At 47.1% G+C, this 232840-nt stretch overlaps 2 protein-coding genes across 4 annotated transcripts; one reads left to right on the plus strand and one right to left on the minus strand.

Annotated features, from left to right (window-relative positions):
• The first annotated feature begins 1615 nt into the window (after positions 1–1615).
• Positions 1616–4381, plus strand: NKX6-2 (NK6 homeobox 2). 2 transcript variants are annotated; one of them, XM_057408660.1, is made up of 3 exons: positions 1616–2373; positions 2578–2750; positions 3607–4381. In XM_057408660.1, the coding sequence occupies exons 1-3, from the start codon at positions 1959–1961 to the stop codon at positions 3853–3855; spliced, it is 837 nt and encodes a 278-aa protein (XP_057264643.1). In that variant the 5' UTR covers positions 1616–1958; the 3' UTR covers positions 3856–4381. The 2 variants fall into 2 exon arrangements, with proteins under 2 accessions (XP_057264643.1, XP_057264644.1); XM_057408661.1 differs by having other exon boundaries at positions 2583–2750.
• Positions 4382–7956: 3575 nt separating this feature from the next.
• Positions 7957–214149, minus strand: INPP5A (inositol polyphosphate-5-phosphatase A). Of its 2 annotated transcripts, none has more exons than XM_057408655.1 (16): positions 214032–214149; positions 164734–164775; positions 155000–155100; positions 152638–152725; positions 109143–109206; positions 103620–103723; positions 93787–93839; positions 89106–89225; positions 74072–74156; positions 44307–44402; positions 43908–43982; positions 32916–32989; positions 13844–13955; positions 9578–9646; positions 8293–8329; positions 7957–8147 (listed from the first exon to the last, which is right to left on the minus strand). In XM_057408655.1, the coding sequence occupies exons 1-16, from the start codon at positions 214104–214106 to the stop codon at positions 8098–8100; spliced, it is 1245 nt and encodes a 414-aa protein (XP_057264638.1). In that variant the 5' UTR covers positions 214107–214149; the 3' UTR covers positions 7957–8097. The 2 variants fall into 2 exon arrangements, with proteins under 2 accessions (XP_057264638.1, XP_057264639.1); XM_057408656.1 differs by having other exon boundaries at positions 8007–8147; positions 8242–8329; positions 214032–214148.
• Between the last annotated feature and the right edge of the window lie 18691 nt (positions 214150–232840).

The following is a 232840-nucleotide window of genomic DNA, read 5'->3' on the forward strand; positions in this document are numbered from 1 at the left end:
GAGGACCACTGCCCTCCCCGGCGGAATCCCGACGGTGTGCGCCCGGGGGAGGCACCGGCACTGGGAAACAGCCCCCGGCGGGGCGGCGCGATGTCTCCTGCCCCCCCCGAGACGGGCCAACCCCGCGCCCAGGGAGAGCCGGGCGGGTCCGCGGCCCTCGGGGGAGGGTCGCGCCCAGCCGCCGGGCTGCCGTCAGCCCCGACCCGTCGGCCGAGCCCGGGAGCAAAAAGCCAGCAGAAATCGACAAGGGAACAAGGGACTTCGTGAGGAGCGTGATAAACCCTTTACTACTCCTTGTTGCTGCTGTTTGCAACAGGGAGAGGAAAAAGCAATGAAGTCGTTTATTAAACCTTCTTTAGGGCAGCGTCATTTTTAATCTCACGTTTTCACGTTAAGCAGTTTACGAGGATGCACATAAACACACGGTGTTACAGCATGTCCAACTTCAGCAACCGAAAATACAGACCATTGATCGAGCCTGAGTAAACACTTCCCAAATTTACACCGACATTAGAGCTGTTGGTTCAGGCTAAACGAAACCCATTTACCTGCAGACGGGTCTGATGACAGACATCGCAACAACCAAGGGACATCGCGTTTTAGTGCTCTGATGTGGCAAAGCCGATTCATGTTCCCTCTGAACACTTGGGAAAGTTTTAGTTCCCCACTTGTTAATCTTTTCCTTGGCTAACAGCGCATCAAGAAGGCAGGAGCTGGCTGCTGTGAGACGACAAGGAATGGGCTGCAAACACCGATCCCGGGATTATTTTCTATTGAGACCTTAAACCCGAATTCTTCTCTTGGCAAGTGAGCACATACTCGATTAAGAATACCTACGGTAGTTTTGTTTGTGCGAACGAGCTTCGTTCTCCGATGAGGTGTCGGCCGTTCCCCCTCCGCATACCGAGGGCTGTACGTCCCCGCCAGGCCTCTCCGGTGCTGGTGGGGATGGGCAAAGCCCACTGCGAGCAGCCGCTGTTCCCAGCACGAAACACCGCTTTCATCACCGCGCTACAGACATCCCACTCTAACGCAAGGGGACGGCTGCCGCGCCCTGGGAACCGATAACCGACACCGAGGCGAGCGGGCCGGGAAGCAAGGCTGTCTCCCTCCGCGCTGCGCGGCAGAGCCGCCGTCCGTCCGTCTGTCCCACGCCCGGAGCGGCGCTCGGCGGACGCCTCCGCTGCCTTCCCGGCGCCGCCGCAGCGGGTAGGGCTCCCGGAGCCGAGCCCTTTCTGGCTCAGCGGCGGGTCCCGCCTCACAGCGAGGTCCGCGCCCCGCGGGAAGCGCCCGCCGCGGCGGGACGGGAGCGGAGCGGCGCTGATCCCGGCTGCGGGGTCCCGGTGGCTGCGGCGCGGCCACGTGCGGCCCCGCGCGCTCCCACGGCGCCCGGGGTCCGCCCGGCCCGGCCGTGACGTGTCGGGGTGGAGGCGCTCGGCGCCCGCCGATTGGGCCGCGGCGGCGGCGCGGGGAGGTGGCCGCCCAATGGGCGCGGAGCTCGCCGGTGCCCGCGCGGTTATCTGCGCCCCGGGGCGCGGCACGCAGGGTCCCCGCCGCCGGGACACGCGGCCGAGGCGAGGCGCGGAACCCATCCCAGCGGCACCGGTCTCGGCCCGTCCGTTCTCCCTCTCGATCCCCGGCCCGGGGCAGCAGTCGCAGCCGGCCGGGACGCTCCGCCGGCGGGGGGCTCCTTTCCCCGGGACTCCTACCTCTGCCGGGTGGCTGCGCGGCCCCGACTTGGCTTTCGCCACTCTCCAGCCTGGACGTTCGTGGTGCGCGTCGCCGAGCGGAGGGGGCGGGCGGAGCTGCGCCGCTGTTCCCCTGCTGCCGGCAAACTTTGGTACTTGCGGCTGCTTCCATACTGCCAGCAGAAGAGGGACTGTCCCGCCAGCGCGGGGCCTCGGGGCTGCAGCTGCCGGCGCCGTTGGAGACGGGCCCGCGCTCTCTGATGACCACCAATGTTAGCGGTGGGGCAGATGGATGCTAATCGCCAGAGCGCGTTCGTCCTCAGCAGTACGCCGCTGGCCGCGCTGCACAACATGGCCGAGATGAAGACCTCCCTCTTCCCCTACGCCCTGCAGAACCCCTCCGGCTTCAAGGCGCCGGCCCTGGGCGGGCTCAACACGCAGCTCCCCTTGGGGACGCCGCACGGAATAAGCGACATCCTGGGGAGGCCCGTGGGCTCCGCCAGCAACCTGCTGGGCGGGCTGCCCCGCATCAACGGGCTGGCGGCCTCGGCGGGGATGTACTTCAACCCCGCCGCAGTCTCCCGCTATCCGAAGCCGCTAGCGGAGCTGCCGGGGCGGCCGCCCATCTTCTGGCCGGGAGTGGTGCAGGGCTCTCCCTGGAGAGACCCCCGCCTCACCTGTCCCGGTAAGTGCGCCCGGTTCCAGCGGGGGGCGCGGCCCGGGGCGGGCGGGCGCGGTGGACGGGGCGGCCGCCGCGATCCGGGACTTCCCTGCACCGAATCCTGCTCGGAGCCAACCTCGCCCGAGGCAGCCTCGCCGCAGACCGGGCCCCGGGCTGGGACCGGTGCAGACCCGGGCTCTGACGGAGCCGTTTCTCCTCCGCTTTCAGCTCAGGCGGGGATGGTTTTGGACAAGGACGGCAAGAAGAAACACTCGCGCCCGACTTTCTCCGGGCAGCAGATTTTTGCTTTGGAGAAAACCTTCGAACAGACGAAGTACTTGGCCGGACCGGAGAGGGCCCGCCTCGCCTATTCCCTCGGGATGACCGAGAGCCAGGTGAAGGTAGGTCCCGCAGGCGCGCCGGGGCGGGCCCGGGATCCTTCTGCAGACGCCGGGGCAACGCGGCAGCTCCTGGCTTCGGCAGCGATTGTCACCGACCAGGAGAACCGCAGCCGCGCGGCTCGTTTGTTTTAAAGTCATCTGTAATTTAAATTACGTTTGGATATTGGATAAGGATTTTAGCCCAAGTTCTACATAACCTATTTGGTCCTTAGAGTGCTTTGTGTTGCAAGCGATATAGAAAATATTTATATATATCAGAAACCCCCAAACAAACGAACCAATAAAAACCAAAACCAGAGGCGGAAAAAAATCAAAACCCAAAACCAAACCCAACGAACACACAGAAAAAAATAAAATCAAACCCACAAACATAAAAAACAACAAAACGAACAAACGAAAAAAGAACCCCCAAACAAATAAACCCTAAATAGATACCCCACCAAACCCTCAAAAATAACCCAAACCCCTCCCCAAAAAGCCGGGCAGGTAACTGCTTCCCACGGGTGAGTTTTCAGGGCAGATGCTATCCAGCAGTCGGCACGGCTTCCCTTTGCATAACCAAGCAATTATTTGGCAACGACTTGAGGCGCCCCGACCCGTTGAGATGCGCTGGGCACCCAAAAAAACCTTATTTTTCTGGCCACCGTATCTCGTTTTCCACTGAAACCTCCGCTTTTACCATTGCACTGCCCCGGCTGGGGACGTCCGCGGGGTGGTCACCGGGGTAGGGGTGTTGGTGTCCCCAGCGCGTCACCTTTCGGTGGTGTCGCAGCGGCGGGACGCGGCAGCCCGGCACGGGGGAGGGTGTCGGGTCCCGGGGCGGCGGGACTGAGCCGTGCCCGGTGCCTGTGCCCAGGTCTGGTTCCAGAACAGACGGACCAAGTGGCGGAAGCGGCACGCGGCGGAAATGGCCTCGGCGAAGAAGAAGCACGACTCAGAGACGGAGAAGCTGAAGGAGAGCTCGGACAATGAGGACGATGAGGAGTACAACAAGCCCCTCGACCCCAACTCCGACGACGAAAAAATCACGCGGCTACTGAAGAAGCACAAACCCACGGCCCTGTCCCTGGTGAGCCCCTGCAGCACCAGCTCGGATACCTTGTGAGGGCCCCGGCGGCATGGCAGAGAGGGGTGTTGTACAGCCCAAGATGTATGTGAGATGTATATATTTTTTACAGAATAAGTTATGAAATTATTTTCTCTCTCATCGGTGTAAATTTCAAAGGAATTTTTCCAGCGTTTTGGGGTTTTGTTTCGTGTCCCGTTGAGGTTTGCTCCTCTTTCTTTTCACCATCTTGCAGATTTCCTTCTCCTAACAATCAGATTTTGTTACGTTTTCTATGGGTCGCCAAATCCAAGCTCAGTCACTTTGTATAAATTTCAGATTTTGTGCTGTATATTTCTAGTGTAAAAAAATGGCTGTTTTCTTTCAATCCCTCCCTCTACTACGTGTTTTGGCGGTTTGGTTTCTCCTGCCTCCGGATTTTATGCTTAATAATATCAAAAGAGAGAAAACGACCCAAAAAAGCACTAGAGGAAAATGGACACTTGATTTTACATTGGGATCAAATAATGTCTCCACGCGGGTTGGAAAGACTTTGTATAAATCAATAAATTATTTAACAAGCTTCTGCTTTAGCCTGCTTTTTCCCGCATTACCTCTGTTTGGGCTATGGGGCCGAGCGGCGGAGGCTCTGGGAGCGCGGGGCCGCGCGGTTTCTGGCCTTCGCTCCCTCGCCTGGGGGCTCTGACCTGCCCTTCGCTGCCCTCGCCCGGCGTTCCCCTGCTCCTCCGCCGTGGTGGGGCCGTGGTTGGGCGCTCCCGCGCACGGCCGGTCGCTCACATCGGTACCGCCGCCCCGCCCGGAGCTGGGTGCCCGGCCCCGCCGCTCCGCGAGGGGACGAGGATGCGCTGGGGTCGCTGGGCTGAGCCGGGCACTGCCTCACGGGAACTCGGACCTGGGACCCCCCGAACATCCCCGGAAAGAAGATACACGGGACTGAACGTGCAGTCCCGAACCTGCCGTGGCAGCGCCGGTTCCCAGCACCGAAACCGTTTCGGTGCCCGCCGGCAGGCGATGCGCTGCGCTCCGTGGAGGGGACGCGTCCCACCGCGCTGTCCGGCTACCGGCCGCTGCAAAAAGCCGGGAGGTGAACACACCGACCTGGCGGCGGGGTCCGTAAACAGCGACCTCGCGAGCCCCCGGCCCGCACCCGGCACTGGCGGCCCTGCACCTACCGGCGGGGTCACGACCTGCCCATAACGAGACCCAGGTAACGGAGCAGCCGTCGAGCTGCCACGCAGCTGCCCGGGCACGTCGGAAGCGCAGCGGGTGCCAGCCGCTAACCGCGCTGCCTTTTTGCCGTTTACTTTAATTTAATGAATGAGCCATTCTGTTCCTTCCGCCTCCCAGCTACTGCTTCGCAGCCTGAACAAAAGCAACGGCCACTCTGCGGGCCGGCCGCGTTCCACCGGCGGAGGACAGCGCCCCTGGGGGCGGCCGTGACACGCTCCGGCACCGCGGGCCGGTTACGAGTCCCGGTGCTGCCCGCAGCCGTCTTCCACAGCACTGGGCCGGATTTGCGCTCCCGGGCTCCCTGACCGTGGGCGGCTGCGGCCTCTGCCCGCCAGCCCGACGGGAACCGAGAGCTGCGGCCCCGCTGCCCACCGCCGCTGCTCCCCGGTGGCTGCACGGGGTCCGCGGCCCCGGCCTGCCTCGGGACAAATCTCGCTAAGAGGAAGGGCAGCAAAGGCTCTGATCGGCGCCTCCCCCCGCCGGGACCCCCGGCCCGCCTGTGCCGCTCCCCCCAGGCCGCTGGTCTCGCTCGTCCTATTTATTTCCCTCGGACCCGGGCAGCTCCTCGGTTCGGGGGACGGGACTGGGGGTTCTGCAAGTCATTACTCACTGAGAGCAGGGCCTGCCGGGACCTCGCTCGAGCTGCACCGCGGTTACAGACGGAGCAGATCAAGTTTATAAACTGCTCTTGGGCTCTGAGCACTCCGAGACAGGCCGCTGACCGCTGCCGCCGCAGCGATGAACCGGAGCCGGCCTTCCGGCTCCTAAGGAGAAACGACCAAATGAAGCCCACCCGCATCTGCAAGTCGGATCATTCACACCTGCGGCTGTCTGCCTGCCTGGGAGCGCAGTTAAAGCGGCCCGCGGAGCCCCAGCACCTGCGCTCGGGGATGACCGCTCGGTGCTTCGCGGAGCGGGGCCCTGGCGCTGCGCAGAGACCGACAGCGGTCTTGGGGCCGGATCCCCCAGCTGCGGGCGGGAGCGCTGCCGGTAACGGCCCCGCTCGGGCGTCGCTCAGCGCCGAAGCTGCGTTTTACGAGTTCCTGCGGGCTCAGTTTAAGACTCGTCGAGTTACTGTGACCGGTCACCCCTGCCCTGCGCCTGCAGCCCGGCGGGGTCCGTATTCACAGCCTCCCGCTCTACGGCTGCGGGGAGTGAACGAGGCTCCATCACGAGCTTGACCAGGCAGCGGGTTTTCTGCACCCGGGGGGAGTCAGGAAGGAGCTCACGGTGGCAAATTCATCTTGCTGCTGCGCGCTGGCATCTCCTGAACAGCTCACAGTCACGTAACTCCCCGTGCATTAGCACTCCAACGCAAACTCCAAAACGTCTTTTCCTCGGTTTGTCTTGTGTTTTGGTTAACTCTGCGAGCTGCATTCTGCAACACGGGTTCCCATCTGAGAAATACCCCGTTAACTGGCAGGAGATTAAAAGGTAACTCATTAATAAGATATGTGACAATTAAATAATTTCCCTGTAGTCACCAATGCTCAAATTAAAGGGACAGACACAACCGCATTCACCATGATTAGTTTTATTGCTTGAGAACCAGAGTACTCGTTTCTAAAGGCCTTCGAAGTTATCATGAGTTGAGTTTGCTTAAATAGAATTACTGTGTGGTTATAATGCAACATGGCACAACGACGATACAGAGCTGCAACACCCACTGGGCAACAGCACTTAACAGAAACCCAGCTCGTACTGCTGAGAACACACTCTGCAAGCGGACATCAAATCATTTTCAATGGTAGTGATTTATACCAAAATCAAGCATCAATCTAATGCCATCACGCAGTCCATGAACTCTGTAGTGTTCTAAATTAAATCAATAAAACATACATTTGTGTTTCATCAACAGACTCCCTAATTACCTTTTAATGTTTTATTTAGTGGTGGGAGAAAAATGTTCGTAACAAGGTTATATTATAGCTGCACCGAGCTACTAACCAGGAAAATTTACAGTTGTTCTTTTTTTTTCTTCTTTTAACACTGTATAAATACAGTCTGTGTCCAATATAGCTGCTACCTGAAGCAGACTATCATTCTCTTCTCCCGTGTTGTTATTGTTTCAATATAGAATACTTGGCACCATAAACAGTAACAAAAGACAGACAAAACCAGTTTACAAAATTCTGGAAAGTTACACCCAAACCTAGCTAAGAACTTCACATTCAATCCTTAATATTACATAGAAAGAAGGGATTATAGGAGTAACAAAGTGAAACTGCTAATATATGTGCTATATAGTATGCTATATATATCTGTATCCAGGATGGCACTGCTATATATTATTTATTATATAAATGTTGGCTGTTGATGTACACTTAACTAAACCTGCTAGGACTCGGACACTAACTGCTGATATGGCACTCTCAAGCATTCATATTGGAAAGTATATTTAGCATAAGTTTTGGTCAGGTTTATAAATTATTTATATATCTGTGTATATATACACATACATACATATATATACACACACATATATGTATGTATAGAAAGCAGCTGCTGTGTGATTCAAAAACCATGTAACATGGCAGTATAGTAAATAACATGAGAAAAAAAATTATAAAAATGAAAACCAAAATACTAAAACTAAAAACACAAACCATAAGCCTTGGTCAACAAAGAAAATACCATTTAAAACCATCGATAGCTCTATCTATACAATCCAATGTACAAAACCCCAAAGTGGTAAAGATATATAATGTTAGGCATGACACCTTTAGAAGTTCATAATATGCTTTTCCACATTGACAAACACTTACTAAAAGTTGAAAGTCGTGAAATCTAAAATACAGAACATCTCTGCTGTCTATTTAGAGTTTTGGCAACAGAATCGTGACATATATATAAAAAATAATTCCACGTTTCTACTTGATGTCACATGAACATACAAGACAGTGAGGTATGTGAGGCTTTTCTCAAACAGAGTCCAGATGCTGAAGCATAGTGTACGATCAGCAGTCTAAAAATGTGGCACTCGGGACTTGATTTATCAATACAGCTGTTAGGATTAAGTGTTTCGGTTCGTGGTGTGCTCCTTCCCTCCTGCTACAGGCTGGCTTCACGGAAAATCTTCTCGTTCCGTTGGCATCTTTTTCCTGTTGCAGAATTGGCAGGTTTTTAAAAAGAAAAATAAACACAGGGGAAATGTTGTAGAGAATATAAACGTAGAGGAAAAAAAATGATATTTACCACCACATCACTGCACGACACAACACTTGTGCACATTTGCAATAGGTTTACCTGCCCCAGCAGCTATTCGAAAGGACAGGAACACAGGCTGCAGCAAGTCAGGGAAAAATAGAAGTTACATGTTTGAAATGGAACCATTATGTTTTCACAGTCAGCAGTAAACAGAACAAAAATTCCTCTAAGACTGGGAACAAAACAGTGCAAGCATTTTTCTGATTAATCTAGCTACAAAATGCACAGGAGAACTCCATCATCTTCCTACAGGTCTCTGCTCCCCTTGAAGTCTAAGGGGAAATTTGCCCCTGATTTCCACAGGAAGAGGCTCTGGTTTTAGACACAGCTCCCCCTTATCACTGATTGCATCAGTGCTCTGCTGCAACTGCATGCTAAAAAGATCTGCGTTAGGTACACCAGTGACAAGGGAAAGAGATTTCTGGTTGTGAGCTGGCTGCCCTGCAGCTGCTGACACGCTGAGCTTCCCATCTCACCGTAGCAGTGAGTAAACTGCTGTAGTTTAAAACCCAACTTGGGTATATCTGGACAAATACCTTAAGCACATTCTTCCTTAGAACAACACCACTGTCTCACAAGAACTCTTGACCATGAAAATAAATACAGGCATGTATTTGTGAATTTGGATGCATGCATACACATGTGGTTACCCACTATCCATCACTGAATTAACACTCAAGAGGCTTAGTGCTGTCTGATGCATTACCACTATCATATAGTTTACAAGTTTCTACATGAGTTTTTATAGGTCTTGTATTGTTTTACTCTGGGCTTTCAGAGCTTTCCTCCTCCTCCTTGATCAGCTTTTTTCAAAGAGAGCAAACGCTCAGTTTGGCTGGATTCCTGACTGTGCTTCCCACCTGCTATCTGCAGCAGAGAAGGTTGTAAAATTCTGTCTTGGCGCTGACAATATGTTGTTTTACTAACGAGCAGCGAGGCACCAACTTCATGGAATCTATGCCTTGGAAGCTTTTTTAATAACCTAGTAAAAAGTGGGTTTTCAACTACAATCAAACTACTTCTGTTTTACAGCAAGAGTCGTAAGTGCACAGACAGCTGCTGCTCCTCTTCATTTTGTATTGTACCACGCTTCCAGCCTAGAGCCCATCATCCTGTTCTTTATTTTATTTCATACAAGTGCCTACTCTAATATACTGTCTGCTTTCAGTTGAATACAACTTTAAAACATTTTCAAGCCTTTAAATTGAAAATAGGAGAGAGATATAGTTGACTTAAACATAGAGTTAACAGAAACTACTGCACACATTCTTCGTCCTCATGAGAAAGACTTAGGAGATACAGTCTAAATGTTTGGCTTATTTACCTTGTGATCCCCCATGCAGACATTAGGCCCAATGTGGTCATATATTACTATCTTCTCATCATTTTCTGACTAGTTAAAAGAAAAAGAAACACAACAAACCCCTGGTCAGTGCAGGCATTCTCTGCATTACACACACAGAAAGAAACACAGAAAAGATTTATGCAAATAGTTCAAACCAGCTTCTGAGCAAAGCAACATAAACACATCTTCATTTGGCTTCTCCAGAGAAAGACCACGTAGAATGAGTTTTTATGTCCAGTGCTGTTTGCAGTCATTTGTGCAATTTGTCCATGCAAAATAACTGACAAAATCACTGCACCTACTCCTTGCCACTGGGACCTCAAGACATTTTAACAATTGGGTGGGTGAAATGAATGGCTTGGGTATGATGCATCCAGCCTTCTGCCAGGGACATGCAGTCAGTGCATTTGGCCAGTCCTTTTTTAAGAACAGCACACAATTTTTATTGAATGAGGAGCGATAGATGCTGTTCTTCAAATTAAATGCAATCCACATTGCCTTCTAAGAGCATCTGATTTCACCATATAGGTGATTTTAAATGTTTGGAGAAGGGAATGAATTTACAGTTTATGAGTATAATCTTTAACCTTTCTATGAGACATATTTCTTCTTCTGAAAAAACCTATCAACTTTAAGAAAACCAGGAAGTGAAAGATGACATTTCTCCAGACTCCATTATGAATCACTTTCATTTTGTTCCATGTTGAACTCTATCCTCATGCACTGACTTCTTTAGCATTTGTAACTTAACGAATAATAAAACGTACTCATCTTTCTGTCACTTGCAATAAATGTCATTTTGAGAATCTGTTTTGATTCTCAAGCACAATACTTCAGGAATAAATACAAAACCACTGCCATACAAGACGATTTCTTATGCTGAACAATTCCTATGAGCTAATTACACCTGCGATCTGCACACTCCCAAGTCTCTAATACAATCATAGATGTGCTTTAAAGCAGTTGGCAATACTAATTTATTTTGTACGAAACAGTCAAGACTTTCTCATCTGTAATCAGTCAAGTTTACTGGACATTAACTTTATATAAACAGTAGCATTTAGGACTATAAAGTTAAAACTGAATTATCTTTAATGCAGTAAGGAAGCTTAAGGTCAGATTTACTTTATAGCATGGTTGTCTGCCAAAAATATAAAAACATAACCTTCTGCATTGTATGCATGAGCACTTTCCAATATTTCAAGATCATAATGCCACCAGCATCGGAAGTGGGGATACATTCATCAAAAGTGACTTGATAATTTACAAAGGCAGCATAAAATTGTGGATTTTCAACTGCATAATCTTTAGACAGATAAACAAATTACAGCAGTGCACAAGCAGAAACAATATACACTTGGCTGAGCATTCATTACTTCATGCTATCAGGCATCAAGGCAGCTCCCTAGCAGTGGGCAACCTTTGGTGTTTTAGGGCTCAGGAAGCATAAAATAACATGATGGTGAGGTAACCGACCATGGCATGATAGATGATGTTGCATGAAAGCTGTTTACAGCCCATGTCTGTACAATCTGTAATGCCTACTGTGGAGCTGAGCACACTGTACAGTGTGGCAATTTGTGCACCCTGTCCTTTCTTTACATGGGATTAAAATACAGATTTACCAGAGTTGTTTTAAATAAAATATAGAATTGCAAAGTGAGAAAAATAAATTCTTTATTTGCCTATAAGAAAAATGAATACAGCAAAATAATTACCTGCCTCAGAATATTCAATACCTAGCTACAGCCAGAAATTCTTTACAATTTCATATATATTTGTGTTTGAAGGATATGTCATAGTGTAACGAGTTAATTAAAATCTGCTTTTACTTTCTTCGCAGTTCCTTTTAAAGCTCCAAAGCCTCTGCAATGGAGTAAATTCTCAAAGGCAAGGCAAATAGTGCTTGCTGTGCAGAACCACAGAAACCTGTAAGGTCATTTTTCCCTTTCCTCTATCAGTTCAGCATTCTTTTCTACTAAATATTTCCATTCAGCTTTATGGGCCAGACTTGCAGCCTGGTTTTGAGCTGGGTAAGCTGGCTCCTTTCTCTGTACAAACTCCCTGAGGGAAGCCACTGTGCTGTGCGGCCTCATCCCCAGCTGCAACCTTGTGTACGCGCTTCTGGAGATGTCCCACACTGCGGGCTCGGAATTTGCAAACACAGGGACAAAATTCTGTGCGTTTTAAATGTAACTTTGAAGGATCCAACCACTGGGCTTCTGGCCCATGGAGACCGAGAACTGGGCTGAGCGACCTCAGAGTTACACATTTCTGTAACGCTCTAACTTGGCTTTCCTTTGTTTAATTTTCTCCCATTATATCCAAGTTATACCCCCTAGATAACCTGAAAGAATTCCTTTCCCTCTGTACTGTTTACACTCTTCAAGCCTTTGTGTACACTTCTATCTGCTTATTCACAGCTTTTAAAGAAAAACCTTCCCTCATTGGCCACTCTTTCCATGGTTTTAAACCTTTGTTCTTCAGGAATTTCATGGGCACCAAGTACTAGGTTTTGATATTTTGGGTAAAGTCTCACTTTTTCATAGGATATTTCTGTCCAACAAGATCAGATAACACTGATTTTGACATTACTGTTCAAAGCCTATGTTCCTCTCAGCTCCATGGTATTTTAATTAAATCCTGTAGTACAGGCATTGTCTAAAGTTCTGGGTGAAGCTTCAAGCTCTCTTGCAGACACTTCTTACACATTACAATAAGTGAGGAAGAACATTGAATGGAAATTTGAGTAGCTATGGAAAAAATCTTCTCAGCCTTTCAGTGAGTTATATACTGCAAAGCAAACAGTCTAATCATGAGACAAATAACCCTGATGAGAGAGAGAAACAGGTTATAAACTTCAGGAGAGCAAGTTTCAAGGGTTCCGTTAATCTAAACAGAAGAAAAAAGAAGCCATGAAACTACAGAATACGGATTTCTTTGAGAAGATGATTTTCTGCAATTCACTCCCATTCAGCTGCATTACTTATAAAAGCAACATACAGACAGACACACGGCAATTTCGGGTTTGGCGAGTCTGTTCTGTATCTGACAGTCAGATAGTCTGGTCAGCAGGATAACCTCAACACTGCAAGTCACAGCACATTCACCCTTCTGTTGTGCTCGTGGCCAAGGCTGGGAACAGGAGGGAAAGCTTAGCTCAGGGCAGAAAGGCCTGGGTGGGATCTCCTGATATCATACATGATTTCCTGATGTGTTCTTGGTCCTTTACAACAGCTGGTACCTAGTATAAACAGGACGGCTCCCCAGCTACCACAGGCAAGCATACAGGAAAATCAGAGGCAGTGTGAGCTGGCTCATGTAACTGCTGACCTGGTTCAGTGTTTCCAAGGAAAGGAAGAGAGCAGAGGGCAGTAAGCAGGAGAGAGAGAAAATGAGGGAAAAGGAAAATTGGAAAGCTCCTGACCTCTGTCTAGATCAACCCTGGGTGGAACATCACCAGGTTTACCTTACTGCTGTACATTAAAACCCCAAGGGGAACTATAGGTTCTAAAAATGTTGTACAATGGTATTTTTAAAGCTCCAGTGGAATGTCTAAATTGAGGCACTTAATAAGTGTACCAAGGTTAGGAGCCTACCTGTTGGAGACTCTGCCTTCATTCAGGGGACAGTGATAGGAGATTTGGCCTATCTAGGAACTAACATACTCTTAGGAAATCCAGTTCTCACCATCAGCAACAGAAGGAACTTAAATCTACCACACTTGTAACTCGGGTCCCTCAAGCTGCTGCCACACAGGTTTTTCTTCCAGTAGCATTACTCCTCAGTCAGCAGCTACTCCTGCTTCTGTTTGCGTCTGAGCTGAAGCCTCAGCAAGGGCTGCTCGTGCTGCTGTGCAGTGGGCTGGGGACTGATGGGGTTTTATTTTCTGTTATTCTTGTTTAAAAAGAGGCAGGTTTCCCATCGGCCCGCACCCCAGGGCAGCACTGACACACACAGGAGAGACCGCAGCAGCCAGCGCTGGCAGCTCATGTACCACAAGAGGCGTTTGTGACACCTTGGGCTTTGGTAACTGCCAACAGTTCAACTGGGACAAACCTGCATTCTTGGGTGGGAGGCACTGGAGGCATAACAGTTCATTTCTGCCATGGTAAGCTGTCTTAGCGTGGTGTTTGCTACAGGCAACTGAAAATCCAGGAACAAGCAGAAGTGTATCAGCCCTACCCACCTCTGCTGAAGGTAAACATACGTGGAGCCGCAGTGTGGCTGCAGGTCTGTACTTACTTTCAAAATGAGCTCCTTGGCTGAGTGGGACATCAGGATTCTGTCACACCAGGCTGGACATCTTGTATTCATGTACTGCTTTCCCTGGCTGGAGTCCTCACTGTAGGGGTAACTGCAAACAAATCACAATCACAGCCATCAGCAACTCCTTGGAAGCAGCCAAAAACCTCTGGCTCAATCAACCACATTAATTAAAAGATGTCACTGGCAAAAAGCAGCTCTTTTAGACTCTTCTCAAATTTATCATCCTTCTTTTCTCCTTCCCCTTTCTTTCTCATGTGCTCTTTCTCTGTTTCTCATATCTACCACTCTTCTTCAGGTCAACACATTAAGACACATACAGTCTCTGAACTCTTCCCTCCTACTTTGCAGTCTTGCATGTGAAAGTGTTTAAAGACAGAAAACTACCTGTGTGAAAGTATGAAAATCATTTCAACAGCTCAAGCCCAGAGCAGGCTGCTGGCTGTCACCATGGAAAATAAATAAAGAGAAGATGAAACAGGAAACCTAGGGGAAAAACAAGTTCTTCTCACAGGATTTCTTTGCAGGGTTCTCTCAAGGATGGCTATCCAGGAATGTTTTAACAGAAAATAGTTCAGAGCACTGGGATCTCTCCAGCTGTACACAACTCCCACCTGTATGGATTCTCTGAGCCTGACAGAAGGGAAGGGATGACACAAAAGCAGGCTCTTCAGGGGATTTCTGCAGAGCCAAGGAATTGGGAATAAGGTTTAAGGACAATGATACTGACTGCATAAGGTCCTGTACCTTTACATGAAACTGTGTTAACAAGATGCAAATTATTCCGTAAAGGCATCTGGAATAGAAGCTGATTAAATGGTAGTTATGCTGTGGGGTCACTGTAAATGTGCTATGTGATCTCTAGTGTGTTATAACTTACCTTTAAAAGGCAACAGAACCTGTTTAATTTAACCTACAGAACAGTCAGAAGTAAGCTAACTCAACATGCCTGTGTGAACCACAGGCTGAAATCACCTAAAGGACCTGAAGTGGCAGCCTCCGGTTCAACCGCTGGGAGCCTAAAGCCAAAGCTTTCGTTCTTTAATCCAGATGCTTAGTATGACAGAACTTTGAATGTGATGATGGCTCAGCATGCTGCAAGGCCCTCTTTTTTTCCCAGACCATTTCCAAAACGGCATGGGGAAGCAGCCAAAGAGAAGTTTGGGGGAAATCCAGGGCGTTTGTGACTCAGTTTCTTGAATATTGGTCCTGAATGAACTGAAGTTTATCCTTGATGAATACATCATGAGGCTGATGCATATTATCTACACATGTATGTTGGGTGTATTTAAAATGACATTCGTATTTTGTTCTGCTCATCACTTTATTCATAAAGGAAATACTGAGGTTTTCCTGACGTGTGTTAAGAAAGCATTTCTGGCATTGTAACAAAAAGGTATGCATGCTTGAAGAGAAACTTATTTACCGCCCTACTTGGTGGGATGCTCTGAAACTGAGACATATAGCTTTCTACCAAATGGGTTTACAAGCTACACTGCCATTAAAAAGATTAGCCATGGCAAGCATCCAAAGAAAGCGCACTGAACGTACTGGAACAAACCAGTGATCTCAGTACCTTTTCCACCTCATCAAACCTAACAAGACTCATTTTCAAAACATATTATGAGAATTCAATTTGCTGCTTCACTGACGTACAGAAGCACAGCTTATTTCTGAGTGTCTCTGAAATACTTTGATGATGTAATACTGTTGGTAGTAGAAGCTCCTTGTCTGCAATTTAAGGGTTGACTTTTTCTGGTAACCTCTTTCTTTAGGTACTCAAGAACGACACACAGCTGAAGCAACTTCTTATGACATAAGGTAGAAGAATCAATCACATCGCATCTAATCCTTCCTTTTACAGCATTAACTGTATGGCTTTTAAAGTATGATGTTCCGCACCTGGAATGATCTGTTACTGCTCTGTGCTGGAGCATTTCATCTGAGAGCCCATATTCTATGAAATGGTATTTATCAATTTGCTTTATTGATCTTAACGTTTCACAGGGTGAAAACTTCTGCCAATTTTTCAAGGTCTTTAGTGCTGATCACCCAGTCAAGAAGTTACTGCAGTTTACAAATATCTTTGACAAGTCGGATTTCTAGTGGCTGTGACAGAGATGAAAATAAAATGTTGCAAAAGTTATCCAGACAAAATGATCTGTAGGTAATAATTTTATACCATAAAGTGGGGCAAGCTCTTCTTTTTATAAGGCAGCATCCTTCCTTCAAGCCAGAAGTGTGGAGCACTCTGTCTTGCTGCACCCTACGGAGTAAGGCTTCTGCCTCCCCACCACTGCCTCCCTGGCTCGTGCAAGTCTCATTCAGTGAAATGCTGACACAGATGTAATAAAAAATCCTAACTAGCTATGCCCCCCAAACTCTTTTCTCTCCTACTTCATGCTCTAGAAGGATCACAAGTACTTCGGAATAAGGAGGCTTCCTTTGCAGATGGGCTCAAAAAGCGGTTGTGACTCAGAATTGCTGGGAGGGATGCTTCTTTGTGACTTAACAGGTTGTGGGGACAGAAGAGTTTGGTTTATTATATGCCATTTATCTTCACTAGATTTTTGCAAATAAAAGCTGTACTAGAGGTTTCTGGAATAGGACTGTTACCCAAGAGATTGTCATGAAACATACTGCTGAATGCATGCTATTCCAGAATAATTTTTCACACAAGATGCACTCCAGTAGCTGTCTCTGTCATCCTGTTCTGTAGTTAAGTGAACAACAGTATGAAAATGGTGTGACTCTTTCCAGAACTGAATCATCTTCTTGTGAACTCTGAAGCTTTGACATGGTTGGAACACTTGTAAGGTTTTTTTCCTCTATGGATACTCTGGTGTCTCACATGATGTTACCTCACTGGGATGCCTTCCAGCCAGCTAATGGGATTTAAAACCAGTCAACAGAAGCAAAAGAGGAGACAGACAGCTGCAGAAGCTTTTGGGGAAGCCAGGGTGATGATTCTGGTGCTGCCATAAGAGAGATGATGTTGCAAAAATCAAAGACACAAGGAAAACAGGGGAAGCCTCAGAACTGCCACACATGACCTGGCTCAGTTTGTCTTGTGCACAAAGCCTGTCACCAGAATGCAGCCTCTGGCTCTGCTCCTGTGCTCCCCACAAACACAGGGACATCTCCCAAGGCTGGCAGCTTAGCCCCGCAACCATGAGGGCTGTGGAGCACCCAACAGGACAACTAACAGGGGAGCATGTATTTTGGGAAAAGCAGGACATAAGACATGACATTCATTTTGCTCCTGCAATAGAACAAGTGCCTCGACAGCGCAGACTCAGGAAACTGGAAAGGACTTCCACTGACTTCAATGGGCTAACCAAGATAGAAGAGTGCTAGGACACACTTCCATATGACTATGAACCTTCTGTTCTCTCTAGGATGGCTTCATAATTTACCCCCTCTTTTCTTCTTTTAAGCCCCACTGCTCACATGCTTCTTTGAACTAAAGCACAGCCTCTTAAAGAATAATGTAAATTCAAATTTGCGTGCATGCAAAAAGCAGAACTGCTCTTGTAATACACATCTTCCCAAAGATGTGAAGCATAAGACTGTCTACTATCAAGTGCATTAAACCAGCTTTGTTTTGCTGACATCTGCAGCCTCTTTTAATATGCTCTTTCCAGGCAAGTAGGGAACTCAGAGTTCTTAATTCAAAACTGGGTTAATAATTCTAGTTAACAGATCTTCTGATCTATGAACATTATAAACAATTACAGGCTTGATAAAAACAACTGCAGATCTGATACAGATCAATTTAAGGGCTCTACACCAAATAATCGCGAGTTAAAAATTCCAGTATCAATCTGCTGGAGGGTAAGCATCATGTCAACTCCCTGTGCACGCATTATTAGTCTTGACCATCAGAACCGTGACTGTGGCAGACAGAAAGGGAGAACCAGTGCTCCCAGGCTCAGGACTAGACAGGGAAGGATGTCTTTTTTTTCCCCCTTTCACCAGCATTCTGCCTCAATTACAATCTATCTTGTGCAATGTACAGAAAACAGTGATCCGGAGAAAGAATAGTGAGTGCTCATGTAAAAATGATGACAACAGATAGAGGCCCCTAGGTACCCCTGAAATAGAAATGATAAATAGATACAGTGCTAACACATACAGGTGCTGTAGGTAAGACTGTACACACTTCCTGCCTTTAGTATTCAGTACAGTTACTGACCCCTTTTTATTCTAAGTACACACACACACTATATTATATGTATTTAGAAATACAAATGGAGAAATGAAGAATTCCATGTGAAACAACTTCCCTGCCCTGTTTAAAACAGTGTCAAAGTTGAAATTTAGGACCTTAACCCCTAATGGTAGCTGAATAACTAAGAGTAAAACCATTCTGTTATTCTCAGTGTATGCCCGCAGAGTTATGCAAAATATACTTTGACTGTATACGCCTCTGGATGATGGAGAGGCAGCAGTTCTGGAGCTGGAGCAGCCATGCGAGAGGCTTGTATAATTTACCTCCAGTTGTTCAGGATTTATTTTTCCTCAAGGTGCTCCTCCAGCTGTTTGTCCACCTTATTTCACAAACTTTTGTTTCAGTTGCACTCATTTTACTTAACCAGGATTACTGTCAGGTGAGTTTTCTGAATAAAAAGTCCAAAAGGTACCAGTTAAAGCAACATCGTTAATATAAAGCCCGATGTTGTATAAATTTAGCCAAACACTTTGAGGAATTGTGAGCTAACTGAATGAGGAGCAGGCTGTTCAATGAACTACTGGCATTAGAGTTAAAAAGGATGAGAGCTACTTCGCAACTGTTTGGGGAAAATAAAATATAACAGCATCAGTAATATCCCTGCACTCCTGCTGTTGGCAGGGACTGTCAAAGATGATTGCACACCCTCACAGAAATACTTCCTGCAGGGTGGAAGGTCTCCTGACATCAGAAACCATCCCATCAGCAGGGTCTGGACTCGAAACACAAGCCAACAATGCCATGTGTATAAATGTCTCCTTAACTGGCATATCCAGCCAGGAAAAACGCTCCTAATGAACTCTTGCGTTGTGCAGGAAAGGATGAATGTGCTCCTGAGATGGGTGAAATGTACTTTCTAATAGAAAATACTGCATTCACCCTGGGTTACTGGTACCTTTCAAAGCCATCTCCTGCATGGCTCTGCCTGCTAGCTCGGCTTCATGCACATTGACCATGCCCCACTGCTGTCAGGCCCCTTGTATCGCCTGAGGGATCCTACTTCCTATGGGCAAAGCATCCCAGGAGTGCTGCAGGGAGGGTGACACCATCCTCCAGCCAGCAGGCAGGAAAAATTAAGCTGTGTAATCTTCTTTAGTATAATGCAGGTCCTTCTGAAAAACTGTGCATCCTCTGTCTAGATTGATGTGCAGATGCTTAGGCAAACCAGCATGTTTCAGGGAGCAGAAATAACTCCTACTCAAAGACCACTTGTTCTCATCTATTCAATGTCCCCATATTTTCATCACTGGACTGCTTCTAACACAAAATATTTGAGATTTGGGATTATAAAGCATTGATGAAAGCTGAGCTCTTCATGGGAAAAGCAGGGGCAGTTTGATTTGGTCTGGTTCAGATTTTGAACTCGGGTATGAGTCCTCACATTTACTAAACTTTCCCTTTTAATTCTGTCTATTTACATACAATATTCAGAGAGAACTTCAAAAGGGGAAACATCCCAACCACTTGTCATCAGAAAATTAGTTACTATTTTTGTATTTTCTAAGAAAATGTTGGACCTATTTACCTTCAGCTCTGTCACACTTTCAGATTGTCTAAGATGCTTTTACCAGAAGCAAGGACAGTCAACGTAGGCTGCCTGTTCAAGGATTGGGTGCTTTAAAAGTTGCAAGGCCAAAGATATAGATAAAAATATTTTGGTCTTTTTAATTGACAAGGTCCCAGCTCAGCATTAGTGTGAGCTGGTACATGAGTATGGTTTCAATAAAATGTCATTTGACCAACTGAGGTATGACATTGCATTTTTGTCAGCTTCCAGATTGCTCATTTCTCCCTCCAAACTGAATGATTGTTTTATATTTCCCTGAATCTGGAAGGGAGATTCAGGTTCCCTAGTTCTCTTCCTAACAAATGACCCCATGTAATTTATCTTCATATGCTCATCTTCGGCAGCAGATAGTTAAAGCTAAGCAATAAGACACGCTGCTGTTTGGATTAAATTAGCTGCTTCAAATGTACCAACATACTAACAAGCCCTCACAGTGCTCTGCCAGCCAACCGCCACGATGTGCGGCTCACTTAAGGCAAATGAGGAGGGTAAACACAGTCCTGCAAACACAATAGTTAAAGTACAATGTGCTGAACAGCTGCTCCTTGCAAAAGCTACACTAGCACCATGGTGACCACACCAACAACCAAAGGTGACAGCAGCAAAGGGCATGGAGAGAAAACAGGACTGGGGGCCATAACTCTGTGCACAACACAAGCCAAGGGTAACCATGTGGTGTGTTCTCTGGATCTTTTCTATGGATTTAGGTCCGGCGGATTGCTTTTTGGCTGAACATACTTCTTTGGAAAATATATGTCTATGATAAACTTCAGAGTTAACGTTTCTGTACCACCAGTGTAACTCCGGACCTTTTCCAGATAAAACCAAGAAAAACAGAGCCCTTTTCTTTCTCCTTTCCTTCAGTACCTTCCCCAGAGAGGAAATCTCCCCTTGCCCATCACAAACATCCCATAGCTGTGAACACGGGCAGAGCCTACCGCACCCTGCCAGTGGCCAGTGCCCCTCTGCGGGGTATTCAGCCTGTTGAGGGGCACTAACAGCAACCGGGTGCCACGCTGTGTTCAACACGAGCATCGTGGAGAGGCCAGCTAACAGAAACTGGTTATTCTGCAACAGCAGTGCCTCAGCGAGTGGACAGTGAGTGACGAGCTCTATTGGTTTAATAACAATAATGCTGTACTCCAATAAGTGTATGTAATACACTAATATTACAAGTGGATAAATGTAATTATGAATAATGTAGGCCTATTGGGAAGGCCCCAGTGTTGGCTTGTTTCAGCAGAACTGTCTGATGTTACTGCATGTAGCTGTGACTGAGCTGCATGTCCTTTCTGGAATGGGCTTGCCTTACAGTAAGTTACTTCTGGCTGTAATTTACAAATTCTCGTATGGGGGGAAAAAATCATCCCCGCAAAGCTGAGCAGTGGCTGGGACAGGGCTCAGGTCCCAGCTACTGCGCTTTTCAACAGTACTTTCAGACAAGAATGCAGTGAACAGCCCAGTTAGCAGCAAAGGCCATAAGGTTTTTGCTGTACTTTCTGCTTCAGCCTGTAAACCTCACCTTACGCATTGCATACAGTAATGCTCAGGCATTGAAACTTCTTTCCATCATTGATTTTCCTCTTTTTCCATTTGCCACAATACCTTAAAATGGAACTGCTTACTTGGGTAATTCTATCTAGCTCCTCACAGATTAAAGAAACACCCTATTTTAATTTGGAAATTAATTGAGAATGATGGTGAGAGTGGTCCTAGCTTAATGTGAGGAGAACGCCTGTAGTATGGGGAATAAGCAAGAGGAATTAGAGATGTGTACATGGCTCCAGGGATACAGCATTGCTGGAATCACAGAAACATGGTGGGATGGCTCCTAAGACTGGAGTGTTGGAATGGAAGGTTATGGGCTCTTTGGAAAAGACAGGCCTGGCAGGCGGGGAGGGGGAGTTGCCCTTTATGTTAGGGATAGGCTGGAGAGTATGGAACTCTGTCTGGGGACAGGTGAGCAGTTAACAGAGAGTTTGTGGGTCAGGGTTAAAGGGAGAACAGCTATGGGGGACATTACTGTGGGGATCTGTTACAGACCGCCTGATCAAGGAGAACCTGCAGATGAAGCACTCTATAGACAGATAGGAAAAGCCTCATGCTCGCAGGCCCTTGCTCTCATGGGTGACTTCAACCACCCTGATATCTCAGGGGGGCCCAACACAAACAATCCAGGAGGTTCCTCGATTGTGTGGAAGACAACTTCTTTCTGCAAGTAATAGAGGAGCCAACAAGGAGAGGGGCCGTGCTTGACCTTGTGCTCACCAACAGGGAAGGGCTGGTGGGGAACATGATGTTTTAAGGCAGCCTTGGCTGCAGCAATCATGAGATGGTGGAGTCTGAGGTCCTCAGGGCAGTGAGAAGGGCACGCAGCAAGCTCACTGCCCTGCACTTCAAGAGAGCAGACTTGGGCCTCTTCAGGACCCTGCTCAGTAAGGTTCCATGGCATAAAGCCCTAGGAGGCAGGGGGCCCAAGACTGTTGAGTGATATTCAAGGATCACTTGCTTCAAGCTCAGAAGTCTTGTGTGCTGACAAGAAGGAAATGGGGCAAGAAGGCCAGGAGGCCTCCATGGATGCATAAGGAAGCGCTGAGAAAACTTAGAAGAGGAAAAGAAGCTTATACAAGGTGGGAGCAAGGACAGGCAGCCCGGGAAGGATACAGGGATGTTGTCCAGGAAGCAAGGGCTCAGGTCAGGAAGGGTAAGGGCCAGTTAGAATTGAGACTGCGCAGGGATGATAAAGGTAACAGGAAGGGCATCTGTAGGTATGTAGCCACCAAAAGAAAATCTAGGGCTGCATCAAAAGGAGCATGACCAGCAGGGTGAAGGAGGTGATCCTGCCCCTCTACTCTGCTCTCGTGAGACCCCACCTGGAGCATTGTGTGCAGTTCTGGTGTCCTAAACAGAAGAAGGACATGGAACTGTTGGAACAAGTCCAGAGGAGGCCACGAGGATGATCAGGGACTGGAGCACCTCCTGTATGAAGAAAGACTGAGAATATTGGGGCTGTTCAGCCTGGAGAAGAGAAGGCTGTGTGGAGACCTCATAGCAGCCTTCCAGTATCTGAAGGGGGGCTATAGGGATGCTGGGGAGGGACTCTTCATTAGGGACTGTAGTGACAGGACAAGGGGCAATGGGTTAAAACTTAAACAGGGGAAGTTTAGATTGGATCTAAGGAGGAAATTCTTTCCTGTGAGGGTGGTGAGGCACTGGAATGGGTTGCCCAGGGAGGTTGTGAATGCTCCATCCCTGGCAGTGTTCAAGACCAGGTTGGACAGAGCCTTTGGTGACATGGTTCAGTGTGAGGGTGGATTGGAACTTGATGATCTTAAGGTCCTTTCCAACCCAAACCATTCTATGGTTCTATGATTTCTGTTTGGTGGGAATACTTAATTGGCAGAAAAATCATGTGTTATAAAAGTAAGCGATAGAGCAAGCATAAAAGCATCTAGGGCTTTAACAATTTTTAATCTACTTGAGCGACTAACTTGCCCATTTGTGGAACAACAGGACATAGGAGTGTTAATGAGGTAATGTTCCAAGAAAGAGTAAACCCATTTGCTCCAGGAGTACTGCACCAGTCCCAGCAGCAGAACTGTGTGCTCTGAAAACACGCAGTGCAGTTGGTGAGGACACTGGTAAGTAAATGCAGCCCAGTGAAATCTAAACCATCACCTTCCCATTTCATACCCAAGGGTGACAACTGGGACATGTACCATGGCCCCCACAGGGCAGGGTACAAAAATCAGAGCTACTCTTCTCCGGATGTTCTCTGCAGAAGGGAAGGAACAAGTGAGTGTGTCTGAGATGGCTTTGCCTTGTGCAGAGCAGACTGGCTCACTCTGTAATGCGAACTGGATCAGAAAAAATATATGTATCATTGTGCCACCTACTAGGATAAAAAAAGGTCATGGGACAGAATACAAGGGTGGAGAATAAATTGATTATAGACTAAACAGGATCCTGGTAGAATAAGGGACCACAGCCAGAGAGAATTCCAAAGGAAAAACACTGTTCCAAGAGTAAATGAGATTCAACCTGTCTCCTGGTGAGAGGTGTCAAAGGCAAGATACTGCCAATGCAGAGGGCCTGCTTGAGAAAAGTATCATACGGAGAATATCTAGGACACAAACATATGTCCAACCAGTAAATTACATGACAGCCTAATGCAACAACAAACAAGAATAGGTCACTTTAAGAGAATGATTAATACATGAGATTACTGTGCATGCAGACTTATCTGAAAGCAAACCTTGTAGGTGGGTGTGAACTCCTGCTAAAGTCAGCTCCTATCTTTGCTGTGCAACAGCTACAAGAATAATTATAATAATTAATGGAGAGCAGTGATAAAGGCAACAATCGCCCACCTGTATACTGACTGACCACAATGTCCTTACTTCTTTTTTCACACCTACTGCCTTTTGCTGTGATTGCTGACTTACTGCAAGCTCTTTTCCAGTCTCACACTGGGCTTGCTATTTGCTCACTCCAGGCTGTCCAGCCTGTGAATGACAGAGCTTACAGAGTTTAACATTCTGAATTGTATTTGGTCTCCAATGACTAAGGTTGCCATGGGTTACATTAGATTACAAAGGGTAATGAGATGAAAACATGAATATTCACTATATAAAGTAAAAGGCCTCAAAATATTGGAGTATAGGAATGGGTGAATAATGTCTGAAAAACACTCTGTGAGAAGGGGTCTTTATATTCTGTGTGAAGACAGCAGACTTGTAATGCAGCCTGTGATTTCTTACCAAGCTGTGATCCCTCTTCCAGCCTGCCCCTGCTTTTGGCACACTTCAGGAGGATCGAGGAAGGACTGGCTGTTGTGAAAGGCAGTGTGGTTTGGTACTTCTCCTCTTCTCAGCCTCACGGATGACAGAAAGGGAAAGGGTGGGCTTTGCAGAGGCCAACCTCTTGACTGGGAACAACGGATGCTGGCTGCTTCTACCGCTCTCCCTTGGCAGATTTCTGGTGATCTCAAATGCAAAGTGCAAGAATGTGCCAGGGGCAGAACGGTTCCAGAACTTACAGTTTGAGAGGTAGCAGGCTGAGAGGTTTTTCCTTGGAAGTTCATGCATCACTAGCAAGCCTCTTTAGGATGCACGGGTGACACAGTATGGTACGCCAATACAACTTAAGCATATAAAGAACTAAAAAGGAACTCAGAAGTGAAGAGGAATTTAGAAAAATGCCTAGATATCAAGTGCCCTGCTGAACAGACAGGACATAAGAGACAGCCCTCCTAATAAGACTGTCAGCACTATGTGCCATGAAGGCTTCGTTCTGAGCATTTCTGAGGGGTGACAGCCTGACCACCGCTTCCTCCGTGCCACAGCAGGATGGTCACACAGGACAGGATAAAGACCTCACGTAAGATCAAGCAGACATATGGTTTTAACCTAAATTACAGTTTTGCACTGGAGAAGAACAATAGTTTTGCTTTGTCTGGTTTTGAATTCCATAAGCAAGCCTGCAGAAATGCTATTTCTAGATGGGGCTGGTAGAAGAGTTCAGAAGTGGCTTTGGAATCCTTCCCACATACAGAGTTGAGTGGGAAGAGCCCTGAAGCTAACCTTGACTAACATGGAGTCCATTAAGACCCTGCAGAAACCCACTTGCATATACATTAACATGAATTCACTGGGTTGCCTTAACACCATTCCATTCATAGCTACAAATTCAATTTATAACTATAAATACACTGTAACTATGAATTCTCATTGAGCTATTATAATACATACATAATTCTGATCTAAATCTACCAAAATTAATGTATGATTCGAAATATTTATGTATTTGGGTATAATCCAACAAATGCCATTTGTACATTGCTTAATAATTTGAAAACTTAAAAGTGAACTGCTGTTTCAAAAGGGCAGAAGAAAAGTCAAATTGTGGATTAATGGCTAGATAAAACCAAAGAGCTTCAATTAAACTTAGACCCAGCTAAGGCCAAAATGGCAATTCTAAAAATCTTCATTCACCTGCCATGTTACCAACCATACTGAGCCTCTGGTCTCCACTCTTACAACTGCTTTTTGTATGCTACCCAGTGATTGTTTCCTGTGCAACGCAGAAGTGGCCCCGGGAGCAGAACTGATTTCTGCTGCTCCACCCACAGGTGGGTAGCGGGCCATGGGGTGGCAGCATCTTCTCCCTTCATACTTTGTGGTTTTGAACTTGTGCTTGCTGTATTCAAAATGAATGCCTCCAAGCAGATATGCTATTTGGGTAAGAAAATACTCATGCAACAGCCTGACAGGGTGCTTTTCGTCTGAAATTTTGCTGTGAACCAAAGGGAATAAGCATTTTACTTCCTGTTTTGAAACCTCTCATGTCACGTTTCAACCTGCAATAAATTTTAATGGTCATTATAAACTTATGAAGCCCTGAAAAATAACTTATCTAAATACAGAATTGGCTGTTCTGGCTTTTAGTGATTTAAGCCGGGATGAGAAGGCTATATTCATTTAGCTACACTGTGTTTTTATGCAGCTTTTCGCAATGGATAGCCAACACACCTTCCCACAGAGGCTTTAAACAAAGGTGGGAGCTCACTCAAAAAGATCAAAAAGTGTGACAGATTTGCATTAACTTGTTATGGAGGGCATCAGTTTAGTCTCAGTTCTCTTTTAAACACCAAACATTGAAAAGACAGTGGTATGTTCCTGTTTTCTCCATGGCAGTCTAGACCTGGCAAATAGAGCGATGTTGGGACGGAGGCCCCTGTATTTCAATTTCGCTGCAGGATTATCTGAACTATTGCTTAGGGACAAGCAAGAAGTCAGTAGTTTAAAAGAAATAATTTTAAAGTATTTTTGACTCAGCACAGGGCCTCCACTCCCTACACGATCAAAAAGTGACTTTTTATTTGATACTACAGCAACCAAAATTTACTTGTAGGAACTATTAGAAAGAAAATAAAAAAACTTAACATAAAGTTCACTTTCTAAAAGCTGGTATTAAAAAGCATGATACAGTAGTTGGAAATATATGATATAATCTTTTGCCAAGACCTGTGAATAATAATTCCTTAGTTTTCTCTAAGTGGTGATAAGAGTGCTCTCCCTGCTTACTATTGTAGTTTACAATCAACTGAAAAGAAAGGCAACAAACTATAGAAAAAGCAAACTGTGCATGAACTAGGAGGAGCATAATGAAATCACAGCTGTGAATACAGTGCAGAAGAACAAAACACCAGAGAAATATGGCAACATTTCATTATGGCATTTTGTAGTTAGAAAATTACTCAAGAAGTCAACACTTTTATTATTACTTCTATTGAAATGCTATCTCAGTGTAATGAAAAACTGGAAAGAAGGTCTTACAACTTCAGAACTTTACATCCCTAAATAAAAAGAAGAATCTCAGGGTGTTTTTTTGGTAACACAATTTGCATGTTCTTGTACTTTAAAGGCTGTATTTTACCACTTTACAAGAAAGCACATTAAAAACACCATTTGTTTTGATTTTCTTACTTACTAATCATAGAATCACAGAATGGTTTGGATTGGAAGGGACCTTAAACATCATCTGGTTTCAACCCAACGGGATGTTATGCAGAACTTATGGTGCTTCATGGGAAGGTATTTTCACTTTTAAAAAGGAGTGTAAGAATTTTGGGCAAGGAGTCGCTTATAAGGAAGGTTCATCCAAAGAGTGAAGTGTAGTGATTTCCTTTAAAAAAATTCTTACCAGTATGAAAATAAATTCCTACCTGTCATGGCTTCATTTGAAATTAAGGAGAAGGGATAGAGAAGTTCATTGTAAAAGATGCAAATATATTAATATAAAACAATTAAACACAGCAATGTACATAAATGCCCTCTCCATTCAGGTTTGGGTTTTTTTTTTTCATAATTTTAAGTGAAAACTGAGAAGATGCAAGAACCAGATTTGATTATTTCTTCAGTCTGGACTCTGAAGCACATGAGCACTTTGAGGGTACCAAAACTTCCACATACCTTCTAAACCAGCAAGGTGTTTACCCTCATTTTTTGTAAACACAGTCTCAGATTTAAAAATAAATCCTGAAACACTTGCACAGTCACAGCTGAGAAAACACTGTAAGAGAAAAAGAATTCTGGTCACCCTCCATATATGGACAAGTTCTCAGTCTTGAAGAAAAGATCTGTACCGTGCACAAACGTGTGATGGTGCTGATGAAATAAGCAGGACTGAGGACTAAGGTGTGAGAAATGAGGACTGGCCTCACTGTCCATAGTTCTTGATGACCACTTTGACCAGAGCTAGCTCAGCTCCAGGGTTTCCTCTCGAAGGAAGGCTTTGTCTCTCATGCATTCACTGTAACGCCTGGTGCGATGAGAACAGACTGGTTTCTTACTTCTTATTTTAACTGGGACTTTGCTCATGTTTATGCTACAAAACCAGTGGTTTTCCTTTGAACCAAGGGCCTCTTACGAAGAACTGGAGTTGGTTGTCCAAGAGTGAACAAGTTGGGTCCTTAGCCAGCACTGGCGGATCCCATGCTGCATATGGCATCACACAGGGAAGCAAGCTAAGCCATGGGCTAGTAACAGGGCAGTGTGTTTCTATCTATGCATATTCATACCTGAGGTGTCTGGATAATGGTGCAACACTGCCTTAGGAGTGGCATGGAAACAAACCAAAACTGCTCAGGGTCTAATTCTGGCCCCACTAAAGTTAACCACAAAAGCACCACTGACTCAAAGGAATGAAGCTTTCAACGCCAGGACAGCTATGGCAGTGTGTTGGTACAATCTTGTGATAAAGTCCAGAGAATAAACAATTTATGCTGATAAAAAATGAACTTACAAGAAACTCAGTCTGCTGCAACTTAAAGGACTGTGACCTTTTCTATTTATCTCAAGAGCACACTGAATATCAAGCATGCTTTCAGAGGAAAAAAATTACAATTAAGACAGGAATGCAAGCATGCTATTGATGTGTAGAGCTCTGTGTGCAAAACAGGCAATTCACTGTATGCACAAATGATGAAGTAAATGAAAGAAAGAGAAAATGGTCCTAACTGCTCATTCATTTTTGAGAGATGTGAAATGTAGTACTAGATGTATTCAGTACCATTTTAGCCGAGATACTCTGTCTTCCACTGTTGGCCAGCATCCCATGGTGTGAGACCATAACATCATGGATTAAGAACAGAAGTAGAGAGCAATTCACAGACTGAATCCGTGGACCATAATTAAAATATCATGTATAAAACAAATTCTGAAAAGCTACTTCAAGGCTACCATTACAATTGCTTACAACTGCCCTCAAAATGCTCACTAATTAAGCCCATAAGCCTGACACAAAAAGCACTGGAGCTTTCTCGGCCTCTCCCTCCCCTGTGAAAAAGGCTTTGTTTGCTGCATGTGCAGAACAAACGGATGCACCATGTGCTTTTCAGCTAAGAATACCAAGAAGCTTAAACAAGTAGTTTCTAAATATGCAGGACTGATCATAGCCTCCTCTGGTTAAAAATACACAATCTGGTGTGATTAGGTACACGACTAATATATATCATGCTCGTACTCACAAACAGTACATAAAGGCAACTAAGACATGGTAAGACATAGATTTTTTTTCTTTTTTCCCGAACGGCCATAAAAATGAGGGGTAAATGGGCAAAAACTATTAGGAAGTGAAACAAAGACATTTAAGTTGTACATTTAATTCCTTTCTTGCATGAGTGAACAGGTTCTAAGTTAAAAGGAAAATGTCCTACATTAAAACCAGTCTTTTGCCTGTTCAAAATACCCGGTTTTGCAGTTAATAGCACATTGTGGTCATGACTGTAATACAGAAAAATCCCCATGTTGTATCTTCCAGTGAAATCAATGTACTCAGCTTTGTGAACAAAACCAGGACACTGACCTGCCGTAACTATAACCACCATGAGCCCAGGCCTGCAGCACTTTGCTTAGGCAAGACTCTTACTGAGCCTGGTGCCTGTGCAAGGACTAGGGAACAGACAGCAGGGTTCCTGTGCCAAATGGTCCCAAACATGAGGATGGATGGGTGAAAAAAAGCACCCTGATGTACAGCCAGTTTGCTCTTTGTATGTGCACGAATTTAGCTCGTTGGTTTTACATCTTGTATTTGTAGCAATAGTCTCCCATTTTATCTATATTCTCTGGTTCAGTTCAAAGGAAGTCTGTGTTACATAAACTCAACGTTAGCATCCCCCCCATGCCACGAAGGAGGTGTCAGGTTTTGGTAGATAAAAAAATCACTACCATTTCTTCTTATTACTATTACTTAATTGTAAGAAGGGGTTTGGAACTGGATGAGCATTATGATTCCTTCCAACACAAACCACTCTGTGATTCCATGATTCTATTTAGACAGGAACCCTGCTCAAGAGTGTCTGCTTCTACCTCAGCAGTACAGATCTTTTCCTGCAAGCATCTGAGCAAGCTCAGGAGTTGTGGTCTGCAGACAACTGCTGAGTTCAGCATCCCTCAGTGCTGCAGAGCAGCAGCAACCAGCATGGCACCAGCATGCTGTGCAGCGGTTTGGGGCAGGAAGTGAAGAATACCACCAAAATCAGCTAAAGTATCAGTGCATTTGGAGAGGTGGAATCCAATTACTAGGACTTTGGCCAGAACATCTGTCTTGACTTTTATGTCCTTGCAAAAAAGTTATGGGATCTTTGATGGCAAGAAGTGGTCAGCATCTTGGGTTTTCATCTTATTTGGAAGACAACAGCAGCAAGAGTAATGTGACTGCTGGCTGCTTCCCTGGGCAGGATTATCAGCGGCTATCTCAGCTGCTCTGAGGTAGGGATATCTCAGGTCTGGAGACAGGGTGCTGCTCCTGCAGAGCAATCCGCACATGGCCACAGCAGGCATCACGCTGAGAGTGGGTGTGTGATGGCCCCTGGCTTTGGGGGAGTGAGGAGACTGAATGCAGGACGTGAGTCCATCGCATCCTGTAATGCTGGTCAATGACAGCTAGGGCTCAGTTGCCTTGACTTTAACTCTGCAAGCCAAAGCTGTACTTAATGTAATATTTAATCTCTAATATTGGAGGTGTGTACAAGACAAAACAAGGATATAAGCTAGATTTGGCTTCAGTTTTGCAAGCAAACAAAAACAAGTAATAAAATTGAGACAGAAGGGGATAAGTTGCCACCAGAAGTTGGTGACTGCCCTCTTTGATGACAGCACTATGGCCTCAGAAAGCTGCTCCTGTGGTTTCCTAGCCAAGTCTGCAGGCATGTAGGCAGGGGAGGGGAGATGATACCTAGCTCTTATTATAGGGTATTTCTTTAATTTCATTCATTACATCAATTAGAAAAAGTCAAAATCTGCGTTTCATCCATCAGGATTCCTGGAATGGAACATTTTCATCTGGTCTTGTGTTTTTACCAGGGGTTCATCTACTGTGCAGCATTTCATTTAATATTTGTGTTCTAGACAACAACAGACCTATATGGCATACAGTAGCTTAAATGTTAATGGTACTGAAATACATCACCTGGATGTTAATGCTCTGTGCCAAAGTATTCAGATACTGAGGCAGCAGAGTGCACCAATGCAGTTGACTAATATTTAATTTACCTCCTTTTCCTCCTGTTCATATGGTCCTCCCCATCTATCCCCCTAAAGCTCGCTGCTGGTTTTACTGCAACATCAGCAGCTACTGGGTGGCTCCTGTACAAAAGTTTCAGCTTTTGTTCCACCTCTATTTCATTTGTGGAGGTCCCTCATCGCTACTTGCTCCAACGGGATGTAAAGGAGAAGAAATCTCACTTATTATTTGCCTCCAGACTCACAGGGCACGGCTCTTGGTAGCTGTGAAGAAATCCTGGGTTGTACCCACTGTAGCTGCAATTTGCAACAAACTCAGCCACTAAAATGGTAACAGAAATCTCTACTGAGGTTTGGACGTATCAGTGAAAATCAGTTTTTCAAGCGTTTATACCTTGACCAGATGTTCACATCATTTCAGACAGATCAGAAGTAAAGGTTTGATACAAACACTACTTGCACCTGATCTTTGCCTGAGAGCCAAATGACGCCAAACTGTATTGCCAAAAATGACTGGAGCACCTGCAACCCATTCATGCAGCAACGTGGTTTTGCCAAACCTCATTCTGGCTGAAAGCACTAAAGTTGGTGAGACCAAGTAGAAGAGTATTTCTGGTAAAAACCTCATCTATTTCCCCTCACCTCCTTTTACCCTGACCAGGTACACAGCTCACAAAATACACTCAGAGCCATACAGACTGCTGGACCTCTGCTACTGAACTCAATCTATAGGAACAATTCCAAGCAGCGGTAACCTCTCCATGCATACTTCCACTGTCCCGAGGGATCAATATAATCAGTATCGCAGCTGGCTGCTGAGAAATAATGAGATTATGATAATGAAAAGGCAAGCTTCCCAAATTTTTTCTTAGTGCACGCCAAAACATCAAACATTTCTACCCATCCATAAAGAACAAAACAGCAATATTTAAGTAGAAAAGTATATAAAATGTATGGTTTTATCTATGATTTCTGCGACTTTGAACTTCTTTGCAATTGCAGTATTTCCTTCCCTTGAGAGCAAATGTGAGGTTTGACTTTTTCATTCTGGGAAAGAGGCCATACATGTTGAACACTACCAAATTTTCCATAGATTTCTTCCAACCAGGACCAGCATTCGCAAAAGCCTTGGGTTTGTATGTCAGCAATGCTTATCTACTCATGCTAAAACTCATGGAAGGGATACAGCTGATTAAAATCATGCATGTGTACTAAAAGGCCAAATTAACAGTTATATACCATGCTTACTGAAACTGAAAAGCAGCATCCAAGTTCCCATCCTCTTTCCTAATACTCCTCTTGGACCATCTTGAGGAACAGCACTGGGATCTCCCCCCTCCCCGATCTTTTCCCAGAGAGCACCACTGCTGTCAGTCACTTTTCAATAACTTAAGGTTATGACTGCCTTTATGGCTGCACTAAAACGCACTAACAGGTTATCTGGGTCCAGTGCTTCAAAGCAGCTGCACATCTCTCAGCACACAATCACGTCATGCCCAATATATAAGCAGCTCTAAAGGACAGGATCACCTGAATGAGGAGCTGCAGCGCACCGTCGGCACACGACTGCACCGCGATGGGGGGGTGTGGGAAGGCCAAATGTTTATGAAAGGAATGAAGAGCACTATCATTGCTACAGTGCGCATGGGAACACTCACACTTTACCTACAGCGCTAGCAACAATTGCGTTTCAGCTAGTTAAAGAAATGGATTATAAATGAATCTTACCTGGGAGGAAATGAGATGTCCAGTTCATACAATCTGTCTTTAAAGACTGACAGCTCTCTGTCAAACTCTAAAAGCTGTAAGAGATAGAAATAAATGTATTCATTCCTTAACGCTGAACTGAAGCAGTCTAAAAATACTACATTATATAAAAGCAAACAAACAGAGACTTTGGTTACACAGCTTGAGGTGTATCCCTCATATAACAGTTCCAAAACCATAGTGCAAAACAGTGGTATTTTGATACTTAAACAGTTTGTTGAGAAAAGTGACCAGAACGTTCCTTTCCTCCCCAGTGAAACACGGAACACCGGTTCTCCACAGCAGTGACCTATATGTGCACTTACTATTTCAAGAGGGGTGAACTTTTGAATTTTATTAGCAATCTTTTCAAAGATAAAGCAGAGCAGCATTACAGAAGCACAGCAAACTGATATGCTAATCAGCCCCCAGAAATGCCAGCACAAAGTATCATATTACTTCATATTATCTTTGGCTCAGATAAGAAGGTACAATAAACACAGGGATGTGCATATCACTCTTGCTAAGCAAAGACAAGCAGTGGTTCTGCACACCTATTTTGGGCGGTGCATGTCAGATAGCAGAAAGAGTGGTACATGACAGTGGGCAAAACGTGTTCCCAGGCAGCAGTCAAGACAGAGGACTAGAGGCAGGTATTTAACAGAGATATTCGTAAGTCTAGATTTAATGTCCTGTATAAACAACAGTCACTGCCTAATTTGTTTTCCCCTGGCCCTTTACAGAGAAAATAAATACCTGCAATTGTTTGTGCATAAACACAAACCTGGTCATAACAAGTGAATGATAATCGTTCGCATTACACCAGTAATTGTTCTGATGGACATAAACGACCCTACTTCAGAGGCACGCTGGTGTTAGGTCTGACATCCGAGTGAATTAGTGAGATACAAGACACAAAGCTCACGCTCTGCACTGTTTGCTGCTGGTCGCTGCTCTCAGTGACACTTTCCATTTTGACAGGCATCATGCAAGCAGCATCCCGCAGGACGGCGGTGTGTTTGCCCACTGTTCATTAATCATGTCCCATCTCACAGCTGTGCTGATACCATTGTATGAATGGCAGAGGTTCCCAAAGAAATTGGATCGTGTCCCTCTTTCCCCTCTGCTGCCTCATAAATCATTCCTGAAATGTGCAATTAGCAGCTACTTGTACCCATTAATTATCTGTGTGAAAAGCAGCTACCTGAGCACCTGCACTGCCCAGGAGCTCCTCTCCCAGGCCTCCAGTTTCTAGCTGCTGTGTTGCTACATGCATGCACTTTTACACCAGGATGCCAAGTAATGGGCAGCCTTTCCTGTTCTAGTGCATCTCACACCACATGCGGTGACGATGCACAGGGAGAGATTCAAAAATACAAATAACTGCAGCCAATTTGTGCATGTTTTGACAGCTGATCAAAAGCCCCAGTATTCCAGATTTTTGGATAATCATTTATAAACATCTGTGTGGAAACTTATGGTACGTATCTAATAATACGCCCAATCCTAAAACTGTTGGGGTAGAACAGACACTATCCTTATGTAGCAATCTCAACATACTTCAGGAAAAAATGCTTTACCTTGAGTGCTTCTAAGCTGTGATCCTATATTTAAGCATGTGGAGTAGATGTGTAGCCACAATGCATACTTACAAAGTGGCTAAGAAAACAAACCTTACCATCTCCTTCCTGCTCCACCTTAAAGTCTGTCCAGCATAAGTCTAGCACAGGAAAAGATCTGCCCTCCCCATTAAAACTTTTCTTTGAAGTGTTTGTCTCTTACTACAGTGCAAATACATTTTTCATGCTGTTGCCAAGTAAACAGATCAGAGCAGGAGAGCAGGAGCATCAGGAGAAAGAAGGCTATTGCTGGAGTGTGAAAACCAGAAGGACTGAATAACAGAACAATGCTCCACAGAACACAATGGTATAAATTACTCATGGGCATTCCAAGGGCTGGCAGTGGTAAATAGACACATTGTCCTCTCACACCAATTCACACTTTTAACATTTTATGTGTTCAAATTGCTCTTGCTCTAATGACACTTGCAAACTAAATGAAGGCCGGGGGCTAGGGCACAAAGCCTTCAGATGTGTGTTATTATCCAGAGAAGTTTCGGATGTGTTTATGAGCTGCAGTTGTGCCTGTGCCATGCAGATGAGCTGCTGACACTGCGGCAGAGAGGACAGATAACAGGAACAAGGCTGTATTGTGTGCCCTGCTCTCTATCAGTTCCCTGAGTTCCCCCAGGTGTAGGGACATCTTTTCCCTGAAATGAAAAAGCCAAAACCTCAGGATGACCCGGCTGGACATCAAAGCCCAACTAGGTGTCCAAAAGAAGTATTTAGGGAATGCCTGTTGAAGACAATTCACCTCACGTGTAAAACAAATATTTTCACTGGATTACTTTCCCAGACTTATTTCATGCTCTATTTTAAATAGTCAGTTTTAACAAATGATTTGTTTTTCCTAGCTATTAAGTGACTACGTCACAGTACCTGTAACCCCCTGTTCAAACATGCCCAAACAGTTATAAATATCACAAACAGTTATAAATATCACTTTCCCTCAGTAAGAGAAGGAACAAGACCTGACATCGTATGACTGTACTTGTTTTATGACAAGCACATGGGTGTCTGGAGCTCCTTGGCACTGCAGAAAATGCAAGAAAATGATTATAGGACAGATGATACTGAGGAGCAGTCAGAATCTTACTTTTAAAGCATATAATATTTTATTTAAACACCAACCCCCCCCCCCCCCCAATCCTCTAACCATGGCCATTTTCAGCACAAACTGCTCACTTATTTCCATAGTGTACACTAAACAGCATTGTGAACAATGTCAGTGCTGTAACAGCAAACATCAGTGTGTCTGTCACTCTAAATGCCTTAAAAATGACAAAGAAATTAAGTTCAGAGCCTAAAAATCAATATATTGTTCTATTTAATTCACTCATTATAAGATCATCCTTAAGAACCCAATCTTTAAGGCGTTACATGACGTGCTGGGGTAATTTGAGCAATTACACAGATTTGAAAATGCTGTGGCTGGAAGTTCATTCCAGAACTGTATGTCACAGGCAGTTCAGAAGACTGTTCTTTCCCCTCAACTTAATTGCACCAATGTATTTATACCCAAGCGATAGCAAGAATGATGCAGGACCAATGTTTTATCTGCTGTAAGCACTGAGCTGCTGCTGTTATGTCAAGATACGTGCTCTAAAATGCTCAGTGACCAGCCCAACATGAACGTTTGATTAATATCTTCCACATGAAAATACCACTCATATGTATGAGTAGTACATCTATAGCTGGCTGATACCCATGAGATGCAAGGGGATGCACCTTGGGAAATGCAGCCATGCAGGATGGACAAGCAGCATCCCCTGGCCTGTGGCTGAGAGAAAAAACTGAGGGGGCAGAACATGAATTGTAAAACCAGGCTCAATCTACTGATAGGATTTTGCAGTCTGAAGTTCTGTATTTCCATTCAGCAAACTTCATGAGCCAAATGCATCAGTCAGTTTGTGTACTCAAGCTCCTACTTGACCTGCAGGGGAACTGGCTTGGTATCAACGAAGTTCTCTGCAGAGAATTAAAGAATGACTGCATCTGCAGTAAGGGATATTCCCTACTTAATTTGAGTAGAATTGAAAGCATTTAGGGCTGTTGCCTGCATCAGGTGCAGTGCCCATCACCTCCTAAGAGAATTGCCAAACTGCTGCTTTTCCAGGCAACTGTGCTGTCAAAGCTGCTGAAGAGTTTCAACTTGCCTCCCTTTTTCTTGCCAGGGCTATGATGTACAAGTGCATTCCTGTGCCAGGGTGAAGAAGGGGGCAATGCATGAGACCAGGGCATGTAGCCCTGCACAGGCACTGCCTGCAGAACCTAGACCCTGCTCTGTAAGATAAGGCTGAGCAGGGCTGGATGGGTGGGCATCAGGTCACTGTCCCTATAGCTCATGGGGCTCTATGTGGTGAAGCAGTAGGCACTTTGGGCAAAGATGATGGTTATCTGGAATACTAAATTTCAGAATTATGTAGCTTGATGCTAAGCAACATAATCAAATGTAGCTTAAAATTTAAAATCAAAGGATTATAACAGAGCTTAGCCAGCTGGAGCAATCAAGGGAATTTTGCTCACTTCATTTTCAGTAATGAGGCACTTTTGAAAGGTCAGTGTCCACTGGTGTGCTGCAACAGGCCACCTTGGCTAAAATCACACATGTATGAACCCTTTTAAACAGGGCAACTTAATTCAGTCATTGGAGTAGAACAACAGCAATTACTCATCAAGACCTACACACCAAAGTCAGAGCATTGGTAGATCAGAAGGTGATATTAGCAGCATTTATCAAATCCATCTCCAGGGCCCACCAGAGAATTCACAGCTGTGAAAGGGAAATGAAGTTTCAGACCAAAAAGAGGAAATAAGCACAAAGGAATGACCTTAGTGAATTAAAGTATGTGGGCATTGGTCACTTCAACCTCCTCTGCCAGGCTGGGGTAGCACACGATTATTTTTTCCGAGAGACTTTGGACATAGAGTGATTTCATCCAGCTCTCCAGTTAAAGAAAAATATCTAGAAACTGATTCAGCAGTTTTCTGACTTCAAATGCAGGTCTGGGGAAACACAGATCCCTCCACTTACCCATGAGGATGTCACACACAGCTCTGCCCCAGCCTTATTTGAAAGCTACTGTTTTCTCCAGCTAAGACTTTGTAATATGATCCAGTACTGTGTATTTTGAATCTTAATAAAGCCATTCTTTAAAATCATGTTTCACAGAAAAAAGACAAAATTACTGACTATAAATTACTACTTACACTGCTCTTGTATATTATTGTATTTCTGAGGATTTTTCTATACATCCTGAATGGCAGTGTTGTCAAATTGTGAATTCCTCCGTAAATGTGGATATGTGGCACACAGAGAAACTATACCAACTACACTTTTCTTAACATCAGAATAGGCATGGGCAGTATAAGACTGTCAGCACAAAGACTCCTCGTGCCTGTATTAGTTTAGAAAATCTTTGATTTCGGTGGAAGCTTCCCCAAGAAAACTCTGTTTTGTCCTTGTTTTGACAATACACCTCTCTCTCTCTCAAGAGACATTCTCAAGGTTTAGAGGACATGAACACTTTCTAAGAAGTATTCCAACTTTTTTAGAAATGCTCTCAAAAATGCCTTTAAAAAATAATATTTCTGTTACAGAAATATTCAAGTAGCTCAAAATGCCTGGAAGGAGCCACGCTTCCCCTTGATGTCTATTGATCACCAGAGTAATTACTGGAGACTGCTATTGGCTCTGTCTCATTAGAGCTCCCTTCTCTGCCTCCTTGCCTGATTCCCCACGTTTCCCAGGCTCCTCACACCCCCTGTGAGCAGGGCTGCAGCTGCAGTGTGAGGACCATGACCAGAGACCCTGCCTGGTGCAGACCCTGTGCCAAGACAGCAGGTTCAGTGGCGTGGTGCTGGCCCTCCCAGGCGGGCACGTGCTCAGCTGAGGACCAGCACCAGGGTCTAACACAAGCACTTCTCAGGAAGTGCACTGCAGTAGTTCTCGTTCTGAAAGGCACTCACTGCCTTACGAGGCCTGTTGGTCCTGTAATACCTGAACACTGACTTAGACAAACAGTGCTGTCAGCCTTCTCCCATTATGTACCCCCTAACATTTTTCCAGTGGAGGCTGTAGCCCTTTTAGGTATTTCACATGCTCAGATTTTGGTTTTCCTAATTGCTCTGTGTTTGCCAGTGAGAACAATTTAGTGATAATATTTCCTATCTCTGTCATTACTCATTAGCACTTTATCCAATGACATATCAACTAACCACTAACTTACTTAAGCAAATGTAATTCCAAACATGGGAATGCTGGTTTTGAGTAACGGACTAGAGCACAAAGCCATCTTCCTACTAGTACTTTATAAAAATCAGGCATCTCAGATGACCACCTTAAATAAAAGAGGCAGTTTCAGGATGCACAGGATTTCCTTATGACCAGTCCTAGGTAACAATGGTCGTAAGCAATCAATTTCCTTCCTCTATCCTAATTTGCCCTTATACATCATATTCAAGATTTTATCTGGACAGGGGCTGGTTGTCTCAGTGGATAAACCTCTGCCTTTTCACCTCTGGGATCATGGTTCAAGTCAAACCCTGATGAAATGCACTTGATCGTCATAATCTAGTTCTTAGTGGACAGTATTCCCATTATCTTTAAAAGGGTCAGAGCCAAGGCCATTGGGAAGAGTGCATTGTGCTATATCTTGTCTGTTGATTAATACATTTTCAGTGATGCCAGATCTTTAACCTTCATGAGCACACATATTCTCACAAAAAGCTTAATAAAGATGCCTCATGGACTAAACCTTTCTGTTCAACTTGCATATAATTTCAGGATTTCCTGGGAATATTAATAAACCCACAAATATATTACTCATAATTTAAAAGTATGTTTGCCTGAACTGTTTGCAATAACACCCCTAAGTTAATCAGCATGATAACAGGTCACTTTAAATCATTACTTGGCATAGAACAAGACCTCGACAATCCATTTCTACAGCACATTATAGTTTTCGCCTCATACTATATCAGCTCAAACTAAATAGACAGAATAAAGGAAATCTATCCTCAAAGACTGAGTTCACTGCGCAAAACACAGAAACTGAGTAAGAATGTGCTTGCTGCAGAAGTTTACCGTTTGTTCGCTACAGCAAGAGCTCTGCTGAAGGACCGCTGGCAGCGGGGTGAAGCTCTTGGCTTATTCTTCCCCATTGTAATAACAATTATGATAAGAAATGGAACCACTTCCATGACTATCTGAGCTTTCCTGAGTAACCATGTCGAGTCTGTGTTGGTATTAACGCTGGTGATAACGGCAGTGTCCTCTGAACCATCAATCACGCAGGAGCTGTTGTGGGCTGGCACCCTTGGTCCAACCTCTCCTGGCTGCTACCCACTGAGGTTGGCGCTGCCCAGGGACAGTCCCTGCCGTGGGCAGCAGAGGAGAGCAGGACACAGGGACAACCAGTGTCAGCTCAGCTTTGTAAGCAGTCACCAGTTCCCACGAACCTCCATGACAAAGGAGATCGTGATTTTAGTAGGAATAACATGGGGCTCAAGTCCGAAGCCAATTAATTCACAGATCGCTTTCATTACACAGTTGTGGTCAAAATCTTAAGGACAGCATGTTAATTTCTATCTGGGCTGAGCCTTTAAAATGGTTGATAGGAAAGATAGGAACGCATGCACCACTTCTCATTTCTGATTGCGGTTAAAGATTACAAAACTATTTCTGATCATTAAATAATTCCCCTATAGTAATTACAAGTTCTTACACACTTCAATATATTTATTTAACTGACTAATCAGTTCAGACCAGAGAAGCCTCCTGTGTTCTCTGCGCACTGTTCACGGGCACATCTCTGGAGCAGAAGGACACAATCGTGGTGCACAGCACATCTTGGCTGTAGCCCATCAACAAATCAGAGGAGACCAGCTTTTTCTAACCCAAAAGCAACAACTACAGGCTGGGGGAGACTGGACGAGCAGCCCTGGGGAGGAGGATTTGGGGTGTTGGGTGAGGAGAAGCTCCCCATGACCCGGCTTCAGTGTGCGCTTGAGACCAGAATTCCCCCGTGTGCTGGGTGCACCCCCAGAGCGTGAGCAGCAGCTCAGGGAGGGGATCCTGCCCCTCTGCTGCATGAAGGGGAGACCCCCCCTGCAGCCCTGATCCAGCTCTGGGGCAGCAGCACAAGAGGGACGTGGAGCTGTTGGAGCAAGGCCAGAGGAGGCCATGGAGATGCTGCGAGGGCTGGAGCAGCTCTGCTCTGGAGCCAGGCTGAGAGAGCTGGGCTGGGGCAGCCTGGAGAAGAGAAGGCTCCTGAAGGGGAGACCTTAGAGCAGCTCCAGTGCCTGAAGGGGCTGCAGAAAAGCTGGAGAGGGGCTTGGGACAAGGGCCTGCAGGGACAGGCCAAGGGCAATGGCTTTAACCTGCCAGAGGGGAGACTGAGATGAGCTCTTAGGCAGAAGCTCTTCCCTGTGAGGGTGCTGAGGCGCTGGCACAGGGTGCCCAGAGAAGCTGTGGCTGCCCCATCCCTGGCAGTGTTCAAGGCCAGGTTGGACACAGGGGCTTGGAGCAAGGTGCTCCAGTGGAAGGGGTTCCTGCCCGTGGCAGGGGTTGGAGCTGGGTGAGCTTTAAGGTCACTTCCAACACAAACCAGGCTGGGATCCTGTTAACTTAAACTGGAACCTGTCTGACACTAAGGTGAAACTCTACTTGTTGTGCCTCCTCTTGTCCGACCTTTCACACTGCTGCTCTGTAACATCCCTCCTTGTAGCACCCAGATACCATAGTTCTGTTGTAGTTACAGGAGTTACACCCTGGTCCACCTGATGCACTGTAACTCTGATGTACAATTCAGAACATGCCAATTAAATATTAAGACAGTTTCACATTACTGCTACAATTGTTTTGCCCTTTTTCTATCTCAACTCAGCTGGATAAATCTGGGTGTTTCCTTCTGAAATAAAATCATACAAAATGGCCATTGCACCTCGAGGTAATAAATACAGGTAATTGCTAAGCTAACTTTGGAATAAGCTGCAGATAAATCTGGATAAGCCACAGATTAGTTTGGAGAAATTAGACCTGACAGATTACTGGGTACATTTCAAACCGAATTTCTGTTGAACAGATAATTTGTATCTATACCACATTTTTCATAAAAAAATGCTCATTTTTATAAATCTATCTTAAGATTCTTTTTTTGTTGATTACAATGTAAAAAAGAAGGAACAACTGTGTATGGACAATGATAAAGTAGCCTGTTGATAATAAATATTTGTCAGGTCTTGTCACATCTGTACACATTCCAGTGTTACTGAAGAGACACCACTCTGATAAAGAAAAAAATACCCTTGGAAAAATCAATGGATTTTGAGCTAAAGCAGTTGCTAAACACACAGAAAACATCTTTATCCAGCAGCCAGAGTGCTGTGAAAATTCCCAAGCCTTGCATTGGTACAGCTAAGGAAAATTTAATCTTCCCAAATACTCATCAGGGCACTCCATCCTGCAGACCTGACAGCTCCACTTATAATTAATTATACAATTTCGATGGGAATATCGACTAAACAAAGCTATAAATCATAGAAAAAGTCAATAGGCATGGACACATTCAATCATGTCCCGACCAATGATTACTACTCTTAAAATACAATAATTATTTTCAGGAGCCAGCTTGAATTAAATTTCTGTCAGGCTGGTACAAGACCGGCGGTTGATGAAGGATGCGATGGATTTTTTGGGTTGAATTCGGCACAGACACATTTATCCTTTTAGATAGGTAGTTTGTTTTTAGTGATCATGGTGCTGCGTGTTTAACTAGACCATGAAGATTAGATTATCTCCAATGGCTCATTATATCGTTTATCTTTTCCTTCCATGTTTGATCTGGAAGATTTCCTGCTTCTTGGTGCATGAATGAAATGACTGCTGATTTTGAAATGGAATGTGCTTAAGTGAGATTCTGCCTATGCCTTCCCACACCACGTCCAGGTATGGAAAGGCAACCACAGATCATTGGAAATACCACCAGGATGTGGGAAATGGCAGCAGCAGGAATAGCTTTGCTCTGCTTCAGAAGTGTACTGGGAAAATAGAAAAATGGCATATTTGATGGGTTTAAAAAAAGTTAAAAAATTATGATAACCATACATGTAGAGGGAAATCTGGGACTGGGATGGGATTAATATGGAAACAGGAATTGGGATTAGTGCTATCACCTTGAATTCAATATCCCCCAAGCTGCAAAACATCAGTGAAAGAAACGTCCCATATTTCCAAAGGGTTCATCTACCTTGTAAATTTAAGACCAAACCCAAGCCAAGCTATCTCACAGTAACTGTGTTTTGAAGATGTGCTGCCTGCACACATGCCCCACAAACCAGACATGCTGTGAGAAGGGACAGCATCCAACGAGCAGGATGGACGTCAACAGATGGCTCTGACACACAGTTTTCTGCAGGTTTTCTTTGTTTAGTGCAGCCTGCGCTATTCATATAGCTCAGGATACTCAAAAGACCAATGTCATTGGCTTACACTCAAGATCTAGCACACGCTAGCATAGCTCCGCTGATGACAGTGAAGCTGGTCCGATTTTCACAAGCAGAGGGTCTGGCCCATGACATCTGCAATAAGGCTCCCACGCACAGTGTGCACATTCCTGATGTTTATCTGTGCACAACTGTAACTATTCACTTTTGGTTTGGGCTTTTTTTTGATGCTTAGTGTTGTTCCTTCAGACACATAACCCCTAGAAACCTCAGATGAAATTGGGAAAGCTGCAAGCAGTGATACAGAGACCTTCCAGAATGAAGTGGGTACATTTTGAAATAAAATCACCTTAAAGAAGATACAAAGCCATTCTCCACAGAAAAATCACAGTCCTCATTGCAGCTCAGAACATCAGTGTTCCTGTCTGCTTTCTCCTCATAGGGAGCCCTATATGATTGCTCAACCAGTGCCAGTCGGCTGCAGGCTTTGAGCTTTCTATTCTATTTATTCACATGTTTTTATTATTCTTTGTACGCTCAGCAGACCAGGTATTTTCAGAACAGCCTGGCATTAAGGGCTTGTCCTAGCTTATTATGGTGCACAATGAAGAACTAGGAATGAAACAGGATGCTTGAAGAAATGCAGACCAGAGGGCAGAGAAGAAAAATGTGCTGTCATGTGCATATAATTTACATTTTTTTCTGTGCAAAAGCAGGTGAAGAGATGCCAAAGTTAAGAAGCTGTATGCAAGATAACTGGCTAAGTGAGGAGCAGTTACTGTGTTAATAATCTATCTCTTCTCTTTCTGCAGACAAGAGGGCTGATGAAAAGAAAGGGCTGGGCAGAGAAACACAATCTTTATGGGAGCTTCCAACTTATTCCTTCGAAAGTATTTAGCAATGAACTTACCGCGGTGCCGTTGTTATCTCTAAATACATCTTGATTAAAATAGTCAAAGAGCTTCTTTTCTAATTGTAGCATGACCTGAAAAAAACATAGAGAAGAAAGGTTAGTGAAGCTCCTGGACTCAGCTCCCCAGTGCACAGATGCTGCAATGACCTGTTCGAAGACATGCAACCCTTGAAAACCATGTGGCAGCTCCCCACGTCCAAAGCTCCCTGTCAGCCTGAGTGACTGGCAATCACTTACAGAGATCCAATTAACTGAGCATTAGGTGGGACAATCAAGATCCCTCCCCTCCCGTTAAATTATCAGCTGGAAACAACTATATTCCTGCTTTGCGGAGCAGGAAGGAGCACTGACAGCGTCTCTGTTTACCCAGGGGACAGAGGGCATTCCGCTGTTTACCTTTCGGTCATTATCAGATTCCCGAAATATGAGCTTGACCACTTCATTGGTGTCAGCCGCCCGCACGGTCTGCATCGTGGCCTTCGCACACAGCGTCTAACGGAGAGCAGAGGGACACAGGGAAATGCTTTAGGCAACATAAGGCCACGTTTAATTGAACTGTATCAATCTCTGTATCTCCCGTGCACACCTGAGAACAGCGTTTGGTGCAGGTCAAAGTACAAAGCATTGCTCGTTTAAGTCACTTCCCCTCATGGCAGATTTAAAACTGTTTATTACCATTTGGACAGAAATAGGCAATATTAAGAAAATATCAATCAGATAAAGCAAATACTCACCATGCACCCAGGTTCTTTCACAGGTCTGATGCTGTATCATGCATTAGGTGCAAACATCCTCAAAGGCCACTTCCTACACTAATGACTCCACAGCCCTGCTGGTTTCTGAACAGTGTTCTTAAAAGCTGGTAACTACATTGGCATGACAGCTCTGCGGGTTGGCTCCTGACTGCAAACACTTTGACCTTGTCAACTCATGTTCCAAGTATAATTTTGAAGTCCAAGCAATGCTCATGCAACCTGATGGTAAGTTTCACAGTTTACTCTGCAAAGCAAATTCCCCATTCATCATCCTTTTAAATAAGAGGCAACATCATGTCTCTACGTACCACAGAATCCCAGCCTGGTTTGTGTTGAAGGGACCTTAAAACTCCTCCAGCTCCAACCCCTGCCACGGGCAGGGACCCCTTCCACTAGAGCAGCTTGCTCCAAGCCCCTGTGTCCAACCTGCCCTTGAACACTGTCAGGGATAGGAACATTGCAGGGATGGGATATTTTGAGGACCAGGTGCCTGAAACTTACCACCAATCACCACTTGACCAGGCACAGACATCTGAACTCCCAAGGAAGTGCCAGGCCTCAGTTCACTTGCCATTCACCTGTTTGAGGCCCAACTTCAGCATTCATCAAAGCTACCCAGAGGTAACACACGACAAGTTGTTTGAAGGGCTTTCTCTGTTGCGCTGTAACAGGTGAAAATCTGGAGCTTTCAGCAAAGCATTTGGGCACGTATTTAATTTAAAAATATACTTTGGATTCACTGAACCTCTAATTTTAGTGAAGCTTTAAGTATGTTAAGTGCTTTAAAATGCAGAAATAGACTACATCCGAACTGAGGGGCGGGCAGGCTTAACCAAGTGCTTGGGCAAAGCTAGTGGATATTAACTCTGCCCCAGCCCATCTGCCTGGTGCTGGAAACCACAAGGAAGGGGAACTGAGAAAACCTTGGTGTTACTCGAAGGCAGGGAGGAAGCAGTGAAGATGAGCATCCACACCCCAACCCAGTTCAGCATCCCCTGGTACAGCCACGGCACGAGCTACTGACAGGATCTATGCACAGCCCTGGACGACTACATTGCCAAAGACTACCCTGGGCAAAAGCTTATTTTATTGGAGGTTCTTAATAAAAGCATAATAAAGAAAATAACTTGGTCAAGAAGAGGCTACAAGGTGACTTCCCTGCTCTGTCTGTCCCACTCCTTTTCATAATGGCCAGACAACAGATTTTCACTGTGCGTAATATTCACATATAAGTATATTCTGCAGTAATAGGGTAATAGAATTACACATCCTACTACATGCTTCTCTTACAAATATAAATCTATATTTATATTGGGATTCATTATTAGAAGTGCAGCATCTATCAGACATGATGCCATGAAGCTGTGGTGTACTTCTCAGCTCCCCATTCTGAATCTATTCCAAGGCAAGAAATACATGCCAAACATGTATTTGAACAAAAATCCACCTGCTTGCAAGTATTTGAGATCTCAGCTGAGGTGACCGGTGCTACAACAGGAACAATCTGTCAATGGACTTTTTGCCCCCGTTTTCTAGGAAGACATAAAGGCCAGGTTGGATGCAGCTTGGAAGGTCTAGTGGAAGGTGTCCCTGCCCATGGCAGGGGGTTGGAATTGCATGAGCCTTAAGGTCCTTTCCAAACCAAAGCAGCCTGTGATGCTATGATTACAAAACGATCATTGATAAAGGTCCTCGTGTGCTGCCCAGGACGACCAGAAAGCAACAAGCTTTCTTTTAAAGGACAACTGCATCTTTAAAGGACAACTTCACTGAAAAATAAAATCTGAGTCTGATGGCTTTTATCAAGTCTATGAGCTGAAGGGGCGCTGATTCCCCATCTCGCTGAATAAACAACGCCCCTTCCTGATGGATATTTTTTTGTTTCTCCCCCCAAAAGCAGTGCCATGTCTACAGATTACAAACATCTAACTCTGGTTTATCCTAAACACCTCGACATGCTCACAGCACTGACAGGGCCAAAGGTGGCTGTGAACTCAGTTTTCACTGAGGACAGGAGTGCTGGTGACATGGACACAGCTGCGGGCTGCCTTTGAGAACTTCACCCCTGCTGCGGGATCTGTAAGAAAGGCCTGGGAGGAGAGAGGTCAGGGGCTGGCAGGAGCTCAACCTGCCTCTGCCTGGGAGGAGGAGGAGAGGCACACGGCCACCAGGGAAGTACACGTCTCGTACCACTTATCTGCGTGTCTGGTACCCCTTATTTCCAGCACATCCCTCGCATCCTCCCCATCCCGCAGGATCCCTTTTGTCAGTTGCACACGTAATTACCGCTCTGCCATCTGTGTCGACGCGGACCCGGTGAGGTAATCCACCAGCGAGCCATTCCCAAAGTGCTCCCTCCGACGCGGGCCATTGAAATTCAAGGCACAGATGAGCTAATCGGGTCAAGCCCAAAAAAATAGCGCTTTGGGCTCATGTGTCACAAATCAGTCTGGTCGCCTTTAACCAGCGCACCAGATTAGAACAAGCACTCGAACAAACCAAAGCGGAAAACCCGCCACTCTCTAAAGCTGGTTTCTAAAGCCCTAACAAATCGCTCCATCTTTCACTCATTTAAACTTTCCAAATGAGGGTCAATACGGTCCCCGAGCATCCAAATGCTAATGCGCTTAAGGGTGCTTAAGCAGCTTTCCAGAGTGAATGGGCCAAAGAAGGGCTCGAAAAGACAAGGCAGAGTTACTGTCACTGTCAAAAAGTCATTGTAGCCACCCCCAGAGCAGTTGCAATTCAAGAAATTCATGATTTCTGTCTCTTAAAGGCATCTGCTTGAGAGCATTTCTTTTTCTGAGCTGCATTATCTCACAACTTCAGGCCCGCTCCCAAAGAAAAAACCCCGCGATCAACTCTTGAGAACCAATACAGAGAAAGGACCCACATACCTTATTGCTTTCAAATTTCACACACACACAACGTTACCTTATTCACAGACAAAAAGTGATTGGGCAAAGGTTCATTTCTTATACAAGCTGGAGCACTTCTTTTTTCCTCCTCATTTCAATTTCTACAAAGTCGTAGTCACCCAAGCAGAAAACTTTGGGGAACATGTGCCCTTTGAGACAAGACTACTCTTGAAGGGAGTTTTTGTCGCTGCTAAAGGAAATCAAAATGCTATAAAACCACACTGTTTCCTTCTGGGTATTCCCTCAGAGGTACCCTTTTACAAAGTCAGAAGAGGGGAAATCAGGCATCAAAACTCTACCCACATTATCTGCTTAAAAACTTCTTTCTGCTTTGGAAACAAGATTTGGTTAAAAAGTTTGCAGGAGAGGAGGATTCAGAGCTGAAGGAGAACTGGGTATTCAGCCTGTGCTTAGCAAACACTGCTGGGTCTTACTCCCACTTTCATATACACTGCCCACAGGCAGAAGCTCCACAGTATTTTAAATATAATCCTTTGTAATAATTTATGTCATCAAATTGTAAATCATCGTGAGAACTTTTCTGATAACTGCCTTAGAACGCAATCAAAGTGTCCTATTCTGCAAAGCTGGGAGTGAAGGGTCTTTACGTTGGCAAGAGACAAACCTAGAATTTCTTCTAATCTCTGCAATCCTCAGAAACTGGAAACCTTTTGATTTACAGCATAAATGCATTTACATCAAATGTATTCATGTCAGAATACAGCTGCTGCCATAGACACACACCACATCAAAATGTTTTAGACTGTTTCTGCAAACTTACAGTAAAAAGGCATTAGAACAACTGTGTTACATACGCAACCCACTCACAATGTCCTACAGTATGTATGATAGGGTTTCTTTTTCTCATGTCTGTATGAAAGCCTCTGCAGGGCTGGCACCTGCTCTGCTGTCCCTGCCAGCAGCGCTCCTCTGCTGCAAACCGCACCTCACGTTCACTGGTTTTGCACTCCTGCTTTCTGGGCATCCCCTCGGCTCCCGAGTCCCCTCCTGATGTGCGCCTCAGCCCCTGCGTGTCTGTCACTGCAGAACAAACTCTTCTGGGAGAGAAAGGGAAAAAATCCACGCACATACAGGCTCCAGCTTTCCTACTGCCTCCTCACCTGACCCTGAGGGTGCGCTTCCCAGTGACCCGAACTCCTCCCTCGGGACTTCCCAGGACTTTGAATTCTTCTTAAAAAGAAAAGAGAAAGGCACTTGCAATTTCCCAGAAGCCGCATGGACTGCACCATGCGTGCTGCTACTCGTGCCAGCACAGCAGTGCATGGGCGGAAGAACCTGACATGAGCCAGCTAAAATAAGGGCCTGAGCAACCAGATCAGTTAAATGGAAGCCACTTGGTTTCATTCTGGTTACGTACACTGTGGGTTCTGGCAGGACAGAGAAGACGTAGGCACAGGTATCACCTGACAGTGAAAAGCTGCTCCTGAAATGCTGCTCAAAACTCCAAATCAATCTGACGCTAAATGAGGATAACCAAACGGTTTTTTAATTACCATCTGGATGCAAACTCTATTTGGAGCAACCAGCAAGGTAAAAGACTTGCTACTTTGGGAATAACAGGAACATCTGCCTTGTTTGGGCTCCTCCTTGCCTCTGAGGGGTTGATGCGATTTCCTCCACAGCAAGTGTAACTTCCTGAGCCAGTGAAGTTGTGTGTTTAGCTCCAGGTGCTTTTTAAACTACCTGCCACCAAAATGGAGACTTCAGTTCGTTCTACACAGGGGGCAGAGGCATTCGGCCACAGAGCTGATGAGAACAATTAGGAAATGGCAGAGCTGAATTCCCCAATGGAAAGCAGGCAAAACTGTCTGATGAGAGAGACGCTTTTACTTGAAAAGATATCCCTTACGCTGTATATTAACTTGTGTTAACTTCACGTATGTGTAAGTAGCAATAAGGTCTCAGAGAAGTTGCTATGCTTTTAATACTAATAAGCTTCCAGGAACAGGAATTTAACTCAGCAGTGAGATAAATATTAGCTGAATAAAGAACACATATAACAAAGCATTAATGAGAAGTCACTTGAGTATCAAGATGCAAACCTGCTTTCTCTTTGAGTATTGCCAGACGGGTGAGCTCTCACCTAGGGCAGCGGGATCCTGAGGGGCTGGGTGGGATGGAGTGCAAAGCCTTCAGAGTGCTCCTGCAAGTGTATGGTCTGTTTTCTGATGGCAAATCCATGCCAATCACATATCACTGGTGCCTGTATTCATTTCAGGACTGATTTAACCTGGCAGGCAGTTTACAGCAGCCCCAGCTCTGCCACCTGCGAGCACATCCTAGAATGGTTTGGGTGGGAAGAGAATTCACAGAATCAGCCAGGCTGGAAAAGCCCTTCAAGGTCATCCAGTCCAACCGTTCCCAGCACTGCCAAGGCCACCACTGCCCCATGGCGCTGAGGCCTCGTCTCCATGCTGTGTGAACACTTGCAGGGACGGTGACTGCAGCCCTGCCCTGGGCAGCCTGTTCCAATGCCTGACTAAAAGCTCCTCCAGCTCTAACCCCTGCCACGGGCAGGGGCCTCTTCCACTAGAGCAGCTTGCCCCAAGCCCCTGTGTCCACCCTGGTCTTGAACACTGCCAGGGATGGGGCAGCCACAGCTTCTCTGGGCACCCTGTGCCAGCGCCTCAAAACCCTTCCTTCTTTATACCATCAGTAACCACACCAGAGAGGATGCGAAGCTGCCATACTAGGGGTAGTGAAAAGATGCAGTAAGTGAACATGCTACCCTATTGCCTGCTCTGCACATCAACTGTTTCACCCCACAACTGCTTTTTATGCATTTCCTGTCTTTTTACTGGGCATTGTGTATGTGTCATACAGGTACTGATCTGTCAATCAATCTGACCCTCTTACCAGGGAGATTATAGTAAACCTTAGGTTCACACCTTGCACACTATTTTACAAAGATATCCTTCATTTATTTTATCCAAAAAGCATGTATTTTAATGTGGGGGTAAGTGCTCCTGGGAACAGGTGAATTCAGTGATGGTTTGTGTCTTGTTCAATAAGCATAAGCCTGGGGACCTGTTAGAGCCCAACCTCTCAGCATGTTCAGATTACGGTGTTGCTGCAGCAAACTGCTTGGAGGCTGTGTGGGAGCAGATGGGAGAGGAGCACAGTTCAGCAATCCCACCTCATGGTTCTCTGAGACACTTGACCATAACTAGGTGAAAAGGATTATTTAAATTTACAGGCTGCTGGACTCACATTCCATTTCAAAAGTGAATAAAGGAGCAAATGATGTGGAACCAGACAGGGAGTACATTGATGAGAAATGAGTAAGATACGGCAGGATGAAAAGGAGTTGAATCAGGGAGGCTGAAAAATCACAGAAAGGGGAAAATACAGCAAGGAAATCATCCACATGTTGCATCAGCAAGGCATCACCTGATCAGCCAAATTTTAGTCTCACCATAACACTGTACAGATCATTCCAGTTAACACAGTGAATTTCCCACTCCCAACTGGTTCAGGTCAGACAAACAGAGTGAAGTGGGAATTATTTTCCTGTCACGTTTTCTCCCTTAACAAGTAAAATTAACTCAGAGGGAACATGTCCTTTGCCCAGCTATGGGAAACGATGGAAGAGTATTAACATCTCTCCCACTTTGGTGCACATACCTAAGGTTACCTGATGATGTGGAGGGCACACATCTGTCTCATGGTTGCGCTCAGACTTGGGAAGAGCACAGGCCCCCGCTGCTGGCACCCTGGAACACGAACCTGCCTCATGCAGGTCACCTTCATGTTCAATGGCTGCAATTCCCTTGTTCTTTAAGGGACATTCATTTTGCTGTTGTGCATCACAGGAATCAAACCAAAGTTGTACTTCTCGGTATTTCTCACTTTGTGAGTAGAAGCAGCCAGTGTCTGCCTAAGGGCAGAGAGCCTTTAGGTAGATTTTAGGTAGGTAAGCGGCTTGATTTCAGACCTGCCCAACATTTCAGGTGCTTAAAGTCAGCTCCAATTTTCATTTTGGAGGATAAGCTTAATAGAAGACAAGGGCAAAAAATACTAGTGAACAGTGTAATGGGAGTGCGTCACCCAATGCATAGATGATACCCACTGTTGTAAGTCTACTTTGTGGAAGCCAAAGGGTCTCACTCTTCAGAAGCCAAGCCTTTATCCTGAACTATGTCACATCACGGATTTGGTACAAAACTCCTGATCATTTAAAGGGCAAACTCTGGAATTAACTCTTTCTGGCAGTGCTAGTCGGTGGAACAAAATGCTGCATGGGAGTTTCTGAGGCTTGCTCTTAGTTCCGAGTGCGATAACATGGAATTACTGCACTGAGCACTGTGCAGCAGCTGTAGTGGGCAGTGCACCCATCAGTGCCATGAGATGGCCAAGAACAGCACTGACAGACCCAGTTACTGGGAACCCTGCAGTGTCCTGATCTGGAAGTGAGTCAAGAAGCACCAAAGAATTTTGTTCGGTGTTGGTTTACATTCTTGGCACTTCACATCACTGATCCCATGTTTCTTCATTTCTAACAGCTGTAAGAGATGTAAGAGCTGGGCTTGTTCAGCCTGGAGAAGAGAAGGCTCTGGGGAGACCTCAGAGCAGCTTCCAATGCCTAAAGGGGCTACAGGAAACCTGGAGAGGGGCTTTGGACAAGGGCCTGTAGGGACAGGCCAAGGGGAATGGCTTTAACCTGCCCGAGGGGAGACTGAGATGAGCTCTTAGGCAGAAGCTCTTCCCTGTGAGGGTGCTGAGGCGCTGGCACAGGGTGCCCAGAGAAGCTGTGGCTGCCCAATCCCTGGCAGTGTTCAAGGCCAGGTTGGACACAGGGGCTTGGAGCAAGCTGCTCTAGTGGAAGGGGTCCCTGCTCATGGCAGGGGTTGGAGCTTTAAGGTCCCTTCCAACACAAACCATCCTCTCCTGTCCTAATCTTCAGAATTCCCTCCAGGACACTGCTTCCACCGCCTGGGTCCAAAGCTCAGCTGCTGACCAACAACAAATTGCAGCACAGCCCTTGAGCAAGTAGAGCGACACGGCTGATCAGAGAGAGGAGGCCTGGAGGAACATCAACTTCTCATCGCTGGCTGGGGATCTGGAGGGATTTAACCCAGCCACAAATGCCAATCCCCGGCTCATCTGACACCAGCGGGTGTTCAAGCACCGCTGAGACAGGACAGGAAGCTCTGCCAGGGATGCAGCTTCTGCCATCCTTTGCTCAGATGGACCAATGATCCTTCTGGATAGCATGGGAGCCCTACTGGGCAAACAAACAGCCTATTCTACAGGGTTTCTGAAACACAGGTGAACATTTTTAACTTGAAGCAAATGAGGATTCAAGCATGCTGAGAAATACAGAGAGCTCCCACTTGCACAGAGAGGGGGAAAAATGCAAGTTCAAAAATGGTAACACAACATCATTTTAAAGCCAACAGCTGTGGACCACTTGGTGAAGTGCTATTCTTTTTGCTGTATCTTTAAGTGCAGTTAAATTCATTTGTCACTTGATCGAAAGCCAACAGGCTACAAATCTCCCAAGCCCCTCTCGCGCTGAATAGTGACAGGAGTATTCTGTTGTGCCATAAGAAAACGTTTGTGTGCGTCTCTGTCCGCAGTCATACATGCTACTTTAACTCATCTGCCTCCCCATTCTCTGCAGCCCAGGAGGACAAATTGCTCACTGTGGCTCCCTTTCAGAGGCAGCACAGCGCGCAAAGAATCATGACTGAGCAGAAACACAAGGAACAGGCACATAAAAATTCATCACTTTGGCCTCCTGACCTCTTGCCACTGGGTTTGGCAAACCCTGTCTCAAAAAGTAGCACCAAGGGAGAGCTAAGCAGATCGGCTGAGTGAAATTACGGACAAAAAATATCTTGGACGCAGGAAAACCCCACCAGATGCTTCATTGTCTTTGCAGAGAAGTGGTGCTGAAAAAGGGGGTGATCTACCACATGGCATATTGGGTGGAATAAGTAGTGCCATTGTTTCAGAGCAGCTCTGTCACTTTACTGACTGCAATACAAAGAGGTGTAAAGCAAGATTTAATCCTGACTTTTTAGTCAGCAGATTAAAACCAATCATGCCAGATGCCCACAAGACTGTTTAACATACAGAAAGCTTTTTCATACTCTACAAAAAAAGTGAAATCTGTAATAACTTCTTTATTTCCTCTAGAGGGGCCTTTCTCTCACACTTTTAGTCAGAAAAAAGGGAGAAGTTGTAATGGATTTTAAGATGTGCTATTAATTTTTACTTTTGCCTTGGCTCTTTTCCCTGTTGAGACAAAGCTAAACAAAGTAAATTCTTTCACCCCTCCAAAATCAGACAGGTATGCCAAAGAGAACTGCTGCTACAGAAAAGCTGTGATTTCAGAAAGAATTTATACCCATGAGACCAGAAATGGATGTTACCAGCAGTAGTCACAAGAGCAGTTAAAATTCCTCTCCATCATACTGGATGCAATGCAAGATATGGAAGCGTGGTTGTCAGCATGCTGGTAAGTGAGCATACAGGCTGATAAATAAGCTGTTTTCCCTCAGAAACTGAACTCGCCCTTGGGTGTCTGTTGCAGAGGTGACTCTGCTCACGTGGCCTTTGCCCAGCCCAAGGTGTCCTGCATGAGCCTTGGGGTAACCCTTGTTGTACACAACAGGAACCTTGCAGGGGCGTGATTGCTGGTGCTGGTCTGGAAGCACCATGGCATGCGCTGGAGCTGCTCTGGCACTGGGACCAGGCACCTAGCGGGGCATCGGAGGCTGTGACCAGCTCTAAACCAAGAGGGCTCACAAGTGATGCTCTTATTTACAAATAGCCGCTTGGTGCTTTTATTTAGCATCACCTGCAGAACTGTTGAACACTTGTATTGAACAACTGTGGGTTGCTTTCTTCTTTCTCTATAAACAAATTAATCTCCACAAATACTGCCACAAAGATATAAATTCAATTGTACTTTTAAAACACGTCTGGAGAGGGGCTTTGGACAAGGGCCTGTAGAGACAGGCCAAGGGCAATGGCTTTAACCTGCCAGAGGGGAGGCTGAGATGAGCTCTTAGGCAGAAGCTCTTCCCTGTGAGGGTGCTGAGGCGCTGGCACAGGGTGCCCAGAGAAGCTGTGGCTGCCCCATCCCTGGCAGTGTTCAAGGCCAGGTTGGACACAGGGGCTTGGAGCAAGCTGCTCTAGTGGAAGGGGTCCCTGCCTGTGGCAGGGGTTGGAGCTGGGTGAGCTTTAAGGTCCCTCCCAACCTGAAGCATTCCAGGATTCTATGTTTAGTATTTTTCTGCTATATTATAAAAAAGTGAAAAAAAAAAAAAAAATCTGCTCGTTAGTCCCCCCTGAATTTCCAAAATCTGGCTGATTTTAAGCCAAAAATGTTGCCAAATACCACAAAAAAAAAAAAGCTTCTTATATTAAATTGCAAATTTATGCATTTAAGAAAAATAATGGACAATCTTTGGAAAAAGCTACAGTAAAATATGCATTCCCTTAAAATTCTGGTATTGGGTTGGTTTGCATCACACACATCATTTACTAAATCAGAAACTATATGGCAGTAAGATAATGCCTGGCGTTGTATCCCTAATCTAATCTAACTTTTGCCCATGGAAAAATTACAACTCAAATGTCTCATTTGTTTCCTTGTCACACACTTTAACAAACCCCTCATTATAAGCTTCTAAAATAAAAGTAGTAGATTTAGTGAATCACTGACCCAAATCAGTGCTATTAAAACCATCTTCTCATTTTACATTTAGTCAAGACCTAAATGAAAACAGTTCAGACTGTTATGACACATGAACTGGCAAAACCCTGCTCTAGTTGTACAGATAGTACATTAAGGATGGACTGAACTTTTAACTGGCTTTTTAGTACTTAAATACATGTAAACTCTTAGTACTGCCCCATTAGTGCAGGTGTGCAGGGTGCTCTGTTGCATGGTCCAAGGCACCTGCAGGTGTCACTGCAGATGTCCTGCCTCCTGCCCCCAACGGAATTATTCTGCACCCTTTAAAACATGGGTGCCACTTGTGGAATTCACGCGAGACCAAATGGGAAGCCTCTTTGTGTAATCATGCTTTACAGCACTAGAAACTATAGCCCATTATAAGCCTAGTGCCGTGCTTTCCTCCTGGAAAATGGGTTTTGTTGCGTTAATTAAGCTGCGCTATTTGTCTTTCTATTCCCATCCTTACAGCATCCTTTGCAGGTCTGGTATCACAGCGGTCATTTTGGGCAGGTAGAGACCCTTCCCTATGTCTCTCATTTCTCCACTGGATTGATGGTGACTGAGAGGTGTAACACACTTGCTTTAAATCTCATTCTCCGGCTGAAAAGACATGGGCAGGCACCATAATGAAGATGATGGCATTTCCTTCCTAGCAAAGTCCAACTAGAGACTCTCAAGCTACAGCAGAGGAAGAAACCAGCTAAGTGTAAATCTAAGAGACTTCTGCCCATTAAACACTGACTTCACCAGTACTGATTCCACTTTGGAATCTGCTCAATTCTAAAACTTCCATTCTGCTCCCCACTTGTGAATTTCTTCAAGCAAGTCTTGTGGGTGGCCTTCAAGATACATTTTACCAATTTTTCATGCCCATCCCTCGAAATGTGACCCTGCTCCTGTGCTTTTATCTCTCTGACAACTTCACACAGGAAAACATGCAGCCCCTCTGATAGCATGAAATCGGAAACAATAGCCTCTGGAAACAAAAGGGGGTAGGGGGGCAGGATACAGTCCTGGTCCTGGCTGATTTTAGGCACAAACAGATGTTCATAGGACCTGAAACCCTGGGCAAGCTGAAAGGAAAAGCTTGTAAAAGAAATGGACCTTAAAAACAATGTATTGAAGAGCTTCAAATGAAAGCAAAGGGAAAGCAATATGGCTTTCAATGATAAATCTCGGCAAAGAAAACCAAAGTGGCCCCATGAATTTCAATGATGCATTTTTCTTTTTCAATGAACTCTACAGCTCATTTTGAAATCTACAAATTGCTTAGATCTCAACTGAGTTTACAAGTCTCCCATATCCATTAAAAGGTTACAATACCGGCATTTCTCGTTTCTTGTAAGCAATCACCATAGCTGGGAACACCCAGTGAAGTCCTGAAATATTGGCTAATGCTATTATTTTAAAAGCTGCTTATAGCTCAACAAAGAGGAATATGCTGAAAGAATCTTGATTGGAAAAAACCTCCGGCCAGCTCTTGGAAGAAATTACGTTCAGTCTCCTTCTCTTTCATGTGCACTATTTCAGACTCACAAAGTCCTACGTAAAGAATCCATGAGGCCCTGTCCTGAATTGGACCTGGGTTCTGTGTCACAAAAGCCAATACGCACCATTTACAAATGAAACAAAGTGCAGAATCACTTCTCTGACTGAAGTTTGTGCTTTTGTGATTAAAACTCTTCCTCTTTCTTGCAGAGCCTGCCATCCAAAAGGCCTGTGCCATGCTCCAATGCACAAAATACATGTATTCATTACAGGAGAAAAAAAAAAACCTGGAAAATTTGGCACAAAGGCGGGCGCATAGCTTAAGTCCTGTTCAGGGTAGCCCTCACTTGAACCCTCACATTTGCATAGATTTTACCTATCGATTGTCTCTGCCAGGAACAGAGTGGATAACTAAAACAAGTGTTTCATCAGCTGTTTGTGGTCAGGTGCAGTTTTAACTTGCTAATGATTAGCATCAAAGAGATGCATAAGATAAAGAAATAAAGAAGTGGAATCTTCCTTCACCAGCACGAAACTCTGCAGGAATAATCTGAACAGAAAGCAGAGCTGAGGCAGGAGGTACCCAAGTCTGCTTAAGACGCTTCAAGAAATTACAAGTCAAAACAACCCAAAAGCGACCATGCATTTGTCAAGTCTCATCACGCATAGCACAGACCTCCCCATTGCACCAATTTCCTCCTCAACTGAAGCAAATGGCACCTTTCACTAAACAAATCCTCAGAAGGACATTAGCTCTTGATAAGACACGGGATATCCACCAGTTCCTCTGGCAGTCACTCCAAGAGCAGGAGCTCATAGGAATCACTCCTGTGGTTAATTTCTCAGGCATGATTTTTCATTTGGAATTGTCTATTGGTAATTTCTAGATATCATTCAGACGCGAAACGAACGGGAACATTGCTGCAAACATGTCAGAACATGGAGACAGCAGCCTTCCAACTGCAAACTCCTGGGAAACCTGCTTGGAACTACCAGCCAGGGCTGCTGAAGTTCAATTTGACGGAGGTTCTAAGAAGCCAAGTTCTGCAAACCTGATACCTGTGAAAGGAATTCCTCTGGCATCCAGACCTGGCCTAGGGTCTTGGGAAAAAGGCAGAGTGCCTTACTCTCCTTTCATGCCAAAATCATGCTTTTTTAGCACATGAAGGTGTTTGATGTATGTCAATATCCCAGCTCTGCAGCCACGTGTAAAATGGACCCAAAGATGCACTAACGGCACGTGTCATGGCACTGCCATGGGAGCTGAGGTTGAGCTGTTGCCTTCAACGTCTCCTGCTGCTCTGCCTACTATGAACTCCTCAGTGCTCTGCACATAAAAGCACAGCCGAACGCAGTGATACAATGGTACCTTCCCAGTGGATCTGTTCTGCCATGCAATCACTTGATCACCATTTTCATCCAGGTTGTTAATCTCATGACAAACTGCCTCATTCGAGCATATTTTGTGACTGCATTAGATCTGCCATTTTTTTCCCACTTACAACTAGTTTGCCTGAAATGAGTGTTGAGCTACTGAGCTTTCAGCTAATGAGAACCTTTCTCAGGGCTTCCTTCGTTTCCTCCCACTTAACTACAGGCACAAATTTATCCCTCTTTTAGGATTCTGCAATGTCCCAATTTGTTCTAAATGAAAATTAAAGACTGCTGGCTACAGATAGACACCTAAAACCGGCCACTTCTACCAGCTGAACTCCTCAGTTACTAACACACTACTGCAGGCTTCATAATCTTCCTGTGATGAGCATTTTCTGTTTCTGCATGTAAAGCAGCAATACATGCAGAAGATCTCTGCAATTTCCGAAGCAGCATTTTCAGTTTTATTAAGTGGATGAAATAGAAGATGCAATTTTTTTGTCCTACTTTCTAAAAAAGGAACCTGGTCAGATGCAGTAAAATATTGATCCTGCTCTAAATGCCTAGAAGTAATGAACACAGCAAATGACACTCCTGACTAGAGGCAAGAGAAAGAAATCACAGAATAATGAAGGACCAACAAAACTGCTGGAGTGATGATCTGGGAGGAACCCAGCACCCTACTGACCAAAGCTGCCCTGTGCTAGAGAACGTCCACAGCTCACCCAGGCACCTCTCTGCCCTAGCCCATGGCAGCCTCACATCAGCACACACTGAGCACTGGATTCATACAGACCTAGGGCAAGGTAAGAAGCTTGCCAGTCTGCTCAGGGAAAACACTAACTCTGAATCTTCTACGAACAGAGCTCCCAAATGTTCCACCTGCAATGCCCACGCCCGTGTGAAATTCACACTTGTCAAAACTGCAAAAAGCAAAGGCAGAAACGCAAAACAAACCGTGCTGGTTTATTCAGGGACGTTTACCAGCAGGTAACACTTGAGTTTTACTTGATGGGTCTTCCACACCTACTGAAAAGAAATTCTGTCTATGCACTGGACACTCACTAAGCATTACCCAGACTTCTGGACCATCTTCAGGTATTTCAGAGCGGGAAAAGTCCAAACAGACCAGCGTTTTGAATGGCATTTATAAGTATTTTTTCTGAATGAATGTCAGTAACACAGTATTGTTGCATGCTGCAGCACTGAGCTATCCATAACATTTTGATTTCAGGTCTGTAGCAACTAGGCAGCCAGTATGATTTGCACTAACTGGAACATGTTTTGCTCCATAAAAGGCTTTTCCTTCAAATTCTTGGAACTACACTAAATGTGAGGAAATTCAGCTGCCAGTATGAAAGGATTTTAAAATTACCATTACAAAACCACAATAAATTAGCACACAGAGCTGCTCTGCTTAAACACTGTAACATTACAGACTTCGATGTCAGCTTTGTTTAGTTCTAGGGAAATCATTGAAGGCAGGAGCACTGTTACGGTAGCAGCCCACATACACCCGTCTGTATCTTCCCAGGGCACACTCATGTCTGAAAAACCCTGCGCCAATCATTGGCAAAAACTCAAGTGAAACAACCAACTGCAGAGAAACCACTGGCAAAAATTGCCTTGCCTTTCAACGGCCCAGGTTTTCAACCAGGAATTCTGACAGCAAGGGCTCGGCGCAAACTATTTGCTAAAGCACATACAATATGCAGTATCTGGCAACTGCCTGAGACTTCTGTGGAGCCTAACTACAATAGAGCCACAGCCTTAATTTTGTCTATCCCTGCTTTTATTGTTTGTCATTGCTTCTTAGCGTTATTCTGCTGTCAATATTTGAAGAACAGAATCCTGTCTTGATATTGATTTCCTAAAGACCTCGAATCACTGTCTTCATAATGCATATATTTTAAGCCAAGTGCATGCAAAAGGTGGAGGTGAAGCTGCTTATTGAATTAAATCAATACAAGCGACCAGATTGGCAATTATCATCTAGTATTCATTTTATATAATGTAAAATACCCGGTGGACAGAAGGAAAACAAATTTTCATCCCACTTTGGCAATCTCTAATTTAAATCTCTTGTATACTCTGGACCTTTGGTGTGCCTGAGTTCAGTTGTTGTCACTCAAGCATTCAGCACGTACTTGACTTTCCTCCAGCGCTGCCAGTGACTGGGTTACACAGTGCCACCTCCTGTGGTCCTTTGATGGTTCACAGTGAAGGGCAGAGAAAGCAAGCAGTGGCACCTGCAGTCTGAAGCTGCTCTCCAAAGGGAGCTGAGGGGCTGTGCTGCAGGGACTCTGGGACTCAAAAAAGCCCCAAATGACAGGGAAATACAGGATCCATATGGAAGTCCAACTCTATCCAGGTTAAGTTTGTGCTTCTGCAAGCTTAACGATGGCATGCAGTTACATCAGGTTCAGGTGAAAGCATATAAAGAATTATATTATTTTCAGGGAAGCATTAGAGCTATATGGATAAAAATAATCTAGAAATAGCAATACAGAAACCCAAAGTGATTTCCATAAAGACTGCATTTCTTTACTGTCTCTATGGATGCAAGGTGTCACACAAAAAGCTTGCCAGAGTGGCTTAATGTAATGAGCAGCAGTGGTGCTGTAATCCATGTGTGTCTTGAATGAACCCTGGAGCACTCTACAGACCTTTTTTCCACGTTGAAGGAATAGTTCCCAAGGAGCACAAAGGGCCTGACCCTTCATATACCTTCTGTATGCGACTACCTCCGGAATGCCACAGTGGAGGCTGAACTCAGAATTTATTCCTACCAGGATACCACTTCATGTATACAGGGTTTTATAGAGAGAGAGGCTTTCATATACATTTCTAGGTATATAGAGGTTTTCAACCTCTACTACAAAATGCTATTTAACCATTAGTGGTTACTTATCCCCCGAATCAGCACATTACAGAAGCGTTTGGAAAGTCGCCACATGAAGTGGTCCTCTAACTACCCAATGGTATGTAAAAAATAACACGAGGGAGCAACAAAAGCCAGTAGAAACCACACGAAAGATCCTAAAGCCTTTGCAGAAATGTCCACGTGGGTAGCACACCTTGGTCTTCCAGGGGAAGGCACCAAAAAGGAACATGAGAATTTCCTTGTTAAAGGAAAAAAAAAAAAAAATAAATCTATTCTGTGATTGCTGAGAATAACATCAGACTGTATAGGTCCAAAATTGACTGACATCACTCTGGACAAGCATTATTGAGACACACAAAGGAGCTGTTGTGCCTTAAAGCTTATGGTACATTGCAATGCAGTAAATGAAAAGCCACTATTATGAGGGGATGTTTATGTCAGTACCTAAAACAAATCTTCTTTTTACTAGAATAATACTGTCTTAAATTGTTAACTGTTGATCAGATAAACAACATGTGATAAAGATCCTATAATCTCTTTTCATAAAATTAATGTTAACCCTTTAATGGCTTTACCAGTTACATTCTTACCTATTACTGAGCCTCCTGAAAGCTTGTAACAGCTGTAAATAGCATCCTAACAGAGCTCTTGTGGAAGCAATAATACAAAATTTCAGGATTAGATTTTAAAGAACATAGAGATTGGATGCTAACATTTTCACTGGAGACAAGGTATCAGTCACTGCCAGGGACTCCCATCCTGCCCCCTTCCTGCTCTTCACTAAGAAAGCCTTTTGGACTTTGTGTAAGAAGAAACTAACTTGATCTCCATGGTCAGACTGTAGATTTGAGAGATGTTTTACACAGTACAGGACAGAGGTGACACCATTTCAGACACACAGCATGCACAAGATGCACTCCCAGTGCTCTCTCAGTCCTTAGGCAGGATTAGTGAGAGGCAGGAGAATGGTTCCAACATCATCACATCATCCCCTGCACCCTTTCAGCACAGAGCTGAAACAAATGGCCTCTGGGTAAGGGGGACATTTAAGATAACATTATCCCTCTCTTCCCCTACGCCTCAGAAACATGAAGCTTAAAGTAACACAGTTTACTATGTACTGGTTACCTGGATCTAGTGACAAGATGACATGGGGTAGGTTTATGGAGCTGGTACAGACGGGTGAGGGTTCCCTCCTTCAAACCCATCTTTCAGTGGGACTCACAGACAAAACCTCTGCTGTGCTCCCCAGATCTGAATGTGCTTCTTGTTGCACAGACGCAGTAGGTATTTGCTGGGACAACACTGCACATTGGCTGAGTGCTGCAGCTCCTGTGACAGCCCATCTTCTTCATGTGACACACATCTGAGCAGACTGAAAGCAGACCTGATCCTGAGGAGAAAGCCTTAGCTCCTCTTTCTTCCGACAACTGCTTTCCAGGGCTGTTGCAGTCACTGCCCACACCACAGAAGGGGTCAGCCCATCACACCATACATGTGAGGTACAGGAGCATTATAAACATTAGGCCCTGGAGCCTCAGTCTTCCACCACGAGCTAGGTACCAGCACCAGTCTTTTAAGCTAGAGAGCGAACACCACCCTCTCCTCCCCAGTGAGACACCACAACTCAACCCAAACCCTGATTCTTCATAGCAGGTTCTTCATCAGCTAACATCACGACTGTCCATTAACCATTCAACCCAAACTCCTACCATTCATTCCACCTTCCAATAAAATGCTCACAACTACCAAAACTATGCCCTGAACCTGACTGTGAACCTAAGCTTCTTCAATCAGTTCACAAGCTCACACGTCTCCAATTCTCCACCAATCCCACTATTAATTATGCCCCATGTCAGGTCTGGCCGGCATTTCTGAAAGTGTTTTTCCCTCCTCGCTTTCACAACTTGTCATCTGGCTGCACCAACTGGGAGCGTACGGTGATAACTTACTATGCACTCTCCAGATGAATTCCTAAATCTTACCCTCCATCTAAGAAAAGCCCTGGTTGCAAAGTACCTATAGCAGGTTAAAATTATCCATGAGGATCAGAACAAGTGCGCCTGAAAGGAGAGTGGGGAGGGGTGTGTGACTGCTTCATGGGTGGCTGGAGCGCATGTAGGTGACCTCAAAACACTCCGTTAGAGTGGGGTGTCAAAGTGCTAGCCCCTGTTTTCTATTTCTGGTTCACTCACAGGAGGAAAAGAAAACCTTTAGAGGTCTCAACTGAAAGCACTGAAGTTGTGACAACTGGCCAGGAATATCTTAGTCATTTTCTTTCTGAGAAGCAGCAACTTAAAAATGACAGCAAACATTCCAGCTGATTTCAGATTCCTGGATTGTCATTCTTCACACTTTGCTTTGAAATGTCAAATTCTCATCTCAGATTGGAACCGGGAAAAATTATACATTATGGGAAATTCTGAGAAAGGTAAAGTTGCTGTCTGAATTATCAGTATCAATAAAGGTACATTTGTGGATACATCATGTGGATTGGAAAATTAACATTTCCTTTATTAATGCACAAAGTGACAGAATATGGTGGAGATGTGCATACAACACAGATGTTCTACAAGCTTGCCACTACCGCTGTCTGAGTCTTCCTCAGGGAGGCTCTTGTACCGTTTGCACACCAACCCCCAAGCCATATGAATCTGAAGACTCTCTAACTAGACAACAGCTCAGATAAGGTGGCCACAATGATCAGGATCTGAATTACGTGCCACACCATTGAATGTCACAGTGAACTAGTGTCTACACAACGGTGTTTGCTGCCTCACTGTCATAAAAGGCTTGCCCCAAATAGGCTTTGTCTACCTGAGGCACTGCAATCTGTCCATTCTCCGTAAGTACTGCTCCATTTACCACCATCAGTGGTAAGGAGGTGCCAGTGTAAACTTCATAGCAATTACAGGGGTTTTCTTCCACCAACACTAGATGTATGCCCAAACCTAAATAAGAATAAGGTTTTTCTTGCTTCACAAAATACAGACCGTGGTTCCTCAGTTCCTCTTCTCTCACTCTTGAGAACTGCTGTTTTCAGATAAAAATCTGTTAACCATTTAAAAAAATGCTTTAATTCAGCTGCACCCATACCCAGGGATGCTGGGTACTCAGCTCGGCAGCTCTTGCTGTGTTTCTGACTCCAGCTCAAGAATAAAACTTGCCACTGCAACAGGAACTCCTGTGTACGGTACAGGGGCAGACAGGATCCTGTTCCTTCATCGTCAGATGGATACCAAACTCTTCTCAATTTTTTGATAAACAAAGAAAATACCATCTTATACTACATGGTGGTTTTTTGAAAAGACTCCTTCTAGGCTTCCATTAGTTACATTTTACAGACAGTTTAGTTAACTATTACAGACTTTCACTATGCATTACAGCACTGCATTGAACTATTCAAACTACACCTGCTTTCATAAAAATAATTTCCAAGTCAGGATACTACGAATTACTTGTTTTATATTTCTTTTTCTAGCTACCATTCCTGCAATACCAAGAGCCCTCTTACCCGGGTTAAACCCACGGATTACTCATCCTCAGAGACCAGCACGCAGTGAAGTGCTGCCTGCATTCCCATTCAAACGCTCCACATGTCACAGGTATAAAGACCCTGGACAGTGTCAAAGGTTTGGTAAACAAATCTCAGGATCTGATTCTTAATGGCTACGCCATCAAGCAGAAATTAACCTGCAGCCCTGTTAGCACTGTTATCCCGGGAAGGCTGCAGTGGATACCCGCACTGGGTATCTGGCACCAGTATTAACTGAGCCATTCTCAAGACGATTTTTCTATGTGCGTGGAAACGAAGCCTCAGCCCCTGAGCCAGCCACCCTGAGGAGCACTGCAAGGTCTGCCTCCAGACCACGCCGGCTGCTTTATCAGGAGCACTGCCCCTTACGCTAGCCCGGATCTGCGAGCCCCCGGTGCAAGGCGCACGCCCTCCAGGAGCTTCCTTCTCCCCTTCCCGGCCCCAGCCCGGGCCGCCAGGTATCCCCGCGTGGAGAGGGGCCGGTGCCCGGTGCTGCCCCTGCCCGCTGCATCCCGCGCTGCCGAGACGAGCGCCGCTGGTACCGCGTCACCCGCGGCAGTCGGTGCCAGCCCGGCCCCTCAGCTGCCAGCGGGGCCACCAAGGCATCGGGCATGCGCTCGGAAGGCTCACAGCATCAGAGCCAAGCCCGCACGCCCCGTTATTAACTAGTTCAATGACGCTCGGCACTATTAGAAAGTGCCTGATAATTGTGTTTAATTTGTGTACATTTTAATTACTACCCAAGCGGTGCCAAGGTTGATCAACTCATCATCGTTTCTGTTCTGCTCCGTAACCGTGTTTGTACTCATTTGCATCTGAAACGGGAGGAGCTACGGAGCCCTGCTGCGGATGGAGCTCCCCTCAGTTTTTAAACAGTGTCATCTCTCAGACGTAGACGCCTGCGGGACCTCCGCCTGCTGATAACACTGTCATCTTGTCCCGGAGCCACAGCTGAAAAGCAGGTTTATGACCACATGCTGCTAGACCCTCCCAGGCCCCAGAGGAGGCAGCCAGAGAACAATCCATTCACTCATCTCTCCCCTTATCTGCGATGGAAGTAGAAACAATTGCATCATTTAATTTACTATTGCAACGAGGATATGGCTCATTGCCTCCTCGTTGTTTTGAAGATGGATTTAATTAACCTCCTATGAATCTTGCCAATAAGCGTGCAGCAGCATCAGTACGGGCCTGAGATGTCAAAAAATCAGCTGCAGGGCTGGGTAATAAGGGTTTCTCAACCCAGCTCTGCTGACAGCATTTAGGACTAGAGACCTGGCCCCAGCAGAAAGTAAGGAACATACGGAGTTAATACGCTACTGCCTTCCTCTGGGAATCCGAGCTCAGGTTTGACTTAGACTACTGAGAAAAACAGAGGTAATTGAATAATTCCTAATAGCCACATATATCTTTAATGCAGAAGCCATTTGTAATCACTGGGAAATAAATAATTGCAATTAGCCACACTGTTAAGTAAATATCCATTCCCTTGGGAAGCAATCTGCATGCTTTTTATAAGTCTGGCTACAATATGAAACTCATCACAATGTCTATGAGAGTAATTTATAATGAACGTTTAGCAGGTGCCTCAGATGTGTTGCTGCAATTTACATTCATTAATAAAACTGCCCTTGTTGGAGCTGAAGTTGTATGCATTTTCATTTAATAAATCTCTGTTACATTTTCATTTCACGCAGATTTTGTTTCCAGCATTTCCTAGAACCATTTTAGCTTGTAAAGAAAGTTAAAACCTTTACAAGACAAAGCTATTTACAATGAGCTATTTGAAAACACAAAACCAATGAGGATCTTACACACATTCCTAACTGGAATGAACACACGAGCTGAAGTTTGCAAGCTATTAAAATAATTCATTTCATGATATGCAGGTTTATTTCAGAAATAAAGCAATGCCATTTTTCTTTTATAAGGCTGGCTTACTACCACTTTACTGAAGGAAGTAGGGAATCCTATTACACTTTTAAACCAGCTGCCACTATGGAGCAAAAGAACACACGAACTGAAGAACACAAGAAAGAAAGAACAATTCCTTTCATATGTGTAAAAAAAGGGCTCTTTTGCATGATTTGCAGCACTATATTACCACCTTTCCTTCCTAACTAAAGATTTAACAGGACATAATGAGGTTTCGATAGCCCTTGTTCAGTCACCATTTAGTCAGGCTTTAATGAATTTGCTGCTTTTGTAAGAAGAGGTCTGCTTGCAGCATTTGCAAACCTGTGCCTCCTCCTTTGTCCAGCTCTAAAAGCTACAGGGTCTTAAGAGCACTCTGAGGATGACCAAGTGCTCTTTAACTGTGTTAAACAGAACAACCTTCCAAAGACACAGAAAATGATTTAAAAATACTTCAGTGCTTCAGCTGTCGTGTTATCTCGGCAGGACCCACAAGAGCTTACCCCATAGCTCAGATCTTAAATGTGTATGTACAGACATCTGCACACCACTGCCCAGAAAAAGAACAATGTCTGGTTTGGTTTTGGTTAGGGAGGCAGAACTGCATATGCCCATGATTATATACACTTACTTTTTAATGCTATGTCAGTATTTAATGAAATTAATATTTAATACAAATAGACATTACTGATTTCTCCTGAATGCTCACTTGTCAAAAGTAAAGAAAGCCAGAAGTTTTAAAAAAGCAATATGCACCCCTGACGCATTCAAACCATCTTCTGCAAGTAATACATAACAAGATGGCAAGATGGTTAGTGCTGATACCACTACTGCAAGAAGACAGCAAGAGCCTCATTCTGCCAGATAACCCGCTTTTCTTGAGGGAAGCACACCTATGAAGATGAGAAGGGAATCACCTCTCCACATCCAACCACAGCCCAACCACTTCACTGTGAATCAGGTTTCCAAATCAAAGCTAATTGCCTACGTAGTTGTTCATCTTTTTGATGACAGTCACGGATGGGTCATTTGCTGTCTGGAGTTTGCAAAGATCCTGGTTACTGCAGGAAACACAGGACTCTGTAGTGAAACATGCTCAACCTAATTCCTCACATTTGGGTAAGATCTAAATCAAATCCTTAGACAGAAAAGCTGATCATCAGCTTTTTTGCTTTTTGAACAAAGGATGTTTGTTCAGGAGAAAGCGAGATGTCTCCTAGGAGGAGGCCCTGTTTCGTAGATGAAGACATCACAGCACTAACAGGGAATGCTCCTTCATCTTTTGCTGGCCATATGATGCCACCATGGTTTTCAAAATGAAGACCATATTGTGCCAAGACTGTACGATCACATGAAAATGTGATTCACTGTAGCATCAATATGGCAGGAGCTAACAAGTCATGCTAGAATAAGTTCCTCTTTCACTAGGTAATATACAGTCAAATGGTCAGAGGTGGCAGGGAGGCACAAGGCAAGTGAATGGCGTAGCTACATATGCAACGTCTTCATGAGTAGTTATTACCTTTTAAAAACCATTTAATCAGCAATTCCAGTTATGGCTTATCAAATGGCTGCTTGGCAGAGGTCTAGAAAGGAAATACCTTGCTTGAACATAACCCATTGATCAGGCTGGGTAGCGGACAAGCGCGAATTCCTAGCTTTAGGATGAGGATTTTGCTTCATATTCTGCAGCTAGAGCTTGAAGGCTTTTCATAGGCCAAAATGACTGGAAACCCGAAACAGCATTTCTATTGCAACCTCTATAAATCTTCAATTTATCCCTCTGCAGCTTGCAAGTTACTGTCAACCCTAACAGGGTGACCTTTAGTGAGGAAAAACTTTTTCTGGATACAAGTGAAGCTTATGGTTTACTTTGAGCAAATGGATTTTGTGATTAATATGACCTTCTCCTGAAGACCTCTGATTTGCATACTGAACTTTATATTCCTGAGCTGCAGCCCTTGGAACCAAGGCGCACACAATTATCCTTCTCTTCTTGGAAGTACAAGGAACTTTAAGAGACTGGAAACAGCAGTATCAGACAGACACAGGTTTTTATTCCAAACCAGTTAAAATAAGCCCTGTTTATTAAGCCTGACTGTACTTTCCTAAAATGGATAAACAGGAAGATTTACAGGTAAGAGTTTTAGTGGATAACTAATTTCTTTTAAATTATGAAAATACACTAGTCCTCAAAGATTAATATAGACTGTTACTGTGGCCAGCTGACAGCAAAAATACTCTTCCTTGCTTTAGGCCCACCTAATACTTGAATGGTGATTTAAATAGAGCAAGACCGGTAAACTGACTCACTGAGGTAGAAGGAACAGAAGGAGAAACAGGTCTACCAGCGACCACAGCTGAAGCTGTGATGCTCGGGACTGGTGCAGAGGAATGGTAAGAGCAGGCAGCTCCACACTGAGGCACAGCATCGGCCTCCGAGTTCCAGCATGGCGCTTGGGCAAACGGATGAGACTGGAAGTGCTCTTTTTTCCACATCTGCTCTAACAAACGGAGGGGAAAGGGCACCTCTGCATGTTAAAGACACCAAATGACAGCCCGCGCGGGACACCAGCGTGCACGCAGCCCTGCAAATTTACTGACGGGGGTCACGACCCTCCCACTTGCGCTTCCATAGATCCACGTGAAGGAGGAGGCAAGGCGAGATTTATGCTGCCACATTTACACCGGCAAGTACTTGTAGAGTATGCAGAAAATACGAGATGCGAATAAGGTGTTTCAATGTAAAAAAATCAAATATATATGATGGTAAAAGTGGAGATGAGAATGGGCTTGGACCCATCACAGCGTGAAGCTTGCGTGGTCAACAGCAGCCACAGCAGGTATCGAGCTGCTGTTTTCAGGGACTGACAGAAGAGAACTGACTTACTTCTGCCATGCATTCACTTGCAATAGCTTCAGTCCTTTCACTTCTCATCCCAAACAAAAAGAACTTGTCCTCCTCAGGTCTTTGTAATAAACCCTTCATTTATCCCTCCGCAAACTTCAGTTCCCTTCTTCCCCTTAATGTGCTTCAGAGATTTTAGTATCCTAGTTTTATTAGGTCGACAGGCAGCTAGCCTTGTTTCATTTCAGAACCTGCAGGCATTTACCCTCCTGCCTTTTCTGAAGAACCAAATAACTCATGACAATTTCTCAATTCCTGGACTATTCAGCCTGCAGCACACCTCAGTGCTGCTGCAGCTCTCCTCCAAGTCACCTCACCAACTCTCCTTTGCCTTCACTTTGAGAAGATAATTTTCCAGAAACAGGAAATCTACCTTTGTCACACACACTACTATTCATATATATTCAACATATTCCAGGTAACTGCAAAGACCCCAGTGACCCACGTGAATTGTCCTTACAGCACAGGGAAAGCAGAACTTCCAGGAAAACTGTAGGAGAACCACCTCGTACACAGAAAAACATCAGAAACTCCTGCTTCTGTGAAATGCTGTGACAATACCTCTATTAGAGTCATTGCAGAGAAGCTGATGCACACTAGAATACAGACTCAAACTAATACAGACTTTTACAGTAATTTTGTACATGCTGTAAACACTTCCAGAACATGCTGGGAATAGATGTGCTGGAAGATACCTGGCAGCAGTGGGCAAATCATTAGAATGCTGTATCACCCCAAACAGCTACCATTTGAAAGACATTCAGTAGGCAAATCTTTGAATTGGAACAGCACAAAATACTCGCCCAACTTTGCAGCTGGAGGATTAACTGAACCTATCTGACTGCCAGAGAAAAAAGTAGAGTCTTAGAGCATACCTTAAAATGATCAAGACTCGGGGAAATGTAAATTTCTTGTATTGCCTTACTAAATACACTTACAGGGCTTGGTTTTGGATATGCTTCTACACAAAGGATGCTGAACTGAGGATATTCAGCACTGAATAACCGCAATGCCAGCACCACAAACAGGAGTGCAGAAGGGTCAGTAATTTGCTGGCCTGAATGGGTCCACAATGAACCTCTGAAAAGGTGATGCCTCCCAAGGGCAAGGCTGTCTGCAGAAAATACAAGGCCGGGTTGGATGAGGCTGGAAGCAAGCTGCTCTAGTGGAAGGTGCCCCTGCCCGTGGCAGGGGTTGGAACTGGATGAGCTTTAAGGTCCCTTCCAACACAAACCACTCTGAGAGCCTATGATTCAGTTTTCTGGGTGTTTTACAGTAACCAAGTAGTGGCATTTATCTCCCTTAGGGAGAGGGGCTGACCTCGCAGCTCAGCTACACAGACCCAGGAGGATGTGTCAGGATCAGGCCCTGGTGATTATGACAACAGCAGTGCTGAACCTTTATAATTAACACTCACCAGCACTTCATTTCCATGCAGTTATTTTCAGCGGCTGGGGACTTTAGGCTGTCCCAGGGAGAAGGAGGATCAGGCATCACACAAGATCTTTCAGCCTAAGCCACAACAGGTGCCAGTGGCTGGGACCTGGCAGAGCCCCCGACGCCTCAATGTGTGGCACATGCCAGGGTGTGGGGCATTTGGTGTAACCAGACTGGTTGTTCCAGCTCCTCTTGTGCTCCCTGTACTTTGAGTCACACATGGGCCTAGGACTGAAACAGAACCTTATCACTGGCCCTTTGCAGGCTGAGGACAGCTTTAAAATGCTTTCAGTGGAGGAGCCGTAAGTATTTCTCTGAATATCATCATGCTGAGCTACAAATTATGCTCAAACTATAATTCAGATCTACTACAAGCCAACTGTATTTGCTATGCTTGTTATGCTACAGACGCCCTATTTCTTTCTTGCCAGTTTATCCCCTGGACAATGCCCTTGTTAATGCACACATGGCCTGAAGCCTCTACCTGTTTTATTGATTCCCCCCGGATTCTTCAACAACAGTAAAGCAGATTTTCCTAGCAAGGAAATCAATATGCCTTTAGATTAAGGTTCACATATAATGTTTAATAAGTTATATATTAATGATTTATTGTCTATTAATTCTCAGTTCATAAGCACAACATTTCTGGCATCTGATTTAGCACACTGCACTTCAGTGTGTGGACTCCACACTTGAAACAGCTCTCAGATTCTCTCTTTCAATGGCTTAATTGAGTAATCCTTTAGAAATAGACTTTATTCTCTGTGTTTGGTATAAGCACAGTCTATGTTTCCACAACACGGGTATTGCTGGTAGCATCTTAGTGTCCAAGCATTCAGCACATTGCAGTCTCAAGAGGGAATTCAAAGGTCAGCAAGAAAAGCAGAAATAAATTCAGTAATATATAAAAAGATGACAGGTCAATGGTTTTAACCCTTAAAATTCCTATCAACTGCACCTCTGAATAGCCCTCTGCCAGCTATGGAAAAACAGCACAACTGAGAAGCACCATTTTTAAACTAGTTTGTGAAGTGATCTGGGATTGAATCTCACACATCTCACACACCATCAAACCATTAGGTCCTATCCAGAATAATTCCCACTAGAGGTGGCCTGTAACTGCCCTTCCAAATGACACTTTAGAAAAGGATCTATCTCCTAGAAGACCAGACTTCATTGTGAAAACAGAGTGCTACACCCTCACTATGGAATCATGCATGACTGTTTCATTGTTAAGATGCTGTCAAAGAAACACTGCCTGCACCATCGCTTCTGTGTAGTAAACAGCATGAGACAACCATTTCTTACATCTCTTGGATCTTCTCACATACCAGTTTATAAACTGTACCAAGCACAGAAGACTACAAAAAAAGCTCAGGATGACTTTAACCATGTAAATTACAAGTGGAAGTTTCAAGATCAACTTTAATTATGTTTAATTAATGTCGCAAAGTAGCCGAGTATAGTTCTGGTTAATGAACAGGAACATCTTTCCTGTTGCTTTTCAAAGCAACAGGAAAGATGTACTATCCCAATGCTTTTTACACTCGCATCTGATACATACATGTATCAGATTTAGGAAGAATGGGTAAACAAATCTGATTCATCTTCAAATCACTGCTCGCATGCTCAACACAACAGCATTAACTGATGCTGGTAAAGCATTCACAGGCAAAAAGGGCCATGTCAGGACCAAGAGTCACTTGAACTCTTACTACCTGTTGTGCAGCTTATTCTGTGTGCATCACCTGTGGTTAGTGATGCTATTTTGTTAGAAGTGGATCACTTTGAAACTCACAGATACAAATGGAGGAACCTTAATCTACTGGCAATAAAGCATCCTCTGCATTCAGCCCTGCAGCCTGCGAGGCAGTTGGTAAGTTAGAAGAAACTTACAGCACCCTTCACCAGTACTGGGTGCAGGAGATAACTCTGCTGCAGCATGACTGAGAGAGGTGTGCTCAGACAGGAGCCTTCTCAGTAATACCATTGCACTACTGGTGCATAAAAACCAAACAGGCACAGTATTTCAAGAACAACCTATAAACACTGCTGATAACACCGGCAACCACAGTGCAGCACAGCAGGATTTTGTCCTTAACATATAAAGATGAAGCTCTATACTCAGAATCAGTGACTTGGATTTCATTTCAGTTATGCCTTAAGTTTGTTGGTTAAATTACTACAATGGATAAAGGATTCCTAGAAGGAAGTTATAGCTGCAGAGGCAGTGCTGTAACATCAAACTCCTGTTGTTCAGCAGGACTAGTTGTCTCGTAAAGGATGAGAACTGCACTGCAGCCATAGGAGGGTTAATCAGCCTTTCACACCAGGGCACCTACTTCCCACTGCTTGTTTTACAAAGTAAAAGCTTTGGTTCAGAAGATACATACCTACCTTCAAGGACACCAAAAAGATGTTACAGTATCCCTAGAATTCAAGTGGGGAAACCATGAGATTAAATCTGTTTTCAACCTGGACATCATTCTGACCCCGTGTTACCTAGGGCTAAGCCTCAGCAGTACAGTCAAGGTAAGCTCAACCCATGATAAAGGTTTACTTCATTCTCTCTGGCTTCATACAAATCTTCCAGTCACCCTTCCACACCAAAGGCTACTGTCACAAAGGTTTGCACAAATGCCTGCTGGTATTTTTAGAGTGTGGAGTTCTATCATAGACAGCTAGGAAATGTTTCTCTTTTTCCCCCTACAGAGTAGAAATATAAACCAGCACTTACTCTGCTGGCAGTAAAGGACTGTGATGCTCACTGTGAGTTACAAACATATGCCAGAAGTCACAAACATACAACAGAAATGTGGTCCCCTGTGCTGGAGCCCAAAGAGATCTCGAATAAGAGATCTGAATGCCTCTGAAGGAAGAAGCTCCTGCATGCACTGTGAAACCTCCAGGTCTCACCTTAGATGGTCCGCACATGGTCTCCTTTCCACACACAGGACCATGCACAGGTGACATGGACTCTGCACCTATGGCCCAAATTCCCTTTACGCATGCCCACTGAGAAGGAACGCAGCGTGCCAGCTGTGATCCCTTAACTGCTCCAGCAGGTTCCCAACAGTGATCCTTAGTTACCTGTCACATGTTCCTGTTAAAGGTATTCTTAGCCAAGTCTAATGTCAAGATTAAGATTAGTCTGTTAAGTCGCTTTTCCATAGGAAAAAAATACTTGATAAATAAGAGCTGGTAGGGTCCACAAGAGAAGCATTAGGAAAGTCTTACCTCTATGACTGCTTTGGCGTCCAGTCTGAAGTTGAAATCTCCAAAGACAAAATACGAAACTTTCTCAAACCGCTGATCTATAATTCTGGAAAAAAAAACGAAACAGTTGTGTCATTCAGCTGCACATGGATGTGAGGGTGCGCACAGACACACGCGTTGTCTCTAAGCACAGCTCAGAAATAGCTACTGGAAAGATCAAACCTACCGTTAGTACTGGAACAATACACTAACCCTGTTTCTGGGCTGATTCTCTTTGCTTAGGCTATTCTATCTAAAACCTCAGTAAAATAACACATTTCATTTCCCGTCAGGCTGAAAGAGCAATGTGGAGGAAAGCAACTTTGCAGCAGTTAGCACAAATGATGCAGAGGCAGCACCTGGGCATCACAGAGATCTTGAGGGCATCACAGAGGTACTCCACAGCTTTGGGAGTTTAAGTTATGTGGCTTTAGGCTGTGCAGCTAAAAATTAGAAACCCCCAAGTAGTGGTGAGTTCAGATTATGTCAATGTTTGAGTTTACTTCCCAGTAAGATTGTGATCATAATATTTGCCAGTGTTTGCTAGTACTCCAAGGCCTGCATGACAAATGACATGTTGGGGCTGTACATCAATGGTCACAGCTGGTGGAGGCTCATCTATGAGGTTTCCCCTGGCTCAGTTGCAGTTCTCTGACAGTTCTCTGTTTTGTTCAAAGCAGATCCTACTGGGACTGTAGCTACACCTAAAAGGTGATCTTTCCAGATGTGAAGATTGACTTTTTTCCTCAAGCCTTTGCTCAGTACCAAGCAGGGAGCTAAGGCATTACTGTTCATCTTGCAAATCTTGTATTAACGGTTCAATAGTAACAACTGTTATTGTATTAGTACTTATCTATGATTAACAACAATTGTCTGGTACTCCTAACCATGTGCAATTTTACACACTTCCAGAAATCTTGGCTTTTGGAAATCCACCGATTCACACTTCATTTCACCACAGGAATCAACAGCATTCATTTCATACCAGGAAGGTATGAAAGACCTGAAATGGGACAGCTACAGAGCATATACACAGACAAAACACCCACAAAACTGCAAGGTACACTAGGTGTACAATACAGAAGAGATAAGGAACAAATGCACTGTGTGCACTCTGGAGTATATAAATATGGAAGCGTTATGACATAAAGAGCCCCCGCAGACCCAGAGGCAGGGACCTGTATAGATAGGTGCAAGATTATAAAGTCACACACAATAAGTAGGCTTCTGGCACAACACTGACCAGCAAGGAGGCAAATAGCTTCAAAAGTTTTAACACATTACATCCATTTAGACTTTTCCAAGCTGTAAAGAAAGATACAACATTGGACTTACAGTGAAATACTGCTGCTCCTCTTAAAATACTCTCCCATTCTTAGTCAACAGTCATCAATTGCTTTGGAATATTAATCTATCAAAAAATTAAGTGGACCTAAGGCAGTGATCATCTGAAGCAATATCTCTGCAAAGACTTATCCTTTGCTGGTGTGAAGATCTCCAAATCCTCCATTCGGTTGACAAATTATTGCAGGTACTGTTAATAAATACTGCCTACTGTCAGCTCCCAGCAAGCCCCGAGAACAACCTGCCACTCTTGACCTGTACATAACATTAGTTTGATTAGTGCTCTCATGGCACTTTAAAGGAAAATGAGAACTTAAAAGTTAAACCATTTACATTACCTCAATTTGCTAACACTATCATTGCAAAATCTGAGATGCAACTTCCACATAAGAAAAAACGATTTTGCTTTGCCAACTTTCCTGATTCATTTCTTACTTCTGGCTTTGCTCATTGCCATTTACTGCTGACAAAGAAATGACAGATATTGCAGGAATGACATCAAGGTCTAGAGAAGGCCTCTTAAAACAAATTGGTATTATGAGAATGATGCCTGTGATTGTATTATGCAAAGATGGATTTTCCAAATAAACAGACTATTCCAAAAATAGCCAGGTAAAATGTCTCCTAACTGATGATCCAACCAGCTCATTAGTCTGCTGCTGATCAATTCATTAAAATTCAGTCATTTCATAGTCTTGCACATTACCCCATTTAAACGTGATTTGCGTACAGATCAATGCCAGCTTTCAAACTGATAATTTTAACCAGCTGCTCCCCTTGTAGTTTGTCATGTTGGACATTTTAGGAAGAGTTTCTCATGACAGACTGAAGTACAATAGTCCAAACTTAGCTTCTCAAGAAAGATGCTTTAAGTGGCTTCTGACTATCTCCTTTTCATGGGTGCTGAAGTTTAGGTGTATGCTGAAATTATCAATGGTACAGCAGGAATGTACGAATTATGTACTTATTAAATGATCTGGGATACCTAAAAATAAAATATGCTTTAAATGACTCAATACATGTATGTAACACACTGTACTTTCCATTGGAACTTACCATCAGTTCAAGAGTCCCCAAACCTTAGAATTATTTCAGCAGTGGTGCTCTGATAGCTCTGTTCTGAAACACTCACCAGTGCCTACAACTGCACTGAATCAATGGCACAAGAACCAATCTTATGGATTGTGCTTTTAGAATCAAACCCCAAGTCAGCACAGGGGATGGCAATACAGAAGAGTACAGCAATATTCCCTGCCCCAGGAGCATGTGGGAAAACAGCCGGTGCTGGAACCGAGCCCTGCAGAGCATCGTCAGTACTGGCACATGCAGTGAGGGTGCTGGGAGAGGAGCAAGAGCTAAACCCAAGTGTTCCTTTCATTCCCTTAGTCTCCACCTTCTAAGTCGCAAACACATTCAGTTCATCACATGTACAAGTACGTAAGAAAGTGGAAGACAATTTCTTCCCACGAGTGCTTGCAAATCACCTGGGAAGGCTCCAAACTCTGCTGCCCTACTTTGCTATTTGTTTCTATAACAATACCCTTCCTCTAACCATGAATCAAATAAGCCTTTAAAAAATGTTGCCGTGAATCAGTCAATGGAGTGATAAATCTGAATCACATAGAAAGCAAGCAGCCATCTATGTCACCAGCATTAATCTCACGGTTTTAGTGGCAGAACCCAGTGCCATTTCCTTTCCCCTGCACTTGCTGACTACCAGATGACCCTGAAGAGCTCCAGCACAATTCTAGCCTCTGCTCTTTCCTCTACAACTTTTCTAAATGGCTTGTGACAAAAAGGTGACTTGGACAAAAGTTTCATGCCTGTGGAGATGCTACAAAACACTTCCGCAACCCCATACACCAGAGCAAACAAGAGATCAACAGTGCCGTGACTAGTGCTGCCAGCTGTGAGCTCTGCAGGGCCATCGAGAGGTGACAGGCAAGCAGGATGGGTTCAATGCAATGCAAATAAAACAGTAAACTTTTCAAACAGATGACAGCCCTTCCTTCCCAGAAAAAGAAGTATTCCCTTGGAAAAAGCTGGAAGAACACCTTCACTCTTCTGATCCTTTGTTCTTGCTCCAGAAGGTATCGCTTATGAGAAAAGAGTTTATTTGCACTTAGAACATACCAAAGAAGTATCTCTTACTTCTGTGCCTTTTGGAAATCAAAGTAACAAGTTCATTATGGCAAATAAGGACCACTGGAAGAAAAGCACACTTAGAGTGGCTTTGTTGGTGACCTTGTTAAACTTTAAAGCCCACAAATATAAATGCTATAGATGATTTCTCTTCTTCTAGTTCCCCAGACACAGAGCTTTTAATTGCAGAAGGCATCCTTGACAATAGTATCAGACTCTTCATACTTGGAGAACATTACATGTACTCTAGGTTCCCCTGCTTTTGCAGGGGGGTTGGACTAGATGATCTTTTGAGGTCCCTTCCAACCCTTAGGATTCTGTGATTACATGTGCTATTTTGCCAGTTTCAAACTAATTCTACATCTTTAACTGCTGGCTCTGCACTGAAAGACTTCTGGATGAGTTGGGTTATTCTCTGCTTGTTTCCAAGTTCTGTTGTATTTTGAGAAGAGGCAGACCCCACACAGTTCTGGAAATAGAATAGCTAGAAATAGTTGTATAGACATGACAGGGCAGTGAAAGAAGGAAACTCTCCAGCAGTAGCAGCTTTCAAATGAGGCTTACAGTTAACGTTGATGACATGCTGAAATGTTTTGAGGAGTCAGATCCATGGTTCATGTATTTTTTTAAGGAGTAAACTTCACTGGTAAGGGTGCAAATTCATGTTAAATTACAGCAATTTCTTTGCTGCAAAATAAATATGTTTAGTTCTTATTTTGGTCTCATAACTGCAGGTGACTCACAGGGGACATCAGCCACTGCTTTGCAAGCCCAGATAAAAGTTGCTCTGTCTGCACTGGGGGTGCTCTGCTGTACCAGTGAGTATTCCAGCAGAGCAACCTCCACTCATCCCAGCTGTTCAGCATGGAAATCCTAATGCATTTTCCCAAAGACCTGTGACAAAATCTGTCTGTAATCCTGGGGGCACCAGGAGAATTCCAAGGAGCCTCTGAACCCCCCTGAGCGATGTCACTGAAGTGCTGTACCTTAAGTTAGCCTAGCCGGCCACAGTGAATAGTCCCTAGCTCAGAGCCGGGGCCAACCTGCACAAAAAGCAACCTTGAGAGAAGTCAAACACACACCACAGGATAATCAAATGCTCAGGTTTGGTCTTGGAGCCCAGGATATGTCACAGGTTTTGACATAAAGGCAGACCTCCCAGTCTGGATGCAGCATCAGCTAAACCCACTGTGAAGGGTAAGTTTCTTCAAAGCCATTTGGATCTGGATGCCATATTCTGACCAAGACTAAATAAAACAAGAGGCAGAGGTTCCTCTTCTCCTTGATACTACTGGAAATCTGGGTCTAGTTATTAATTTCAGCCTCTGCACAGAACACCAATAGGAATTGCTTAGTGCAATCTTAAAATGAACAATTCCACATTATTGGTATGACTGAAATCCTTTTGTAATTTAAAATACTCATTACAGTAGTTACAACTGAAGTTACTTTACGAAATGCACCCTCTTTTATAAAAGCTATATGGGGTACTGTATATATGCTTCAAAGCACTGAAATTCAGCCAGAAAACAACAGGGCGATGAGAAACATAACTGACTTTCCCCTGCTTTCATACTTACCCCCCCATACTGGTGCAAGAAAGGAGGTGACAAGGAAGCTGCTAAGTATCAGCAGTTTGGTCATGGAGGAGAGCAGCTGAACATGATTCAGTGTGACAAGAGGCACTGTGATTTGGCTAAACCATTTCTCAGGGCACTTTGTAAGGAGGATCAGCAGCATTATTCCTTTAATAGCCATGTCTAATGCAATAGCCAGCTGGGTTTTGTCCCAGACCAAGGTATCAGCATCAGGTCAGAAGGTAACATTCTGTTTACACGATTATTTCCTAAAGCACTTATCTTCTCCTCGGTGTGAAAGTTGACTTTTCTGTTTGTAAGGAGGTCTAAAGAATTGAGGGAATGGGAAAAATTAGCTACACTGAGCTGGAGCTGAATGGCATTAAGTGGGAGGTCTGAGAAAGGCTGCTGCGGCGCTCAGCAGGACACCTTATTACCCGCGTCATCGCAGTTCATTCAGGCAAGCCATACCAGTGTCACCAGCATTCCCACACAAAGACAAAGTTCTTCACACAGTCTATAAACATGCCTCCCTGGCCAATTCATCCTCACTTGACACCGCTGAAAAGAGGGGCTCGAGGGGGGTTTTTGTTGTGTTTTTTTTAGGCACAACAATAACATAACAAAACCAAAGGCAGCCCTGCAGCTCGGCCCGGCGGGCTGAATGCAGCGGAAGGAGGGACGCTGTCACGTTGTTTGGGAAGAAACAATCCAGAGGTCAGGCCATATTGTATTCAGTGAGCAAATTTTTATAATAACTAAATGTGTTTAAGCTGGATACTCGCTAACATGAGCGCTTCCCTATTTCTCACACAACTCCTGGGGCAAGGTATTCCCTTTCCACCATCCCTTTATTTTTGCACACAACCCAGGCAGAGGCATTAAGGGTACAAAAGCTGCTCTTACAATGAACTACTGCCTATATAAAATGCTCTTTCCTAAGTAAGGGAGGATGAAAATCACAACTAACTATGGTGAGGAGAGGCAGCTCGGTCTCGGTGTGGCAATCCCCTCCCAGGTTAAAGTGCGAACCCGACTTGCTGCTGTCCACAGCAGAGCGTTCACAACAGGTTCTGCTTTGATCTCAGTCCAGGAAAGGCCACGCTGCCCCTGTGTCTGCCCGGCATGCTCAAACCTTTTCACACGCCAGCTGATGGTGAGGTGCCCAGGGACCACCGCACCCGAGCCAGCCACTGGCACCTTGCTGTGTGCGGACAGTCACCGTGCAGCACCGGCAGTGTCACCATGAGGCTACCGGTGCGGTGGCAGAAAGTGACTTGACCATCCTGTCAGTGGGAGCCAAGAGCTAGTATGGAGGTGGCAGGTGACCTGCGGATAAGGAGGTTAAACACACTTTCTTTATCTCTAAAGCCAGAGGCAGCAACAACTCCTGCAGTGACTTCTGGTGGAAAGCGAAGGAATGGCGACAGTGAAACCTGTCTTCTGCCACAGCCACGATGAGGAACTGAGGATCAGTTCTGGGACCTGCTGGAGCGAGGCCAGAGGAGGCCATGGAGCTGCTGCGAGGGCTGGAGCAGCTCTGCTCTGGAGCCAGGCTGAGAGAGCTGGGCTGGGGCAGCCTGGAGAAGAGAAGGCTCCTGAAGGGGAGACCTGAGAGCAGCTCCAGTGCCTAAAGGGGCAGCAGGAAAGCTGGAGAGGGGCTTGGGACAAGGACCTGTAGGGACAGGCCAAGGGGGAATCGCTTGAACCTGCCAGAGGGGAGACTGAGATGAGCTCTTAGGCAGAAGCTCTTCCCTGTGAGGGTGCTGAGGTGCTGGCACAGGGTGCCCAGAGAAGCTGTGGCTGCCCCATCCCTGGCAGTGCTCAAGGCCAGGTTGGACACAGGGGCTTGGAGCAAGGTGCTCTAGTGGGAGGTGTCCCTGCCCATGGCAGGGGTTGGAGCTGGAGGAGCTTTGAGGTCCCTTCCAACTCAAACCAGGCTGGGATTCTATGGTCAATAGAATGCAAATGTTAGGTTTTGGCTTATACAGAACACAGGATTGATGTGTGGCCTCTCAGGTTCCTGCTGTTTCTACCCTTGTGGCTTTTCCTTGATAGGCTTTAGTCACAGAGATCAGCTTGCAACCTGCACCTCAAGAACTGGTCCCGTAGGGAATCCACCTCCAGCAGAGGTTTTAGAGAAGTTTTTGAGACAGAACCCTGCCATCCCTTTGCAGCGCAGTCAGTGCTCAGCTCCCACCATTTAGAGACAAAATCCAGAAAAATCCCCATTAGTTCTGAATGGGAATTATCTGGTGACCATCAAAGTATGCCTCAAAAGCCACAACATAAGTGCCTTCATTGGCATGCCCAAGGTGTCGTAGTGCTGCCATTAAAAAGATAAAGTTTATCATATTTTTGTGCCCTGTTCTTTCTGATATAATAGCTAAAACCTATTCATAACACCAAAACATCTCAAAAGGTCACGCAGGATACAGCAAGATGAAGGGAACTGTCAAGAAGCTTAGGCAATCATCTTAGCACTCAAGACATTTGCCAGGGCTGTTTAACTAATATGTGATGTTCACTTTTAATTTCAATATAGTGCCATTTGGGCAAAAATGTTGTATTTTTTAATTAATTACAATGTCAGCAGCTATTAAGATTAAAAGAAAGACCACATCAATAATAAATACTTAATCCAAAGAAAGGATTACAAGAAGAGCAATAAAAATCAATTTTTAGAGCTGGAAAATTGTGACTTTTTCCTCACTTGACTGGTATTTTCATTATATTGACAAACCCATGATCTTACCTGACACTGACATTCGCCTAATGAAATAGCAGCCATGTATAATGATGTAAGTCCTTGTCAATTTTGCTACAGGAGAACACAACGCTACGGCACTGGTGGTGTGTTACATTTTCTTGCTCTTCATCTGATGCAAGAGAAAACAACAAAAAGAAACCAGAAAAACTGCACGTCTTTTTCAGTCTTCCTTTATGATGGAAGATTAAAATCCTTCCACATAACTTCTGGAAATCCTCAGTGCTGGTGACACTCGGTCACAAGCAGGCAGCAGGTAACTGCTGTATGTTAACTTGCATGAAGACCAAGACGTTGCAATTCTTGCTTACTGTTCTGCAGGGCTTGGATGTGGGGAGGAAAACAGAACTCCTGAGTTCACTTAGCAGATAGCACTAAAAAAGTGCACTAAAAGTGCAGCTAGCACTGCAACCACTTTGAGAAAGGGGTAACAAAGACTGCTGGGAACACAGAAAGGCTTCACTCAAAGGATTGAAAAATGCTTGACATTGAGAAAAGCTAGCAACAAATTTCACATACTTAATTGTTAGAACCACAGAGGATCACAGACTGGTTTGGGTTAGAAAGGACCTTAAAGCTCATCCAGTTCCAAGGCTGCCACGGGCAGGGACATCTTCCGCTAGAGCAGCTTGCTCCAATCCCCATCCAGCCTGGCTTTCCTTATCTTAAGCATTTATCCCTTTGAAAATAGCAGTGAACTACTGAGCTGAGAGAGGAAACAAAAAGGGGTGACATGGGAGAAACATCTGAAGTGCTAAAGAGAAGAGAAACCCCCCCTCTTTCAACAGAGCACAGCGGTTAAAAAATGAAAGCTGTCAACTTTAGGTTTGAGTAAAGACAATTCTGGTGGACACAGAGATACAGGAGTGAGAACTGAATCATCTGAGCTGCATCTTCAACCCTACATCAAGGGAATGAGAAAGTAGCTTTCATAGAAGCCAAGGCAGTTACAGCTATTTACTGGTCAGATCACGAAGAACATCTGCCAAGTCCATCTACAACTACCTCAGCACTTGGACAAGAGGCTAAAATCATGCAACTCGCATCTGTTTATTTACCTGCTCGGGAGAATATGTGTCTTTCCAGGACATGAATCCAAGACCCAGAGCCAACAACCTCCTACCTTCCTATGGGACTGCAAATGCTGGGATATGGTTATTCACATAGTGCCCCATAAGCTCAAATGAAGCAGAATGGAGCTTTCAGCCATTTCTCCATTTTATAACTATCAGCTCATAGCATCATCCTACAGCAAGCATTGTAAATAAAATCACAATAGCAATTTATTTTCATTTCTCTGCAAATGAATAAGAATTGGATCAACAGCCCATATAGATTCTTCTTAACTGAATCACAGCTATCTTGGAAGATGATACGGCCATACGAGAGAACATTTCAAAAGACACAAACCACAATGAATGCCGATGTGAGTGTCACCTTTAGCTAGACACTAATGACTGCTCTTTATCTAGCTCCAGACTCTCTGAGGAACAAATTACAGTAAAAGGAGAAATGTAACTCAATGAGAACGTGATGCACTCTGCAAGTTCTTCTATAAAGCTGCTTTCAGAGAGACATCAAGCAGGCAACAAGTGATTTAGAGCCATTTCTTTTTCAAGAGGAATTCTCTCTTTCCTTCAGTTGTCTCTGTTTGATTACACAAATTCTTCCAGGAGTGGTATTTTTTACAGTACACCCAATCTAGGCTGTAGTTACATCAGTTATGTTCTACCTGAACGACACAGGAGCCAACTGAAGCAGCTCCAGGACAAGCTATTACTGGAAAGAAGGTAGGGACAAGTAAAACCCTAAGGAAGGATGAGGAGGAGGTTCAGTGCTGCCAAAAGCATTTCCAGCTCCTGGCAGACTCGGGATCTCTCATCACTACAATGCAGGGCCATGAGCTTGCTTTGTGACAACTGCTGGAAACCCCTCGGGAACCCACAGAGCTTTTATGTCACCGTTTCTCCTGGAAGAGCCACAGTTCTATTCCCATTGGCAATGCGAAGAGTGACTTCGTGTAGCCATAGTATTTTTTAAGTGACACCTTTCTGTGTGGCACCTGCAAGCTCTTAAAGGTTCTGGATTTTAGACCGCTGGCTTTTCAGCCATTGCTTCCAAACCTGCTACCTCTTGCACAGGTTTCTTGTTATCATGAGAGAAGAAAACTGAGGTCTTTAATTTAAAATCTGAATATTAAATGCTGCAAATGTAGTATTCACCTGTTTAGTTATTAATCAATGCCAAAATGAAAAATAAATAATAAAAAAGGCCCAAATGCTGAAAACAACAGAATAAAGGCAAAATTACTGACTGCAACAGTCAGAAATCATCATTCCTTGTGTCCTTAACATTATAACCATGTATTTTCTGCTACAATGCAAATGAGTACAAAATGATCTTTCTGCTAAAAATACACCTAATTCAAATTCAGAATGTTTCTGTGACCAAAGGACACAGGAGTAGAGTCGGGGACAACTGCACCAGACATGCAGAAGCTCGAGCCAGGAGAAGAACACGAAGCAAAGAAAAAAGCATCTGTGACTGTTATTTGACAGGTTGAGAGTAACAAGACAATTTTGCTGGATTTACTCTTTAAAGAGCATATTATACAAACAGGCTAATTTTGAGAGCACTTAACCTTAGTTTGGGGGGGGGGGGAATGTTAGTGAATATGAATGAGATGAGCCTCAGGGTGTTTAATGAAAAGCTGTCTTTTTGAATGTGGTCTAGGGTTTTAAACCTTTGTTAGCAGACATCTGGGTGGAAGGTTTATTTGCGCATTCTATCTGAATACACAGAAATTCCTCTAACCGTTCCGAGGTGCATGACTGGAGTTAAAGCCACTGCTGCAAAAAACAAAGTACCAAAAATAAAATGCCCCCAGAGGAGCTGCTCCGAGGATCTTCTCAAATGACCCAGATCTTTGGAGTGAAGTTTTCCTTTGCCTAGAAACTAAGTGGCTTTTCTTTTGCTCATTCAGCTGCTAGTTCTGGGAAAAGCCCAAAGAGAAACATTTAGATTGGAGGGGTCTTTGAGAAGATGTGACAGTTGACTGATGAGCATCCATAAAATGACAAAGAATAGTTGTGTGGAGCCGGTGCATCACATCGCCTCTCCCTGGGAAACTAATTGCTCTGAATTGTTAATAGTAACATTATTTTTCTGGCAATCATTTCTTTTGAATACCCAAAACGAGCATGAAACAGCTCCTTTGACCGGACATAAAAGTTAAATGTCCCAATGTTGATCAAATTAACTTCAGCTATGTGACAATGGACTATATTTGTGAGAAAATAATGAAGGGCACAAAGGGGAGCTTTATGCCAAGATTTCACAGTTGTAATGTAAAAATGTTTCTGTTGAACTAGGCCAGGGAACATTTCAATAGGGAAACAGAAGAGCACTGTCACTTTCTTGAAAAAAAAACACATTCATTTTATGGATCCGAATGCTCCAGATAATTTCAGGAAGTTTAAATGGCTGCACAGCAGGACTTGCTGTATCATGCTCACATCTCACGTCCTGCCCTTTGCAAACGCGCTCCTCATACTTTTAAAGGACCCCGGGCTACAGCTTCAGCTCAGTCCCTGGCCAGGCTGCTAATTCAGGGGACACTTTTCCCCAGCAAGGGTCTAAAGGACATGACCAATAGGCCAATATGATTAATTAATATGACACATGCACAAGCATCAATTACAGCAGGTCAAGAAAGACTAAAGTAAAATGTAAATGACATCTCCTTGTGTATAGCTTAAACCCTCCGACTTTAGAAAATATAATCCCCAAGTATTATGGAAACAGAGATAACTGCAGGTGGGAATTACCCAAATTGGGCCTGGAAGATTTTTTTTGCCCCACAAAACATAAAGCAGGTGTTCTTACTCTCATTTGTAAAGCAAGTTCAGCTGTGGCTGTATCTATGCTTATCTGGAACAACATAACTGCCTTCTGGTAATTAACTTCTGGTTTATATTAGCATTGACCAAGACTCCTCACACACACCAGTTCTGTACTGTATACACTGTGTATGTGTTTGTAAATACCCAGGCATTTGCCTCACCCCAGTGTAATTCCAGCTCTCTTAGTCTTTAAAGTGTCTATCCAACACAACATTTTCTTCACACTTGTTCAATGGCAAATGCTGAAACCAGCCTGGCGCAGTGCACACGAGCCAGCTGCATGTACTCTTCTCACTCTGTAATTCGTTTTTAACATTATTAAAGCTAAACCACTTCAGAACACCACTGTCCGAGCAAGCCTTTCTACTCCATGATTATGAACAGACTCCCTCAGGAGAAGACTTTTAGTGGCAAACTGAAATCGTTCACTTGCCACTTCTTCCTTGTGCCCCCAGCCCTGTCCCTCGCAGTAACTCAGGGATGCTGCACAGCTCCTGTGTTAAAACCTCAGAATTACAATAACTTTGGGGAAACCAACTTCCCCGGTCACTTTAACAGTGAAACTAATTCATTTGAGCTTTGTTTGCAAACTCTTTTCTCTTCTGTGCTCCAAACTCCTGTGATGGCTTTTACCAGACATTACAAGGCTGCTCTAAACTCATGTTTATGAAGATGCGGGAGCAGGATTGTGCTTTCCTTTGCTCTCACAGTGACCCAAACCAACTGTGAGAAGGTGTTTCTGCTTCATTCAGTGAAGGTTTAGCTCATTAAACTGTTTTCCTTCTCAGTATTGTTCATTGGGTTTGAACTGCATTGCTGTTAAATGCTCTTTAGAAGTTTAAAGGCTTTAAAGGAAAAGACTTATCAGTCTCTGTTTTTAACAGCACTAAATCTGCATTATTAGTTCATGCAGATAAGGGGATTTAAAAGCTCAGCTTGAAACCTCTCTCTTCTGTATTTATCTGACACTGCATAGTTCCAGTAGCTCAGCTGGAAATGTAGATCTATGAAGCTTTAAAGAGAGATTAAAGCCAAGAAAAGAAGTACTTTCCCCCTATAGACGCTCTCACTTTCCCTTTTCCTACTGTCTGAAGGGGTGATAGCAGACAATGGTCAAAGATGGTTCCCAAAACCCTCTGAATGGGGACACTGTTGGTGGCAGCATTCATTCAGAGCAAGCTCCAGTGTATTGTCCTCCCCAATCAGGGGATCAGAATAGAGTTTGCTGGTGGCTGCCAAAAGGTTAGCACTGCCGATGAAAGGGGGTTCCCATTATTCACTGCTCGTACAGAACTCCCCTTTTGTGGCAGGCAGCCCATCACCGCGCTGCGGAGGTCCGGATCTGCGGCTGGCTGCTCCCTCCCAATGCACAATTGCACTGAATGCCAGCTCACAGGAGCGTTGTGCAACCAGAGCCCCGAGAACAGGGGAGCTGGGGCAGGTTTTGGCAGTGTCACATTTTAATGATAGACCATCCTGACATCTCTGACCCAGAGCTGACACTAATACCACCGTCCTGCTACCTTACCCTCGCCTGGGCATCGTGGGAGGTCCAGAGCCCACACCAGCTCCTGAAGCACAGTGCAAGCTGTAAACAAGTGTGCAGTAAATAACATGGGAGCTTTACACAGGTTTGCTGCAGCTCCTCATGCAAAGCAGAGGAAAAGGAGACCAATGGAGCTGAGTTAAAATGAGATAAAACCAAGCCTCTCCCATGCTGTGTGTGACAGAACCCGAAAACCTGGCTCTCAAACTGCACTGAGAGCAGATCTTGATCTTACTGTGTCTGTCCCCTTTTTATAAAGACCTTTAGAGGTACCTTTCATAAACGACCGCATCCTACCAGCCTGCAAACCTCCCAAGTGCCCCCAGTGGTTTCTGATGCTTTGAACAGGTTTTACAAGCCACATCAGAGCAGACACACTGGATTTTTCCTCTTCAGCCTTGTATCACCCCCCCCCAAGTGAAAATAAAAGCCTATTTGTGAGGAATTCTTACTCAGCCCTCTGCTGGGGTGCACAGGAAAAGCACTTCTTCCGACAGAGTGGGGAAAGCAGCCTCTGCTGCTGAAGTATCTGCCTTAAAGAAGATAAAACTTAAAGAAAGAAATAGAACCTTGGGCAGAAAGTAACTGAAAAGTATTTATAGCCCATTCCACATTTCAGAGCCTCTTCCAGTTAAAATCTACAGTGTTTGCCATGGCTGCTTTGAGGAGACACTTCCCACCTCTATATCTCATGCAGTCAAGCAGTACCTCAAGAGAAATAAATGCCTGTTCACTTTGCCAAAGCACGTGCACCCATGCAGAAACCACACTTTTTTGCTCAAGAAAAAGCTTTGTAACAGCTAATGAGAGCAGCTGTAAATTGTTGGGTGTTTGGGGGACTACCCCCTGTATGGTACCACCCACCAGATGAATCAACTCTGTAACAGATGTTATTAATAACAGTGATGACTGCACACAAACACTGTGCTGCTGCTTGAAAAAGATTAGCTGCCTACTGCACCCAGCTAGGCCTGAGATATGAACAGCACAGGGTTTAGTGCTGGGGGGGAGCTCATGGCTTATGAGGAGGGGTGGAAGAGCTGAATTTGCTCAGCTCACAGAAGAAAAGGCTCCAGCAGCATTCTCTTGCCGGCTTCATCTATTTGATAGTTACAGAAAAGACAGAGCCAGACTCTTCCCAGTGACACGTGCCAAAGTTGAGGGCAATGGGAAATCCTGTCTGCATATCAGAGAGAAAAAGCTCCACGATGAGGGCAGTCAAACCCAGGAACGAGTGGCCCAGAGACACTACAGGTCACCGTGCGGGGAGCTCCTCCAAGCTCGGCTGGGTAAGCCTGGAACTGATCCTGATCCGATGCTGAAGCCAGCCCCGCTCTGAGCAGGAGGATCAACGAGAGACTCGAGAGGTCCCTTCCAACAGGCTGTAGTCTCCTATTCTGTAACTGAAAAACAGCCTTTCATGGCAGTGTTACGAGACTCCACGCAGACTATAGAGCAGCTCATCTAACCAACACGTTTAAAAACCAAACCTGCTTTCTACTCTACAAGTTCTGGTGACTTCAGGTTGATTCTCCAATCTCAGTAATTTAGCTTAACAGAGTAAGAGGCATAAAGTGATCTGTAATTGGCACCATCTAGAAAATTCTCATCAGAAGTGACCATTTCCAGTTCACAGCATAAAACCCTCTACATTTATGTGCGTGCCTTTTAAAAAATCTTTTATATGCTGCTTATGAACAGAGAAGTTTGAAAGAGGCTAGTAAAGGCTAATACATACCTATCAAGTACATAGCCAAGAGCCTTATGCCGTATTCCTGAGTAAACCGATGGGCTTGTTTCCCAAGCAATTAAATTGGAAGCGTCATGGAAAAGATGAATGTTTACCAAGTCAAAGGCACTATGACAAAAAAAGGAAAAAAATAAAATGATTCAGGATAAAAGAAAGAAACCATTTGTTGCATCAGCAAAGCATTCAATATAACAACACACGGTATTCGCTCTCATGTATTTCCTCACATGGATGGTATAAAATCAAGCTCTCTTCATCAGGAAATCATCACACACTGTCATCAAATTTACAGCAGCTCATTGACAGGGATGACTGCATTGAGGCTTTCACTGAAACATGCACCACATGAAAAGGAAAAGCTGTTTGTCAGTTACAGGTGGCAGAAATCAAGCAGTGCCCTCACTAAAGTATGCGCAAACCAAAATTGAACATGCAAACGACTTTAAGTTTATACAGTAGAACTGTGGCTTTGCAAGAAACACAATTAAAAGCTATTGACAGGAGTATTTTACTGACATTAAAGGTTAAACCATATCACTGCAACTCCTCATCTGTCCTCTGGACCTGCTCGAGCAGGTCTTCTTACGATCACCATGCATCCCCTGTTTTCCCACTGTGATAGGTATCTATAACCACATCCTAACATACATTCACTATCAGTGCGTAAGTCCCATGGCACAAGGACTGGCATTTGCAGGGCTTGCACAGCACTTGGCTGGTTTTGGCTAGTATCAGTATTTTTAACACTATTAGTGCTGCTGGCCTTACAATGAAGCTGTATGCAAATGTATTCTTGTACCTTAAATCACTCCCTGTTTTAAATCACAGTCCTGCTTTTCTCCATGGCAGAAAACCTTTATGTAGAGGGAATTTTCTGCTATAAACATGCCGCGACGGAGGAGTTTCCCTTTGTCACTTGTGCTAATCACAACAGAGGTGTCACTTCTCGCTGGCTGGGAGTTACCTGGAAGGCAAACTGTCCTTTGAGCTCTGGTTTCCCACTGCTGGAAGACAGGGCACATCCAACCTGTGCAGTTGTTACAGCCAAACTGGTATTCTGCTTTATACCTGACTTCTTGTGTCCTACAGACCTGCTCTGCATCTTCTGGTGATGTGGTGATGGGACATGGTGAGTCACAATGGAACTAGAAACATGGAATGTTCTTTTCACCTAGAGACACCACATCCACCTAACAAAGCCCCTCAAACCAACCAGTGCATGCAGCAATTCCTGCCCTGAGGGACTGAACCTCCAAAGGGATACTTAGGGAACAGCACTAACAACACTGTATTTTGGAAAGGAGGTGCCTGAGCACCTGCAGAAAGTGGGATGCCCCATCAGCTCCCACATGCATAATATTGTTACGTGTTATAGAAGTTGCTGCACTTGACTTTGAGGGCACAATTGTGGTTACTGTTTCAATAAATACATTTTGGGTAGATTCCATGAACACTGATAATAACTATTACACTAGACTGACAAGGGTAAAAAATGTCTCGGGTATAAATGTATATCCTTAAACTGCTTTTAAACAGGGGAAGTTCAGGTTAGATCTAAGGCAGAAGCTCTTCCCTGTGAGGGTGCTGAGGCGCTGGCACAGGGTGCCCAGAGAAGCTGTGGCTGCCCCATCCCTGGCAGTGTTCAAGGCCAGGTTGGACACAGGGGCTTGGAGCAAGGTGCTCTAGTGGAAGGGGTCCCTGCCCGTGGCAGGGGTTGGAGCTGGAGGAGCTTTGAGGTCCCTTCCAACACAAACCAGGCTGGGATTATATGATTCCATGAAAGTTGCCAGCACTTAAATAAGAAAGGACATTATGGGAAGAATAGAGGCAAAATGAAAGTGCCACAGCACTGACCAAGTCCAGTCTCAGTGACATTTTTAGGCAGCACACAGGGGTGGTCATACTGGGCTGGTTTAAAGCTCTCTGTCCAAGCCTGCTTCAGTTCTGTTCCTGCCCTTGGCAGCACAGGCATGCTCCAAGGACAAAGGAGCCATGTCAGCTGCTCTGAGCGGGTTCTTGCTTTTCCTGTCTGACACTTCTGGAAGCAAGGCTGATGGCCACAGCAAGACTTGTCAGCTGAGAGCTGCTCCTCCAGGCACGGTGTTACCTTCCGCCTACAGCTTCCCTGTCCTTATGTTCAAACCCTCATGACACTGCTTGTCCTGTCAAGTAATGACACCGATTTCTTCCTGCCCTTTCTGCAGGAGAGACAGCCAGCAACCAGCCTGCAGAGGAGGCTCTTTCCAGCTCTTACTGAAACACTCCCACCATTCTCAACTCACTAACGTAATCATGTGCCATATTCTACAGCTCCTCCCTTGATCCTGTTCTACACTGTAGGTTATATAGTATGAGTCAGTTACTCCCAATAGTGTGTTTGTGCATTTGAATTCTCCTCTCAAAGTGCAATGCTTGGCACTTCCCTGACTGTAAGCTTGCAATCTTGCTTCCTTTAAAATATCAAACCAATTTTGACTGCTGATTCGGGCTTCTGATGTACTTGCCAACATTCCCAGGGTGATGCCGTACCTACATTTATAAATGTATTCTCTAGTCCACACCCTACCAAATATAAACTATATAAGTAAATAATATTGAAGACCGTAATGCATTCAGGGCACTACCATGCACCTACTAACACGTAACACTAAGAACTACTGGAATAGAAATAAATGCCACCCCCTTATATTCAAGACACCAAAAACAAAGGCAAAATGAAGTGCACGTGGTTGTGTAGCACTCTCACTTTTTGTTAAAATGAAACCTCTGAGTGCCCCAAGATTCTTTAGTTCTTCATCCACACTAGAGATAAGCTAATGAAGAATAATGAGGTGACAAACCTGGATGCATAGAGGGACTCAGGTCACTGAATCACAGAGGAGGACAGGGGACTGTTCTCTGAAATCTCTTTGGGGCTGTTGGAACCTCTCTGGATTTGGCACGAGGTTCACTCTGTGATGATGTGCAGGGAAACTCACAGCCCCCTCAAGGGTTCACACAGGAGCATTCTCTCCTGCCTGTATTTTTATTAACTATCCACATGTAGAAATGCATCAATCACAAGTCAGGAGTATGAAAATGGCCTGAACTTTGCTGACGTGCACATGCACAGGCGGGGTTTGAGCCCTCGTCATACTGCAGACAGACACGCTGTGCACTTACACCCGGAGCAGGTGTATTTTCCAGCCCTCTGTATTTGCCATAATATTTCACTTTCCTGCTCCAGAAATGGTTCACAGTAACTTGCCCCTTTCACTTCTCCTTAGGAACATCTGAGATGTCGTTGGACCATGTGGATCATAACCACAGACTACTCCAGGTGCAGAACTACCGCACACAGCTCACAGAAAGAGCTGGGAGCCTCCTCTCTCCTATCTCCCAGTGTGCCCTTGGGAGCCATAAGCATAGTACAGTATCCGATCGGAACAGCCAACTACACTCTCCTTCCAAGAACTATCATTTGTAATATCAACCTGCAAGAGAACATTTCCTTTACATCTATCTCTAAGAGCTGCTTCTTCTTGGAAAGGCCTACAAATAAATTCTTAACTTTATTTTTCTGCAAAGAGGGAATCCAAGAGGACAGGAGAGACAGGGCCTGGAAAAGTCACGGTATAGGAGCAAAGGCCAGATTAGCAACTGGTGCTAAATGCCCACTTCTGCAGATCTCTTCTGCTGGAATCACATGCCATGTCACAGGTATCTGGAAAGATTACCAGGAACCTACGTTCTCCCAGAGCTGCCTGCCTGTGGGTCATGAGTCTGCAAAGGGAGAAAACCTGCTGCTTGTTCGTTTCTCACAAGCTGTTTGCTTAATCTAATACAGATGCCAATGCAAAGCAGCAAGAGCACTGCTCAACACTCGGCAGGCAGCCCGTGAGAACACTCATCAGGCCTCCAAATCAAACTTAGGATTCTAAGAAGTGAAACAACCACAGGAGGAAGGGAAGGATGTTGAACGTTCACATATATTTAGGTGACTATAACATACATACAAGGGGTGTGTTGCTGCCTGCTCTCTCTCCATCCCACCCTGCACTGGGCTGCCAGCTGATTTGTTCTACCTTAGGATGCCACTAAGGAACCTCACACTGAGCAGCACCATGCCTTGATTTCAAAATGTGAACCCCAACCTGAATACAACAAATTAAAAGTTCTGTTCCACTAAAAGTACCGTAGCAGGAACTGGTTGTAAAAGCTGCACACTAAAGGTAGTGTCCCTCCACTGACTTCAGTGGAAAGTGGACTGGGCTTAAAGTGCTGGCTTTAGGAGTGCATGGAGAACAGTCTGCTTCCTCAAGAGGTGAGGGCTGTGTACCCCTGAGCTTCAGCTGTGTTAGGTGTGAGCTTAGCTCCACACTGGCTCCTGTGGCCCTGGCCACACACACCGAGGTTTCTGACCGTGCTTGACTGAGAGGTTGCTTATGGCCTGAGTTACCCCACACTCCCTGCACATACATGTGAACAGTAACATCACTTTTTGCTGTGCACCATCACAACTTACTGAGCATGATGCGTCCAATAAATAACAAAGCAAGGCAACTGCTTTGGAAGCAATCTGTTCTATGAACAGAGCAATCTATACATATGAATACCTCTTTGAAATGACTGTTAACAAAAACATCCATAACATACACCTAAGCAGAAATAACTTAAAGATGCAACTTACCAATCAGTAATACACCACCTTGTTCGAATGAAACCTTTTCTGGACCACTTGCACTGAAAAATAAGCAAATAAGAATCAGTCACCTTAAGCAAAGGATGACTGGAAAAGTGGAATGTACTTACACAGAGAACAAGATAAACCAAAGTTATCCATACCCTGTAACTAATGTGCACGACACACAGGCCGAGGTACAATGAAACACACACTGTGTCTGTTCTAAATCCCAGAATGATTTTGTATTCTTGGCCCTGCAGCACTTATAGACTTACATGTAAAATTAATATAAGCCCTGGTAGTTGTTTGTAGATGACAGACAGCCAATTAGGAAAGCTTCACAACCGTAGTTCTGCTCAGCCTAAACCAGCAAATTCTTCCTGCCTATGCACAAATGTCTTGGCTTCTTTGTAATTTTACCTGGACTGTAAAGTGTCAGCAGAGATCTACATCAAATTAAAATGAATGAGATGTGCTAGGGAGCCATTTCTCCTGCTGAGCCAACCCACCCAATATTTCTGTAAAAGTTAAGGGGAATTTAAATAATGGTAAAGCATTACATTTATCAAAACGGCAACAGCCGCGAGCAAGCCACAAATCAGCTCGTGTCAACATATGGCACTTATGATACAGCAAAAGGATTTTTCCAGCGCCACTCCTAAGCCACTGCCATGAATTACAACCTCCCACAAAAAGACATGATTCTGCATCCTATTTATTCACAGTTAACAACGCATGTGAGGCTATGCTCATGTTCTCTGGTAATGAATACCGCACCAGACAGGCCTAAGGAACGATGCCAGTGATTCTGCAGCAAAAGATGCATCACGTATGAAGTGCCAGCTGGAGTGCAGCACCCCTGCTCAGGGGTATCGTCCTCCTGAGGCACAGCCCTCCTGAGGGACTTACCTACCTCCCCATGCACACTGTGCAGGCACAGCCACTGCTGGAGTAGTGAAGTGCCTCACAGCACCTACATGGGCTGTTTTCTCAGCACCCTTCAGATGCTGGTTCCGCCCTGCCTCCCTTTTCAGGCACCAGCATGGTAACCACCATCAAGACCAACCAGATACAACACCTTTTCTTTACCAGGGCCCCTTTCCCACTAGGGTTCTTGCACTCAAAATGTGGCTTATGAAGGTTCTGAAGTGTTTATTTACTGAATAAATAATAGCTTACTGAAAGCTTGAATGCAAAAAGTATTTACTGATATCTCAGCAAAGACAAGGTCTGATAAGATCTCAGGAGAGACCTTGTAACAGTCTGCCAGTGTCTAAAGGGGGCTGATGAGAAACCTGGAGAGGGGCTTGGGACAAGGGCCTGTAGGGACAGGCCAAGGGGAATGGCTTTAACCTTCCCGAGGGGAGACTGAGATGAGCTCTTAGGCAGAAGCTCTTCCCTGTGAGGGTGCCGAGGCGCTGGCACAGGGTGCCCAGAGAAGCTGTGGCTGCCCCATCCCTGGCAGTGCTCAAGGCCAGGTTGGACACAGGGGCTTGGAGCTGGATGAGCTTCAGGGTCCCTTCCAACCCAGCTACTCTGATCCTATGATTCTACTTAGAGCTGGCTTTCAGTAGCTCACAGGACATACATTAAGAGAGAATGATCTTACAGTTCTTTTGCAACCTAAATGATTCTATGGAATAAGATAAATTAACAAAACACATGTTCAGCCAAATGTAACGATTTCCTATAAACAAAAGGAGAAAACCCCTCCTAAACGCAGAAAGGTTTTACAGAGTAAAGGGACTTCTCTTCCAAGCACACTCAAGTTTGCACCTCCACCCCCTAGATCTCCTGGGACCTGACGGCAGCAGTTCTGTAACCACAGATGGACATATAGGAGAATAGATGTTTCTGAGATACTTAGTAAGGAACATCAGTTGTTTGTTGGTGTCTATAGGTTCTTAAGTCTTTTAAGAATGTGGGCTTTTGGAAGCAAGTACATTGGCCTAAGTCTAAGAAGGCAGTGTTCAGGGAGGAAATCCTAATGGTTCACTCCTCTGAGATCCAGCTGATGGCTGCGTTCAGAGGGAACTAATTCACACAAATCCTCTTCCTAAACTGCAGCTGTGGTGAGAAATCCCCTGTGGTGCCTGTGAACAAATATCTACTTGACTGGGAGTATTTTTAGTATCAACACTGAAAAAGAACCTCCCCAGTAAGTCCAGCAGTGGCTCTGCTCACTGCTGACCACTGCCTGAGGGTGCACACACACCATAGCTCCCAGCACGCTGCCTTCATGGCTGAACTACAGATCCCAAAACCCAATAGGGTCTCTCCTGTTCACAGTTTCTGTGACACTCCTGACAGCACAGCCACAAGCTGAGATTTGGCAAAAAGCCCACGTTTATTCAAAAACAGAACAACGAAAAAGGTTCACTGCTCAAACCATTCAAAACTGGCTTAAAACTAATCCCAATCAAAAAGGGGAGCTCTGTCATTTTAGTCTTAAAAATAACTATATTGAACTTTTAATTACTGGAGCACAATACATAGAAATTAAAATCACACAGTCCAAACCTATGATGAAGCCCAAGATAACGGCTTGAATCCAGCTGTCAGTTTTCATCTGCTTTTCTCCTCTTTGGCAACACAGCAGGTACTTCAAAAGATGTAATGTTAAACCAGGGCCAAGTGGATCATGCTGCTTAGAGCCATATCCAGCTGAGGTTTGAGCATCTCCAAGGACAGTGATTCCACAACCTATCTGGGCCCCTCTCCTGCTGTTTACCCTCATGGTGAAATCTCTTTCCAGATCTAGTGACATCTTCCCTTGCTGCAGCCGACTGCTGCCCTTGTCCTGTCCCTGTTTGCCACCGAGAGTTGCCAGGCCCCATCCCTCAAGAGCCATCAGTTGGACACTGCAGCCAGTAGCCCATCTCCCCCTCTCCTGGCAGCACACATGGGCTCTCTGACTTCTCCTCCCACATCCTGTGCTCCAGCTCCAGGGGTGCCTCTGCTATTGCTTGCTCCAGTTTGCCCACATCTGTCTTGTACAGGGGCTCCAGAAGAAGACACTGGAGATGTGATGTGGCCTCAGAGTGCCAGATAGATGGAGTTGTCTCTTCCTGGAACCTAACACATCCTGAGATGCTGCTGGCCTCCTTTGCTATCAGAGTAGACTGCTGGCTCATGTTCAAGTTGCTATCCAACAAGGTCTAGGTCCTGTTCTGTTTTCTGAGTAGTCACCTCCAGCCTGTACCACTGTATGAGGTTATCCCATCCCCAGGCACAAGGCTTGCCATTAATCTTTGCTGAACTCCATGAGGCTCCCGTCAGACCGTTTATCCAGGCTCTTGAAGTCCCTCTGAACAGCATCCCTGCCCCAGCACACTGACTGCTCCCGCAGCTTGACACCCCCTGCGAAGCTGAGCGTGTGCTCCATCCTGGTGTGCACACCGTTAACAGAGGGGTGGAATACTACAGAACCCAGCATGGACCCCTGAGAAACACCACCAGCAACCCGCTGCCAGCTGGACTGTGTTCACCACCCTGGGAGCCTGGTGGCTGGCCAACTTTCCACCCACCTACCCGGTACATTTCACCAACTGGGTTACAAGGATACTCTGAGAGACTGCATCAAAGGCCTTGCTAGAACAAGTTTTGTCCAGAGAAGCTGTGGCTGTCCCATCCCTGGCAGTGCTCAAGGCCAGGTTGGACACAGGGGCTTGGAGCAAGCTGCTCTAGTGGGAGGTGGCAGTGACTTGGAACTAGTTGAGCTATAAGGTCCATTCCGACCCAAACCAGTCTGTGGACATCCACAGCGCTCCCCTTTGTCTATGCAATTGGTCATCCAGGAAGATCTGCTCCATCACCTACCCATGCCTGAGGAGAGGCCACCTGGGCCCCTTCACGAAAATGGCTTGGGATATTTGTGTGTTCCCAGCCCTCAGGAACTCTCTTTTCTGCTGGCAGTGAGGAGCCTTGCAACGCTGCCATCCAGATGCCCTTCTCTGCTGAGCCCTGCCTGCTGCCACGGCTCACACACAGACAGTTAGCTTCAGGTTTTGTGCAACCAACGTCTACGAGGCTGGGAGTGCCACTGTCAATCATCATCGCCTTCTCCAGCAGCCATCCCACAGCACTTTGGCTCTGCACTGACGACCCCCCCAGCACAAACAAGACCTGTGTAAATACACCTGATATCAGCACTGCTGCCTTGCTCTGTTTCACACAAGCCCACACAGATACAAGCTGACTAAAAGGTTGCAACACAGCCAGTATTTCATGACATGGCAAATACAGAATTTCTTACTGAAGCTTGGTGTTTCCTCACCCACCCACCGCACCTATGGCTTCAAGGGAGGCAGGATGTATTACAGGCTATTTTGTCAAAACTTCAACAGTGTAACCAAAATTCTAACACCTCTCCATTATTAGTCCTTAAAAACAGAATGTTTTATTAAGAATACAATTTGGAAAGTTGTAGTTCCATTCCACCAACCTTTTCTTTGTGAATAGAGTCCCTCAGGAGATGGTGCTGACCTTTTAAAACCCCCTAGAAACACCACCTACATAAATAACCTCTGCTACATCGGGTAAAAGGACCTCCAGACAACATTAACATGAAGAGAGAGGTTATAGAGGGCTAATGTCAAAAAGCACTGTGAGCAATAAGTAATGCACACAAACCATGATTGATAATGACTAGCACAGAGCCTTAATTCATCTTTTCTCCATCATTTTACTGAGAGACCATATCAAATTAAATAGTGACCCAGCAAGGGTTTATTCAACCATACAAAGCAGGGGCACAAAGGAAAGACATATTCAAGTGGCAATGACTGCAGTGTAATTGCAGCTCCTTAAAGGAACACCCCAGTTCAGAGGAAGACCTGAAATCTTGCACATGAGCAGCCAGAACAACTGGGGCACCAAGAACATTCAGCACTAAGAGGCTGGTGTCACTGTGGTGGGAACAACCCCTCCTCCAAGGCACACACAGGAACCTGTGTTCCATGGACTCACACGATCCTCAGTTTTTAAGTAGCCAGGGAAAGGAGCTACCCACAAAACCCATGCAGATTGTAGTTCCTGCCCCAAAATCACTTCCTTTCTTTCCTTAGATCACTGCACAGAACTGAAGAGTTTATTCTTTTGTGGTTTTAGGAGTTTGTATACAAACTGCCCAAAGTGCCCTTCTGATTTCCCTGTATTTCAGAGTAACATGCAGAACATGGAGAACTCAAGCCCAATCCAGCCTCTGAACACCATCAAGCATTGTAACAGCACTATCAGTCATGGCTTTACTGCTAAAGATTTTTAGAAGTCATTACATAAGTTTAAGAGTCTGCAAATGAAAGTATCTATGGCGCTCATCAGAAAATGTATCGTGAGAGCTGAAGGACATGAAGTGAATCTATCTAATGGCAAAGTCTATTATGTAGTGTCATTATTTAATTGATAATTTGCCTTTTCACATAATGTTTTCATTACCCTTTATTTATGAGAAAATACAGTATGAAGAATTTAGTAAGAATCTATCTACTGGAAGAAAACATTTAAGTACGTGCGCATGACATACACAAACATAAGAGATATCTGATAAAACCTGTACTTGCTCCACTTATTTTTACATACCAAACCATGGGACATGCAAACCGTTATTGCTGACAGCTTCTTCCTATACATGTCACCAGCGAAGCAGCCAACCAGCAGCAATACCCAATTCCTTCTCTGTAACTTATTTTGGAAGGCAGAAATACAACAATCATGCAACATTTGAAGGAAAGGTCAAGGTAAGAAAGTTGCGAGTGTGAAGCGTCAGGCCTCTGGAAGCAACTGGTACCAGTACCACGTGGTGGGGCAGAGGTTCAGGGGTCCCTTCTTCACCTGCCAGACAACCACGAAGGAATAAGGGGATGAAGGGGATACAGAGCAGAGTGCGAGGTCCGAGGGTCCAGCCCTGCCCCTGAGGTGCAATGATCTACATCATTGCCAGAAACTGATGGAATAATGGTCTGTGGGTGCAAGCACACCACAGACACCTGCCTGCTCCCATATCCACTGCCAGAGCTTTCTTCTGTTTCACAAGGCTCCTTCTTTCTTCCTCCTGTATTTTAATAAACTCTCTGAATAACATTCCAGTCTCCAAGAATTCCTTCCTTGGATCAGCAGAATGTAGGGTTGACAGGAGTACAGACAACGGACCTAAATTTTAGCTGCCCAACCCCACATATGACAGTGACTCTGGAGCTCATTTCACTCCTGAGAACACAAAGTCTCATTACAAACTCTGTTTTATAAAATAGCCTTTATAGGGAGACAATTACAGCAATAAGGTTTACACTATGAAGGTAATAGTAGCAAGGTGGTAACATGACACAGGACCAGAACTGCCAACAGGAGGTTCCATGGCTTGTCCCAAAATGACAAACTGGGATGCCACAACGAATGTGCTGCTACAGACAGCATAAGCCTAACTGAGCATGTCACCAGTCCTTCTTCCAATTAAGATTTTCTTTAGCTCTTCTCTATACAGCCACATTACATTACTGGCGGAGCATATGACTTAAAGTAGTTGTAAGAGCAGCAGTGGTGGATGGAAACATGACGGTTTAGGTCTTTCACTTGGCCAAGCAAAAGCCAGCACAGATGCCTGAGGAGATACTTCAGCTCTTGCTGGAGAATATCACCCTGCCTAGGCTGAATCAAGCAAGGACACCTATGCCTCTGTAACACAGAATGACACTGGTTTTGTTGTGCAGCTTGTGTATTTCCCCACACCAACCTGTAAATTACCTTTACTCATAATTTGAACACTCTTACTTAACTCCTTTAACTTCGATAAATAATTCATTTATTGATAATTTCATAGGATCACAGAATGGTTAGGGTTGGAAAAGATCTTAAGATCACCTAGTTCCAACCCAATTTGTCTACTCAACATTAAGAATACAAAGGTTTGTAGGCTCCGGACTCAATACAGCCCAGTAGTCAAACCACTGTTTAACATGTTAAATACAAAAACATCATCCTTCACCTTCGATACATACTGCAGCTGAATAACATATGTAGTATGTCTTTTGGATCACTGATGTGCTTTAATATTTCCAAATACAGTATTTGGAAAGACGAGCTTTTTGGAAATAGAATTGAAAGAATGATAGCTTGGGAAGGAGAAAAAGAAAATGCTTTCTCCTTGCACGTTTCAAAGCCACAATCTTTATTTTCAGTTTAACAAATAGTTACTAGCTGCTCCACCATCTGTAAGCCAGCATAAAACCAGACAGAGCTGATACAGATCATCTGTACACTCTCAGAGAGGTATCTACATTTTAAAATAGGAGAAAAAATTTCTACTGCATGTCCCAGAAAGGGGGTACCACATCTTTCACCTTACAGTATTAAGTCTCTTCTCAGATCCTCTGTTAATAGGATTCCTTTAGCCAGCAGATGGATTGTGAATACAGCCAGTTTCATCTACTAAAAGACAACATAAATCATCATTGAGAAAGGAGAGACCGCAGTAAGGTTATCACCATACAGCCTTCTCCATGAAAGGTTTGCATTAAAGCATTAGTGAAATTAATTCATCTTTCACAAGAGCTTTGAGCAGTATCTGTGATCTATGATAACAACCAATTTCTCACTATGGGGAAAAAAAATTACTCAGGCCTGATAGACTACACAAATCTGCTTTTTTTAAATGGCCTAACATTATCTGGAGTGTTGCTCCCAGAGGCATCATTTGAGTCTCATGCCTAGCCAAGAGGAGCCATAAATCAAGACAGAAAGTTTTGTTAGTTTTATATGCAGTGGGCTGTAATTATTTTGAATTGCATTATGCCTCAATCATTGTAATTACTTTTAGATCATCCTTAAGCAGCAGTAATAAAAAGAAATCAGTCTTAAACTGTTTCTCACACAAAACATTGTACATGTGATAGGAGAAGTGGCTAAAACACACAAGAGCATGTAAATGTGATGTTTGGAGATATGCTGCTCATACTTTCAACTCAAGTTTTCAACCTAGATATTGTTTTGTAATCTTTGAATTGGCATCATTATTACCAACACTTCTCGAGGAAGGAAACAGCACGATTAATTTTAGCTTTAAAAATAGAAATGTGTATATCATGAAATCATAGAATCACAGAGTGGTTTGGGTTGGAAGGGACCTTAAAGTTCCTCCAGCTCCAACCCCTGCCACGGGCAGGGACCCCTTCCACTAGAGCAGCTTGCTCCAAGCCCCTGTGTCCAACCTGGCCTTGAGCACTGCCAGGGATGGGGCAGCCACAGCTTCTCTGGGCACCCTGTGCCAGTGCTTTAAGTTCTTCTTTTAGATGCTTCTTGGGCTCTGAACCTCACAGCCCTGCAGCTAAAGCAGCACTGCAGAGTGCACTGAATACAGGAGCTACTGCTCCAGACGCCAGTGTGGGAACACCTGATCCCCAAGCAGGAAATGAACACGATCCCTGCTCCACAGCAGTGTGAGAGAGCCACTGGACTCAGCCACGTCTCCAAGAGACCGTGAGGAGCTGCTCATGCAAGAGGCGTAACGAATGATGCCGAGCAAGTTACACATTTGCCAGTCTGATGATGAAACAACAGCAGGGAAATAACAACGGGAATCATTCTCCCTGGTACCAGTGAGCAATCCATAATTTGGCCTATTGCTGTTCACTGCTCTCAGTATTACAATTGAATCATTCAGTGGTGCTGTTCGTTTCCTACCCTGCTGTCAATCACCCACAGTGGTTCAGCTTAGAGCTTACTGCTGATGGAGGAGAAAAACAAATAGCTGAGTAACTGCCTGAAGGGCCTTCAAAATGATGGAACAATTCATAGGAGTATTAAAGCTGTTTATTCACAGGAGGTAAAAGATAATAAAATTATGGCAAAGGAGCTTCCCTTCCAGCACGGAGAGACAGAAATAATTCAGTATCAAGGAAAAGAATAACCTACATGCCATGCGCCCTGTAATTACCCATCGACGTTCTCCCAAGCAGACAAGCACTATGCAAATGGCTCTGTGTATATTTACACATTCTAGATTTATTTTTAGAGCTTATTTAGCTCTCCCTTGTATTAAACCAGTAACATGCCTGTTTGATGCACAAATGTAAAACAAATTCCACAGATCTATTGACTTGGCTTGTAACCACTGTTAGATGCTCTTAAGAAATTAAAAATGAGCAAATAAAAGTAAGCATCAAAGAAGAGAACTGCTGGCAAAGACTGTGCTTGCATGTGCAACTGCACTTGCAGGGGCAGTGGAAGGAAGCCCTCAGTGCTGCTGGGTTTGACAAGACCTTCATCTTCACCATCACACCCGCAGCACTCCTCAGTTCTTATGAGGACAATAAAACCAGGGGGTACCAGGGCAGTGCCAGAGGAACACACCAATATGTTGTAAGTCAGGTGAACTCTTGCACCAGTAAGGAGCCCCTTTTCCCACAGGCTGGCTGGACTGCAGTGATTCCTCACCGTACCAAACAGGAACCAGCATCGCTCCAGCCATGATCCCAGAGTGGCCGAATACAAATGGAATCCATTCAGAGTCGTGTCTCCCCCTGCCAAGGAGTAATTCTCCCTGAAACGGACTTGCAGTTGGCACTGTGGGCCATTCCTTTGGTTTTAAATGCACAAACAAGCCTTTTCATTACTGTCTCCATCCCTCACAAGGGTTTCCTACTACACAAAGAACTCCATTTGACTTGGGTAAATCCATGCAATGACTTAAAACACACATTATAGGTGACAAGAAACTGACAAACAAATAAAAACCCAAGACTCGATTCTGACCTTATTTACATTACTGGGAGTAGCTGCTCAAGTCACCAGACCAAGTCAGGAACAAACCGAGTATTTGGGCACACTCCGCGGATTGCACATACCTCAGGGAAATAATCCTGTGGAAACTTCTCTTTTTCCAGCATGGGCGTGCTCTCTAAAGTGTCAGAGTAGATTTCTTTCCCAGTAACCTTTTTATACTTCTTAGCTAGGAAGAGACAAAAAACAAAATTAACAGAATTATCTTTGGCATCACGCGCAACTTACAGCGCTCCTTGGCAAAGCAGTGGCATCTGCGAAAGAGGTGGTAGGGCCTCGGCCAAAATACATGAGCACTGAGCTGCTGTGGAGTTAAAAAGAGAGCCCACTAAGCACACACAAACCGGTGCCTCTGCTTCAGACCTCTCGAGGTGAGACAGGCATGGGTCTGATATTTTACTACCCAGAGCACTGTACAGGGCTGCAGCTCTAATTACAAGCCAGGTCTCTGCACACCCTTGCACTCAAACTTTTTGTCATGGTTCTTCCAGGAGATGCCTGTTTGCGCCCTCAGCCAGCATCCAGCAACCCATGCTGGGTGATTGACAGGCAAATTAATTAATGCAAAACACATTCAGGTACAGAATGTTACTTCTGAGCACTGATGATCTGTATGTTTCATCCAGCAACTCCTGTTTTCAGGTTTTAAGTCCACCTACCTGAACATCAACTGATGCACGTATGTAACACACTATTAATCACATCTTTAACCCATCCAACAAGTACTTATTAATTTAGGTTATATCTCACTTTCTGCCTTTTCCTTTAAATCATCAATATTGACAATCATCGTTCTCTTTGTGTTTGGACACACTTGAGCTGTCTGCTGGGCAGGCTGTGGCCTCTAGTGTGGTTCTCACTCCAGAACTGACTCTGTAATGCTGGTGGAGCTCCTAATGAAGGATGAGTTGACCACAAGCTGAGCAGCCCGTTCCTCTTGTGGAACAGATCTGAGGTAGACTGGTTTTTCATTAACAATTGTCTCTGAAAAGAGAGGTGACATCCTCCAGTCACCAACTGAATCTCTAAATACTGCAATGTCCTGAGACAAAAGAAGAAACATGGAAAAAGTTCTCATACAGAGCTCCAGGAAAAGCTTAGAGCAGCTCCAGTGCCTAAAGGGGCTGCAAGAAACCTGGAGAGGGGCTTTGGACAAGGGCCTGTAGGGACAGGCGAAGGGGAATGGCTTTAACCTGCCAGAGGGGAGACTGAGATGAGCTCTTAGGCAGAAGCTCTTCCCTGTGAGGGTGCTGAGGCGCTGGCACAGGGTGCCCAGAGAAGCTGTGGCTGCCCCATCCCTGGCAGTGTTCAAGGCCAGGTTGGACACAGGGGCTTGGAGCAAGCTGCTCTAGTGGAAGGGGTCCCTGCTCATGGCAGGAGTTGGAGCTGGGTGAGCTTTGAGGTCTCTTCCAGGCTGGGATTCTGCGTTTGTATGAACAGACTGAATGCTTTCCCTCAGGGACAAAAGAGTAGCAGAGAACACACTGGGGCAAACCCAAGTGGTTTACTGAGGGGTCTAGAACAGGAAAAATAGAAATTTCTACTGTAACATCCTAAACCAGAAATGGAGACACCAATGGAATTGAGAGACAGCCAGGGGAAACCAGATTAAAAGAGGACGTTATTTTTTCTACTTAACACATTATTTTGCTGGGCAACTTCCTGCCCAGGATCCTCTCACTGAGCAAGATGCTGAAAAAGCCTGGCTATTCGTGATGATGTAAATGCCTACAGCTCCAGCTGAGCTCAGACATGAACAGAGCCTCTGAGGAGACGGTTGTTAAGCTCCGAAATCCTGAGGTGCCACTGCCTGCTGGCTGCCACCATAGGATGTCGCCTGGGTCTCTGCTGTGTTCAGGAGCAGGCACTGCACCAGGCGGAGCGCGGTGGGACGCAGCACAGCCCTCCTGCGACACGCCAGCTGGGTCAACCTGGTCAAGCACGGCCAGTACCAGAAACCTCCAGGTTTCAGCTGGGTGGTTAAAACCCAACATCAGATAAACATAAAGATCAGACAAGAGGTGTCCTTCTTCTGATTTCCTTCTGGAATGTCCTGTGCTTACACATGCAGCTCAGCTAAGTCCCAGTGATTCGTGTAGTCACGTAAAGTAAAATAGCATCTTATTTTTGAATGGCCTTCACTGATACCAGGCTTCTGCATCAGTTCTGGCCAGATTATTTCAAACCAAGAAGGTAAAAGTATCTTGCTCTGGGGATATGGAGGAGATGAGCTGGACTCGGTCCATTCAAACCCCATTCTGGCTGCTCGGTGACCCTGTAGCCACCCACCTCCTCCAGACTATCCACTCCTGGCTGTCAGCACAGGCCAACGTGTGCATTAAAGCTGGAACAGGTGCTGGGTTTGTCAAAGAGACTTGGTGGTAAAGCCCACCACTTTCCAAAGTCCTTAAGGGCACACCACAGACAGAAGGAGAACGGACTCTTCAGCTCTAACAATCGATCTATGGATCTATACAGCTCATGAACAAGAGGTTCTGCTTCTCGATCCACTTTGTACTTGGTCTCTCCTGATCAGGGCAATGTCTGGGCATGCCTACAGGAAAGAACCTGACTTCATTTACCTAACTCTTCTGACACAGGAATTTGGCAGCTATCTTACAGCTACCATTGAGCTGGAACAACACAACCAGATCGAGTCTGACTAGGAACGTGCAAGAGAAAAACTCCAGAACAACTATTATCACCAAGAGTCCTGAACCGTCCGGTTCTACTGGATATCTGGTGGAAATACCAAGCAATGGAAAACCTTGTCACTTGGAGTCATCTAGCTAAAGTATTTCATATAATCTGAGGAAGCATTTACTGTGATGCAGCTGGATATCTCTGGGGGGGAGCGGGGAAGGATCATTTTTTATGTGGTGATCCCTTTGAGGTCTGGCTCCCACAGGAAGGTTAAACAAATACCCTGACAAACTCATGTGGCATCCTTCTCAGTAGATCACGGATGGATGTGCCTCTTTCAAGAGGTTTAACAGTGTCATCAAAACGATCCCAATGTCATTCAGGATACAGAACACATTTGGCAGAACTGGAAGGACCAACGGTGCCTGCTGTGAGAACCTAAGTAAAAGGCAGCACTTGGCAGAGAGGAGGCCCTTCACCATCACCCTGTGTTAACATCATTGCTAACTACAACCCACCGATTCATTTACATGCCATGTCTTCTCCAAATAAAGATATCTGTGCACTATTTCTGATTCCAAACCAGGGAAAATGAGATTCTTCCTGTCAATCAAAGCAGTGGATGAAACCTGGGCTAATGCCTGGGCCAGCAAACCCTTCTGCTGGATGATGGCCCTTCAGAACACGTGGTTTGTCAAGACATTAACTTGTAAGCAAACATTTGGGCCTCTGATGACAGTATAGAGTCCAACACCACCTGCACTGTAGCAAATAATATGTGGGGCTGTAGGAGAACATTGTTCTCATTTTAAAACTCAATTTTTCTGAGAACTAAAAAACAATCTTCCCCCCCCCAATACTGTATTAGTCACATCCAGCTCCGCAGTGAAAAGACACAGTGATGTTCCGGGAATATCGAATTGTGGATAAACATCCATTCTTTGCATGCTTTTGAGTAGAACCAGAATTTCATAATGATTTTTGTGCAGAGAACGTTTGTAACTGTTTGGATTTTCCCTCTGATTTAGGAGCGTACTACACTGTGAAAATGTCAATAGTCATGAGAGAAGAGGCAAGTTTTACACTTCCCCTGAAAGATGGGAGCCTTCAAGCTCGTATTTTACAAACACTACCCGGGGAGACTGATTCTGCTCTGCGCTAAGAGGCAGCGGGTGACTTACAACATGATCGGCCGCTTCCTTGGGTTTTTATCAAGAGTTTGCTTTTCTCAAGTCATGACTTGGCCAAACACCTCTTGATGTGCAGCTCACACCCTGTCTGGCCTTGCTCAGGCTTGCCACACAAAACAAGTCACTGAAAATTTAAAGTATTTATTTTCTGGAGCTTCTTTCTTTATTTATATTTATCTATCTGTATATATTTATATATCTATCTATATTTATATCTGCTTCTTTCTTTATATTGATTCCAATATTGACAATATTATAATATCAATTATAATTATTTTCCCCTACACTTTTTCCTTTCATTTTCTCACTTTCTCCTTATGTTTTCTTTCAAAAGCTGTAGAGTAGTGAACAGGGTGTGCATCAACAGTTAACAAACCCAGAAAGCTCCTCTTTTCCTAAACCACTCATCACTTCCCTCTCTCAGATGTCACTAGAGCAGCCCTTCCCTGTGACCGGTCAGAGGGAACTTTAGGTGGAATCCTGAGCAGAACGGGTGGGATGAAGCTGTGGGCTCAGGAACTGGGTGTGCAGATGCAGTTCTCATGTCACTGATACTCAAAGCCTTCACGTGGCACAATGAACAAACATCGTGCAGCAGCAGGCTGGTCAGTCCAGAGACAGCACCTCAGACCCACAGCTTCACCTGCAATGCCAGTTGGCTCCAGTATTTCTACCCTGCACCCAGTCCAACTGATAGCACTGTCATCCCTTAGTGCCCGCAAACCTGCACTGAAAGCCAGTCTTTCTCCCACACCTTGTATTAGAAGTCCCTGCATCACCACTGAGTTTTCCATTATGATCTCTCAGAAATAAAATCTACTCCAAACTGTCTAAAATACAGCTAGAAGTTTCCTTCTGCACTGAAACCAGTGGTGACAGAAGGAGTTATGCTGGCTGAATCCTGAGTTGCCATATACACAGAACCACTGTTCAGACATCTAGGGGAAGGAAGACCCTGCACCCTCAATTACACACTCAGAAAGAATCTGTCTCTACTGAGAGCAAAACTAATGAATCTCTGTAATTAAGACAATCAGTTCACTCCATAGTTACCACCATTGCAGCAGTGTCTCAAATTAATGGGATGCTGGATGTGGTATTAATGTGATTCAGCTCAGTAAGCTAAATGAAGCTCCCAAGGGTTTTGTATTTAATATACAGACAGTTCTCCACTGAAATAACATAAATTTTATATAATCTTTTCTACATACACCCCCGGAAGCATTCAATAATTCTCTATGAGATTTCCAATATTTAATGCCCATAGCCTAGCATTCCTTTTAAACTTTGGAGATTTAGCAAGACCTCCAACCTGCCTGATCAATGTGAGTTAGAAACAATGACACCCTCCTACTGACCTGCACTGCTCCAAAGTAATTTAAGCCATAAATCTACCTCAGCTGCTTTGCAAAATGACCATCACAGCTGGACATTTAAGGTCTTGGTCTTATATCTGATCTACAGGGAAGAACCTTGTGGCCATTAAGAGTTCTTCTGAAATCATCAGGGATCTCTATAGATCCAAAGGTCCATCTGCCTGGGAATGATTAATGCACCAGTGTTCAACCTGTGGCCGGTTCATTGACTTCTCCTGTGAGTGCTATAAAAGGTAAGAAAAGTCCTGTCTGTTGTCAGGGGACTCGCATGCATCAGACAGGAGCCCGCACATCCTGGAAACCACTGCTAGGAACTACCATCAGAAAGGCTGCCGTGATGTATAAACAGCAACAACCAACATGCAGTTCCTTCGCTTACCTTTAAAATCAAACTGGTAGATGTTTTTCAAAGATTCATGAAGAAAGTAAAAACTTCCTAGAGCCTGCAAAAACAACCAGAGATTATAAAATATTGACTTTGGCCAACTAAACCCCCAAAAGCATCGTGCTTTCCAAGTGAAACCCAACCACCCAACCAACCAAACCCACAGAAATTAAAGACTAATAAATAGTTCACATTTTCTAAGATCTATGCAAATATTCATTTCCTTTGCTGCTTCTCTGAAGCTTCATAAGCCACTGTACAGAAGATCCCTGGCAGCTGACTGAACACAGTAAGGGCAGGATTCCCAGGTGGACTGGTAGAAATGCCAGGGGGCGGATGCAATCCATAATACAGACAATCCCTTCCCAAACACCCACCGCATCCCCACAATTCCTGTGTAAAAGAAGCCTGACAATTTCCGGTTCACTTTCATGCAAAACGAATGCTTTTGGAGACTGCAGGACAGAAATGAGAGACGGGTGAGAGATCCAAGAACGCCTGAGAGCCAGGCACAGATTTTCCATCCTCCCACGCTGTGCAGTGTCAGTGCCTTTGCCAGCTGCAGGGCAGGAACACTTCAAACCTAACAGGAGTGTCGGGAGTATTTGTGCCGCTTGTACAGCTCTCCATGCTGGTAACTGTTGGATGTAACTATGACGCTGAGCAGTACAGAGCAGTGGCTGCTCCTGGCATCAGTGAAGCCACAGAGGCGGGTGTTTTCTCAGGGTTCACTGACCCAAAGAGAAAGAATATACAGGTGACTTGTATGTTTGGTATACAAGTAGCAGAGGGGCTGAGACGTTTGAATACATGGTAAGCTTCTTGACGCTGGCAGAACTGGTGTGTCTCTAAGCATCAGCTTGAGCAGAGTTCAGTGCCCGCAACAATACATGAAACAAACAACTGAGTTACTACTGAAAACAAATTACTGCACGTTCCTAGTTGGGATTTAGACAGGATGTACAGCTCCTTCTGCTCATCTCCTCCTCAGCAACTATTCTCTTCAGTTTTTGTCAAAACAATGACCTAATCCAGCTATGGGATTCTGTTACAGTTTAAAGGTTAGTCCATGACTGAGTAAAGCATCTCAGCATAGCAGTAATGTCGACTGCCTTCACAGATAAACTCCCATCTCAACAAATGCGTTTTAAAAGCATACCAAAGGCAACTCATATTCAGCAGAATATAAGTACTTGTCCCTGACAAATACTTAAGTACTTTCCTGGTTTCTGAAGGTTTCTGAGATCCTAACCCTCAACAATTCATTATTCAAGGCCAGGTTGGACGGGGCTTGGAGCAAGCTGCTCCAGTGGAAGGTGTCCCTGCCCATGGCAGGGGCTTGGAACTGGATGAGTGTAAGGTCTCTTCCAGGCCAAGCCATTCTAGGGTTCGGTGATTATTAGAGCAAGCACCTTTGTTTGGGGTGCTACCTAAGCATACCCCTTAGCAGCACAAGCACTTGGGTTCCAATGGAGACACAAGCTGAAACGCCATCCATCCTGAGACTGATTGGGATGTGCTGGCTGGCTGGTGAGAACAGCAGTCGGCCCACCATTGATTTTAGGACCCCATGAGATAGAGGAAATAACTCCAAATATCTGCATCCCGCATTTCCTGTGTACCCACTGTCAGACTGCTGGGGTTGTGTTCACAGAGGGCCTGAGGGAGCTCAGCTGTGACCAGACCATGATGCAGACACACACATCACAGCAGTGTGATAATAATGCTTGTGGCAATCAGTGTCTTACACTGGTAGAATAGAGAACTGAAGATCTGAAGTGCAAGAGACCATCCAGCCCCAAGGTGGGTCTCAAACACTCAGGTGAAATGCCGGTGCAGCCCCTGCAGAGGCTGCTGAAGGAAGGCTGCAGGCTCACCCCACCAGAAGTGCTAGGCTCCCCTCACTGGGTCCAGCAGCACCACCCAGGCAGCACCCAGTGCATCCCAGACCAGTTTTAGCCAGATGTGTTGAGACACACACAAGGGCAGCCTGGAAAGACAACCCCAGTATCACAGGGAGGACTGTTCCTCCACCAGAATATTTTTCAGGGTTTGCAGGTTACAAATTCCAGCCATGCCTGATACACAGCCATCCAACTTGCACCTAAATGCCTGGGCAGAAGAGGAAGCCACAACCTCCAGCACAGCCTGAATTCTAACTTGTCCTGAAGCTTACAAGATTCCCTTAACAGGGACAATCCTCTACCTTCCCGCTCCTTCACATCCCCCCCAGCACTGAGCCCTGCTCCCTCTGCAGCAAGACTCCATGGACCTGAGGGGCTCTGGCCGGGACACCCTGATCCCGGTTCCACTTGTGTCCTGGCAGCCTTGTCAGGATCTCACCTATACGTGTCATGAGCTTGCTGCTTACTTCTACTTCTTCACAGACACATAATATCCTCCAGGTAGCGAGAGGGAAATTACATATGAGAAGAGAGTAAAGGAAAGTCAAGTGAGAAATGAAAAAGCATTGCAACAGACTTCATATTGGAATAGAAAACCACATACATTTTAAATCAGAACTTGATGAGCCTGTAAATACATCTGATGCACTCAACAGAAGTTGAGGGGAAAAAAGGCAGCCTGCCACTAGATAAACCCTTATTGAGAAGTACAAAAGCAGCGATACGCTGAACAAAAAGGATGACTTAGTTTCATTTTGTCTTTCACTCTTCTCAGGCAGACCCGTGTGTTGGATCAGTGGCTGCTGCATTATTTATGAGACGCTGCGCATCCAGAGATTAGACACCGCTCATTTGTCAAAGCGCAACCGTGAGGTCCTGCCCATCTCCCTGACAAACCGCTGCACCCACCAGCAAACACTGTCACGCATGGAACTGACAAGCACGCTGCCTGACCCCCAGCCAGCTTCCTTCACCTCTGAGGGTTTCTTCTTTGCAGCATGGAGGAGGCAAGTAGGAAAATGCAGGAGACGCTGCTGTGGAGGACTCGAGGTCAACATCCCAGCAGGACACAGCCAGGACAAAGAAATCCTGACACAAGACAGAACCATTGCCACCTGGGATTTAATTCCAAACTGAAGAAACTGGCACAAGCAACAGAAACCACTGCTGCCTCGAGAGGAACTTTCCCTATGCTCTGGCTTTCTTCAAAGAGATTGAAAAAACAGATTAGTCTTAAATAGCAATATGGGTACGGAGACTCTTCTGGTAGAGAAAAGTACACTTTGCCTCTCAAGGAGCTAACCTAGGTAAGTCTTCAAGTCACATGCAAGCTACAGGTAAAATTCAATGAAAATAACTTTCCTAAACTCACATACAAAGCCCCCAGTTAAAACCAAGAAAGAAAAACACACACCATCACAACTTTACAGTTAGTGGAAAGGCAGCAAGTCCTGTGTAAGAAGTGCCTGTTCCTGTGGGCTCACAAAGGCACTGCTCCACGCATCAAGGAAAAACACGGATGGAAGGAAGTTCTTTCCAGAATTCTCCTTGATAAAACAAGTTACAGTGAGGCTGATGACAGCCAGGGGCCTGGGATGGGCTTAGAACACAGGCTCGGCTGCGGGACCTTCATGTGGACTGGTGAAGGTGGAGACAGTGACTGGGTTCATAAGAACTGCTCAAGCTGGCATCATCATACAGATCTGCAGCACAGAATTTCACCTACTGCACAAGCACCCTGCATTCCCAGCATCCAGGCATTTTATGTGCCCACAGGTTTTAGTCTACTGAAATCAGTGTGATTAATCACGAAGAAAAGTAAATCTGAGTGGAACGACACCACACCTTAGCTCTTACCTGCTTATTTATTTGTTGATCTGACCTCAGATAAAAGCCAACAACCTAAGTATTACCTCAAATGCAAAAGGGACAGGCCAAGGGGAATGGCTTTAACCTGCCAGAGGGGAGACTGAGATGAGCTCTTAGGCAGAAGCTCTTCCCTGTGAGGGTGCTGAGGCGCTGGCACAGGGTGCCCAGAGAAGCTGTGGCTGCCCCATCCCTGGCAGTGCTCAAGGCCAGGTTGGACACAGGGGCTTGAAGCAAGCTGCTCTAGTGGAAGGGGTCCCTGCCTGTGGCAGGGGTTGGAGCTGGAGGAGCTTTGAGGTCCCTTGCAACACAAACCAAGCTGGGATTCTGTGATTCAAAACCAAGAAGAAACAAGATGCTCTAAAACTTCTATTTGGATGCCATGATTCCATTAAAAATAGAGCTGCCACTTGTGCTCAAGCTACAAGGTTTTTTTCTGAGCATCCTGATTTGCTCACTGCTTGATTTCTTACACTTAAAATGTTATTTTTAAGAACTATTTTTGAAGAATTATGGAGCAAAAGCCTGTTTGATAGGCTGCATTTGTAGCACTGAGCGTCAACTAACTGTGCACAAAGAATCTCTGATAGTGGTTAAATAGCATTGTGGGGTTTCAGGAACTGATACTACTAACATTAAGATAGGCTTTGACTGGGTATTTCTAAACACCCCATTGAAAAGCAGCAGAACTATAATGGAACGGAAATTACGGTTATCATGATCTTCCGCATTGTTACAGACTTAATCAGGTCTATGTACATAAATGTTAACTTGTAACAGCGGTGAGTGCAGTTACAACTCACTGCCTACCACAGAGAACTGTAAGAAACAAGAAGCTTGCTTTCAGAGCCTAATGTTTTGGCCCTTTTGTTGCAGAGCTTCTGTTAATTCAACTTATTTCTCATAAAATGACAGTTTAACAATAAAGTTAAATGACAGTGATTCAAAGTCTAGAACTTTGCTTTATTTTCTTATTTACAATTTTAAGATTCTTTGGAAACAGATGCAGTGGCACATACAGCAGTAGGACACAGCGTCCAAGTAACACGATACAGAAACCCACTGCAAATTAGAAACCACCCCAAACAGTTCAACTTCCAAAAATTTCAAATGTAAAGAAAGAAAACTATTATTTGTTCCACATTAAGGGTTGCTGAGATTGATTAATTCTGCTGTCCACACAAATTCTATGCCATTTGTAAGCATGTGCTTTCACTAAAACGAAACCTCAGAGGTCACGTTATGTATCACACTTTACTTTCTTGACTTCTGCTACATCTGCGCTAGTGACTGCAGGCCAGGGAATCAGCAACTCTGCCAATATTGAACCTCATTTCTGAGGCTCACGCTCAGACGCTGAGTGACCAGCTCCTGCAGACAGGAATCGTGGTGGCACTGCACCAGCACTGAACACGAGATGGTGCGTGCTTGCTGTGCACATCATGGCTGAGCAGTGGAAGCAACAGCAGCAGCCACAGCTGCCTCTGCTGCATATTCCAAGTAGTCCGCAAACAGAGACTAGTCAAGGAAACTGGATTTCAGCAGATCCATCACAGTGATGGATAAATAGTCACAGTTAGGTCCAGATCAGGAAGTTCTCCACTTGTTACTCCAACCTGCCAGCCCTTGGGTCTGTGAGTGCACCACGGTCACCCTGCACTCAGCAGTACCAGAAGCTTCTAAAAGTTCAGGGAGGTCAGCACAGCCTGCACAGGGACCACATGGGCATTTCTCCGGATGGATCAGCCACATGGCTTTCAACTCTCCTAGGAAAGCCTGGAGCTGACCGAACAGAAAGGGCTTCACTAGAGCTCAAGCCGCTGGGCTGCTCCCATAAGCACATACATGATTCAGAGTCATAGCCCTGGCTGTGAGGAAATACCACACAGTCACTGCTGATGCTTCTATTTAAATGTATCCAAATTTTGCTTCAGAGAGGAGTTTAAGCATTGTAAATAGGCATGAATATATATCTATATGTGTATCTGTACAACCTAACGAAAACGGCAGAAAGCACCACAGTGAAAGGCCAGATAGGACAGCCATGAACAACAGATATTGTCGGCTTGCCAAATAGCTTAGAAATGGACAAGAATGCCAAAACTGATTGAGATTATTCTTCTGTCTCCCCTGAACACTGTAACTAAATAGCTTTGCTTTAAGACTCGTAAAGTCAAATAGCTTCACACACGCAGATCTACACACAAAACCCTACAGGCTGACCAGGGAACATTTCCTTTATGAACTCTTACAAACTCTTTCCGTTTCACAGCCGCTGTCAATGTCACCGTCAATATCAAACACATCCCAGCTTGAGAAAGCTTCTGTGAGAATGGCCCTCACAGAAACATTCGGGAGCCCCATGCAAAGGCTGAGGGAATCTCTCATGGCAATGCTGCTACCATCAAAATGCCTTTTCCAGGACTGATTGAAGTACCTGACCGCTCTTCCCACATCTGCACACAGAAATGTCCTGCAGAGACTGGGAGCAACACTTGGCCTACAGCTCGCACCTGAGAAGAGCTTTGCATGTCCCCCAAACCTACTATGGAGACAAAACCCAGGTGTCTTCTCCCTGTCAGCAGACTGAAGCTGAATGTTCACTGCCTTTAGTTAGGCTCCAGAATGATCCTTGGTGCAAGACTGGTAATTTCTTTTGTTATTCCATGCCAAAAGACTTGTCTGGAAAAACTGGTACCGATGGCAAGATAAACAAATTGGTTCTGACGGATTCCGCATCTGGCACTGATCATACGGAGATCCTGCCACAGGAGTCTCAAGATTTAAACTGCTGTATTTTTTCAAGAGCTAGCTGACATGATTTCTTTTTAAAGTACGTCATTTCAGCCGTGGAGATTTAATGCACGAAGGAAATACCTGAATAAAAGTTTAATTACTGTGCAGAGTAAACATTTACTGCATTACCTCACTAAATGTGATAGTTAATATATAAAGACTGCTTTAAATATATCTAAAATAAATTGCCAATGATGACACAGAAACTGTAATTCATGTAGTCATAAAATCCATAATTAGCTTTAATGAATATTTAAAGTCAAAGTTCAACCCAACTTTTTCAATGTTTAACCTACTATATCAATATAGTTCAAGGAATTCATTTATCATCGAACATGACAATGTCTGAATATTAATTGGCGCGGGGCACCGCTGACAGGAAGCCCTTATCTCCTGCCAGGCTTTTTGGCTGTGCCGTGTGTCAACAGTGGGTTTGTCACGCCCGGGATTATTGACTACCTGCCTGTTTTGCTAACAACAATTAAAACATATTCTACATATTTATAAACCTGACCATCAAGAGCACGCACCAGTTTGCCATCAGTAAAATGGAGTCTATCAGCTGTGCGCTTCACTGGGGGTAACGCAGCGAAGGGGCAGCAGCTCCGGGCAGGAAGGCGCTGGTTTCCCATGAGCGCTGCTGTTGGCGCTGCGCGGGGACGCCGCGCGTGGATCCATTTTCATCACAGGGAAGTTTCAGGCTCCAACCAGGAAAGGCTGAGATGGGAAACAGTGGGGCCCGGGCGGCCCAGCGGCCTCGCACCCCGCCAGGCCAGGAGAGCAGCTGCGTCCAAGGGATGGCTCCGGGGCTGCGGGGGTCCTGCCTGGGGACCACGCAGGGACACAGCGCAGCCAAAGCAGCGGGAGCACCACTGCCCCTCGCCACTGCCGTGCTGTGTGCAGGTACTCCCTGCCCCGGCGCACAGCGATGGCAGACCAGCTGTACAGCTCAACCAGCAAACAAGCCACGGGCCACCCGGGACGGCGGTGGCCCTTCAGAAGCACACCCTGAAACACCCGCCCTCAGTCTGCCTCGAAAACGTGAATTCCGGCACAACCGTCACTCTCTGAAACCCAGGGGCACACTAGCTCTAACACACCTAAATAGCAACCTACACCGTAACTACAAACAACGAGCCGTGTTGAGGTATATGCTCACAGGCTACTTGATCCAGTAGAGCTAGATTAATGCTAAATGTCTATTATTCACCCAAGGTTAAAACACCAGGCTGGGTACACAGATCAACTCATTATAAAATAGTCGCTCACTTTTTATCTGCAAACAAATTAGGTGTCCGGCAATTTATCATTTCCTGAATTAGACTTATCAGCTAAAGTACATACGATTAAACTGCTGTTGAGCTTCCCCCGAACAGGCCCCGTCTACCTGGTGTGCAGACAGCCGGAGCCCAAACCCCGCTGTTCGAACAAGCACACACAGCTCCTGCAGCCTCGTACCTCACACACAGCCATCAGCTTCATTTCAACAGCACTTGAATAATTACACTGTTAATAAAGTGTAAAAATGAACGGGCTGCAAACAGGGACAAACTCTCGGCACGCTGTAACTTGGTCTGCATTAACAGTATCTGCTTAGTTACACTATCAAATGGAATATCAAATGGAACTAGCCACTTGAGAAGGAGCAAGACCACCAGCAGGATTGGTGCTGAAGACTCTCGCTCCATAAAACCTAAATCAATGTTAAGTGGTGCAATACAAACAGCCCCATGTTGTAGAGGCAGCTGCAGCACCTCCTTGCACAACTGCTACTGTCCGAGCAGTGTCTCCAGTGGCCAAGTCAGCGCTGCTGAACCACTGCAGACCTGAGCAGGAGCCTGCGGGTACAGATGGTGGGGACAGAAAGGGCACCTAGCATCTACCTAAACCCTGGTCATTTTGTACTATAGTCAATCAGACCCATACCTGCAAAGACGCTTCTGCATTTCTAGGTTCATTCCCACAAGCTGGTTTTGAGTTAAAAGTTTCTAATTCGCTTGTAACCTGTTTGCTCTATGGATCGGCGGATTCTTCAGGCCGACTCCCAGCCATGCTGTTACAGCTGGACAGTGAAGCTACACTTCTGACCACTCTGTGCCACATTCATAACCTCACACTTCCATGCTTCCAGCCAGAAGGAGCTGTCAGAATACACTGTGTGCTCTCCAACCATCCTCAACTGATTTCAGTGCCACAATCTCTCCTGTGCGGTTGCAGCTGAGCAGCAATGCTGAGCACACACACCTTTAACATCCAGAACTGCTCACTCACTCTTTTCCTTCTTATTTCTTTAGAACCATTCTTTTAAGTGCGAGACCAACAACGCCTGACCTTGCAAGGGGAACAGTCACCAAATTTACCACTAAAAAATACAAATAATTCTAAAGTAAACAGTGGTCTTTTGTTTTGTAATACTAGAATCCAATGTAATTGAGGAAACAACTGACCCTCCAGTGCCCACGTACAGTTTTATAGCTTGTACTATTCATTTCTAGACTCATACCAAGATTTATATATTTTCAAATGGGCTTATCTGTTTAGGTTTCTACAAAGGTTGTGACCTGTCCGCATGACAGACTGGGAGAACTGTCTGAAAAATTCCAAGGTATCTAAATCCCAGGTCATTTAAAGGCTTCATCAAGAGACCATCACAACAAATAAGCTGTTTGCAGGCCTGCTCTTTAAGGATGCCTCCGCCAGGTCTCTGCTTGCAGCAGCCATCACCAGCACATTTTCAGGAAAAAAAAACAAATCCCAGGAGCTTTTATTTTCCAGCTGTGAAGGCCAACGAACTGCGTGCTCAGCTGACACGCTCCACCCTTCAGTTATCATTCCTCTACTGCAACATGGCAATGAAAACTCCTGGTCCATTTTAAGGATTCTTTGGCACTAGTTCATTGAAGAAATAAAGAAAAAAAAATAACAAATAGAACACCTGAGCTATGGATAAACCTGTCTGGAAAGGAAATGAGAAATTGGAACGTAACCTACTGCACTGACACAGGATATTTAGTGCCACTTTTGATGCCGACACGTTTCACAGAGAGATTTAACACTTTAATTACAAATCAATTCAATTAATAAAAATATCATACAGAGGTTCTTTTTCTCAAACCCAAGATTACTGACACACCAAAGGGCCAGCGTGAGCTAAGCATATGTATGCTGAACAGTTAGAAAAAGGCCACTTATCAGTATTCCTGGACTCCAAGTAGAACCTTCACAAAGTCATTAATCACACTGTTATTTAATATTTCTATTACACAAGCACTCCAGAGGCCCCAATCAGGATAAAAGGCACACAGCTTGGCTCTGCACCAGTATGGAGCGAGACTGCCTGAATACAGGATTCAGAACTGGAATTCAGGGCCACGCTCGGAATTCTGCCCCAGCAACTTCCTAATGGGCCTGACTGCAAGAAGTGAGTGTGATCAAACAGCCAAAACCTAGCTCCTGACTCCACCACCAGCTTCAACAAGTACACAGCCCTGCCCTCAACACTCACTGCTCTTCCTATGGGGAGAGAGACAAAGAAAATCTGAGTTCTTTCTGTAAGCACAGCAGACAGAATATGTGCAAATGTACCAAGGAAGAGATATGCAGTTAAATGCTTAAATACTCAAGAGTTATTTCAGTGATAAACCTCATGGAAAGCAAAAAATGTTCCTCTGGAAGTTTCAAGTTCTTGATAAACAGAGCTCAAGATATTGTACAAAGATCAGGGTTTATCCAGTGGATACTGGTAACAGCTCACAGACTCTGGGAAGCTGTGCTGCAGTCTCAGACTGCAGAAGATAATACCAAAGTACAGGATGCTATTTTTCAGGAAGCAAGCTATATTCTACATTCCATTTCACATTTATTTCTGTAATCATTTTAGGAGTGTAGCCCATAGCAACAGAGACCACAGCAGCACTTCACCTCTTCCCGAAACGTATTCCTTGTTCTCATATACTTCTGGCCCCCCAGTAGTGCTGGAGTGAGAGCACCACACACACCACCAAAGGGAAGCAGCCATGGAAAAGGCAGAAGTGATCCCATGGCACCAGATCCAGCCGCAGGTAGGACAGCACTAATGCAGCGGCAGGGCACAATGCCGGTGCATCATCTGGAACCACATCACCAATTCCCATCACCCACATGGAAGGTTGGACCACACTGAAAAAAGGCCACCAGGATTAGAGAATAAGATCCTGTCATACAAGGAGTGACTAACGGAGGCTGATTCTATCCCAGCAAAACAAAGGAGAGCTGCAAATAAACCACAGACGAGGAGCAGCACTGGGGAGTGGAAAGAACTATTTAAGCTGAGGAGCAGCATTGACATGGGACAAAGCAGATCCAGACTGAAGAGAGTTCAATCTATTTAAAGGTACCTGATAACCATGAAGAAACCAGATACACGGAATATCCTTCTGGGAACATTCCTCCAATCTGCAAGGGCAGAGGGGAGATGTGAAGATTTGACATACATGAGCCCAGCAAGAAACCTGGGGCAATTTCTTTCAGTCTTTTTGCTCCTATGAATTAGCAGCTGCTTCACCACCAGCCAAATCCTGGCACTGCTCTAGTCAGTAGGTGATGGCCCTCCAGGGGAGGCCACGGAGCTGCTGTGAGGGCTGGAACAGCTCTGCTCTGGAGCCAGGCTGAGAGAGCTGGGCTGGGGCAGCCTGGAGAAGAGAAGACTCCTGAAGGGGAGACCTGAGAGCAGCTCCAGTGCCTGAAGGGGCTGCAGGAAAGCTGGAGAGGGGCTTGGGACAAGGGATGTAGGGACAGGTCAAGGGGAATGGCTTTAACCTGCCCGAGGGGAGACTGAGCTGAGCTCTTAGGCAGAAGCTCTTCCCTGTGAGGGTGCTGAGGCTCTGGCACAGGGTGCCCAGAGAAGCTGTGGCTGCCCCATCCCTGGCAGTGTTCAAGGCCAGGTTGGACACAGGGGCTTGGAGCAAGCTGCTCTAGTGGAAGGGGTCCCTGCCCGTGGCAGGGGTTGGAGCTGGAGGAGCTTTGAGGTCCCTTCAAACACAAACCAGGCTGGGATTCTGTGACTTGTTAGATGAGGCAGGATCTGCCTCTGGCAGTGCTACTGGAACTGGGATGCAACTTGGATGTCTCCTGGTGGGATGGGAGAGACTGCTGGGGGTTAGTGTTTTACCCTATTTTCTTCCATTAAAAACCAAAAGGTAGAAGTGCTCGGTGGTGCAGGGACTGGAAGGCTGAGTGCTCGGCCATGGTCACTTGCTCTAAATAATTTTAATTTTAAAACCTTTGGATCAATTTAGGATTTCATTGATACATTCTTATATAAGGCACTCAAGCTGGCAGATTCAATTTGATGAGGAGGCATTAATGCCCATTTCATTTAGTATTACACAGGTCATGTCCAAATAGGAAAGTGCCATGTGGTAAAAGGTTGTATTTAGCATGTCAGTGGCAGTTGCTTTGTATCTCAGAGAACCTTTGTAGCTGCCTCAAAATAAGAGATGATTGATTTACAAAGTACCAAATTTCAAATTTCATATTCTAGGACTAAACATCAAATAATTGGACAAAGCTGTCCCCCTGTCTGACCCATCACAATCAAGCCCCTTTCAAGGTTGACTGCCTGCATAAGAAATATGTGCATAATTTCATTTTGTCTCCTGTCCAACATCCAATGTTAGAAGTTAATTAAATTGCTTGTCCATTGTATTCATCCACTTACAAAGTTAATGATATTCTGTTCCTGAATTAAAGAGAATTTTATAAAGCCTGCACTATGGAACCTGGCATGCTGTACACCGAGGAGCTGAACCCTGTCATGGTTCCTGATTGCAGCTCTCCTAATTAGGAAACAAAATGAATGTTTCTGTGTCTGCCAATGCAGAGGACAAGTCATTCCAACAGCGAGGGTAAATGCTTTGTACAATAGCAACTTAATAATATCTCATGTTTGACTATAATAAATCCTGCAGGATTAATAAACCTGTTAAATTTTTAAATTACCATAACAAAGATGAACTGCAGTGTAACAAGACAGCCTCAAACCAGGGACACAGGTTTGAGGGACAGAACAGCTTCTTGCAAGGGCATCCACCTCGAGGACACTGAAATCATCAGATCCTCGCTCTTGCATGGGAAGAGGAAGGAAAATGTAATGATACAGCAAGCTCCCAGAGCCAGGATCAGCAATTTCAGCTACCCTGCTCTGAGCTCTTGGCCCAGGTACAGAGACCTGGTACCTGCACAGCAGGCTTCCTGAGCAGCCACGCAATCACACGTGGAGTGCGGCTGCGAATCAAGTACCTGTTAATGGCGAACTCGCACTGCCCGAAGCTGCTGCTGACGGCGCGGAGGCAGAGCCCGGTTAACTACAGCCCTGCACGCCTTGAGCAGACACCCTGCTCCCGCGGGGCTGTGCCTCGCAGCGGGACTGCGGCGGCGGCGTTCACCCAGCCAGGGCCCTGCAAACAATTGCCATCGCTGTCAAAGCTCACCCATGCCTCCAGACCACAGCGTACAAAACCCACACCTTTACTCAGTGCAATGGCACTGGGAACTCGGTCAGCTGCTGGACACATGCAAGGGAAATCCAGCACGCCGGTAACGCGGAGCGAGATGCAGTGGTACCTGGCTGCGAGCATCATGAGAGCGCTCCCTGAACCAGTGTTCTCAGGCTTCACTGTCACGTGCAGAGGAAGTCCGAACTCTCCAGAACTACCACAAACAAGTAAGGCTTCCAGTGCCCACGTATATCGCACAGCTATGTACTGAGCAACACGCACGATGACAATTGCCCTTATTTAAAAACCAGAATCCCTCCTGACTTTTACTGACTCGATACAACGCATTTCACCTGAAGAAGAAAAAAAAGTCTCTGAGCTTTTACTTCCTTTAATCCAATGCTATCACTGCAGAGTTGCAGTTAAGAATCAGAAGTGTTACTTCACCAACACTGAGCAGCTAAAACAGATTGAGGGCAATGAACCTTCACTGTCTTTACTCCGTACGTTGCCATTTCAGCAAGAAACAAAGATGCGTATTATAAGGTTTTTAATTGTTATTGGGTACAAGAGCCCTAACTCTGTATTTCCCAGCAGGTTCACCTCACTGAAGGGCAAGATAATTTATATGATACTATAAGCCCTTGCATCCTTTGCACCAGCTCCTGCACTGATTCCACAAAGGTATAATCATAGAAACACAGAATGGTTTGGGTTGGAAGAGACCTTAAAGATGATCCAGTTCCAACCCTATAATGACCTAAAACAAAGCAGCAATAATATCATGACTTAAGCTTACTCTAAGTTAATTTCAAATATTGAAAATCAAAGTAGGAAGAATCCTAAAAAACACGTTCAGTGTTTCAATGTATATAAACTACAGTAAGAGCATAACTGAACACACATCCTGCAGGTTTGGTTCAGCAAACACAAGAAACCATCAGGAATACTAAAAAGAAAATAATTTTCCTGGAATTATATCCAGTAATTATATATAAAATAACAGAATGCCTGCTGCCATGTTGCATTTCTTCAAGTGCATTTAGGAGCACCACTTTGTGATAATTCATTTCAAACTATGCTCAGCTTTTTTTTCAAGTGGCCTAATTTCCAAGATAAGGCTGCATTTACCAATCCAAAAGATGTAATGTAACTTTTGTGAAGTGAAACTCATTAAATAGTATTGGCAAATCAATAAGAATATAAAGATGTAAAGCTTTTCTTTATGAAATAAACCAAATTATACTCTCCTAATCTAAATACTCAGTCAAGTCACTTGATAATTCAATCATGTGGAAAACCTGCCTTGCTCTTAAAATCTCTTCAGAATGTCCATGCAAGTGGGAGCATGCACATACACAATAGATATTTATTTATATTCCTACCTTTCAGAACTTTTCAATTTCAATTAAAATTCTGTAATTTTTATTGGGAATCACATTACACGCATGATAGATGTAAGTGAATTAAAGCACAATCAATTCTAAGAGATGGCCAACAATGAACCTAACCAGTTTACAAATTACCTACTGCCACTCAACTGGAGCTCACCATGTCTGGGGACAATTAGAGAAAAGCTTTAATTGATCTTTCCAATGTCAGTATCGAGCTCGCTCTGTACATTTGTGAGGACTCTCTTGTACCCGATTTGCAGAATTAAAGTTGCTGCTGGGGCCACTGATGCAAACTCTTGGCACAGCACAGAGCCCAGGTCTGAAGTTCAACCAAGCGCTCGCATACCCCTAAATAGTCACATCTGGATCTCAAGCTGTACAAGTGCCTGTTCTACCTGGTGCGATGCTTTAAGGCAATTAAATCATAGTTTTCAAGGAACACGTTCCTGCCTAACTACAATTAACAAATATTTTGCACGCTTGCATGCAGTTTACACCAGACCTGCAGGTTCCACCGCTGCGATGACTGACAAGAACCATTCTCTCTCTCAATTCAGGCAAGCCATGGAGCAAACTAAATTCCCTCAAAACCCAGAAACTGTCTCCCTCTGATCCAGTGGTCACACAGGCAGCAAACAGCGGAACTCCTTAAAGCTCTTTCATCTTGACATCCTAAAAAATCTGAATAAAAAGAAGTTCACTGTGGCCTCTTTCTATTCTTCCTCCTTGTTTTAAAAATGGGAGACACGACTAGTCTCAGAGACCCAATGATGAGAATCAGACCAAGCAAAGGCTTGGTCTCCAGCAATGTACCTTCTCAACATGGGAATCCCAAAGACATTCCTTCATGCTAGTAAAAGAGATTCTAGCAATTCTACTAATGTAGGGAAGACACTCGCTGATGTTCTGCCCCTAAGCAGGTAATTCATTTTGTGAGGCTCCCCCTGCACCAGGCAGACATCAGATACATAAAGTAAATGCTGGCTCACGCCTTCTGATTTACTTACACTGGAGAGAGCACCAAGACAAAGAAGGCAGCAGGATGAATGTCCCTCAACCTGCCAGCTCCCTGGGCATGCCAGGGATCCAGCTTCAAGGTAGGAGGACCTTGGAAGGATGCCACTGCCCTGCTGCAAAAGCTCATTTCACAAAGAAAACACCACAAACAGCTTAGGAAGAAAATGTTACAAATATGATTGCCAGATCTTGCCTGGAAGTGTAATTCATCATTTCTGTTAATGCCTTATGTTTCAAAGTCTCAGACGAACCTTCAGCTACTGAACTGCCCCAAAGGGATTCAGGCTGTGCTAGAAACAACGCAATTTTGCTCAAAGGCGTCCCATCTTAATTCCTGTTGGGGTTTTGCCCCAGAAAGGCAGCATTTCAATACCCATGCCTGACTTAAAAAAGTCCCAATAACTAAAAAGGAAAACCAAACCCAAATGTCCCCAGAGAGCACATGGGAAGTGAGTTTAAGATCAGTTCCTTTACTACTTGGCACCACTGCCTTACTCAAATCCTAATTTTGGCCTTGCTATCATGACCACATTACCATTATTTTCTAGCTTTGAGCTAGTAAATGGTAAATAAAACAGATTTAGACATTTCAAGAGCAACATAACATGGTAAGGCCCTTTGTGAAGGTGATCCATTAATAACAAAAGGACCGTGGTAGAACAGCTTTGGCTCTGTGATGCGCTGTCAATCACACGAAATCTGATAGAAGGTAGAGTGGCAGATGAGAAGCCCGCAGCTGAGGACCAACTTCACCACAGCTTCCAGCAGGATTCACTGGAGACATGGTCCTGCTCAGTGCCACCAATGCTTCTGCAGGAGGTGGCAGCCAGGGCTACTCTGCACCGGCACCAAGAGGTGCCTTTGCCAGCAGCTCAGATGATGGAGGCACCCATTGGGCTGCACCGGGGGTCAGCCAGGCTCAGGAGCCGCACTGAGCTGCTGGTTTATGTCTGAATTTGACAACAAATCAACAGACACCAACGTCCAAACAGCGACAGATGAATCAAAGAGCCCCAAACCCAGCAAACAACCGAAAAATAAACCAACCAGCCAAAGCTCCTTCAAAGAAGTGAAGGACACCATCAACTGTTGTGTCAGTCTCCGGCAGGTAGGGACTGCTATCCTACACACTCATACTGGAATTAAAAAGAACCTGCCATTTAAGTGGAAGGTTGTAGTAACAGTGGAAGCGAGAAAGAAAAGCTCTATATTGACAAAAGTAATAACTTGAATTGTATTTAAAAAAAACTGAGAAGACAAAAATAGTCTGTATAAATCAAACAAGTTGTCTCTTCATGCCACTTTTATGATGGACATTAATCTTCGTTTCTAGACAGAACTGCTGTCTGATGTAACCACGCTTATTGACTTAATGGGAAGGCATTTCTATTAGCTTAGGAAGCTGTGATGAATGCAGTCTTGAAGTTCAATGACTCAGACACTTAGCAACCTCCAACACTGACCCAGGTAGACAGAAATTTAAATCTTCATCCTGGAACATAAGATTATGCTTCATTCATGTTTTGTAGTTAAGAAATTTTGAATGCTCATGTATTTTCTACATCTGCTTATGCATGCCTGTGTGTAGACAATTAAACTCTATACATAGTATATCAGGCATTTTACAAGGGCCCATAGGGACAGGCCAAGGGCAATGGCTTTAACCTGCCAGAGGGGAGACTGAGATGAGCTCTGAGGCAGAAGCTCTTCCCTGTGAGGGTGCTGAGGCGCTGGCACAGGGTGCCCAGAGAAGCTGTGGCTGCCCCATCCCTGGCAGTGTTCAAGGCCAGGTTGGACACAGGGGCTTGGAGCAAGCTGTTCTAGTGGAAGGTGTCCCTGCCCATGGCAGGGTTGGAGCTGGAGGAGCTTTAAGGTCCCTTCCAACACAAACCAGGCTGAGATTCTGTGATAATTCTCAAACTTTTTTTTTCACATCCATGGGCAGAATTACTGGAAGATTCAAGAGCTCTGACATTTATGGTTTTCCAGCCTTCAGACCCTGCGGCGTGTCCAGGCTCTGCAGCTCAGCCTCTCACATCTTCAGGGACGAGGGAAGGCAGGAAGCTGCAGGTGACTGTTCCCCCCTGGCTGGCTTCTCCGCCACAGGAACAGGCCATATGTGGCACTCTTACTGGTTTCTACAGCCTCAGTTATTTTTTACCAAGTCAAAATTTCCCCAATCAAGCAGCAAATGCTCCTTTCTTGAGAAAACAGAAGGTAAGGCAAGAAAACACAGCTCAGCCCTCACACTTGAGAGCTTTTATTACGTTACACAGATGATGACAGCTTCAAGTGAAATCTTCACCTATGAGCTTCAGAACTGAAACTAGTTTTCACAACTGGATTCTTGCAAACCTTTCCCCAAAGGAACAGCCTGTGTCCTCCTGGCCAGCTCAGGAAACGCAGCTCCCCTGCACAGCAGTGGCCAGGCACGCTGCTTATCTAGGACCCAGCCTTTGCTCTGCATGGTGACTGTCCCAGTCCTAGGTCAGTTCTGATGGACTTGATGATTTGCTGAATGGGTTTTACTGCTACATGTGTTCAATGAAAAGAAACATTCCTTTAAACAGGGTCACTTGGTGTCAGTGCAACAAAACGTCTTTAGCAGTTCGGATGTCACTGATGAGTGCAGCTGACAACTGATGGACCACAAACATGTGAATGTTAAACATTACTGCCCAACTGAAAACCTTTAATGCTAACCTCTAGAAGAGCAAGGCTTCATCTTTTTGTGTAATCCGGGTTTTTTTTTCCAAAGATAAGACAGCAATTAAACCAAACCTGTAATGACTTATGGCTCACATGCTCAAAACTGGGGATCCATGATATGAAGTAATACCCAAAATACCTGGAAGGCTTTGACATAGACGGATACCAGACACGGGAGTTGTCACAGGACCTGTAGCGCAAACATCCCCCACTGCTTAAACTTAGAAGACAGCAGTTATTTAGCTCAGAAAATACATGCAAACAGCAACACCTCTACACCTGCAGCAGAGGCACAAGAGTGGACACGCTGAAATGCGGTGGAGGTGACAAAATGCACTGGAGGCCAATTTACATGGGGCCTAGTGAAAAGTTAGTGTATGGAGATAAGAATGTTCCAAGGCAAAAGGAACAAGGCAACCTAGTTTAATCTGATTATTCTGAGGTTGAGGCAACATATTAATCAAGCAGACAAAACAATTCTATTAATGAAATTCAGAAAGTACAGTACGATAATCAATCTTTTACTATATTGCACATGATAAAACAAGCATCCAGAAGGGTTATGCTAATTACGTGTTTCAAGTCAAATGAACCCGTTCCATGCTTTGTCTTGTTTAGACAAATAGAGCATTCTGGCCATTTAATTATATTTCAGATGTCTATATCAGTGTCTGCAATGATCTATTAGCCTACTGAAGAACTGGAGATAGACTGTTACCTTCTCATAACCAGAGCACACAACCCACCTACAGCACAACCAGGGCTGAACAACTTGCACAGCTGGTGGTGCAGTGAACACAGAGCCAGCCAAGAGACATGGAGCCAACCCACAGACGCATACAGCCAACCTATAGAGACGTGGAGCCAACTCCAGAGACATGGCGCCAGCCCCAGAGATGTGGAGCCAACCTATACAGACACAGAGCCAATGTGAGAGAGGTGGAGCCAACCTACAGAGAGACAAAGCCAACCTATAGAGGCGTAGAGCCAATGCAAGGGACATGAAGCCAGCCCCAGGGATATGCCATGTTCCCAGCGGGCTCCTTGTGAAGGTGCATGAGGAGAGGGATGGAATTCCCCAGCCCTGGAAATGCAGGGGGTCGGCACAGCCTGGGGTGCTTGGTGCAGGGATGTGACAGTGGGAGCTTCACTGGGGAGACCACGAGCCTGCAAACGCTAACATGTGTCTGGGCTATCTCTGCCCAGAACATGCACTGTCACACACATACTGCATCTGTCCCAACAGAAATACTAGCCTGCAAGAATTCAATACAAACCCAAACCCCTACTCATTCAGAAAGACCTAAGTACAGCACTAATACGTAAACCCCAGCATTAACGTTCCTGTCTTTCTGACTGTGCAGATACCCCGTGTAACCGAGCCAAAGACAACAGGCACACACAGACACACAGAACCAGCCATGCAGAGTGAAGTTGGGAAAAGGAAAGGGGGACAACACTGCTCCCACAGCCTCAGGGAAACGAGGACATTAACTACAGCCTGGGAAAACAGAGAGTGCTCAGTACACATCCCCCAGACGTGTCTGAAATGCAGCAGATACTGCCCATACTGTAACTTGGTCTCAGTTCCTAAGAGTTGTAAGATCGTGTAAGATAACACAGAGCCCTTGAAACTGGTGTGTCACACCATGTGCATGCTGTACCTGACAGACGTACTTGTGATCAAATATATACAGCTGAGAATACGATTCAGTGCATTTCACTTCCCTGCACGGGTGTCACGTTCCTGTTACTCCACACAGGTGAAGTACTGGAAATACAAAATATCCTGAAAGCAACCGAAACGTGCCGCAGTTTTTCTGTACAGGCTGGACGGTATCAGTCAACCCCATCCCTCTATGTGTATTTCTGTCTAGATAACCACAGACCTTGCCAAGCTTCAGCATGTTTCCTGGCTGCTTCCCCTGCTGTCCACAGCCTCCTCTTCAGCCACACACTGCCATTTCCTTCCCATTTCCCTCGCGCAGAGGGACCGCTCCAGCCACACTGCGCTGCACCTCTGTGGAGCCTCCCTCGCATCTCAGCACTCGCCGCTTGTTTTACCTGTGTTCTCTGGCACAGTTCAACATCTGCTTTGGCACCTGGAAGTAAAGAGCAGCCCAGGAGCAGGGCTGCAAAATGAAAATACATCCCACTCCATGGAAGAGCCCAGGAAATATGTGATGATTAAAAACCATCACAAACAGAAAGATTTTTAACCAAAACCTACGAGACCCAATTCAGCAGGTAAATCACGGGGACAAGAGAACAAAGCCTCCAGACCCCAGAGCCTCCCCCACAAACCCAACCAGAACATCCTTTCTGATAAAAAGAAGCATCATTTTTCCTTATCTTTCAAAGAAAGCTGTCTTAAAAAGCAAACAGAAATCATTGCTCTGTATTTCAGAACCTAAAGCTCTGCCTTTTTGTACCTAGCAACACAGTCTATTTTTGTTCAACACATTTTCCTGTTTTAAGTGAAAAAAGTACAAGTAATAAGAAAATCCATCTTCCCATGTTGCACCATCCTCCCTACTTTTAAGGAGCGGCCTCTTCGTTACATGCAGGAGAAATGACATCCTAAGAAAGTTATACCAATAAACCCACAGATGCCATCGACTTCAATGGATTTCTGCAGGAACGTTTACCAACAGGCTGGAATTTAAGGCCTGGAGTCAGTGGGCTGGGATCTGGCCCTACCTTCTCCTTAATGGGAAAAGGGCAGTTTCCAGAGGAGATGCTCTATTTCACATTGCCATGGCTGAGCACTCTCGCTTATCTGGTACCTAGCTTTGTTATACTCCTCTTTATAGATAGCCCAGACAAAACTAAACTGTGAGGCAGAAAGGAAAACAAGCTTACAGGAAAAAAAACCCTTTCATTGCTATATATGAAAATACAACGTTGATTTTGTATAATTTAGCATCCAGGTTAGAGTTTGGATTTTTAAGCAGTAAGTCATCACCAGGCGATACCTGTTGCCTGAGCACAGCTCAGAGGAGTTATTAGACAAATCCAGAGCACGGAAATGAAAATTTTGGCCTTAAGCTCTTCCATATATCTTCTTGGAGCTCTCAAGCACACCCCGTACGAGAGCAGTGACACTTTTAGGTTACAGCTCTTACAAGGATTACTCGTCATTGGTACTATTATAGCTGCACAATCTTCCAGGTAAGCTTGTGTCAGCTGCTTCAAATTAACCTTAATTCAGGTTTACCAAAGAAGAGAATCCAACTGTAACTAAATGAGGTCAAGGACTTTGGGAGACCTCATTTAATCCCACAATACTTGGATCCTTTTATGAAGTCCATTTGATCATTGTGAGTTGTGCAAATGGGCGCAGTATGTATGGCAGATTAAATAACTGTTTAGTATTAGTCAGAAGTAAGAAACAATAACTAATATTTGTAAAAAGTTACACCTGAAATCTTTCACTCCGTCTTATGTTAAATGTACTTAGCAGAAAGGTCAGAGCTCCTGAATTTGCTAGATAAATAAATGTTGGTGAGGTGGATGAATCACTGGAGAATTGGTGCATGGCAGCGAATGAATAACCTGCAAATGCTTCCCAAACCCCATTATTTCCCTTTTTCCAGTAGGCCAAAGATTCATGCCCCTGCATGCCGCCAGTTCATTACAGAGAAATATCATTCCTCTTCTGGCACTCTCTGGGCGGCCTCTCAGCCCCACGAGGACCCTTTAATGTTTAATTCCCCATCATCTGCTCCAGTGAACAGCTTAATCTCTGCTTGTATGATCAATACTATATCAGTGTAAATTAAAATGACAATTTTAAAGTAATTAAGCCTGTTAATGCTCGATTCAAATGTCATTATTTGCACAAGGGATTGAGGAGAAATTACATCGTGTCCAGGGTGACAGGAAAATGTTTGAGCCTTCTCAATCCTGTTGCCGCTGTGCCACTGGAGGCTTTAGCAAAGCAGATTAACTTCTAGCTCCCACTGCCAGGATACCTATCCAATTTCAAAAGAGGATAACACAATTTGATAAATTTAATTCCAGCTACAAACTCAATTATTGTGATAATGGATGAAAACTGGGAGGAGACACTAAACAAGACCCACATAAAAAATACACTTAACTTCAGAATGAGATACAACAGTAATTGTTTTATTTGATTTGCTCTATCCCTTTTGAAAACCCTTTAAATAATTGTGATTGTTAGAAGAATAGCCAGCATTTATTAAATAGCATGAGCTCTAAGATCAAAGTGGCTGCAGTTTAAAGGATTTTGATCACAATGGAAATGTTTGCTATCCTTTGCTTGTACAGCTACATTTATTAGACAAGTAAAATTACATCATTACAGTATTGGATCTCATAAATAGATCTATAAAACTCAACTATGCTCAGATGAAATCTCAGCCCATTCTGCTCACTGGCCTTTCTAGCCCCTGCCGTGACAGCCTGTAGTCATTTATTATTTCAGAGGAAGATTTTAATAATAGAAACCCTGAAACTTTATGAGACAGCCAGAGGATTCAGTTTGTATTTCAAGTCCCACTAGCTGAAAAAGTAGCCGAGCTATCGCTATTTGAGCTCATCTCCAGGACTCCAGGATACAGAAAACCACAGCAACTGAGGCAAAACACTGGGCAGAGCTATCAATATTTGATATTTTGAAGCAGATAACAAGAGTGAAACACCCCATGCCATGGATTTAATTCAACAAGGAGTAACAGTGGGAAGCTGCTGCTGCAGGGAGGTCCAGGCAGTAAGAGCATTCTGCTAAAGGAGGTACCAAGTGGAACCCCAGGAGGGTCACTCAGCATTCCTGTCACTGGACATGGTTTTAATGAATTCAGTTGATCTGACCGTCCACATTTCCTGAAGTTCTCTGAAATAATTATATTGAATTTTTATTAGTGCACATGAAATATTTTTGGCTTGCGCTTCTTTGAATAATAAATGGCATGTATTAAAGTGCCTTACAGGTCTAATAACCTGCATCAGATCCGTGTATGCCTGTCTTATTAACTTTTAGCTTAAATTACAGCAGAATTCATCAATCAATGTTTCTAAAAAGCAGACTGCAGATTGCCACAGACTCGCAAGAAAAATGTGTCTGAAGACAATTAAAACATCTACTGTGTCTCAAGTATTAAATCAGAAAATCTATCACATCACAGGCTTCCTTAGATGAACTGTCACAAGAGGAACCTTGAGAGGTAACCAAAGACTGTTCACAGCTCTTCGCAACAAAGAAGAAAAAAAGAAATAACTCAACTTTAAACAGAAGTTTAAGTTTTTAAATAAAAGCATTACCTGTAGCACAAAGAGAATTTTGCAATGGCAATGAAGGACGCTGATGGAGGCACGCACTGAAGGCTTGGCACTTCGCTGCCTCCGCAAGGATAGGAACTGCTGCATGGCAGAGGTCAAATTAAATTCCTCACTTCCATTTGCTTTAATTAAAATTAGCTTTCTCCTGAAAGATTCAAAACTAAGATGATTGTGTTCAGAAGGGGGAGACGACACCCAGCGGGTTGGGTGGGTTTTGTTGGTTTGGGTGGGTTTGAACCTGGAAGCACACTGTTACTGTGAGCTCATTACATTTTGCTCTGTTAATTAGGAAAACTTTAAATTCTGAAGCTACTGCATGGAACCAGAACCCAACTGTGATCTCTGAACAGCATAACCAGAAGCAAATCAACAGAGGCAGCCACTGCTGCAGCTTGGGATTCCCCCAGTATTTCCAAGCACGGCTTTATTCTTCTTTTCTCTTGTCAGTGACAGGCACAGAGCCTCGGCTGCTGCCATCAGCTGCAATAAGCATGTGGTAGCCAGAGATTACTGCTCTCCAAGAGGCTTTAAAGAGAAAAATCAGACATTCTTTGGAGGTATTTTAGAACTAGGTTGGGAAGGATGAAGTAATCTTGTTCTCACCCCCAGCGGGATGAGCACTGCTGACAATCTTATGCAGTATATGCACTGACACCTGGAAGCATTGCCCCTGTTAAGCGGCACCAAAACCGAATTCAGACTCTAGTGCTAACTCCACGCTTCTGCATGTATTCTACAGCCAACTGAATTAACAGAACATGGGTTCAAAAGCAGTAACGTGGCAGGAGGACTGAGTAAGTTCCAGCTGTTTTCCTGCACTGTTTCCAGTGCTGGCAGTAAGAGGATGCAGCTCCTTGCGAGGAATGCTGCCGACAGCTCCCTAACCCGGCCGGTCAGAGGGAGAACTCATCACTCGCTAGCTGGAGATGCAGACAAGCACTGCCTTCAGTCAGTGTTTGAACAGATGAGTAGAATGCTCTGCACATCACCTAAACCCTGCGCACGCTGCAGTACAGCTTGTCTGTTGCGCATTATTAGTAGGGCATGTTAATGGACGTCAGACCATAAGGAGCAACAAATTAATTGTTTCCCTATGTACAATAATAGCTCAATTTATCATGCCTATGTTGACCTGTGTTTGCTTTACAAAGCTTATTAATTATCAGGGATCTTGGTGCTTTAGGAATACAGCATCGGTAAAATTCACCATAACTGACAGATTCATTCAGAGCTATTAAACGTATCTTTGCTGCTGAAGGCAGGAAAGTGTTCAACTTCATTTTGCTTTTAAAACATCATTTGCTAAGAAACAATGTTGGTCGTGGGAACAAAACCAACATTACTGGGAGTAAATTGCTGTTTGTTTATGCTCACAATTGCTCTGTTTGAAAGTAACTTCTCTTTTTAATAATATGCCTGGTATTTACTTTTTTTCTATCAGGCTTTTATTGACCTGGCAGAAGATAAGCAAAGCCAAAGAGCATTAACAGATTATTAGCCTCATCTGATCTTCACACCTACAGTGCGTGTTTGTTTCATTTAGAACACGTAGTAGGAAGGCTCCATGGAGATGATGGCAAGCCTTTGTCTTGAGCTGCACAAGGTGTCCAACTCAGGTCCCAGCCCTGGGCAGATAAACCCTCTCTGGTGCAGCAGCAGATGACCCAAACACTGTGAGTTCAGCTCCTTCAGCAAAGCCCAGACAGACACCAAAAGGAAACCGGTATTTGATAAAATCCCAGTCCTGCCTTACTAGGACTTTTCTGCAGCTTGACCAAAGGTAGCTTGATAAACGCCCTGAGCACGTTTCTGCAGTCGGGGTGGCTCTCAAAGGAGGCAGTGAAGGCTCACGGGTGTCAGAAGAATTTTCCTCACCACATCCAGCAAGAGGAGCAAGAGTCCTTACAGAGAAAGCACAGAGTGCCCAGGCCCACAAATCTAAACCCCAAATTGGCCATTATGACTTTTTGCTCTTTCTTTTTACGCTCACTGCTTGCGGGCTTTGCTGTCAGAACATGCTAACAAGCCTTTAACAGCTTAACAATCTTTCAGTTTCCTCAGCAATAGATTCCTTGCAGAATATTTGTTTCCCATGTGTGGTGCTGTGACACAGCATTCAATCATACCTGTCCCTTCCCTTGATATATGGTTCAACCACAGCACAGCTTGGTCAGACCTTCACCAACACGTCACTTACGGATTTGTCTCACTTTCAGGAAGCCCAATGACAAGTGATTGAACTAAGAGACTTTCTGGCCAAAACGCTGATTTTAAAAAGGATGAACTGAACCAATTGGTAATGGTTAAACAGCTTTTTTGCTATCATAACCAGGAGAAATTTGCTTCGGACAACATGAGCTGATGAAGGCAACAATACAGCGCCACAGCAGCTGCTGCTGTCCTTGTATTGCAATGACTATAAACCAACGCATTACTATAATCAGGATGATGAAATTCAAAGTTCTCCGTTTTGCCAATGAAATAAAAATATTTTTGAAAACAGAAACACTCGAATACACAGCAGCACCCTCTGACTTCCTGGGTAAAACAGAATCACAGAAAGAGAGGGATTTGGCTTGGGAGGGTCTCCCCTGGTACTACAGCAGGACCAACCTGAAGTCATTTCCAATGCCTCTTGCATAATGTGCTCGGGGAAGCTTCCACAGAGAAGTTTAAGGGGCCCTTTATTTATTTATTTATATTTAAGTTTCACAGAACCATCAAATGATTTGTGTTGAAGGGACCTTAAATCTCACCCAGTCCCAGCCTCCTGCCACGGGCAGGGACACCTCCCACTAGAGCAGCTTGCACCAAGCCCCTGTGTCCAACCTGGCCTTGAACACTGCCAGGGATGGGGCAGCCACAGCTTCTCTGGGCACCCTGTGCCAGCGCCTCAGCACCGTCAAATTTGGTTTATGACTTTTTCAGACAACACAGGGAAGCACGGGGCATAATGAGCTCTTCTGAGGAGTCAGAAAATACCCAGTATTGCTTTTTACCACTTGGAAATTCTTCTGAATAGGCAAGGAGAGATGTCTAAGTGACTGCTGTGCTAAACACAGCCATCAAATATACCCACGGGATAACAACTGCAAAGTTATGACAGAGGAAGATACTTTTAAGACTGTTATTTCTTTCTTGTTCTCCATCTCTGTGATGCCAGGAAAGCATTTGAACATGGGGTTTTACTATTTTGCTGCTTTCTCAGCCTACATTCTTACAGAACTGCTCCTTTTCCATTTTCATGACTGCTGAAGTGGACCTTTTATGAACAAACTCTTAAGAATATCAGCTGACCCACAGTCCAAAGGTGTTCCTGAAAATAAACCCAGTATCTTTGCTATTTAGCAGACACCACAGGAGAATGCCAGGCTACAAACTGCATTTACAAGGCTGACAGCAGTAAAAACCCCTTTTGGTTTCCACTTCCCTCATCACAAGCATCTGAAAGCATTTGACACATGCTGTAGGTAAAGAGTGGCTCCTCCAGGACACAGTGAGCTGCCAGTGGCTGGTGATGGCCAGCAAGCAGCCTGCACCCCAGAGCTCAAACATAGCACGATCAGGCTCTGTGGCTCCGTTTGCTGCTTCCAGTCCCATATCACCAGAAACAGAACAACGCAATAAGAGCCACCATGGATTCACAACAGCCCAACTGCTGCCATTAGAAAAGCTGACATATGCACATCTAAATGTGCATCCTGCCAATGCTAAAGGCTTATAAATAGCAAGAGGAACTGCAGCCCAGCAAAAACAGTGCTAAACGCTTCCCACCCACCTCTTTTCCCTTCTCTTTTCAGGAAGAAGGCCACAGCTTGTGCCCAAAAGCTCTGGGGCATGACAGTGACTTATACCACGCCTAGAAATTCTTTAAAAACATTCAATCCTATAACTTGAAGTCAGCTTACAATGCTCAGCAGAGGAGATTCCAAAGCTCTGTGCCAGAAATGGAACAGGAGAGTCAGAAAGGAGATCACCCACTGCAGTTGTTTCCCCCACTCCTTTTGAGCCACAGCCAGTGAATGCTTGGGTATGCTCTGTTAACGTGGTCTCTCGTGCTCACCCAAGAGGATCCAAAGCATAGAAGCACCTCACCTCACCAAAGATGACAAACGCAGGGGTGGGATCCCAAGTGCTGTGGACTCCCGACACATCAACAAACCATTCACGGGTGGTGTTCCTCCAAGAACTGTTGATTAAACCACAATACCCTTGACAAACCTTCTCTTCACATTTGCTGTGTCCTTTCCCTGTGCCAGACCCCAAACCCCACTGTGGGCACGGAGCAGCTCCCTCCTGGGACAGCATCCCCACGAGGGTCTGTGCAGCGACCGTCACCGTGCCCAGGCTCCTTATGGGACACCCTGTCACAGCCCAGGCTTACTCCTCATCTCTGAAGTCTTATTTGAAATCTTGTCCACTGTAACTGATGGCCCCCCTCATTATCACTGCCCAGAACAAGTGCCCTGCAGGAGCCACAAGCTGCCAGCCAGGAACGTGCACTTGAGTGACAAACTCTATCAACACTAGACAGACACACACACGACAACAATAAACCAGCATGAGCCCCAGTTCTAATCAAACTCCTGCACGTGGATACATCTGAGAGAATCCAACTGAAAATACCCTTGGCTGCTTCCACAGAGCCCCAGACATTAATAAGATGCATGTGAACAAAAGGAAAAACCAGTGGATGAAATGCAGCTAGACAGGGAAGTGAACAACGACTGCACTGCCATCAGCTCCAACAGTAACCCATGCAGCTCTAGTTCTACTCCTTGTAACCGACCATGTCTCCCTGTATTAAACACACTTATCACCTGAGCTTACCTGTACTTGAACCATGGGGCAAGGGCTGGTCCATCTAAGGAGGAGTGCTAAGAGGCCAACTCACACTCACAGAAACTTGCAAGGTCTGAGCAGCGACTGCAGGAACACTGGGATGGGTTTGAGACTCTGGTAGAGACCCAGTTGCTTACAGGGCATTTTAACCCAGGTTTTTAACACTGACCAAAACCCCTCTCTGTTAATGGAAGGAGCCCCTCTCATTGTCATCACAACTCTGCTTTTTCCACCCCATTGAAGAGCAGAGCAGGCACTCTTACAGCCACATTAAATACTAGGTTCCTAAGTTGCCAGAGAATAGTAACACCAGTATATTTGCTCCCGACAAATGCTTTGTTACCTAAAGCTGGTTTGCAAGAGAACAGCTTTTCTGAAATGCATTACTGCATGTTACCATCCCATTAACCAGGAAGCCCTCCATGGCCACCATGCACACCACTGCAGCATCAGCGTACGAGCAGAGAACAGGTAAAGAGCTCATCGTATCACAGGTGCCTATTTCTGGTTGCACGTAAAATGAACTTAAACCAATGAAGCAAAAATAATCCATTTAACGCTCATGCTACGTGCTGCATTTATATGGGGTTTCTGTTGTTACAGTGCTCCTGTTCATTCTTATGCTTTAGTGGTTCAACTGCAATTTATCAGCCTGTAGTGGAAAATACCTGGCACCTACTTAAAATGCATGGAGTGAGCAATAAAATTAACCTTGTGGCAATTGTTTTCCCACATGTTTGATAGACCAATGTCAGCTCATCTGTTAGAAGGAAATAAAAAAGTCAAGCCTAAATGTACAAAAAATTATGATGGAAGCCTTAAATAAAGCAAGGGTAATGCAAGTTTATTGAGTCAAAAATCAATCAATCAATGAGCGAGTGGATTAGGAGCACCTCATAAGCCCCAAAGAAATAATTTGCCCAAACACTGGGATTTAACGGTGGAGGACCAGATTCCAACACTTTCAGGAAGTAAGTAATGAAAAATCAATTCAAAAGGAAAAACAGATCAAGAACCCTGGATTCTGACACGCCGACACATTTATTGCTGAATACCATTTCTCGGCTGACCCGAAAACTTCGGAAGGTGTTTATTTACTTTCAACACCTTCCAGAGATCAATATTTTTAATTTGGATCCGAGTTATTATTTTTCACATCACAGCATTGGGGAGCGGAGTAAAGTGGCTCATATTTTAGTGCTAAAAAGATCGATATGACAGCTTCACCTTCACTGCAGCCCCCGCAGCCGCCCGGGTGCACATCACAGCACCCTGCAGGGGGGTGCAGTGCCACGGCGCGGGGAGCAGGTCATCACCCAGCCCCGCAGCCAGACAGCCCATGATTTACCTGATCATGAAGGGGCCGGTGCCCTTAGAAAACCAATCTTGCTCCTCTCACTTTATCAGGCCTGTCTTTTACCCGGCGTACGGGAAGGGGGAGGGGGCAGGCAGAGAGAGAAGAGGAAAAGAGGGAGGGAAGGAGCAGAGTAAAAGACAATCGGTTTCATAAAGCGGATTACGTCCCTCGTCGTAAACGCATCCATTCGTTTTTACCTCCCTCGAACCAGGGCACAACTGTAATCGATAATTAATTTTCCATAAATTTCAGGCTGTTCTTCTGGAGGCTTGCAAGGAACCAAGGGCTGGGGAGAATCCCTGAGACAACGGCCTCCATTGATCGCTGGGGGAGGCAGGCGGGAGAGTCATGGGCGCTGCCTCCAGCTCTGCCACTGCTGCCCTTGAGGGACCTGCTGCTCCCCGAAGAGATATGGCGCACACTGCATCCTGCACTGCCACAGCCACCGGCACTCTGGCAGGACTCTGCCACCTCTGGTCCACCCTTATGTGCTGACTGTAACAGCACCTTTCACACAGGGTCCTAGGGCTTCAGCGTTCCCTTCCTCAGCGGCATCCATCCTTCCTGGGTAAGATGACCGAGGTGCTACACAAACACTAGCTCAGCACCACAGAAAAAGGAAGGCTGTTTCTAAATACTTGGAAGAGTACTAACTGTGGGCTTTACTGGACACAACTCAAACCAAGGACTAACTGCACACCTCCCAGTGTTTTCTTAACAAAATGGTTGTATCTATCCCCAGGAAGTCATTTGTGATACCATAAAATAGCTGTGATTTGCCATTTAGTGCTGTAATCAGTTCACAGAATCATGGAATCACAGATGGGTTTGTGTTGGAAGGGACCTTCAAGCTCTTCCAGTTCCAAGCCCCTGCCATAGGCAGGGACACCTCCCACTAGAGCAGGTTGCTCCAAGCCCCATTCCTTAAAAAGAAAGCTCATGTGAAACTAAGAGGATACCTGAATGGGAGAAGTACCTACACCTAAGCAGCATTTATGGGAAATCTCACTTTGTTTTTAACATGTCCTAGAAAACAAGCAGCAGGGACAAGGAGGAAATGTGATACCATGGATGGGCTGCTCAAAGTTATGCATTCTTAGCATAATTAGCAGCCCATGCTCTTTAAAAGATTGCCTTCATGAAGTCCTGCGCTTGGAAGAGTATTGCCGGGGTATGCTTCAGAATACTAACTGAACAGTAAATGCAAGACTATTTCTCCAAATCATGTATTGCAGCTAAAGGTCGTATCAGGAGCAGCATTACCTAATGACATTAACTGAAAGCCCAGCAGGTTCCTACCGCCAGCAGCCCTGTGAAGGCAGGGAAAGGAGACTCCCGGGCCCCCCGCACAGCCCTCCTGGTACACCTCCTCTGCATCAGGACAGACGCCTGCTTTTAAATGCACATCCTGAAGGATAATAAGGATAACAGTGGAGAATTGCGGCTGACTAACAAATGATCCAAATGTATGGGCGATTGCCTGTGCTTCTGTGACAGTGTTCAGAGGAACAGTCCTTGGAGTTCACTGCCAGGATCCCCACCTCCCAATTAACGGATCAAATCCCAGCAACACCGTAAAACGTTCCTGGTTTGTTGATCCCTGTCCATCAGAAACCAAAGCACCACCTACAAGAAAAAACAGCTTTGGATCCAGGTCAAAGAATGAGATTTTTAACTCTTCCATTGGTGTCAGATCAGAAAAGCAGCACTTCAAAAACTGGCCATGACGAGCCACGGGAACCTGGCGCTCTCTTGGGTTATTCTGAAGCTGTCAGAAGGGTCACAGGGAACCAGCTCCTGAGCTGGTACCTCAACAGGGAGAAAGGTGAAAGACCAAGGACAGATCCAAGGCCCCCCTGGAAAACATGGATCACTGGATTTGTCACAAAGACAAACAGAGGTTCTGCCAGAAACTGCCCCTGCTTCCTGGAAAGCATATTCCTTAGGTTAAAGTCTAAAGTAAGTGCAACAGAGCTAGAACTCACTGAGCTGCCAGATCAGCAATGCCGTTGCTGGTCTCATACCCCTTCCCAAGCCCGGCAGGTTTATTGCCTCCATGCTGCACTCCAGCCCCACAGCCTGACAACCCTGGTCAGCCCCTCAGTGGACATTGAACAGTCAGAGGCACAGGGCAGCCTCTGCACCCAGGGCAGCTGCTCTCTGCCTTGTTCGCTCCTGCATGGGACAGGAACTGTCGCAGCCTGAGTACCATGACACAGCTCCTCGGCTCGGGACGCGTGTGAAAGCAGAGCTGCGCCACGCTTCTCAGATCTCATCTCCACTACTTTCCTTGGCCCCAGACCAGGTACCTGGGTAACCTGTGGTCCTGGGCTGCTGTGTCTCAATACACAGCTGCTGCAAGTGGCCTGGGTTTTTTCAGTTGCATCCTTCCCAGGAAGCTGATTACCGTTTACTGTGCATTTGTTTCTATGTTCATTACAAAGCAGGTAGAAAAAAGATACCTTCTAGTTTTAGGCAAGAGAAACAATGGATGTCTCAGGACCCTGGTACAGTAATCACGGAATCCCAGCCTGGTTTGTGTTGGAAGGGACCTTAAAGCTCCTCCAGCTCCAACCCCTGCCACGGGCAGGGACCCCTTCCACTAGAGCAGCTTGCTCCAAGCCCCTGTGTCCAACCTGGCCTTGAACACTGCCAGGGATGGGGCAGCCACAGCTTCTCTGGGCACCCTGTGCCAGCACCTCAGCACCCTCACAGGGAAGAGCTTCTGCCCAAGAGCTCATCTCAGTCTCCCCTCTGGCAATAATGACTTTATGAAAAGAAGAAAAAAAAAAAAAGCAGCATGCTGAGGAGCAGCTACGGAGCCTTTTTCAAACCATCCCAACAGATGGCAAACGCTTCCACATCAATCCCAAAAGATGCAAAATGCACAACCTGATTAGTCTGACTGGAAGAACACAGCAGTCTGTTAGGTGTACATGCACTTCTAGACACCACATACAACCCCCCTGCTCCAGCAGCCTACAACAGAGACCAGCTTCAGCTCCCACCCAACAGTACAGGAATCCACGAGGGACTACAGGACATCTCAGTGCGTCAAGGATTTGTGGGGAGCCGGGAGTAAAGCCAGTGAGTCTGGAATGAATGTTCAGGGTTATTTCAGTTCATTCAGAAATAAGATTCAATATTTTCAATATTCTGCGCCCCCCCTTCCCCCCCCACCAAAGGAAGGGAACTGACAACAAGATATCCCTTCCCAACCTGGGCTTTTACTACCGACCTCTGGCCGTAGTACTGCTACTTACCCATTTAGTCAAAAAACAAAAGTGTAGATCCAAGTAATTTGTAATTTTTGCTATATATTTATGTTAATAAATTACCTGTGTTGAGGATAAAGGACAGAACTGACACAACAAGGATGCTCCTGATACAGTGAGCCACTTAGGAACAGTAAGATTTGGAATTGTTTGGACAGAAGCAGCAGTCTCTCAGCCAGACTCCATGAGCAAAAAAATCACTAAATTTGTCAAAATGACTAACCCCCACACTTCCATCTTTTTCTCTTTTGTTTTATATGCTTTGCATGTCAGACAAATTATCAGGAAAACACTCCTCATGTGACATTTCATTGCTTAATGCTTTACTGGTGCAGTAAAACAAGACAACTGCTGAAATTATAGGAAAATAAATTTGTAATTTCTTCCTCATTTAGCCATTTTTGAAGCTCGTGTATAGGAAAGTCATTAATGTTATGTCCTCCTATCGATGTTCCAAGCCTTTCAAGGGATAACTAATGTTTTTTCTATACTCTTCCATGTGGCCAGTTAAATTAGACACATTATTTCTGTGCTGCTAGAGAAGGCTGATCAATAGACACTTGGAAAGCCCTCTAAAACTAAGTGGAAACACTTCCTCAGTGTCAAAGGCTTCTAGTTTGGGTTTGTACGCTGCAAACATGGTTAAATTTAACAGAGTGGGAAGCGTCCATCTGTGCCATTTTTATACTAGCAACAAAATCTCTGCACATTGATTTCTCCTTAAGGTAAGGTGTGAGACTCGCACTGACAGGAGGCACTGCTGCACCACAGCCCCTTTCCAACTGGAATTCTCAGTGGGAATTGCTCCACTGCCCAAATCCATCAAACCCTGCTCACAGAGCTGCGCGTTCCAGCCCAGCCCCACTTCACTGAGAACTGGCTTGGCTTTTAGTCATCTTTTCTCCCCTCGGCAATGGGGCTGCTTGGTGCCTTCTCACATCAGTAGTATCCTGGGGTTATGACTGGGGAGTGTGACACAACACAATCTTTTTCTCCTGTCCATTTGGTTTTAATTGTGAAAAACGAGGTGCATTTCCAAGCCTTCCTGAAGTGTACAGCTGGTGAGCTCTGCAGCGAAACCCGACTGCCACACGATATTCATAGAAAGGGAGTGAGCAGACTCCTCAATGGCTTTCTTTCTGGCTATGAATACTGCATTATAACGTTATTTCAAACACTAATAAACCCATTAGTTTCTATCAGTAAATAGCATACATATTATTTTTCTTCAGAGTCACGCTGCTCTCATTTAAGAATTGATTCAATGCCTCAGACAAACACATTAGCGAGTTCCTTAAACAGCGTTTCATAATTCCTTAAGCAATTATTTTCACATTTTCCAATCTCCCATCTCCTCGGGAAATCCAAAACCGATCCAAACCAAACACTTTGTTCGCACAAACAAAATTCCTCATGCGCTCTACTTGAAAAGAGCTGTTAATAACGTGGTGGCTCTGCGAGAGCCATGTACACCTGGGCCTGCCCTTCGCCCCACCGTGTATAAATGCAAACAAGATACCCCATTGCCCCATGCCTTAATAACATAATGACTTCTTTACCATGAGAGTGGTGAGGCACTGGAACAGGTCAGTAGTCTCCCACCACAAGTCACTTGTGGATGAGATGCTAACGATGGACACGGAGCACTCTACTCTCCTTCCTCCCCTTTGGAAAGCTCCCTAGCCCCCACGCCAGGCTGACAAGTAAACTGTGAACTCTGAAGAAAGGAAGGCTAAATAACACTCGAGAAGCATCATGCAAAAAGCAGTCAGAAACACTAAGCTGCAAAGGACTCCAAGTGAAAGCCTCAGGAATCTCTGCAGTATCACTGAACTGTCAGAAGCAGAGTTGTCAAATTAATGGAATATGATTGAAAAGAATTTACTGGTTCGAGGTATGCGCTGAGCCAGCCCGTAATTCCTTCCATAAATCTTCAGGCAAATTACTTTAAGAACACACAATAATTAAATATGCAACAGGCCAGAAGTAAACAAAACCACAACACGCTCCTGCAGGGAAACCAGAGCAGTTCTCCAGCACCCATCCTGCTCCTCACCAGCTCAGAAAGCCCCAGTGCCACGGGTGCCAGTGCCGAGGTGAAGTTGAGACCTGTACGTGCTGCCCAGCACCTCCTCACCCACGGTGGGAGCGCCGGGAATCCCCACAGCACCACAGGAAGGGAACAAACCCCTAACCCTGCCAGCCACAAACACTCTGCAAAGCAAGGGAGCTGGAGGGGACCCAGAATGCTCCGACCGAGGTGGTTTGGGTTAAACATCCCCTGCACTGCCCTCCAAAGCTGCCCCTTCCTCGGCAGGATCTGGACACAGAGCTCAGCAGGATGCTACCTCCTCCCACTAGAGCAGCTTGCTCCAAGCCCCTGTGCCCAACCTGGCCTTGAACACTGCCAGGGATGGGGCAGCCACAGCTTCTCTGGGCACCCTGTGCCAGCGCCTCAGCACCCTCACAGGGAAGAGCTTCTGCCTAAGAGCTCATCTCAGTCTCCCCTCTGGCAGGTTCAAGCCATTCCCCTTGGCCTGTACCCACAGGCCCTTGTCCCAAGCCCCTCTCCAGGTTCCCTGTAGCCCCTTTAGGCACTGGAGCTGCTCTCAGGTCTCCTCTTCAGGAGCCTTCTCCTCTCTAGGCTGAACCAGCCCAGCTCTCCCTGCCTGTCAGATCCTGAGCTGAAACACTGATACCAGCGACTGCCAAGGCTCAGTGCTGTACAAGCACGGGGGTCACACACTCAAAGACACTGCAGGTATCGACCACCACAGAACGTCCGGCCTTGAAGGACAGACACAGGCAAGTAAAGAAGAGAAAAGATTTGTCTTGGCCTCATTTTTCCAGCAGCAGCTACAAAAGCCTGGGTTTAACGTTCACAAGCCCAGAAAGAGTCAATTTTCCCTTGTGCTCGGTTAACTTCGGTCTGTGATTCAATTTCAAACGTTTCAGCTGATTTTTACATCCCTGGGTTCCTACAGAACCAGGTCAGACCCATTCTGCACAAACAATCTCACTTTTTTTTATAACCATGCAGTTGTGCATGACTGCACTAGGAAATTCTGCAGGTAACAGCCCCAGAAAATGCAATCCCATATAAATTGTACATCTATAGCTGGTACAGACAGGACAGTGATTCCAGGTATAAGGAAGCTGCTGTATCACCAATTTCCTCAGCACTAGCACTTGTGAACAACAGGGATTGAGCTGGGACTGCGTTACTGGGCTGCTCACCTGTGAGAGTTGTGTGGTGCCTACTCCTCCCCTTGCAGTTACACAGCAGTGAACAGGTGGAAGGTAAGGCACGAAATTCCTCACAGCAAGAACAACTCCACAGACAGCTTCTGGCCTTGCTTCAGAAATGCACAGGAAAAAAGACAAGTCAACACTAGAGGAAGGCAGTACTGCAACACCCTCCTGATCCCATTTCCTACCCAGAAGAGAAAGTATCCAATGGCTGACCAAGTTCCCTAGGAAACTAACTGGGAGATCTCATGGTTTCAGGTGGTTGTAAATACACGTCCATGTCACAAAATGTCAGTGCTTGTGTAACCGTTTTTCCCATGACCTTGTCAGGAGCAGTGGGGTGAACTCCTGCATCCCCCAGCTCACTTCATAAACTCGTTCTTTTTGACTAAATAATGGTAGAAGCTAATGAAGAGGTCAAACTTTGGGACAACCGATACGTTTTCCAACTGGTTTTATTCCTTCTCACCTGGGAAGTGGAATTAGCAGGAAGTCAAAGGTAAAAAAGCACCTAAGTAGCAAGAGCCCTCATGAAACAGTCTCCAGAGGCTCACCGTGCAAAGGTTCACCACGCTTCTCACAGGAGGGCCTTCCAGGCATCCCCTGGCAGCCCATGGAGCAACACACATTCCTGTGGCTCAAGTGCCAGGAGACAAATCCCAAAGAACTCACAAAACAACCCGTGTTTAAAAGGTTGTTGCACATTGATAATGTTCAAACTGACTCATTTCTGGAAAGAGAAGTTTCTGTGTGCTCCTTTGAAGCGAGGCTGTGGACTTGTCTGTTCTAGGAGATCATTCCCTGGAGGAGCCTCAGGAGCTGATTTCAGGAGAGCCTGCACAGGCAGGTGACACCCCCCAGCTACTCCTGCAAACAGCCTGGCCCCACATACCCCTCAGGCACAGCACCTCTGGTGCCACCCTCTCAGAGCACAAATGAAGTCCTGCTTCTGCCTGGGCAGAGTTTTCAAGGACATCTTTACAAACTCAGTTCACTGGCACAGGGTGCCCAGAGAAGCTGTGGCTGCCCCATCCCTGGCAGTGTTCAAGGGCAGGCTGGACACAGGGGCTTGGAGCAAGCTGCTCCAGTGGAAGGGGTCCCTGCCCGTGGCAGGGGTTGGAGCTGGAGGAGCTTTAAGGTCCCTTCCAAAATAAACCAGGCTGGGACTGAACGATACACAAAAATTCCATGGAAAGGAAAGGAGGGACCAAAGGAGAAGGCAGAAACAGTCGCCTGAAATTAGCAGAATTAAAACCAAGCTAAGACTATAGTAAAGGCTAAGCCTGGCAGGAAAACCTCCACAATGTCCCACTGGGCAGAGGGCCACACGGATATGCACCTACAAAGTTAAGACCATTACCAGCATCCCCGTGCACCAGCGCTCCTTCCCTTTGCCTTCCCAGAGCCGGGGAGCTGCACTCGTCTCACCCCTGCCGTGTGCTGCGGTGTGAGCTCACTACCCGCGGGCGGCGGTTCCACCGTGCGCCCACAGGCACCGGCGCACCCCCGAGCACCCGCACAGGCCGGTGGCCCCGCGGGTCGGGCCGCGGTGGCCGCGCACCGGGCAGCAGCAGCGCAGGCCGGTGCTTCAGCTCCACCTGCTGGGGAAACGCTGCAAACCCTCCAGCTCCGCGCGACCGCTGACGGAGACTCGGGCCAGGGCTCCTCAGGCATGTGAATTCCCCCAATATTCCATTCAATTATGTCGCGCTTCCTAAATCATCTCTTTTACTTAACAAACCTCCCAGTCGCAGCTAATAAGCTCAGGAGAATCAGGGCACACCATTCATTTCTGGGAACAGGCTGATATTTTCTAAGAGCCATTAATAACGATGACAGGATTTATGTACAAGATAAATTCATTTCAATTTCCTTTTTCAATTAATGGCCAATTATTCGAACTCAGCTCAACCAAAAATATTACTCAAGTATCATTAATCTAACAAAAATTAACTTTACTATTCTCCCAGTAATGAGCAGATATAATTTTAAGATAAAATAACACACTTGAGTAAGCGTTGTCCGTTTGCATTCTGGGGGCCACTGCTCAGCAGTGGAGCCCTCCCAGCCACACTGCCTTAGGTTACTGGTATTAAGGATAATGACTTGAGCAAAGACCACCCAGTGCTTTACCTCCCTTAACTCAAGAGCCATTTTATATCCCAAAACTGTTGGTTCAGTGTGCATGGAGTCAAGCAAAAATAATCAGGGAAAACACCTCAGCCTCTGTAACCCAATCACCGATGTGGCAGGGGGTGGGAGGAGAAAGCCTGTTAGAAAGTGGACTGTTACCTGCTGCATCCTCCATTAATAACCTCTCTTTGACATTTCCTGGGTGGTTGTTTAAGGGAAGTTTCATTTCAATAATTATCCCACAAAGCTTGAACTTTAGAGGGCAGCAGCCATGTGAGTGTAGCACCTTCTCCCCTTTCTGTTTATTTCTATTAGCAGTGCAAAGCAAAATCTGCAGTTTATGATGCTGCTGTTGCTTAAAAACATCTTCCTGATGTCAGGAACGCGAACTTTGAGAGTATCTTGCTTAAATCTGCTCTGTAATGAACTAATTCTAGTGCAATACATCCTTACTAGGAGGAGAAACCAGGAACTTGAAGTTCAGAGGTAGAGCCCAACTTTTTTTCATTGCAAGGTTACCTGTGGGGCTGAGCAAGAGACAGGGAACTGAGGAATCTCTTGATCTTTAAAGAATAAATCTATTCTGAGCAGCAAAGCAACTCCTGCTCTGCAGATCCTCTGCAACCCAGCCAGGTGCTGCAGCCACCTCACAGCTCTGAACACACTCCCTAAAAACTTGTGGCATGAGCACTGGTTTGCCAGGAGCCCACGGGATCTGACTTACTGCAAGGAAGAGTTTCTCTCAACCTTCCAAAACCACAACAGGTACGTTTAAGCTGTGCAGGGGCTGCTTCTGCCTTCTTTTAACAAAGAGAAGAAAAAGAAAAGGGAAAGAAAAAAGCAATATAAAACCTTAATTTCTGTGCAGCACTGGCACAGGGTGCCCAGAGGAGCTGTGGCTGCCCCATCCCTGGCAGTGTTCAAGGCCAGGTTGGACACAGGGGCTTGGAGCAAGCTGCTCTAGTGGAAGGTGTCCCTGCCTGTGGCAGGGGTTGGAGCTGGGTGAGCTTTAAGCTCCCTTCCAACCCAAACCATTCTGTGAGTCTATAAATTGAATATTCCAGAAAATCAATAACTACAGAGGACCAAACAAAATGAGCTTTGATCCAATTACAGGAAAAAATGTCACTGATTATACTGACATGTTTTCATATAGAAATTATTCTTGATTTGATGAAAACATCAATTTATTTCTGGCTGCTAGTCAGCTTCAGTATGAATGCTCTTGCTCCGGAATAAAAGCACCTCACTCACAATTAACTTAGGCTACCTGAGAAGTATCAACAGGTAAAAATAGTCGGATCTGATGAACTTCTGAGTAACTCTTCACATAGAAAAATCAAGATTTATAATTTACCCTTTACATGAAATATACAAGTACAGCAAAATTAACAGAGAATGTAAATGCTAGGACTGGAAAAAGTCAATACCACTGCAGAGACCTTTCTGATTAAGAATGAAGTCCACTGGGTGCACTCACAAATGTGCTGAGTTTCTCAGCTTCTCAAACTTTTACCTATTTTGGTCATTTTCACTAATAATGCGTTCTCCAACAGAAACTAACATCTACTCAATTACATTTTATAAGGTAATCTATTTATAACTTACTAAGATCTTCTAGATTACATTTTGTATCATGGTTTTAAAGAGCTCTACAAGAGGCAGAACTTTAAAAAGCACTGCCAAGCCATTTGAGTACCTGGACACTTTTGGCTCACACACGAGTCCGTTTGTCCACACCAGTTTGCCATCAGTATTTCCAGTTATAACTGGAACAGATCAGAGCTGCCTGTTTAGTTAAATCTGAAGCTTCTGGGAAGCCATCATTACGCCTGCAAAGGTTGTCACCCACAAGCCTCATTCATAACTGTTGGGAGCTCTTAACTTCGGCGCTGTCATCTTCCTGAGCAGATGAGCATTAGCTCTAATGTAGCAGCTTTCTGCCAAGAGATTAATCTTCAGCTGGGTTTTACATTCTAGAGAGCTGTGCAGCTCTGAAGGGTGAGGTGAGCCGCGTCCCTGTGCTCCTGGGTGCTGCCCCGCGCGCCCGCCGAGCCTCTGCTGTTCCAAACGCCTGGCCTGGAGGAGAGCCTTTGGACCTGCCTCTGCCTCCCAAACCCTCCCTTGGAGGCCACAAGCTGAGCACCCCACCAGGACCAGAGAGACCTGCTGTGAGCTGCCCAAGGGCCAGCAGCATCCCACAAGTGCCCCTCACCCCAGGGGCTGTGGTTTAGTTTTGGTTCATTGTTCGCGGAGTTTTCAGCACAATGAATCCTACGTGGCTCCATCCTCTCGCCTACAGCAAAACGAGACCGATCAACCGATCCACAGTTTGCTCCCTAGTCACGACACCTCCCGCTCTCTCCACATAATTCCCAGACCAGTCTGCTCTACACCAGATTTGGTATACACAGCCATAAATGACAAATGCCTGGTATTAACCTTTATTTGTGTTTTGGTCGATACAAAATGAACTGGTTTGATCCTTAATATACAGTAAATTACTAGAGTTTTTAAAACCAATCACTCCATGAGAGACACCTCATTAACACATTGTTTTTTTCACATCTCAACACCTGTGAGAAATAGAACCCCCTGAGTCCCTGGTTGCCTTGAATGGGAACAGAAATGCTGCATGCTGAAGGGGCAGGCTACTGTCATTCCTAACACAGCCAAGCTGAGGAACTACAGGCAGCAAAGCCTGATGTAGCTTTGCAAGAGCCAAGCCAAGGAAAGCTTTACTGGGGAAGTGCTGCCAAAACTGCCAGAAAAGGGGGTATAAGAGCAGCAGGGGTGAACATTGGCCAAACTGCAACTACGTGGGCTTCTCTGTTTCTGAGGAAAATAGCATTATGCAGCAATATATGTGATACATGTTTATACTTCAAAGACAGAGAGGTAATTATCACAGGCTACCATATGCTGCCAATTCCATGCCTTAGAAGGGATGGAAAGAAGCCCACAGAAGTTAAAGAACTTTGCAATCAAACAGAACTAATGAGGAAACAGGGAGATGCATAACATCCTGCGAGCCAAACCTCGCCGGAGAGAAGACTGAAACTTTACCCTAAATGGCCACAGGAGCGTGGTGAAATCCCTGCTCAGACAGTCATCCACCACAGCCTCATACACTCAGAGACTGGACAGAGGAGCTGAAGAGCTGCCAGTACAAATCACGTGTAAAAACCCCTTTCTATGAACATCTGATGCACAACAGGAGTCTCAGAACTGTGTCTGAAGACGGCCAGCATTAAGTGCCAACAAGTAGACTACAAGAAGTTAAAAGCTTGAGAGGCTCAACATGAACGTGCATCCTCTCCTTTCTAGGTTTTCCTGTCTTAGTTCCAAGCCATTACTACTAGTAGTTTAACACAGGAAGGTAAAACATATTCCTCTAGCACACAGCATTTAAATCATCACTCATCTTCTGGACTGTCTCTTTTCCACACTGAACAGATTCAGCTCTAAACAGAAAAAAAACAGAAACATCATTCTGCAAGTCACCCCCATCTTTTCATTATGCTCTTACAAGCTCTGAGGCAAGAACTGGATGCCAGAACAGCCATGCTGCCTTCACTGTGGCTGTACATGGGGACAAAGTTACCATCTCCCTCATAGTCCTTTCCCACCATCTATGCTTGCAAGGATCACTTCCTGTCTTGAGCCACAGCACTGCAATGGCAGCTCATTTCTAGTCTCCCCACCACCACCTCTAAATCCTTTTGTCTGCTCCTTCCCAGACAGTGAGCCCCCTCTCTGCTGCACACATCTTACCAGCACAGTGGTACCACGTTCATCCTTATTTCCCAGTAACTTTCCTGTCTGTTGATTCTATCAGCAGCTTTACTGGTAGAGGAAGTGCTATTTACAAACAGTCCATGTGGGGCTACGACAGACACCTTCACAAACCAGGAAAGCCTTGCCTTATAAATACAGGATGAGTAGAAGGTATGCAAAGTAACAGTTATGACACGAAAAGGAGAACTACAAAGGTGGCTGGGGAATACTGCAAGAAAACACGGTGCCTAGAAAATAATGCCAGTATGTGAAACAAGAAACCACACTACTGCTTGAACCAGGAACTTTGCAAAGTGGAGACAAACAGCAGATGCTCTATGTCTAGGATTGGTGTCAACATCTTAAAGGAAACTTTTTATCCACCATAGTGGCATCAAAACCAAATGAGCCTCATGTTAAATAACTTCATACAATAAAGTCCTGTGGCCAATGTTTCTAAGTTACAAATAATTTAGTTACAGGTTGCATTGCACTCTATACTGTTTCCCACATGAAGATCATGGGTGATTACCCTTTTGTCCCATCATAAGTCTAGCCCAGAAGGGGCCTCTGAAGGTCACCCAGCCTGAGCCTCTGCTGAAAGCGAATCTGGTCACGCAGAGCCCTGACAGCTCCTCTCCGTGCATCAGGCCAGCAGCACAGCTCACGCTGGGGAGCCGAGCCCAGAGGCACCGGGGAGCCTGGGCCAGAGGGATCCTGGGAGCAGCACCCTGGGGAGAAGGCCGCTGCTGTCCTGGGCGGATGGGACATGTCACTGACTCACCTCTAAGGAGCGTTTTCCTGCACATAGCAGCCATCACCTGAACAACCAGCAGACCTGTTTGCACATTGCACAGTCCCTGCAGCGATGGCACAGCCACTTCTGCTCTGCTTCACACAGGCAGCTCCACACACATGCTGTCACATTTCCCTACGCATCACTCACACGCCAGCGGAACCCTGAGCTCTGGCTCTTTGCATCACAAAGGCCATGGAACAGCCCCAGATGTTGGTAACATAAGTCTTGAGCATGCTCCAAGCCCTGTCACTCGCTCCCCATGCTCCAGAGCCAGCACCTCTCACACCATCAGTCAACAACGTGCTGTCTTGAATGGAAGGTGGCTCTGACCCACCAAGAAGTTAGTTGTTGGAGGAGAAAGAAACCCTAAACAATAGTTTTAAACAAAAGACTTTCTGTGTGCTGTGATGCTCATTTTAAAAGGGACGCACAGCTGTGAAACCAGCGTTTTACACACCCTGCAAAGCAAACAGCCTCCGCAAAGACACAATCCCCACTGTGATGGGAACAGCTCCACCCCGACAATGCACAACCCCAAACGGTTTAACAGAAGAAATTCACCAGGCGTTGAAGTTGTGAAATGAAATTTACCGTAAAATGTTCCTGTGACTTGTAGTTCTCATCCAGGTAAACTCGAGCTCGGTTGTAGTCCTTCATCGCATCACTCGATAACAGTTCTCTAGAAGGGAAAGAAGAGTTTGAGTATAAAGGGAGATTCAGAGACTCTACACTGCTTTAGCGCATTCTCCGTCCTGTGCGGTGCCCAGTGCCCCCACAGGAACCACGGGCCTTCACCTCAGCGCGGCAGGGACTTGAGGGACCACAGCTCCCATCCTGCCGGCGCTGGGCTGACCGCCCCGGCTGCCCCTGCAGCGGGAGTCACGGCGCTCCACAGGCCGCGGGGCACCCAACGCTCCGAGGGCCACAGCGCTCCACAGACGCGGGCGGTTCACGCCGAAGGCCGCGGTCCGCACTCCGGACCGTCCCTGCCTTCCCGCAGGCCGGCGGGACCCCCACGGCCCGGGCCGGCCCCGCTCTGCTGCCCGGGCAAGGCTCGTCCCCGGCAGGGCGCGCCGCCGCCAGCAGGGGGCGCTGCCGCATCGCCGCTCACTGCAGCTCCGGCACCCGACGAGCGCCGACCGGGCCGGGCCGAGCGCTGCCACTGGTTTGCCCCGTGTCCGCTCTGGCTCTGCCCCGGCCGTGCTCCGGGTCCGCTCTGGCTCTGCCCCCGCCGTGCTCCGGGTCCGCTCTGGCTCTGCCCCCGCCGTGCTCCGGGTCCGCTCTGGCTCTGCCCCGGCCGTGCTCCGGGTCCGCTCTGGCTCTGCCCCGGCCGTGCTCCGGGTCCGCTCTGGCTCTGCCCCGGCCGTGCTCCGGGTCCGCTCTGGCTCTGCCCCGGCCGTGCTCCGGGTCCGCTCTGGCTCTGCCACTGCCGTGCCCCGGGTCCGCTCTGGCTCTGCCCCAGCCGTGCTCCGGCACCCGGGGCGGCTTTACGGAGGTTACTGCAGTTACCAGAAGCATCTCGAGCAGGACGGGCTCCGCTGAGAGCTGACAATCCAGCACATCCGCGGCTCCTGGCTGCCCCATGGGCGGAAACAACCTCATCCATCGATTTGAGATGTGCTTCAGCCTGAGCAGCCGAGCTACAGCTCCGAGCGCCGCGCCCTGACCGACTGCGGTGTGCCCGTGAGCTGTGCTCCACATCACCCGCACCGCACCGCACCGCCTGCCCCGACCCCAGCCCCGCTGTCCCAGCCGCCGGGACGTGCCCCCGCTGGCAGGCGCTGGGCTCACAACACGCGGCCTGGCGGCGGAGCCTCCGTGCTCTCACACATGGAACTGCTCAACACAAGATCAGCAACTGTGGCTGCCCCATCCCTGGCAGTGCTCAAGGCCAGGTTGGACACAGGGGCTTGGAGCAAGCTGCTCCAGTGGAAGGGGTCCCTGCCCGTGGCAGGGGTTGGAGCCGGGTGAGCTTTAAGGTCCCTTCCAACACGAACCATCCTCTGATTCTGCAATAATAAGCCTCATCTCAGAGATGACACCAAGCCAGATACATATTCTGTATCTTGCACAATTATCTTGCCAGGACATGGCCAGAGGAGCCTTTTATTACTTTTTCTGATTTCTTAACAAACATAAAGCAGAAACACTTGGCTAGTCACTTCCTTCTTTGAAGGTCATATAACACACTGGAGTTGAAAAAGACTTAAAACCTTTTACAACTTTACATGTCTAATGACTTTGACTTAGAATTATATACACATTACATACTCCTGCTTGCCAATTACTTGCTGCATTGGGTTTGTGTGACAAGGTTTTGATAGCGGCGAGGGGAGTTACAGGGGTGGCTTCTGTGAGAAGCTGCTAGAAGCTTCCCCTCATCCAGCGGAGCCAATGCCAGCCAGCCCCATGATGGAACTGCCATCAGGCAAGGCTGAGCCCATCAGCAACGGTGGGAGTGCCTCTGGAATAAAGTATATATGGAAAGGGAAAAGCTGCTGCACAGCAGCAACTGCAGTGGAAAGAGGAGTGAGGAAATGGGAGAGAACAGCTCTGCAGACCCCACGGTCAGCGCGGCAGGAGGCGCTCCAGGAGCCATCGCAGAGGTTCCCCTGCAGCACAGGGTGCAGACCACGGAGGGCAGGCTGTGCCCCGGTGGCATGGCAGGGGAGGAGTGTGAGGAGGCCTCCCCAGAGGAGGAAGGAGCGGTGGGGGGAGGTGTTTTCAGATTTGGGTTTATTTCTCATTATCCTACCCTGATTTGATTGCCAGTAAATTAAACTGATTTCCCCAAGTCGAGTCTGTTTCGCCAGTAATGGCAATTGCTGAAGGAGCTCCCTGTTCTGATCTCAACACACGAGCCTTTCATTGTGCTCTCTCCCCTGCCCAGCTGAGGAAGGCAGTGACGGAGCAGCTTTGGGGGCACCGTCCAGGGTCAACCCTCCACACTTACTTCACAAACTTGTCCACATGAGACATGGAAGCTTCGTAGTTTTTTCCTCCAAATTCTTGACAGTGCAGAGCCATGAAGTGGGGCTTGTGTGCATGTACAACCTGGAACAGACGGATGAACGAGTATTAACCGAGTTGCATCCACAGCTATTATCACACAAGTGACAAATCCAGACATGCTATTTCTGAGGACTATCAGCTGCTACCTGAGCAGTAACAGCAGAACAGTCATCAGCAATTAGAGCAGCATCATTTGTTATGCACATGAAAGACTCCTAAGACACAATAATTGTATCTAGTATTTTTAGATTATATTTTCTTTTCTAAGCTATGAATTAGTTCCTTGGCATTTAAAACAAACTCTTCCAGCTCACCTCAGAGAGGACCTAACACCATGGAGATGATCAAAACATTTGCCTGTCTGGGAGCTGGAACTGAGTTCCAACCAAGTTCAAAACACCTGAATTCATTCATTAAGTGCTGGATTTTTTTTCACTTTCAGAAAGTATCTGGCATTAGCTCATGGCAGAATGCTCATCAGGTGTCACATCAGATGGGTTCATTTATGAAGTACCTTATTTACAGAAACATCTAGGTAAATCACACACATACTACAGTATATATACACATGTATCTAATGAAGGAGGCTTGTAAATACATCGCACTATTTCAAGTGTTAGTCCTGCATAATGCGAGTATCTTAAATACTAAATAGTCAGCACCAGGATGCAATTACCATACTAAGACCCCTGCAACATACGCTTTTTGGGTTAGGCATCAAATCAGAGACAGTATTTATAAGTTTGCTGTTGCTTTAACACACATTCAATGCATTCTGTCCTAATAACTTTTCTAAACTGAACATTGCAAACAATACGTCTAAAAAGGTCTCCCTGTTGATACTGAGTCCTACAACTTGTATTTCATGTCTTATCATCATCTTGTGAATGAATGCACACAAGCCTCAGAACTATTTGCACTTTTTAAAAGGGTAACTTAAAGTCCAGAATAACCAGCTACTCTACGGGGTAGGAACACATTAAAAAGCTGCTGTACAAGATGCTGTTAGTTGTGACTGGGTGGCACTTGGCTCTCCCCACCACCACAAGGGCCATGCTGACCCTGTGGCCATTCCCAGGAGGAACAGCCTGGTTTCCCCGAGCTGCTTCAGGAAGAATAATGAATGAACTCCTCTCTCTTCAGGCTTTGGACCCCAGGGACAGGGCTTGCTATGGGGGGGGGGGGGCACACACACACACAACATCCTGTCCCCCCTCTTGTGCTGGGGAGGGCAGCAAACAGAGGTGCAGGAGATGGGCATGGTTACTGAGAGAGCAATAACCTCAGCACACATGATGCAGAGTAACTGTAAAAATAACAGGGATAGCCCTGCTTCTGTGCTTGTTTCTTTGCTGCTGGTACCCTGCAGCTCTGACAAGGGACAGATGCAGTAAACTTTTGCAGTCGTGTTTTTAATTATGCAAATCAATAGTGACCAAGATTACTGTAAAAAGGTCTCTTAAAATGCTTCTTCTAAGCCAGGGTAGAAAGAAATTGTCGTTTGATCTGAGGACAGAGCACACAGCTCCTCACCACGACCACACTGATTCTCTCATCAGAAAATCAAGCTCAAAGGCAATGGATTCAAGATTAGCAAAACCTGAAATGCAGCAGCTTGCCATGGAGCACAAGGCAAACGTGAGCACCCTGCTCTTCACAGGCACCTCCTTCTGACAGCAGGTGCCCCACAGCCCGCAAGCAGTGGGTGACAGTGCCTGTCCCGGCTGGGGGGGCTCCCCGGAGCACACATCCCATGTGCCCATCCAGCACAAAAGGGGCAGTCAACGCCCTGGTCCTGCCACTGGCTGGTGGCTCATCCTGTCCTGGGGACTCCTTTGGACAAGTCTCTTCAACAGAGACCGGAGCCGGCGCCCCGGCACACGAGGGGCAGCTGCTCATGAACACCAGAGCCAGCAGGAGCACACAGATCCCACAGTGAAGGCAGCACGTCACAGCACGTCTAACCTAAGACAGGTTAGACTTGCAAAGAGGAGAAAACAGCTGCTGGTTCCCAAGTGACTTCAGACAAGTCACTTTCTCTTCTGTACTTCAGCTTCCCCATCATCGAAACAAATCTTGACACCGACCTGCTCGGTGAAGCATTCTGAGCTCAGCCACCAACAAGTGTTACTATATAAAGGAAAAAAGTAAATATTCCTCCCACATCCGCCCTCGTGGATCTTTGTGCGCTTCGCTCAGGTCAATAGTGCCAGTGTCCAACTGTGATACACAGCTTTCCTGCTTTAAAACCAGGCTGTCACCAGCAAGAACTGGGAATGAGCTGGAGCAGGACCCAATGGTAAGTCCAACTGGGGGTTGGGGGGGGGGGACGGACACAGGGGGGGACGGACAGAAATGGACTGCAGAACAGATGGCTAAAAAACATAGAGAACGCAATAAATACCACCTGGCTGGGACATGAGCATCCTTTGCCTTTGATACTTGATGTAACTCTGAAAGCTTATATTAATACCAGCTGATTTTATAGATTTACACTTAAGATAAAGCTTTGCTGCAGAAGTTTTTCTTGTGTATCTTGTCCAACACCAGACAGGCCCTGAACAGGACACACATCTGAAGGGATTCTGATCACACAAAAAGCAGGTTTTGGCTACAACTACCAACATTCAGGGGAATTTCCAGAAACGTCTAAAAGTTTACTTTACTTTCCAGCAAGAGCTGTTGAACAGAAAGCTAAGAGCCGCACTAAGCTGTGGAAACCAAAGTCCAAGACCAGCTCCTCTATGTTCAAAGGTGTTAAACTCTGACGAGCCGCAGCAGTGGGATGGGCACCCAAGCGTCCATTGTTGATCAACTAATAATCAAGCATCTTTATGAAGTTTAACCTGTTGGATCATTTTCTTCACTATCTCGGAGATAAATATTAACCAAACACAGCCTCCACAGTCAAACTTGTAACAGAGTTCATTTGTGGTCCCTAATAACATGCAGTCCCAACTCTCTGTGTGCTTTATTGCTCCAAATCAGTTTTGGCTTCCAAGTTCTGATCTTATCTACTTGGATAACTCTATGAAATTGCCATAATTAGGAAACACTTGCAACTATTTAATCTTGCAGAGCAAACATACCCAACTCTTACTGCTTCAAAGCAACAACATCAAGAACTGCTTATTGCAAACACAGCAAAACCATGCTGTGTTGTGTTGCTCACTCAAACTGCTACAGTTTGCAGTTTGCTTCAGTAAGCTCTCTCCTTACACAGCTAATAGAACTAATAGCTGATAAGACAAAACAAAACAAACGGTTTCAAAGAAGATCTAGGCAGAAGCTCTCCCACATCTCTGACTGATGAGTAACAGGGAGCCTTGAACTGGGAGTCCTGCCTGGAGGAAACGCTGACAGCAACTTAGAGAAAACTCCAGGCACTGCACTGAGATGCAGGGCACAGGTTGTTTGCATTCAAATCCTTCAGAGCTTGATCACAGCAGGTATTAAAGAAGAATAAAGTTATATGCCATTTTTTAATGAGGAAGCAGCAGTGGCTTAGCAGCAGTGAAGCCTTTGTGGCTTTCCTTGGAGGTTAAACCACAAAAGCATACCTGAATATTAGTTACATCCTCTCAGATAATAAATACCCTCCAACTAAGACCAAGTGGCTCTGCTTCATTACCTTTTACAAGTTTTCTACGGTTATGAAAGAACAAATAGTACATAATAATGAGTAATGAATACTTCAGAGTAGGAAACTCACAGTTACCAGAGGTTAAAGATCACACAAACACTGAATTTGCATCTACACCAGCACAATGTGTTCACAAAGTTGGGCATTATTCTCAACTTCTGGACAAAAAAAAACAGTGCACAGGAAACCCCGAATGGAGCTTGGTTTGGGATACAGGTAACTCAGCAAGATGCTCCAGCACAGACAAGCACAAATACAAAACTGGTGAATCCCTGAAGCTGGCCTCTGCCCATTCCTCAGGTCCTTGTCTCTTTGGACATGGGACAGGATGGATGATAACGCCCATGCTGAGGGGTGCCTGAGCCCAGCATGAAGGGCTCTCCACATGGCCCTCACTGCTGGGTGCGGGCGCAGTGTACATCAGACACACACAAACCCCAACAACCCCACCTGAGGTGAAGGTCCCACCTGAGACAGGCCCAAGATCTCACGTCCCAAGGTTTGCTGGGTCAGCGCAGGGTGTTTATCACCCCTTCTAGTTAGACAGGTTTAAGGCCACTAAAATAACTAAACAACCTCCTTTGAGTGGCTGGGGTTTGGTTTGTTTTTCTTCTCCTTTCTTTAAGGAGGCTAATAACACACACTGTTTCCATGCAGCAGCACCAAGATGACCTTTAGCTTTTAGGTAAACTTTTAACTTCTGTATTACTACAAGTACAGGCTCTAAACACTCTCAAACACATTAAGCAGCATGGAAAACTGCACTGGGGGGGAGTGATGAAATCACCCTCTGCCTCCACATTTTCATCTAAAGTGACTGTCTGCCAGGAATGCTACACAAAAGGGTTGTTGCTAAAGTTAGCCAAGAGTCTGAATAGCTCCAGCCGCTGAACTCCTCCAACCCCAAACCCCAGGCACGATGCAGCTGAGGAGAGTACAAGGGATGGGGAAGGAAGGGGTGAGAGGGAGAAACCCCATAAGTAAATAAAACAGTAAAAGTCCTTCCCATGGGTCCTACGGCCCTTGCAAACAGCTCTTTGGTTGCTCTTGAAACTTCTTGTTCCCCTGTATTTTTGTCCCGCAAGCCGACATTAAGGCTGTGAGCCTGGGCAGAGTCACTCCACACACCTGGGGTGAGCAAGACACCCATTTGCATGTTCTGTGAATGCTCTATTTGCATAAATCGAGTTCATAAAATCCTCCAGTTTCCTGTCGAGCACCAACCCGTTCCCATCACACGCAGAATGCTCCAAAGCACCATTCTCACAACCTGTTTTCTCTCTCCTCAGAACAGCCACTTTCCCTCCTTGTTTCCAAGGTGTGTTTTGGTTAAGAGAGTTTCTACTGAAAAGAGGATGGGAGCCTAAACTAAAATAGTGAAGACCCAAGTTACCAGTAACTACTCAGTACAAAAGATGAGGTGCAATCCCCAGCACTAGGACTTCACTGAATCCTGTGTCCCTGTAAGGCAGCTTTCCTCCATTCACTGATTTCACAGAACCCCAGCCTGGTTTGGGTTGAAGGGACCTCAAAGCTCCTCCAGCTCCAACCCCTGCCATGGGCAGGGACCCCTTCCACTGGAGCAGCTTGCTCCAAGCCCCTGTGTCCAACCTGGCCTTGAACACTGCCAGGGATGGGGCAGCCACAGCTTCTCTGGGCACCCTGTGCCAGCGCCTCAGCACCCTCACAGGGAAGAGCTTCTGCCTAAGAGCTCATCTCAGTCTCCCCTCGGGCAGGTTAAAGCCATTCCCCTTGGCCTGTCCCTACATCCCTTGTCCCAAGCCCCTCTCCAGCTTTCCTGCAGCCCCTTTAGGCACTGGAGCTGCTCTAAGGTTTCCCCTTCAGGAGCCTTCCCCTTCCCATGACACAACACACTGGCTTGCAAGGCTTATCTGGAGTCCAGCAGATTTTTGCTTGTTTTTGCAAATAGTTTTGCACAAATCCTGTTTTCTGCTTTGGACACCAGACACTGGAGCAAACCCTGCCCACCCTGGAGCCACAGGACATCTTTCCAACCCCAGTAACCATCCTGCTGCCCTCTGCAAAACACTCACACATTCCTTCAGCTCAGACCAAAGTGTTTGAGGTGCAGAGCTGTTCCAGAACACACCGACCACCTCGTGCCTTTCACTCCATGCCCACATGATTGGTGAAAGTGCAGGTCACCCCAGAGCCCGAAGTCAGCAGCAAAGCTCTGACAGGGCAACCATTCACTGCATGGGCACGAGAGAACTTCCCCAGCAAAGACACTCCTGAGAGAGAATTGTCTTCTCTTAACCACGCCTGTGTGATATTTAGGTGATTTTTAGTGAAACAATGGCTTGTTTGCTCTCCTCCTTCCCTAAATATGAAGCCCAGCAGGTCGGGTAACTCTTCTCATAGATATGTTATCAGAGAATCAGAGAATCAAGTAGGTTGGAAAAGACCTTTAAGATCACCAAGTCCAGCCATTCCCCAGCACTGCCTAGGCCACCACTAACCCATGACACTGAGGGCCTCAGCTACACCGTGTGTGAACACCTGCAGCAGGGACACCGATTCCACCACCTCTCATCCTCAGGCAGTATTCCCTGCCTTCAGGGACATTCAGCTTCCAACCTCAGCTTCCGTTCTGCCTTATTTTTAACCATGGAAAAATAACAGAGTCTTTTGTAAAACCAGAGACATAATTCCCACACCTTCTGAAGATTTTGGTGGCCTAGAGCCTGTTCTGACCAGGGCTGCCAAAAGCATCCAACTGAGCAAACGCTGTCAGCTGCCTGCACAAGATACCTGCAATACGTGACTCTCTTATGCCAGAGCCTAAACTGAACCAGAAGAGCCTGCAAATCCACAACATTGAAAGTAACTGACAGTGCTACCACAGAGATTACCAAGATTCTAAACGAGCAAATGCCTTGAGGAAAGAGAAGACTCAGAGATACTGCTGGCTGCCTTGCTCACATTCACTAACTACAGAATTAGCGCAGTGATGCTAAGTGGGGAGGCCGGAAGGTTATAAAAGGCAAAAACCTGGGCCAACCCTCAGCCGTATTTCAAGACGGCAAGCTCCTAAAGCTTAGCTTGTGGACATGAATTGAACACAACTCTCCAGGTCCCTACAGAACAGGTACTTCCTGGCCTCACAGAGGAAAGCTGAAAACACAGATCTGAGGAATCCCAGCACACACAGATCACAAATTCACATACTCTGTGCTCCTTCTGAAGGTATCACTAAACAACAATAGATGCTCAGAAGACTCTACACCTTCAGGCAATCACCACTTTAGCCTGCACCAAGGCAGAGGCAGCAGCTTGGGCAGGTTAGGTCTCACCTTTGAGGTGGACATCACATGAGCAAACGTGTTCTTCATGCACTACCTCTGGGAGGGGGACGGAGAACAGGGAGGAAAGGAGAAGCATGGGAGGAAAGCTGACATCTGTTTGTTTCTGCTTCACAGGTGATGTCAAATACACCGACTTTGAAGTTGATGCTGTATTCACAGGAGAAGGAACATGGTGCTCCTCAGTCACGTGGTGGATGTGTTTGGTGATCCCATGTTTTAATCAGGTGATGTATTTGTTGAGCATTCAGGGACAGAGGGATGGATTTTTCAGAGGCCTTCTCTCATTCCTAAGGTACCTCACTACTAGAGCACTACCAGAGATGCTGACTTTCTACTACCTCTGTTTGCAAAAGCTTGCTGGCTTCAAGCCTTCTTGTTTACCTACATGTAATGAGAACACACCACCTATGGCTGATATCACACAGCGAAGTGTTACGAAGCCCCCAGACAAACACCATGCATTCACCCATCAGATCAAATGGAAAAAGCAGAGCAGGCAGCAGGAAAAGCTGCACTATAAATTTCGCAATGGGAAACAAGCAAGTGTCCGAGATCCAGGCTGCTCTTTCCTCCTAGGAGCCTGTTGTCAGCACTGCCTCAAGGCCGCTGCTGTTCCAGTGCTACATGACATGCCTGGGAAGGGCCCCGCCAGCCCCAGCTCTGGGGAGCACGCCAAAAGCCAGTACCTATAAATATCTGGAACCGAGCTCAGCTGAACTCCTCCTTCATTTGGTTTTACTTTTCCTTGGGGGAAGAGCAGCCAGTAAGAGTGAACTGGTACAAAGCCACCCAGTATTGGATAGTTCAGTCCATTCTAAAACAACAAGTCAGCTGTCACCCAAAGCGCAGGTGCCACGTGGACAAGACCAGAGAGCAATGAATCCAGGGAAACCAGATCAGACAAACCAACATGTCTCAGCTGCATCAACTGTGCTGTCAGCAAAAGCTTTATGGGCTGCCACACTGCAAGTTGTCATTAAAAACAGCCCTGAAAGATTGTTTTAAACATTTTTCCCTGTTTGTATTTCTTGGACAAACTCTTTAATTTAACAGCATCGGATTTTCCATATTTTTCCTGTTAATAATGTAGGATATCTGCAGATCAATGGTTTAAAAATTTTAGTATGTGACATTTGGATGTTATTTTAGTCCTCCATATGCTACTGCATTCTCAGAAACACATACAGCATCTACATCAATGAAAAAGTAGAAAAATGACTTGAATTTCCACATCACAGCCATTAAAATCCCTGACTTTAATTTACCGGAACTTCAAAACAAGCCAGCAAAAAGCTCCTTCACCGATGTGCTCTTTGTTGTCCACTCAGACACCTTTCCATCCTGTGGTTAATCTCTAGAAACATTCTACTGTGTTTGCTTTCTGTGGAGGTGGTTCTGAGCGGAGCACAAGACCTGGCTCTCGCGAGCTGCACTGCCACAGCGACGTGCGCAAGCTGGGCTCCTCAGGAGGATGGAAAACACTCGCGGTCTGCGGTTTCCCTGGGTTTCAGTTCACGAAGAGTCATTTTCCATCCCTCCTCGTGAGCTGCGCTTTGCAGAGGCCTTGCACAGAGCCGCCAGGACTCAAACCCTGAACTACACAGCCTGTGGAGCTGTTGTGTGTGCGGGGTGCTGCGGGGATGGGGCTGGCGCTGCTGGAGCAGCTCTTCCCAGGAGCTCTTACCAAGTTTTATTCCACTTGCTACTGCGCTGTGAGCACGTGGAACCAGCTGTCCTGCTGCTGGCTGTGGGGAGGAAAAGGGTTCAAGGCTGCTGGACAGCCCAGATCCTCCCAGCACGCCCAGCGCTGCCCGTCACCCCCAGCAGACTCACCACCCTTTGCTTCCTTAATTCTGGTTTTCCTTTCAAATGCACCTTTCTCTGATGGCAGCGGCACACAGGGACAGTGGACACAGCAAAACCACCGCAGCTGAGGGATGGGGTCAGGTCTACTCCAGCTCCACTATCACTGGCCCAGACCACACACTTGATAGCCACATGGGAGTGTCACTGAATCATTTGCTTCCTATTCGGGCATTCATATACACAATATTAACTGCACCAAAGACAGCCCACGTCCAGTTACACACTCTGGTGCCTGCTCTAGGATACTATTGCTGCTGCTCATTTGTTTCCCCTCCTCTTCCTGTTTTCCACAAACTATTTGGAATCGTTTCCGCAGCGCTGACCCTGCTCTGTAAACGAGTGAACATATCCTAAGTCTCCCCGATAAAGATGCAAAAATAAATAACATGATGGAGAGAAATATGCAGTGACCTAAATCAAATAAAATCAAAACAGCCAAGAAAAGACCTCTATTTGTTTGTATTCACAGGAGGAGTCTTCCCAGAAGATATGGAAAAGGTTTAAACCAGGACTGGCTGAGCAAGCAGCGCTTGAACATCACGTGCTTACAGCAGTAATCAATCAAGATGCATGAAGAAAAACAAACAGATGAATCATGTGTGAAGCTGACAGACAGTGAAGAACGTGAGACTGGTTCCTGCATCTCAGGCTTCTGCAAATCCTTCAATTTGCCGTATTCTGTATCATTGCAATAGAGGTCAGAGGCTGCACTAGGCTCCTGGGTTTGACTGTAAACTACTTCGTGACTTCAGCTTCACAAAGCAGAACATCTCGACATTGTTCATTATGCCAATAAACAAGTGAGCGCAGAGCTCCATGGGAAACAAAGCTTCACCTTACCTGGTAAAATTCCCGGAGCCAATTCTTCTGGAGATTTTCCGGCTGAAAAACAAAACAAAAGCAAACCATGAACAAGAGGAGAAATGTATTTGAATACCAACTGGAAACAGTATTTTGTAACAATATCCCATCCCTGGCAGTGCTCAAGGCCAGGTTGGACACAGGGGCTGGGAGCAAGCTGCTCCAGTGGAAGGGGTCCCTGCCCCTGGCAGGGGTTGGAACTGGAGGAGCTTTAAGGTCCCTTCCAACACAAACCAGGCTGGGGTTCTGGCTTTCCTTAGTGCATTCAAGGGGGGAGTTTTTTCCACAAATAAAGAAAATAAAGCATAGACACTGGGATATTCCTCCATGAGCACCAATGACAAACCTCTGCTTTTAGTTTCTGAGTCCCCTCTCCTCAGATTTTCCCTAAGAAGGTACATTTTGTACCTGGCTTCACAACATTCACACACATACATGATTGTCAAGTAATTAAATCAACAGCCTCGATACATGTTGAAGTATGTGCTTTTAGTTGTACGTGTTCATTGCTGTACATGACCTGCTGATACCATATCTTGCAATCTGAGCTTCCAGCTACATGGATTTACTTCTAATGACTTGGCCTTGAGCAAAAACCATGCTTCTGTGAGATGCTCAAGCACATCAGAGTCAAGGATAAAATGGGAGAAGCATCTCCAGATTGCCCCAGAAGTTACGAAAACTGAAGCAGCAAAAATACACGAAGTACAAAGTTCTGCCCTTTCAGAAACACAGCCCACCCCGGATGTGGATCTGGAGGAGATAACTGATCTGCACACATTAAATGTACAGCTACAAGAGAAACATTAGTTGAGTTCTATCTTCAACAACACTGCTTCTGGACAATTTTTACATCATAGTGGGGAATAAAACCCAAATCAGACTTTTCTCTCAGCAGCAGGAGGAAATTCAGGATCTGTGGGAGGCAGGAAAACGTATTGAACTGAAAACCAGAGCGATGCCTCAACAACCTCCCTTTAGTAACCGTCGTGACACCAGCTGCCTGTGGCAGATACAGAGACATGGAATTCCTGCTTTGCTCTATTTGCCATCAAGTGTGTTAATTTCGAGTAGCTGGATACAACTTTAATCATTTCTACTGACTCGTTGCTTGGAGAATTGCCCATAGGTGGCTGCGCAGATTTGCAAAGAGTGTAAGTAAGATTTTTCTCGCCAAACCTATGGAAGTCCTGCAGCTCCTGAGCCTACAAAGTCGACAGAAGCTTTCTGGGAGGTGAGGGACCAAAAGCACCACGTTTGTCCCTTGCTCTCTGCCACCTCCCTTCTGTTGATCACTCCTTGACGATTCCAGAATTCAGATGTTACCGGTCACAGAGGTGATGTTTGCACTCCTTAGAACAATCCCTGTCCCAGTGATGAGCTCTAGCAGTATCTCCTATGGACCCTGCTGCCGGGGCAGGGGATGGGTGAGCCTGAGCAGTGGCTCCTTGCTCCATGCCTGAAGCCAGCCGGGATGGAACCTGGCTTGAGATTTGGCTTCAGTATGGGACAAACCATCCAGGCCTCCCACCCCTCCCCTGCCCAGCCCAGCCCCCAGCCACAACAGGGAATCTGCAACGTGGATCAAAACTGAAGGCAGCCAGGCAGCGATAAGCAGACGCTCTCAAAATGACATCCCATTAACTGCTTATTTAGCAGCTTAACTCATTTCCTACTCATTCTGAGCATACCAACAAAACCCACCGAGTAACAGTAAGGACTGTTGCTTTCATAAAGCAGCAATGACAAAACAAGCAAACCAGGATTTACAGGAGACTTCTAATGTAGAGTTACAAAGACAGCACAGGATTGACTGGTTTGGGGTTTTTCTATCACTCTACAAACCAGATCTGAAATGGGAACATGATTTTGAAAGGCCAGATTCAAACTATGAATAACACAAGGTCTTGGGGATTGCGAAATCAACATTTTCTGGTAGCTACAGAAACGCAATGAGCAAGTCCTGCGTTGGGCACAAGCAGACGTGAGCAGGGCTGTGTATCTGTTCAGAACACACAGTGGGGCCTTACTCACTAAGTAACAGGCAATTTTATGTTACAAACCCCACCCCACACACCCCTCACTTCTCTGTTTTATTTCTACCGGTTGGAAGATGCCCTGGGGTCCATCTATGCTTTAAGAATGGCAGAAGTCAGTTAGTTCTGGAAAGTCCCTGAAGACAAACAAAGCCCACTTCAGCCTCTATTTACAGACAGGAGCTAAATGACAGGGGACATGAGATCCCAAAGAATTCAAACCTGGGCTTGGGGGAATGCCCCCGAGCACAGGGCTCTGCACTGAGAGCCTCAACCAGTTTCAGACAGAATCTATGTTAAACATAAGATTTTTATTGAGCAGGTTTTGAGCTTTTCAGTTCAAGCACAGTGCAAAGCTGTGACTAAGGGTGGCACCAGCCACTGGTGATAACGTACACTGGCTGCAGCTTTTTAAGGGAGAAGGAACTGCTACCGATCAGAATATGTGAAGTTATTTATACTCGAGGAATCCCAGGGGAGAAAATAAAGCACACCCTTGCTTTTGTTTTTAAACGCTACTGCAAGTGGTAGAAGTTCCCCCATTTGCTACATGACTAAATGGAAACATGAGGTTGAACAGGAAAACCACTGGTACATCAGAGGGAAGCTGACAAAAGGGCTCCAGGCCCCCAGCCCCCAGCTCCTTGGGGCTGGGTTTGAGCAATCAGATCAAGTACTGAAGAACTGGAGCCCAAAGCGAGCAGCGACAGCAGCGCTGGACCAGCAGCCTGCGGGGGCTCCTCACAGCACAGGGACCCGAAGCCATGACCCAACTCTCCTACAAGCCCCGGCCCCCTCCCAGCGCAGCACCCGAAGCCAAGGCCTGTTACCAGGAGGAGCAGTGATTCCACTCCCCAGAGGGGATGGGCGGTTGCTGGATTTTGCTTCCCGGGCTCCCAGTCCTGCTGATGCCCTGGGACACTGCCTATGGGAAGTGCCAAGGGCACATAGCTGGACTTCACAGCAATACACCACCATCAGAACACCAACTGATGTGGACTCAGACTGAAGCAGCAGGAACTGGTGAACAGGAGTGCAAACCCAGATGGTCCTAGCTCTTACACTTGGAGATGTAGTGGGCATCACTGGATCATTCTCTGCCCTGTGGCCCTGCAAGATTAATCACAGCAGAAAGCCAACAACACGCTTGCTCTGCCTCCACTACCCAGCCTGGGACGAGATGGGCAACACTAGTGACATATCCCCATGACAGCTTTGAGACACTTGGATAACAGATACGTGCAGAGAGCGTCACTGTCCTGATCCATACCTCCACTGGAGGAGATACGGACACTCACAGAAGACTCAGAGATCCCTAGAAAATTCAGCATCTCAAACCTACATGAAACAAATCTACAGCACCTACATTTTGAAGGCAGACCACGAACACGTTCTCAACCACAAGCAATGATTAAACTAAAAGTTGCTAACAGCACTCCCGTTGCCACATTGAGCTATTAAGGTATCTAACTAACCCACATATTTGTCAAAAGCAGGAGCAGCATGCAAATAGATTCTTGTGGAGGAACAGTGATTTGGAGAAACAGTTGGTTTTGTTTTTAAAGGGGCTTTCTTCTCCTCCTGCTTTGGATCCCAGCAGTCACTACCTGGCAACCACAGCAGATGTCTTCTATGGAGCTGCTGCACAACGTCACCAGGTACATCAAGAACACCAGCTCAGGATGAAAGGCCACCATCCATCCCACCAGCAGCCTGGACAGCCCACATCTGATTCCTTGTGGACAAAGCTCAGCACAGCTCCATACCCTGCCCACGTAACCCCTCCCGACAGCCACTGTGTTTTAACTGTGCTGGCACAGGCCAGCGTTCAAACAAAGAGAAGTGAATTGAGGTCAGTAAGCAGAGGTTCACCCCATTTCACAGCCTGCCTGCCTGCACAGCCCCTTAAATGATCAGCCACAGAGAACAAGGTCTTGGGGGGGGGGGGGGGGCAGTTATAGAAATAACTCCAGAGTTAAGCTAAGCACAACAAGGTGAACTGAGTCACCCAGAGCTGCAGGACCTTCCCTCCTTCCTGCCTCCTCATCTGGGCAGCACAACACAGACACCAGGGCAGCGCGGTCAGGAGCACGCATGGGTGAGGGATGTCTGCATGGCACCAAGGAGTGCTGTCCATTGCCTGCCCCGGGCATGGCAGCAGGGAGCAGGGCACCGGCCATGGGCCGGCAGCTCAGTGCCCAGCTCCGAGGGGGCAGTCTCAAACAAGTTGCTTCTGTCAAAGTTGTTCTATCACAGGTGAGAAGCGAGGGGCCGATGGATCATTGCAGCTCACAACCCAGGCTTTCTGAAGGGTGACAGCAGGAGGCAGGAGCCCAGTGAAATCCGAGCGGTGCAGAATGAAGCTTCCCCACCTACAGATTAATTCCTTCTGGGATCCCACAGGCCATGGGAAGGTTTGAAGAAGCGGTGACAGAAGCAGAGCTCGGAGCAGCAGGAGCAGCACCGGGAGATGCCAGTCAAGTCTCTTGGCAGGTAATTTTGGGAGACAAGGCGCTAATGAGGTCGCTGGGGCTGACAACAGACTCCTCTGCACAGGGCTGGGGTTCTGCTAAGCCCCTGCGGTCTCTGTGACCCCCATCACCCACAGCTCAGGGTGACCATCACCTTGCTGGCTCTGCAGGACCCAACCCTGCCATGCTCCCGGCCGCCGTGCCCTCCTCCTCCTTCCATGGTGCCTCCACAGCAGGACCACATCCTTCTGTTTTTACCACTCTGGTCAAACCCTGTAACCCAGCCCCCTGCCTCAAGCTCCTCCCCAGTGACCTCCCAATAAATGAGATCACTTTAAGTTATGAAGGACTGGAGATAACAACCAAGTGGAACAATAATTCATCTTCCTCTTATTTTTCCATCTAAGAATAGACACATTATATTTCATGTCTTCCAGACTCCTTGGCCTTCTTCCCATCCGTTCCCTCCACACTCTGTCCTTCATTAAATTATCTCATTCTTTTCATAATGTAACTGGAATTAATCTTTTCTTTGTCCTCGTCAATGCTAAATCCTTTTATGAGCGTTCACCGATGAACCGATTTCTGCCCATTCACATTCTCCTGAGCACCAAGGGCTTCTTCCTTCACCACCCTGCCCTCACAGCCAGGTCCCCTGCGCACATCCCTGTGCTGGCGGGCACTGAGCCTGTTCCGTGCTGCTCTGTTAGAACCCTGCTGTAAATGAGACCTGAGCTGAGCAGACGGGCACCGGGCACCTCACACACACAGAACCTTGGGAAGTTCTTTGGGCTGCGCTCAGCATGGGTCAGAACCACAGACTCCCAGCTTGGTTTGTGTTGGAACTGGATGAGCTTTAAGGTCCCTTCCAAGCCCTGCCACAGGCAGGGACCCCTTCCACTAGAGCAGCTTGCTCCAAGCCCCTGTGTCCAACCTGGCCTTGAACACTGCCAGGGATGGGGCAGCCACAGCTTCTCTGGGCACCCTGTGCCAGCGCCTCAGCACCCTCACAGGGAAGAGCTTTGTCCAGAAACAGCCCATAGGAGGCCATGGAGCTGCTGCGAGGGCTGGAGCAGCTCTGCTCTGGAGCCAGGCTGAGAGAGCTGGGCTGGGGCAGCCTGGAGAAGAGAAGGCTCCTGAAGGGGAGACCTGAGAGCAGCTCCAGTGCCTGAAGGGGCTGCAGGAAAGCTGGAGAGGGGCTTCGGACAAGGGATGTAGGGACAGGCCAAGGGGAATGGCTTTAACCTGCCCGAGGGGAGACTGAGATGAGCTCTTAGGAACTATCCCAAGGCCTTGAGGAGCACAGGTCTGGTTTCACTCTACCATCCCATCCAAAGCACACATCTTGACTCAACAGAGCCACAAATAGACACTCTCCTCCCGAAATAAGCATGACTTGCTTCCAGACTGCGGAGCCAAGTGGGGTCCATGTTAAAATAACAGCACACGCGTCCCGCTGCTCCCTTCAATTAAAAGCAATTTTCCTGGAATTCCAAATCCCACTAAAACCATCTCTTTTCATGCCGAGTTTCCATATGAAGTCTATTTATGTCACACTGGTTACTGTACTGGTCAGGCTTATAAGGAAACATAGTTGTCCTGTGAACACATGGCTGCCACATGAGTCAGTAATATCCCCAAAACAAGTGTCTTTTCAAACTGAGCACACAAGCAGCCTCTCTTCTCCCCAGTGTTTCCATTCCTTACCAAATTACACCCAATAGCCAAGAGAAAGCTTTAAGCCTGTTGCAAAAATATGTTCAGAGAGGGAAGAAACCTTTGCAAAAAAAGGAAAAACCTGTATTTAGGGTAAGAGGCCTTCAGTCCGGAGGAACAAAGAAAAGAACAAAATGAAACCAAATTAACAGCCCAGAAAATTTCTCTTTAGTTTTGTTCAGAGGGAAATGGAGCAAAGTGGATGAATTATAGAGAGCCCGTTCTATTTGGTGAGCTTTATTTTTAGCAAAGAACAGGCTCATTTTCTAAGCTAAAAGATTCTTGACTCGCTTAGGGAACACTCACTGGCTCCACAGGGGACACCGAGGGGCCCTGCCGCTGGGCTCTGCACACCCACTTGTGCCGAGGGTACAACCAGACAACGTTTCTGTATGCCCGACTCAAACAGAGCAAGAGCCCCAAGAGGGACCCGCAGCCCCGAGCTCCAGGGGGTTCTTGGTGCTGCAGAGCAACACGTGGGCGCTGCTGAAGCCACTGCACCCCCAGGCAGTACCCAGAGCCCTGTTAACCTGCCCCCTTCAATCTACACCCAGAGGGGCTATGAAACAGAGCTGCTTCCCTCCTCTGCTACACTTGGTTTTCTCCTTATTACCCAGCTCCCGCAGAGACGGCAGCAGGAACGCCCAGAGCCTCGGCTTCTGCCAAGCACCGCCGCAAGCCGACAGAAACCCCCAAAGCATCCACCAGCCGTGCCGCAGGTCTGTGTTTCCAGAGAGCTGGAGGTGCTGCAAACCACGCTGTGTGCCTGAGAACTCAGCACCTCCAGGAGGAACAGCAACGGCCTGCACCGGGACTGTGAGAGGCACCAAGAAACAGCCCTTCCCAGGCAGGGATGGGGCAGCCAAAACCCAGGGGTACACTCCTCGACGCAGGAAACGCAGCCTGAACCAACTCACAGCAAAGGGAAACTTCTTACAGAGTAAATTAACTGTCCTGGCTGCATCACAGGGAAACAGCAGGAGTGATGTAATAGAACTGAAAGTGATGAAGCAATGATCAAGTGCCTGCCTCTTCAAAGGAGCTGGATGTAAAACCATATGTACTGCAAACAGTTAACACCAAGACCAGAATCAGTCTCGCCTCTAACAACACAAGATGGGGAAAGGGAAAGAGCCACCTGCCTTTAACTCCTAAAAAGTACCAGCAGCATGTGCTGACAGGGCTCCTGTCTGAACAAGAGCCTCCAAAGCCCTGAAGACCCCAGTGACTGAACCCAGCCTGCTATTAGAAGAACCTAAAGCAAACAGATCAAACAGAACCCCACACAAGGGTTGACAAACACCGGCTTCTGAACAGCCAAGTCAGCAACGTGAGCCCCGGGATGCCAGGGGAGGTTGTGGGGACTCTTGTGTAGGGTGTGGGTCAATACATCCACAAGCAGAGAGGGCAGTGACTGCAGGCAATCTGTCATTCATAACAACAGTTAAATCTCAGGAAAAGGCTCAGGCATCACGTACAACACACAGGTTTGTAACACAGCATTTGTGACTCCCAAGCACAAAGATGAAAACTGCACCCACTGTATCGCAGCAATGCAGCTTCAGAGTGGGCACAGCACAAGGTCAGAACAGCCCTTCTGGCCAGCCTGCCCCTCACTCAACTTGTGGCTCACCATCAGTGCCATCCACACTCCTAAAAGTCACACAAATCAGAAGCCCATGACCTGGATATGCTATTACTTAGCATGACTCCGGTTCAACAACTCATTTCAGACATGTTGAGTGTTAATATCTTAGAACCACAGAACCCCAGCCTGGTTTGTGTTGAAAGGGATCCTAAAGCTCCTCCAGCTCCAACCCCTGCCACGGGCAGGGACACCTTCCACTAGAGCAGCTTGCTTCAAGCCCTGTCCAACCTGGCCTTGAACACTCACAGTGATGGGGGTGTTTTGTCTGTCCCAAGTCTATTGCTGGCTTAGCTAACCCAGTGCCAGGGAACAGAAGAAAAAGACTTCTCTCAACAGTAATGAAGCTCAGCTCTCAATTAAAAGATTCCCACGCTACAATGAATTGAAGATACACATTCTTTCATAGCTATTTTTAGTAAACTAACAGGTTCTTAAGGATTAGATTACACTGAGACAGAGCAACGAGACTTTCAGACTTCCAGAACTGTTTGTGTAGAAAATAATACAGTAAATCTGACGGCAACAAGAACAGGGTTACGCATAACCCTGAATAAAGAGAGCCATGAATCCCAACTATCCTGACCCTAGTGAGCTCCCAACCTGTTCCAAATGTAACCTCTATCATCTTATTTGAAGATTAAAGGCTCCGGGTATTTGAATAACCAGCACGTTAAGAGTATTAACAGCAAGAGTTAATCCAACACCCAGTATTAGCAGCACCACAAAATCTATAATCGTTAGCAAACAGCAGGGATTAACCACATAAATACACTCAGGTTTCCAGTGACTTGTGTCCCGAGTTTGGAAAGGCAGGAAGAAAACAGGCATTATGCTGAAAGAGAGAATAAAATTAATCTGCTCCTGCACATGGATAGACAGAATAGAGCTCTGGCAATAGTCACCACCACCACAGTCTATCTTGTGGGGTTCCTTTGTTTGTTTGCTGTAAGTTAATCTTGAAACCCTCCTCCTGGGTTGACTATGGGGATAATGTTGTCTGTAACAACAATGTACACGGTCTGTACATGTACAAATGTACACGGTCTGAAAACACTTATTGTTTGGAAGCAGTTCCAGAGCTGAAATCCACCCCACACTCGGGAGCCCTCCTCCCAGACGCCACAAGGAAAACCTGGGAGCTGATGAGCTATGAAAAATTACCTGAACAAGAATATCCCCACACCCACCAACAGCGAAACCGGAACGTGTTTGTTCATCCCAGGCACTTGAGGGTGTTTCCTGCAAAGCCCTGTTCCAGACAGGAGCGGCACTGTCCTGAGTCATGTCTCCCATGGCAGGAGATGGGCACAGAATCACCACACAATCAACTTGTGAGCAATTGGTCATCACGGAATAGAACCTGGATCTGCCCACTGCAAGAAGCCTCTACTGACCCCAAAGGAGCAAAGCAAGCGGAGATCTGCCCAGCAAGGTAAGCAAGAGAACTTACACATGAATTGATAGAAGAGAGAACATCCCTGTCAGCCTCCAAGAGCGTGATACAGAATTTGGCTCTCCGAGCCAAGTGAGAGTGAGACGTGTTGAGGGTTGTGTATCTGCCCTGTAGCGGCTGCTGCTAGCACATCATTTAAGTTTTCCTATATCCAAGCTGATGCAGACATAGTAAAAACTCAGGCAGTTTCCAGTTGCAGAACTCACAAGGCCTCAGACACAGCAGTGAAAGCAGCCACGAAAGCCGACCATCAGAACAGTTCTTTCTGCAGGCTGGGCTTTATGGAGGTGTGAAAATACCCAACATGTTCAGTTAACCCCGTTGGCTGTGGCAAGGGCAGCCCTTTCCACAGATACTCCAGGAGTAACCGCAGAGTAGGAGGCCGGGATAAAACATTGTCTTAAATGAATAAGGTAGACAGTGTTCTGGGGGGGGGGGGGGGGGGGGGGGCGGACAGTAGATGCTCACTTTCATGAACTAAAGCTCGGGAGCTAAAGCACATGAGCTCCAAGCACTGCTGTACAGCAGTGTCTATCAACCGCTCTGAGCGACGCATGCTCTTTCCTCAAGAAGAAACCCACATTTATGAGCTAAACCTTTTGACCGGGCACTGCCCTGCCAGGGATGAAAGTCCAAGGTTTTCCTAGAACCAATTCCAGGACTAACACACCCGTGAGGTGGAGGCTGTCAGAGCACTGGCTCCAACACACCCTATGAGATCTTCCAAGCCAAAATACCATAGCCCTAAGAGTGGCTGCCAACTGGCTGCCAAGTGAGGCATGGGGATGCCAAGGTGCACTTCATGACACTAAAAAAAACCTGTAGTGACCTAATGTGAGTATCTGATAGCAGAGGAGACCATGCAAAAGCTGTTTACATCCTATTCCAGCAGTAAAGCACTGAGGGAGATACCAGAAGTTCATTTCAACTTGCTCTAGAGCAGGCTTTCAGTTTTTTCTCCTTTCTGCGCACGTTTCCCTAACAAGTGCATCTTCGATCCATGGCCCAACAATCCACAGAGGTGATTCGCAGCTTTCTGCAGAGCCACCACAAGGAAAAGCCAACCTTGTCTTGGCGATGCTTGAGGGAGCCCAGCAGAGGAGCCTCCCCTGGCCCCTCACAGCACCAGCTGCTCCCAGGCAAGGAGCCGCAGCAGCATGGTCAGTGTGAGCTGCACTGGATGTGATCCCGCACCATGAGCGATGCCTGGCTCACGCTGAGCTGCCTGAGCAGGGATTATGGAATCCCAGCCAGAAAACCCCAAACAACTTCCCTGCAAAAAGGAAAGCTTTCATTAGCTTTGAAGGAGAAAAGTGAAGGACAACCCACACTGCTCTCAGCCAGCCAGCTGTAAGTAAACACATCCATCAGTCTCCACACAAAGTTAACATGAGCATCATCAGGAATTCTACCTTCGTAAGGAGTTTAGAGCCCTAAAAAAACAAGCTAAAGGGCAGACATTAATTATGAAGCTGACTGTGTTATACACAACATCACAATACGTGGTCTGTGATGCCATTCAGGAGGTGCTGTGGAGCGGGGCACGTCAGGAACTCACAGAGCCCCTGCAGCCAAGCTCTAAGAGGAATTCCACCTCCTTGAGCACAAGCCCAGCCCCAAGGATCACCTACACAGAGTGCTCTGCAGAAACAGAGCAGGGGCTGCTCCTCCAGCAATGTTTGTCTGAAGAACTTGTCAGAAGTGGAACAGAACAAATGCTCTTAATACAACTGTGGGGGGTTCAGGTTAAACAGCAGGGTACTGCGCTTCGGTCTGGTTTTAAGGATTTCAGCTTACCGAGATGGGCCAGCACATGAATCAGGGGAGCAGGAACACTGTGTACAGAACGCGTTACTGGGATATTCCATGCTTTAATCACGCTCCCCAGATCAGGCCGTGACGCAAGAGGCGGCAGCTGGGAATGCCGCAGCCCCGCTCCAAGCAGTGAGCGCACGACGGAGGCTGCCCCTCGGCACTAGTGCACAGCACAGCCCCAGCACACCCCGCATCTCACCGGGACCTCAATCACACACGTGAGCACACTCCTGCCCTTGCACTGGTGATCTGGCAGTTGGCAGTTCCCGTGTGCACTACTGAATGGAGCAACAGCCCTGCGCTGAAGAGCTCACATTTGGGTTTTTTCTTCAGAACCTCTAAAGGAGCAACCAGAGATCAGAAAAACCCAACTAAAACCAAGACGTCGTCAGTGCAGCAGCTGCTCCATCATCCCAGCACAAGGAACAGCACGAGAGTAAAGAGACCTTAGAGCAGCTCCAGTGCCTAAAGGGGCTGCAGGAAAGCTGGAGATGGGCTTGGGACAAGGGCCTGTAGGGACAGGCCAAGGGGAATGGCTTGAACCTGCCAGAGGGGAGACTGAGATGAGCTCTTAGGCAGAAGCTCTTCCCTGTGAGGGTGCTGAGGCGCTGGCACAGGGTGCCCAGAGAAGCTGTGGCTGCCCCATCCCTGGCAGTGCTCTAGGCCAGGTTGGACACAGGGGCTTGGAGCAAGCTGCTCTAGTGGAAGGGGTCCCTGCCCGTGGCAGGGGTTGGAGCTGGAGGAGATTTAAGGTCCCTTCCAACACAAACGAGTCAGATTCCATGGAATGTACAATTGTCATGTGCCTCTGACTCAGTAGCTGGCAGGAGTCACCAGGAGGTACGTGCTCGTGGGAGACCCGGAGAGGGGAGATGCTCTTTGAGGAAACAGCAGAGGCAGGCCTTCCCCTCGTGCACTGCGGTGTGTGACCACCTCCATGTGCCAGCCGTGCGCTCTGTTTGTGGCTCTGCCTTTCCCCCAGCCCTGCCTCCTGCACCCCGGTACCACTGAGAGGGGAGGAACGGTACGTGCCTGGGTGGCTTCGTTCCTGCTGGACACCAGCAATCCCGGCAGAGCCCATCGGGGCCGGTAGCTGCCTCCCCTCCTGCCCTGCTGGAGGAAGGAGGTGGCTTTGATCCTACTACAAGCCAAGAGCTTCCCTATGGCTGTGAGAGCCTTGGGCACTGCAGGGCTCCTCACCCTCGGCACAGCCACACGGCTGCAGCGCCGTGCCCCCTCAGACTCACAGAACTCGGGGTTGGAAGGACCTTAAATATCATCCATGTTCGCCCACGCCAGGGCAGCTCGGCCCTTCAGGACTCCATCCTGACAGACAGGCTATTTTTAGAGCCTCTAATACGGGAGAGGAAAACAGATCGCATCCACCAGGGAACACATCTGCTGCTCCTGGAGCTCCTCTTACCCGCCAGCGCGCTCTGTACCAACAAAGCTGAGTTCTACTCCTCGGCAGAGGGACTGTACAGCGTTTTCCCTGCTCTACATGGCACAAAGCAGTGTTAGGAGGGTGCTACCCTCAGCACACGCACCCCACACCAGGGACTAAACCCACACAGTGAAGTTACTTTAGTCCTGCGCAAGTGTGCCCCAAAACGCGTGTCTGAAATGGTTGTGTTCCCCCCTCCTGAGAGAAGGGCCGATGTGAGCCACAGCAACGTGTCAACAAGTACAGAAGAGGTGGTTACAGGGGAGAGATACTCCTGTGTGCTGGTGCAGACTGCCCAGGGTTTTCATTTCACCTTTTTCACCATGAGTTCAAAGTAAACTCAGCTCATGTGGGTGAGTTTCCACAGGAAATCCTGCCCTTCGTTCACTCTTATCCCTATTGAGAACCGTTTCCTTTCGCTTGAAAGGCAACTGCCTTGAGTCCTGTGCCACAGCGAATGCTCCGTAGCACTAAATATAGATTCTCAAGGAAGGAAACATCAGGCAGACAACAAAAGCGAGGAACGTCAGCGTGCTCCGTGTCTGATGTGCAGGCTCTCTGCAGGCGCACCCAGCACAGAGCACACGCTTGGTGAACTCACACTGCGGAGTCCTCAACAGCACACAGCGCTCCTGGGCTGCAGGAAAGCAGCCGTCACTTGAAATAAGTCCTGAAAGAGCCCAAAGCAGAGCTCAGAAACACACCCTGCGAGCACCTCGCGTGACCTCCTGCCTGCTCCTCCTCGTGTTAGGGCACTGACAAACTGCTGACACTTTAAGACCGCAGGCAGTGCAGCTCTGTAAGCCTGCACCCCTGTTGGCTTGGGAAGTGCCCCACACTGCACAGAACACCAGCATCAGTAACTGGTGTCCTCTTCTCTGCACATCTCCATCCCCAGAGCACGCACAAGTCACTTGTGAAAGAGAAACCTTGTCCATAGCAAACCATGCTCAACACAAGCAGTTTGTGACCCCACAGCATCGACAGTGCCACTGAACTTCAGTTCTGCCATTAAACTACCACACTGGCCCACGCCACACAGGACAGATGAGCAGACGCTAAACTGGAAGCTTCTGCATCTGTGTGGTTATCTCCCATCAAATGCCTGGCTGGGAAAGAAGCTTGCCCCAGAGCTCACCATGGAGCTCACCCATGTACAGCTCCTGTGCTGGGGCTGCAGCTTCCCAGTGGGTACCATGGTCCAAGCGATGCTCTGGCTCCCGCTTCGCACATCACCACTGCCCTCCCTAGAACGCCCTCCTCCCTTCTAGCGGCAGAGACATCTCCTCTTGCACAAGCTTCTAGCCCATCCCTGCACAGACACCACTTATGCTCCCAGTCACCTGCCCCAAGATCCCCCAACAACAAAAACAAAGAGAAAAGAACACGTCTCCTTAGACGCAAATTGAAGATCATCACTTTCACCCAAAGACGGCCAGTAAAAGTTATCTGCATACAATCAGAGCAAAGCAAAGCTCCATTTGTTCCCTGGTGTCCCCCCCCATACACAGTTAAAATCAGACACTTTCACAGTTGCAAACTGACAGGTCAGTGCAGGAGGCAATACTCCCACCATAGGCCTCCTCCTGGACAGCAGCAGGCTCACCACAACTGCTCTCACCCTGAACCTGCTGGCTCTGATGCCATGCTCCAAAGGCCATGTTCTCCTCCTGTCTTACAGGCTGTCATCGTATTTTCCTTTTTAAAAATATTAAATATTGGCACATTTATCCAATTTCCATTTGTCTCCCATTAAACTCTTCAAGAACCATTACATTAAACTGGAGTTTAGCAGGACAAAGTACATCTCATTTTTGCCCTCAGATTCAGTATGGATACAACAGACATTATACCTTTGCTACTGCCACCACCAGAGGGAAGTACCAAAGCTTCCATCACTCTCAGGAGCACACACAGTCTCAGCACCACCTGAATAAAGGTTTCATTTAATTCATTATCAGCCAACTTTTCAAAGAGCGATGATCAAGCTGAGAGTGCATTTGCAGTGTGGACACATTCATCAACAAATCCGGTTATTTTCAGACAAGTGTGACAGCAGGTAATGGTCTGAAGGGTATTTAATACCTGCAGTGCTTGCAAAACCCTCCTGGCTGCAAAAGGGCTACTGAAACCCAAACCAGCACTCCACAAAAACTGTCGGTGCTGGATCACACCCCCTGCGCTTCCACAGCTTTCTGACTCCATTTCCCAGAGTTTTCCATTCTTAAGGCAAGGAGCTTTTTGACTGGAACTGACCCAAGGCAGTGACAGGTGATAACACCAGCTAATGATGTGCTATTTGTGCCATTTCCAATCGAGCTCTGCAAAGCAAACCCTGGAAACGGAGCTAGAGCTTTCCCGTTTCTCCAGCTGACCTCACACATGCTCTGCAGAACCAGGGTCCAAGTCACCTTTCCCAGAGCCCACAGATGATAGGAAGGAGGACATCAACCAACAAACAGAAATTAAACCCCACGTTCACAACATACCTGCTGGCGTTAACTGACCAAGTTACAAGTGCTCTGTAACGTGTAAGTCAGAAAGCAAACCATAGAATCCTACCATGGAATGGTTTGTGTTTGTCTGACTGCCACACAGTACAGGGCAGGCAGGGAGAAGGCTGCTTCTATGATGGAAAAACCTTTCTGCGAGTAGAGCCAACTTCTGGGACACTGAAGCAGCAAGGCATGGAACAGACAAAGTCCTTATTCCGTACCCCTGTGTTGCTCACATAACCCTCCTAGCTGTGGAATCCAGATACTACCAACTGCACGCAGAGGTGCTGCAGTGTATTCACAGGGATGACAGACACTTCTTTCAGACCAATGGACCAGAAAAACTGGAGGATTTTTTCCTCAATCTCTTTTTTTTTTTGTTAATCTCTTACTGTTAAGATCCCTTTGACATGTGTGTAATGTTATACGCACTGATTCCACGTATATGAAATCATAGAGGGTAGAAGAGGACAGTAAACTGGGTAAGAAGTAAGGCGCAGAAGTTACAGCTCCACGCTGGGGCAATGAGGAGCTTGGCTACTAGTGAAGCAGGCGGTGAGCAAGTTCTGCCACCCCACGTACTGTCCCGGACACCGCTCCCAGGGTGTGTGTGATGGGCTTCCCTCCGAGCTGATCACATCCTCCACCCGCCTCTGCTTGGGCTCAGGTTCTCATGTCACCTCTCCCAGGTAAACACTCGGCAGCTTCACCTCCACCAGTGGCTCCCCCAGCAGCACATCACCTCAGTGCACCCCCCCACGGGGAATCCTGAACTGCAATCCTGAGCGCCAGCTCTAGACCATACCCCACTATAAAGACAGCCTATGTCCAGCGAATTCTGATGTATGAACATGTACGCAAACACATATATCATGTTTAATGATATATGAACTATAAAAAGTGAGACTGGAGGGAGATGAGCAGGGCGCAGGGCAGCACAGAAGGCTGCTCTCTGCAGCACAGGGGCTGTTCCACTCTTGTCGGATTTTTACAGTGCCTCCTTGGAAGATCTTCAGAACCTTTTGCAGGTTTTTACAAGGTTTCCCTTAAGAGGCATCCTGGGACAGAACAAAAACCTATCTCCCAGCACATCCAGTGAGCGAGCAATTGAGACAGGAAAACTGCGGCCAAAACAAACAGTGAAATCCAACCAGGAGCCAACCTCCTGCTATTGCTTGCCAAAAATTGCCTTAGGAAGGCTGCAGAAAGCAAGGGAATTTTACATTAAGCCAGGCAGCTTATTCTCAAAATAATATAACGTAACATAGAAGAAGAGGAAAGAGAAGGAGTGAAACTGTTTGTGACAGACTGGGAAGATTATCTGAAAAGATGCTGTGTGAGGCAAGATCGCATTCATCACAGATAGGGAAAAGCGTTTCACAGTCATCAGGAGGCAAAGCAACCACCTGAACAAGAGTCAGGCAGCAGGAAGGACCATCAGCCTACACTGCATGCAAAGTGCTGGCAAGGCTGGGGCTGAGCCCAAACAGCACTGTCCACATTAGCGCAGAAAGAACTGCTCATGTGCGACTCCACGAGATTCAGCAGCTCCTGGGGAAGATGCTGTTAGTAGAACGCTTCTCGGATGCAAGAATAACAAGGTCTGTATCTAGGCTGAGCTATATACAGACCCACAGATACAAGAGCAAAAACTTACATGCAAAAGAACTAGAAATGTTTCCAAATCACAACAAGCAGAACCTCTGCTCGGATATTCCCACACGCACCCGCACAAGAAGGGGCCCATGGCACACCAGCTACAAGATTCAGTGCTGTAAGGAAGCCTGCTCTCACTCCAGAGTTTCTTGCCTGTTTCTGTAAGGAGCTGTAGCCTCCCAAGACCACTCCTGCCAGACCGAAATACCCAGATAAACAGTTCAGTCCATGCTTTTGGTGTGAGGCGCACCAGCCCCAGCTCCCCATTTGCCATGCTTACATGGCAGCACAATGGAACATGGGAGCAGGCTGCGGGGAGCCCCTGGGGCCCCATCCCTGGGCAGAGACCCCTGAGCCCCACCAGCCCCAGCCCTCCCAGGCTCTCTGATCCATATTTATACTCTTACAGGCTTCCCCCCCCCAACAAAACTGAAACCTGAAGGCTGTGGAAGTGACTCAACAGGGATCCCAAAGCAACCACGTGTGTTTGACCGAGCATTCATTCATCACACAGAGATAAGCAGTAGGGTTAGGGTTGTGTTTCATAGACTCACAGACAGATTTGGGCTGGAAGGGACCTTAAAGCTCATCCATTTCAACCCCTGCCATGGGCAGGGACCCCTTCCACTAGAGCAGCTTGCTCCAAGCCCCTGTGTCCAACCTGGCCTTAACCTTTTGTTCATAAAATGAAAAAATTGAGCTAAACAGAAGTTCATTTTTAAGAGAGGGAAGAGAGGTCAAATTTTCCCCCCTCAGCTCATTAAGTAGCACTTTCCTTGTACACTCATCTTCAGAATTATTCACAAGAATACTTCTCCTATGGAGCCAGGCTGAGAGAGCTGGGCTGGGGCAGCCTGGAGAAGAGAAGGCTCCTGAAGGGGAGACCTGAGAGCAGCTCCAGTGCCTGAAGGGGCTGCAGGAAAGCTGGAGAGGGGCTTTGGGCAAGGGCCCATAGGGACAGGCCAAGGGGAATGGCTTTAACCTGCCTGAGGGGAGACTGAGATGAGCTCTTAGGCAGAAGCTCTTCCCTGGGAGGGTGCTGAGGCGCTGGCACAGGGTGCCCAGAGAAGCTGTGGCTGCCCCATCCCTGGCAGTGTTCAAGGCCAGGTTGGACACAGGGGCTTGGAGCAAGCTGCTCTAGTGGAAGGGGTCCCTGCCCGTGGCAGCGGTTGGAGCTGGAGGAGCTTTGAGGTCCCTTCCAACACAAAGCAGGCTGGGTTCTGTAGTGATTCCACAGCCAGGAACAGAGAATTTCTATTCAGAAATTACATCTCTGCAATGTTTTTCCTTACTGTAATGCATTTCTCACCCAAATAAGGGACATGACTGCAGCAACAGAACCTATATTTTCTCAGAATTACTGGACTCTTTCTGACCTGCTGCCCATACACAGTATGACACAGACTAGAACAAACACACACTTGACAACTAAAATGCAAGTCAAGTACTGCAAGAACATGCTGGGTCCTGTTTGTCCTTTGTGTTCTAAAGAAAAATAATCACTGTTTTGTAATGCAATATTCACCATCAACTGAATCTTGTCACTGCAAAAGCAGACTTTTTTTAATGGAGTGGAGGAAGACATCTTCAGCTTGGAAACTGGCTTTCCACCTCAAAATCCCTCCTCTAATCACAAGCAAGGGTGCATCCACCGCAGGGATGGACCCGGGGAGGTGAGCAGGACCCCAGGGGGGTGTGCTCCCCAGGGCAGTCTGAAGCTGCTATTCCCAAGGCATAAAGCAATCCAACCACACGTGTAATAAAGTAACAAACACCAACCCCCACCAGCGCTTACTGAAGCAGTAGCCTGGTTCAACACTAAACCCCGAACGAGCAGTATCACGAGGTATCAGTGGAAGTCTCCTGACAGCCCGCCAGCAATAACACTATTACAGCCAAAAGCTATTCTGTGTCCGTGGCTCCAGAAATTCAAAGCCACCATGGAAAATGTTGTATATTTAAACCTCACTATTAAGAGATATCCTGTTTGCAGTGAGGTAACACCTCTATTTTTCTCTGTCGCAAGGAAGTGCACTTCACCGAGGATCAACATTTCTGACCAGCACTGGAAGGGCTCTTTTCCTGTTTAGGAAAATGGGCTCCAGGCTCAAGTCAGACTCCAACAGAAAGTAAGGACAAAGTTTTCCTGACTTCTCCCCCCTGAAATTGTTCTCATATTTTGAAGCATTCCAAATGCCCAACAGGTCACAGTGGGAAACACCACCTCAGGTTGCCTCTGACCACTCAACGGAGGCTAAACCAAGACCAGCCCCCTGGGTACCACGGCTAGAGGATGCGCTTCAGGCGCACACTGCATGTAGTGGGACATGGGTAAACACACGGTTCTCAGTGGTCTTTAAATGTGTTTTTTTAGAGGGAAAACTTTCCTGCAAGTTCGCATGAACCTGCCCAGCATTATGGAACAGCAGTCAGAAGGTAGACATGGAAAACAGAAAGCACCATCGCACTACAGCATCAGGGATTTACAACTTATTCTGCTGAATCTCTCACAACAGCTGTAGACTCCAAGACAACTTTTACAGCAACCCCACGAGAATAAAGCAGGACTGAACTGACTTAATTCACCAAAATCCAAACCCTCCCCTCCCCCGCCCCCAAGCACGAACTCTGCCAAAATGCAGCAAACCCCTTGTGATTCCAGCTCTCAGTATCATGACTAGTTACCCCAACTGCAGCACAGCACTGACATCAACACAGTGGCTACCGTAAGAAGAACACCATGAAGTATTGAAAAGCATTCCCCAAAGTCTCCCCCTCAGATGGGCCTGGGGCTGATGGAAGGTCTCCCCTCGCACACCCACAGCTTTGGGATACTCCAAGAAGACACCTTGCCTTTGTGAAGAAAACTCACCCTTGCTCATCACAAAAGACAGCCAAGGGAGCTCCCCTCCCTCCTTTGGGGCGATCCCACCCTCAGGAGGCAGGCAAAAGCCAATGCCAGGAACCAGCAGAGGGGAGGCCACCACGTCACCACCAAGGAGTGCCAGGACAGCATTCTCTGGGAAGAAAGGTTCTACCCAGCCTGCACAGGGTAAAGAGAACACTGAGCCTGCATCGAGCCATCCCCGGCGGGACAGAGCTGCCTTCCTGTACCACAAGCAATGCTGTATCTTTCCCAACAAAGCCTACGAGGGACTTTGGGACCATCAGGCTGCATCTCAGTCCCCAGCTTCTCCATGTGGACCTTAGGTCTGCCACGAAGCAGGCAGAACCTACAGCAGTGAGACAGATCCAGCATGGTACCAACAGCCAGATTCAGGTGATGGAGAGCATGGGCAAAAGCCAGTGCACATCACTGGACTACACATCCAAAATAGTTCTACCCTAATTTTCAACCACAACTTGCCTGCCAGAGATCCTCAAAAGGCACCCCACATTTCTGAACCTTCCTCTCATCCTCCAATTTCCAGTCTTGGACTAACAGAAGGGTATTGGCTACAATGATCGTTTCCCAGTATACACTGGCTAAAGTCAACAGATAGTAAATGATGAAGTTGTGACCACTCCTGAGGGCTTTGGAGGGTTCTGGAATATAGAGGGCTTCTTCATGTTGGATCTTCTACAACTGATGCATGAAGCTGCAGTGTGCTACTTCAGAGGCAGCAACAGCAGCCAGCCCTGAACTAGAAATCAGGGCATCTCACCAGGCAAGGGAAGACAAGGCTCTCGTCACAGAGCAATTGATTTCCCCTTGGAGAAGTCACTTGGTTATTTCTGGCCTCCTCATTAAAGCAGCTTCTCAGGATGCACCTTCCCTCTCCCCACCCAACAGCCTTGTTTTGTTCTTGGGGATTGGCTCAGCACCCAGAGGGACCCAGCGAGACCAGGAGCAGCCCCTTCCCTGTGCACCTGAGAACGGACCTGAGCCCTGCTCCTGCCAACTATGTGCATAGAATCCCAGCCTGGTTTGGGTTGGAAGGGATCTTAAAGCTCCTCCAGTTCCAACCCCTGCCAAGGGCAGGGACACCTTCCACGAGGGACATGAGGGGGTTCTGGGCTCAAGCGCACACTGAAGCCGGGTCATGGGGAGCTTGTCCTCAGGCTGCTCCATCCAGTCTCCCCCAGCCTGTGTTTGTGCTGGGATTGCCCCAACCCAGGGCCAGGACCTTGCACTTGGCCTGGTTGAACTCCCTGAGGTTTGTGCTGCACCAGAAGAGCACAGCTCTGACAGGTCCCTTCAGACGTATCCGTCACATGCAGCTTTACAGCCAGAAAATAACTCGGGATGAAGACAAGAGTCTAAGCATAATCCCAGTGCAGGCTCCCTGACCCTTCAGGCTGGCACACATCAGATGACACTGACAAAAAGCAGTTAAAGGAGCCAAGATCACACGAGCTCTGCTTTGCTCTACACTCCAGTTAGGATTTTTAAGCAATATATTACTTTTACAGCCCAATAAAAGGAGTGAATATAAGCAGATGATCAAAGCCTAGGCAGATTCATAGCACATGCACAAACTTAACCATGAATTCTTACCTAAAGACTGGTAGAAACTGTTCTCAAGGGAGCAGTTTTATCCAACCAACCTGAATTCCAACTACAGCACACCAATTCACTCACGCAAAAGGAACAATGTGCCCATATGTTGTCTATGTATGTATAGCTCTATCGCCTCTGAAGAGTTCAAGTCCTTAAGGTGCAGTTTCGGCCACGGCGGGGTCCCGAATGACACTTGTTACTGTAATGGCAAGGTTCCCAACGCACTGCCAGGAGTTGGTTGTGCAGTGAGGACCCACCACGGAGACACCACACTGGTACCCAGTAAACTTGGATAACTGGGCATTACTGCCTGTGGTGCTTTAATGCTTCAGTCACAGATCCAACATCATCAGGGACAAAACCCCTTCACTTGGCAGCCTTGAAACCCAAAGTCAAGGTTCCTCACAAAATACCCTCGAATTCCAGCAGAGGTGATCCTGGAAACAGTCATACACAGAACAGAGGGATATTGTTCAACACAAGAGACTGCTGCTCACAGCTCTTCAGTGGAGCTACTAAGTAGAACAACTATTAACAGAAGGAGTAGTGAAGGAGAAAAGCATCATTGTTCCCACATTGACCAGACCTTACGTATACTGTGAACATGTTAGCAAATACTTAACACCACAAGCACTAAGAAATCACAGTCCTTGTGACTTCTGGAGCAATGGAAACACATTATTACAGTTTTACCTCACTGTCAGAAGGCTCTCACATATAAAAAATATGTTCTTTTGTGATAAACCAACAAAATCCTGCCTATTTCCACTTGCTGTTGACAGGAGTGAGCCCACTGGATTTCCTCTGAATGAAACTAAAAGGCAAGGTCCATTCCAACCTTAAAAGAAGTTATTTAGCCCACAAGATCAACCTAGAACTACTCTGAACACTGGTGCTCAAAACAACTGGCTCTTTCCAAAACCATTTCTGCTTGCTAAGATGGTATAAAAGTGCAAAGACATGGCATTTTTAACTGAAGACTTCTTAGCATCTTGGGTGATTTAATGCATTAAAGGCACATTGTCACCATAGGAAATAAAGCAATAAAAAGACTTTTTTTTTAAATAACAATAATAATAATAATAAAGACTGAGGACTTAGGCTCCAGGTCCATCCTGGTGCTTTCAAAGTGTTTAACCCTACCAACATTGCCTGGTTTAGCTTGCATTTTACTCTGCATCATCCAACAAACAATATGTTCCACAAAGACACAAAGCGCTTAATGCAGAATTTCACAGCATCCAGAGCTAAGCTAGAACAGGCACTGAACTCCCAGACCAGACTTCCAACTGCTTCTTGGGCACTTGCCATGCCCAAGCAAACAACTTTGTCAGGCTGTAAATGAGCGAAGCAGGAACAGGGACATTCCAGCACGCTTCAACCAGGAGAACAAAGAAACATAAGCTATGAAAGATCCCCAGATTTGACTTCTGCTTTTCCCTAAGGAGTATAAATCCCCAAACACTTCTCCCACTGATCTGAGATCTCACGAAATATGAAAGTTTTCTAAAAGTCCCAAACCACCCTCATTGAGCTGACACCAGGCAGATCTAACCCTTACCTGAGGCAGTTCCTCCGGGCTTGTGGGCTCCCAGGCTGGTCTGGGCTGGAAGGGACTTTAAAGCTCATCCAGTTCCAACCCCTGCCACAGGCAGGGACCTCTTCCACTAGAGCAGCTTGCTCCAAGCCCTGTGTCCAGCCTGGCCTTGAACACTGCCAGGGATGGGGCAGCCACAGCCTCTGAAGGCTCCCTGCTCTGCACACTGGTTTACACTGCTCAGCAGCGACTGCCCCATCACTAACTGTTAACTCACATCAGGTGTGATTTGGCCTCCCAGCTGGCCCCACTCTGCACCTGGGGCCTTGGGAGCAGCAGCAAAGGCACTGCTGCACCTTTCCTTTCACAACCTCGCATCCATTTGTGCTTCACCTCCTCCTGGCTTGCAGAAGCAGCCCAGGCTCATGCCATATGCCACCAGTACAGCTTTTCAGCTAGCTGAAGGGGACAACACACAGGCTGGGGCCATGAGCTGGAGAGACCTGCCCCAAACTCCCCCTTAGTTTGCCCAGTGTCTGCCTCTAGAGCTTGTCCCATTTCTGCAATGGTACTCAAAACAAAGGTCCTCAGCAGTGCATTGATCAACGAATGTGCCTGAAGGAATTCTGCCAGCAAACAGCAAAATATATCTGCTGGGTCTTTCTGAACTGTGGAGAGACTTTCAAGTTCTCAATAAAATATTTTATAAGTGATATCAGATGATTCTGGTGTGACACTGTTTCCCAGAACACACAACGAAAAACTGTGCAAAAAAATCCACTGCTTCTCTCACGTATCACACAATGTGAATGAAGAGACTTTTTACAAGGACCTGTAACCATAATACAAGGGGAATGGCTTTAACCTGCCCAAGGGGAGACTGAGATGAGCTCTTAGGCAGAAGCTCTTCCCTGGGAGGGTGCTGAGGCGCTGGCACAGGGTGCCCAGAGAAGCTGTGGCTGCCCCATCCCTGGCAGTGTTCAAGGGCAGGTTGGACACAGGGGCTTGGAGCAAGCTGCTCTAGTGAAAGGTGTCCCTGCCCGTGGCAGGGGTTGCAGCTGGAGGAGGTTTAAGGTCCCTGCCACTCCAAACCATCCTGTGAGTCTGTGATTTCCCTTCTGGTACACGTAGTGGTATTTAGCTTTGGCAGAAGGCAAACTTAAGAGGTGACAGATCTGCAGTTTATAACTGCATTTAGAGTCTGAGCTTAGAACGTCTGAAGATTTGAAATCTCTTTTCCATCAGCTGTATTAACAGCAGAGAACCAGCCCTGTGATGTGAACACCCAGCATGCAGCGTATGCCCAAATGGTTTTTGATACTGCCATACATAAACCTCAGCTCTACAACAGCCAGAACCAGCAAGAAATCCAACATCCCGAACACAAAAGCGCTTGAAGAGAACTGCCCAAAGGAACTCCAGCCACTCCATTCCCAACAAACTTCACTTTTTTCATTTCCCATCTTCACATAGTGCCAGACTTACATATTTATGTCATGTCCAGACTGCCAGCTTTTGAACACAATTGCCTTATTGTAATGGTATCAAATTAAACCCTAAGAGTATCAGAAGTACCCTGCCTGAAGGTGTTTGCTGGTGCATAGCTTTAGCTTCTTGAAGCATTGGACACAGACTATTCAGGTGCTATTATGAATTCTAAAAGCAATCCATCAGAGTAACCCCTGTGCTTGGGAGGGCCTTTGACCTTCCTGACACCATCCCACAATAAACACCAAGCGTTGATAAACCACCAGCACACACGCAGGAGAGGAATTACTCGAAGCAGGGGCTCCCCATGCTGCACTGCTGCTCTCAGGCTCAGGTGCCAGCACAGCATCACACAGTGCTGGAGGTCCCTGTGCTCCTCAGGGTCCTGGCCACATCCTGCTCCTGTCGGCGGTTCCTCTCCTGTCAAGATGAAGAGGGCAGTACCAAGATTCACCAGCAGTTTAGGACCCTGTTTTACCCGGGGAACGCACGCACACGTCCCCACTGTCCTGTGCTCCTCCCACAGCTGCCGGGCCGGCTCCCGATCCCTGCGGAACCTTCGCCCTCATCCAAGGCCGGCGCTCAGCTTTCCCCAAGCAGGTGACGCTGTCTGTAAGGCACAGAAAGCCCTCCCCTCCTCTGAAGGTGCCGTGCTCCTGTGGCACCCCCAGCACAGACAGGACGGGCAGACGTGCACTTGGTGGCCGGGCTCCCCGTGGCCATGTGCAAACCCAGCACATCCCGCAGGGACCGGGGAGGGGTGCCTCTGTCCCGCTGTGCATGGCCCCTCTCCAGGACACCCGCTGGCAGAGATGGACCCATCTCTGGCACCATCTATGCCAGGAGAAGGTCCCTTCACCCCGGGATTGTGCAGAGGTGTTCCCACAGGACACAGCTCCGTGGCAAGGATGCTGCCACGGCCAGCGGGAGGCACAAGCTGCTACGGGCAGAGCCACCGCTGCCGTGACCCACTATGCCAGTACACGGGCAGAAGTGCCTCTGCTGATGCACGGGAAGGTGGCGGCAGGTTTGGAAACCAGCGTTCCCAAACCACAGCGGGCAACTCCCGGGAAGATCCTGGCGATGCTGCTTGGCCCCCTCCACCCCTGAGAGCTGCTGCAACCCAGGGAGCTAAAAATACTGCGCTTGCTAAAAACTGCTGTTCCGTGTAAGGCAGAGCTGCGTTACCACAGAGATGTCACCATGCGCTCACCAGAGAGGGAAGTTGTCTGATGTAACCGCCACTGCATGGAGGGGCCCCGACACCCCCTGCCCGGGAGGCACTCACTCACCAGCACACGGGTACACACGCCTTGAACTGCCAGCAAACTACATCTCCCCTGCAGCCCTGCCCCAGCTCTGGGGCAGCAGCACAAGAGGGACGTGGAGCTGTTGGAGGGAGGCCAGAGGAGGCCATGGAGATGCTGCGAGGGCTGGAGCAGCTCTGCTCTGGAGCCAGGCTGAGAGAGCTGGGCTGGGGCAGCCTGGAGAAGAGAAGGCTCCTGAAGGGGAGACCTGAGAGCAGCTCCAGTGCCTGAAGGGGCTGCAGGAAAGCTGGAGAGGGGCTTGGGACAAGGGATGTAGGGACAGGCCAAGGGGAATGGCTTTAACCTGCCAGAGGGGAGACTGAGATGAGCTCTTAGGCAGAAGCTCTTCCCTGTGAGGGTGCTGAGGCGCTGGCACAGGGTGCCCAGAGAAGCTGTGGCTGCCCCATCCCTGGCAGTGTTCAAGGCCAGGTTGGACACAGGGGCTTGGAGCAAGCTGCTCCAGTGGAAGGGGTCCCTGCCCGTGGCAGGGGTTGGAGCTGGAGGAGCTTTAAGGTCCCTTCCAACAGAAACCAGGTTGGAAGTCTAAAAATTATTATTTTTAATCAGCACATATGGATATCCCCCATTCTTCTACAGCAAACACCCACAGAAACCACTGCTTTATATAGGAAATATTCTTTATATTAGGAAGTATTCCATACACTGTTATTAAAGTGCCATTAAAAAGTAATAAACCAGCACTTATTACTGTGCTGTTATTAGTGCTATTAAAAGATATTAAAATTTATTAATATACAATCTTACTTATAAACAATTAATCCTGATTGCAAAACAACTATTCAGAATGCATTTCACTTCCTGTCTTACTGTTAAACCCGGTAACTCATAGAAGCCAGGAGCACTGCAGGTACACAGCCCTCCTGCAGTGCAGACTCACAACCATCCCAGCTGGCTTGCTCCTCACCATAGAGCTGACCCATTTTGGGTCTTTCAGAGTTCAAGAAGAAATGTCACTGGTGTGTTTCTGAAGGATTTGTTCTGGTATAGTAGGAGGGATTGAAAATGGCAGTCCCACTGCTCTAGTGCTCAGTGAACAGTGGGGAAAATGCTAACAGAAAGGGTAGAATAGTGTAAAAATGAGGACAACTACAATAAGATCCCCAGAGAAACTGAGACAAAAAGGGGAGGAAGATAACTTCACAGAAGCCTCACAAAAATAGAGTCAGCAAAGATCAATCGAAAGGCTGCTATCAGCTCTGTCAGTGCAAGCTATCAAACACTGCAGTAGGCAGCAGAATGGGTCTGGAATAATAAACCCTTTTTCCAAAGTACATCATCAGTATAAAAGCAAATGAATACAAAGCCAGCCCCCTCTGGCCAAGCTCAGCAGCCAGCACTGCATCCAGCCAGATCCCTCTGCATTTCCTCGCATGCCCAGGTGACAGACACACAGCCTCCACCTGAGCTCTGAATTCAGAGAAGGAAGAGCATTACCTCCATTTACTGGATCTGGTCTTAAAAGACCCATTGATTTCAAGAGACTTTTAATCAGTCGGGTTTTAAGGAGGTAATAAACAACAATAGCAGCAATGATTGTAATTCTTCCAGCATAAAAACCTCAGTATCCATTTCCTCATCCTGAGGAACAAACATGATGTGACAACCTTTTAGACTTACATGTCTAAAGGTGACTGGATAGTCTGTGGACAGAAAAAAAAGAGTTTTCCCCTTGCACTTAAAAACCCATTGTAAGGAGGTCAGTGATGCTGTAGAGCCTGGTCCCACCTGCCTGTGTGCTCACTGAAACGCATCAACTTTGCATGGACCAGCAGTTAATATGCCTCCATAGGGCTCATGGTTAAGTATTGGTTCTTTAGCTTGTTTCCAAATGGCTCACATGGTACCCACAGCCACAGTGCCACTTACCCCCAAATTCTGAGCATCCAGAACCGCTCATTAAAATCCACATTTCATGGAAATTTCCAGATGGATCTCGTGTGGTACCATGTATGAGACCTTAGAATATGATGCCGTGTGAAGTTTAACAGGCTGCTGGATTGCTGTAGACTCAAAATCCGGCAGCTCTGCTGGACCCTTCAATAATTCCAGCAGGCAGCCTCTCTTCTTTAAAAGAGCATTTCTCGTTCCTCTCGGTACATACACATCTCCTGTGACAGCTCTTACAAAGTCCAAACGGAGCCAGGAGATCACAGCTAGCCTAAGATCCATTTCCCCACGTTCCCATATACAGGCTGCAGAATTAATACATGCAATAGTATTCCCACCAGATTAGACTGTTGAGAGAAAACAGATGCAGGAGAGCTGGAAGCACCATCACTGCCAAGGGCTCTTCCAAGGGCTGGGAATTAATTAGGTGAGATAAGAATGATCATATAAAGCAATCCACATGCTTTGCTGCAGGTAGAGTGGGGAAACGCTGGGAGCTCTGCAAGGCCACTCTGCACGCCTGAAACCAGCCTAACCCACAAGAGAGGAATAAAACGAGCTGGCTGGGCATCTGAGGAATGGTGTAGCACTGCCACCGGGAATGTCTTTAGGACAAGTCAAACCCACTCTTGCCTTGTCAGCAAGGCTTCCCAGCAGTCTCTTCTCCATGCCTGTGTGTTTGTAAAGAGCAATCACACCACTTGCCCATTTCCCTCTCCAGAATCTTGGGAATGGCTCTGATCCTATCACCTCTGCAATCACTGGTATTTACTACCATGGAAATCTGCATTTTGGGATGAAGAGCTTGAGAGAAGCCCTGGATATCCCTCTGGACCTGTTCTGGATGTGCCACCTTGATTGCCCTGCTTTGACAGGATGCAGTTTCAAGAAAAAAAGGGAAGAATCAACTTACAAAGCCAAGCCTTAATCTGTATTTGTAAAGCTATCCAGAGAAGGGAAAAGTGGGGGGGGGAAACTAGCAAAGCCTGGGGATACATTGCATTCAATCTACATGCATCCATGGACAGTGCTTGAAGAAGAGAAGCAAAATACAATAGAAATATTGCACTACCAGTGTACAATCAGGTGTACCAGCTTGTTAACAGCTGGCCACGAAGCTGGGCCAGGAAATAAACTGACAAACCCACTAACACTGCAGTTGGCTGTTAACTGTGGTCAGAACAGCTTTGATGAGGATCAACTGGAAATCCACCTTACCTGTAATAACACCATGAAGTGTATCTGAGCCCTGTATGTCATGGGAGGCTCACAAGGAGAATGGAAAGGGAATGGCAGAGTTTAAAAAACACACAGCAAGTCCTTTACCACCAGTGACATGCTGTGGCTATTTCCACAGGCCACTTTTCCCGTGACTACTATGCTTGGAGAAGAAAACCTCTTATTTCAGTGAGTATCTGAAAACAGTGTCTTAATCCCTAACACATCAAGGCCTTCTCAAAGCCTTCAAGGATTTGCTGAGCATAACTGTTAACACTGTGCATGCCTGCTTTGATTATATTTGACATAGTTTCCATATGGAAACTTACACTAGATTGCATCAAGAGCTTTACTGTGTTTAAAGCATCAATCCATCTAATGTAATAAATATTTGCAGATATAGGGAAACATCACCTTTGTGAGCTACCCTTATACAAAGCGGTAAGAGAATTCACACACAACTTCACCCAAAAGCTGCCCATTTCCTTCCTGTGTACCATACACCTTCCCACTCTCCAACCCAGTTCTGAGCTGCTTCTCTTTAAAAACAGCTGGGTTTGGCTCACTGTTCATATCTGAGGAAAGTCCTGTTTGTTTCACTCACCCTGAAAGGCTTAAGGGTTCGCTAAGTTACTTCCATAGCTGAAGGCTGTAGCTTATGAACCTCTCATCCAAACAAGAACTATTTGAGGAGCCAGTGTTGGACATACTGGCTGATCAGTCCACTTCCAAAAAACAAAAGGAAAACTACTCCGCCAACTTCCTACTCCAGCCTTCCCTTGTACAGCCACCGCATTCCTGCGCTATGTAACAAAAACCCACTCAATTAGGTGAGAGATGGAAGCAACTATATTAAGGCCGAAGTTTTGGTTAATAATTTCAAGTCATTTTCATGAAGATTATCAGTAAAGTTCATATCTAACATTTAAAATACCCCCAAAGCCATTGTGCTGCCAGGAATCGGTCGTGTAAGCTCCTGAACCACACCTGAAGACCACCCAGCTACACGTAGACCTTCTCTGAAAACAAGCCCTGGCACAGAAGCGGTGGTGCCTGGCACTGGACACACACCGGTTTGCCCAGCAGAATCCCAGAACAGTTTGGGTTGGAAGGGACCTTAAAGCCCATCCAGTTCCAGCCCCCTGCCATGGGCAGGGACACCTTCCACTAGAGCAGCCTGCTCCAAGCTGGCCTAGGGACACTGCCAGGGATGGGGCAGCCACAGCTTCCAACATCAGTCCCATGCCTCTTCTGCCCAGTTAGGAAACCAACGGGGAGCACAGGGAAATGTACCTCCTGTACACATGGTTCTAGCACAACCGATTGAGAGATTCCGCAGTTTCAAAACACTGAAGATCACATTCAAAACATGACGAAAACACACACGGCGAGAAGTGAAGTGTGCTTTAAGCTGTTTGCTTACTAAATAAAAGGATGTGACGGAGTTCATCTTCCTCACTGATAGGAAGAGCTGACGTCAGCGTGAACGAGATACACACCGCCACAACATACCGACCAGTGAAACTCCTTCTGAAGCAGATAACCAACAGTGACAGTACTGGGGATTTGTTCTCCTCAGCTGTCTGCTAGGTTTAAAAACAAGCAGAGCATTAAACTTGTTTAAAATAATGTCTTAAAACCAACCCATTTTGTTTTACAAATTCTGAAAGGTCTGTTTCCAGATCTGCTGGTCCTAACTGCTGCCGTACTACCAAAATTAGCAGTTACTTGGTGCAAATCCAGAAACTTATGTGTTTTCATTACCATATTATCTCCAATGCTCCGGCCCACGGGAAGCCAGCTGCTCGCAGCAGCATGCAGCCCATCGTATGGCTGCTGTCAGGAATGAAGGCCCTTCTCAGAGCGGCTGGGAATGTCTGCGCCGAGGTTAAAAAAAGAACAGCAACTTTAGACAGAAAGGGGAGAAAAAAGGAAAGAAAAGTGAATTCACAAATGGCAGCGGCGCCTCTCACGCCTGGAAGGTTGAGGAGCCTTAGAATCATGGGGTGGTTTGTGTTGGAAGGGACCTTAAAGCTCCTCCAGCTCCAACCCCTGCCACAGGCAGGGACCCCTTCCACTGGAGCAGCTTGCTTGCTCCAAGCCCCTGTGTCCAACCTGGCCTTGAGCACTGCCAGGGATGGGGCAGCCACAGCTTCTCTGGGCACCCTGTCCCTGCTGAAGGAAAGAGCTCACCACGCCTGTCAAAGGAAGAGGGCAGAGAGATTTTACCAACTATTCACTGAACAAAGCTAGAACAGAGCCAGCACAGCTCCTCCTTCCCCAACAGTAAGCATGGTGCTGTCAATGGCTGTGAAGAACACTCAAAGTAGTAAGCAAGCTGCAGCGATCAATTCCAGTGAGATTCCGAAGCACTATTAAATGCAGCTTTTTGCGCCCGGCTTTGGTTTCATGCTCTGAAATGATCAGAGACGAGTGAATCTCTCTGAAATAAGGCAGTCTGGATAGAGGCCACTTCAGACAACAGTGCATTTTGATCAGTACCCCTACTGAGCTGTTGAACTACGCTCCCAATAGTACAATACTCAGGGCCACGGACCAGAAACACCCGTTTTCAGAGCCCTTCAAGGAACACGGGCTTTTTAACAACTGGCTCTTGCCAGCCTTACTTTCACATGCAAAACCACCATGGGCTGGATTTCCTCTTCAGACCACGCTCATCACTAAGCAGCACCTCTGTTATCAGCACTGGGGTTATTTTGTAAGAATGCCCCAGACAGCACAAACTACCTGGGTTTGGTACTGGTGCAGGCATGGACACTCCAGCGATGGTGCAGGTCCCCACTGCACTCATCTCACTTGTATTCCCACATTGTTTAAACAAAACCCAGCACTTTAGCAGAAGAGCACAACTGTGGAACAAGCTCTATAAATACAAACCCATTTCCAAGCAGTCGGCACCTACAGCTCGCTAAGCAAGCACACAGCAATTACTCACTTGTCAGGTGCACGGCAGATTTAAATGGGCTGTGTTAATGCCACATCTGTTGGCATTTGCTTTGCATTTTCCACAAGGTAAATGCTTGCTGCACTCCAGGCTCTGGATCAGGCACTGCATTTTAGAAGGTTTTATAAACACTCTGTTTTCCTATACGAAGACCTTGTCTTCTCAGCAGACCCTATCATTTACAGCGCACTTGTACTGCAAATTCTACTTGTCACTAGGCTCTCCAGGTGCCAGGAGCTTAAATAATCACAAATACTATACTTAGCTCCCTTCACTTGCTACTCCCATTTTCCATTTCTAAATAGGTAGTAGATCTTACAATATACCTCAAATATTTATGCAAGCTTCAGCCAAAAGAATTTCAATTTTATCCATCTTTGACATATAGGCAACAACAAAAGGAGAAGAAAAGGGGCAAAACGGAGACAGGAGAGCACTGCCTCAAGGAAACATACTGCCGTGAAGCCTAGGTTACCCTTTCAAACCCAGCTGAGGGTAAAAAGGACTGAAGAGCTTTACCATAACACATGAAATAAAGTTCACATAGCAGCATTTAGCACCACCTCTTCACACTCTTGAAGTTCACTGTCTGAAGTCAAATCCCTTTCACAGTATTAAAAACCAAAACCCAAATCACCACCACAAAAACCCCTCACACAATCAAGCAAGCCGCATTTCTAAATTCTGGAGATAAATCCCCATCACCCTGGTCACTGATGTGCATGGCCAGCACATCACAAGAAACAGGCACTTCTGTCCATTGACACAGCCAGAGCACGTGTGCCAGGCTGCCGGGGCAGTGCCTTAGCAGAAGGTGATAAGGACACAAACAGGGCACAAATGAAGGGAGCAGTGCTGGGTTTGGGGCTGTTTCTGCACACATATTCCACACCACAACAGCCCATGTCCACTGTCGGTCCCAACATCACTCACGCCAACATGAACAGTAACCAAAATAGCTGGAATTTAGAGCTTTCTGAACGGAAAGGTCTGTAATGTTTCACTGCAGCAGTCACTCAAGATGTAAGCAGAGCAGCCGCTCCTATTTGTTCAGAGCCTACTTGGTTTATTACTTTATAAAAGGCAGGTTTGCCTGTAGATCCCTTGGCTCTGTGATCCGAGGGAAGCTGTCACAGACTCACAGCTGAAGACAACACCACAGCAGAAAAGCAGACGTACTTCCCTGCAGCACTCATGCAGCCGCCCTTCAGCTCGAAGGAAGTAAAGCAGCGCATAAACCTTCCAGGAACAGGCAAAGGACGCAGGCCTCTGAAAAGGCAAACTGCTCCACAGCGCGTTTGCCTGCGAGGACACCTTCTATTCCAAGGTCTCAGTACTCCAAATACAGCTCTCAAAACAGCATTTTCCCCTCAGATACAGAACTGAGGGCTTTGGGAGGAATGCAGGTTCTGCCATCCCTTCTCAGGGACCTGACAGCATCCGTTTCCAAACGCAGTCAAGAATGCCATCTGAATTCACACATACATTCCTGGGAAAAGCACATGTCTGGCTGCTGTGCTGTCACAGCTCGTGTTCAGAGAGATGGAAAAGCCAACTCAAGTAAGTCCCCCAATCTCAACCTTGCTTTTGATGGATCTGCTCCATTTTCACATTACGATTTGCTTATTGCTCTAGAGAAAAATACTCACACAATCCCAGAGTTATCTTACAGAATACAAGATTATACTTAAAGTTATATCTGCCTCAGGTTGGGCACACAAGTGAAATGAACACTTTGTTTTGAAACACCAGGTGAATATTACAAGAAGCCCACAAACGCACCTAATCCGTTAACACTAAACTTCCTGTTCTGCAGCTGATAAGATACAGTTAAGGGGAAGATACCCATTTTAAGCAAGGCAAAGCATGAAGTGAGGCAGAACACAGGGACTGGTCTCAAGCTGTCTGTAAGAATATCACATTTGAGGAACAGCATTGGAAATTCCCACATTAAAAAAAAACTTCAGAAGTTTTCCCATTCTTTACATATCCCTTGGATGAGCACCACCACCTATTGCTATTTCCATTTGCCTAACGCTTTTAAGTTCACAGACTTAATTAAGAGGGTTTGGAAGAAGAGCTGTGAAGACAAAGTAAGAGCTGAGCTCTGCCGAGATCTCGGGATAACGTCTTCACAGCTTCCAGCTAATTAAAATACCACTGAACTTCTGAAGATGCAGAGCAGCCGCGGAACTTCCCCCTCGGATGCCCACGTGCAAGGCAGCGAGGGCAGCTCTGCATTGGAGCAAACATAGCTGAAGTGCTAGCTAACATGTTCTCAGGTTAGCAAGGAAAGCTTTAAGGAACACAGTTAAGTGATCCAAGCATTTACAGCTCTTCAGCAGAGCTAGCTTTGCACCAGCGCCAGAGGGAATTCATCACAGGTTTATTCTCATATTTGGAAGAAACCCCAGTAACAATACTCCTTCCAAGTGTGAGGCTATGCAACATTCACTGGTTGGAGGGGTTGTTTGCTTGGGGGCTTGCTGCTTCTTTATTTTACAGGTCCCTTATCCAGGATACTCGTTAGGATTCCTGTCTTTGTGTGACATCCCAGTGAAAGGGCTGTGATTTTAAACAGAAATACCGTCCATCCTCCTCTGCTCCAGCCCCTGTCCCTGCTTCTGGATCCCATTGCAGGAGCCGAACCTAAAAATCACAAACCATTCAGGACAGAGCAGCCCTCCGTGCATTTACGGGGCACAGCACAGCGGGGTCCCCCCACTGCTGTGTCTTCAGCACAGACTTCCAGGATAAAGCCATGCCCGTCAACCTCGAGCAGCAGGTAACACACCTGCAACCAAGACTTCCAGAGCTGCAAAATGCAGGCAGCTGATCACTAAGGAAAGCAGGATGAGTTTTCCTTAGGAAGGTTTTGGGGACATCCCCTCCTGTGAAAGGCCAACAAGCCTCAGAACTGCTTCTGAACGTCAAGACCACCGTCTGCTCCAGCACAGCCTGCCCCGGGAATGCCGTGCTCCAGGCTGAGCTGGGCAGGGAAGCACTGGCTGCTCCAGCCTCGGCTCACCCCGTGCAGCAGAGCCCATGCCCCTGCTCCACAGCAGCCCATCCATCACAGAGAGAAACCAGAACCAGGCCGAGGTGCAGCAGAGCCCCATGGAGCACTGTGGGACCCCCTGAAGCACAGGAGGATCGCCCCCCCCTTGTGCCTCTCCTCCCAGCACCACTGCGTCCCGCACGGCCCCGGGAAGCCCCTCCCGTGCTGTGAGGGCAGCAGAAAGCCCGCTCTCAGGGCTGAGGAGGTGCTTTGCTTTGCTTTGCTTTCCGTCCTGTGGCTGCCAGAGGCTGCAAAACCGGCAGGGGAATCATAGAACAAACCGGGCTGGAGAAGCCCTCCAAGCTCATCCAGTCCAACCCTTACCCCAGCACTGCCCAGGCCACCCCCAACCCATGGCACTGGGGCCTCGTCTCCACGCTGTGTGAACACTTGCAGGGACGGTGCCTGCAGCCCTGCCCTGGGCAGCCTGTTCCAATGCCTGAGCACCCTCTGGGGCAGGAATTGTTCCTCAGCTCCATCTAAACCTGCCCTGGTGCAGCTTGAGGCCGTTTCCTCTTGTCCCATCCCTTGTTCCTTGGGAGCAGAGCCCAGCCCCTCCTGGCCCCATCCTCCCGGCAGGTAGGTGCAGGGAGCCATCCAGCCCATCCAGATCCTTCTGCAGAGCCTTCCTATCTCTCGGAGCACCCAGCACAGGGCAGTTCTCCGCAGCAGGAATAAGGAGACACTCAGCACCGGGACACAGTGCGGATCAGGGATATCACTCAGGCACACAGCACCGGGACACAGTGCGGATCAGGGATATCACTCGGGCACACAGCACCGGGACACAGTGCGGATCAGGGATATCACTCGGGCACACAGCACCGGGACACAGTGTGGATCAGGGATATCACTCAGGCACACATCAGTCAGACTTGAGCTCGGGTATGGAATCCTCCCTTGGCAGAGGGAAGGGCCTGAGCCTGCCCCACTGCTGGAGGCAATGCTGGGCAGCCCCAGTGCGCTCGGCGAGCCCGATCCTGCTGAGCTCACCCCAGCCGTGTGCTCCAGGCTCAGGAATCCCAGCTCTGCCAGCACAGCAGGCAGGGAAATGGTGCAGGGAGGTCTGAAATCCCAGCAGCAGCTTTGCTCTGCACCATGACTATGCCAGATGAGTTACTGCAGATGGGGACAGCAGGCATCCCACCTTCCCTTACAGGTGAGTGAACAGAAATGTAGAATGGACAAGGAATACTCTATTTTTTTGTTTGCTTTTTTACTATGGCAACATCTGAGCTCTCAACTCTGTTCCTTGGACTAAAGATGCTTCCAGTAACTAACTAATATTGCAAACACAGTAGTAGATAAACAGCTAAGTGAAAACCACGCAAGTGAAGCAGCTGTTCTGCTATTGCATCACTTCCCTGTGCACCTTCACTGTTAACTCTGTTTGGGGTAAACACCACATTCATCAGCTGCCAGTGAACCCTGCAGACCCCTGCTTGTCACCTCAGTCACCTCAAGCTGGCTCCTGTGCTTCTGCCACCTTCCCAGCTCTGAGGCAATCAGGATCAGCACGTTTACTTGCCACTGAAATGTCAACAGGAAAGCAAACAAAAACTAAATCAGAGCTAGGTGCTGACTTGGACACTTGAGTTTTGTCACAGCAGTGAAGCACGGGAGGGAACCTTCAGAAGATTTAGAGACATTTTGAAGCGGACAGGCAACGTGCAAGTTTTTCCTCAAGTTTCCAGGAAGGCTCACACATGTTCCAGCTCCTGGACCAAAATCCCTCTGCAAAGCATTTGGAAATGGCTTATGTCCACAACAGAAAAGCAGATAAAAAGGGAACAAGGATTTGCACAGAAAGATGAACTGAGAAGCAGGCAGTCACCTTCTGCAAGTGCTGGAAAGCAACAGGCAGTAGCATCAGCAACTAAAAACAAGGGGAAAAACCCAACACGTGTAATGCCTGGCTGCATGGAACCACACAGAGCCTGGCTGGGGAAGGGAGCTCTGGAGATCACCTGGTCCAAGCCCTGCTCTAGCAAGGACACCCCACGATGGCTGCCCAGGGCCATCTCCAGGCAGCTTCCGAACACCTCCAAGGGTGGGGACTCCACCACCCCTCTGGGAACCCATGCCAGTGCTCAGCCACCCTTGCAGTAGGAAGATGCTTCCTTCTGGACCTTTCTTGCACTGCTCCGACAGTAACACAGCAAACCTTTCATGTCATCAATGCGGGCTTTCACTGAATATTCACATGCAAATGAAAAACCAATCAGTTTGGCAAAAGGGCCTTATTTTAAGCAAGCCAAGCAAGCCTTGAACCAAAATTCCACCTGCAGAGCTGAGGAAACATCCCTTCACGTGGCTTACACAGCTTCACTAGTCCTCGCATGCAATGCATTTTCTACACACTCACTTCAGTAACACTCTTATGGCCTACGAGAACAAGTAGATCCACATGGCATCAGTTCCTTTCCCATAAATTATATTCTAGATCTTTGTTGAGATGAATAAAAGGTGCAGAGAGGCCATAAATCACAATCCTTTAATATTTAGTGAGGATAGCTGAAGGGAAAAGGCTTTGCTTCCTTTTTGCTAAAAATTGCTATCCCAGAAGACAAATGAGAACTGGCTCCATGCTCTCACCAGCAGCCAAGCCTGGATCAGGTCTGTCCTCCCGGCCCAGAACAACAACACTGCAGTTCATGAAAACAAACTTTAGGAGAAGGTTTCTGGGTCCTGTCCAGTTCTCTGGAGTGAGTGGGCTGGTCCCATCATACTGTTCCTCCAGCTCTTCATGTGCCTGGCAACATCTGCAGTAAAAATAAATCAACGTTCCCCCATTTCTCCCTGCACTAAGAAGTGACACAGGAATTCTAGAGCAACACTCGCCCGTTGCACAGCTGCTTTCACACAGCATTTTGAAAGATGAGGTCAGGCACACAGAGATGCTGCTTTTGTCGACAGGAACCGTCCTTGTGCACATCCGCTGCAATGATGGCTCCAGCCACAGCTGCTGCCCAGCATCACCCCGGTCCTCACTGCCCCGTTAGGCCAAGAAAAGCAGCAATCTGTCCCTAAACAAACAAGAATCCTGAAGGAACTGAAGCACAGCGAATGCTGGCTCAGGGTCCCTAATGAACACAGAATCCCTAAGTGATTTTTGAGCTATTTCTTCTACTGTTTGGTTGACACGTAAACAAACTCCACCGAAGAGGGTTCAGCACACATTTCCGAGAGGTTCCTACGGGAAAACAACTTTTGCTCTTCCCACTGGGATTGGTAAAGCCTCCAAAATTAGAGGTTTTGCCACACCAGGAAAAAATAAACACAAGAAGCCTTCAAAACAAGCTCCCACACGATCACTGAAAGGCTGTAAGGCAGGAATTGAGCATCACGTCCCGCTCACAAAGCCAGCCTGCCGCTCACCCTTCATCTGCGGCACTACCAGCACCATACGCAGCCGCTCCCGAGAGCCCATCCATTCATAGGCAGTGGCTTGCTAATACATTCACTGGCAATAAAAAATCCTGTTTCAAGAACGCAATGGAAACTGGAAAACGAGGCGAGAACAAGTCGAGGCAGCTCCACCTCATGCACAGGACAACAAACGAGTTTTGGATACGGCACGTTCCCATGGTATTTAATGCCTGCGATCGGCCGCTCCTCTGCGCTGTGCTAGCGCAGCCTTTACATGAGATCAGAACTTTCTAGAGAGAAGTGACCTTACTTAACGTCCTGTAACCAGTCCCTGCAAGCCTTCCCAAAACGCAGACTGAGACAGAGCACTTTCCCCTGCTTCTGCTTACTCCTGTAAGTAAGGATAGACTTTTAAAGTCTGTCTACCAGTCTTGTCATTCACTGAGCTTGCATAAGCCAAAGGCACCTCTCACTACGCAGGAGGTTCACATAAATTGTACTAACGAAGCCTTTGTTCAGCAGCGATGTCTCCAGTAATAAAATGCGGTGCATGCCCAAACAAGCCGCCCTGAAGTCAGCATGTGGCGCTTCCCTGCTTTCCTTAAATCAAAGGGGAAAGAATGAGCCATCACCCTGGTCTCACCCATGGCCGCACTGTCTGGTTACCCCAGGAGATCTCTGTTCGGCGCAGACACAGAGCCTTGTAAGAGGGCAGCACCACGAAGAGCTCTGGATAAGGAGCTACCCTCAGCTGCCTGCACACCACCACTGCTGTCCACCTCATCTGCAACTCCATAACCACCATGGCACCCTTTGTAAATCCTCTGAGAACTGGGACACCGTATCTGGAGCCTGTCACAAGCACAGGAATGCCTTTGGCAGCAGTTTGAGCTGCAATTGCCTGGGGGAACTGGTGCCTCCCGCCCAGGGTTGTGCAGGATGCCTGCAGCTGAACGCAAACTGAGCCCTGATTTCCATAGCCTAGACCAGCCTTCCTCCCGATGACAACTGGGCACCTTTTTGCCTGAAGCGGTTATTTTTTCGCCAGGTTGCTTTGAGGGATGGGCAGCTGCTGCACCACTTCTCTACAATGCAGGTACATGGTGCCTCTTTGAACTGAGTCCCCACAGAGCAGTCTGCAGCCATAAGTTCTGTGTTCTGCTGGTTCCAAATCTGTGCTTCGTTTAACACCACGTATTTTGTGTTGCAAAGAAAAACACCCAACCAGCCTCATTCCAGTGCCATTTGGTACCCTTTACTCCTACATCCCCGAAAAGAAAACCACAAGGCTTCAGAGCATGCACCAGCAAACCATGACAAGTTAACGGGTCTGAATCCTGGCTCTCTGCAGACTGACCAAACGTGCTGCTACAGCACTATGGAGCTGTGGATGAACAGCACGCAGCTGACAGGCTCTGAAAACAGTAAGCAATACACAGGTCTTTTTTTAGACTCTTTACAAACAGGTTCCCACCGAGGTCTCCTGCGTCTCTGCTGATCACCCTGCCTGGGTCTGCAGGGAAGGCAAGCCCTAGTGATGCCACACAGTGCTCCCTACTCACATGGATGCTCTCTCTCTGCTCCCCTCAGTGCTGCATCCCCTGGCCACCCTCAGCTATGGTCTCCTGACTGACACCAGGCTGTGGCCACCCTCCTGCCTAGGGCTGTCATGGAATCACACCGGTTTGTGTTAGAAGGACCTTAAAGCTCATGCAGTTCCAACCCCCTGCCACGGGCAGGGACATTTAACAACAACTATTTGGCAAGGAATACAGGCGGGATGGCTTTTCATTGATGTGGAGAAAGGTGCAAGAAGAGACCAGAAAATGTTTTCATTAGGACAAACCAAAACCCAATGTGAAAATCCTTCCAGCCACAAACCACAACGTGAAATGAAAGCTTTTCCCATTGCAGCTCTGCATTTGTTGTTGCATCCCCCAGTTGTCAGTGCCACCTTGAACCAGGAACACGCAGGGCTTAAGGTGAGCTGAAGTTTGGTGAACACCTCGGTATCAGTAACAGTCACACCACCTAACAGCTGGCCTGTAAGCTCCCTGTACCATGAGAGAAAGCTTGCGGTGTTGTCACGGGGTTTTGAATTACTTCTCTTAGCTTTAATTTTCTGCTTTCAAGGATATTAGCGGGTAAAGCTGGCTGACTCATGAGGAGCGGTGCTTAACAACTTGAAGACATTAATGAAAACAATCAATTATATCTGACTTCGAAGTATCATCTAAAAGCAATGATCCCTGTCAATAAATCTTGAATCTCTAACAACATATGAAAAATAGAAGTGATCGAGTATCACATTTACACAAAAAAATCTGAATGATAAAACCAACTCAGAGTGCCAAGTAACTACTGTAAACCCATGGAAAAAAGGCAGTAAAAGAAATATTTCACTTTTAATATTCCCTCTTCCCCAGTCTGACAATTACTGTGCTTAATCTGACCTTTTCCACAACATGAGGTAACATACTTCCCTGGAATTTTCATCAGAGGAAGACTCCTTGCCACTTCGGTATCAAAGATTCAAGAAGGATGCTAAATCACTACACAGGCCATCCAAGCAGTCACCAAAGGCAGAAAGTCTTGTTTTTCTGTGACCACTTCCTATTCTCTACCAAGAGAGTGAAAAAAGGTGGTTAGAAAATAGTGAATGAAGTACTAGACAGACAGACAGTGACAACTTCCACGTACTAACAGCGTACAACTGGTTGCAGTCAGACCTGCCTTGTTCTTCTTTTTTCCCCAAAGGAAGGTAAGAGTTTAGGGGCAGAGGTACACGGTAAAGCTACAACCAAAGCAGCTGGTGGAGAGGAGACAACTCCTAGAGCATGTGCTTAAAACCACCCTGTCCTCCACGGTAGCTCAGTCACTTGGTTTCTCCTTCTCACATAGATGCCAGGGAATGGCGTGTTGGTTTACCCTGGTGAAGAAACTCCACGTTTAAGCTCCTTGAATTGCCTCTTTGACAGAGCACAAGATGCTTGTTGCATCCAAGGCAGCACAATGACATTCTGAAGCCCAAGATAAAGTTCCAAGTGGAACAGTTCTGCAACACCAAGGGAGCTCATTCATAGGAAGCACTGAAGTTGCCCTGGCTCTTCATGCATGAACAAATCACATCCCTCTCAAAGGCTTCCATCCCATCCCTGCTGAAGATGAACAGCTCCTGCTTCAGGGAGCAACGACGGCTGCATCCAGGGTAAGGAAATTTGCCTTCCCAATGGCTTTTGAGGCACACACAGATTTGCAAGCCAAAGCACTGCTTTTCTCAGTGCTATCCTCACTTTACACAACAGGTGAGGAATGAAGGGAGAGCTTCAAGGAGGAGGCAAGTATAGACAGTACAAGAAAGGGAAAGAAAGTTTGAGATACAGGAAATACATTTGCAGGGGCAGAAGCCAGCCTGATGAAATAAATGATGGGGAAAAAAAAGAAGAAAAATAGTGAACATCTCAGCCTTTCAGAAACATGATGAAATCGGAGGGCTTGGCTGCTGTTCTGTGTGCAACTCCCTTTGAAGTCAAACTCTGTGGTAAGAAAATTTATTATGAGACCTTTGAAACGGCAACAAAACCTTTAAGATTTGACCCTTGTGAAAGTGCTTGTCCAAGCTAATAAACCCACAGATTTACATGTAAAGTGTTCCTTCTATGGTATCCTGCTCCTATTGCATAACATTCAAATGCTTTGGAAATTAAATCCTCCTAAACCATCACACTGATGCACTGGCAATTTGTGGAAACCCAGCAAGTTACAAAACACTCACTCCTGCCATAAACCCACAGGAACAGAAAGCTCTAACTATACACTGCACTTTGCCACTATTACTTCCTCATGTAAATATGTGCTCTTGCTGTTAAAGATAACACTTAATCAAAAGGAGAAGAAAGATGGTCTACCACATCATCTCCTGAGCTTCTTGCTTAAGGGAAGCCAAGCACTGTACGAGCTCCTAATTCAAACTCTTCTGCTCAGAGAAATGTAAAAATTTCTGCTAAAAAGAAAAGCCGGTATTTTTTATTACAGAGAAAAGCAATTCTTTTAAGCCTACAACTGCATCTTGGAGGAAAAAACCCACCCTGTGAAGAGCCCCCTCCATCACCGCTCCAGGCTTCAGCAAGTTACAAGAGAGTGAATGCACAGTAACACATCACTGCTTTACTGCATGGGGAATGGCTTTAACCTGCCAGAGGGGAGACTGAGATGAGCTCTTAGGCAGAAGCTCTTCCCTGGGAGGGTGCTGAGGCGCTGGCACAGGGTGCCCAGAGAAGCTGTGGCTGCCCCATCCCTGGCAGTGTTCAAGGCCAGGTTGGACACAGGGGCTTGGAGCAAGGTGCTCCAATGGAAGGGGTCCCTGCCCATGGCAGGGGTTGGAGCTGGAGGAGCTTTAAGGTCCTTCCCAACACAAACCAGGCTTGGATTCTATCACTCTATGACTGCTTTGGGTCTTGATCCTCATTTATGCTGAGAAGGGGGATTGGCCCTGCCACCCACTCTCAGCTATCACAGATTATACCTTAGGGGCTGAGAACAAAGGGCTGGTTGGGAGCAGGACCTGTGCAGTTCCTGTACAAAGCCCATGGGGGAAGCACCCCTGGACCCCAGCACCAGGCACGCGGATGCTCGAAGTGGTTGTGCTGGTTACAAATAGCCCCACCAGCACACACTGGTGTGCTGCCTGTAGCCCAAGCTCAGGGTCCCAAGAGCTGAATTACCTGGGAAGCTGACACCTGGCAATATAAATCAGGTTGAGTATTTAGAGCTTCTTCAAGGCAGCAAGAGTTAGGACAGCCTCTGTCAAAACCAAATGCTTGCGAGCACATTGCTCTTACCATACATATTGCTCTTACCGTACATCACCTACCTAAAGGCTGTAAGAAGAAAGTACAAAGAATGGGTACAGTCCTTCCACAGCTATCCTGCAGGTTTTTGGCAGCGTGAGTATCAACTGCAGGTTATCCTGTATACCTAGGAAAAGCACTCTAGTAACAGAGGCCAGCTCAGCACTACAGCCAGTGTAACTCCACTGTAGCCCCTGAGCTGCACATGCATGTCCCCAGGCTCATCTCCAGACACAGAAGTAAAAGGGAGCAAAAGGTAGTGAAGGTATTTCAAATCAAAACCCCTTTTCACAGCAGCAGACTCAGAACTACACATAAAGGGATGGCAGTTCAGGGCCAGACACCATCCTGCTGGGCTGCCACTCAGCTCTGCTGCACACCTGGCCCAACAGCTGTATCCTGCTGGTAATGTGTCACCATCACTTTCATTCTGAAGACACAACAGATGCCTTAATTACTACATATATTGTTGTTTCAAATGCACAAGCACTGCCCAGGGTAACAAAGCACCTTCCTCCTCCCACTGTCACTTCCACGAAGCTCAATGAGTTTTGGGCAGTACCAAATTTTGGTCTACCCCTAAAATTCACCTCCTGCAGAGGAGGTTTAGAAGTGAGTAAAAGAAAAGTCCCCTAAAACATAGCCTAAGCATGAGTAGAGCTGGAACCATGAGGAAAATGTTGATTTGAGAGCCTGCCATAGAAAGCCAAACAAACAGAAGGCAGCAACAATGTTACCCATGGCACTGGCACAATAAAGAACTAAAATGAGAAAGAAGATGAAACGAAAATACCCAGAAAACAGAAAGACAGGAGTGCAGAAATAGATAAAGAGAAAACTGAGATTACTTATTTTTAGGGTTCCCATAATAGAGAACACTGAAAATAGTTCTTCCTTGGCCTTCTACATTACCACTCGGGTAACACAGAATCCCAGCCTGGTTTGGGTTGGAAGGGACCTCAAAGCTCCTCCAGCTCCAACCCCTGCCACGGGCAGGGACCCCTTCCACTAGAGCAGCTTGCTCCAAGCCCCTGTGTCCAACCTGCCCTTGAGCACTGCAAGGGATGGGGCAGCCACAGCTTCTCTGGGCACCCTGTGCCAGCGCCTCAGCACCCTCACAGGGAAGAGCTTCTGCCTAAGAGCTCATCTCAGTCTCCCCTCGGGCAGGTTCAAGCCATTCCCCTTGGCCTGTCCCCACAGGCCCTTGTCCCAAGCCCCTCTCCAGGTTTCCTGCAGCCCCTTTAGGCACTGGAGCTGCTCTAAGGTCTCCCCTTCAGGAGCCTTCTCTTTTCCAGGCTGAAAGCACACCAGGATGTATTCCTAAAATAGAATTCCTAAGTTAGGAGCTCACAGTCCTACACATCACACAATACAGGGCAATGAACAGCCCGAGCTGAGCCCCACCACATCAGACAGAGATATTCCCTGTGCACTCAAATACATCATAGAAACACAGCCTTCAGCTGAGCACATTTGTTTGGTTTTCTCTTCCATTCCAGATAACAGCAACAGGGCCGGACAGGAAGGATGGAATAAGTGTTTCCTAGCAGTGAAATAATGTATTTTTTTAAGTCACAATGAGTCAAACATTATCTTTCACTCAACCCAGCAGCTATAATTTGAAGAAGAGAGAGTGCCTTGACTTGCAACATCCTTGTCTTAATACTCATTTTGAAATCAAACCCTAATTAATCCATTTTCCACCTTTCCACGTTTGAAATACTCCACAAAACTCAAATAACTGGGGGGGTGTGGGGGTGGGAGAACAGAAATATAAAAGACCCAAATGAACAACAAACCCAAAGCCAAGACCCCCTCATTGTTCTCACCCAATACCAGCCAAATCCACAGATACCTAGTATCAATATACAACTACACCCACTGTTTCAGGATTGGAAAACTAAGATCAGGGTGATAAAAAGACATGCACACTGCGGTCACCACCCATTAGAACAGCAGGCTGGTTTTAGGAGTTGTAATGGGAAGTATTTCCACTTCAAATTCAATTGATAGGCTTCAGCTCTAAACAGAGGTGAAGGATGTTCTGAGTTCATACTCGGAATCAAAGCAATCAGCATACTTATAGTACAACTACAACCAGGGCTTGGAATGAGATGTTTCACGCCTGCCCTTGGTGTGCAACGTCCAAGAAAGGGAGACTCTCACCAGATGCTGGGTGGGTTAAGGCCACTTGGGCACGTGAAAGCTCGCTGCCCATCCTGGTGCTGGCACACGCAGGCATTTTGTACGTTCAGAGAAAATACAGGTAGGCCAGGAATGCTGTCAGTCACTTAAAGGTCTTGAGTGTCAGCACTTGAGCACCAGCACTTGAGCACCACCACACTCATTCCCTAACCTACTTTCTCCCTTCCTTTTTGAAGCTAACAAAATGACATGTTCTGTTTAGGTTTTCCCTTTCTTGTCATCATTACGCTTCTATCCTGGCCTAAGCTTGTCCTGCGAATTCAAGAACTGCCTCAGCCTCCCACTATGGAGGAGCTACATGCAATCAGTGGTATGAAGACAGAAGGAAACGTTTTCAGAAGCACCTACCTGACTTCAGCTCTCGTATTCCAATTTCAAAGGAAACTGGAACAAACGAGTCATTTTCAGCCAAGCAGAAGTGTCAGAACTTGTATGGCCAAGTCTGATGGGCACGTTGGAAATCTTTACCCTAGAGACTTAAACACCCTAAAGGTTTAAATACCGTGGATTGTAAACGTCACCTAAACTGACACAGAGCGAGACACAGTTTTCAAGTGTGGGTACTCAGGCGTTTCTCAGCATGTGTGACTGCACTCAGCTAAACATGTAGCAGTCCCGAGACAACGACAGAAAGTGAACTGCAAGGATCTCCATCTGCCTCCAACCAGCAGAAACAAAGCTCCCTTGCTGCACTGGCAATGAAGGGAAGGTTCTCCACCCCACACAGGGATCATTCCTGAGCCCCAGGCTGTCCCCTAAGGAGTTTTCCATGGGTCTGTTCGAGGCATTTCCCTGCCCATGTCAGCACAACCCACACACAACCCCAGGGAGGATGAGCTCTATGGGCCCCAATGTCAGCTGCTCACACCCCACTCCCAGGGGGAAAACCAAACGCTGTTGGAAAACCAAACAGCACTAAACCGTTCTCTCACTGGAGAGAAAGAAGAGGATACAGCAGACAGGAAAAAAAGGACAGCATATTAAAGTCATTAAAATCCTATGCAGTAACAGCAGTGAAGTGCCAGCCAGATTGGTTTTGGGGCCGCTACTGTGGTCAGCTCCTAGAAAGGTAAATGTGAGGTTTTAAATGTGAAAGTTCATCAGTGCAGACAGAGGAAACACAGAGAGCAAGGAACGCGTGGAGAGGGAGAAACAGAGAGAGGCTGGTGTCTCAGAGTGGGTTGGGCTGGAAAGAACCTTTAAATTCCATCCAGTCCAACACCCTGCCATAGACAGGGGCATCAGAGGAGGTGAAAAAAGAGCGACCCACCCACAGGTAACCCAAACTCCATCTTCTGCTGTTAGCAAGAGTATGCAGCGACAAAAAACAGGAAATGTTTATGCAGCAAGAATGCTTAAGTAAACAGAAATGTACCCAAAAAAATCACAGCATCCATATTCATGAGCTGCACGTGCTCATAAAACTTTGAGGAATATTTGTGGATCTAATACTGCATTAACATTTTTAACGAAGCAGCAAAAGTACTCAAGGAACGGAGCAGCGCGTCACAGCACCTCTCCACTGTACACATGTTTATTCATGAGCTCCCAGGTCAGCACTGCAGCAGGTTATTAGTGGATGTGGATGGCTGGCAGGAGCCAACCAGCCTGTTATCAGAACTTGCTTCTGGCAGTCAGAGGGGGAAGAGAGCCATTTTCTCCTCTTTGCAGAAGCGTAGCCAGGTCAGCACCACTAGGATCTAGGAAAGGCTATGCCACCCAGGCAAACTGCCCACCAAAGCTATTTTAAGTCATTCTTCTCTAAAACACTGGTCTCCAAGACAGAGCATCTGCACGTACAGCACATGCCGGCCAAGTAAACAGAGCCTGTACAGAGCATCGAAGTGCAAAGCGTGCTGCTGCCACACAGTAATGTTCAGGCTGCTTTAAACACGTCAGAGAAAGATCCATCACAGAGCCAAGGCGTGAGGTTTGCTGGGGGGGGGGGGGGTGAGGGGGAGTGGGACACAGCCCTGGAGGAGCCAGGCAGCTTCTGCAGCAGCATCCCTATCGCCAGAGCCTCCAGCCTCATCCAGTCCCGAGCTGCGAACAGGGACAAACCCCAGAGGAATGCTGGCCGCAGTGGATCAATCGCTGGAGCAAGGGAAGGTGGGACTGCGTTAGTGAGGGACACTCTGACCTCACTATCCTGTCCTCTTGGGACACATTGTGAAAATGCATACCCTTACCCTACCTTGAGGTCCAGCAAACCTTGACTAAAGGTGGGGTGTTTAATTAAAGTATGTATCTCCAACTGAAATTTGAAATCAGAAATGAAAAATGGATTAAAGGAACTGAAAATGGTTTCCTAGCGCAGCTCAGGTGAAGTCTATCAAAGCAGGAGTTCTTGTTCATTACTGAAATCACATCAGGTCACAGCACGGAAACTTATTCCTCAGCTGAAGAGGAAGGGCCCCACCAACAGAAACAGCGGCTGACAGCTCCAACACATAACTCAAAAGCAAAGTCACAAACCGAGCTAACACCATCTTTACTGCGCCTGAACAGCACCAGTACTGCTCCAGAAACTGACCCGGCTGCCACCAGCCCTGACACCACGAGCACCAGCCCAGAGGGGAAAGTGCAGACGCTCAGAGCAGCCCCTGCCCTCGCCAGCCGGCAGCGAAGCACACCCGAACAAGCCCCATTTTGCTACAGAAAGCTACATTTTATGCTATAGAAAACTACATTTTGCATGGCAAGGGAGTCACTCGCTAGAGCAGAAGCGTTCCCCTCTCTGGTCACGCTGAACGCCCAACAACAAACACGCTCCAGGAATGCCAGCGAGTCACCAACACCAGCTAGCAGCAGCCAGGAAGCTGTCTAATCTGACAGCTCCGGATTTCGTCAGTGACAGGGCTCGAAAGTGGCTGCTTTGGGCACTCTCAGAGGGAGGAGGAGGCAGGAGAGCAGCCTGAACAGCAGCCACCGACACAGCGGGCTCTGCTCAGAGAGGGAATCGCCTTTAGGCTTGAGCGACGGTAACGGGAGCACACGGCAGTGATAAAGGGGAGTGAGCACACAGCAGTGATGAGCTGACCAAGTCCTACCACTTCCGCCCGCTGCTTTACTCTCAGGCACTGGACAAGCCCACCACCATTACCAGGAAAATTATTACAAGCATTTGCGCAGCGTTTATTTCATACAAGCAGACACTTCATGTGTACAAGCACTGTGGTGATCATCTGTCAGAGTTTACCAAACTTGGTGAAACGACAAACTGCATCCCCTGAGTGCACACACATCAGTCACAGCGTGTGCTTCAGGCCAGCCTCCAGCAGCCACAGCAAACCCCGAGCAGGAGAACAGCACGTTTGCTGTAGGGTGCCTGGAGATGCGCGACCAGGGCTGGCGCCCGGAGCCAGCCGGTCCCGACACACAGGGCAGCAGCTCCCCGCTGGACGTGCGAACCCCGGGAAAACCTCCCTGCTCGCTCGGTTCCAGAGAGCTCCGCGGCGCCAGCCCTCACCCGCGCACAGCCGCGGGGCTTTCGGAGCCCGGCCGCTGCTCCAGGTGTCCGTACGGATCTGTCCTAACTCACAAACGCACAAGCGCTCTCCCTTCGCCAGCACCAACTGTTGCACCCGCCGTGCTTACGGCGACCAGAAACATTCCACACGTTTCTCCCACCATCCTACTGCACTAAGCAGAAATTACACCGGGTTTTCACCCCACAACGCACCGAGCACCGCGGGGCACAGCCCAGCCCGGCCGCAGCGTTACCGGCGGCGGCGAGAGCAGAGCCCTCAGCAGGACCGGGTCCTCCTGCACCGAGCGCCTCGAGAGGAGCAGCCGCGAGGGGCCCGGGCCACGGCACGACCGAAACCGTGCAGTGATACGGAAAGGCTCTGTCGCGACACAAGGCGCTCCCGGAGGATCTCACCGCCGGCCGCGTACCCGGCGCCTCGCTCGGGGCTCCAGAAGCGGCGCAGCCATCCCCACCCCGGCAAACACCGCCCGGCTGCCGGGACACCCCTCCCACAGCAGCACCTGAGGCCGGCCGGGACCGGAGCGGGCGGGACGGGGCGGCAGCGAGCGCCAGGACCGTCGCTGCCCGCAGAGACCCCAGTTACCACCACCGCCCCCCCCCCCCGGTCCCGGTTACCCCCGCGGGGCGCGCGCGGCCGCGGTACTTACGTCGTCGAAGAGGGACCCGACGTTGGCGGTCACCAGGAGCACCCCGGCGCCGGCCGCGGGCCCCTTCCCCGCCATGGCGCCGGCGGCGGGCGGGCGGGCGGAAGCGCTGCGGGGAGCGCGGGGGGCGGGCGCGGGGCGCTGCGGCGAGCGGGGCGCCGGGCCTGGCCCGCCCCGTCAGCGCGACTGCTCCCGGCGCGGGCAGCCCGCGGACATCCGCGCCGCGGCGGGCCGGCCGCCCTGCGGCTGCTGCGGGGCCGCGGCGCTCAGCGCTCACCCGCCGCCGCCGTCGCGCTGCTGCCGGGACGGCTCCCGCCGGCGGAGGCTGGCGCCGGGCCGCGGCGCATGGCAGGTCGGCGGGGCGGGACGGGGCCGGGCTCGGCGCTCCCGGGAGGGGCCGGGCTCGGCGGGGCGGGCACCGGGCACCGCGCGGATGCTGCTGCCGCTCCCGGCGCTGGCGGCGGGCGGGCCGGGGCTCTGCGCCCGCGACGTCACAGCGGCCCCGCGCGGCTCTTAAAGGGGCAACGCCGCGCGCGGGGAGCCCCGCGGGAGGCCGCCGGAGAGGCACGGGCGGGGCGGGGCCGCGGGAGCCGGACGCGCTGCCCTCCGCCGGCCCTGCCCGCCGAGACCCGCACCGGCAGCGCACGCGGAGCGGAGCCCGCCCGCGGTCGGTGCCGGGCTCTGCGCCTCGGAGGCACCGGGCAGCGCCGTGAGCCGCGTGTCCACAGCGCGACCCCGAGTGAGCTTGGGAGAGCCACTGACCCCGAGCGGCAAACTCGGGCTTGGGGTGCTGGGTGAGGAGAAGCTCCCCGTGACCCGGCTTCAGTGAGCGCTTGAGCCCAGAACCCCCCCGTGTGCTGGGTGCACCCCCAGAGCGTGAGCAGCAGCTCAGGGAGGGGATCCTGCCCCTCTGCTGCATGAAGGGGAGACCCCCCCTGCAGCCCTGATCCAGCTCTGGGGCACAGCACAAAAGGGACGTGGAGCTGTTGGAGCGAGGCCAGAGGAGGCCATGGAGATGCTGCGAGGGCTGGAGCAGCTCTGCTCTGGAGCCAGGCTGAGAGAGCTGGGCTGGGGCAGCCTGGAGAAGAGAAGGCTCCTGAAGGGGAGACCTGAGAGCAGCTCCAGTGCCTGAAGGGGCTGCAGGAAAGCTGGAGAGGGGCTTGGGACAAGGGCCTGTAGGGACAGGACACAGAGGAACGGCTTGAACCTGCCAGAGGGGAGACTGAGATGAGCTCTTAGGCAGAAGCTCTTCCCTGTGAGGGTGCTGAGGCGCTGGCACAGGGTGCCCAGAGAAGCTGTGGCTGCCCCATCCCTGGCAGTGTTCAAGGCCAGGTTGGACACAGGGGCTTGGAGCAAGGTGCTCTAGTGGAAGGGGTCCCTGCCCGTGGCAGGGGTTGGAGCTGGAGGAGCTTTGAGGTCCCTTCCAACACAAACCAGGCTGGGGTTCTGTGATTTGATGATAGAGGAAATCCAAAATTATTCTCAGCATTCAATAGCAAAAAAACCTCACCTGCCAAGTGCTTCTGACCCAGGGAAGCATGGACTTACCATCTTATGGTGCTGCTCACCACACTGTAGCAGTGCATTACATCTGCAGATAGACGTGGGTCAATGAGCAGGTCAGCACCTGCAGAAGACAGCCACGTCCAGTGGTGCTGAACTTGGTGAGCCCATCCCGTGCAGTCTCCTCTTTGTGGCACATTTGCTGGTGCAGGAGTGCAAGGGGAGCGACAGAAGCTCTGCTCAGTCATGAGCGCTGCTCTTCTGCATTAGAAGGAACAAATTAAATATACAATTAAATAAAACCCATGTTGAAACTGTGGAATTCTGCCTTCTGTGCGGGATACATGCTGAGCTCCGGTGGGCTGTGGCACACAGGCAGGTGCAGTGTGGGATGTGCTCATGCCCAGAGGCACTTTACGCTGCTGGACTCCTCTGGACAATTTCTTCTAAGGCTTTATGCAACTCCCAATACAGTGGTTGCACCAAGTTACACTGTAGGCACTGTGATCCTACCAGGACGCAGCCTTCGGAGGTATCGGAAATGAGCTGGACACAGACACCGTCCTGATATATCCCGACATGTTCACACACAAAGGAAAACGAGGGCCAGGGGGAGCGTTTGGTGCTCTGTTTTTGGCACAGTCTCACAAACTGCAGCCCCCCAGTGATTACATGGAAGTCAGGGTGTGCTGGAGGAACCTGTGTCACATCACACGTGCCTGGCAGGGGATCCCAAGCCATGTGGCATCCAGATGGAAACTTTGGCAGTGTGCAGGAGCAGGAAACTACAATAAGAAGTGGCTGCAGACCACAAGTTACTTGTAAAGAACCTGGGTGACAATCGCCACACTGCAACCCAGAGGTGCTCAGCCAGTTTCTTTGGCAGACGAAGTACTACAGCATGAACATGTCACAACCACGCTAAGTAAATCGATGTCTGACCGATGGCTGAGCTGCTGCATGTGAATCTTGTGCCTTCTTGAGAGGAGTGGATCAAACATGAGAACACAGGAACGTGAAAGACAGCGTCGTCTATAAAGTGTTCCAAAAGGATTCCTGGGAGCTGACTCGCCCAGCAGTGTAGTCTGAGTATTTTCAGTCTTGGCCCCTGCCTTGAATGTTAACTTTGAGAAAAGGGCTCAAGAATCAGGTTGGTTTTCACTAAGTAGCTTTGCGACAAGGAGGGAAAAGATGGTCTTGAGGCTGAATATTAGCAATAAGCCTGAGGGTCAGAGAAGTGCCCAGCATCACCAGCTCCATGAATTTCCATTACACAGCCTGGAAAATAACATCGCTACTTGCATAGATGCCACAGAAAAGTGGTCCTTTGTGTTCGGGCTACTGCTTTTTTGACCAGTATTTTCAGAGCTTTTCTCACTGAAATAAAGCGCAAGTGAGGTAACGGAGTTGTGTGGCATTATTCACTGGCAGGTTCATAGGAAATGTGGTTGAAATTGGCCCAGAGGAGGGCTGTGCAATATCCCAGAACTCCTGATGCACCTCCTGAAGGGTGCAGACCAACACAGGCACCGTGTGCAGTCAGAGGGGACCCAGGCAGGCTCTTGGCACGGCTGCTGGTGGGAAGGCAGCAAATGGGGAGCAGGGCTGGGCACGCACCAAGAGTCCCAGTGAGCCTCCCCCCATAGCTTCCCAGAGCCGATGGCTGGGCCTGCTTTCGAGGTGGGGCTGGAGATGGACGTTGCCTGTCGTGGAGTTTGCTACCAGGGAAAGTTTGGAAGCAAATTCATCTCTCAGTTGAAAAGCAGTGTGAACCCTCCCCAGGCAGCAGAGCTGAGGATTAACAGCAAACAGATTTCCAGTCAGCTTTTAGACAACAAGCACCACATTTGGTGTTTTTCTGCTCTGGTCCCGTCCTGCAGCCCCCAGCATGGGTCTGTGAAGCCGCCATGCCGCCAGCACCATGAACGCTCCCTTTTCCACCCTGCGCTTCCCAGGGCTTGGCCTCACCAGGTCATCCTCTGCCTCATCCCTTAGGCTCAGCTGTGGCTCCTGCTACTGCAGGACAGCCCATGCTGTGCCCATGCTGCTGCAGCCCAGCCCTTTGCCATGCAGGGACATGGACTTGCTGGGCTGTGCTCATCGGTCTGGGTCAGACTCAGTTTTGGCTGGGTGCTTGGAGCTCTGGCAGCAGGACATGGGCACATTCAACCTGAACAGTAATGCAGTGCTTACCTAAATCGTTCACAACTGTGATTTCCTCAGAATCACAGAATGGTTTGGGTTGAAGGGACCTTAAAGTTCATCCAGCTCCAATCCCTGCCACGGGCAGGGACCCCTTCCACTAGAGCAGCTTGCTCCAAGCCCCTGTGTCCAACCTGGCCTTGAACACTGCCAGGGATGGGGCAGCCACAGCTTCTCTGGGCACCCTGCGCCAGCGCCTCAGCACCCTCACAGGGAAGAGCTTTTGCCTTATCTCCAACCTGAACTTCCCCTGTTTCAGTCTGAACCCGTTACCTCTCGCCCTATTGCTACAGTCCCTAATGAAGAGTGCCGCTCCAGCATCTTTGTAGGCCACCTTTGAAAGGATTTGTAAGGTATCAATTGCACCGTGCTTGGAGAAGAGAAGGCTGGGGTTAGAAAATTGCTAAATCTCCATCCTGAGCAAGGTAATACATAAGTGGTGCAGGGAATTCATGTTTTTAAAGCAGATGTTGCCATTTATTTGGTACCATGTAGCTGTGTCCATAAGGTGGGAGATCTTGTTCCCTGCACATACTCCCAGGACTCAAAAAGTTTCCTTTGGATGCAGTAGTGAGGGGCCAGAACAGGGAGAAAGGGGTTCCCTGGCTGTGGGCAGGAGGCACTCACACACCCATTGTGCAAGTCCTCTCTAATCACATCTGGCTCACTTTCATCACTGCCCTTACAGCTTCATTAACTGGCTCATGCTTTCGTTGGAAGGGTCTTTACGAAGAGGTTTTTATGCTGGCAGGTGAAACAGCAAAAACCCCAAATGCTACCAGATTAAAACCCTTAAATGCAATGGAGCATTTTTCTGCCTGAAAGCTCTTCTATAACCCTGAGGGATGGGCTCTGCTCTTCTGAGATGGATCCTAGTGGGCTTTGTGAGCTCATGCCAGCACGTGACTAAATGGACCACTTTGTACTTTCCAGGCTGCACAGCACAGCTCACAGGAAATGGTCTCGGGGTTTTTCTAGTCCACACTTTGAAGGGAGGAAGGGTCACATGAGTGGCTGCTCCCTAAATTCATTTTGTTCCTGCAACCACTGGACCCAGATGTGGAAAGCCCAACTCTGGTGTGTCTGATCAGCCTCCGGCTGCTCCTCTCAGACCACAGAACTACGGAATGGTTTGCGTTGGAGGGACCTTAAAGCTCCTCCAGCTCCAACCCCTGCCACTGGCCGGGACACCTTCCACTAGAGCAGCTTGCTCTGAGCCCTGTCCAGCCTGGCCTTCAGTGCTGCCAGGGATGGGGCACCTTACCTTCACTCCTATTGCTCCATTTTGTGCTGCTTTACAGCCTGAAAGTTGGACTCTCAGGAAAGACCCCCCAAGATTCAAAAACCAAATTTCAGAATTCCAAAGTTATTCACAAATGTTCTAGAGATTATTTGAGGTGTTAAATGCATACCTGGGTCTGCAGCAGGGGCAGTGTTGTGGGGCTGGTCAGTGCCCTCAGGGTGCTGTCAGATACCATCAGCCTCAGAGACTGGCTGTGCCTCAAACCAACCACTTTGTTGCCTAATGCAGTTGCTCCTTACAGGGTCTGCAACTTTTGCTCAGAGCTCTTTGCTGAAGAACCCCCAGCATTCCAAAGACCTGAGCCTGGGGGCTGCATGGCTTTTGTGAGTGTGGAACTCCACACCCTGCAGCACCATTGGTGCTTCAGGCGCTCAGCTGTGATTCTGTGCAGCTGCAGCCCATCGGGGTTAGCCCTGAAACTTCAGCTGACAAACACTGGGGCAGTTGAGGGCTCAGCCCAGGTGTGCTGTGTGTTCTGTCTCTCGATGGCACAGAGAAGTGATGTTTCCTCTGAGCTGTGAGTGAAGAACATGGGCACTTTTGTGCACCACAGCCTCCCTGGACCATTGCTTGGTGTGTGCATCGCCTGCTGCCTTGCAGGTTCATGTGCGGGCAGTGACCCTGCTCGGCCAAGTCTACCTGCAATTACAGGCAGATACAGGTCAAAATCACAAGCAGACTGGTTTCCTTAAGGCTGCCAAGTCCCACGTGCCGGCTGTCAGATAGTGAGTGGAGGCTGCCTATGCATGATGGCTGTGCTGGCGCTTTTCAGTCCCTTTCCATGCACACCACTCAGCTCTACTGCAGTTGCCTGTCTTGGCAAGGAGAAGGTTACCCAGCCCAGTGAGAGCCATTCCCCAGCAATGTCAGGGCACTGCCAGGGTGCTGTTCATGCAATGGGCAGGAAGCACATGAGTGCAAGCCAGCTCTTCCTCCCATGTGTCCTCTCCAGACACCAGAGGTGGCCCTTGCGAGTGCCAGCTTGTCAAGCCTCTGGAACTGGGAAGCAATGGCACGGCTGTGAGACGGGACTCTGCTCTGCAGCCCAAAGGCAAGGGGATCTCGCCAAATGTTTGCAGCCTGGATTCAAGGTTTTGAGCCCCAAACCAAGCCGTGTCTCTCAGCAACATGCTTTTGCAGAGTAGGCGAGTAAGCCAGTGGGAGGCAAGCAGGTCCTGGTGTAACACAGAGGGGTGGCAGGTCCCCACCAGCACCCTGCTCCTTCTCCATGTCCTTCTCCTCTTCCTTCTCCTCCATGTCCTTGTCCTCATCCTCCTCTTTCTCCCCCTCCACCCGCCCTGGGAAGACTTTGCCCCCCACAGAGGCTTTCCTGGGATGACCGGTGCTCCGTTACCCTCCGTTCCTCAGAAGGGGTTTCAAGGAGCTGTTGGATCCAGGAGAGGCCAGTGTGTGGTGACACCTTTCCCTGCCGTGGCTGGGGGTCCTCACGCTGGCAGATGTTACAGCAGGAGCTTCTCCATGTGTTCCCACAGCTGGCAGTGGGTGATGTTCACCCTGCGGCACCATCTGTCATCTCTCTGGTGGGACGAAGGAGCTCTTCCGCAGCACGAGCATCACTGCATGCCTTCAGGTACCAAATAACTGAGGGTGATGGAGGCAGCCAAGGGACTTATGGTCAGGTTGCGTCTGGAGATCAGGCAACAGGACACTCGCATCCTGATTATTACAGCCCTCCACCTTGGCCTCAAGACACCTATTTCTGCCCACCTTTGAATCAGAACCAATCGTAAGTTGTTCTGATTTGTTTTATGCTAAGCATGCCGAAGTAGGAGTAAGAACAGAAAGGATAGCACAGACTAAGATCTGCAGTGAGATTGTTTCTTTCAGCTGCTCAGGGACCGCAGAAGTTACACAGAGCCATTTTCTTTGACATAGCTGACTATCATTAGAGTTTGCCCTTCAAAAGCCAGCACAGTTGGTGTTCAGCGTGAATGCCTGTCCCGGGTACTTCAAAATTACACTGTGAAATTTGCAGTTCCACAGTTACTGTCAACAGGGAAGCCGGGCAGCAGCAGAAACCTCAGAGCCCAGAACAGCAACTCTTCAGGCCAAGTCCTTAAAAATTTGTTTCCTTTCACAGACCTCTGTAATCACTTGCTTTTATATTTTCCCTGTGTTTTATGACCACTCCAAAAGGAAAGAAGCTTGGGGAGACACTGGCACAGGGTGCCCAGAGAAGCTGTGGCTGCCCCATCCCTGGCAGTGTTCAAGGCCAGGTTGGACACAGGGGCTTGGAGCAAGCTGCCCTAGTGGAAGGGGTCCCTGCCCGTGGCAGGGGTTGGAGCTGGAGGAGCTTTGAGGTCCCTTCCAACCCAAACCATCCCATGGGTCTGTGAATTCATGGTGACAGATGGAATGTGCAGTTGGAGGCTCTGTCCCACCCCAAACTGGGGCTCCCAGCCTGGGGAAGTCCCCTGAACCACTTCCACCGCTGTTCCTGCACCACTGCAGCTGCAGTGTGCACAGGGGTGCTCTGTAGGCTTCACTACTGGCTAATGAGTGAGGTTTTCATCTCCATCTTTCAGAAGGCATTTCCCACCAAGCATTCACTGGATTAGCACTGTAAGGATGACTGGCGCCGTGCTTTCCGGCTGCACGGGTATCCCACAGTGGGATCTGGATCTAAACGGCGAGGCACCGGCAGTGATAGGTCTATTACTGTATTTCCTGGAGCCTAATGGAAGGCCTTTCCCATTGCTGACTGATAATGTCTTTCATTAAAGCTTAGCCCTGCCATTAGACGGCTGGTTTTCCCTATCCAGCATTCCACAAGTGTCCTCACAGCAGGATCAGTGCCATCATCGATCTCTGGTGAGTTCTTAACCCCTGGCTGTGCTGTTATATCACACACATTTCCAAATAGAACTTAACTGACTTCCATAATAATCGAGGTGTGACTGAACCTACACATTTTGAGTTTGTTCCTTCAGTGTTTGTCACTCACCCAATGAAGGCTAACAGAGAATTTTGTCCTTTTTAAACAAGCCAAACTAAATATTAACGTAGGAGCAGAACAACCGCTGCCCCCGGTTGTGTTTGCAACTGCTGCTTTAACCTTCTTGCAGAATAAAAGATGGGTTTTACAGTCTTACGATCCCAGACGGGTTTGGGTTGAAGGGACCTCAAAGCTCCTCCAGCTCCAACCCCTGCCACGGGCAGGGACCCCTTCCACTAGAGCAGCTTGCTCCAACCCCTGTGTCCAACCTGGCCTTGAACACTGCCAGGGATGGGGCAGCCACAGCTTCTCTGGGCACCCTGTGCCAGTGCCTCAGCACCCTCACAGGGAAGAGCTTCTGCCTAAGAGCTCATCTCAGTAGACAGACAAACAGGTAACACAGCTCAGCCTTCCCGTGCTTTTAGGGAAACGTTTGTTCTACCAGGCATAAATCTGCAATATGATAAATACATAGGGGGGGCAGAGGGCTGGAACTGGAGGAGCTTTAAGGTCCTTCCCAACCCACACCACTCTGGGATCCTGTGATAAAGGAATTAACGACTTATGCTAAGCAATTTCCTGATGAAAATTATCAAAAAGCTCACCCAGAAGCCAGCAGTTTCATTATAAGGAGGATCACCCACCCCTGGTCATTTGAAGTGATTACACTGGGTTTGTATGGCCAAGGGGACACTGGGGATGTGGTTTGGCTGCTGTCAGTGGCAGAAGCAGGTTGGGAAGGGACCGGGGGGTGGCCTCAGCCCCTCCTCAGGGTATTTCTTAGCAGCCTTTGCAGGGTAGCTGCAGCTGTCCCGGTGTTGTAAGCAACGAGTTCATCGGATCCCACACAGGGAAGTGATTCATTTATAATTTAAACCACTTAAAGTTTCTCAGAATGGGTTTCTTTTAAGCAAGGAATGTGATGTAATTTGGGTGTGTGTCCATGTGCTAGGTCAGTTCTGCTGCCTCCGCAGGGCTCCCAACCCTTCACTGACTGAGACAAACTATCAGGTCCCTGGCACAACAAACCCTCTACTTCCTCTGCTCCCAGGGTTTTCCAGAAACCTGGTTTTCCTTATCTCTGCTATGCCTCACTCCAACCCTGGTGGTGGAGCGTAGTGATGGGACAACGCGGTGAGGATGCAGCAGCAGGCTCTGCATCCTCCTGGGGATATGAATTATAGCATAGTCCGGGTTGGAAGGGATGTTCAGAGGTCATCCAGACCATAGAATCATAGAATCGTTAGGGTTGGAAAGGACCTTAAGATCATCAAGTTCTAGCCCCCCTGCCATGGGCAGGGACACCTTACTAAACCTTCTCACCCAAGGCCTCGTCCAACCTGGCCTTGAACACTGCCAGGGATGGAGCATTCACAACCTCCCTGGGCAACCCATTCCAGGGCCTCACCACCCTCACAGGAAAGAATTTCCTCCTTAGATCCAATCTAAACTTCCCCTGTTTAGGTTTTAACCTGTTACCCCTTGTCCTGTCACTACAGTCCCTAATGAAGAGTCCCTCCTCAGCATCCCTATAGGCCCCCTTCAGATACTGCAAGGCTGCTATGAGGTCTCCACACAGCCTTCTCTTCTCCAGGCTGAACAGTCCCAACTTCCTCAGCCTGTCTTCATAGGGGAAGTGCTCCAGTCCCTGATCATCCTCGTGGCCTCCTCTGGACTTGTTCCAACAGTTCCATGTCCTTTTTATGTTGAGGACACCAGAACTGCACACAATGCTCCAGGTGAGGTCTCACAAGAGCAGAGTAGAGGGGCAGGATCACCTCCTTTGACCTGCTGGTCACGCTCCTTTGGATGCAGCCCAGGATACAGTTGGTTTCTGGGCTGCAAGCGCACACTGAAGCCGGCTCATGTTCATTTTCTCATCAACCAACACCCCCAAACCATCCCCCCTGCAATGAGCAGGGACATCTTCAACTAGATCAGGTTGCACAGAACCACATCCAGCCCTGCCTTGGGTGCCTCCAGGAATGGTAAAACTGGCCCGAAGGCAGTCAGGTCGCAGGATGTGCTTCCCGTGGCTCCTGCAGAAACAAATGCTGGAGAAAGCCACCAATCCTGGGCCCATCCCAGCAGTGGGCTGGCAAAGTGGAAGCTGCTCCTTACGAGGCTGGTCTCTCCATCCCTGCACGGTCTGCCTGTGGGTTGGTAGAATAAGTTAAATGTCATCTGTCCCATTCAACATGGGGACTGTATTTAGTATATACCCATAGATTACACAGCCACTTCCATTCACACCCTGTTTGCTCCATATCTTGGGGCTGGGACAGGGAAGGTATCGGGGAACAGAACTTCTTTTTAACTGAATTACACAAGCAGTAATAGTGTCAATATCATTGCAAAAAAGCCTATTACCTAATCAGCTACCATTAAAGAAACAGATTAACATGGTGTCTGCTCTCACAGGACCATAGATATTTTTATGGGATGTGGCATTATAAAAAAAATTCCCTAGACTTCAGCTTAATCTAGAAAACTCATTAAATAGATTCAATACACTGTGGAATTCTATATAGAAATGTTATTGTTAAATGGACCATATTTCTCTGCTGCCTTTGCCCAATCAGTTTTATCTTGCAGCATATTTTCCACTTTGGATGAGATGGGAAAGGTTCAGAACAGATGCACACATTGACCTGGCTGATGTACCAGGTGGGGAGAGGAAGGGTCATAATTCATAAATGAGTTCATCACTGAAGGTGAGCATAGCATGAACAGACAACCAGGACTAAACCATAACCTGCTGAGGCTTCAGATTCTCAGCCAAGGTTGTTCCAAAAGGCAAACTGAACACCAACATCTATTGCGTCTGTTGTGCTGTGGCAGAATCACCAACACTGGGGTAATCCCTCAGTTTGGAGCCATCAAAGTCACTGTGAGAGCTGCTCCACGGAATGGCCAGAGGATGCTGCCTTCCTGCTGCATCCCCTAAGGGTCTTCCTCTGAGGGGTTTGGGCACAGGCCACCCCAGCACCTCCCACCCAGCCTGCAGCAACAGTCAGCAGTGTCCCATCCACCTCCGAGGGCTCAATTCTTCTGCCACAGACAGAGATACCACCATTGTACGAGTGGCTGCTGCTCCCCTGAGCTACAGCAACACAACGTACCCGAGCACGGGGCATCAGCCTGCAGGAGAATTCTGCTGAGATGAGCCCCACGGTGTGTCTCACCTGGGCCCACCCATCCAGGATGCTGTGCGCTCTTGGGGAAGCTGCTGTCAGGCCAAGCTCAGGACCGCCGTTCTTCTTGCAAGGCCCTCTTGCTTAGAGCCTATACAACCAGCAGATTAAAGGATGTGATGTCATGAAGAGAGTGATCAGTAGCTGTGCTCCTCTGGAACAGTTAATGGTAATATGTGTAAAGCTTTAAATTAACAGCAGAAGGCACAACTGCAAGGACCGCCTTGAGACTCTTCAAAAAGTCCTGCAGGAGCTGAGGCTCATCACAAACTTCACTGTCTTCCTGCAGGAACTGCACTTACAAAGCAATCTTGCCCACTTGGGCGTTATTATATCCCATATCCATATGGATGTTTAAGTGCCACACACAAGAAGAAAATGCTTTATAACATGTACTTTTACCACCAGAAAGCAAATGAAGTGACAGCAGTTAATCCCCTCACTAACTGCACACCAGCACCAACAGGGAATCGGTCTCGAAACATTAGTGGCTGTATAGTGACAAGTCTTAGAAAGATGCTTTGATTCCACTGTTTCTAAAACTACTGCTGAAAGCAGTAGCCCAGTTAAAGGCACTGTATGTACTATGATTCAGTTGAGACGCATTTGTACTGGGAACGTTTTCGGGCTGTACCTCAGAGCGAGCACCGGCACTACCCCTGTGCAATTTCAGCAGCAGTAAGTTCACGTTGTGGCAGGTTTTTAAGGGCTGCGCCCCTGCAGAACGCCTCTGAAGGGCCGCGAAGCTGCCGCATCCCCGCTCTCGGGCAGCACGGGGACGGGACCGCTTCGGAACCGCGCCGGGACGCGCTCCCTGCCGGCAGCCAGCCAGCAGCGCGCCGCGCGGGGGGCGCACCCGGCTCCCCCAGGCGCCGCGGGGCTCGCACGTCTCCGTGCCCCCGCCGACAGCGGAGCCACCCCCGCGCCCGGGGCTGCTCCTCCCCGCGCAGTCATGGAAAACCCGCGTCACGGCTCCAGCGCCCTGACCCCGCTGCCCCGGCGCGGGCAGGAGCGGGAGCCGCCGAGCCCTGCCCTGGGACCGGCGCTGCTGAGCGCCGTTAACGGGCGCGCACGGGGCGCCCCGGCCGGGCAGCGGGAGCGCTCCGCAGCAGAGCGCTGCTGTGATCCTGGCGGCAAATGTCAGCGAGCTGCTCAGGGGCACTCGCGCCGCTTTATTTCAAGTACCGTAGCTTTCCGGCGTGATCAGCTCTTTATTCAAGCCCCAGGGGTGGCAACGGACGGCTTCAACCAGCGCGCACAACTGCGCGCTCTAATTCTGAGTGGCTGTTTCATTACTCAGCGTTGGCTTTTCCTTACTGTTCCCTGTTCGCAAATACTCGCGCCAGGGGAGTCTTAACACGCGAGGGTTTTATTCATGCTGTACCGTGTGCAAAGGTCAACAGTTGTGCGCAGCCTGAAGTCCTCTGTATGTCACATTTTTTATAGAATCATAGAATCAACCGGTTGGGAAACACGTTTAAGATCGAGTCCAACCATCCCCCAGCACTGTGACTGCAGCCCTGCCCTGGGCAGCCTGTCGCAGTGCCTGAGCACCCTCTGGGGCAGGAATTGTTCCTCAGCTCCATCTAAACCTGCCCTGGTGCAGCTTGAGGCCGTTTCCTCTTGTCCCATCCCTTGTTCCTTGGGAGCAGAGCCCAGCCCCTCCTGGCTCCATCCTCCTGTCAGGGCACGGCTGCAGGGTTCTGCTGCACCATCACTACCCACAGCCTCACCAGTGCTGCTCACATTGCCCTGGGGCACCACAGCTTCTCCTAAAGAGGTCTCAGCACCTTCATCTATCAAGCACAACCCAAGTGAGTTTTGCCATAGACATTCTTCTCCAGCAACGTGGGCTTGAATTTTTGCTGAGGGTTTACATATTAATGCTCCAGGGTGAGAAATCAGTTTGATTTCACTTCTGGTGCATTTACATCCCATTACTGCAAAACCACTGAAGATATTTGTTTCCTGAAAGGATCTAACAGCCATTAGGACAACTTCCTTGCTATCAGAAGGGAAAGCTCCAGTGTTCAGTGTGTCTTTTGAAAGGCTGGGAATGCTTAATTACTGCGAATTCCTACTGTGTTTTGCCTGGAGCTCCAAGCCAGAGCTTTGATGGCAGCAGCTTTGCTCCAGAGACTGCACAGAGAAGCACTACAGAGTGCTACAGCTCATGCCTGTAGTACCTGGAGTGTTCTATAGCCTTTTTCAGCTGTGAAAGATGAGTGTGCACCGCATGCTGTACATAGGATATTGCTTTGTGACTGGAAGGCAGCAGCCTGAGGTATGGATGTCACAGCCCCTAGGGGTGCTGGATGGAGTGACCTTTTGGAAGTGCCGAGACCCCTCAGTAAATGCTGCTACTTCACTGGCCATGGAGTGCCACGGCCATGGGGTCCCTCACCCATGACCAGGAGCGATCACCCTGTGACACCACCACACCAAGAAGCTGTTGCCCTTGTTCTGTGGCTTGGTTTTTAAATGCACATTTGAAAACGCCACTTATCTCCATGGCACAGAAAAAGAGATGTCTTGAACTGATGTGTCACACAGAGCACTTCCCACAGACCAGACCCTGGCACTGGCTGGTGGTTACAGAACCAGAGCGTTCTCTCAGATCACTCTATTTCACACTGTTACTGATTACAGTAATGCATTTGCACTCTGAGGAAAGCCCTCTCTAAGAGCATAGTTAATTTCATGCCATCTTGAGCTTCAAAGCTGAGTAATTCTCATTCTTAGGCTAATATAAAAATTGAGCTGTTAATAGCAACAGCCTTGCAGGCTGAAAGAGAAGAGGCTCTGCTCCCTCCTGCACTGCAGGATGAAGCCCCTGGCTGTGGTTAGGCATGTTGGGAACAATTTTTGCTTCACCTCCCTCCTACTTTTTGTCACTTGGCACAAGGAGCAGAGCTGAACAAGCAATCACCCTTTGCATCACGGCTTCCTATGTTTAAAGCAACATCTGAGCAGTCAGACCCTGGTGGAAATGTCCCTCTTGCAGGCTGGCAGGAGGAAAAGCAACGCCACTGAGATGATCTCTGTACCCAGATCCAGCAAGACACAGGGGTTCTCAATGAGGTACCAAGTGGAGACATGACTCCAGAGCATTCTGCTGCTCTCAACACTCTTCTCTTGGGATTAGTGCAACACATCACTGGCACACAAATGCTGTGATGCTCAGTATATGTTCCAAGGTGAGCATGTGCATGAGCAGTTAGGGCAGAAGAGCAGGGGCACACCTCATCATACGTCTGTACATCAGTGTACCATACATGGTACACTGAAAACCAGACCAAGAGCACTTCAGCCTGGGTATGCCCTCAGCCCACCCAGAGTCACCTGCTACATACCTAAGTCACCTCAAGAAGCGGTCCCAGCTTTAGAAGTACAGAATCACCCAGGCTGGAAAAGCCCTCCAAGCTCCTCCAGTCCAACCCTTACCCCAGCACTGCCCAGGCCACCCCCAACCCATGGCACTGGGGCCTCGTCTCCACGGGGTGTGAGCACTTGCAGGGACGGTGACTGCAGCCCTGCCCTGGGCAGCCTGTTCCAATGCCTGAGCACCCTCTGGGGCAGGAATTGTTCCTCAGCTCCATCTAAACCTGCCCTGGTGCAGCTTGAGGCCGTTTCCTCTTGTCCCATCCCTTGTTCCTTGGGAGCAGAGCCCAGCCCCTCCTGGCTCCATCCTCCTGTCAGGCACTTGTAGGGAGCCATCAGGTCCCGCACTCACCTCCCAGCAGCTCCCTGGTACTTGTGGTGCCTGACGTGCCCCTCACCACGGGCTCCAGCTCTCCATCCCACCCAGCTTTGGCTTTAGCTCTGCTTCCATCTCCCTCTGCCCACCCTCATTTAAGCAGATGCTGTCTGTCTCAGGGCACTCTCTGCACCTGGGTTCCCTACAGCTGATCCTCAGTAAGGACCCAGGTTAACTCCTCCTGTGCCACAGCAGTTGCTCCATGCCCCCACCATGCTGGGTGGCAATGGCAGCACCACTGAGCAGTGCATCCCTTTGTTCCTTCAGCAGCTGAGCCGAACCCACCCTGAATGTCACAGCGGTACGCTCACATTTCAGCAAGGGGGTATGAGAGCTGAGTCACCATCCCATGGCAGCTCCTGGCCAGGTACACAGCATACGCAGCTACAGTGCTTCCTATTAGGACTTTCCAGACAGGTTTACTGCTAGAGAACAAGGGACCACACCAAAGTGAAATGCCATCTCTCCTACTGAGTTCCCAGTCCTCCAAAGGGTTAATTTTTCATTGTCTCTCCCTGTCTGGAGCAGGTTTATGGAGAGTTTTCCCTAGGAGCAGGCGCAGTAACTGGGAGTCACACTGTCAGTAAGACAAGTCCCAGAGCAGAGTGTATGATCCTTGCCCACAGGCACAGCCTGGCCAGGTCCATGCCGTCAGCACAGTCTGGGAGGTGCAAGTGCGAAAGCAGCTCCCTGCCAACGGGGTTTCCACCTCAGACTCCTTCAGATGCCACAGCAGCAACAAAATGAACAGATGGAAACCTGTGTGAATCGCTTTGAGAGGCTTGCTCCTGCTCTGAAGAGGGATCTGTGCACAGCCCCTGCTCGCAAAGGGTCGGGAGGAGAACGTGGGCAGCAGAGCAGGTTCCTAAAGCTCTGCTGGCTCCAGAGCTCAGGTGGTGGCTCCTGGAAGAGGTTCAAGTGGGAGCATGGGGGGCAGGCACTGCTCTTTCCTTCCCTCTGCTCTAAGGCATGGGAGCAGGTAACTGGGAAGAACAAGGAATGGAGCCACTCCAAGGTGCAGTCTCTTTTCAGGGCATTCTTCCTCCTCCCCTCTCTCCAGCAGCTCTCAGAAGAGACACCTCACCAGGAGTTCATTTGCAGAGATGTATTGCTGTGGCATCAGCCTTAAACATGAGCTAGTTGCACTCATCACGTTGTGGTGGGTGCCACGTTGCAGTACAGTAATGGTAAGATCTGGACGTGGTGAAGCGCAAAGAGCCTTTTTCTAAAGGAAAGTCATTTCAGGGGCCCAAGTCCCTTACTGGTAACACAGGCAAGTACTTGGGAGTAACCTGGCATCTGAAATGACACAGTTATCCATCCCCTTGGGTACCCCCATGGGTGCTGGGCTCCCAGCTCTACACTGCGGTGTGACCCCGGTAGTGAGCAGCTCTGGGACCTGCCGAGGAGCCATCGGGACCCCTTTGACATGGGAAAGCTCAGCTCTTGGGTCTTGCTCACCTCGGGGCCTGAAGTATACGCAGTGGTTGGGCATCTGCTGCCTCTTCTCATGTGTGACTTTTTGGCCTCCTTGTAACTAATTGGGTGTTCTTCCTTCTGGAGCTGCTGGAAACCAGGAAGAGATGTGCGATAGAGACCACCTACTAGATCTCATTCTGCTCTTATGTAAGCCTGTTAAAAACAGTAATAGCCCCATTAGAGTGACTAGATTTGTATCAGAATAAAAACAGTGTGAGCAGCAGGAGAATTGGCTGCGTTGGGTATAAATTCATGAAAGTCATTTGAAGGCTCTCTGGGAGCATAATTAGAAACATCAAGTCCTGGGATGTCTTCCTTCCTTTCTAATCCAAAGCTACTTTTAAGAGCTGCTGTCAGCTTGAAAAATGGTGTTAAAAGGCAGCTCTGGACAGTTTGAGGGATAATGGAGCCCACCAAATTCCCTGGGAACTCTGGGGCTTAAGCTTGGCTCTTATTCCCCCTGTCCCTGTGCACGACTGCTGGGCAAAAGATCCATTTCACCAACAGGGAAGCAGACACAGGCTGCTTCTGGAACACAAAGGGATCTCAAAGGAGTGAAAGGGAAGTAGCCCTTTAATCTCTCATACTAATTCCATTTGAGGTGAAAGAAACTTTTGCTTTTTGGAGCAATGCTACCTGCAGGATTCTGACATGGAGGGATGCCTTTACAGCTCACATGATCCCTTTCAGTGCTGGCAGTGCTTCAGAGTATAGAGAGAGCCTGGCAAGGGCTTGTGCCCATTACATTGTCCAGGGACAATAAATCAAGCATAGAGAGGAAACCCAGTTCATCCAAGGCATTGTTTTCAAAGGCTTCTCTGCCTTGATGAATAGTATTTCCCTTTGAGAGGAGCAACAGGGAAGGAAGTACAAAGAGCAGCTTCTGGTCGTGTGTTAGCTCACTGGAGGGTGCTCAGACAGCAGAGCCATGGACACACTGAGAGCTGTTAAAAGGTAGCTAAGGTTGATGTTTTTCCATGCCTGGGAGCCAACTTTTCCTTCCCCTTCTCCTGTGGAACTTGCACAGGGATATGGAAGGGGACCTGACCTCCTCTTGGTGCTCTCCAAAGATAACAATTATCTTCTCTTTCCTATCCTAGAAAGGTTCATGTTGATGTTTCAGAGAAAAGCTCCAAGTTGGAGGATTTGTTTTCAGTCTGTAGCTCCGAGGTCTCACACGGTCCTGGAGATGCTGTGTTTGGCTTTGGTACAAGGTCAGAAATACTGCGTCATGGAGTTTCCCATTCAGCAGCGGTATTGACAAGGGCGGACTGATTTTGCCCTCCTGCACACAGCATAAATGCTACAGCTACGTGCTTCAACTTGAACTGAGGTTTGGTGTCAGTGTGATGAGCATGGAGCACGGCTACAGCATCGCCTCTGAGGAGCAGCTCTTGGCTTGTGAGCTCTCAGGAATCCCTGTGGCCCGAGGTCAGTCACCAAGATGTAAATCATGTGTTGTGCCAGCCATAACAGGCAACATAGGAATGGGAATGGGAGAAAAGACAAGAAGAGGAGAGGAGAAAAGGTGCTGGAGCTAAAAGCCATTGCTGCTCTTACGATGCAGAGCTGTAACAAACTGAGCTGCTCCACGGCTTGCAGAAAGAAAGCAAGGCACAAGGCTCTTGGAAGCCTTTTCTGTGGCTGCCTGTTACTCTGCCACACTGCATCTTCTCAGAATGATCATCCATTCACATTTTTCTTGGAAAATAGCTAAAAAATTATGCATGAATCCTTGAAGATTTATGGGTACAAACAGTGCCTCTTTCTATAGTACAATAGTGCCTCTGACATTTGAGTAACATGATGTCTCTGGGGACATCAGTGTTTGTTTCAGTCCCACCAAAGGCTGGCCTGCAACGAAGGAAAAGCTAGAGCTGTGAAATGCCAGCGCAGCCAGTTCCTGCATCCAAACATGAAGGAGGTGTGAGGCAGCATTCCAAAGCAGAGGCACAGGGATCCCCGGCACCCTGTGCCCCCTTGCACACCCTGCAGTGGCTGCTCACACACCGTTCCAGTGCCCAGAGCGGTGTAAGGGACACAGAGGCAGCGTGTGCCCACAGTTCACCACCAGGCACCAAGGGGACAGCCTGGGAGGATGGTGGGAATTCATTCTGGGATCCCTTGGGACAAAATCAGCTTCACCCAAAGCTTCACCGTCCTGTGGCCTCGGCAGGGAGTGGAGTGGAGAGAGGGCAGAGCAGAGCTGCACGCACTGCAGGGCTCAGCAATAGCAGCTCAAGGGGGGGGACGACCAGTGAATAAGGACTTTGAAAATCAGTTTAATGTTTCCCAAATGTTTGGTGATGCACATCGCGTCCCCGGGATGTGCAGCGGCTTTGGGAGCAGAGCTGAGGCTTTGTAGCCTCTCCCTGGGATGCAGAGGGAACGTCAAGCTGTCCTTGGCTTAGAAGTGGG

This window comes from Pezoporus wallicus, unplaced genomic scaffold (genome assembly GCF_028554395.1).
Source record: "Pezoporus wallicus isolate ANWC-B61680 ecotype Strahan unplaced genomic scaffold, APGP_CSIRO_Pwel_v1 contig_13954, whole genome shotgun sequence".
In the NCBI taxonomy this organism is placed as follows: domain Eukaryota; kingdom Metazoa; phylum Chordata; class Aves; order Psittaciformes; family Psittacidae; genus Pezoporus; species Pezoporus wallicus.

What these genes read in the sequence shown, in the direction of transcription:
- NKX6-2 (XM_057408660.1), top strand. Translation starts at nt 1,959, where the DNA reads ATGTTAGCGGTGGGGCAGATGGATGCTAATCGCCAGAGCGCGTTCGTC. An exon ending in CCCCCGCCTCACCTGTCCCG is followed by an intron (nt 2,374 to 2,577) that starts GTAAGTGCGCCC and finishes CTCCGCTTTCAG; the next exon opens with CTCAGGCGGGGATGGTTTTG. An exon ending in TGACCGAGAGCCAGGTGAAG is followed by an intron (nt 2,751 to 3,606) that starts GTAGGTCCCGCA and finishes GCCTGTGCCCAG; the next exon opens with GTCTGGTTCCAGAACAGACG.
- INPP5A (XM_057408655.1), bottom strand. Translation starts at nt 214,106, where the DNA reads ATGGCGGGGAAGGGGCCCGCGGCCGGCGCCGGGGTGCTCCTGGTGACC. An exon ending in ACGCCAAAGCAGTCATAGAG is followed by an intron (nt 44,403 to 74,071) that starts GTAAGACTTTCC and finishes GCTCTCCGTTAG; the next exon opens with ACGCTGTGTGCGAAGGCCAC. An exon ending in TCGAATAGCTGCTGGGGCAG is followed by an intron (nt 8,148 to 8,292) that starts GTAAACCTATTG and finishes ATTCTGCAACAG; the next exon opens with GAAAAAGATGCCAACGGAAC.